The 285,616-nt window shown below is 40.6% G+C and overlaps 17 protein-coding genes and 2 long non-coding RNA genes across 30 annotated transcripts; 8 read left to right on the forward strand and 11 right to left on the reverse strand.

Moving 5' to 3' along the window:
• Window positions 1-1,475: 1,475 nt before the first annotated feature.
• On the reverse strand, window positions 1,476-20,262 carry ncaldb (neurocalcin delta b). 3 transcript variants are annotated; one of them, XM_040021046.1, is made up of 4 exons: window positions 20,054-20,262; window positions 6,765-7,195; window positions 4,848-4,953; window positions 1,476-3,690 (listed from the first exon to the last, which is right to left on the reverse strand). In XM_040021046.1, exons 2-4 carry the CDS (start codon window positions 7,140-7,142, stop codon window positions 3,596-3,598), a joined length of 579 nt encoding a protein of 192 aa, XP_039876980.1. In that variant the 5' UTR covers window positions 7,143-7,195; window positions 20,054-20,262; the 3' UTR covers window positions 1,476-3,595. The 3 variants fall into 3 exon arrangements, with proteins under 3 accessions (XP_039876980.1, XP_039876979.1, XP_039876981.1); XM_040021045.1 differs by having other exon boundaries at window positions 6,765-7,198; window positions 20,054-20,261; XM_040021047.1 differs by lacking the exon at window positions 20,054-20,262 and adding an exon at window positions 19,512-20,040 and having other exon boundaries at window positions 6,765-7,198.
• A 12,467-nt stretch (window positions 20,263-32,729) lies between these two features.
• Window positions 32,730-40,974, forward strand: zgc:136493 (uncharacterized protein LOC692276 homolog). 5 transcript variants are annotated; one of them, XR_005694439.1, is made up of 8 exons: window positions 32,730-32,901; window positions 33,033-33,154; window positions 36,687-37,065; window positions 37,160-37,331; window positions 38,279-38,457; window positions 38,533-38,629; window positions 39,665-40,001; window positions 40,472-40,974. XR_005694439.1 is itself a non-coding variant. In XM_040021340.1 (7 exons), the coding sequence occupies exons 2-7, from the start codon at window positions 33,038-33,040 to the stop codon at window positions 39,819-39,821; spliced, it is 1,101 nt and encodes a 366-aa protein (XP_039877274.1). In that variant the 5' UTR covers window positions 32,730-32,901; window positions 33,033-33,037; the 3' UTR covers window positions 39,822-40,974. The 5 variants fall into 5 exon arrangements, 1 of the variants encoding a protein (XP_039877274.1); XR_005694440.1 differs by having other exon boundaries at window positions 33,033-33,148; XM_040021340.1 differs by having other exon boundaries at window positions 39,665-40,974.
• A 3,406-nt stretch (window positions 40,975-44,380) lies between these two features.
• On the forward strand, window positions 44,381-47,286 carry psmg2 (proteasome (prosome, macropain) assembly chaperone 2). Its single transcript, XM_040021341.1, has 7 exons — window positions 44,381-44,598; window positions 45,404-45,575; window positions 45,872-45,930; window positions 46,034-46,152; window positions 46,240-46,419; window positions 46,674-46,794; window positions 46,894-47,286. Exons 1-7 carry the CDS (start codon window positions 44,542-44,544, stop codon window positions 46,972-46,974), a joined length of 789 nt encoding a protein of 262 aa, XP_039877275.1. The 5' UTR covers window positions 44,381-44,541; the 3' UTR covers window positions 46,975-47,286.
• A 1,945-nt stretch (window positions 47,287-49,231) lies between these two features.
• Window positions 49,232-67,566, reverse strand: ptpn2b (protein tyrosine phosphatase non-receptor type 2b). Of its 2 annotated transcripts, none has more exons than XM_040021336.1 (10): window positions 67,336-67,566; window positions 66,715-66,805; window positions 66,526-66,626; window positions 61,865-61,963; window positions 59,884-60,021; window positions 59,056-59,265; window positions 57,174-57,335; window positions 55,291-55,496; window positions 54,525-54,620; window positions 49,232-50,184 (listed from the first exon to the last, which is right to left on the reverse strand). In XM_040021336.1, exons 1-10 carry the CDS (start codon window positions 67,420-67,422, stop codon window positions 50,163-50,165), a joined length of 1,212 nt encoding a protein of 403 aa, XP_039877270.1. In that variant the 5' UTR covers window positions 67,423-67,566; the 3' UTR covers window positions 49,232-50,162. The 2 variants fall into 2 exon arrangements, with proteins under 2 accessions (XP_039877270.1, XP_039877271.1); XM_040021337.1 differs by having other exon boundaries at window positions 55,300-55,496; window positions 67,336-67,565.
• Window positions 67,567-70,670: 3,104 nt separating this feature from the next.
• On the forward strand, window positions 70,671-96,159 carry rnf19a (ring finger protein 19A, RBR E3 ubiquitin protein ligase). 2 transcript variants are annotated; one of them, XM_040021333.1, is made up of 10 exons: window positions 70,671-70,835; window positions 85,582-86,458; window positions 89,733-89,941; window positions 90,096-90,240; window positions 90,368-90,530; window positions 90,817-90,931; window positions 91,109-91,267; window positions 92,030-92,249; window positions 92,852-92,995; window positions 93,120-96,159. In XM_040021333.1, the coding sequence occupies exons 2-10, from the start codon at window positions 85,851-85,853 to the stop codon at window positions 93,904-93,906; spliced, it is 2,550 nt and encodes an 849-aa protein (XP_039877267.1). In that variant the 5' UTR covers window positions 70,671-70,835; window positions 85,582-85,850; the 3' UTR covers window positions 93,907-96,159. The 2 variants fall into 2 exon arrangements, with proteins under 2 accessions (XP_039877267.1, XP_039877268.1); XM_040021334.1 differs by lacking the exon at window positions 70,671-70,835 and adding an exon at window positions 70,853-71,229.
• A 61-nt stretch (window positions 96,160-96,220) lies between these two features.
• Window positions 96,221-107,830, reverse strand: spag1a (sperm associated antigen 1a). Its single transcript, XM_040021338.1, has 8 exons — window positions 107,403-107,830; window positions 106,205-106,304; window positions 105,066-105,218; window positions 104,721-104,878; window positions 100,660-100,801; window positions 99,748-99,874; window positions 99,500-99,637; window positions 96,221-98,382 (listed from the first exon to the last, which is right to left on the reverse strand). Exons 1-8 carry the CDS (start codon window positions 107,755-107,757, stop codon window positions 98,377-98,379), a joined length of 1,179 nt encoding a protein of 392 aa, XP_039877272.1. The 5' UTR covers window positions 107,758-107,830; the 3' UTR covers window positions 96,221-98,376.
• A 1,630-nt stretch (window positions 107,831-109,460) lies between these two features.
• On the reverse strand, window positions 109,461-111,865 carry polr2k (RNA polymerase II, I and III subunit K). Its single transcript, XM_040021344.1, has 4 exons — window positions 111,741-111,865; window positions 111,472-111,540; window positions 110,129-110,221; window positions 109,461-109,946 (listed from the first exon to the last, which is right to left on the reverse strand). Exons 2-4 carry the CDS (start codon window positions 111,530-111,532, stop codon window positions 109,924-109,926), a joined length of 177 nt encoding a protein of 58 aa, XP_039877278.1. The 5' UTR covers window positions 111,533-111,540; window positions 111,741-111,865; the 3' UTR covers window positions 109,461-109,923.
• Window positions 111,866-112,046: 181 nt separating this feature from the next.
• stk3 (serine/threonine kinase 3 (STE20 homolog, yeast)) lies at window positions 112,047-120,091 on the forward strand. The gene is made up of 11 exons (XM_040021335.1): window positions 112,047-112,217; window positions 114,587-114,667; window positions 114,793-114,921; window positions 115,361-115,475; window positions 115,792-115,956; window positions 116,101-116,268; window positions 116,364-116,501; window positions 116,830-116,955; window positions 117,032-117,233; window positions 117,337-117,527; window positions 117,656-120,091. The coding sequence occupies exons 1-11, from the start codon at window positions 112,195-112,197 to the stop codon at window positions 117,812-117,814; spliced, it is 1,497 nt and encodes a 498-aa protein (XP_039877269.1). The 5' UTR covers window positions 112,047-112,194; the 3' UTR covers window positions 117,815-120,091.
• Window positions 120,092-120,681: 590 nt separating this feature from the next.
• rida (reactive intermediate imine deaminase A homolog) lies at window positions 120,682-123,720 on the forward strand. 2 transcript variants are annotated; one of them, XM_040021343.1, is made up of 6 exons: window positions 120,682-120,858; window positions 121,600-121,705; window positions 121,807-121,861; window positions 121,949-122,017; window positions 122,751-122,806; window positions 123,308-123,720. In XM_040021343.1, the coding sequence occupies exons 1-6, from the start codon at window positions 120,794-120,796 to the stop codon at window positions 123,362-123,364; spliced, it is 408 nt and encodes a 135-aa protein (XP_039877277.1). In that variant the 5' UTR covers window positions 120,682-120,793; the 3' UTR covers window positions 123,365-123,720. The 2 variants fall into 2 exon arrangements, with proteins under 2 accessions (XP_039877277.1, XP_039877276.1); XM_040021342.1 differs by lacking the exon at window positions 120,682-120,858 and adding an exon at window positions 120,940-121,084.
• An 11,708-nt stretch (window positions 123,721-135,428) lies between these two features.
• On the forward strand, window positions 135,429-154,992 carry LOC120727163. Its single transcript, XR_005694444.1, has 3 exons — window positions 135,429-135,745; window positions 145,867-145,876; window positions 154,983-154,992. It is a non-coding gene; the product is annotated as an uncharacterized LOC120727163 (long non-coding RNA).
• Window positions 135,752-142,228, forward strand: LOC120727162. The gene is made up of 3 exons (XR_005694443.1): window positions 135,752-137,905; window positions 140,536-140,591; window positions 141,512-142,228. It is a non-coding gene; the product is annotated as an uncharacterized LOC120727162 (long non-coding RNA).
• Window positions 142,442-149,762, reverse strand: si:dkey-284p5.3 (uncharacterized protein LOC557830 homolog). 2 transcript variants are annotated; one of them, XM_040021347.1, is made up of 5 exons: window positions 149,599-149,762; window positions 149,375-149,471; window positions 146,401-146,679; window positions 142,942-142,995; window positions 142,442-142,843 (listed from the first exon to the last, which is right to left on the reverse strand). In XM_040021347.1, exons 2-5 carry the CDS (start codon window positions 149,463-149,465, stop codon window positions 142,830-142,832), a joined length of 438 nt encoding a protein of 145 aa, XP_039877281.1. In that variant the 5' UTR covers window positions 149,466-149,471; window positions 149,599-149,762; the 3' UTR covers window positions 142,442-142,829. The 2 variants fall into 2 exon arrangements, with proteins under 2 accessions (XP_039877281.1, XP_039877279.1); XM_040021345.1 differs by having other exon boundaries at window positions 149,375-149,636.
• Window positions 150,958-153,983, forward strand: rpl30 (ribosomal protein L30). The gene is made up of 5 exons (XM_040021348.1): window positions 150,958-151,043; window positions 151,160-151,208; window positions 151,671-151,816; window positions 152,970-153,100; window positions 153,895-153,983. Exons 2-5 carry the CDS (start codon window positions 151,188-151,190, stop codon window positions 153,945-153,947), a joined length of 351 nt encoding a protein of 116 aa, XP_039877282.1. The 5' UTR covers window positions 150,958-151,043; window positions 151,160-151,187; the 3' UTR covers window positions 153,948-153,983.
• A 5,229-nt stretch (window positions 154,993-160,221) lies between the features above and the next one.
• laptm4b (lysosomal protein transmembrane 4 beta) lies at window positions 160,222-172,273 on the reverse strand. The gene is made up of 7 exons (XM_040021166.1): window positions 171,977-172,273; window positions 170,565-170,682; window positions 167,467-167,540; window positions 167,250-167,372; window positions 166,911-167,009; window positions 165,203-165,298; window positions 160,222-161,171 (listed from the first exon to the last, which is right to left on the reverse strand). Exons 1-7 carry the CDS (start codon window positions 172,067-172,069, stop codon window positions 161,097-161,099), a joined length of 678 nt encoding a protein of 225 aa, XP_039877100.1. The 5' UTR covers window positions 172,070-172,273; the 3' UTR covers window positions 160,222-161,096.
• A 4,043-nt stretch (window positions 172,274-176,316) lies between these two features.
• On the reverse strand, window positions 176,317-184,763 carry mtdha (metadherin a). 2 transcript variants are annotated; one of them, XM_040021467.1, is made up of 12 exons: window positions 184,273-184,763; window positions 183,454-183,552; window positions 183,089-183,200; window positions 182,701-182,862; window positions 182,365-182,427; window positions 181,966-182,139; window positions 180,959-181,036; window positions 180,492-180,563; window positions 180,269-180,396; window positions 180,055-180,165; window positions 179,871-179,970; window positions 176,317-178,973 (listed from the first exon to the last, which is right to left on the reverse strand). In XM_040021467.1, exons 1-12 carry the CDS (start codon window positions 184,642-184,644, stop codon window positions 178,906-178,908), a joined length of 1,539 nt encoding a protein of 512 aa, XP_039877401.1. In that variant the 5' UTR covers window positions 184,645-184,763; the 3' UTR covers window positions 176,317-178,905. The 2 variants fall into 2 exon arrangements, with proteins under 2 accessions (XP_039877401.1, XP_039877400.1); XM_040021466.1 differs by having other exon boundaries at window positions 180,959-181,042; window positions 184,273-184,762.
• Window positions 184,764-185,252: 489 nt separating this feature from the next.
• On the reverse strand, window positions 185,253-191,576 carry rrm2b (ribonucleotide reductase M2 b). The gene is made up of 9 exons (XM_040021468.1): window positions 191,426-191,576; window positions 190,707-190,871; window positions 190,405-190,521; window positions 189,969-190,102; window positions 188,757-188,851; window positions 188,501-188,634; window positions 187,377-187,481; window positions 186,835-186,948; window positions 185,253-186,736 (listed from the first exon to the last, which is right to left on the reverse strand). Exons 1-9 carry the CDS (start codon window positions 191,456-191,458, stop codon window positions 186,584-186,586), a joined length of 1,050 nt encoding a protein of 349 aa, XP_039877402.1. The 5' UTR covers window positions 191,459-191,576; the 3' UTR covers window positions 185,253-186,583.
• A 202-nt stretch (window positions 191,577-191,778) lies between these two features.
• On the reverse strand, window positions 191,779-194,854 carry LOC120727254 (nuclear transport factor 2-like). Its single transcript, XM_040021470.1, has 5 exons — window positions 194,732-194,854; window positions 193,283-193,403; window positions 193,120-193,191; window positions 192,841-192,939; window positions 191,779-192,054 (listed from the first exon to the last, which is right to left on the reverse strand). Exons 2-5 carry the CDS (start codon window positions 193,385-193,387, stop codon window positions 191,938-191,940), a joined length of 393 nt encoding a protein of 130 aa, XP_039877404.1. The 5' UTR covers window positions 193,388-193,403; window positions 194,732-194,854; the 3' UTR covers window positions 191,779-191,937.
• Window positions 194,855-194,974: 120 nt separating this feature from the next.
• bloc1s4 (biogenesis of lysosomal organelles complex-1, subunit 4, cappuccino) lies at window positions 194,975-200,944 on the reverse strand. The gene is made up of 5 exons (XM_040021469.1): window positions 200,521-200,944; window positions 198,794-198,865; window positions 198,596-198,697; window positions 196,955-197,089; window positions 194,975-196,004 (listed from the first exon to the last, which is right to left on the reverse strand). Exons 1-5 carry the CDS (start codon window positions 200,863-200,865, stop codon window positions 195,906-195,908), a joined length of 753 nt encoding a protein of 250 aa, XP_039877403.1. The 5' UTR covers window positions 200,866-200,944; the 3' UTR covers window positions 194,975-195,905.
• A 4,502-nt stretch (window positions 200,945-205,446) lies between these two features.
• pard6gb (par-6 family cell polarity regulator gamma b) lies at window positions 205,447-241,741 on the reverse strand. Its single transcript, XM_040021471.1, has 3 exons — window positions 241,383-241,741; window positions 234,685-234,907; window positions 205,447-207,037 (listed from the first exon to the last, which is right to left on the reverse strand). Exons 1-3 carry the CDS (start codon window positions 241,452-241,454, stop codon window positions 205,974-205,976), a joined length of 1,359 nt encoding a protein of 452 aa, XP_039877405.1. The 5' UTR covers window positions 241,455-241,741; the 3' UTR covers window positions 205,447-205,973.
• Between the last annotated feature and the right edge of the window lie 43,875 nt (window positions 241,742-285,616).

Raw genomic sequence — 285,616 nt, forward strand, 5'->3', positions numbered from 1 at the left:
TGCAAATTCCAAGAGATGTTTAAAGGTCACACCACTACATTGTCACCTAAAAACAAATCTTGAAAGTATATTTGGCAACACAGAAACACAAAAAAAAATCACATATAGTTTGTAGTACTTTCTGCCACCATTGTGATTTAATTAAGAATGCATTTTGGGACAACTGGTTACCTGATGTCCTCTGCTTTAGTCTTTTATTTGGGATCTGTTTACCTTTACTTGCTGTGCAGGGTACCAGCACGTTAGGGTCTTGATGAATTGCAGTGACAGTTTATTTCATGATGCTTTGTATTTTCTATTAATTATTATTAATTATTTCATTTTGGCATTCGTATTGGCACCTATCAGGTATGCTAGCATGTCATTTTCTCATAGTTTATCACCATGTTAGCCTTTACCAATTAGCACTAAACACAAACCACACACTAAAACTAATAAGACTTTATATAAATTGGTTGGAGTCATTCTGTTTCCCCATTTTACATCGCCAATAAATATTGCACTCAGTGGAAACATGATAAAGGGCCCTCTGTTCAAACCTCCAAAACAGGAGTGGTTTTACAGTTGGAGGCCGTTTTTGTCATTCCTCATCTTTTCTGTTGTTGATTTTTGTTTTGTTTTTACTAGCTTTGTATTTGGCTAGGATCTGTGTTACTAGTAGTAGCATGAGGCCACTCATGGACCCTACCAAAGGCTGCACCTGCAGTCCTCTAGAAAAAGTTAGTCTCAAGAGCATGGAGGAAATTCCAGGAGACAGGCAGTTACTCTAGGAGAGCTGAAAAGGATCTTAGAAGGTCCTTAACCCATTAGCAGGACTGGTATCATGCCCGGGCTCATGTGGAGAGGGTATCCAGGTAGTTCCTGGAGGATAAGGGAATTGATACACTGATTGGCCCCCAAGGCTGCCTGACCTAAATCCAACTGAACACCTCTGGGACATTATTTTTTTGGTCCATCCGACAACACCAGGTTGCCCCTCAGACTGTCCAGGAGCTCAGTAATGCCCGGATCCAGATGTGGGAGGAGATCTCTCATCATCCATCAACTCATTAGTAGTATGCCCCGACATTGTCAGGCACACGCACAACCACATGGGGGCCCACTGTGGGTTGGTCATTTCCATTTCCATTAAAACAATATGGCATTCTTTAGTTCCTAACACATTACCCAGACCATATGAATACAGATATCCAGCATTATTGTTTTCCACTTTTTTTTTAAGCCTTGTATATAATCTGTTGGGGATTATAAGACTGCTATGGCATGAGGAGTCAAAAGGCCACAAATATAACTAATTAATCCTGTGGAGAAATATGTATTTGTAGCTGTCATAACATCACAAACATAACCCATGTGGAGGTGCCTGCAGAGAAAATTACAAAGCAATTAATGGACGTAGACATTTTTTCCAGTCAACTTCCTTAACAGTGTGTCTTCAAATTAAATATTCATTAAAGACAGTGAAAAACAATAAGCCTTTTTCCCCATTTTATCTTTATTTTAATAACAAAATGGACATCCTACACAGAACACATTTTGCAAGTTAACAATACAAAATCTACAAAATGACAGTTTTTTGGATTTTATTTTTTTTGTTCGACAGGTCACAGCTGTACAGTATAAACAGATACAATACTGTGTTTTTTTCTTTTCCTTTTTTAAAATTCCTCTACATTTGGCACTTGACCACAAGATGCTATTGAAATGACATGTGAGACTGTAGTACCAATCGCCTCATTGAAATGTTAACAGTGTTAATTAAATTATCATCATTTTTCCACCTTACTATCACATTTATCCAGACAAGAAGACTTCCTTTACATCATGTTCAGCTTTAAATCCTAAAAAACCTTTTGCTTGAGAGATGCTGACTTTATTTCACCCTTGTTTCATCTGTATTATTGTATGGCTGTTTTACTTTAATGTTTTGTGTGTTTTATTAATTTCACTTGTATTTTTAATGTGTATTTTATACTTCATGTGAGCTAGTGTGTTGTAGTTCTTTACTATGTATTATTTATTCCTCTGTACAGCACTTTGGTCCATTGTGGTCATTTTAAAGTGCTTCACAAATAAAGGTGGTTATGTACGGTAACGTCAGTGCATCGACCTGTCAGTTAAGCAACCGCTATCATTTACATCTGTCACAGCATCAATTTGAAATTGATTGATTTTTTATTTTTTTGCACGTGAGACAAAAACTGCACGTTCAGGACACGACGTCACATTTGCGCAAAAATGTAAGATTACATTGGAATTTAAACATCGACGCTGAGAAGTGGAAAAACTTAACTGCCGGCATTTTATTATCTTACGTCAGTGTAGGAGACTTTTAAAAGTTTTAAAATGCAGCAGATGATATTCAAAGCTGAATGCATAGCAATATGTGTGGTCCTCTCCTTTTTTTCTTTTTTTTTAACATCTCTAGCATAAATATGAGTGAATATACTGTACAACTTTCTTCCACATCATGTTTGTCAAGAAAAAGAAAAGAAAATGTTCATCATCACATTCCAATAATTTATATGTCAACATTTTAAAATGAATCTCTTCCATTGCAGCGAATTGCTACAATGTTACCACAGAGTAAAAGAATATATAAGTACGTACTATATATATTCATATAACATCTATCTTTGATTTTCAAATTATATACTTGTTGAACTATAGTTGAAGGAGAATCACAGCTCGGGTTCTATGCATATGCCAAGTTCGTGTATTCGTAGTTAAAATTAATGTGTGTACATACTGTATGTGTGGGTGTGGATACAGAACTTGGCATGAAAAGTCACTTTCAAAGAAGCAGATGGTTGTAATCTGTAGTCACGATATTCCCCTTCATTTAGACATCTGAGTCAGTTTTGGTTCCATGTAACATTCCTCCAAAATGTACAAAAAAAATTCAAACAAAAGACAAAAATAAACAAAAAAATAATAATCTTTCATCCCCATCTACAATTACTCTTTGGTTAAAAACTACAATTCCCAGATCTTCAGTCTACTGTAAGCTCAGAACGCTTTTAGTCCCACGCTTACTTACTTCATTTTTCCCCAGTGTTGACATGGATTTACACTGCAATACTTAAAGAACCACCCAGTCAGTCAGTCACACAGAACAAAGCCAGCATGACTCCCTTTACATCAGGAATAATGCTTTCAATAACAACAAAGGGGAGGAAAACAAACAGCCAAAACTTGATTTGGCTCAGAGTACCTCACAAATGTGCTGAATTATCCTCACTGGCCGTCCTCTCAGACAGAAAGCACAGCTTTCACTCTGCGTTTCACAAGTCTTTGATGGGATTTCAGTTCTTTTGACTTATATCTGTACCTTATGTGAGATAACCCACATGTGTTTGTCTGGAGTTTTTGACCAGGCGTAGAGGCGCATGAGCCGTGTGTGCATGTAGGAATCTGAAAGATTATATACTATTTGTAGCATGTGCATGTTAATCTGTGTCTGTTTGCGTTCATGTGCCTCTAAAGCTCGAGGTATCCCATGTGGAAGAGAAAAATCTCAGGTGTGTCAGATGGGAGAGATTTTGAAAATGTGTTAAATCTATTAAACTGCAGTGGAAAAAGTCCTTTTTTCGTTTTACTGCCCAGCACTGCTGGGATCACACTGAAGCAGTCGGACAATGGAGGGATCGTTCTTCGCTCCCTCGACGAACTCCTCCAGGGACAGTTTACCTGCGAGAGACATAAATGACTTTAAACAGGTGCTGCAATATGAATAGTTCAATTTTAAAAAGCAGCTTCAAAAAAATATATATATATTCACTATTTTTTCAGCTCTTTTTTTATAATCCATGAACTGCTGCAAAAGCTGGCAGGAGGAGGGAGAGACAACAAGCACAACCGCACCAACTGTGAGTGGGAACCCGTTTTTAAGGACAGACACAGAAAAATCAAGAAATGGATTTGTGCTTAAAATGTAGCTGCAATAAAACTAAAAAAAAAAATTGGAAAAAGCAGTGAGCCATGAAGTAACAGGCCTCCTCTCCTGTAATGGCGCAATTTAAAACAAAGCAGTTAAAAAGACTGATAACTGCTGCTGCTGCCAGTGAAACAGTTTCCTCTAAATTTGAAGAGCACCTTCAAAATTTAGATGTGCGTTGTGTGTGTGGGGTGGTGTCGTAATCTGGCTCTCTTTATTAGACAACCCATGCAAACAGAAGGTTTGAACAGAAGGTGGGTGGGGCTGCTGTAGACAGTCATAGCTGACTGATCTCATTGTAGGGAGATCCTGTCATGATTCCAGGGTTCTGTGTGGATTTTGAGCTTTTTTGTTTGCTTTTATTATTAACATCACCGTTAATGTTATTATTAAGTTGGGATTTCTCTTTAGTTTCACTGCTGTTTAAGACTTGCTGGTTTTGTTGTTGTTGTTACTGTCAGGCTGAGGGTTTCCATACTTGTAAATGTGATCGTGAGGCTGCGTCCACACAGGAAATCATTTGTAATTACTAAATGGCAATGCAAAGTGGGCGGATCCTAAGATGAACTTTTCTCAACTACAAGGCGAGCGATACAAGCGTCTACCCATGGCGGCGCAGATTATAAGCGACTGCAAGGTAACTCATCTATTGATGTTGTCCATGTTTTCTGTGTTGATTTCTGATTTTCAAATACTTAGTGTAGTATTTGGACTACAAACAGCCAATAAAGTGCTTGCTTTTGATTAAACTTTGTGTCCTCTCTCCACTACCAGAGCTTATACATACTCACGCATGAGTATGTATAAGTATTGTAGACAAACTATTTGAAAACTGCAATGTTGAACATGAGCATCCTTTGCTGACATTAATAAATGGAAATAATAAGAACAGATAATAAGGAAGCCTTACCATCTCTATTTGTGTCCATCTGCCTGAAAATCTTATCTGTGCGTTTCTCAGGTGTGGATTCGTCCTCAGGCATCTTCATCACAGAGGAAACCATCTTGTAAATGGCCTGAAGACAGATGGGGGGGGGGGAAACAGTTTCAGTATGTACATTTTGAGGGAAAAATAGTGCCGAAATAGTGTTTCGTGCACTAAACAACAAAATAACCTTAATGTCCTTTTATGCAGGTTCAAACTTTCTAAGAGTGGCTGTAATGCATTACAAACAGATGATATCTCAGTGGAAAACTGGAGTCCATTAAGCACAACTGCAAAGTGCACAAAAAAAGATCATCTTAGTGACCCATTGATCAACTTATCTCTGCAGGGAAGCAGCAAGATAGAGTGGTCCTTTCATTTATTTTTCACTCTTTGCTGCCTGATTTCACCGCAGGGAAATAAACAGAAAGCGTTCATGTAAAAAAACAGAAGAAGAAAAATTAGACTCTTTGACATTTTTGTTTTAGGTTTTATTAAATATATGGAGCAGAAGAAAATTTCCGCAATAAAAAAAAGGTTAAAAAAAAAATATGAAAATCACTTTTGTTAATTCAGATTTTGTTAAATCTGAAGGGTTGCGGGTGTGGGGGGGTTTTTCCCCCCCACCTTCCTTTCATTCCTGCATCTCTGCATGGGATGATTTTAATGGGAGAACAAGTGAAACATTTGTTGTTATCGTGAGGAATTTTCTCATCATTGCAACTGAAAATTAGATGGTGATTACTTTCGTCTCATAAGCTACTTCTTTTCCACTAGTACCCACTCGGCCCGCATTTTAGGGTGTGCCATGAGGTGGCAGAACCTGGTATCCCCCCACTATCTCTGCCAGGATTCCAGGTGAGCTGAGTCAACCCACAAATGTGACGTCAACAGAATGCATGCCACTGATTGGCCAGAAAGCGTTCCCACTGGATGAGTCATGAAAGCATAGTAGTTCTTGTAATTTATGGATGGACAAATAGGTCCTTCGACTGGATTAGCTAAAAATCTCTAGTTCACTGCTTTTTCCTCATAATATGACTATAACTTTTTTTTTTTTTTTTTAAACAGTTTTACTACAAAGAAACTTAATTCATCATGGTAAATGGTAAATGGCCTGTATTTGTGTAGCGCTTTTCTAGTCCCTAAGGACCCCAAAAGGCTTTACATATCCAGTCATCCACCCATTCACACACACATTCACACACTGGTGATGGCAAGCTACATTGTAGCCACAGCCACCCTGTGTCTTACAGACTAAATTCAAACTCGGCCTGCGTGGAACAGCTAATGTATCGGATCATGTCCAGATATAGGCTCCATCTCACCTTACGCATGCGCTTTAAATAAACAACACCGACTTTGGAGAATGGGATTACACCTTCTTTGGTACTCGGCTCAATTTAGCACCGCAACGTGTGATGTAACAACATGTGTACAGGATTGCTGGGTTGTGTGAGAGCGTGCGTGATGCTCCGACTGACGTCTGAAGCATTCGTCCAATAAGGCGAGGAGCCCATTTCCTGTAGAGTAACGATGGGGAAGTGCGCAGCTGTCCCAAGTAGTGTTGAGCCAATATGACAATCAGAAGGTGGACCACACATCGCAGCCGAGTCTTTTTTAGGGAAGCAGAGAGGAACTGCTGGTTTCTTAAATTACACATCGTTGCTTTCCCCGCCGTGGGCAGTGAAATGGTTCAGAGCACAAAAGCAGATATGATGCAGCAGCTGGTATGGATGGCTGAGCAAAATATTGCTCCACTGCAGGAATAGTTTCATGAGCAGGGGAGCATGATGGCATGCAGCTCCCTCTAAAAAGACTGAGGGGTACATAAAGCTAGAGAAGCAGAAAGATGGAGGGAAATAAAGTTAGAAAGGAACAAAAAAACAAAGCAAGACCCACCGTTACGATCTCGAGCATCTCGGCCTTGCTTATGTACCCATTCCCGTCCAGGTCGTACATACTGAACGCCCACTTCAGTTTCTGGTCCAGCCGACCACGTGAGGTCACGCTCAGGGCGATGATGAACTCCCTGAAGTCTATAGTCCCGTCTCCGTTGGCGTCAAATGTGCGGAAGACGTGCTCAGCAAACTTTGAGGCGTCGCCGTAAGGGAAGAAGTTGGCGTAGATCTTCTTGAACTCCTCCATGGACAGAGAGCCGCTGGGGCAGTCCCGCAGGAAGCCCTTGTACCACTCGGTGATCTCGTGCTCGGTGAAGTCCGTGTTCTCCACCAGGTCTTGCATGACGTCGGGACGGAGCTTGCTGTTCTGTTTACCCATGGTCACTGCTTGCGTTGAGGCTGTAGTCGGTGTGAGGGCAGCGATGCTTTAGACTGCTGACAGCGGAAAACAGAAGACATTAAAAGGTTGTTAGAAAATCATCTGCAGTGACCTCGAGGCTTACTGAGACAGGAGGCGGGAAGCGGATATAAATGGGAATAAAAGCGCTTAATGCATTTTCACACTTTAACTTTTCCGCGTAAATATCTCATATTTACATAAAACCATTCATCACAAGCTTTTATTTTTAGGCAAGGCAATAAATCCACATTTTACAGCCGAAAAACGGTTTTGCTCTGTCATATGAGTGAGTGAATAGCTCAATATACATTCATCACCCACGGAACAACAGCTTCATTCGCTGAGTCGAGTTTGCCATCAGCTGATAAACATCCAGTCCAATATTATCTGCTAAATGCTGGTCTCCCTCTGTGTTTATCGGTGCATGCTGCAGCCAGAAATTAGCCTGATGAGAGCAAAAAACAGTAAACTGCAGTAAACCTATCCCTTAAGGAGTTTTGGCATGTCCTAGCATTGTAACGTCACATTTACTTGTGCTGCTCATGTCAAACAAACTTTGGTAAAATGTGCATTTATAATTTTTCCCTTGGATGACGACTTTACTAATCCCACACCCAGAAAATTCACATGTTAGAGCAGCACAAGAGTCAGAAAGAATGAAAAATAGGAAGGACAAAAACAGTATACAAATAATAATTTGTACCATTTATAAATTTTATTTAATGCCTTCGATTAAATTAATGTCACTGATTAAATCTGTTTATATTCTCCACTGTTCTTTCTTATCTTTCTGCAGGGAAATCACTTATGTGGCGCTGAACTAGCACATGCTCTCTTGTCTTATGTGATCTTATCTTTTTCATTTATTTGGTGGCTGATTAAATGGAAAAATGCAACAATATCTCTCTCACACACACACACTAGATAAAAGGAAAGCATAAGCTTGATCTTGTGCACAAGCAACTGCAACACAAGACCATTGTATGTTCTCATGGTGTAGCACTATGACAGATGCACAACCACACCTATAACATGCCTTTCTGCCTGTGCATGCATCTCTGCAGATGCATCTTTCATTTCCTGCATGAACTCTGAGGCTCATTCGCAGACACAGCTATCAACATCCTCTGTAATCGCAACAGAGATGGCTTATTGAGCTGGTATCAAAACATCTGACAGCATTTCTTTCATTTTGATTGAGGAAAGTAAGATAAACACAGTGTGACAAATGTTGCACTCCTCCATAACTAATAATTTGGTGCAGAAAGGAAACTCAGCAGAGGACACAGTTCATCGTCTTCCCCTGTAGCTAATATGTTTAGCACCCTCCCTTGTCACACTGCTTGCTGCTGAGTTCTTCAGGCTAAAGAAAGAGGGAAGCTGTAAAAAGCTTAGCCGAGGATAATGACAAATACAATCAGCAATGTCAGGTCGGGTCGAAGCAGTGGAGGTACTTTGCTCCAGGAAGGGTAATAAAGTTCCAGGACCTCTCTGTTTACACTCAGGCTTTTGGCCTTTTTCCTATTCCAAATCTTAACAATGAAACTTGTAAACCTCATAAAATGTAGCACAAACAAACACGTGTGAACTTATTAGCTCACAATAACTACACGTTAGTCTATTGTAAGCTCTTGAGTGAAACATACAGGTAGTCTTCAGTTTCTTAATCATCATCATCATCATCATCATCATGTATGCAGACAGTTTTCTGCTCATTTAGCTGATCCATTAATTCATTAACAGAGATTCATACACACTGTGGAAACAGCATGAGCTCTTATAGCTAAGAGGATTAAGTCAAACTTCTGCTACAGAAAAAAAATAAAATAAAAAAAGGCAGGAAACAGATTTAACCCTCATCAGTTCATTTAGCAGTGACAGTAGTTTAAGTAATCCTGCAGCAAGTGTGAAAGTGTGTGCGCGCGCCTTGAATTAAACAGTCTGTGTTTTTATTGGTTTTTCTTAAATCCAATTTCGTCTTCTTTTATTTCACACTCACACATGTTCCATAAACAGGCAGCTATAATCCTTTAATTAACTCAGAGTAAACAATGAGCGCAGACAGTGCGGCAGCCACCTCAGATGAGCTCCCTGCTGTTTTACCAGTAGTTCACTCCCATTCTGCGGCAGCGGGAACAGAGATTAGCACCTGTTTACACACCCATCCCGGAGCAAAACGCCACACGGAGGGGAGGGGGTCTCCGACTGCACGGTGGATGTACGGACAGGGAAGCGAGTCTGTGCCTTTAAATTAGACAGACACAAACAGTCTGGAGCTGAAGGGTATAGCTGATATATGGACAGAGAGGGGGGGCTTTATCCTTTCATAAACCCATTAAAGACACACACTAATCTGAGGACACCGTTCCCTAAACATTACACTCCTCAGGATTCTGCTGGTATCTGCAGGATGACTTCTAGATCTTTGGCATTATTTTTAACCCTTTTTAAACCGGATTTTAAGGAATGCTGCTTTTTGCTTAACCTGCAGACTATAGCCTGCTGTGGACCGCATGTTTTTGTGGAAAATTGGTAGTCTGTGTATGCTACACAGAATTTTACCAGTGTTTGTTGTATAAGTAACAGAGCACATTAGCTGTGTCTGGTTACATGAGGGCAAAAACACCTCGACCAACTGGTAATGTGGGCTGCTCTTGTTTATGTTTGTACTGCTGTTGATCCTTCAGCTCAGCCCCTGGAGATGTGGCAGAAGTCACAATGTCTTTGTGGTGAAGTGAAACTGAGTGTGAAAAAAAGCAGGATGAGGATACAGATTGAACCCTTTCCCACTGAAGCCTTAGTAAGTAAGCATTAAGTCTGATTCCCCACAGACTTCTGTGGAATCTGCACCAGCCCCCTGCTGGACATCAAAAAGAGTGCAGGTTTGAGGCACTGTGACCATCTTTTATATACAGCCTATGGACATTCAGTGATTCCTGTACTGAGTCTGGTGACCTTTACGGCTCTCCTTTTTCAGGCACGTCTGTTAATTATCATACTTCTAATAAGCTTTAATAGTCCTAAAAGTTACTGTATGAAATTAAACCTTCAGGGTGTCAGTTCATAAATTATTGAGCCTGCAAAAAACTTATCAGCTTATTTTGTTTATTTTCTTATTTTACTTGTTCACCGCATTTAGAGCAAAAACAAAAACCTCACATCATGTTACTGATTCACATGTAAGAATCAGAGTGCAATATCTCTAAAATTAGAAACATCCTGCGATACTGAAAGGCTAATTTTGTTAGTTCACTTCTGTACGACCCCAAAGAGTCATGAAGCACTCACTCTGCCCCCTAGTGAATGGTTGTCCCGCAAGAAGTAGTGATTCCTTACAGACATTTTATCTTCCAAGAAAAGATAACACAGTATTTACAGCTTAGGACTAAGAAGCAAATTCTGCATACCCAGGATTGCTAAGACAACTGCAAACCGAGTGAATAGATGATCCAGGTTTGTTGGAACTTGAAGGCAATCAATGTTAATAACCAGTAGTACCCATTAATGGTCTAAACAGCCCCCCATCAAATCATTTCCGGCTATGAATTCCAGACCCCCAAGTGTCTTTGAACCCCACATTTAAAATCCATCTTTATAAGAAATCTTATCACATCCAAAATACATTTTTACGCCTAACATACAAAAACACAGCTTCTGTTACGTACGTGTGCCCAACCCTCTGGTTTAGTTTAGTTTCAGCTTAAAAAGATGAGATAAAATATTTTATTTGCCATTTGTACACATACACCGAGGACACAGAAATCTTGGACAGAGACTAGAGTCAAAGCCAAATAAATTCAAATATGTGGGACAATATGAAGTCATTTCAAGTATTAAACAGTAACTTGTGAACTGACTGTGGTATGAAAAAGTATTGCATGATATTGAAATATATATATTGCACTTCTAGTTTAGCTGCTCCTTATTTTGTTTTTTCCTTCAGCTCGACTGTGACAAGAAGCTTATCTTTTATATAAGCTTATATATTTAGCTTATCTGCCTTTCTGAACATTTATTTTTCTCCTACATTTTCTGACATTTCCACTTCATTCATAAACTCATCCTTTATCTGACGCGTTGACTGGTGCCACCACAGCCTCGAATCTGCATTTTAATTGCTCGATGGATTCGGGTACATTTTTTTGATTATTTGGTCCTGCGTAGTCATGACGACTGACCCTGCAATCACTCCTGTTTATCGCTGTGAGTGGGCCCAAATAAGAAAAAAAAAAAGGCGCATTATTAGTCAGAAAAGAATGAAACGGCACTTCCTACAACGACCGATGGCTTGTTAGTTTGCTTGCTTTTAGCTGCGGTCCTAATCACACAGAGTCCCTCCAGCTTTGCTGTTTAAACATTAATATGGAGGAACTGAGCCAGCTAATACGTCCTCTCTCCATTACTTTAAACCAGAGGGGGAAGGTTAATTAGTATTGCCCTTAATGGCTTTACAAAAAAAGGAAAGAGCAGAGGTGGATTAAAGCATGTTGACAGTTTAAATATGTCTATGTGTTGCTTTTAAGGTTATTTTCACTCTACATAAAATTTGCTTATTGTTGCTAATTTTCCATACATACCATTAAAGAGCTGAAATAATCACACAAGAATAAACTGATATAGCAGAGACAAAACTGGCAACTCAACTCAAACCAGTGTTCCTCCCTGTTCAGGATCTGTACATCCTCATCATTGAAAGACTTTAGGCCGGTCTCCAAGTTACCTTAGGGGGAAAAAAAAGCTATTTACACCCAGCTGAAGGCCTTCCTGAATGAATATCAAATTTTGAAAGTGTTCATTTATATGCTGATGACTGTCAAATCTATTTTCCTTTAAATTATTGGTTCTTGATTGTCTTGATGACATCAGGGGATGGACAGCGCTGAATTTCCATAATTTTTACAGAAAAAAGACTGAGGTCATCCTTTTTAAATCCTGTGGCTCCAGCTGTATCCCTACCTTTGACTTTTCTTCTTTGGCCCCGCATAAAAAAAATCCAGCATCACTAATCTAAGTATAAAACTTGAGTCACATGTCAACACTGTGGTTAAGTCGCCTATCTTTCAGATGAGGTGGCTATCAAAATTCAAGTCCATCCTGTCTACAAGCCACCTAGAGACACTGATTCATGCCTCTTGCCTGGATTATTTTAACTGTCTTTTGATTGGAATTAGCCAGGCCTCCCTCTCACAGCTGGTACAAAACGGTGCTGCACTAATTTAACTGGTACAAACAGAGAGCACACAACTTAATGGTCTTGAACCTTTCTGATTTGTCTGAGCTGCTTCACCTTTACACACCATCCTGTGCTCTTAGATCAGCTAACCAGATGCTTTTGACTGTCCCAAAGATATTTTATAAATCCAGAGGACACAGAGCCTTTGCAGTTTTGGCTCCTAAAATGTGGATTGAGCTGCTGCTGGAGGTCAGACAGGTTCCACCTCTCGTTGATTTTAAAACTTCATGGCTTTTACCCAGTGTGAGCTGTTATCTGTCTTGTACTCTGGCCCTTTGTATGTACCTGTACCATACGCAGGTACATACAATTATAAGTTAATTCATAAAAGCTAGTTAATTCACTAGCTTTTATGAATTGACTTATAGCTGATTTATTGTTTTATTCTGGTTCTCTCATTTTTATACATCACTTTGGTCAGCTGTTATGTTGGGGTTTTTTAAGTGCTTTAGAAATAAAGTGATGATGATGATGATGATAAAGAGTTATCAGACTCATAAAATCAGTGATTTCACCACATCTTCCAGCGAAAAGCAGCTCAATCAGACTAAACTTCGAATGGCACAAAGGCTGATGACGACACAGCAGCCTTGAAAAATTAGACGGTTTGCTTTGAGGCTATGAATTAATGCTCCAATCCCCTTTGTCCCAGTCTAATTTGTATTTGCACATTTCTCTCACAGAGCCGTGTTGCACACTTATTACGAGCCAAATAATTAATATAATGAAAACTTAACTTTAGGTTTATCTGTGTCTAGTTTGCATCTCCTCTGCGTTTTTCTTTTCTCTCCACTGTGATCTGTGACTGATGAGATGATTTACAGTTTAACTGGTAAGTAAGCACAGGCCAATTAGAGCAAATGTTTTCCTGTCCTTTTTATAAGTGCTCATAAAAAACTAACAAACTATTTCATACAAACATGTGTATAAAACTACAAGACAGATTTAAGCACATAAAGTTATTCTAAGTATTTAGTAATGCACAGTATTACTCCTATGATGAAGTGTGAGGCCGTTTACACACCACCCTGGAATTATGGGTAACCACAGGAGTTACAGCTGCAAACAAACCCAGTTTACTACCATCATTATTTGCTCACAAGCATCTGAAACCATCTCTGTGGCACTACATTTTTAACTGCAGGAGCTACATTAGCCAGAGAAATCCAAACAGTGGTGTTTGTTTAATATCGGACATCAACTTCTTCTTCTACTATTTCCGGATGGTTAGAAAATTCTGATGTCAAAACAATTTATTTGGCAAGTAAACGCACGTCATGATGGGTCACGATCATTTTATTTAGGGTCGTGTAAACAGTGAAGATCTGATCTGAGCTTTAATGAGACTGAAGAAATTTTGCACATGTAAACATCGCTAATGTTACATTAACCTTTTGCTCTGACCCCCGTCTCCCTCAGTTAATCAGATGTAATTAAATCCAACTTAAATTAAAGCTTAGCTGCAGCAGGTTTGCCATTAATGATGTGTTTTCGATTCAGGCATGGATGGCTCTCTCTCTTCCACTATCATGCACAGTTCATGCAGCCCTCTGAGACAGTCGAGAGGAACGGCTCTTGGTTGAAGGTCTGTGTGTATTTTAGAAGAAATACTGATGGGAAAAAAGCTGAACATCTCTTCAGCCAGTCACCCTAAGAACTCCGCTATTTCTAGCTCTGTGAGATCACTGCCAACAATTAACCGGTAAGGCTCTTACCTGGTGCTGCAGGCGGACCGGCGATGGCACCGTTACATAACTAATGCTTTGACAAGTAGACGGCTCTTGCGGTTTAGCCGGGCTCTCCCTCGACCATCTCATAAGGTCAGCACAAGAGTGTGACGCTAGTCTAACCCTAGGAGGGGAGAACGGGCCTGAGATAGAGCCGCTGACCTCAGCCTGCACAGGTGTTAGTGAAGCTCTCCAGAACAGGCTGTCTCTTTCAGTGCGGCCTTGACGGTGCACACACAGCCACCATGAGCTTTAGTGTTCGAGGTTTGAGGTCTTTAGCAGAAGACAGGATACACCTGCTGGGCCTCCAGGCAGATTTAACTCCAAAAACAGCCCAACAAACAAACTGCACACCTGCAGCACCAGCATCATCAGTGGCACCAACAGGAGGATCAAAGCCAAGAGAAGAGAAAATACACCTTTAAATCCACCAAGAACTACACCGAAATCAACCGCATGTAGAAAGGAAGATTCAGTACTTACACACATATTTAACCTTTTTTTGGCATAAAATAGATCTTAACATGCTTAAAATGCATCAGTCTGACAGCAAGTGGGCTTAGTTTTTAGAGAAAGTCAAAAGCCGCTGCTGTAAAGATGGATTTGAGCATCACCACAATCCCCGTTTTATCTTTTTATAGTCTTGAAAACAAAATCCAATGAATTGCACAGCCCTAGTATGCAGACAGCTCTTCGCACTGTACTACACTTGACTCATTCGTGCTGTTTGACTCAAAGGGCCTCCACACGGCATTCGTCCCAGAACATCTTATTGCCCACTTACGCAACAGCCACAAGGCTCCATTTATATCCTGCAGGTAAATCTTAACCCCACAGTCCAACAGATAATCCAAGAACAGATCTGAGGAGGTCAACGGAGAGCGCAAGAGGCCGAAAGAGACACGATCGCAGATAGACAGTTTATGAATGACATGTTCATAATGAAATATGATGCATCTGTGCCCGCGCTGCAGAGCTGAGGGCGGCTATCCTCGACCTAACAAGTAAGCAATTATTAGACCTACGGGGGCGGCAATCCGATCTCCACCTGCAATTCAAAAGTTTGTTTCATCTCAGCTGTGATAAGATATTAAAAATGACACTTTTACCATCTCACATTAGACGAGGACACATGTGAACGCCCCCAGAGGCTCGGTTTACGCAACGGCAAACCGACGTCACAACCAGCCTCTTTCGTCTTTGAGTAGCTTATCTGCAGTTCTCTTCCACTTCATCTGCGTTTGAAAGAATTTGTGATCAGATGACTGTGGCTGTATAACTCTTATATATGCTGCCTTCTAGGCTTTAGTACGACCTTCAAACCTGAAAATCACAGATCTTTGTCCCCATGTTATTTTTGGTGTTTTTTTTTTAAAGTGCTTCCATATTCAAAAATTCAGGCCAGTCCACGTTAACTAGCACGTAAATCCACCACTTTAATGGATAAATGGTCAAAGATGTTACCAGGTGATTTGATGAAGCATGAGGCAAAAATGATAAACAAGACAAACGAATAAACTGTCTTATTTCTGCAGGAGAAGTGCCAAGAGGAGGCTGCGACACATATTCCAAATGAAAGGGAAATACTGGACGAGGTTCAAGCAGCTGGCAGCTTTAAAATGTTCTTCATCTCACGTCCTTTCTGTTTCTATTAAATTCGTTTCATCCTCGCTGCCAGTTTGCTTTGTTGAGTTCAACTTGACTGACATTTGGTGCATGAAAATGAAGTATGATAGCAAACAACAAGGCCTTGAAAGCCTTATTTACAAGCGCAGTTTTAGTTATAGATGAACTTCGGAGTTATTCCAGCGGAGTGAAGTGCAAAGCCGACAAACTCCTGCATTTTTTTATGGGAGAAACGAAGCGCAAAGACACACTGAAGCATCATAGGTAGTCTCATGCAGCTGGAAAAGTGAGGTTTCACTCATGTCAAAGGTTAAAACACATAAATATAAACATCTTCTGGCCACCATCCATCAGCGATCACATGCTTGATGATCCCGAACATCTCAAAGCACCTCGGATATCTGCTGCAGCCCGCATAGCTCTGGGAGCACACAGACTCACGTTACAAGTGACGACGGCTGTTCGGTGCAGCATGCCTTAGCAGCTCCTTGAATGCCTCCGAGCAACTCTATCTGCCGTGTTATTTAGTGTAAGGTCAGAGTGGGGATTTCTGCTGATTATCCAACACAGTCTGAGGATGTGAGTGAGGTTTCACTGGGTTTCTGCCGGTGAAACAGGATGCACAGACCAACAGTGAAACTCAGTTGTAGTAACTTAGTACGACAGCGACTCAAGGTTTAGGTTTAGGAAAAGTGAAATAACTTAAAAGTCAAAGCAGGTTGGTAAACTTAATCAACTCCAATTACATGTGAAACATCATCCAGAGCTGAATCAATGACTATTCAGCTGAAATGTTCTGGCTTTGGATTCTCAGATTTGATCACTTCGTGATTTTCTTGGTGACATGATCCCAAACATATTTATAGACCACTGGTCAAAACACACAGACCCTTAATCATTAATCTTAATCATCAAATAAAGGAGAAATGATTCAGAGTACATGAAAACAATCGCTCGCTGCATAAAATGTAAAAGTTTGGTATTAAAACCGAGACAAAAACTCAAATTACTCTTAAAACAAAAACTAAAGCTCTTCATCCACACAGGAAGTGATTCTCAGTGACGTGGCAACCAGAGAGTGCTGAAAGTCAACAACCTTCAACTCCAAGAAAATAATGAAACGCTTTTCTCGACTCTGAGACGCATAAATGAAGCCGCTGCCGATGACAGGATACTGGTGATTGACTTATGATAAGATATATAAATACATCAGAGGGTTTCCAGGGTAACCTGAGCCTAGCGACTAACCTTCAGCGTGAGCAACAGCTTTAAAGTTTTAAAGTTAGCCACTTCTGTCTTCTAACACCCCCTATTGTTTGTGTTTATCCTAACAATGCCTTTATTACTACCGGTGTGTCATTTCATCGGGGGGGAAAACATCATTATGTCTCTGAAGGAGCTCCAGCTTCTGACTGTGAAAGTCTGGGATGATGCTGGTGTTTTAAATAACCATTTTGTTTTCTCATTTGTTCATGTAAACAAAAGAAAGTCCTTCTGCCTTTCACCACATACTCTTTAAAAACTCAGCGAGCACAAATCTGATGTGAAATAACAGAAAAATAACAGCTACTGTTTTTTCCAAGGATACATATCAGACAAGGGAGCCAATATTCCAGCAATTTATTGGTAAATCCCCAGAAAATAAATAAGTAAATAAAATAAAACCAAATTTATGTGCCTAGCTGAAACATATCCACAGTTTTATTAATGGACATACAGAACAGACAGTTAATCCATCTGCTCCTCTAGCTTTAACTTCATGCTTGCGCGACGAACCTTTTGGCGTTCGACATATGCTTAACGTGCACTTTGCTCTCTAATGTCAAAAACGACTTCTTCCCTTCCCACGGCAACAACTTCATCATAATTCAGCGCACATGAGCTCCCATTGTGAGACAGCGTTGTGCGTCAAGGCGCTGCAGAAAACCACAATCATGACACCGAAGCCATTATGAGGGAGCGAATGAGAACAAGATAAAAAAAAAAAAAAAAAAAAAAAAAAAAAGGAGCGTCTCTGACAACGACTCCAAAGGAGGCAGAGCTGCAGAACGGACAAACGCCATCACACACTCACAGCAAAATGCCACTGATTGCATGAGAGGGCCGCTTATTTTTGCACCGAGTCTCTAAATGTGAGTCTCTCCCTGAAACAGCCTGTTGTAAAGACAAAAGGCTACAGAGATGGAAATGTCAATCTATCAGATGACTAAACAACTCCCACCCCTCTCAGTCAGAGATATCTGCATGCCAGAAATGTGGCTTTCTATCCAAAACACAGTCCATGTGACAGGTCGGAATCTGTTTCTTTTCTCACATGTTATCTCCAGCTCTCTCCTTCACTTCCTTTTATCCCCCCCCCCCAGTCTACTCTCTCTAAAAAAGTGTAATTCAATTCAAAGAGGCGCAGACTGCTGCTCAGACAAGCCTAACTACAGACCAGGCTACCAGTGCGGTCAGTCTGGCCCAAAACAAACTGAGAAGACACCCACGCCGGTGAAAATAGAACATCTGTTCAAATTTAGCACACATCTGTGAGCATCCTGAAAGCGTTTGACACCAAGGGGGCCATTATCTCGACTCCACCCTCCACAGGTCTTTCAATTATCTTGTTATGCTGTATTGGCCGCTCGAGCTGTTGAATTACTAAAATCGAATCAGAAGTCTGGAAGCTAGAGGTTTCGTGTGTGAGTGTGTTTTCTGTTTTCTTTGCATGCGAATGACCCTCCTTTCTCCCATTTCTTCTGGACCACTGAACTCTCGGATTTATTTCTCGGCTTCTGTGTCCGTTAATGTTTTCCCCCTCACACCACCTCCCTGTCTGATCCCCCCCGTGGCCACTTCACTGGAACCATCAGAGGAAACTCAACCCTAATGCGCCACAGTGTTTACATCAACAAATGAAACCAAAAAGACGCCTTAAAAAAAGAAAGAAATTTGCACGAGTTCAACTGAAGCCTGGAGGAGCTACTTAGAGATGGAGCTTCAGTCAGTTTAATCCTACATTAGCTGCTGGTCTGTCTCATGGAAACCTGAAACCAACAGAGTCAATATTTTATATATTAATTATTTACTCTACATGCTGTTGGGAGGAAATCTTCACATAATGGGCACCAATTGCTACCAATTGATTGCTATTAAACAGCAAAAATATTCAGCTTTTTTGTTATGAGCTAACCAAATTAATCAATCCATACCCATTTAACTCGCATTAAATTTATTAATTACTTTTGCTCAACCTCAGGAAGAGTGAGAGGGATGTTTTATGTGTGTTCTATAGGAAAAACAAAACATGATTTGTGTCAGGTTTAGCTAGAGTCTTGTGATAAAGCAAAAGATTCAATTCATTTCAGTTTTACTTATATAAAATTGAAGCCTTTACCATCCCTCAAAAGAAATCAAAAGGACAGCTTCTACAAGTGGGATTTATTTTATTCTAAATTAAAATACACGTTATGTTTGTCAAAATGCTCAGACTTTTGTTATTTAAGCTAACAGAGACTCTTTGCCTTAAGTATATGCAGCTCAAGCAGGCTTACGTGTGGTCTGCAGTGCATGCAACTACACTAAACAAACAAAAAGCAAAAGACTCAGATAAGAGAAGCAGAAGCCTGCAAATATTTGAAACGCTTTCTGGTGGTTTCTCAGTGGCTTTCCTTTTTGTGCGTTTTCCTTCTGGGTCTTCTTCCAACAGCTTATTAGTGCACTGACCAGACACCCCACACTTTAACCAGAAACTCTGCAGAAAGCAGATTGCCCACTCACCTGACAAAGGTGAAGCAGCACCACCAGTCCAGTAAAGCTACCCTTGCCCTGCTTTAATCCACTGGCTAACTGATGTGCATTTGCTGAAATGAGATACCCTGCTTCACTCAGCCTTGTGTGGTAGCAGGACTCCCTTCTTTTTTCACTTCCTGTTCTCACTCCTGCTTCAATCAAATGGAGAGTGCAAAGACTGAAAACTACTCCTCCTCTCAGGGGCTCATGTAGGACAAGAAGAAGCACCTTCATCCGATTAGAAATGTAGGTAAAGCTTTATCCGCTGCTAGCGTCGCGAAATACCTCTGCAACTGCAAAGTTATGTTAGAAAAACATGTGCAAAAAAGGCTGCTTGTTTTGGTCATTTAAGACAAGCGAATAAAAGTGGAGGCAAGCGCTTTGGAAGCGGTACAAGGACGCTTCTTCAACCTGTAAAGTCATCTCACCTGAGTGCGGGGAGGGAAAACTGAAGAGGGGTGGGAAACAAAGTATGAGGAAGCGGGCAAACTGCGAAGGAAGAGACGAACACAACATCAGCGACAGCTTACCTCGCTTTCAAGTTGCTGTGGGGGGCTCGTTAGGAGTCTCTTTAGAAGTCCATTATTAGTACGAGGACGGTGAACGTTTCAGAAGAAGCAGAGCTGTGCGGTAGGTGAGCTGGAGTTTCCCGGGTGCTCGCAGTCCAAACTCTACCAGGCTCTTTTCCCGATCCGCTGCACACACTCTGCTTAGCCCCACAGCCTCTGGGCGTGACGTCAAGGCTCGGCATCACGTGGAGCGGCAGCGGCCAATGGGAAGCCACGGTTTCCTGGCAACAGGAGCCCGGCACCTGAATGGCGATTAGCATTTAAAAACTGTTGTTTTTAGCCACAAGTTGTTCGTTTACTAAAGAGTATATCAAATGAAACATAACCCTACTGTATTTAATAGCATCTATGTGCTTATTAATGTTTATTAATGTTTTATAATGGTCTATAAACATATAGAAGTAATTGTTTTATAAGTCATTTTGTGGCTAATGGCCACCTGATGCACATACACAAGAATACTGATCAAGAACCTGTTTAAAATAATTTAAAAAGCATTAAAATAACTTATACTTTTATTTACTTATTAATTGCTTACAAATTATTTACCATTAAAAAAATTAAATAACGCTACACATACAGGGCCACATTTTACTAAATATTTCCACAGTTTATGGCAGCTCCGGCTCTTATTTAAACATTTTCTCCAGTTTTGCATGCATTCTGTATCTTTTACCTGCCGTGCTGTTTGTTTCTCCCCTAATGTGGGATGTGTGCAAACTAGACCTTCGGATGGATTCAAATGATAAAGATAAACAGCTGACACTAAGACTACATTTTCAGTCATTTGCATTAAAGTTCAGCTTACTTGCTTTGTTTTGCATTCTCTTGATCAGCATAAATGCGCTTGCTTATTTCTGAGTATTGCATGAGGAACAGGAGGGTGATTGAGATGATAACCACCATCCATTTGCTGTGGCCCAGTACAGGTGTTCCCATGCAGGCACATTGGGAGCCATGCTTTGGCTAAGATGATTAAAGGAAGTCAAAGCCACAGGGATTATTCAGACTGTGTTCCAGGGAGTATATTCTTAATGGCCTTATGAAGTACACCGAGAACCCCCTCCCTCCTGTCGAGTCAGCAAAATGCTCATCACACTGATCACAGCAATCCATTACCTGTACAAAACAATGTTCGATGAACATTAATCACATATCCATGCACAGGAATCATCTCGGCTTCTTTTGATCTCTTTCTAGTGTTGAAATATGTAATAAAGGATTACAATAGAATTCAGAATAATTATTCAGCAGGGTGATGGCCTCCCTTGCTCAGATTCACTTAACTTTGTTTCCTGAATAGATGAGCTTATAAACATAGCGGTGGTGCTTGCAACAACAAAATCTGATCATGAAACACCATCTGTTGAAACAGGGAGATAGCGAGCACACCCAGTCGATCGTTCAAAGTTTAACAAATACAGTTTTGTGCAATCAGTATGATCACAACATAAGCAGCTTCAACTGTTGATACAAGGTAGGATGGATCCATGCTTTCATGCTGTTTAGCAAAAACAACAAACATAAAAGCTCATCATCATTTTTGCAGTCTTCTATTGTTTAACTCTGGTGAGTTTTTGTGAATTGTAGCCTCAGTTTCCTGTACCAGTTTACAGGCATGGCATTCAGTGTGCTCTTCTGCTGCTGTAGCCCGCTGCTTACAGTTCATGATGTTGTGATTCAGAGATGCTCTTCTGCATACTTTGTAACAAGTGGGGGTTTTTTAAGTCCCTGTTGCCTCTCACTGGTTATTTTCTGTTTTTCAGATCATATTCTGCAAACTCTAGAAATGTTTTTGTGGAAAATCCCAGTAGATCACATTCAAAGTCACATCAGGTCCAGGTTCAGATTCCTTTATTGTGAATTGTCCAATGCAAACACACAGAAAATCACAATTTTATAAGTGATTATAGTGAAACAGTCACAATGATAAGTGAAATAAAATCATTTAAGATAGTATTGCACTCTATAAGAACATTGCCACCCACTGCACATCTGGATCATTGCATTGCGTTATTAACTATGCGTTACACAGAAATCTTCGATTGAAATCATGTTTCTGGAAATGTGATTGTACAAAAATATAACAAAATTAGACTGCATTTAAAAGTTTTGGTTTTAACCGTATATGCAAACATACAGACAGATGGAAAAGCTGCTAAAATCTCAATGCGTCAATTTTCAAGTTTGAAATTGGTGCTAATTTAAACACGAATGCTTGTTTAAGGACAAAATGCAGTTAATGCAGTGACATTAATGTCTTTCTAGCACTGTTTGACGATATAAAGCTGCAGTTCTCTGTTGCTGCCTTTAACCGATTGTTACTCTTAACTGAGGTGAGAGCTCATCAGCGTGTTTGACCCTGGGCTAGAGTCCCTGAGTATTGTGTGAAGCCAACACTGCAACCTCTGACTAATAGGTTTGCATAACATTGATCTGACTGGCTGTCCATTGAAGAGCTGCACACACACACACACACACACACACACACACACACACACACACACACTCGCACACTAGTGAAGCCTAGTGTGCCCCAGCTCAAACAGCAAAGAGTCTTTCTAAATCAGTCAGCCCATGGCTCTACACGGGCTCCATCATTAGGTAACAGCGGCTTTACGGATGAGGCTAAGTAGGCGGTTCTGGATGGAGAAGCCACTGAGCAGCACAGCAGAGGCCCAACAACCTCTTCTTAATGATTATCTGTTACCTAATCAGACAGAGCCAGCCTTGAGCTGCTGAACCTGCTGAGGAGTGTGGCCAAAGTTTGGAGGTGAGCTAAGCTGTTTGGCAGTCGTCCCTAGGCTGAGGATTGTTATCTTATTAAGGAAAAGTTGCACATTCAAAAAACTTGCACTCAGATTCTCATGGAGGATTGCATCATGATGTCTTTGCTGCTCAGTGAGTTTATATTCTTATTTTCAAAAATTTCTCCAGGCACTGGTCCGAAAAGTTATTAACAAACTGATGCTGTATAGACATGTCTGATTTCCAAGTATTATTTATGTGTCTTTGTATTTGCAGACAAATGCTAGTTCAGAGAGAAGCAATGAGAACACAAAAGCAGCTTCACTGAGTTGACCTGCGACTTCACTGTGCTGCGCTTGTACGTCATGCACGGCAGGCTAATGCTCAGGCTGACTGGATTACCCAACAGGTGAATTTATTCTCAACCAGAACACGATGCGCGTCGCGTGCCAGGCTTCTTCACAGCGACTCAGGTGTCAGCTTTGCATGTATGTGTGTGGTTTCTGCTTCTGCACGACATCAGCACCTGCAGGAGGGGATGTCCTCTGAAAGAATAGCCCAGCTTCACAGAGTGGCCTGAGTCATTGAAGACAGGTGTTTTATATATATGAAATAGTCCAACTTTTTACTGAGAGAAATGGATTGCAGATGTCCTCTAGCAACGACAGAGTTGTCTGGATCTTGTGTAAAATATACAGTTTATGCAAACAGAATGCTGTGATTTGTAAATTGTTTTAGGCACAAAGTCAGCACATCGGTTATTTGTGGATGGATTTCTGAATTTGATGCCAACAACATAATTTTGGGGACAAAAGATAAAGTGCAATATTAGAAGTCTATCAGAAGGAATTTGCCGCTGTGTATGCAAACGCTTCACCAACCTAATATTTGTCATCATAAGATTACCAAGATTTAGAGAATACAGAGAAATCTTTGCAAGAAAGAGAAAAGGCCCGAAACTAATACCAATGGTGCTAAAAACAAACATGTTCCTGTGATGGAAATCTCAGTAGGGATTCAGGAGCACTTCTTAAGAAAAACTGTCCTGTTGTTTAACCAATAAAAAGTTTCATTTTGATGCACGCACAACTAACTTTTGTCCCCCGTGTAGTTATTCACAGAGCAATGAAGCCAAACCTATCCTTTCTTCTCAGCTGTCAGTCTCTGCCTCCCTCGTTTGTTCATGTCACTATTACCCTAATTAGCCGTGAGATCTTCCATCTGTTTTCATTTATTTATTTACTCAGTTATTGTTCATTTTTTTAGAATTGAACAGCCAAATAATCAGATACTTTTGTTTGTTCAAATAATAGTAGTGAAACAATGTGGAGTATCTTTTTGTACCTTTAAAAGTACAATCGATATGATGTACTTGTTTGCATTGTTGCAGTTTGTACGTTGTAGAGATAAGTCTCCAGGATTTTGATCATTAATGTAAGTGAAGAAAAACTGACCTTTAAATAAAGGTCAGGTATGCGGTACTCATTACACCTGGAAATGGGTTTGCTTTTCTGGCCTCACCAACCACTCAGATTTTTCACTGAAGCTCATGTCTGCACCTACAGCCACCAGGCACATGCAGGGAGTAAAGAAGGTTTGTGCCGTGAGGTAACAGGGCCAATATGCACTCATTGTCCACTTCCTTAGGTACACCTGTTCATTTTCCTTGTTAGCACAATTCACTGCATTCAGGCACGCAGCTGAAATTCAAACTGAGCATCGCTACTTGTTAAAACCAACATATACAGAAGAGCATCTCTGAACTTTGAAGCAGCAGAAGACCACACCAACCTCCGCTCCTGTCAGCTACGTGCAGGAGACTGAGGCTGCAGTTCACACAGGCTGATTGAAATTTGATAACAGAAGATTAGAAAAAAATGTTGCTTGCATCATCTGATGGCTGCTGCAAAGCTCAGATCATCTCAAACTGGTTTCTTGAACATTACAATGTTCAACATTTATTTGACAGAACTTGAATAAATGGTAAAAGCTTTTAAATCTAAGAGTAAATATGAGTTTTTATTGCATTTCTTTTTATATTTAAATGAACACAAACCTTTGCACCTTACAATCTACAAGAAACTGTGCAAATGTGAACTTTTTACTGCCGGAGCTTTATGTTTCGCTTTGGTTCTTGACTATGTTTCACATGGTAATATCAAAGTCCACTAATTGCCCTCATGGGTACATTCATGCAAGGGAAAAAAAATCATCTAAATGAAGCACATTTTTGTGTTTTCCTCCACATTTCAAATATACATGAAAAGCAAAAATAAAAAATGTTGAAGTAGATAAGACAGCACTGAATAAATATAAAAGTCCTGTGTCCTCTCCATGGCTTTTTGTTTTATTTTTATCTGCTCAGACAGAGAAAAAAAGGCACGACTTCAGAGCTGTGTGCTGCTGATAAGCAGAGTAAGGATGGGCCTCATGTCAGCGATCTATTACAGGCAGTGTAGTTAAGGACTTTTCCTTTCTCTGTTCTCTCTTTGCTGTGTCATGTGAAGTGTGACACCTAAGGCCAGCTGTAACATCTGTCACCTTTCTTTAGACATGAGACTCGAACATGCATGCCCACAAACTCTGTCATAATGAATTGTGACGTGTTTATTTGGAAGAACTGGTATTTCCCCAAAAATCCAAACTCTCCTTTGACCTTCTCATCTGACACGAATCACGTGATCAGAGACGAAGAGCACTGAAAGTGCTGTGCAATGAGGCGGAGATGTAATCGCTGCGTTTACCATGTGAGTCAGCACTTTGCTAAAAGGCCACCTGCTGTCAGATGTGGCAGCAGATGGAAGTGGAGCTTGGCTGGAGATCTGAACTGGCTTAATGAAAGCCTAAATGACTCTTGGCCACAGAAAGAGAGAAGCTTGCAGCTCCGTACACGCTTAAGGGTGAGGTCGAGCTGGATGGGAGGAGCCGGTGAAGAGGAGAAAGAGAAAAGAAAAAGACAGACACAGGTGTGGAGGAGGAGTGAAAGGACAGAGGGAGAAGAAGAGGAGAGCCTGAGATTATGCAACAGTAAAAAGCAGGAAAGCTGCTGATCTGCAGTCGCCTTGCACACATGACCTTCCCTGATGCTTTGATGCATAACACACACACACACACAGAGGCAATTACATCAAAGCAAACACCTCAGGTTCATCGGGTGAGGGTGATATGTAAAGCTCTGCAGCAACACTACAAAATGTGTTTGATCAAACAAGAAAAGTGGCCCTAAAATATCCCTCCTCAATTTTAGCATTTCTACCTTATCTCAAAGAACTACAGCTGCAGAGCAGTATTCCTGGCAAACTTGTGTTTGCTTACAATGCATGTATGACAGGTGGTTAGACAAGCTTTGTATGCAAGCTTTGCAAATATTTTACCGTCCAAACTAGGGGTGTTATCACTGTGTATTTATGACAAGCGTGATACTTGACTGATTGACTGATTAAATGTTTTATTTCTGACATGTAAATATGAAAACAGAAAATAAACAAAGCAAAAGAAATACAACGTTGAGTTTTTTTATACAACACAATTTACATGCCTGAAAAAGAGTAGGGTGATGTTTACACTTATGTGATCCTACACTGCTCAATACTATTTAATAATTTACAAATCATTGTTCACTGATTCATAACCAGACCATATGCAAGTGTACACACACACACACACACACACGCACACGCACGCACACACATACACATAAAAAAAATATCAAACCAAAACAAGACACTACATTTTTACATTTTGCTACAAACCCTGCATTAATTTGAAAATGATCATTTTATGTTATTTAAAAAGGAAAGTATCAATAGTTTTAAATGATGTAATGTGAAATCATGTGATGACACAACATTTCACAACACTTCAAACCAAAATACATGCATTACTTTCTTACTTTCTTTAGTAAGAAAGTAAGTATTTCACACTGTCTGTGTACCTTTCTCTAACTATACTTACTGACATGCAGACTTAGAACAAGAGTCTTTCTCCGCTCATGTACTTTGTCATTATTTTAAATTTAAGAGGCTAAACTGCTAAGTGAGCATGTCTTCTATCTCCCTAAAGAACAGTTGTTTACAAGAGATTTTAAAAATGTAATAAAATCTTTAAAAATGTATATATTAGGGGTGCAACGATACTCGTATCGATATTGAACCGTTCAATACAGTGCTTTCGGTTCGGTACGCATATGTATCGAACAATACAAAATTTGCAATTTATTTTATCAACTTTCCTTCTGACGATGCTGTCTGTGTTGAGCGCTCAGTGAATCTGCGTTCGACTACTCCGCCTAGGCTGCACTGTCTAGCGCAGATCCACTGAGCGCTCAACACAGACAGCATAGTCAGAAGGAAGAGAGCAGGGCAAGCTAGCGAGACAGAAGTTAAGCTCTCCTTGCAACATGGCAAATTGAATCTCCCCCACCCTCATTCAGATCTGGCGTTTGGAATTATTTTGGTCATGGACTAAAGTAAAACAGTATGTTGGATGTGCCACGCAATGCTCAATTACATGGGTGGGAACTAGTGTGTTAGCACGCAGTTAGCTCGTTAACGTGTTAGCCATCTAGCCCCAGGCAGGGGTAGCTCATTAACTGAGATTTGCCGTGTTGTGGCGTTAACGTCATTTCAACGAGATTAACGCTGACAGCACTAGTGGGAACACAACTAATATGACTGCACATTTACGCCGACATCATCCTAGTGCAAAGACAAGTGGAAGCAGACAAAAACAACAAGCATGCTACAAACTTTACCCGGGTCATTTAGACAGCCGTTAGCACATGATTCTCCTTATGGGGACCTGATATGTTTAATATTGTGGCGAGCTCAGACAACGAGGAGACGGAGGTGTCGTTTGGTCTTGCTTCCCGTGAGCTAGCCAGGGAGCACAGCCGTTTATTGACATCTGCAGAAGAACACTGCCGCTAGCTAACTGCTCAGCGTGGCAACCACACAGCAACAACAACACACAGAGCGCCCTCTGACTCCGGAAGGACACACCGTAGCAGCGAGAAGGCGTCACCCGTCACTATGGCAACATAAGCAAAACATAACTGTACAAACAGAACCCCGAACAGCCCTGACCCGCTACATAGCCCCCACCTAAGGGGTCAGTCGTCCCCGACGACCCCATTGCCCCACACAAAGTCCTGCAAATGTCCAGGTGCCTTCTTTTGGCGCACCGGCCGGTCACGACCGGCGGGGGAAAAGTCACTCAGGTCAGAACATGGGCTGCCACCATCATCCCACTTCTGACACCAATGTGGCGAGCTCAGACAAGGAGGAGACGGAGGTGTCGTTTGGTCTTGCTTCCCGTGAGCTAGCCAGGGAGCACAGCCGTTTATTGACATCTGCAGAAGAACACTGCCGCTAGCTAACTGCTCAGCGTGGCAACCGCACAGCAACAACAACAACACACAGGGCGCCCTCTGACCCCGGAAGGACACACCGTCGCAGCGAGAGGGCGTCACCCGTCACTATGGCAACATAAACAAAACATAACTGTACAAACAGAACCCCGAACAGCCCTGACCCGCTACAATATGCTGCTGAGAATATAGCCCAGAAGAAGCGTATAGTATAGCTTTTATTTTGGAAAGAGCCATTTCTCTGTAATAAACTCACTTTTCCAAAGATGAGTGATTCCTCAATCAGATACAAGTGTTACCGCGCCAGATCCGCGGCCCCGAACCATAGTAAGGAAACCTCTGGCAGTTACTTGAAGGTTCCGTAACTGACTCGTAGCCGGCAACAGCTTACTATACAGGTCAACTCCGCTAGCAAAAAGATCGAAGGAGGCGTAGGAAACTGCTTCACCGAACTTTATTTCTTCTCTAAGGCACGAACACCGCGTACAGTGGGCTGAAACAGTTTACTCACAGCGAGCATCGCCGACACAACTCTGGCTGTCGAGGGAGTTATTATATTCCTTTTATTTATTTTCTTTCCGTCTCTTCTGTAGCTAACCGTTACTTTTCCCCCTTCTCCGCTCTCTCTCTTCACACACACACACACACCAGGCAGTCCCGCTAACACACATCCCGAATACATTTCCCATCAGGCTTCATCCTTAAAGGGCCATGCCTGTAACACAGGGCTTGCAAAATCGCTAGCCCGACGTCCCGGGGCTAGCGATTTTTCCAGTCGGGCTACCAAAATCTATCTCTGCCCTGCCCGTCCGGCTATTGTAGGAAGGAAAAATATATGTCAATGCTTTTGCATTCTTTCGGAAATGTAGCTGGGTAATTATGTCATTGGCATCGGTGAGCCACTGTCAATATGTGACATATTGAAATCGCGTTTGAATTTGCGCTTGTTTTTTGCTTTCACTTTGCAAATGTCCAGGTGCCTTCTTTTGGCACACTGGCCGGTCACGACCGGCGGGGGAAAAGTCACTCGGGTCAGAACATGGGGTGCCACCATCATCCCACTTCTGACACCAATGTGGCGAGCTCAGACAACGAGGAGACGGGGGTGTTGTTTGGTCTTGCTTCCCGTGAGCTAGCCAGGGAGCACAGCCGTTTATTGACATCTGCAGAAGAACACTGCCGCTAGCTAACTGCTCAGCGTGGCAACAACAACAACAACACACAGGGCGCCCTCTGACCCCGGAAGGACACACCGTTGCAGCGAGAGGGCGTCACCCGTCACTATGGCAACATAAACAAAACATAACTATACAAACAGAACCCCGAACAGCCCTGACCCGCTACAATATGCTGCTGAGAATATAGCCCAGAAGAAGCGTATAGTATAACTTTTATTTTGGAAAGAGCCATTTCTCTGTAATAAACTCTCTTTTCCAAAGATGAGTGATTCCTCAATCACAGTGATATATTTATTTTTTTAATTACTTTTGTTTCAGCAACATTAAATTTAAAAACTGTACTTTTTTGTTAAAATATATATTTATAATTTTAATAAATGACAAATTAAAAAGGCATGAACATTTTTTTTGTATCGAAAAAATATCGAACCGTGACACCAAAGTATCGAACCGAACCGAACCGTGAATTTTGTGTATCGTTGCACCCCTAGTAGTATATATATATATATATATATATATATATATATATATATATATATATATATATATATATATAATGTTACATATATATTTAGCAAACTGCGTGATAGAGCATGGCTGCTGCCTGAAGATTCATAGCTTTAATTTGTTGCAGAGTCTCAAGCAGGTCTCCACTCCACTCCACTCACTCCAGAGTCAGAGATTAATGTCTGGATGCCACCTAGTGGTTGCATGCTCAAAGTAATCTGTGTCCTTGTGGAAATCCAAGTATTTGAGGCTCAGAGAGGAGTTCAGTGCTGTAAGAAGCTTTTGGTCGTTAAGAGCTCTTAGTCAGCACAAAGAGGACAGTTTCTCTTCCTCTGCTGGCAGCTTCATAGTTTGTTTCAAAGTTCAGCTTTCAATCAGTAAATCTTTTAAGATATTTATTAGACTCAAAAAATTCTGCCTTCCGTCCCTTAAAGTACGTGACTTCTTGTGTATGAGTGCATTTTCTGAAAGCAGTGATCATTGTGTCAGACTGTTTAACTGAAGTTTGGGCTCATCTCACCGTTCAACAAAATCATCGAGAACTGCGACTGGTCCCAGTCTTGCATGTTTAAAAATGCTCCTGTTTCCATCCTGCTCTGACACATATGTGTGTTCAGGGTAAATGATGTAAGGGTGGGAGCACAAGCTGCTGTGGGGAGCCAGTCAAGGAGCAGTTGTGTTAGCCCCGAGGCAGACTGGTGACCTGTTATAAGTGTAACCTGCCTCCCCTCCTACAGCTGGGGTAGATTCCAGCCTTTTCTGTGACCCTGAATTGGATAAGCAGAAAAAAATCCTGAGTTACTGTAACATCTTCTTCATCTCCCACAGCCTCAGTTTTCCTTAAATTTTCTGACTTCACCAGTTTTTCAGGACTTTCATCATGACTGATGTGAACGTGACCCATCTGAACTCTTTTAGAAATTTGAGATAACTGGATCAGAATCAGAATCGTGTTTATTGGCCAAGTATATGTGCAGACACATACAGGGAATTTGGTTCCGGTAGATGGTGGCTCTCAAGCACAGCAATGTAAATCTCACACACACACACACACACACACACACACACACACACACCACACACACACACACACACACACACACACACACACACACACACACACACACACACACACACACACGTGTCTATATATACACATTACACATACATACACAAAGCTATGTAAACCAACTATAAATAACGAATCTAAACTTATATACATAAAATACAGAAATGAATGAGGTGGAATGAATACTACAAAATGTACATAAGGTGCAGTTGCAGTCTGGCAGTGGGAGCAGTGTGACAGGTCAACTGTTAAGAAGGGAGATGGCGAGGGGAAAGAAGTTCCTGTGTCGGGTGGTCCTGGTCTGCAGGCTTCTGTACCGTCTGCCAGAGGGCAGCAGATCAAAAAGTCTGTGTGCAGGGTGTGAGGGGTCTGCGATGATTTTCCCTGCCCGTTTCCTGGTTCTTGAGAGGTACAGATCCTGGATGGAGGGCAGGGGGGTGCCGATGATCCTTTCTGCTGCCCGTACAGTCCGCTGCAGTCTGCTCCTGTCCTGTTTAGTGGCTGCTCCATACCAGACTGTGATGGAGGAGCACAGGACAGACTCAATGACCGCAGTGTAGAACTGGATCAGCAGCTCCTGTGGAAGACTGTACTTCCCCAGTTGTCTCAGGAAGTACATCCTCTGCTGGGTCTTTTTGAGGATGGAGTTGATGTTGGTCTCCCACTTCAGGTCCTGGGAGATGGTTGTACCCAGGAACTTGAAGGTCTTCACAGTTGACACAGGGCTGTCTGATATGGTGAGGGGGAGCAGAGTTGAGGGATGTCTCCTGAAGTCCACTGTCATCTCTACAGTCTTAAGAGTGTTCAGCTCCAGATTGTGCTGACTGCACCAGAGTACCAGCCGCTCAACTTCCTGCCGGTATGCAGACTCATCACCATCTTGAATGAGGCCAATGACAGTGGTGTCATCTGCAAACTTTAGGAGTTTGACAGCCGAGTTATTGGAGGTGCAGTCGTTAGTGTAGAGGGAGAACAGTAGTGGTGAGAGGACACATCCTTGAGGGGCACCAATACTGAGGGACCGGGTTTCAGAGGTGATCTCCCCCAGCCTCACTTGTTGCTTTCTGTCTGTCAGGAAGCTGGTGATCCACTGACAGGTAGCTGGTGACACGCTGAGCTGGGAGAGTTTGGAGGAAAGAAGTTCAGGCACAATGGTGTTAAAAGCCGAACTAAAGTCCACAAACAGGACCCTGGCATAAGTTCCCGGGCGGTCAAGGTGTTGCAGGATGTAATGCAGCCCCATGTTCACTGCATCATCCACTGACCTGTTTGCCCTGGATGCAGGCACAGGGAATATCACAGCATTCTTCCATACGTTAGACTCATACTGCAAATGTAAATACCTTTTAATAACGTCATGAAATACACTGACTAATAATAAATTACACTGGCTTATATTCTTATGGTTGAGCATATGTGGGTTGTTTGGTGAAAAAAATAAAGCTTTTATAGCCTCCAGTTATGCTAATTAGGATGAATTGCATAATGCATAATATTTAGGGGGTTAAACACTGTTCATAATGTAAAAATTTGTTATTTGATTTTGTGCTAATGACGCTTTTTCTTTTTACTCTGCCCTTGTCATTAAATGGTTTCCAGATTACTTATAAACCAAATGTACTCTAAACTTCCTTTGAGTTTCATGGACTGTCTCTTTATGGACAGTGGAGACTGACCTTTGATCGTTCTCTAAGGCTGGTGCACCAATCAGCATCCAGGAAACAGCCACCTGCCCAGTCGCTGGGAACAGTGGTTTCTTCCCGTTCTGTCTTCTCCGTGCTGGAGGGAGTACACGTCACAATGTGCTGTCAAAGAAATAATCCTCGTAAGGTCTTATGTGTTTAATATTTCTCTAGAACAAACTCTTTTCCCACCAGCTCGCTCTTCATGCCAGTTTGAGGACGCAGCAGAGACAAACCACCCAGGTTTCAGCTGAAAGGTAGCTCTCTTACTTATTTTAAAAACACTTGCTCTCCAAGCGCACAGGAATGTTTGGAATAATTTTTTCAGCCCACGGGCTCTTTGTTACTGAGCTCGTAATTAATATGCATAATATCACTAACTTTTCAGCCAGAATGAGCAGTCTGTGCTATACCTGGCGTGTAAGGAACCTGTGGGCTCCAGCACTTGCCCCTTGGGTTCTTAAGGCGACGATCCTGCACAAACCTGTGTGCCAGCTAAAGAAAGTAATGGTATTGTCCAGCTTCTCATTTACAGTGAAGACATTCAGGAGATCCTGTGACCTGTATCATTTAGTATCAGTTTGTGTGTGTGCAGCGTGGAAAATGATGGAAACGAATGATGTTGGGTCAGAAATTTTGAAGACAACAACGTAACCAAGTTTTTAGATCTAATTAAAATCAAAGAACTTAAAAAGATCCTCTGGAAAAGAGCAGAATTCTTGAAACAGGGTTTATTAAACCGAGTCATATGAACAGCAAGACAACACATAGCAAAGCTAAGTGATAACTAAACCTCACTGTACATTTGACATGCAATCTCTGAGACATTATTATTATCCTCTACACTCCTGCATTTCACTTAGATCTATTTATTGATGGCATCTTGATTCTCGTATCTTCTTTCTAACCAAAATATGCTCTTATTTATTTTTTTTCTGTCACACCCTCCACACCAGATGTTCTTAGATCATCACCACTACCTTCTATATTTGCCAAACACCACACAAACCTCCCTATTTCATTTATTATGTGTTTGTGTGATTTATTTATCTAGTTTTCATCCCAGCTCTGTTATTATTAATAGTATTAATATTAGTTTAAATTATTATTGCTATTATTAATTTGTATATATTATAATTATGATCTTCTAGTTTATTTTATGCTCCAGATCCAATTCATCCTTTTTGCACTTGTATTCAATTCAATCAGCTCCATTTTCAACTTATTTAGCTTTTAATCTTTTATTAGGCTGATAATCCAGTAAGGGATCTACTATCCCCATTTATTCCTATTTTATTATTCTCTTCTAGTCAGTTTTGCCCCAGACCCTTTCAGTCTCTCTGTATTTTTGCTTAACAAATATGATCTTTCAAATTAACTTCCTTAAACAGTGATAATACTATTTTTCAGCAGGAGTATCTATTTTCCTCTGTTCAACAATTCTTAATTTTTATGCAAACCTATTTCTTTTCACTACTTTGTTGCTCCTCTCCACACACCTTAAGGATGATTTCTTAATTTCTTTCTTTATTTTTATGTGGGATGCTCCTCCTGACACAACCCAAAAGGGATTTGCGTCTCTGGGCGTCTTTCACTTGTTAGGCAAGTGTGTAAAACCACCACAGTTTGGAGCCACTCAAGTGGGGCAGTGATCTTAACTAAAAGCTTCTTATGAAATGATGAATAAAAAAATAAGATAATAATATTGAATGCTAGCTGCTTTTATTGCTGTTGTTGTTGTTGTTAAAGCTCCTTTTGTCAAGTATATCTGTCTATAACTGTCATATATGTCCCCACGCGTTGTTTAATAAGTCTACACCTGTTGAATTTGGTTACACATAAGGGTTAAGATATAAAGGATTGCCTCGTTACTAATTTTTAATTGTTACTTGATTATTATCGTTGTTACGGTAATAAGTAAACAATCACATTATGAACAAACGTGATCGAAATAACTCTTTCTGACTCTGTTTGCATGAAGAGCCTGAGGTATTAATAATGCTTAAAAGCTTTGAAATATATATATATATATATATATATATATATATATATATATCGTTAGCTTCATAGCATAAGTGCCTAAGTCATTATATATATATATATATATATATATATATATATATATATATATATATATATATATATATATACATATAATATAGAAAAAAGATTAAAAACAATAAGTGAGCTGTCATTTTTAGTAAATAAAGACGTCCAGTTGTGTAATAATATGATCTAAGTTTAAATGTTTGAATAAGAAATCCATGTTAAGGAGACATCTGTCGTTTCAAGTCATACTGCTTTTAAGAGCCCTTATTTTGAAATCCTGCGCGTTCCTTAAAGAGTTCTTCCTCTCTGAGGAGCGGCCGGGAAAGAGCTCAACAACTGTGAGTGAATTTACAACATAAACAGGTTTTGTGGGTCGTGCTGCTGAGCCTGGTCCAGGGGTGGGCTGTGACCGACAGTCTCACAGAGCATTTAACCTAAAACACTGAGCTAATGAAAAACGTGGTGATTTTAAATAAACATTAGGGCTACCTTCCAAAAGTACACCTTGTCGCCTTTTCTTAACAACTTTTCTTTGACTTCGAAATGTCATCGAGGTCAAGGAAAGCGAGTAGGATGGTACATAAGGGAGTAGGGAAAAGAGAGCTGAGAATCCTAAGGACCTTAAAATGGTCTCCGTGAAGCTAACCGCCGCTTATCTGCGGCTTCAATTTTCTTGCGCTCCTGCACTAAGTTTTATGGTAGCGCTTCTCCTTCGTTGCTTATTTTTGTTCAACAGACTAAAAAAAAGGATTGACACATCAGAATTACGTTTATTATAGTGTGCCTTTGAAGACACAGTAAAGGTGTGTGTGTGTGTGTGTGTGTGTGTGTGTGTAAATGAAGAAATGAAAATGAGGATATGAAGAGAATATGTTTTTTAATTTTTCATTTGATTTACTTCTATTGGAAATTCAGTCAAATCTTCTTGAAGTTGAGAAGTAATTTCCTTTAATTTCTCTGGAATCTTGCGGCATCTTTGTGAATGTTGGCACACAGGTAGAGTAATCAACTGAGAATTTCATGTCAACTATTATGTCCTTTAATTTCTCCAGAGTCACTGAGTGCATGGAGCTGAAGCTCTGCACACATACAGTGTGGGTGTCCCACAAGAGGAATTAGTTGAAACTTTTTTGTTAATTGGTAATTGTTCTTCATAATTCTGGGTCACTCAGTAAGATTAACTTAAAATGATTAAGTAATGAGAATAATTTAAGGGCTGATCCATTTTTAAATACCTTCGGAAACTTACTAAACAGATTTAGATCATTCTTCCAGTCAAGTCAGGGTTAGCCTTGAAAATTCTGCATTTGTGAATACAAATATTTCAGTTAAAAGCAAATTGGTAGTATTCATTGAACAGATTCCAATCTTGATTATTTTCACAGTTGTTTCACATCCTGGGGCACGATGAGTCCCCTGGCCTGCAACCATAAGGACTGCATTGTAATTACACTAAAATAAAAGATTTGCCAACTCACTATCACAGAAAATACAACCATGTACATCCATTTTTTTAAACTCCATTTGAAAAGTTTTTTTTTTCTGTTTGGTCACCTGACTCCATTCAAAATCTTTAAGAATGCAGCGATTCATTAGAAACCTTCCCAAGCAAAATGCACTAAGAGCTTGGCTACGTAATGGTGTCACAGCAGCTGTCAATGACGTGGGTCTGCCGTAGTGAAACTACAATGTTCAGGAAATGGACTAGAAAAAGCAATTCTTATGTACTTAATACTAAATACACGTCAACGTTTGACAGGTACCACCGTAGCATTGGTTACCAATGTCATTCACTTTACCTGTCAGTGGTTCTAGTCATCTGGATGATACATTTGGGGATAATAAAAAAGATAAAACTGGATTTTAACTAATGTCAATGCTAGGCAATAATCCAGATCATAGTGTAAAGTTTGGAAACAGGTGGGAACTGGTCCCAGTGCCTTTCTTTTCTGTTTACCCTCTCCTTTACGAATCCTGTGCTTTATCCAATCAGACGATGGCAGAGGACAAACCGTGGGCTCTGATCTCAGAGGTGAGCGAGCAGGCTTTCATCGAAGAGGTCACTGACATAATAAAACAACACTTCAACATAATCTGCCTCAGAGACTTTCTACAAAACCCCCAGCAGCACGGCCCAAAGATCCAGGCCATACTGATGTGGAACACCTACCCTGCAGCCGAGCCGTCGCTGCTCAACTCGCTTCCATCACTAAAAGTGGTCGCCAATGGAGGAGTGGGCATCGACCACCTGGATGTGCCGTACATCACCAATCTCGGGGTGAAGGTGGCCAACACGCCCGGCGTGGTGAGTGTCGCCACTGCAGATATGGCTATGGGTCTGCTGCTGGCATCCGCAAGAAAGATAGTTGAAGGTGAGGTCAAAGGTTCAAATCTGATCCCAGGGTGGAGCAGTTTGAGTAAAGCCCAAAGATATTTAAACTGGAAATATGGCAATGTTTCTCATAGGTCACCAAATAGCTGTTGACCCCAACACTACCAGCATACCACAAAGCCTGGTGGGAGTCGAAGTCACCGGGTCGACTCTGGGGATCATCGGAATGGGACACATCGGATACAAAATTGCTCAGAGAAGCAAAGGGTTTGATATGAAGATCCTGTATCACAACAGACACAGAAGGTAAGCACCAATTCATCGAACAGATCAAAAAAATCCTGCTAAAGTGACTTGAATAGATACACAGTACTTCACTACTGCCAGAAGTATTCACTCACCCAATGCAAAACTCAGATGTAGCGTTGTAAATAGGGATGGGTATTGATAAGATTTTCACGATTCCGATTCCGTTTTCGATTCTGTTTAACGATTCGATTCTTTATCGATTCTCTTATCAATTCTTTTTAAAAAAGGAGAACACTAAGGTCGATTAGCTTAGAACTTTGTTTTATATCTTCTCTTTGAACAAGATAGAAATTTAGGAGTAACATGGCCTTACAAACCCAACAGTGAGATCTTAAGAGATCCAGCCTACGGCTCTTCAATGGGGTGTCACAGGGTCCCCAGGAAAAAAAAATTGTAAACGTAAAATAATAAAATAAATATTCTTCTGTAGCAATAACAAAGTATAACATAAATTATTCTGTAGCAATTACACAAGAATATCCAGTAATGTCCCTGCCTACAATTAAACACATTCACTTACTGAACTTTCGTCTATCCTGGCCCGAAAGGAGACGCTACCGGTAGACTGCAGCGAGAACTGCCAGCATCTGAGCCAGCCAGACTCTGTCTGTCTGTCTCATCATGGTCACCTAAATGCACAGTAATGGCAGGCTTTGTAATAAGGCAGATCGCGCTAACATAATATGCACTGTTAGTTGATTATTCACCTGCCGCATTAACGGGAGAGGACGTGCAAACGTTACCGCTGCTGCTGGGTTGAGATTCACGAGTCCGGAGCGGAATTAAAAACACGACATTCATTTGAGGTCATCGCGTGTTTTGTGAGCAAATGCTTTTGGCACTATAGTGTTTTTGAATCCCAGCTTTTAAAGAAATCTGACATTAATAAATGTGGCAGCATTAACTGTACATTTGTGATTGCTTTTTTTTTTTGTGCTGTTCAGGAGCGTTGAAGATGAGCAGTCAGTGGGGGCGAGTTACTGTGAGAACATGGATGACCTGCTGAGGGAGGCCGACTTTGTTGTGCTCGTTGTCAACCTTTCCCCTGAAACCAAAGGCCTGATCAGCCACAGGGAGCTGTCCCTCATGAAACCCACTGCAACCCTGGTCAACGTCAGCAGAGGTGAGGATACTGTGACTGCGAGTCCTCACCAGTCTCTGTGCTTTCAGCCTGATTTTGTGACTTTTCATGTTTCAGGTCTGGTTGTTGATCAGGATGCTTTAGTCAAAGCTCTGCAGTCTGGAGAAATTCGAGCAGCAGCTTTAGATGTGACTCATCCTGAACCTTTACCCAGGTAATATGTCTCTGAAGACACCCACGCTCTGCAGCCAGAGCGGTACATCACATAATAATAATGATGAACTCTTACATGTGAGGCACTCAGGGTTAATGGCTTCTTGCGTACAGTGTAAACAGACTCTTATTAGAACAAAACAGAGCCTTTAAGTTGTGTTTTAAGCCATGCAGTGCTGGTTTCAGTGTGACGCTTGAAGAATCTTACATTTAATATTTTTTCAAGATGTACAGTTAGGTCCATTATTTGTCAGACAAAGACAAAATCTTTGTAATTTTCCCTCTGTTCACCACCCAGTGGATTTTAAATCAAACAGTCTGATTAAGACGCAGACTTTCAGCTTTAATTCAAGGGGTTCAACAGAAGTAATAGATTAACTCTTTAGGAATTACAGACATGTTTATATATACATTTACACATTTTTTAGACACTCAAAATTAATTGGAAAAACTAAAAACAAAAGCTAAATATAAGGACGGGTTTCAACAGTTGTTTAAAAATCCTCTGCTGTCAATGACTTACTGAAGTCTAGAACCAATGAGTGTCACCGGATGCTGTGTTTTCTACTCTGCCAGAGCTTTACTGCATCCGCCTTCTTTTTCAGCTTGTTTGTGGGTCTCTCTTCTTTCAGTTTTGTCTTCACTATCTGAAAAGGATCTTTTATTGGGTTGAGATTATGTGACTGACTTGGCCATTGAATAGTATTCCATTTTTTTGCCTTGAGAAATTCATGAGAGTATTTTTTCATTGTAGATTGTGACAATATTACACCTACCTCCCTGAGAGTGTTCGTGATTTGGTTAGGTATTAACAATGGAAATAATTCTGTCATCATGCACTTTTGTTGTCTTCTGTGGTGTTTCAGTCTGAGCCGTTTTTCCTCTCTCTCTCTGATGTGTTCATTTTGTTTGGAGAGGAAAATATCCCCCCTTTACCAGCCTGTGCATGCAGTCACACAAAATGGAATGAAAATTAAAGGAAGCATGAATGAACATCAGCTGTCTCCTGATGCTTTTCTTGCTGTGTTCTGTGCAGGGATCACCCTCTCCTCAGCCTGCCTAATGTACTCATCACACCCCACGTTGGCACCTACACCTATGCTACAATAAAACGGACGGTTCAGTGCATGGTGGATAACGCCGTAGCAGCTGTGAATGGCCTACCTGTTCCCAATGAAGTCAAGTTGAAATGATTTTAATTAATATTGCCAAGAATTTTTTCTATTTTTTTCTGTCCCTCCTATAAAAGAAGGTGAGCTGGTGTTAGTTAGAGATTTATTTTTGGCTCTTTGGTTTTATTGTGGACACTTGTTGGGCAACAAACTGTAAAAACGTAGGTTTTTGTGAAGAATAGGACGATATTCCTGCTATAGGTGTTACGGTTCGGCGTTGGCAGTGTATTGTTTTAGCCGTTTTGTTTTGGCGTGACTGTTATGTGTTTCCTGTTTTACTTTGAAAGTCTGTGTTATCTTAGTGTGCAATTTACGTGTCCCTGTCTCATCAGTGTAAGCGTTGCCCCAGCTGTGTTTCCCTCTTGTTGTCCATTTCCTGATTGCTCCCTCTAGGTATTTAAACCCTGTGTTTCAGTGTGTCAGGGTCGCGATCTTCCCCCCCCGTTGTAAATAGTTTGGCGCCTTGTGTTGTGATGTAAATAAATATCGTATTTTGCTTTAAAGAAAATAGTTGTCGATACTTTCGTTTTGGGATTATTTTTGTGGAAGCCCGTATTAGTCTTTTTTATGAGTTCGCCCTCCTTAAGAGCAGTGAGCTTGGGGGCCCTTTTTCCCTTATTTCTATTTTTCCTGAGTTGCACGCCGGTTGCCTAGGCCGGGGTGTAACATAGGATAAACTGTGTTGAATCTCTGACTTCCTCTAAGAAAACTTAATGACTGTTGAAACTTTAGTTAGTTTGAGGAAAAACTGTTTCATGTTCACGTTAGCAAAAAACTTGCAATAAAAGTCAAAGAACGAAAGAAAAGTTGCAGCTTGAATGCAACCACTCTTAGTTTATTAATCGAGTTTTTAAAAAAAAAACTTCTTATTTTTACATGTCACATGTTTTTAAAGTATGTTGATGTCATTTCAGTGGAAAATATGTGTAATTATTATTATAATTCTTACTCATTATTATTACTCACTTCCTACTAACACAAGGCCTTTTAGGTGGGTGGAAAGTCTTTTTGGGGAAGTTGCAAGGCTGATATGTGACTGCTTGTCCTTATGAGTGACCATCTTTTCCTGTTTGGAACCAGGCTGATAACTCTGACCATGGTGCACTTATGCCCTGGACTGCTGGCCAGAATTACATCTCCAGCTTTGAAAGAAAAATAAATCTTGTGTACCCTATTTTCCGTGTGAATGTGGTGGTTTTCTACTGGTCACTATTGGAACTCATTTCTTTCTTTTACTGAGGCCATTGTGTTGCCTAATTCAATTCAATTTTTATAACTTAATGTTAAAATTATATAGCGCCAAATCACAACAACCGTTGCCTCAAGGTGCTTTATATTGTAAGGTAAAGACCCTACAATGAAAAAAAGAAAGAAAACAGAGAAAACCCCAACAAGCATATGGCCCCCATATGTGCAAGTGCTTTGGAGACAGTGGGAAGGAAGAACTCCTTTTCAACAAGAAGAATAACCAGGCTCGGGGAGGGGCGGCTCCCTTAATCCGCAACTGGTTGGGATTAAGGGAGGAAGACCGAATAAAGACACACTGTGGACGAGAGCCAGAGATTAATAATAATTAAATAATTGAATGTAGAGAGGTGTATAAACAGAATACGAGTGAAAAAGTTGACTGAAGAAGAAAAACTCAGTGCATAACGGGAATCCCCCAGCAGTTTAGACCTACTGCAGCATAACTGCAACCCTAAAATTTGCTGGGCCGCTAGTGGTAATAATGTAATAAGGTTGCTTTTCTGCAACCTTATTACAAGCAGAAAAATGTTTCTCATAGGTCACCAAATAGCTGTTGACCCCAATACTACCAGTATACCACAAAACCTGATGGGAGTCGAAGTCACCGGGTCGACTCTGGGGATCATCGGAATGGGACACATCGGATACAGAATTACTCGGAGAAGCAAAGGGTTTGATATGAAGATCCTGTATCACAACAGAAACAGAAGGTAAGCACAGTTTGGACAGTTTATGAGTTTATGTGACAGAAAATTCTGTAATAACTGATCAAAAATATCCTGCTATAGTGAAATGAATACACACTATTCAAAAGAATTAAAGGAACACTTTAACACAAAATTAAATCAGATCTCAGTGTGAAGCACAGGGCGCCCACCATGGACCTGCCAATTCTGGTATTCAATTGCATATGTTAACCAGGCTCCAGTGAGCACAGGGCCAGGATGTCGGGCCCTCAGAACCCCCTAAAGAAGTCTGTTTCTGATTGTTTAGTCAGAGACATTCTCACCAGTGGCCTGCTGGAGGTTATTTTATAGCTCAGGCAATGCTTATCAGGCTCCTCCTTGCACTAAGAGGCCAATACCAGTCCAGCTGATGAGTTAAGGACTTTCCAGCTCTCCTACAGTAACTGCCTGTCTCCTGGAAGCTCCTTCATGCTCTTGAGACTGTGCTGGAAGCAAATCTTCTGGCAAGTATTGGCGTGCCATGCTGGAGGACTTGGACTACTAGTGCAGCCTTTGTAGGGTCCAGGCATCATGATACCAGTAGTGACACTGAGCCTAGCCAAATGCAAAACTAGGGTCAAAACAGTTTGAAAAGAAGAAGAGAGAAAAATGTCACTAGCCTCCACCTGTAAAACCAATTCCTGCTTTAAGGTTTGTCTCATTGTTGCCACTTTAGTGCACCTGGTGTTAATTTTTATCATCACCAAAGCATTTGATACTGATTAAACTCCCTCTGCTACTCAACTGATCAATATACCGGAAATTTAACTGACTTGATGCTGTTTAAATATATATTAAATATCCCAATTTTAAATCTGACGTTAATACAGTGTTTATTGTACATTTGTGATTGTGTGTGTGTGTGTGTATTGTTCAGGAGAGTTGAAGATGAGCAGTCAGTGGGGGCGAGTTACTGTGAGAACATGGATGACCTGCTGAGGGAGGCCGACTTTGTTGTGCTCGTTGTCAACCTTTCCCCTGAAACCAAAGGCCTGATCAGCCACAGGGAGCTGTCCCTCATGAAACCCACTGCAACCCTGGTCAATGTCAGCAGAGATGAGGATACTGTGACTGCGAGTCCTCACCAGTCTCTGAGCTTTCAGTCTGATTTTGTGACTTTTCATGTTTCAGGTCTGGTTGTTGATCAGGATGCTTTAGTCAAAGCTCTGCAGTCTGGAGAAATTCGAGCAGCAGCTTTAGATGTGACTCATCCTGAACCTTTACCCAGGTAATATGTCTCTGAAGACACCCACGCTCTGCAGCCAGAGCGGTACATCACATAATAATAATGATGAACTCTTACATGTGGGGTACTCAGGGTTAATGGCTTCTTGCATACAGTGTAAACAGAATCATTAAGTTGTGTTTTAAATGATGCTCTGCTTGTTTCGGACACATTAAAAAAGTTTAAAAAGCTGCTTGAAGACCCTTACATTGAAATCTTCTTCAGTTGGTTTCATAATTTGTTTACCACATCTGACTTTAAAGATTTCAAATCTTGTCTCCTCTGACCATAGAACAGTTTTTCACTTTGCCTCAGTTCAGTTTAAATTGGCTTTAGCCCAGAGAAGACATTATTTTAATTGGGGAGATGTGGGCTGGAAGTAGTTCACTTTCAAAATAAAAGCATGCAGACACCGTGAAACTCACAGAATAAAAGATTAAAATTACTTCCACCCTGTGACAGATGTAGGGATATCCATGATAGAATCAGGCCTGCTTTTAACGCCATGCCCACAGATGACGGACATCCTGTATCGATTTTTCAGCCTTGTCTGTTGCGCCCAGAGATTCCTACAGATTCTCAAAATCTTCATAAAGTTTACATTCAGGAACATTATTCTAAAATTGTTCCAGAATTTGTAAACTTGATTGTTGACCCTCTGGCTATCTTTACTTCTGAGACATTCGGCCACTCTAAGGTGCTCTTTTTATGCCCAACCATGTTACTGACCTGTTGCAAACTGACTAATTAAAGCTGTTTCTCTTTAGTAACTTACATGTCTGATTGTTATGCAATTTTCATCTTCTACACCACCTTTAATCTTACTTTAAGCACAACAAGCTGGAGAGGAATATATTATCCCTTTACCACATCCTTGAAGGCATCCTTCATTTAAAGAGAAATAAAAATAGAATAAAAATGAAAGGAAGCGTGAATGAACACCAGCTGACTCCTGATGCTTCTGTGAAGCATGTATATATATTTATATGTGCAATTCTGCCGAGTGTAAATAAATTATGTATGTTTTTACCACACATACAATAGTACATATAAGGACAGAAGGAGGGACGGACGGATGGGTGGATGGATGGATCTATGGATGTATGTATCGATAGATAAATGAACACAGCACAGTTGAGGCAACAGAGTTGAGGATCTCTAACGCGCAGTAAATCTTTGCAGAGCTACAGTCTGACCGTTAACATGCCTGATCGTAATAGAAACACATAAAACACCACTTTAAATGACAGTAAGTAAAAAACACTTGGAGCTTTAAACAAATCTGTGGATGCTTGTTAAAGAAGTCTACTTAAAACTATTAAAAAACAAACAAAGCGTCACTGTAACATTTAACTTAGGCATCCCCGTGTGGTACTGAAACCGTCATCAACAGTCGACACAGAGCCGAGCAGGTCCACAACGCGAGGAATGAAAATAGAAGCGAAAGTTGCCTTGGGATTGTAATCTAGACGTCTAACTTTTAATTTAGTTTGTTTATCTGGAGGCTTGTAGGGTCGTGTGTGCCTGCTGGCTGAACAGCACCATGTTTATCTCCTCGCAGAGCTCAGCACTCTCCTTCAGAGATTTTACCCTCGTCATGGTGAGTGACGGACGAAAATAATCCTCCCATCAGTTCCTGCTTCATGCTTTCATATGAGACTCGTGTAATCACCAGGGAAAAACAAAAGCTTCACTAATGTGATTTTCATCCAAGAAACTGGCTGTGTATAAAAATACCTTTAATTCCTACACGTGTAATGCAAAAGTCCTGTTAAACCCCTTGGATTCAAGCTGGGTGTTTGCGCCACGGTTACAGCCTTATTGATTTAAAATCCACTGTGGAGGGGCGCAGAGGCACAGTCTTGAGCCAGCCCTTATTTCTTTGTATTTTCAGAGCAGTCTTTTTGTGTGTCAAGCCACTAAATATTTACCTGTGAATCATTCAAGCTCATAAAAGACACCTAACTCAAGGGATGAATGAATGACACATGACACTACGCGCATCCTGTCACGATAATGCATGGCAACGTTTATTCCCATTGTTTTAGTTAAATCTATGGAAAATGTTAAAGAATAATAGTACAAATTTGTTTTTGCCTGCTGTATTTCCATGTATGTTTGAACAATTTGTTGCACCTGTTTTCCATTGTTATTGCAAAATATAAAGAAATAAGGGGTGACTTTAAACTTGCACAGTGCAATAAAACTACAAAAAAAAATGCAACTGTCCTAAAACTTGAAAAAAAAACTTAGAGGCCTAGTAAAAACTGGACCTCTCTAACGCATGTTTTTCTTTATCAGATGTTTTGCACAACTAAAATGTGCTCAGGAAAAGGAAAAAGTGATTAAAACGATTCTCGCCTTCTCTTTACTTTTGTTACTTCTCTCCCTCTTTCCTCCTCCAGCCTGCGGTGGCTGTAGGTAACGTGGGTCAGCTGGCCGTGGATCTCATCGTGTCCACTCTGAACATGAGTAGGGTGGGCCACATACACACTGACTGTCTCATCCCGATGGCCGGGAACAACCCGTATGCCAGCAGCAAAGAAGATGGCGAGGAGCTGCACACTCCTGCTGAAGGTACAGTTGGGTCACTGCTGGTGCCTGTCTAACACAGAGATGTCGACATTTCTGATCAGAAATTAAAAACAAAAACAAAACAACTCAGAAATGTTCCCTTCGAGTCTACTGTCTCTTTCCTGCTGTCCGCTGGGATGTCCGCTATCCCAACTGTGATCTTCTGATTGTTTTTAATCAGCACCGTGTCTTATTAGTTGACATTAGTCCTGTTGTTGTCAACCATCAGTCAGGTGATCAGCAGTTTTGTCTGCAGCTGCTGTGAAGTCAAAAGAAAAGTAACCCTCTGTAATCCACAGTTTACGCAGCAGCAGAACTGAAGCTGGCGGTCCTTCAGATCAGAGCACCAATTCTTCAGGTAACAATCAGTCATCAGTATGACGTCAGTTCATTCTCTGAGTTCCCTTCATACTGTATGCCTATTGTTGTTTTCTTTTGTTCTACCTTTGTTTAAACTGCAGTCAAAGACCAAAAAGTTTCGTCAGCTGCTCGTGTCCTGGATCAAATCCAGCGGCTTCTCCAGGACTGTCGTCCTCTCCAGCAGCCACGCCTACCAGAGAGATGACCAGCAGCTGCAGGGGTAAATACGCTTGCAACGCCATCGCCTTATTTCTTCACTTTTGCATTTTTCAATCATGTCTGCTCAACAAACACGTGTCTCTGCTAGCACTCCTTTGAGGTACCTGGTCACGCCGTCCCTGCTGAAAGGGAGCGCGGACGCTTTGAAGGAGCTGGGCTGGAGGGAAATGGAGCGAGTCCCGGCCTTCCCCGGACTCACAGACGGAAACACGGAACCACGCCTCTGCATCCCCGGAGGAGGCATCACCAAAGGACTTTACACAGACAGGTAGGGACGGGAGACCTGCAGGTAGACAAAAGATCATCAAAAACACAGGGAGCTGGTTTTAAAATCATTTTTATTTTTGTGTGTAAGAGCATGGGTCACTGTTACAGTTTAATAATTATTCCAATATAAATCACAATAAAGGCAGCTGTAGGTGTCTGCTGTGTGTTCAGACACTTTTTCAGTATGTTGAAACGCCTCAGTAAGACTTCCTTGTTAATATTATTTGTGTTTGTGTGATCACGTGTGCTGCACAGTTGCAAAGAGGACCTCCCGCTGGCTGTGCTGCTGCTCTTCTGTTCAGAAGGCGACAACATCCCCGATGCCTTCGCTCTGGCGAACCACCTCAACAACTGGCTCCATCTGCTGGACGATAATGTAAGTGACACCACGGCGCAGCATTAAAGCAACCTAAAGTTTCAGAGGAGTGGTAATGTCACTGTGAGGAGAATAATTGTTCTCCAATTCTCCTTTCAGAGCAAACAGCCCAACAAATGGAAGATCCCAACTTCCTGGAGTCTCCTGTTTGGAAACGGCATCCCGCCTGCACTGTTCTGATATGTATAGTGTTTTAGTTTTTTACCCTCTATAATTTGTGTTTAATGCAAGACGTTTGCTCCACATATTGTCGTTTTCAGACCTCAGCAAACTCTCGACTGGGGTCAAACCCGGTGACTGATGGCAGCGCTGACATATAGAAAGATGGAAATTGCCCACATAAACCTCCTCTGTCTTGGAAATGTATCTTAAATAACTCAAACATAACAAAATAAAATGTACAAATACAGGATGTGACCCAAACATTCACTTCTGGACTGCTATTTCCTGGTTTAAAAAAAATGTTTTTCTAATAAAAAGTTGCTACAGAAATGTGGTGTGAATTCATCTTGATTGTGGATCACTGGATTAAGCCTCCACCCACTTAACTGAAAGTGGTTGGCCAGGCTCCATGCTGTATTCCTGGCAGTCCCACCTCTCTGTAATTTGATTCTTTTCTACAACCTATAATGGTAACAACAGCACAACGCTCCGATTCAAGCCGTTTTGTGGTTTTCCTTTCAGTCTGAATCATTTTCTGTGTGTAGACCATTTGTGGGAAAGGAATGTCCTGCTGACAGCAGAGATTTTTTTTAAGGGAGAGCAATAAAATAAAGTCCTGGATCTGAATAATTTGAAAGAAACAAGTAAATTTGAACTGAGGACATTAAATAAAATGGTGTATAAGCAGTTGAGGATTCCTAGTATAGTTTTGTATCTTGGATTTGTTTTCAGTTTCATTTTCACACTTTTGTTTGCTCATTTCAGTTCAGTTTTTACTGCTAATGATTTTTCAAGTTATTACTTTTAATTATATCTTTTTAAATTAATATGGGGGTATTCATCAGGGGCAGATTTAAGGAGTTCAAAACATTTTTTGTAATAAAAGCACTCTACTAAGTGCCATTTAGGCATAAATAAGGTATTAAATATGTACACACAAGCCACTTAATGTTTATTTGATAGGCATAATTGACCACATTGAAAAAGAGAAAAAGTAATATTGTTTTGGTTATTTTTGTCAGGGTACAAAAGATACTCACCTGTTTTTGTAGTTATACCTTTTCAATTGTTCTAATAATCGAATCAATCAATCACACGGCAGCAACTCAGTGCATTTAAGCATGTAGACATGCTTGAGATGACATGCTAAAGTTCAAAACAAGCCTCAGAATGAGGAAGAAAAATCATTTAAGCCACTGGTGAATGTGGTTGTTTGACGTGCTGGTCAGAGTATTTCACAAACTGCTGATCTGCTGGGATTTTCCCACATAGCCATCTCCAGAGTTTCCAGAGAAATTGATTTTCTGGATACCTTGTTGGTGTCAGAGGAGAAGCAGAGGACTGCTTTGAGCTGACAGGAAATCAGTAGTAACTCAGAATTACTGGTTACAAACGAGATATGCAGAAGTGCAAACCACGCTGGGTGCCACTCCAGTCAGCTAAGAACAGGAAACTGAGGCTTCAAAACTAAACAATAGAATAAATTTGGAAGTATATTTCCTGGTCTGATGAATCTGCTGCAACAATGAGACAGTCAAAACTGTCCTGTCATCAGCAGTTCAGACTGCTTCTGGTGCTGACCACGCCCACTTCCAAGTCTTGTTTTTATTAGTCGTCCCATTTCTTAAGCAAGAAGCTGCATTTTGTTTTCTATATAGTTTTAATTCAGGTTTTTAATTCAAATATTTTAATACTGACAATATTTCTTATCCTAAATTTTAGGATTCTCTCACATCCTGAAATTAGATAGAAGATTATAAGATGCCATGGAAGTAAACCAACAAAATACAACATAGAATAAAATTTGAACACAATAAATTGTTCATGGACAAACACAACTATTTTAAACTGGTTTTTTTCTGTTGTATAGCTCTTACTATATTTACTGGGTCTCAGCATTTACAACCACTGTGGGCAACAACCTACATACTGCTAGTTTAGCTTAGTATGAAAACTAAAGGAAAAACTGACAAAAAATCTATCCTCCTGCTACTAAAAATGTTTAGTTTTACATCTTGAACACCAAATCATCATAAAATTACATTTAAAAAATGACTAAATATAATTTTATGGATGGTTATGTGTCTTTGTAATCTTCGTTTAGCTTACAACTGATAATTTTAGCTAACCAAATGCTAATTCTTCCAATTTATCCAACTTCTTTTCATCCAAAAGAAGACATATATTATTGTTTTAATATTATTATTATTGTTATATTGTAATTAATATAGCACCAAACCAACAGGTTTGTAGATAAATAACCACAGAAGAACAGTTTGTATGTAAACTAGATGATACCAGTTTTAATTACAGATTACACTCTAAAAAACAAAAACAAACTTAAGACAATTTGTTTCAAAAGGAGAACAAGTCAGCTTTAAATCAGCTTTCTACTTTATCCAGGTGTGTAACATAAGCTTTCGTCCTTTTTTCTTCTTCTTTTGGTATTCAGGGTTTCCTTTACAAGCAAAAATATGTCATTTTGTACACATCTCTCTTAAAAAAAAAAGAAAAAGAAGAACACTATGTACATCATGGAAACATTACATGTCACTGAATTTCTCACATGGGAGCGAGACAGTGTGTTTCATTCAGCCGGCCCCACATCACCTGAAAAACTTCAAGTAATTTATTATAAAAAATAGAACATTTTTTACTTTTGCCTCTGAAAAAATGTTTTTTACCCTTTTCCAAAAATACACATATAAACAGCATTACAAATTGGCAATGCATAGCCCCTATTTTCAGTCTGAATTTCATGAATGTAAATGAGCGTAAAAGAATGAGAAAGCTGCAAAATAATATTATTAATGCCAAAAAAGAGAGCGAGAGAAAGAAAAAACAAATCTTTTGACTCCGGAAGCAGCATTGACAGTTTAAGGTTGAGGTGTGGCCAGAGGGGTAAAGCGCTGGTGTGCTTGTCTTTAAACGAATGTCAAAGTGTCCACTGTAAACAATGAGGATGAGAGATCGGAAAGGTGAGCCGGAGGTGGACGTGATGTGTTCCTGATGGTAGAAGAAACAGAAATGTCGGCTCTAACTAATGATGATAGGCCGGTATGCAAGGGGAAAAAAAAGACACACAAGCAATGAAAAGGAAAAGGAGCGCTAGCTGAGGACATGGATGTGAGGAAGATTGGGAGAGAGCTGGAGTTCCCTGCCGATGTTGGCTTTGCTGCCAGAGTTGTGGCTGCAGGTGGAGGTGGTTAGTAGTCGCTGGTTTTCGCCCTGTGAAAAGAAAATAAAGAAAAATAAGTTTCTGTTAAACTCAAAAAAACTTTTTTCTGTCGGTCAGTGAAGCTTAAGAGTGATCAAAGGAAGCCGTGCTACGAAAAATCCCGTTAGTATCTTAGGCTTGGCCGAGCTGCCGTGATGAAACCGCAGAAAGCAGGAATCTAAAGATCACTTTGATCACATCAACATCAGACCGACTATCAGAGCAGCAAAAGCAGCTGTTATGCTTAATAAAACTTGTCACACTCACAGGGGGTTTCCTGCATACAAAAATCCCCCCCAAAAGAAAAAGATCACCACAACTGTTTATTTGTTTATGGCCAGCAATACCATAGTAACCTTTTGTAACTTAAGGTCTTTGTCTCAACCAATCATATTTAAATGTGTACCCTCCAAAGGCTCGATGAGAGCCAGGAAAACCCCGGAGTGGTTCAGAAGCTTTCAGCTGAAACACGAAAATGTTTCGTTATTTTAAAGCGTCCAAAGACATCCCTGTTTCGTTCTTTGCTTTTAGGACTAGCTTTGCATTGCCTTGCATGTGAAAGACTTTAGATACCAATATGATATTTCAGTGCCCAGTGTTTGTTTTAAAAGGCCAACCTCCAACAGTATCCAGCTGCTGAAGTTGCTCGTGTTTCAGCTGCTGGTGTGGTTTGCCCTGTGCTGCTGATGATGCGTACACTTGGCTGTGGTACTGTATGAATCTGTGCTTCTGTGGTGAACGTTACCAACACACTACTGAAGTTCAGGTATACAGAAATGCTAAAGTGTAGTACCCAGCCGCACCCAGAGTACAGTAAAGGTAAGGAGTCTGTGTTAATTCAAGTCTATCATGCTCGAGTAAATTCTATTTCAACAAACAATGGCAGTGATTTTTATTGCACTTCCTGGAGGGTGCCAGACATTCCTCTAGGCAGGAAAAGCCCTGCACACAACTGTAGTATGTAGTCATAGAGTCAAAGTGAGCTGCCAAACCAGCTCCTCCAGTTCCAACGTGGAAGGGTAAAGACGTGGTGTAATCACAACCAACAATGGTATGTTACGGATACAGCCAAGCTTTTCCCCACATCTCAGAGAAATGTTCAATATTTTTGTAAAGTAAAGCAAAAGTTGCCCTCTCCATTAGATCTAATGATCAGTGCTAAAATGAAGAACGTAGATGACTGCCGTAGAGCTGGAGTCGGGCCTGAAATTACACTTACATTAACTCTGACTGCTTTAATAACACATCAAACTACATGTGTGTAGTTTCAGCCTCTTCTGTTTTGAGGTCTGGGACTGTTGGTTGGATAGAAGTAAACACTGAAGCGCTTTACGTAACTTACAGGCACTTCAACTATTTCCAGACACACAAGCAAAAAAAAAAAAGAAAAGAAAAGAAAACGATCTAAAAATTAGTTGTTAGTTGAGCAACAGGAAGTGTTTTTGGTCTTCTAGCCTGTTTAAGTAAGAAAAGCTGCTGATTTAATATTCAAACTTTATAAAGTCCAAAACACAATTGATGCACTTCACAATACACAAATCCACTAGGAAAACAGACACACTAAAGTCCTCAAGATAGAAAAAACATGCAGCAAACCCAGACATATCCACTCATTATTTTAAAAAGTTAAGCCAAAGCAGATGTTCTTTAAACCTGCATTCTTTCTATATGGGGGGCAACTGTTTAGGGAGGCTTTCCAAATTCAACAAGATTATTTTAATATATTTTACTGTCTGCATTAAGTTAGAAGAAAAAGGATCACAAATCAGGGTACGCCTTAGCAGAGCCACAGGCAGCTGCAATCAGCTGTGTACTCTTTAGACTGTTTTTTAATTATCATCCTGAAAATACATACAATACAATATATCTTTGAACTCTTTGATTTGTGTGTTTGAGATGCACTTCTGGCTGCTTCCTCTCACAAATGTTACAATGACACAGGTGAGGTTCCAGAAGTAAAAATCCCATTCATGTTCTCCAGGAGGATTTTTGATTATGGGCCATAAAACCAAAAAAAAAAACAACTAGCCTACCCACAATCTTAAATTGAGTCGGCAACGTCTGTGATTGGTGGTCTGGTTACCGTGGCAATGTTTAAATCTGCAGATTGCTTAGTGGGAAGAAAGTTCAGAAACTGCAAGAGCTGTCACTGCAATCGGGAACAAAGAACTGTACCATACACACAACTACACTATCCTTTACTAAACACACACACACACACAGACATATATATATATATATATATATATACACACACACACACACACACACACACAAAACTATTATTTTACAGCAATACAGAAATGAAAAGAATTCAGTTTGATTAGGTTTTGCACTATTGGGACAAGTAATTTCTTCACCGTTAATTGTGTACCCAGTAATGCGCCTTTTTTCTTTTGTTTTCCTTTAATTTTGTGATCCCAAACAAAGATTTTTATGGTCATGCTTTACCTCATGGGTTGTTTGGCTTTGATCAAGGCCTAAAACTCTCAGTATGAGGATTTTAGGAAAAGTAAATAGAGAAAATGAATGGGAAAATTCACATCTGGAACCAGAGCCTTTTTAAAAAAAAAGCTTTTCTGGTGTTTCACTGCTATTTTGGCAGTGCTGCTTATTTTGTCTGTTAGCCAGCAAGTAGCTTAAAATGAGCTTTGTGAAAACAGAAAGCAAACTGCTGTGAGCAGCTAAGACTGCTGATTTTTCAAAAGTTAGCGCTGACTGCATCTTGATGTGGCGTTTGATCCATAGAGGCGCACTTTCAGCTGCTTACAACAACCGAATATTTCAGAAATACATCGACTGACAAAACACCGAGTGGATTTCTGCTGGAGCACAGGTATCAAGATTTTAAAACTGAAGCTGTGGGCGTTTGACCATCAGTAGACTCAGCTGGGTTTTCAGTCAGACCCACTCCTCATTTGTCAGAACGGCAGGATGGAGGGCTTCATCAAAGGTCCAATCACTGATGTGTTTTTCTATAACTGCCAAGGGACAATCTATGCTTCTGCCTTCTCTTTCCAGGCCTCCTTCCTTGCATGACTTTTATTTTCAAAGCAGAGGTTGTTGATTAATCTTTCGTACGCCCACTTTCTTGACAGGGTTTACTGCAGAGATAAAACGCTGACGGCAAATTCAAATATATGATGCATAATAAAAATTAGCATTTTGCATTGTTCCAACCGAACCTGACATTTCAGAGTTTCGAAAACCAACAACCACAAATGTACTCACACTCGCGCAGCATGCTAGAGTGCAGCCAAAATTAACAACTCCAAAACCACAAGAGCCAAGCAAATCATCAAAGGAAGAACAAAACCCCAAGAGAAAACACAGCAATACACACTTACACACACACACCTGCACACACGCAAACACACAGACCTCCATGTACAAGAGTGGGTGTTCTTTCTTTTGTTTTTTTTTTAAAGCTGCGGGTAAATTTCGTCCGTTAAACGCGCTCTCCGTGGTTGTCGTTGCTGCCTCAGAGGGGGGTAAAGATACACCGCCCCCCGCCGGACAGCCGAGCTCTTGTCATGTGCAGCAAATGCAGCCCAAACTGTCCAGGAGAACCACAACAACAGTGTAAGATCTTCACAGAAATGGCGCAGTTTTGCCTGTATTACTGGAACAACGCTGACATGTCACACAACAAAGGCTGCCTTCTCAGAAGTGATTCAGTGAGAAGCCGTTTTTTTTTTTTTTTCTCTTGAGGTGCACTGTCATCAGAAATAAGGTGTCAACCTCTGCCTTCATGAGAACGTAAGCTGTGTGTCAGCTGGCTAGGCTAGAGGAGTCGATGCATAAGAATTATGAGAAACAGAAACAGAAAATTATAAAAGCTAAAAAAAATGAAGTTTCAAGAGTGACTTGGGGTAACTTCTGCTATTAGAGGTTTAAGTCACACACTGGGAAAGCCTGTGTATCCCTTAAAGTAAATTAAAGTGTAGCTGAAAAATGACTCGTATCCTCTTGTATTTGACATCGTAACAGTGGTCAAATAAAAATTCTTCTTAGCTGTCTACAAGAAAATAAAGACCTAAGAGAGTGCAAAATCATTCGATGCCTCAATTTATGCATTTTAACACCTCGCTTACTGCTAAAGCCATTTATTAAATACAACACAGTGGTGTACCTGACTTCCATTGGGGTAATTTGTAATTACCCCAATGGACTACCTAAATTTGCCCACGTTGATTATTTTTTACACACATATGTAATGCTTGGCAGTCCAAATTTCAGCAGGTACTGACATGGTGCATGAAAAATCATCCCAGAGAACACCAGCTTGATGATTTGACTATAAAAAACAAAAAAGATAGTAAAAAGTGGTTTACACCAAAACTTTAATCACCTTTTTCTCTTCCTCTCAGAGTCATTTGTCCTGGACTTGCTTTGGGGTGTCTTGGCTGTGCTCGATTTGGAGATGCTGTCTTCCCTGCGTCGTTTTCTGCGTAGAAAGGAGGAATGCAGGTAAACAGTTGTTTAGTAACAACGGTACATTTAAAAAATTTTTTTACACATGTAGCCTGTAGCCAAGTCCAAATGACACCAAACAGAGACGGTATAGTTTAACATTTTGTCATCAGTTTTTACTCCTGGTTTTATAGATTCTAGTTTTTCTCAGATTCGTTTCCAGAGTGGATTTTCTCATTTCAGTTTGGTTCTCATTAGAATCAGTGTAAGTTTCAGTATTTTCAGTTATTATAATGTGGGAAGTAATTGCCTGGGATAGAATAAAGAAGTCAGACCAGTTTTAAAACACACTTTATAATGACAATCGGCTGTGCTGACAAATGTGACCAAACTGAAAAAATCTAAAACTAAAGATGTTTCCTCTAAGTTTGCCATTTTTAATTTAAGTACAAAGTGTCATTTCAGTTAATTTCATTGTTTTGTTTGGTTTTTTAATCCCAGTTTAATTTTTTCTTCTATTTGGCTCGTCAACAGTTTTATGGGTTTCATCGGATTCACTTTACATCTATCCTCACTCTGACATTCATACTTTGTTAGAAGTTGAACCAGTAATAGGTCAATCCTCTGTAACCCTATGTATGTAGATCATTTATCAGCTGATTATGGCTGATAATCTACACACGCTTTTTGTTTATCAGACTCACTGTACTGACTGTGCTGTGCTGCCATCAAGCTCCTGCTCCTTGCAGGGAGACTGTGCAGGCGCTTTGCCGTCCTGTCTGTAGTCCCCTCCGTCCTCCTGCTGGCTGCCATTGTGCCGCTCCGTCGGACACCTGGCCTGTGGCTGAGGTGCAGGGGGAGACTCTGATAGTGGCTCCTGATCTTCCTTGGATAATTCCCGCCATTGATTCTACACGGAAAGATTGACAGCAAACAGGATGGGAACAGCAGTACTTTTTTCCAGTGACAAAACATTCTGTGTGTTTCCACTCTGTAAAATGACATTGTGCAACAAAAGTATATAGAGCAGGTTAGGTTTATGAGGTTAAATACGTAAATACAACGCAGAGCGCCTGGTGCTGCATGTAAAGGACTGTCTCAGATAGCATTTTTCAAGGATAAGGGTTCAAAGACAATACAATGTAAAATCTGTCTACCTTTTAGGACTCTCAAAAGAAAACAAAACCTAAATTTTAAGAAGAATTTGGTAGTGTGTATCGCAGTCTTCTAAACCTATTAGCTCTGAATACATTACTGCTGTGTCCTTGTCTGCTCTTGTCTTCATCTCTACAATAATTGCTGAAGACAGAGAGCAAAGACGGAAACAGTTATTTTGTAAGTAAAGACTAAAAGTTGACTTTGTATTCGGTTTGTAGCAGTGTTGGGGTAATGTATTACACATTTATTGTTAGTTAACTACTCCCTCGAGGGAGTAATTAGTTACACTACACATTACTATGGAGTAATGCAAAAGTAATATATAAATTATATATGAACAATAAACACAAGGCTACAGTCCCTGACACAAATCTTGATCCTAATGAGGACAGAAATACGATATTTCTTTGAATGTTTACGTATCAACACAAAAACGTTAAAAACAACCCTAAAGACTTCAGAGCAATCGCCATGGTGATTCTACTGTAGAAACATCAACAGGGAGTAATGGAGGGTATAGTCTGACTGCTCAACACTTCCTTTGGTACGTGTTGAAGATCAGGCTCTGGGTGCTGGGCTGAGGACTGCATGCACTCAGCTTTAACATCACTCTGAGTCTTGCCTAGCTTAGCATTTTGCATGCTGTCTGTGCAGATGTTTGCAAAGAGTCAAAGTTGTATTGTATTAGCATATATTGTATTAGCAGTATAATACAATTGTTTCCGTCCTGGACGCAGTTTGCGCTTTACAATTGCACACTCGCCCTTTTGAGTAAACAAAAAATTAATGTTTACTACTTCAACAAGTGCGCAGGAAGCAAAAAGCAATAATTTTCTTGGGAACACATTGCACCCAGCAGGATCATAGTGATGCACACCAACCAAATCAGTGTGGCCATAATGTGGCTCCCTTACTGACGAATATAGTTCCCTTGATTTACAACTTGGGGATTTTGTAGATAAATAATATTCCTTCCATATAAAGTAAACAGATACCATGCGTTTGATTTATATTTACTGCTATACTTGTGTTTATCTATGTGTCCTAGAAAAGCTCAGACTCAACACACAGTCTGAGTTTAAATGGAAGAACAGAATACCAATGTTTTAGTTATCATTTTCTTGCATTGTAATTCACACTGGGCTTATTATAATACTTTGTTTGAGCCTTCAGATCTCAAGTTGTCAGCCTGGCTTTCCAATCCCCAAATATTCCACCATCTCTCTTTGACTAATTCACAAAGTAAGCCCCCAGTAAAATATGAAAATATTTCGCAGTCTGCTGATTCTAAATCTTTTTCAGAAAAAAATAACTCCTGCTAAAAAAGTGGGACTACACACAGGCCTCCAATTTTACACACGAACAACGGATTGAGAAAGAAAGTCACCTAATTGTTTTTTATTTTTTTATTCCTGTCTGGAACAGCTACCTGTACAGATGAGTCTCCCATGATAAACTTTGCCCCTTCAAGGACAGCCATGTATGAGAATCGCAGCTGATCAGGAGTCTGAATCAGGCCCATTCGGTATTTCCTCATGTTCAGCAGGATGCTTTTGATGTCTACTGATGAGGGGTCTTTCCTCTTGTCCATCTAGAAAATACAGCAATAATACACATTTCCATTAACCAGAAGGAAATCCCAAATCTCTTTATGTCAACCCATGTTTTCAAAGGGAAATCCAAATCAATTTAATCTCCATTATTTTTTCTTCTACAGCATAAACTTGTAAATGACCTGAATGTTTGAGTCTGTATTTTTAAGTTAATCCTGTATTTATTCAAAGCAGGTGTCTGTTTTGGAAGGCTATAGTGAGTAAACTCTCACATAAAATAAGGACAGTGAATGGTTAACTACAGTACAACATTATCACTCTGGAAGCCTGCCAGATTCTGTCAATGAAACACAAACACAGTGACAGCTTGCCAGCTGGTTTAGAGGAAAAAGGAGCTTTCTGAAATTTCCCAACAGGCTTTATTTCCAGGATGTTATATAAACTATTAAAACCTGCCTCTAAAGCTACACCTTACTGTGCTCTTTTAGGAGGAAGGGCGAGCAAAGACAGCCATAATTTCAGTGTAGAAGTTTTAAAAATATTTTTGTACCCTTACACTGCGTTTTCTCAAAATGCAAAACTGTGTTGTATTTGGAGTGTGGGATAAACGTAAATGTACTTCACTTTTATTTTTTCAGCATTTTTTCTCTTATATCTATGTGCTTAAGGTGCTTCAGTCAGACATTCAAACACAATTATTTTCATATTCAAGCGCCAATGGATTCATTACGAAAGTTACTGAGCTCATGCCATTTCTTAACATAAAGTGCACATACAAATGTCAAATAATAACTTGTGTGTTAATCTTTAAAATAAGCACAGGTCAAAGAGGGCAAACCTCGCCCAGGGCAGCGCACCCTCTGGGCAGTATTTACATTTAAGAGAACAGTATTGTATTTTGTATATATTCATTTTGTTTTTGTTTTCTTTGTCCTTTTTCAGCGTAAATAAGAAAATGTGTAGTACATTGAAAATAACAGATTCTGAGGTCAACTCGAAGGAAAGGCATATGTGAAATGTAAAAGTGAGGTCAAAAGTCAAACCTGACATAATTAAACTTCGATCCAAACTATAAAGTGATTTTTAAAATCCCCATGTATCAGTTTCATTTCTTAAATGTTGCCAATACAAACAAAGGCAGCAGAATTTAAGGAGAGTTTTAAACACAAAAGATCTTTTATGGCGGTTTGACCTTATTTCACCTTGAAGAAGAGGACAGAGGTCCAAAGTAACAATATACTTAGAATCCCCATATAGCACTGCCTCTATGTTGTCAATACAAACAATGGCAGTAAGAAACACATTTTTAAATATCTCTATATAGCATTATTATCTCTTTGACCTTTAGCTCAATCTGTTGACTGTGAAGGAAAGATCAGAGGTCAAATGTGGCATGATATGATAAATCTTTCTATATACCATACTTTCTATATGTTGACAATACACTGCAAGCTTCTAAGACTTATAGCTTCTAACTTATAAAGCTTTTTAGTAATTTATGACCATTAAATCAATATGTTGACCCTGAAGACATTGGTGGATGTAAGCCAAATTTTAATGGACCATTAACATGACCCCACTCTACACCCCTACAAAGTTTTATCAAAATTCATTCAAAGCTTTTCAAGCTATTGTGCTTACAGGCAGAATGACACACACGCAAACACTACTACAAAAATAATCTCCTTGGTGGAGGTAGCAAAAATACATGAAACGCATTCAGTCGGAGCTTGTGTAGAACAAAGACCCAGGACTCACCAGGACCAGACATGTGTCAACTAGTGAAAACGTCCCTGAGCGTCCGATTCCAGCGCTACAGTGCACCACAGCTGGTCCTTGATCTGTGCCCAGTGCTCCAGATTCCCGCACCTTAAAGAGGAAGTTTAGGAAGGAAGCCGGGGACTCGGGGACACCAAAATCGGGCCACGTTGTGTAATGAAAGTGGTAGAGCTCCCTTTTCTCCCCTGTCTGTGAAAGGAGATAAAGCAGGGCTCACTAGCAGTTAAACTCTAAAACTTTGCTCTATGTGTATTTACACTTTCAGTTGTCTTTATCAGTGCTGACTGGGGTAACTGGAGGTTACTTCAGTTTAAGAACTGGACTTGGCAAACAAGTCAGCAACAACACTTTCAGTTTCTTTTTGTTGAATAAACCTGCTCCTGAAAAAAACACCAATCCAGCAAAATAAACTTGGCTGTAAATTTCCATTAAGAACGCTCCTTTTGGCGCTCATTTTAAATATGATGAAAAAAGTGGCTGGAGGATTACAGAAACTCAAAATTAAATGATTTGATTTTACGCTGTACTTTGTGCATTTGCCATTTATTTAAAACGTATCAGACTGCTCTCTTGCATCGTTTGCACCTCATTTACATTTTCCATCTACATCTTCCCACCTCCACACTGCAAAACCTTTGTTTGCGTGGGAGAAAAGCTTTGTAAAAATCTGATAAAAAAACAAAACATAATAATAATATGTGTCATTAGTGAATAAGGGCAAATCTTTGGTGTGAAACCTCTAAATTTTACTTCTCCTTCGCCACCTTTTGCTGGTAATTCCCCACACTGAGTAATGCTGTGGCCTACTTGAATGTTCTGCAGCTCCAGCCTTCTGGTGGTGTAGTAAGACTTGGTGTCTTCTGACAGCAGTGTGACCAAGAAGCGTGTGTCTCTGAAGGCCATCTCCCTTTCCTCTGCTGTGGGCCAGTACTGGGCACACTTTTCCTATCACATGAGAGGAAATATAAAAATTGTCACAATGAAATTGAGTATCCGCCAAAAAACCCAACAAAAAACCCAAAACACACACACATTAAAAGGAGAAGTAGAAGCTGCTATTCAGGGACGCTGAATAATAACTTTACACACATTGCGGTCAAATATCTTCTTAATTCTACCCGGTGACACTGACGCTAACGTCACATGACACAAAACATGTATAACTCTGCTTAAAAAAAAAGTATTTGTGTACTTCCTTCCTGTAGATGTTTATCTCAGTTAGTCCTTGACAAATGTAAAGCCTTGTTCAATTCCAATTCAGCAAGTCTAAGTTTATCACTCAGCTTTGCCAATCTACAGAGAAGATCCTTGTGAGTTTAAAAATATCTGTTGATTAGGTGCTCTGTATCTTTCATTTCAAAGAAAACCGGCACAGAGTGAATCTCATGACCCAGCAGGATCCACTTCAGCTGCTTTACGGAGAAACAGAGAGGTCACAGCTGCTCTGCACGACAGACTTTTAGTGTGCGTGTTTAATCTGAACATTGCAGGATCACTGGAGTTAGAGGAGTTGAGAGGTTTGGCTGCATCCCAGATCCACTCAATACATCTGTGTGTGAACACACTGTCAAAACACTGAATTCCAGTAATCCTGCTGACAGGAGGAGGGCGAGAGCACATACAGATTAAGCCCCTAAAATTTATAAACCCACATTTTTTCACGTTTCATGTTGCAGCTCTGCATCCAGACAAAAAACAAACAAACAAAAAAACAAAAACACATTTCTCCCGCTCAAATGGAGCTTTTCCAAAATGGCTTTTGCAGTGTGTAAATATAAGGATGCCAGGTTATTGTTTCAGTGTGTGCAGAGTAACACGAGCGTGTCGAAAAAGACGACTTAAGCCATCCTTGCGAGGTCAGTCGGCCAGTGTTGTAAGAAAAACAAACTCCTTCAGGTTTCATGCCAGTAAAGGCAAAAAAAACACAGTAGAGCTGTTATCAGATAATGTTGTGATTATGAAAAAAAAGGGGCTTAATATCACATTGTGACATCTCAGGAATGCTGGTTTGGAAAATAAAAACAAAAGATTGCATTTTCAGCCAGATTTAAAATCGCTACAGAAAAGGACGATACTAAGATGTGTAAGGAACCGACCCTGTTGAGTAAATAGCTGTCTGTGAGGCCTCATTTGGGGGGTTGAGATTATCCATCGCCATCACCGACTGCCTCATTTTACCAAATGTTGGCTTTTTGTTGCCAAGGAGGTCACGTGATGCTTAGGTCTGTCCATTTGTTTGTTTGCCTGTTTATTAACAGGATTACTCAAAGCTTAGTGAAAGATTTGAATGAAAATATTTACCAGAGAGTGTGGGCCTGGGCCAGCTTAAAAGTAATTAACAACTGAAGTCAAGTCAAGACTTGGATGTGGGAATTTCTCTACCGTTGTGATGAGACAAGGGAAAATTGAACCTTTTGCAAATACACATCAAACCGAAACACTGTGAGACCTCGCTGTGAAGTTCTTAGGAAAACGTCATTGGATCCATGGATGCAGTCATGATTATTGGATATTTCATCGTGGATGTAAATGTGGTGTATTACTTGACATCTGACCATTTAAAAAGTTTAATATTTGCACTAAAAAGTGCTTAAATTATTTCACACTACCAGCAAGCAAGTAAGTGTGCGTGTGTGTGTGTGGCTGAGGATAAAACAGTCGATCTCTTGACAAGTTTTTCTGTGGTCTATTTGATATTTCTGCAAATTTCTGTGTGTGGGTGCACACAGTCGAATAACAGAAGTCATACCAGAGAGTGTAATCTGTATCTGCTGTACTCTACACTCACCGAGCCTTTCTCTATGACTCTGTTGAGCATGATGACTGCTTTGGTCTTTTGCTCCCAGATCATGAGCCAAAAGTGACCACAGGTGTTCCTGAGGGGGCCCTGTGGACAAAATAAATAAATAAATAAACAGAAAAACAAACAAACGCTTCAATCAGTTACACAGCTGGAAGAGTGGGAGGTCCACAAAACAAATTCATGTGATGTCTATGCTTTGAACAATAACATCAGATCCACTCAATATATTAGCCATGCAACACACAGAGGTTGGTCTCTAATCTTATGGTCAGCATGCCGCAGAGATTTGCCGCATGATAGCAAGAGTTAAAGATCAAAACTGCTAAAGGTTGCCATGTGGCTGAGCTGAGTAAATTATTGGTGGGCTGAAAACCATCAAAATGTCAAAGGTCTTTCATGAGTCTCTTAAAAGTCTGCCTTTATGTTCAGAATACATAACAGACACAGGTACAGTAGTCAGTAGTCTCTGCTGCATTCCTGCTACACAGAAATAAAAAATACAAGTGCTTAAACATCAAGATGACCGGCTCATTTCTTTGACATTAAAAAACCCTCCCCCTTCACATCAGGACCTCTCCAACACACGTTCAAAACTCTTTGAAAACTCTTTTTTATTCTTCAGCATTTAAATCATAATGAGTTTCAATTTATGATGCCTTTTTTCAAACTCTGTTGATAATTTTACAGCACTTTGTTTTTAAATGTGCTACAGGAATTAACTTGACCTCACGAGCCATTTCTCTGGAGTTATGCTGAGGAACATTTTATGAAGTCTTCAGTCGTCAGCCACAGAGAAGCCCATCATCACAGCCAAGAAAACACAACATACGGGATTAAAAAGAAAGAAAATTAAAGGATTAAAAGTTAAAAAAAATCCTCATCACATGCATTGATGTGGAAAGTAACTGCTGCAATTTTGGTTATAGTTTTAAATGCGTAATGATTGCTTTGTGTAACTAATTTCAGCTGACTCTGATCAGACTAGTGGGATGCTGTAACATTTTAACAAACCACAGATGACTCATCTCCAAAGAAGCAATACAAGAAAACAAAAAGTGTGAAAAAAATAACCCACTGGATGTTATGGATGACTGACAGAACTCAAGTGTGTAAGACTAGACTAAAAAAATGTTGTTAGTCAACATCTCAAAAATATCCTCCGGCCCAACTCTTTACAATCTGTTACTGAAGTGAGAAACACGCAATACAGGGTTGTCGTGTTTAATCGTGAAAACGCTCAGTAGCTTTAAATTAGCGAGGTAGCAGTCAGTGCATGGTGAGCAGAATCATAAATAAAGAGTCTTATCAGCCCGGGCTGTTTAACTGTGGTGATGACCGTTGAAGTCATTTGTCCTTTCATTTCCTGAAGACTTGAAAATATTCAAATCTGTGTAGGAAGAACGCACGTTTGGTTAAGAACCAATGGTAAAGGTTTTGGTTTCATACAACGTTTTGCACCAACTGAAACCCGTCACATGATCACCACAACTCTTGTGGCATGAATTCCTGACTCTTAAAGAGAGAATTTCAGCTGATATTTGTAATAACTGTGCCCTCAAAATGTCAACAACTATTAGTCACGCCAGATAACGTAGCAATAAAAAGAATTTCAAAGGCTAATTATGTGAAAACACCCTTTAATTCTTTTCAAGAAGCAATAAAAGATCAGTGTTCCTTCTGATAAATAAACCTCTGTTAACGTGAGTGTTTCACAGCTTCTAGACTACCTCTCTTCTCTCGCTTCACAAACTTGTGGTATTTCTTAGGTTTCAAATGACTTTTATCTTAATGTCATTATATAATATGTAGTTGCAGTCGTTCTGATTTAATTAGTAAAGGCTAAAAAAAAAATCACTGACAGAGTTAGTGATATAAGGAAATATTTTCAACAAAACTGCAATTACAACCGGTGGTAGAGAGATTTAGACATCATTATCCGACAAGCAGCAACCCTGGCAGCCAGCCTGCAAGCTGGATGAGACGTGCTGCTTCCAAAAGCATCTCTGTATTTCAGCGATTGTTTTTAAACACGAAAGCTTCAGTTCATGTGTAATATCCACAGCTTATGACGTAACAAAATATATTTCCACAGTTTTCAGGATGTCTTTTGCCATATCTTGTTCTTTGAGTTACTAGCAAACACACAACCACAGAAGATATACTGACCACACCGAGTATAATTCATATATACCATATCTTAGTGTTATATTAATATCTTATACAAACTGCCATGCTAATACAAAGCCCTGAATTTAAATATAAAGGATGAGAGAGGTCATGATAGTGTTGGTAAACATCTATTAGCACAATATTGATACAATAAGCACTACTGGACTTTCATGACGTTGAATTTAAATTGGCCATAACGTCAATGACACAGTAGCTCATCCGTCACAATCCTTTACAACTCACAAAAAAATGTGACCTTGACTTTCAGCACAGTTTAAGTGAAGAGCTATTAGATAATCACCACGCGCATATTTTATTTCACTAAAATAGACAAAAACTCAGAGGAATAGTGGTTCTTGTGAACTGTGTTAGGGACGGCCACAGTTCACAAGAACTAAACAATAAAACTAACAACAAAAACATGTCTGAATTAGTAAAAGGAACAGAATTACTAAGAAGTATTTTTAAAACTGTGTAATGGACCTCAGAACCTGTGCAACCAGACATATGATAGCTCAGCTGCCTCAGTAACAACAATCTAGATTTTGATTAACTGTCTACTTCTGACTGCTAATCTCCATATCAGGAACAACTGAGCTGAAATAATAAATGAAGCTGCCACAGGTGTGCCATGTGTGTAAAGGATTTGAATAAGCACATATGGATCATTATGGAACTTCCTATGACCAGCTTTCCTCATATGGGGGGTTTACTTTTTTAGCTATAATGCACCTTATACTTCACTCTGCTCAATAAAGTTCACCCTTTATATACCATCGGCTCAGCGGCCAGTCCATTTCACAGCCACTCTTTAACTGACTGTAATTCTGTCACTGCTTGTGCAACAGACAAAATTCAAACTGATCCGGAAGATAGAGAAAACCTGCTTTATCGCAATATTTGATGTATCATGGCAACACAGTAGTATCTACAAGGTACTGTAGTCTGAATACAGACAGGGAAATCAGCTCTGCCTAGGTTTTACCATGTGTGCTTCACATTACCATAACTCATCAAACATTTTGGGATAGAGAGAAAATTCAAATGCCAGCTCAAAGATCAGAATTATTTTGTAGTTTTACAGCCACAGTAATTGGGGATTAAAGGGTCAAACACTGGTAATTGTATTGTCTTATGGTGTAAAACAAACCAAGTGTCCCCATAAGAAGAAAAAACAACTTTGTTTGGTAATGCTTAGTTTTTATACTGTCAGGTCCAATTAATCCAAAATAACTAGGAGAAATTAAAATTGTATTCTGAACAAGAGCTTTGGTCTCAGGAGGCGCTGGAAGCAAGAAGGACCACTTCAGTTTCTGTTTGTCAAACAGGGTTAGGTTACATTCAGAGGTAAGTCTCATTAATAACCTCTTACAAACAGGTCTATTCACGTCTGCCAAGTCAAGCCAGTAACCTGAATATTACAAAAAAAATCCTAATGTTCCCACTTTAATGCAGACTTTAACTCTTTGCTTCTTCTTTGATGTGAGAATGGGGGTAAAAGTGTGAGTTCATATCTCTAAACAGGTCGCCCTTAGTCAAATTCTTACCTGGAAGTTCGTTTTCTTGTGATAACAGATTGAGTTACTCAGCTCAGGGATTTGCTGTGCCGTGTTATGTCTATTTCCACATGCAAATAACTCTGTCTAACAGCAAATGAAACATCCAACCTGCTTTATTTATTTTGAGCTCTTTTAGTTTGGGTTTTGTGGATTTTTAGAAATTAGAGGCTGAGGTTAAATAACAAACCGGGTGGTAATTGTACACAGGTTAACATAATAAATAATTATGAGGAGAAGAAGGGCATATGCACAAACTATTATGCAAACTAGCCACATGTACACAGTTTGATAAGAGCTGGGGGGAAAAGCCACATTCATATAAATATTACAGAACTAAAAGTGTATATAGAGAGATATTTTAGGGCCTAAATAATCAGTCAGTGTTAATAAATAATGGACTATATGGACCTGAAAACAAGATACTTAACACTCTGGTGTCCAAACTACATGACCGATTTAAGATGACCTAGCAGCAAGACATATCCTCACCGAGTCTAAGGTTTCAACTTGTGTCAAAAGCGCAGACTTCAAACTACAAACCTGACAGAGCAGTAAAGTATGTTTTAGTTTGAGGCATCTAAGTCCTACTGCACAAAAACAGATTGAAGCCAACAAAATAACCATGATTATGTTGTCTATCTTGTGGACCCATGTTGTGGAAGCTTATTAAACACTTTATGATGCGCTAATGATACTGTTAAACTACGTAAAATAGTACATACAAAAGCAAAACGTGTTCTGAATCACATTCAGCGTTATATTTTGAACATCTCAACAGATATTTGGGATTCAGGTATTTGCTTTAGTTTGATAAAATTCCAAGCACCATTTGTGGGGCAGGATTAGGGTTAGGAGATAGCACATATAATGACTTAGACCTCAGAGGGTTAACCATGGTGTAGAACTCCTTGGACTTGCCTGAGTCAGGATGTAACTCCTCTGGGCTTCCTCATTCACTACCAGACTTGCATTGATGTAGTCATTCTCTGTGTTCTTCAGCTTCACCCGACTGTGATCGACTGCAAGTGGGATAAGGGAAATGTTATTTGGGCATGGGCTGTGAATTGACAGGTAAACAGTCTGGCCTTTATACAAATGTTTACCTACATGGACTGACATCCCGATATCTGTTTCTGTTGCGATTCTCCGGATACTTTGCCACTTTGTAGGAACACTCGTGGGACTGGTTCCTGATTTCCTGGACAGCGGGAGTAAGGTTTAGCGACACAAAAGAAAAAGTAATGAAACAAATCACTACGTGTACCAAATTCAAGCGGTTACATTTTCAGTTCCGCCCCTCTCTGAGCATTTTCACTAGGCATATATTATCACATGAGAGCAATCAGAAAACCAGTTGGTTTACTCGTAAACACACGCGTAACTTTCGGCAGTCATTACATATGAACTAAGAGCAGGATCTTCCCGGGGGGAGAGCGGATTTAACAGTGTAAACAAGTCCGTAGCTATGTAATGTAGCTAATCGCTTCAACCATATGCACGGGCTTATGACATTGACTAAGCTTTCGGTAACATTAAAAATAAAGTATGTCAGCGACTTCTAAAAATAACGCAAAGCATGAAAATGAGCTACAAAGAAAATGATTTAGGAAAGACGGTTATAACTTTATAGTAAATGCATTCCGGACTGTTAATTTTACTCCAATAAATGCGCGCTTTAAGTACTCACAATCCGCGTTAGCTTTGCGGTTGCTATGCTAACAGACTTACTGAGTAGAGTTTCTGCCACCGGCCCTCTGAATCTATCTCCTCAAACTTCTGGTCCATCTTCACCGTAGCCGTGCCAATCTGTTCCATAGCCGGTTGGGTTGGTTAACTTTTTGACTTTCTACCTCATTACTTTATTTAGGACAGAGAAACCTTTACCCGAACAGTGAACCCTTGCTCTCGCCGCGGAGCTCTCGCTGAGTGTTTGTCCGTTATCTCTCTGCCGCAGTTGTCATCCAAAAGTGAGAAAGGTGCGCATGCGCCACAGAGGTCCCTCCAGCGGTTAACGAATCAAATGCATCAAAGATGTTTAGCGAACAAACGAGATGTCAAACTCCAAGAAAACTTTGTCTGAAGGACTAGTTTACAGTATACATCCACGGGGTTCTATCTAATTTCATATTAAAAATGCACTGGTGCGCATTTTTTAAGCTTTTTTTTTTTTTTTTACCATGCTCCCTTTTATAAGTTGTCTGTTGTGTGTACGTGTGTGTGTGTGTGTGTGTGTGTGTGTGTGTGTGTGTGTGTGTGTGTGTGTGTGTGTGTGTGTGTGTGTGTTTTACATTAGTATTTTGTAAATTATTAGAATATCTCTGTGCCACTAAAGCTTCATTCAGTATCTATTGCTCTGATGGCAAATAATCCGTTTTATTACCTCTATCAAATAAATTAAAAGCCTGGCAGGCAAATAAAGATTGCTTGGGGGGCCGGGAGGGGGGGAGGGGGGGGGGGTATTTATTAAAGTATTTAAAACTAAAACATTTTAACAATGATTCAAAAAGCAAATGTATCTTTGACATAGATACATTGTTATTAAATTATGTAATTGGAAAATAACAGTGTTCACACTTTTAGAAAGCAATACATTTTTAAAGTTTCAGCATAAAGCCATTTTCATTTAAGCAAATATGTCGGCTGAACTGCTGGTTAAAGAAAATATCTAATAATACAATTACATGGCAGCAACTTAGTGCATTTAGACTATAACTGGTCATGGTGTAATGGGGTGGGGATATTGTTTTGCACACTATGGACCCTTTACTACTAACTAAGTACTGCTTAAAGACCACAGCCTATCTGAATGTTTTTGCTAATGATACCTGGATGAGCACAGGGTACCCATCATTTGATTGCTGCTTCCAACATGATAGCATACCATGTCACAAAGCTCAAACTGGTTTCTTGAACATCACAGTGAGTTCACTGTACTCAAATGGCCTCCACAGTCACCAGATCCCAATCCAATAGAGCACCTTTGGGAAGTGTTGGAATGGGAGAATTAATAATATAATATTTTGTCAATATGGATCAAACACTCTGAGGAATGTTTTCAGCACCTTGTTGGATCTAGGCCAAAGAAAATGAAGGTAACTTTGAAGGCAAAAGGAGTACTAATGAATGGCGTTTTAGCAATGAGTTATTACAGCAGAGTTATTTTTCTTCATATATTACACCAATGACAGAAAACAAAAACAACACAACAATTACAAGTTTCTGTTAAATAAAACAAAACTCCCAGGAGGACAAAGTACACTTGGGTAACCTGATTCTTGTTAGTCAAAGTAAGCAAAGGGGTCAAATGAAGCATTTCTAATGTTACAGAGGTTCACATTTCCCTTTTCACCTGTAGCAGGTTTGTCAAAGCTAATGGTTCAACTGGCTTTTTGTTTGTTTGTTTCTGAGGGAATGAGGGATCAGATAGAGGACCACAGAATTTCAATTTATATAGTTACTGTGATGTACACCGTCTGCACACCGTCACAAACTTTAGTGAACTTTTTAAAGTTGGGCAGTCATGGTCATGTTAAGACATGTTACTTATCAACAAATAACAAATATCAGCTTGCTTTGAGAAGAAGAAAGTTGTTCTTAAGACAACATTTTTAAAAAACTACTATTGCAGTGACGTTCCCTTCTTTCTTTCTTTTTCCCCCACAGTACAGCAGATGTAAAGGAAAGTCCTGGTGTTGAGACCAGACACATAAAAGTGTTCTCCGTGTAGTCGACCACCAAATATTTGGGTTAAGACTTGTTAGTGGTCATGGCAAAAATACAGTCAGTGTTATTTTTCGATTAGGATGACTCATAAAAAGAAGTTGAATGCTGGAGTTGTGGGTGTGTTACAAAACTACTCAGCAATGTCCGCAGGGGGACAGTGTTTCCTCTGCTACGTAAACACAGGCATGGTCAACGTGTCAAGTCATCAGCTGCAACAAGGAAGAAGTTTTCTAACTCAGTGAGTTATTTCACAAATAAAAGCTTCGTCCGGGAAAAGTAAAAGTAGGTAAAAAAGTAAGAGTAAAATGTTAAAGGTGGTAAAATTGTCCAGGTGATTTTATTTGGATTTGCAAATAATATGTTATTTTACTCATAAGAGCTTATCAGAAAATAACATTTTAGCACAAATTAATCCAAATTCTTAATATGTTTAGCCTTTTTAAACAAAATTCTTTATTTTTAGATGGCAGCTTATTTAAAAAGCATCTGACAAGATAAAAGTGTCATCTTCTGCCATTTGTAAGTTTTACAAATTAAAGAAACTTTAGACAATTTGGGAGAGATAAGATACACACATTAAATGGTAGACAGACACTGCAAAAAAAACAAAAAAACAAAACAAAACAACCCCAAACAAACAAATACAAAATTCATCCAAATTAAATAACACTTTCATTTGAAAGATAATCATCAATAATTTTGTATGACAAATGTTTATTTCATGCACTTTTCTGTATTGTGTGTCGAACATAATGCAGAATGCAGTTTGTCCTACTCTGCTGCAACCTATTAAAAAGCTATTATAAATTGTAGACTTTAGAAAACAAGAAGAAACTGAATTGCTAAAGATTTGAACGAGGATGTAAGTGTTCTCACTTCCATTTATGTGTGTGAATGAGAGTGAGACAGTGAAGCTGCAAAGAGTAAAGATAGTGAATTATTGAGACAAACAAAACCCCAAAGAAAAGGCTAACGTTTGATCATTCCCTGTAGGTTTGATATCTCCTGCTGGATCACATATAGAGACAAGTGTGGACACTTACGGTAGACTGAGATAGTTTGGACATGTGCAGAGGAGCAGCTGCATGTGTATATATGTATACATACATATGTATATATATATATATATATATATATATGTATATATACATATATATATATATATATATATATATATATATATATATATATATATATATATATATATATATATATATATATATATGTATTGCTTTACATCGGTTCTTCCACCGCTTATTAGAAAAGCCTTTATCGTGAAAAGCATTTATTGTGAAATTATCATATTACATATCGGAAGTTTGAATGTTGTTTTATTTTGGTGTTTAACTTGACCGCGGTAATCAGACTCGGGGAATGTACCTCGGCTGTCCTGCCAGGTTTTTTCTGCTGCTACACATTTTCAGGTACTGCTTCCTGCGAAATGGAGACAACGGTGTACACTTCAGCTGTGAAGTAAAGGAAAATCAGGGGGAGGTTGTACGACGGTAAGTTTTCACCTCGTAGCTCGAACCAGCTGAGCTTTTGTAAGATCAGAACTTCCTTCTCTTCGAGGCTGCTGGGATGCTAGCAAATTTTTTTTTTTTTTTTTTAGCTTTGTTAGCTTGTAAAATTTCCTTGTTAAAGTGTTGGTCGACAGAAACCTTTATCCGACACCAAATAAAGGTTTATGAGCGCGAAGGGGTGCTTATATAAACCACCCACTTGAAGTATTTGTTAGTGAGTGAGCATTTGGCTTCGGCTCAGCTGCTCAGCAACTCTTTGGGCGATTAAAGTTAAGTCACTAGCCACCCGTAGCTAGCAGGCTAACCCTGGTTAGCCAAGTGGAAATTGTAAACAAAATTAGATCGTTTCTGCGCTGAGCTCCACACGACGAGTAAGGTATCTCATGCATGAACGTTTTTACTACTTTTAAAATAAATTGACAGAGCTGGGTCTTTCCAGCTTTTAGTTAAGGGCTCTAAAAGCCGTGGCCACAGTTGAACTTTCGGAAAATATGCAACTTTAGCCAAAGTTCTTCTGTTTTTGTGTTTTGTTAGACATTTATGTATACATATATATTAGCCTATATAGTATACATGTATGTATGTATGTGTGTATGTATGTATGTATATATATCTATAAGTGAAGACGGTTTACTTCTCTGTTTTGGGGGGTGTGGGGGAAGGTTAATGATTTTACACTAAGTAACCTGCATGTAAAATCAATTTAACTATTACATTATGATCTCAATACAGATACTTCTGTACATTGTTTACTGCTGTCGCTTTGTATCACTGTTTTAATTAGTAGTAGCATATCAGTTGCTCAGTCCTTCCTCGATGGCGGTGCTGACTTTTAAAGCATGCATGTTAAATAAATTCAGGGCATCTTCACTGGGGCTTTCCGTCAGTGAGTCACGGTGCTTTTGCTTGCTCTTGATTCCCTGTAGCATTTCACTTGAACAGAATTAATTCCAGATTTGGGATTTTTACACAGAACCAAACCATTTGTGCTGTAGCTTTAGGAAAACTTGGTCAGTTCGGTGTTTTAATGTAGAAACTCAAACTTTACTATTCTTTCAGCGGCACAAGTGACTTGGTTAGTCAGCTTTTTTGTTGCTGTAGTACTACTGCCATGTTACACATAAATATATGTTATTGTTTACATCTCTTGAAACTAGGAATTTGTTTTAAAAGAAATATTACACATATCTTATGCACCTGCTATTTTCGGATGAGAAAATCTGTTTTTAAAAAATGTATAAATAAATAAAGAGATGACTAATAGAGGTCAGCCCCTCGTGGAAATTCATCAGAGAACTTTATTTACTCAAGCGTGATTTGCATTTTTCCTTATTACATGATCAGAACACCTTAGGTTTCTGTCAGGTAAGGTGACACCGACTCATTGTGTCCTCGCATGCCTTGCCTTTAATAAAAAGTACATTCTTAGCTAGGTAAAACCCTTGACAGGTGTATTGGTGGTTTCTAAAAAGTAGGTTAAAATGTTCTTCTTGTACTTTTATGATATAATACATTTAACTTTTATTTGCAGCTAACCAAGTTTGGGGACAGAAAACAAGAACTGGTTTCAGCTGATGACTAGTCTCAAATTGTCAAATCTGCTGAAATGAAACGCCTTCAAAGCTTCTTGGTTTTATTTTATTTTATTAGTACCCTGTGGCTGAGCCACAGAAGACCCTTGAGCTGAAGCAACATTTGCTCTATTGCAGTATTCCCTCTTATCTTATTAGAATGATACACGTATGTTGACTTTTTCTGTGGCTTGTTGAATGAACTAGCAAATAAGTATGTGCTGGGAACTGACAGAGAATATTTAAACATCTTTTTTTTTTTTTTTTTTTTTTTTTACTGTCAAATAGGGTTAATAGGGTTTTTAGGGTTTTCTCCTTGTGACAAATGATTAAAATGTGAGTCTTTTGTTATGTGGGAACAGTAATAGGTTATATTACAGCTTTATCTTTGTGTTTATGATTATGTAACCAGGAATCCAGATAACATAAAATAGACTTCTGAAGAATATCGTAGTAAATGCGCATAAAACTCACCCTGGTCTTAAAGCAGGGCATATTTTAATCTTCAGCTTAGTTCTGTTATATCCCTTCTACTGTAGCTTTAGTAGACTTTGGCAGTAGAATTTCAGCCAAATAAATTTAGAGGCTGTCAAATCAGTGTGTCCATGGCATATATTGCACAGTGAGCCTCATCTCTGCTGGTGAATTGTGAGTCGTTGTTTGTGGGGGTTTCTTTCCTCCTTCATTGTAGAACAGAAATAGCTAGTGCTGTCCCCCGCCCCCCATAAATTCACCAATCTGCTTCCTGCTGTTTATAGTGAAAAGTCTTTAGCGGACAGTGGAGGGACTGTTATGTTATGTATTGATGATGAGATGCACAATGTGGAGAACTGAAGGAGTGGATTCCCCTAATGTCTCCTGTTCTGCCCTAAAGTAATGAGTGTTGGCCCCCAAAAAATATGACTTTCGTTCCTGGGAATCTCTTGACATCATTCATGACATCTGTGTTTGCCCTTTCACTTGCTGTAAGACTTTGGCTTTGTAATGTTTACATCAGGCTGGCATTATGTCTTCATCACCAACTTTGCTGTTAACTCAGATGATTTAGAGGGTACATGAGCTTCTGTGGTATTCTTGGAGGAAGAAGAGCAGGACAGTTAAGACTGAATGAATAACTGGATTTCAGACAACAAGTCGTTATTGAACTATAAATTAGTAATTAACAGTGGACCAAAAATTGAAATCCTAAATATCGACCTACGTATGCCAAACACTTTAGGAAAGCATCACCGGTCTAGTGAATTCAGCACAAGGAGGTTTTTTTTTTCTTATTTATATAGTTATTTATTTTTCCCTTGAAAAGTTTCCTTTCTGCTTCCAATCATGGTCACATTGTGGCACAATACATGCCCTGCCAATGGCTTTATACAAATCCACTGACCCGTAATGATGGTAATGCATCAGCAAAGAAAGGGAAGAACATGACTTGCATCTAGTAAATATGCTGTATTTCCTAAGAGAGTGTGACTCAACTATAGAAGAACACAGCCATTCATTTGAAGTAGGTTTATTTTAAAGTTTGTATTTCTTTTTCCTCTCTGGTTGCTAAGTATAATAACAGCTGTTTTCTTGTTAAATATTTGCATAAGTCAAACACCACTGTGTCAGTTTTGAGCACTGTAAAATATTTTTGTACTTTCTAAAATAAAGACCTGGGTGATATTTAACTGCGGCTTCATATTTGAGAATTAAAGGGGCGGCGACACAGGATGTGACTAGCAGCAACCAGAAATGACGCGGATAATGATATTCAGCGATTTCAGGTGACAACCAGTGAAATAACAGCTGGCCACGTAAAGGTGGTGTGTCCCCGTCCAAACTAAGAGATGGTATGGATATAATTGATTGACATGTGACAGGCTGATAGATTAGAGAGTTACTTAGGCAGTCAGAGCATCAAATGTCCACTAGCCCTCAAACACCAGCTAAGGAGTGAGGTACAAAACGCGAATTGGTTTCTTTGTTAACTGGAGACTAAAACTGAATGCAAGTATCACGTTTGTTACAGTGATCTCTTGAAAAATCTGCTCGCTGAACATTTGGCGTCTGTCGTAGCTCATGTGTCTGTATCTGTCTGGTAATGTGGTTACTTTGGAGTAGGGCTGCCACAAACGATTATTTTGACAGTCGACTAGTCACTGATTATTTCTACGATTAGTCGAATAATCAGATCATGCATCCATTGGATGTAAAACATACAGCTTATTGCACCAGCATGCATCTGCTCTTATATAACTATCATTAGCTTACAGCTTGAAGTGTTTAAGGTATGCGCTAACTAAAAATAAAGACAAGATGATAGTTTATTAAATTTTAATGACATCTCCAGATTGTTTCGGTGGAGTTTAATAAACTCAGCCATCTGCTCCTTGCTATCTAAAATATAACAGGACACCGGAGTATACTCTCGAGCATCTCACACTTCTGATAATCAGTTGTCTGCTTGACGTTTATTCAGCTGTGTAAAAACTATAACTTTATTTCTCAGCCAAACCGATTTACTCAGGAACAAATAAAATACTAAAAAAAAAAAAGCCAAACAATAACATTTTTAAGTTATCTAAGTGACTTATATTAAATGTTTAACCTGAGTAGCGAAAGACGGCGGTGGGTTTGAAAACGATTTGCCGGGAGTCCGGTGTTCTCACAGGCTCGAGTGAGCCTTGAACCCCGGCTAGCTATCGAGCTAGTGGGTAACAGACGTCTCAGAAAATGTCGGAGGGCTTTTGAAAATATGTGGTGTCTTGATAAACTGAGCAGATATTTGAGGTTTACACAGCTACATTCTCGCCTGAAAATATGTTAAATTTTATTTTGTGACCCAAAAAGAATAATAAGAGTAATACTAAAACTAACTAGCTGCCACCATTGTTGACAAATGCGCTGGGCCGCGCTATGAATTCTGGGACACAGCTTCTTCTTCTTCGGGGTTTAACGGCAGCTTGCATCCTTGTACATGCAGTGCTTCCATCTCCTGTTTCAGTCTGTTATTACACTCTTAAATCCTACTACTTATTCCTGCATCTTTTGGGATCTTACAAAGCTTCAAACGACGCGTCGACTATTAAATTAGTCGTCGACGATTTTAATAGTCGACGTAATCGTGACTAGTCGACTAATCGTGGCAGCCCTACTTTGGAGTATATGTCATGTTGGAAACTGAAGTGTACACAGCATCCAGTGACACAGACATGCATTGCCATAGCCAGTCAGTTGTGAAAGTAACCACAAATTTCACAAACGTTATTGGAAGTTAACACTTGAATTTTCAGAGCGTCTGGATAGAAATCACCAAGCAACTTGGCATTCGTGATGGTATTTATATCCTTTTGATTGATTGCATTGTTTCTTCTTCTGCCATTTTTCTAATTGACTGGAAGAGAAAGGATCACCTCGAGTAGAGATATCCCACTGCTAACCAGTGTTTTGCGGCAGTGCGGGCAAACCATGCATAAGTATAAATGCTGACAGCGGCGTTGGCTACATGGCAGGCTCTGGCAGGCATAATTTCAGTTTTGTTTGTGTGAAATGAAAAGCAGCGGCATAAAGCCAAAGATGGGCATTGTCAACATCCAACTAAAGTAAATGTTGTTAGGTTACAAGATTTACTTGGTTATTTCTTTATTTTATTACTTTTAAAACTTTATTTGGTTCTGTTCGTTCAGGCTTTTAACACAAACCTTTTAACGTCTTTAAAATACATATTTCCCTGATGCTTAATGGAGGATTGGACGAGGGCATGCTTGCTAAGGGTGAAAACCCCTCTCCACAGGCCCTCTGTAGACAAATACCTCCACAAAGAGACACAACCATAGCACTGTAAATTAACCATAAGCCTGATCGGAGGGGAGTTTAGGCCTGGAAAGTTCTTCAACAACCCTGTGGTTATGATGGCAGAGTTCACAACCCTGCTGTGCTGCAGAGAGAGCAATTTGCTCTCAGCTCTGTTTGGAAATGCTTAAGATTTCAGTCGGTATATGGCATTAACCGTGCTGACGCAAAGCTCGATGCACAACAGCTCCGTGGTTGGTTTCATTATTTCCCGTTTATGGTTGGATGAAGCAGAGCTCACTCAGAGTGTCTAATGTCCATTCTTTATAACACAGCCTTATTATTTTCTGTGTTTATATTACAATGTGTTGGCATGTAGAGCTTAAAATGTTAGCTTAAAATTAGAATGTCTAGATCTGAGCTCAGCCTTTGACACCATTTCTCACTCTGTCCTTCTAAGCAGACTTTCCTCTCTCGGCATCTCTGACACACCCCTCGTCTGGTTTCAATCATATCTCCTCGACCGCTCCCAGTTTATTCAACTAAGATCATTCCGCTCTCGTCTATTCCCCGTCACCTCTGGTGTACCCCAAGGCTCAGTTTTAGGCCCTCTTCTCTTTATAATATACATCCTCCCTCTAGGTACCATCTTCCGCAAATTTGATCTTCAGTTTCACTGTTTTGCTGATGACACCCAGTTATATCTCTCTTGCAAACCTGATTCCTCCCTCCCACCTTCTTCCCTTACAGAATGTCTATCCGAGTTAAAATCCTGGTTTACCTCTAATTTTCTAAAGCTCAATGAGGATAAAACTGAGATCCTCCTTATTGGCACCAAATCCAACCTTTTGAAGGCAAACCATTTCTCACTCACCATCGATAACTCCACAGTCTTCCCCTCTCCTCAGGTTAAGAGCCTTGGTGTCATCCTAGACAGTTCACTTTCCTATAAATCTCACATCAATAATCTCACCCGTTCGGCCTACTTCCATCTACGTAACATTAACAGATTGCTTCCTTCTCTTTCCACCCAGTCTACGTCCATTCTTGTACATAGTCTTGTTACCTCCCGTATTCTGCATGGTCTCCCCCAAAAATCCCTCCATAAGCTTCAACTGGTTCAGAACTCTGCTGCTCGCATTATCACCAGAACCCCCTCCTACCAGCACATCACCCCTGTTCTTCAGGAACTTCACTGGCTCCCTGTGAAATTCCGGATAATTTTCAAACTTCTTCTGCTCACCTTCAAGGCCATTCATAACCTCGCTCCTTCTTACCTTTCTGACCTGTTAACCACCACTTGTTCTGCCCGTTCACTTCGTTCTTCTTCTTCTATCCAGCTTACTGTACCTTCCTTCCGCCTCACCACCATGGGAAGCAGAGCTTTCAGCTGCTCTGCTCCCAGGCTGTGGAACTCTCTGCCCCCTGAAATAAGAAATATTGGTTCTCTCCCCCAGTTTAAATCCCAACTCAAAACTCATCTGTTCAAATCTGCATATTCACTGTGAATCCACTGTTTGTTCATTTTATCTTATGCTTTTATTTTATTGTTCTTATTCTGCCATTGTTTTACTAAGTGTTTTATCCTATTGTAAAGTGTCCTTGGGTGATTTGAAAGGCGCTCATAAATAAAATTTATTATTATTATTATTATTAAAAAAAAGTTTGTTTATAATGTAGCTTTGCAAATAGTTATGTCTTTTGTGTCTTGACTTGTGAAATTTAAATGGTTCATTTTTCTCGTTTATCTTTGTTTGAAGCTCACAGAGATGAATAGATATCCCTTTGTGAAATAGGAAAATGATATCAGCACTCCCTGTCCCAGGTGGTAGAAAGTCATATTTCCCTGCTGTCTCCATGGTGATACATGAAGATGAATGTCATAATGACATGATAGAGTTTTGCTACGCAATCATTGCACTTCAAAAGAAGCTGTTGTCTCATCACTGTGTAGCAGATACAGTGGAAAAGTACCTCGCCCTGTTGCCTGTGACTCTGTTTAGTAAATAGTGCAGCATCAGAGGCATTCGCTCATGTACAGCCTGTCCCCACTCTCTGTTTAATGTCAGACATTATTATTATATTTGTCTGGCAAATAATGGGCTCAATAGAGTCATTACCCTTCAGGTTTATTTCGATGTCCAGCTGAGAGAAAGTTGGCCTACACCTTATGAGTGCGGGGAAATTGAACAATAACCAGTTTGAATTTGCTTCCATGCGTCTGATCCTGTGGATAGAAGCAGTGACAGCTGTACAAAAGTTAAATTATTTCTTCTTGGTGTGATATGTAAACACAGCTATGTAAAACAAAAAATAGATTTTCTATAGCGTTTGTCATCTAGTCTCTGGGCTGTCCCCTGGCCCCACGCCATGAACTTTGAATGCATTGTCATGATCAGGAAATCTGTCCTCAAGCTGGAATGTAACCAGAAGTTGGCGTACGTGATAAACACTTTTCTGAGGAACATTCAGAGCCACATATTTCCAGTCTGGGATGGTAAAAGTATTTTTATCAATATCCCAGGGAGCTTGCATCATCTTTACCTAAATGTAGACTCACCAAACTCACCGCCAAAGATTTTCGTCATAATGCTATCACATTACCGAAAAAGCACCCATAGTCAAGTGCAAACTATTTTAAATCAACATGAGACGTGCGTCAGATGATGAGAGCCGAAATGTGACGGACTGGGTTCGGTTCAAAAATAGAAAAAGTAGATTATAAAAACAAAAACTGGCCAATTCATGATACAGGAAATGCCACATCTGGGTTGACAGCTTAGCCGTTTAAAGTACAGGACCGTAATTATGTTAGCCTAGATTCCCAAGGCACAAAACAAATGTTTTCTGGTTCATTATGAAGGGTGTGTGACTCTGGGTTGGAGGTGAGAGAATTCAGCTAGGCACTCAGTGAAACAGATATATAAATGCCAGTTTAATCAACACAGTATTTCTATTATAGTGTCTATTGTGCTGTCCATCAGCAAACATTACAGATTTATGTGCCCCAAATATTAGCTAAATTGTTATTTATTAGTAAAATAAGTGACAAAATTCCTCTCCGAGTCTGAGTGCACCTCCTTTGGGGTAATTATGGTTCAACGATGGCAGTGAGCAGGCAGTTTGTGGGCAGCTTTGAACTGCCCATTCACCTGCAGTGTGTCAAAACTATGTGGTGCAACCGGTCTGTGGACCGGTCTGTCGCTTGTCCTGTTGTTGGTCCATCAGCATTGTCCACTGTCTGCGCTTTTCATGCTGTATGTATTTATTTATTTTTAAATCTTTGAGGTCGGGGCTGTTACTCAGGTGGTAGAGCGCGTCCTCTACCAATTGGAAGATCGGTGCATCGATCCCTGGCACATCCTGCCTATGGGTACCCTTGAGCAAAATGTTGGTGTGTGAGTGTATCTGAATGTTGGGTATAAGTGCTTAGATACAGTAGAGTATAGTGTAGTATAGTATGAATGTGTGTGAGATTTGGTGAATGAGGCTTGTAGCAGAAAGCTCTTTGAGTGCCCAAATTGAGTAGAACCGTGCTATATATGTACCAGTCCACATCTCATGTTTTTTTTTTTTCTTCCCCTTTTCTTTTGTTATCTACACAAACAGATCATGGTGTCATAAATAAAGCATTATGGCTCTTCTTGTATGCAGTATACAGCTTGTTGAGTGGCACTCATGTGACCAAGTGGAATAATAAATAAATCAAGTTGACAGCAATAAGTTATGTTACTGTAAGTGCAGTAAAAACTTCTGAGCAAGGCTTATACTGAAATGCAGAGAAAATGTCGTACTAACTACCTAGAAAGGGTTGTCCTGTGTATTGTTTCATTGTCACTGATATCTGATCTAGTTTCGTGAGTCTGATATTGGATTCAAATATTGAATCAGTGCAGTCCAAGTCTGTATAAGCAGCTTATGACCCAAAATCTATAAGTCAAGTGTGTCACATTCAAAATACCTGCAGTACTACAGTAGTCCAGACTGTAATACAAACACTTCGGTTTGTCAGGCGCAGGCAATGCTTATGACTGTTATTAGTGAAGCCGTTTGTCATTCTGTCTTTTTCACAAAGCAATATTACAGCAATAAGAGCTACTGAAGAAAGAGACACAAGAGACGCTGGACTTTCTTATTACATAAAACAGATAATGACAAACTTTAACTCCAAGGACATAAATTGAAGTTGATAAAAGGTGATAACTTGCAATACATGAAAATATTATTCCAATGCTAATATCAAAATTCAGTCTAAAATGCATATTCTGCTGTGTGTTAAATGTGATAATATTGTATCATTGGGTCTCTGGTGAGGTTGATATGTGTCCTGTTGTTTTCACTTTAACTGAGTTTAAGAGCTACTTTTGGAATAAAAATATTATATCATATGGAAAACATTTAATATCCGTTAATATGTACATTAGATTAGAGCTTGTCCACATGTCTGTAAAACCAGTGGTGACATTTTGATTGGATTCGAGGGGATGAAGTGTTCCACTGGTGTGACCTTACCGCTGAATAGATCAGGGTGATTTTTCGGGTCAGCGCATGGTATTAAATAAATGGAATCATCATCAGCGACATGTTGACTGTTAGATGCTTTTTTTTTTAAGCTGATGGACTTGTTTACCTTTGGAAGTGGAAGAAACACTTTGTAATGATGGTACTGGAAATGGTTGGAAAAGGATGTTTGTTTGGGCGAGGGCCAGGGGTTCTGTTTATAACTTATTAATAGTTCAAAAATGACCAAAAGTATTTATGAAATTGAGGCTTGATGTGCCAGCATGCACTCACAGGGCAACAGCGTAAAATGTTCCATTGCAGTTTGGCTGTGCACCTAATTGTCTCTTTGCAAAATTACAGGCAAGAGAAACCTGGATTTATTTCCTTTATTGCAGCTCAGCAGCCAACATGTTATTGCTCTGGTCTCAAGAGCTTTACGTGTTAAAACCATTACCGCGGTAACGCCAAGTGACACTTTTTACTGCTATTTCCCCTTCTTCATTTTGACACACAAATTATAGTGTGGCTCCAAATGAAAGGCAACTATGTGGCCTTACACTGACCTGCATCTTCATTTGAAAACCATGGGATTAAATCATCTCACGATGGTAGTCATAACACTGCATGAGCTGATGCGAACTTGGCGATTTCCTTTAAGAGTTGACTGAAGACTGAAAGCATTTATTCTATCTCAATAGGATTTTTACCCTGAGGTTGTCTCAAGAACTGGGACACCATCCCAGTGTGTAAACCTCGCTTGCATGTGATTGCCCCAGAGCCACAAAACCTGAATACATGCATGTGCGTGTGCTCGCACAATCGTGCATACTGACCTAAGTCACATGGAAAGTCCCGCTCAGGCTTGGCACATAGAAGAGGAAGGATTTTCCAGTTTAATTATGCCTGAGGGTGTAATTTCACATTGACTTGTGGTTTGCTTGAAATTGCTCTTCTGTCTTGGTAAAAATTTCCTCTTGCTCCATGTCTTGGTTACTTCGCCTGGTGTGTCATTACATTGTGTTATAATGTAGGACTGCAGGATTCAGGCATCACCTACACTTGTGCTTCCCATGTTGCGGTTCGCCTGCTGTATGATAACTTGCCTTCAGGGTCCCTAGTCTAATATATGGAAGATTTACTGCTTTTGTTAGTCAGTGACACACTGTGCATGTGTCACCTTGCACACAGCAGCTTTTCATAGTTTAAATTTCAAATACAGAATCTCTTATTTAAAGAAAGTAAAAAAAAAAAAAAATGGAGTCACCAGTTAAGGTGTATTCTTCTTTACAACTTTCATTCTTTGGCTGCAATGCTACAGCCTAATGAGATGCAATTATGGTTGGCACGCTTTTTCTCCTTTATCTTTATGTGACAGTTAAATGCACAGCTTAACGTAACATTAAAAATACTTATGAGGTAAAGTCAAGAAAAAATGTCGGCTGGAAACGTCTAGTCTTCTGCACACTGTCTGTTTGTTGTAATTTCTTCCTAGCAACCTGAAGTGCTGTACTTAACAAATATAAAGTTTAATTATTGACCTCAACCAAGTGGTTAAAACAGAAAGAAATACTTCTATATTTTGTGTCATATGATGACAACAGTTGTTAACATTTAAGGCTGGACCAATTCAACATTTCTATTTCTAAAAGGCTCCAGTGATGAATTTGTTGAGACCGGTTATTTTATACCAAATCTTGATGATTCCACATGGATTTCAGTGAAAAGATTGAGCCCACCATTACACAAATATTGTTGTGTGGATTTTAGTGCTGAGAAAACTATCGTTTGTGGGGGATTTCACACATCAGTACAGCTGATGTGCACGTAAACTGAAGGCTCCAGTCACACAGGTCTAGAGACCAGTTGGCAACCACCAGTCATGAGTCAAAAGTTAGTAATTATTAGTAAGTAAATACTAAGTTAGTAAAGCCCCATTTATGTAGGCCTGGAGAGCAGTCCCAGCTGGGAAATATTCACCAAGCAATAGTGAAACTCTGAAGAGTGCATTGCAAACCAGTAAAGGCTACAGTTAAACTTAAAGTAAAAGTTGCACTGTTTTTGATACATGTTGGTTTCAGTGGGAGGGCACAACTTTTACTTTGAAAGTAAACGTTTTGTCTCACTACCACACCTTGTTTAGCTTGTGGGTGTCTGCAGATAAGTTGACATCTTTCATGCAAACTGCAGGTGACCACAGCAATGTGCGAGCATCCAAAGCAATAACCAGAGGCAGCACCCTCTTTGCAGCCAATTTCACCCAGCAAGCTCCAGCAACCACTACACATTTTTCCCTAATGACCGGAGGTTGCCAAAGGGTTGCCAGCCAGTTTCTTGATTGGTGTAATAAACTTGTACATCAGATAAACATATATAACTCTACTTATTAAACTAACAAATGGCAACAGACTTCAGATAAAAACAATGAAAAGTTAAATATTTATTGGTGTTTATCTGTTAGATTTTTATGTCTTTAGACTGCGGCATACTGCTGTCATTTACGGTCATAGTTTCTCCTCTTCAACACACACGCATGCACACACACACGCACACACACATATGTAGAGCTGCCAAGAGATAAGTGAAATAAAATACTATTCATTGAGTTGATGGCAACACTTTATATTACAGTAATGCAGTAAAAGCTTCCCAACAACGGAAACATCAAAGTAACTTCCCCCTTGCTGTGTGTGTGAGAAGGAGCAGCTTATCATTAATATATATGAACGTTTATGCAGTAAGGGTTATCCTTATTTACATGATTCATTATGTTAATGACACAACTGGGAATGTGCAAGGAGCATCTAACTGCAGGTGAAGGGCTGTGTAAATAAAACTGGCAGCTATTAACCATAATTAAAGTCTTTTATATTATAATAACATTTGCATTGTAGCCATTAGGTATGAGGGCATATGCTAATGGTAGGTACTTATCAGTTTTGTCCCAACAGTAATACAGATACAGTCCTGCATCTGGTTTAATACATTATGTGTTGTCAGATGTGCGTTTGCCAGTGTATTGCATACATCTGTCATGTTCATACGTGCGTTTCAGGATATTTGTCTCTGAAGAGATGGGACTCTTATGCCGTGACACTGTCTGCAGACTACTGGCTGTATTTAGAGCTTGTAGATGTGCAAAAAGTCAGCCGAATTTAGTTTCAGTCAGCATCAAAAGGCTACTGGGATGCATTTGAGTTGTTTTTTTTTTTTTCTTTTTGAACCTGCCTGCTGCTAAACTGGGAGATAAAAATGGCAGTTTGGGATCAAGAGTCATTTGATCCAAGCATCTTTTTTTTTTTTTTGGATGTTTGCAGATTTTATTGGGTGTTGTCAGTCAGAGCTGAGTGTGAGCACCTGAAAGACCGCATTTCTGAATTTTATTGCATTTATAATCTTTTAATGGCCTTTTTAAAATGCTTCAAGCTCGTGATCAAACCACTAACCAGATTCACTGAAAGTGTTAAAATGTTACATTAATTTAGTTGAGTGTATGTTATTATTAGGTGCCGAACTGAATCTGGTTTCAGGCTCTGCAACTAAAGACGTTTTTTTTTTTTTAGCCTTCCCCAACATTAAAGTAGTTGACGCTGACTTCGGCCTACGTGCCATGGTACTTAAAGGTGGAAAAACAGCAGCCAGTCAGACTGAGGTTTGTAGGTTACGAGAGTGCATATGGTTGCTTTGTCCCAGTTTAGATTTGCAACAGGCTTGTTAATTAGTCACCTTTTGGCTCCCGCTGGAATTTTCCTGAAATTAGTCCCTAATGGCAAACACAAGTTTGCAGCCTGCAGCAGCCAGTAGAAATCCCTTTTGTCCTTTATATTGCTTTAGGGTTTTTACAATACTTTGCAATTCATGATACAAACATGAGCACAGTTATATAGGACATGTCAAGTGAGGGCAAACTTGGAAAGCGTTGATTTCTGTGATTCTGTTTATTTATTTATTTATTTATGTATTTATTTTTTTAAATACTGCGAGAAGATAAAGGTGTGGAAACAAAATTGTGTTTAGAAGAGCGTGCACATTTTGCTGAAAGCAAAACAATCACGGTAAATTTTGTGTTAGGTCAAAATGTTGTGTACTCCAGGGGAAACTGACAAATGCAAGAACAGATCAAATGTACCGTTTCTCTATTAAAGAAGGACATGCAACACATCATTCATAGTCAACAACATTTAAAATGATAATGTGTGTTTTGGATGGATTGGAAAAAATAGGCCAGGTCAGGTGGAAGGTGGTTAGGATTAAAAGAACTTCATGAAGCATTTTTGATCTCATTTGCTAGATTGGATTAGTCAATGAAATTTAAGACTCGCCTCTGTTATGCCTGTTATTTTGACCCTTAAACCTGTCTCCTTCACATCCACCACAAGTGCGTTTTCACGCTACTTTTACAGGTGAAGAGCTATGCTTAAGTTGTGCAAACAAGCAGTGAAAGTACTTAAGGCAAGGTGAGGCTGCAGAGAACTACAGGCACAGCTGTGGCTGCTTTTGAGATCTATGGTGGAAACACAGGATTTGTCTTGTTTTGCCTACACTTGACTAATGCACACTCGAGGGAAAGCATGCAGCTATGTGAGAATAATAGCATGCACACACTCAGAGGCACAGAAGACACGCCTGAGAAAATGCCTGCAGTCTGCCAGAAAACTCTTAAACGTCAAAGAAGTGGTCACGCTTTAACACAGAGGCCAGTGAACAGCCTCACTGGCTGTCTTGCTTTTAAGATTCTCTTTAGTTGGTTGGTTGTTTTGCATCTTGAAATAGTGTTGCCTCGTTTTGCAGCCAAGTGGTTCTGTTTTTGCAGCAGATAATTAAAAATTAATGCATTTGACTTCAGCACAGCACCTGATATTTTCCTCTCTCTCTTTTTTCCTCAGGTTTGTGGCCTACATCTGAACTTGTTCATCTTAGCCATAAAGGAACCCCTTAAACTGGTGTGACTTAAAACAAGGGCAGATCATCTCACACACCTGCACACCTCCTAAACCAGGTTCCTGCCACCATGTCCTAGATAGCAGTCTATTTCCTGAGCATCTTCCTTAAACCCTAGTCCCTCTTTCCGTCTTCCTTCTCCGTACCATCTCTAATCCCCGATCCCAATGTGGTAATTGCTGGTCACAGCACCAGTGGCGCCCAGTTTGGCGTGATGAGCAGCCTGCACCAGCAGCATCATGGCAGCACAGGCTCAGAGCGAGATCTTCACTCTGCTGGCTCCTCTGTTAGCCTCCCCACAGTTAGAAAGACTCCCAAGAAGCGCCGTCTTTCTCTCCATGCAATCTTTGGGCGTCGACGCCGGCCCGAACGTGACCCCAAGCGCAAGGCGAAGGCTCTGCAAGCTGAAGTTGGGGTGGATGGTGTCGTCAGCCTCGAAACTGCACAGGTAGAGACTTTGCAGGATAAAACTGCAACCAACTCTCCATTAGATGTAGCATCAACTTCTTCAGTGCCAGGGTCTTCGTCAGAGCTGCTGGAGTGCCCTTTGTGCCTACTGCGCCACGCACGCGATCACTTCCCAGACATCATGACCTGCCACCACCGCTCCTGCGCAGACTGCTTGCGACAGTATCTGCGCATCGAGATCTCAGAGTCACGAGTCAACATCAGCTGCCCCGAGTGTGCTGAGCGCTTCAACCCCCATGACATCAGGATGATCCTGGGAGACCGAGCCCTCATGGACAAGTACGAGGAGTTCATGCTGAGGAGGTGGCTGGTGGCTGAACCTGACTGCCGCTGGTGCCCAGCCCCTGACTGCGGGTAAGAACCACAGCTGAGGGATTAGATGGCCCCCTGAGTGAATAACACACAGGACTAGTTGGTGTAGTTCAAACATGATACACAAGGCAAAAACTTGGGAAATGAAGGCTTTTAGATTTACATTCAAATGTAACTGAAAAGTAGGAAGGAAAGTTGAGATTTGCAGCACTAATTACAACAAGGCACGTGTAAATTTCAGACAGCTTCCAAAATTTTAAGCCTGTGATATTATCCTAAAAAACCTGCAAATTCGTATGGGCCAAAATCTTAGTTTTAATTACCTGAGATGTGCCTGATCTTCTGTAACTTTGATTAAACCAGTGCTCAACTCCTAAAATAACACACTAAGGCAGAAGATCAAGGAAATTTCAAGACTGTAATCTGACCCTGTGAAGTTTACTCCAGCTTCTGCATTGATGTCTCGGCTAAAAATAACCCGTAGCAATAATAGCCGCATTTATTCTGTCAGTCAAAAGCAGCGAGCAGTCAGTTTATGATGATGCCCGCTGTGTTCAGACTGCAAATAGGTTGTAAATGAGCAAATATTCAGTACATAACCACAAATGAAGGAGCATGTATAACAGTCTGAACAATACATGAACTAATTTATGGTTGGATCAGGTGTATTTTACTTGTTCTTCACTGGCCTGTGCACTGTATGTCCTCTACTGGCCAATAACACGCCGTTTTAGCTTCTGTACAATTAAGTCCTTCTTTCTCCTGATTGGCTGTACTTGGCTAGCTTGTAACCTTGTGCTTCTAAGCCCCGCCTCCCATCAGTGTAGCTGTTCCTTAAATGACCATATAAGGAGATTCATGATCAGCTGACATCAGACTAGAAGACCCACCACACAACAAGCATTTTGAGTAGTATAAAGGTTTTTATATACGCGGACCAGATTATCTGAAATTATGGCAGTGTTTTAGTATAAACATTCAGCATCATGTGACAGAAAATAAAGGAAAGCATAACACACCCTTCAGTGATAATAATCTTAAAATAAGGCGAAAAGTTATTTAACCTAAAATAACAAGTTATAAGCTGAATGAAAAAAGACAAAACAAAAACCCTATTTCAATTATTAAAGTTGGAAAAAATTTGCAAGTATTGCAAGTTGCTGGTTTGGGGTAAAAACGAGCTCTGCAAACCTCCTAAAAATGTTAATAAACTGCTGTTTCTTGCAGTTGGAAATCTTTCTTTTTTTCTCTCTCATATGTCAGAGGCAGTACTGGGTTAAGGTCAGTTCAGGGTCTTGTATGTTTAGAGCCGGGAGGGACTCAATAGTTTGCTCACAGGGTCCTGAACTGACCTCCATACGTCTCTTGCTTCTCATTGCACCATTAGGCCGTGACTGCCTCCATGCACACAGCATACGTGTACTGCTAATGTACCCTTACATCAGTGTGTATTTGGTTTTGCTCCAGGTGCTGGCTGCACTGTTTTGTTGTTTTTTGCTTTGTTTTTTTATATTTTCGCTCCAGTCAGCCATGATCAGTTCAGCTCTGTTGTTCTTGTCTGCTTCAGAAATGGTTTCACCCTTCACTCACTCTCATGACTGTCTTGCATCAACAGTGCTGACCCTTGTCTGCTGGAATAATGGCTCTTTCATGAGTTTGTTGCAACTCAGCTACAAACAGCTCGACTCTGGCTTGCTGCCACACTCCTCGCTGGTTAATGCTCTCAGTCTTTATTGTTGTATAATTGTGCAAATTACTGGGCTCTGTTGGTCAGCTCAACTGTGAAGTTTGTCAAATTTGAGTCCTCATTATTCCTTAAATAAACAGATGAATCATCCTTATGCAGTGAAGTTTTGCTCAGTTTCGGATGGTGTCCTATTTAGTTACATGCAAGCATAACCGAAACAGTTTTTCTATTTTGGGCAAACTTGGGGTTTCTTTTAAAAGTAGAGCCCAAGTATATCACTGTAGGTGTTACACTACCAGTTAAAACTGGTTGAATTATGGTCTGACAGTAAAATGTATGTGAGGAAAACAAGATGGGGATAATACCAAAAGGCCATTTGGCAATATTTTACCACTTTTTACAACATGCCATCAGTTCACCTCACCGAGGTGTTAGTGGAGACTCTCTGGAAGCTGTGCAGACTGGCTGTTTTGTTTAAGTACATGTTCACATTCAGCTTCTACTGCTGCTTGTCAAATGTGTCAATAAGAGGATAACAGAGTTTATCTGTTAATGCTTACATTCACTTTCATTTCTTTCATCAGAAACTTGACATGTGATGAATAGTTTTATATATTTACTCTACTGCTTCTATTTTTTTGTATTTCTTTTTTAACTTCCTCCTTCCTCCACTGACCTTGAAGAAATGTTAGATGTAATTATATAACTTTGCATTTAAGATAACTCTAATCTACCTTTTGTAAGGTTAGCCTTAAGGTTTAGTATGACTAACTTGTCTTCCAAACTTATTATTTTGCTTCGTTCGCTAACTTATAAATCCCATCGATTCCCACCAAATAGCGTGCCTCTTTAAGTTTCCAGCTGCAGTTGCTGTTGCTCCCTTGCTGTCAGCTGATGTTAACGGCTATATTAGATTAAATGCTTATCTCATGTTAACAAAGCTCTTGACTCACAGCTGTGTATGTCAGGCGGTGCTGCAGCGTCTGTTTACTTAGATTGAGTTTTTTATTTTTTTTTCTTGGGAATTCATCCTAAACTGAGCAAGAGGCTCGTCCTCCATGTTCTCCTCACACAATCACATTTAGAAATGTGGAAGATGATCAGGGTTTGAGTGGAGCAACTAAGAGTTCCTTACAAGCTGCTTGCTGTCGCACTGTTTTTGCTTTTCCTCACATCCCCGTGATAACTATCATGCAGGATCCTGAATGCCTCTGAGTTTAAATGAAGCTGTCATATCTGCTGCGGTATCTAACACAGAAACCATCCCCCATGTCTCACCCCTGGAGGGACACGAGGGGGGCTTTGAGTCAGCAAGCTTGGGGGAAACAGTCACTACCATTCATAATATTCTTGTCACTGATATAAAAGCAGGTTATTTAAAACAGCAGTTGTGATGGGATATAAATGACTGCTGCAGCAACGGGCTTTTATGGTGTCACTTTGTCAAGTTTTATGTGCTCATTTATAAAAAGAAAACATTCCTGCCACAAAAAAAGCCCTCTAATAAGCCACTGTGATGACTGATGTAGGTTGCTATGGTGATATGCCATCCTCCAGATTTGATTATACCTGTAGCGGCAAGTCCATTCTGTCTCACCAAATTTTATTTACCATCATTTCTCTTTTTAGTTATGCAGTCATTGCATTTGGATGTGCCAGCTGCCCAAAGATCACCTGCGGGCGTGAGGGCTGCGGGACAGAGTTCTGCTACCACTGCAAACAGCTGTGGCATCCCAACCAGACGTGCGACACTGCACGGCAGCAAAGGGCCCAACACTTCCGGCTGAGGAGTTTCAGGTCGTCCTCACTCAGCTACAGCCAGGAGAGCGGCGCTGCAGGTAGCCCACAGATAGGTGCTACCATACAAAGCTCCCAGATTAACCTGACCTGTTCTTTGGCATTACACATTAAAGGACACTTGTGATAAATTTACAGTGCACAGAAGCTTTATCATTTTAAGCACAATATTCAGTCTGTTTTATTCTGCACCAGGTGATGACATCAAACCATGCCCTCGCTGTGCAGCCTACATCATCAAGATGAACGACGGAAGCTGCAATCACATGACCTGCGCCGTCTGCGGCTGTGAGTTCTGTTGGCTTTGCATGAAGGAGATCTCTGACCTGCACTATTTAAGGTAAGACTTCCTCCGCCCTTTGCTTTTCTTATTTTTTTAGGTTTCCTTTAATATTTACAGCTTAATATTTACAGCTCGCTTTTTGTCTTAGCCCTGTGAAACTATTTTATCTCTCGTCTCCTCCCAGTCCATCGGGCTGCACCTTCTGGGGGAAGAAGCCGTGGAGCAGAAAGAAGAAGATCCTGTGGCAGCTTGGCACATTGGTGGGCGCTCCTGTGGGTATCGCCCTTATTGCTGGCATCGCCATCCCTGCAATGATCATTGGCATCCCTGTCTATGTGGGCAGAAAGGTGAGAGCTCCCAGCAGGCAACAGGGGTACAAAATGTGTTTATTCAGAGAAGTGAGAAGTGGTGAAGATCTTGCAGATTAGTACAGAGAGGTTGTGTTACGCCTGTTTTTTTTGTTTTTTGTTTTTTTTGTACCAGTTTTGTGTTCCTAGTACAGTATCTTGCATGTAACAAGTTTGTCAAATGTCAGCCTTGAGATGTGGGGACAAAAGGAGGTGTGTGTTCATCATTTGTGGCTTTACTGCAAAGCGTGTGAAGTTAATCCTACCGAACAATTATTCCCATCAGATTCATACTCGCTATGAAGGCAAAGACATCTCCAAACACAAGAGGAACCTGGTGATAGCTGGCGGCGTGACGTTGTCTGTGATCGTGTCTCCTGTGGTTGCCGCGGTCACTGTTGGTGAGGAAAAATGTCTTTGTTTTGTTTTGTTTCACCATCTGTGCCTTGATATTGTGCCTTGCTTGTACCAACACACTGAGTTTAAACATGTTTCGCCCACCAGTATTTTCTTAGTTAATCTGCTTACCTTACCTAAGTGTCAGTCATAATAATTTTTGTTCATGTTGTGTTATTTAGGAATTGGCGTTCCCATCATGCTTGCGTACGTCTACGGTGTTGTCCCGATCTCCCTGTGCCGGAGCGGAGGTTGTGGAGTCTCTGCCGGCAATGGGAAAGGAGTGCGAATTGAGTTTGACGATGAAAATGACAACATAGGCAACGGTGCTGCAGCCACAGGTGAGAGTCTTATACTGTACACAGGCTATGGGAAGAACTTAAAGTCACAGTTCAGACAATAATGATCCGTTAATGAATAATTAAAAATGTTGTTTTAAGCACCATGGTGCTCTGCATTTAGCTTAGGTCAATTTTCAGGTTGAATATTTAGCAGGGTTGATAGAAAAGATTACTGTATGAGTTTGTTCTCACGGTTAGGAATGCATACCAGTCATTACTCTTACATCTGGCCATGCCTTTGTTTTTATGTGCATGACATTCATTACTCAAAGGGCTGTTGATGGAAGATGCAGAAAAGTATTCAGGGCGTGTGACTGTGTGAAATGACTGGCACGATATCAGCAATTGTGATGAACTAGGGGCTCTGCGTGACGGCGAGACGTGTTGTTTCTCGCAGCTTCTGTCATCAATGAAAGTCATAATTATTAGTACAGACGACAGCAAAGACTTTGACCTTTTCAGAAACATAAGGTGTGAGACGTGATGATGTCCTTTTGATTTCAATGAGAATTTAATGATGTGTTGTTCTAGGATGCATGGTAAAGTCATACCAAGTTCACTCCTGAGTTTATTACTTATGTGTGTCCACTTTGACGTTACTGACCATGCTCCATTTGTATTAGTTTCACTTCTTTGGGCATTTATAGTCACAGGATACAGTAATACTATATCAGAAAGCCACATTGTTGCTTTAGTTTTGTCCATCAAACTATTCTGTAGCCTAATAAAAGCTCACACTGTGTCCCCCTTTTCTCCGGTCAGACACAACCTCAGTAGCGGAGACTCGCCTCAACAACGCCAGCCTCGGCGACGGTGCGAGTGTCGGTGGTCTGACGGGCCTGAGCCTCAGTGTGAGCGGAAGCAACATGGAGCGCTGCGGCGTAAGTTCCACCCAGCGGGATAACATGAGTGACAATGCCAGCACCACAGCCCTCGCTGGGACCAGCATCACCGGAAGCCTCTCGGGCAGCTGCTACAACCGGTAAATGGACTGGACTGGACTGATTGTGTGATAAGCACGCCCAGATGAGCCCAAACAGAACACTGTCTGAGGGGAAAATCCAGTAGCTATTCTAAATTGGTCATACTTGTGAATGGGTGTCTGTTGGCCCTGTTAATGGACTCCACTTCTTGCTGACAGCTAATGAAAGCTGTGATAGGGTTCAGCTCCCCTTCTCGTGACCCTAAATTGAATATAAGGGGTTAAGAAAACAGACAGATGAATTAAAATTAACCCTTAACTGCCTAAATTTCCTGAACTCCTTTCTTTAACTCAGCAGTGCACTCAAAATAAAAGCTATGAGACGTCATTCTTTACTTTCATCACTTAAAAGAAAAAAGCATGTTAGTCTTTTTTTTTCTTTGTATTATTTTCTCTTCATCGTAGAAATTTTGCACTTCTATGTGAGTGGCAAATGGTGCAGTTGCACAATGTTATCAGTGTCTGTGTAGCTTAGAGCTTTCCAAGCTCCTTAGACCATTTTATCAGTGTTAAATGTTTTAGGACTGAAACTACATCGATGGGCTTGTTGCTCACTTGTCAACTGGACTTTCTAGTTGTTTTGACTGCTTTTACTTTTCCAGGATGGAAGTCCAGGCCGACGTCCAGAAGGAACGCTGCAGCCTTAGTGGGGAGTCTGCCACAGTCAGTCTGGGGACGATGAGCGACAACGCAAGCACAAAAGCCATGGCGGGGTCCATCCTCAACGCCTACATGTCTCTGGAAAGGTCAGTACTCAGATTATACACATCCTCCTTGTTCCAGTAGGAATTTGGTGACCTAGATTTGTTAGACTTGTAGGCAGCTGCCCTACGATCCAATAAGTTAAATGTAGGTGATTTGATTTTGCAGAGACAACAGTCTGGAGGTGCAGGCAGACGTGGAGTCTAAGCAGGAGAAGGTGAGACACGGAAGCGCCAGCAGCAGCCTGGATGAAGCCAGCTGTAGTAGCAGCTCTGCCGGCCTGAAAGGAGCTACGTGCTCGTGTCCCTCCACCTGTCGTTGTGTTCAGCAAGCCAACCACTCCTGCCCCTGCCCGCCGTGGTCAAAGGACGCCTCCACCTCTGGGGTCAAAACGAGCAAGGGCAAGCGTTGGAAAAAAGCCAGCAGCATCAGCAAAGGAGAGGCAAAAGTTAATGAGATGCAAGCGGACATGGACACTCAGCTTCTGGAGCAGCGCAGCACTAATTCCTCAGAGTTCGATTCTCCGTCCCTGAGCGGCAGCCTTCCCTCTGTGGCCGAGTCGCACTGTAGCCACTTCTCATCTGAGCTCAGCTGCTCAGACCCCGAGACCTCGAGACCGGCTCCTGCACCCTGCTCTCCCCCGATGGACGACCACCCTCATAATCCCATCACCGCCTTCAGTGACGTCACCGTCACGCCCATGCCAGAGGTGGAACACGACCGCCTGGAGCACTTCCCGCCTCAGATTAGCCACTCAGCCTTCACCTGCCGCCTGCTGTCTTCATCTCCACCTGCTTCGCCAAAAGAGGGAAGTAGCGGGACGTTTCTGTACATCAGCGAGGAGAGTGTTGGTGACACAGAGCCAGAGAAGGATGAGAGCTTGAAGGAGACCATTTGCAGCGCTGTGCAGCCTGTAAACCAAACGAGAAAACGCTGTATACAAACTGACATCTAAAGGAGCTCTTCAGGCATGATACTGCACAAACACAGCAAGCTCAGTTAGCCTTATCACCCAGTGCCACTGTTAAATGCAGGCACCGTCCCTACCCTCCATGCATCTTGGGAAGCTAGTGATCAAGATTAAGGCTATAAATGAATTATATATATTTTTTTTTAGAAATATCTGAATGTCAGGGTTGAGGTTTAAGTCAGAGATGGAGAGAGAGGGATGGATTTCAGGAGCAACAAGAACATGACCAGATGTGTGACATCTAAGCGAGATGTTAAAGCACCCAGCGGTGCTTCAAGGCCTATAGTAAGTAGAGTTGCATGTACAGGGACAGGTGTGTAAAGCAAGTTATCAGGTGGTGCAGAAGGTCCAGCTTTCATGATGATCTGCAAACTCTTTTCAGTCCTGGTGGGTTTTCCAAATCCCACAAACCAGATTTGACCCTTTCCCTCCCCAAAAAAGAAAAGAAGCAGAACTGAAAAAGCCGGATAAGAGCAAATAAAATGTCTTGACAAAACTGAGCTGCTATAAAGAAAAAAATCCACACCAACTTCTCCTTGAGCACGTTAGCAAAAAAGAAAAAAAAAAACGAGCAAAAACCAGAGGGATGTGTCCCCGCTGTGGTCCACCACCAGCTCTTTCTGTGAATTCTTTAAATGGCAGCGAGAAACGCCACAGTCGGAGAGGAGCGTGAAGGCGTCTGCCAAGCATTTACACTTTAGAGGGACCAGCTATTCACCCGCAGATTTTATGGTCTGCAATCATATATAAGAAAAATATTATCTTTGCTTTTTGTTTAAAACGTGATTCCTGTCATGTGTTTGCTTATTTTATTTTCCATTTTGGGAAAGTTGGTTTTAATGTTGAAGCCCTGTGTTGGGTCCAACTGTTTATTATAAGCGGGTGGGAACTGTGATATCAGAAATACTTAAATACTCATCCCTTCATCTCTCCTTTTTTATTTGTTGTTGTTTTGGTTGCACCTGTGCAGATATAAAAACCTTCACTGCAAGCTTTGAATTGAATCGTGCGGCGTATTTAAGAAAAGGGATTTTTAAGCTGTTCCTTGTAAACAAAACAAAGCAGATCCCAACATTTCAACAAGCATTTCAGACTTGTTTTAAAACTAGAACTACTAGAAGTACCCACGCAGTAAGAACAAGCGTGTCAGGCACACCGCAGCAAGTTGCAGTCAGAAGTTTATCCGAGCACATAAATCTTAATCAGTATTCAGTAGCGAATGTACAGTAGTAATGTTAAATTGTTTTCCCCTCATATAAATCAAAAAGCTATTTTTTATTCAGAGCTTTGGGTGTATTTTAACTACAACATGTTCTTGTGATGTTTCTGAAGACCTTGCAAATGATTAATGCAGATAATTTTATAATTATTGAACCTACAGTGCCTTTCGGGGGAGGGGTTTTATTGTGTTTTGTTTTTGTTCTCTGTGTGTTTCTTCAAATGATAAATGTCAAAAAAAATGATAGAGATATTATATTTGCCACATAAAATGCACCAAAACTTGATAAACACCATTCCCAGAATGCTAATGCAGACTGTCGCAGTAGCTGGTGTTAACTACCAAAGAGCCGCTCTCAGGCCGCTGCAGTGGACACGTCAACAGTGACAGAATAATTTTTTTTAAGCAATCTACTTTAGTGCGTAGAAATTGACAATCAGAGCAATAAAATATTGGATTAAACCCAGTACTCACAACCAAAATGTTTATCTGAATTTAAATCGTTGTTAGGATTATTTGTTTTTAATATTCCCCTGAAGTAGCCAAAGTTTTTAAAGTTTATGTCATGCACAAGTTGGCAATAAGATCCCTTTAATCCAAAGTAGTCGGCATCATGAGTATCGTGAGCACAGTGACACTACAGGCTACGGTAGCTTTCAGCAGCTGGAGCACATTTTCAGCCTGACCACAGATTGCTCCTCTGTGACGTCAGGCAGCTCGTGGTGAGCTGGCTATCTGCTAAAAATAAATAAATAAATAAAATGTTTTGGTAAACCTCACAAGCCTCCAGCTGCAGGTTATTCCCTCCGTTTTGTAACCTACCTGCTGCTGAAAATGATACAACTTCAGAGTCAAATAGATCCTCCGAAGTTTTATTATTTGGAGACGAGTGGCAGGTGTGTTTTCTAATTGGGTCAGATAAGCTTATGATATTTTAAAAAGTATGTATTACCTAATTATTTGCTTTATAATGTGCATGCAAATGCATATCGTTTAATAAACTTCACAATCAAGCTTGCTGTGATTGTTTTGTGTTCATTTATTCGTGTTTCCATTTGAAAAAACACAAAGGCACATTAATGCATTCTTGTAGCAGTTTATTTACATTTGCATTCAGTCTATTTACATACAGTACATGCTTTTACATTCATGAATGAAGCTTTACATCAAGATTTTTTTTTTTTAAGATAAGCCTTTTATTTTTACAACACAAAGGAAAACAAGACTGGAAAAAACTAACCTAATATTTTTATACTTGCAAAATAAACTGTGGCACAGTTTGCTACATTTTAAAGAAATACATAGCGAATGTGGGTGATTTCAAAAGCTTCTGCTCCTGTGGAGAGTTGACAGAGGTGATAAAGTATGTTTGCAAAGCTTGGTAAGCATCTAATTTGTCCTTTTCAAATGTGTGTAAAAGTACATTTCAGCCTGCACACAAACGCAGGCTGAAATGTGGGAGAATGACAAGCCTGAGGGTGGAAGCTGAAAAATGACTTTCCATGGAAGCCTTTTCTGCCAAAGAAAATTTACGGTACATTAGTCAAAATTTTGGTTTAAGTCCTATTAACTCAATTAATTACTTGAAACTGAGGGGGGGGTGAGATAACAGGTAAATAATTGAGATATATGAAGCTTTTTTTTTGTTTTTATTCAGAGCTTCTCCCCCCCCCCAAAATTGGTGGAAACAAGCTTTCAATTTGCAAGCATTGCTGCTTTCTCTTATAGGCTAGGCTCCCAACTCAAACGAGTTATTGATGTTTTTACTTAAATAAAGTACATTTGTATCACTGTAATAAATAATTTTCTTGTAATATGACAGTTTTTGATAAATATATCTGGGTGTTTAATCAGAGCCTTATCGGGGGTCTTGTTGCAGCAATAAGGGCACAGACATGCGGACATTAGCTTTAATTTAACTACTATATACCTACACAAAAACAAAACAGTCATTAATTACATTAATTACTGAGCTACAGTACAGTGCATTGTTCTGTAAACTGTAACACTAACCTAAGCAGGGCGATATTTAAACCCAGAGAGGTACGTGAACTAAAAGTCGCTTAAAAGGGACTTTTAGTTCATGTCCCACTCACTCAAAATTTTTATTCAACTTTATTTGATTTGCAGTTAAGTGATCGTTATGTATCTTATTGGTCTTTTATCGTCTGTCTGAAACAAGTCTTTTTAGTTTCTGTTTCTTTAAGGCCCCCCCTCCCCCTCACTATAAGCCCAAATTCTGATTGGCTGCCCTTCGACTTGCTTCTAAACAGAACCCAGTGCTTGTTAGCTCCGCCTCCTTATTCAGGCATAGCGAGAGCTGATTGACCATATAAGGAAGGGTATTCCGAGCTGACATCAGCTCAGCGCTAGTGTTAAACACAACACAATGATTACTTTATAAAAGATGATGTAATTTTTTGAAACAGTGGTAATATGAAATTCCAGCAGCATTTATCAGGCAGGAAATAAAGAAAAGCATCATGGGTCCACTCTAAAGTGCTGACCTCAGACTTTTTTTTTTAGCTAATCTAACCGGTGAAGCTTAAATTCACGTTAGTGCCTTTTAGGGCACTTCCCAACACTAATAGTGATGATAGTTTATGTGATGTTGTTGGCTTCTTGTTTAAATTAATAGCAGCTCTTATCACACTACATGTAAACAATAACAAACGCTTTGGAATAAAATAGCTGAAGCTTTCATATCTTGCTGTGCAACACACAAACACACACTGCCTGCACTGCACTGATCCATTCCTTTCAAAGCAGATTAAAAAAAAAAAACGCAATCAAAATTAAACATTTAATCTTGGCGCATTTCATCCTAACTGTGGTAAAAATCTCAGTAAGGCACGCTTGATACGCACTCTCTTTCCCCCCTCTCAACACTCTTTAACAAGTAAGAGTGCTCTGGAGCCTGTTACATGAAACTGGACATTACATCATAACGTGAATGATTTATAGTGCAAGCGGGTCACAAGTACCTTGACATTAGCCTCTTTAAATAAAGCTTACCGTTATGTAAGCTTGTGTACTCAGGAGTTACGTGTGGTTCGCACACATTGCAGATGAAGCAGAGCTGAAAAGCTGGTCGTCCACGGTTCTCGTCCCAGGAGTTCAAAAATAGTCATTTGCATTTCTACGCTGCTTACTTGCTGTAGCCGATTGCTTTAAAAGTCCTGCAGCAGTATGGTAAGTGTCCACACCTGTCTCCACATGTGAACCAGCAGGAGACATCAAACCTGCAGGAAATCATCAAAGGTTAGCCTTTTCTATGGGGTTTTGTTTGTCTTAATAGTTTGTAACATACTTGAAGCCTTATCTGGAGATAATAAAGTGGTAAAGCCATGTTCCTAACTAATTGGAGACGTTACAAACACATATGGGATATGTCTGGATCCAGACCTGGAGGCTTGTCAACTACAGTGATTAAAGCATCCCATACTTGTTTACCAAGTATCAGCTGCCGTACCAGCAGAACAGTTTCTTTCTTCAGGTTTCAAAACTGTCAAATTCATCCTCCACACTCTTCTTCTTCTTTAGTTTGTTCCCTTCAGGGTTCACCACAGCAGATCACCTGCCTCCATCTCACCCTGTCTCTAGCATCCTCCTCTGTCCTACCAGCCCTCTGGACGTCCTGCTTCGCTACATCCTTGAACCTCCTTTGTGGTCTTTCTCTTTTCATCCTGCCTGAAGGCTCCATATTCAACATCCTTTATCCAATATATCCACTATCCCTCCTCTGGAGATGTCCAAAACATCTCAGCCTCACCATTCAAACTTTGTCTCCAACCCGCTCAACCTGAGCTGTCCCTCTGATGCACTCTACTCTTTCTAATCCTGTTCATTGTGGTCACTCGCAATGAATAGCTTATCATCACCTCGAGCTCCACTTCCTGCCATTGCCACTGTCTCCAAATCATCTAAACCTTCCCTTTTCCTGTTGCTCCTTGTCATGTTCCCTAACAGTCCGAGGGATGTGAGGAAAATAACGAAGCATGTCCAGATTGAAAAACTGAGACAAGTAGGCAAACGAATAAAGCAAAGGTTTTTATTAACAAGTAAAATGAAAGAGGCAAATGTGCCGCTATCACCTTTAAAGGAAAAGAAGCATAACAAAGCAAGTTAAAAAGGTTAAATCTCCCAAAACACCCTCCTCTGACACTCATCTCCACCCGCTCCACTCTGCCTGCAGCCTTGCTTTGGACAGTTCACCCCAGGTATTTAATCTCACCCACCTTCACTACCTCTCCTCCTTGCATAAAGGGACTGAACTTCCAGTGTTGCATAATGACAACTACAATGAAAATTAAATCTAGTAATTCAGGGCGTTAAGGCAACATGAGAAACTTGTTTTACCCTTGGTGTGTGCACGGTGTTGTCCATTAGGCTCTGTCTCAGCAAGCCCGTCACCACCTCGAGCTCCTGCTCCGCCTCCCGGACGTTGGGGTCCAGTCGGAGGACTTCCTGGAGGTCACTGCTAGCTGAAAGGTAGTCCTACAGGATAGTCATTCATACAGAGAAATCAGGAATGGGAGGGGGAAGAAAAATCCAACGCATTATCTTAAAATGACAAGGAAGAGGTTTATGAGGGGGCGTGCCGGCACCTGTAAACCTTTAAAAGCCAGGGCTCGTCTGTAGAAGGCTTTCTTGTTGTTCGGCTCCAGCTGCAGCGCCAAATCGCAGTCCTGCCGGGCCTCTTCGAACCGATTCAGTTTCAGGAGACAGATGGCTCTGGAGGAGAAGTAAAGGATTTGTCAGACGGTCTCTGTCAGTGATGATCAGTATGAGGATCAGGCTACGCATGGTTAGATTATTACACACTGTTTCAAATACAAATGAAAAATCTTCAAAATATGCACCGTAGAAGAGTAGGGACAGATGCATTTTCCCCAACATTTCGCACAATATCTTGTTAATATAGAGATTTTTGCAGGATGTAATATTTATAGGGAATCCACATGTGTCCAGCAGTTTAGGCTTTCATGTTTGCAACACAATATTTCATCTGAAATTCGTTTCAAATATACCTATACACCTTCATGGGGCTTTATCCAGAGCAACAACGGGCAGTGCATCAGATTTGACATGCCAGGTGGTCATATGGTGCCCTCTACTGTTCCCCCTGTCTACCTGTAAATGGAGAATTAGCTCTGAGCTCTGCATCGCTCCCTACCGCGAGAGGCCATTTTTCTGTGCTGACAAAGTAAGATCAAAACATGCAATTTCATTGAAAACTTGTGACACTGACGAGCAACTGGGGGCATGTGAAGGTGAAGAACGACTTTCATTTAAGCCTTTGCTGCAAGAGTAGAGAAACTGGCATTATTTCAGCGGATTTTTACACAATATTTGAGCTGAAGCTTCTTACTTGATGTAGGCAGCTATTCTGTTATTTTTTGGGGGGTGGCGATCAAACTACCCACCTTTCAAACAGTGTTTCTTTTGTAAAGTAATTCAGGCGCTCTTATTACAAAGACCAGTCAATTCTAGCGTCTGTTTGGGTTGTTTTTTCATACCTGTTTGTGTGGAGCGCACATTCGTCAGGTTTTATGGCGAGACATTCACTGTACTTCTCCAGGGCCTCCTGGAAGTGGCCTTTCTTGACCAGACTGTTGCCTTCCTGTTTAAGCAAAGTGAAGTGGGCTTCTTTTCTTCTGGCTGTTGGCAGAAAAATGTTTTTTTTTTCCAACTGAAAAAGATAACTTCATAAAGAGTTCATTTTCTTCAGTGCAAGTTATTGATTGGTTAGACAGATCTGGGGCAGACTGTACTGAATGGTTTGTCTTTCAACAAGCCTCTTCTACAATTTCTTCACACCGTTTCAGGCCTTAATAAATCCAGCCTGTCGGCAGCAGTCTCTGTGGACCAGCGGAGATGAGTCAACTCCTCCTTAGTTAGCGATCGGCTGTGCTGAAAAAGCCAATGCGGCTAATGAGTTGTGGGAAAGACACACGCAGCGGTACTTAAACATAAACACAGACTCACAGGTACACAAAAAGATAACATTAATCAAATGACACAGCTACTAATGCCAACTCTCGAAAAAACGAGCTCAGCAGGCATTAAAAGTAATATACACTCACTAGCCTCTGGATTAGGTACACCTGTTCAACTTCTCTTTAACAAAATTATCTAATCAGCCAATCACATGGCAGCAACTCAGTGCATTTAGGTATTTAGATGTGGTCAAGACGGCCTGCTGAAGTTCAAACTAAGATTCGATACAGAAAACAAAGGTGATGTGAGTGATTTTCTGTCTGAGTATTTCTGAAACTGTTGGCCAGCTGGGATTTCCCCCCACAAACATCTCTAGAGCTTTTGGACAATGGTCAAAGAAAACAGAGAAAACATCTACTGAGCCAAAGTTCTCTGGAGAAAATGCCTGTTGATGTCAGAAGTCAGAGGAGAATGCTTCAGGCTGAAAGGAAGGGAACAGTAACTCAGATAACCACTTGTCTCAACCAAGTCATGCAGACGAGCATCTCTAAATGCACAACAAATGAGGAACCTGAAGCAGACGGGCCTCAGAAACAGAAGAGCACACCTCCTGTCAGCTAAAAACAGGAAACTGAAGCTACAGTTCATACTGGCTCACCTAAATTGGACGACAGACTGGAGAAATGCTGTCTGGTCTGATGAGTAATGATTATTGCTGCAACATTCACATGTCAGGGTCAGAATTTGGCAAAAATACATGAAAGCATTGAATCAATCCCACCTTATATCAACAGTTCAGGAGGTCCAACCCAGTAATAACAAAGTATAACTAATAAAGTGTTCAGACAGAGTTACTTTAGAAAGCATTCAGGCCCAAAGCACTATAAAACTACTGAATTAAAAAGCCTGAACCAGGTTTTGAAACTCTTTTTCATTTTTCTCTACCAAGAAAATTCTACTTTCATCCATTTACAATTGAACCAAAGCACAAAGTGAAAAGGCCTGCATGCTTTCTGAAGCAGCTCGGTACTGAAAGCTTATTTTTTTCCTTTAGCTGAGACGTCCGTCGATACCACAAACCACTCAGTCTGACTCTCTGTATCAGAGCTGCTCTGTTGCTGGGAAACTAAATTGATATGTGGAGCATGAGTATTTGAGATCAATCACCTCTGAAGCTGATACAAGCTGGGAGTCAAGCTGTAAGGAGATAATTTAACAGATACAATCTAATAACATTACCAATAACACAGTCAAAACAGACGCGCTGGCACCGGCGCTGAAGCGTAGTGGCAGGTTAGGAGGTTTCGGGGCTGTGGGAGAATAATAACACAAGCTTGTGCAATCTTTGATTACAGGGTTATTTTGATGCTAGCTTGCTGTAAAGGTTGTGTTTAATTCTTTTCAATCCAAGCATCAATAGATATGTAATTTCCTCTGGCGGATAACACAGCTGTGTTTGCAAATGCCGAGAGAGCAATAGCTTTAATCATCGCCACTAACGCTAGCTCAACTAATAAATGCAATGCTCATTTAACTTGTGTTGTGGCAATTAAAGGCATATTAACATATTAATGAACTCGAGGCTTCATTAAGTCTAATTGTTTCAACGGATAAAATTATAATAGTCAGAATTTTAATTCATTTTAACTCTTTTATTAAGGAGCACAGTTTGGTGTTGTTTTGTGTTGCGTGTTTGCGGTTTTATTTCCTGTTTTGGGGAAATCAACATGAAGACGTAGCAACAACACAAACGTGATTTTAGGAATGAATTAATTGAACATTTGAGACACTCAGATTGACTTGTTGTATTAGAGAATTGTAGATGTACACAAACAAACAACTGCAGATTCTAAGATCATCAGTCCAATTTTACATAAGTACAAGTTATTCAGATGTGTCACAACTTTGCTAATGTCCGGAAGAAGACCCAAACTGTCACCCTCATATGAGAGGAAATTGATTTGAATGTTCAGGAACCAACAAGGCTCAAGCCATGAACTGGAAGCTACTGGGACACCAGCATCACTGTCCACAGTGAAGTCAGTTTTACACCATACACTGAGATGGTGCTGACCACAAAAGAAGCCTCTGCTCCAAAATCGACGCCTTCAAATTTGCAAACTCCTTCTGGAGAAAAGTTTAATGGTCAGATGAGACAAATATTAAACTATTTGGCCTCAATGGTAAGAAGTATGTTTGGAGGAGTAAAGGTGAGGCTTTCAAGCCTAAGAAGACTGCACTAGCTGTCAAGCATGGTGGTGGTAGCATCATGCTATGAGGCTGTTTTGCTGCCAATGGTATTGTTGGATGGAAAAATGAAGAAGGAGGACTACCTCCAAATTCTTCAACTTCACCACAACAGTTGGATGTTTGAAACCTGAACACATTTGCGTGTTCCAACAGGACAATGATCCCGTTCCCATTATGAATGGATAAAGCAGGCTAACATTAAACTTCAACCCCGCTGAAACTTTGTGTAATACACGTCAAAACTGGTTCTGAGCCAGAAAACCAACTAATTTAAATTAAGTTTTCTGCCATTACAATCAGTCAAATATCCACCCAGAGTTATTCCAGAAGCTTGCTGATGGCTACCAAAGACATCTTGTCAAGGTGCAACTTGCTAAAGGACATGTAACCACATATTAATGGGGCTGTATGTATATATACTGCTGACCTTGTTTGGATCAGAGAAAATTCAAAATAAATTCAAACCAATCCAATCACCCAATCCTTATCTTTTAAAGACATTATGATGTGTGCAGTACAATCATTCCACCCTGGAAAAAGAAACGTTCAAAGAACTCATTAAAACCTCAAAGTTACCACCACATTCTTGCTCATAATGAGCAGATGTGAACTTCTGGCCACAACTTTATTTTACCACAGTTTATAATAACTTAAGATGCTGTCTTACATTTCTTATTGTTGGCATGGCGTCATTCCTCCTCAGTAAGATGGAACAAAATGCATTACTGTAGGAGGTAGTGATTAACAGTGCTGCGTATTCGCTGTGACAAATTTAAGCAGCACACATGTTGCTTTTAACACTTACAACTTCGATCACTTCCTGTCTCCTTCTGTTTCTGGCTTCATATTCATTCAGCTTTGTATGTGTTAGATCGTGTGTTTGGAGTTTTTCATTAGACAAGTACAAGTAAACAGATTTATCTGTTGGTGTTGTTGTGAGTTTTACAGCCTTATACTGCTCCAAAACTATTTACATATATTTGCATTTATGGCATATTTGGAGTCTCCTGGTTCTTGTGAGCAGTTCGAGCGCAGAGGAAACTTGACCTGGATTGTTCCATTACAGCAGCACTATAGTCTGTGTGGATCGTCTTTACTTTGCATTATTGATAGTACACCCAGACAAACACACACACGCACACAGAGTCTCTCAGCTGGAGCACCTTCACCACTACTCAGCATTTGCACGCTGATTCTGCTCACTGACTTCTGCTGCTGCTTTATGGTTCAATTATTTACTGTTTCTTTTAAAAATGCTACGTGAATGAAATCACCCAAAGAACTGTCTTTAGTCAAGAAAATCTGGATTTCTTTAAAAGGCTTCTTTGTTTGCATCAGATGTGCTCATCACATTTAACCACTTAAACCCACAGGAATGGTTGTTCCTCACCTTCCTCCTGGGCTGCTCTGGCGGCCCTGGCCTGGGCCTGCTCGATGCTCATTGGTTTCTCTCGGTGTTGCAACTGCACAGACAGGGGGACGACGGGAATCTCTGGAAGCTTCTGTCTCCACTCGGGTCCATCCTGCTCAATCAGCATCTTTGTGAGCCTGTCAGAGAACAAAGAGACTGAAACTAGTATCGCAAAGTGTTTCGCATTAGCAAGACTCGCGCAGGGACCCAAAGGGAAACTGAAATGACTGAGACGACTTGGTGTTACATAAAATCTGTCTAAACATGCACCAGCACATGAAGCGGCTGAAGTTTCCCGTGTTTGGATTTTTGTGTTCAGCTGACCTGTGGATGCTGTCGTGAGCCGCCTGTATCCCTGTGTCTAACTGCAGGACGGTCTTATAATCCACGTAGGCCTTTCTGTAGCGCTCCAGTGACTCATAGGCCATGGCTCGACGCAACAGAGGCTTCAAGGAATAGGGCTGCAGCTCCAAAGCCCTAAGAGGATCAGAGAGGAGAGGCGTAGACCGAGGGATCTGAACATGTGAATGAATATTTGACCGACAGGCTGTCGCAGCCTTTAGAGCAAAGAAACAAAAAGCAGAAAGCTGCTGGATCCAAAACTGCATCAATATTGAATTTAAATAAAACACAGCCCACGTGTCCCCAACTGGGTAATGTCAGCTTTTGAGTTTTGCAGGTTCATGACTTCCTCTAGTTTTGAGAAATGATTTTGTTCTAGTTCAGTATTCTTCACGGTCTTCTGTTAATGGTTTATTTAATATGAGCTTTTTTATTTGTCCCTATAGTTCTTTGCTTGCTTGAAGATGACTTAAGGTTTATTGGTTCCCTTTTGTTAATCCCACTGTGTCCCTCCAGTCTTGTCTCTGTCTCTTGTCTTTCACTGTTAACTTCACATGTTCGAGCCTTTGTCGGTATCTTATTTCCTGCTTCGTTTTGGTGGTCTTTTGTCTTTTGTGCTTTGTATCTAATTCATATTCTCTTGTCTCATTATCCCTGATTTGTTCCTGCTGTGTCTCCCACTTTTGACTCTGTTAAAATAGTGAGTATAAGACAAAAAAGCACAAAAAGTCCCCCTTTAATAACTTATTCATAAGTTTTCTTGGCTGATCTCTTTAGCCCAATCTCCATCTATGCGTTTCTCTCTTTATAAGCTGGTACTGGTAAGAGTAGATGTTCCAATCAGGCTGTAATTGTTGCCACTTTGGGAAAATTAAAGTGGCAACAATTGTTTGTGGCATTCAGACCCTTTTCAAACCAGCTATCTCTCAAATAAAATCACACATAAACTTAGCACTCCACAAGATGGTTACGACCATGACACCAGAACGGTTCTGGTTCTGGCCATCTTTTAAATACAGTCTGTGATCTGACAGTGTTTTGGGGTGTGATGTCAGATCTGTGGATTCATCTCTCAAACCTGGAAGTTATAACCAGTAATAAAACCGACACTAGTCACGTACTTGTTGCAGTCCTGTATGCAGTCTGTGCTGTTTCCCTCCTTCAGGTAACAGGCTGCTCTGTTGGAGTAGAGAATACACAGGTCCTCTGGACTATCAATGCCTGCAAGGGGACAACCATAATCACATTTCTGAAAGACCAGATTCATTTACGTCATCTTGTGATCTGAAAAGCAGGTGTAAGGCCATGCTACACATCCATATTACCAGCAGTTCTTTAGACTTTGTGGCCTAAAGTGCTCGAGAGAGAAGCGAAATCAAGACAAGTGAAGCAGTTCAATTGCAAGTGTCCAGAAACGCTGAAGGGGTGAAAGGCAGACAGATAAAAGGCTGTGTTAAGAGATCCCTCGGTAGAGTCATTTTCTCCACTGTCCTTTCCACTCTAGTGCAGTTTCATAACCGCTGGGAGAGCATCAGTCTTATGTACAGCTTCCACAACCCACAGCGCATCATCATTATCATACACTGTTCTCACCAGCTTTCTGATTGAAGTCTATGATTAATCAAGTCTAAACGTTTGGAATCTGGCTACAGTGCAAGTGCAGAAAAAGCCTTCACACTTGCCAGCTACAAGAGTAAAAGTCAGCTGAGTGCTCTCTGTGCAGCGTGGCATTGAGCCTCACGTAAAAGCCCCATGCATCAGCACACGACTTCCATCGACAGCAACTTGTCTTGTGCCATCACTCCACTGCAATCACAAATCACCGGTGCAGAGACGCCTTGTGTCTCTGCTTCATGCTAAAAAGTGAAGTGACCTGAAGTCATCCTGCAGGCTGACTGGAGAAACAGTGGTATAATGCATTCAAAACTGACACGGGATACGTTGGATTGTGGAACCAGGTGACACTGAGTCAACTTGTATGTGATACCCTTACCAGGGCTAAGTCACAGATGCTACGAGAGGGTGTCTCTCAGGCTCTGTGACACCCATCTGCTGTTTTTGGCGACTCTACACTGAGTCACAGAGGTGGAAAAGCTACTCCAAGGAATCCAAGGATGAAAATAAACAAGAAATAACTTTCTGGTAGCAAAATTACTGTTATTTTCTAAAACTATACATAGTTTAATCAATGAATCAAGAAATTAGCAGTTAGATAAAGCTCCTCTAACTATGCTATAGTATCGTGGCTATAATCAGATTTGATTATCCCAGGATCACATGCCGTGTAAGAGAAAAGAAACCGCTCATGTCACCCCCCACCTGCTTCAGCACATCCCTCAATGGCCTGGGTGTACTTCTCCAAGGCGTCTCCAAACTGTCCGTGTTTGAAGAGATGGTTCCCTTCATTCTTGAGCCGGGCCAGGTGAGGAGGCAGGGCCCCGGCGGGAGCATCCAGGTAACTTGTGTCCACTGCAGGGCTGTCCTCCTTCTTCTCTTGCCCACCAGCAGGGCTGTTTTCTCTCTGAGTGCCATTGACCGCCCCCTTCTCTGGAGCCATGTGAGGCTTTCCCCCGCTGCTTCCACCCCCGCTTCGTGTCCCACTCCCTGCTGTGGCCTGATCCGCGCTCGCTGCCCCTCCTCCGCCGCCCGGAGGTTTCTCCTGCGCGTTCCCCATAGCTGCAATCCCTCTGCAGTGTGCTCAAACTCTGCCTCTACCTCTCTCAGAGCCGCAGCTACATCTGAGCCTGGATGGGGATTTCTGCTGGACACACCCCCGACATGAGGCGTCAGATGTGATGTCAGCGAGGGGGAGGGGGGAGTGCCACAGCGATGCAGTGCTGCAGTAGGACAGCTCTGAAGGGAGAGCCTCAGTTTAGACTTCAGAGCAGAGGAAACCTGGACCAGACACACACATGCGAGATACTTTGATGCTTTAATTCATCAAATTGTAAGAAAAAAAAAACATTATAATTTCGATTATACATGATTTACGCTTTATTACAGGAGAAGAAGTAACTGACAGGCAACATTTTGACACAGTGGAGAGATATAAATGTTTAATTACTCTTAGGATAATTGGAGTGAGCTGCAAATCTGATCAACAGCAAACAAACAGAATATTAATCATGTAAAATTACATTTTGTTGATGGAAAACCCAGTCCAGTAATGAAAACAATCATTGAATCCAGTCCTGTTTGTCACCTAAAGGGTAGTTCAGCAAAGTAATTACTTTGTTGATGAGAACACGTTGTTCATAACTCTCTCAGCAGCATCTTAGCTGGAAGCAGCTCTCTGTCCAGCACCGGGAAATTAAATCAGGCTTATTTTCTATTGGTCAACGTTTTGGCATGTAATTACATCAAATCACAGGTTCACACAAATGTTTTATTAGAATCTTTTAAAGATGGAAGTTTGAAATGAAATAGCTGCTAAACCCAAGTGCAAGTAATGATCCCAGTGAAGGCTTTGTTTGCTATTTCATTTGGTATCTCGTCTTAATGAAACACATCATTTTAGTTTTTTGTTATTATCTATTATTTGTTGTGTCTTATTTGTGTAATGTGTACAAAAAACAAAGACACTGCTGGAGTCTCCTTCAGCTGCCCAGCAGCCAGTAAGTTAGAAGAATCTGTCACAGATTTTCAGCATTTGTACAAATTAAACCAGTGAGATGCAGACGTGCTCGTATGAGGATTTTTGCACCTTTGAGTAGAGAGAGTGCAACAGTTTGAAATCTTTGTAGTAAGCCAAACTAAAAAGTTGCCATGCAGATATTAAGGGACTAAATGAACAAAAAAAAAATAGATTTAGATTTAAATCAACTTAAAAGCTAAACTTGGGGAAACAGTGTAATTTAAAGAAGTTAAAGCTATCATTGTGCTGTTTTAGATCAAAAATACACTCAATGGACACTTAAGTACACTTGTCTTGTACTGGGTTGGTCCCCCTTTTGCAATCAGAGTTACCTTAACTCTTTAATTCTTTTTCTATTGTGCAATTTTGGTGAGCCAGTATGTTTCCTGTTCTTTGTGGACAGGAAACTGAGGGACCCAATGCGGTCTTCTGTAGCTGTAGCCGGTCTGCTTCAGGGTTTTACGTTGTACATTCAGATACGCTCTTCCGAATACCTCGCTGTAAGCAGTTGTCATTTGAGTTACTGTTTTCTTTCGTTTTTTTAATCGTCTCAAAACTCTGTCCAATCCTCTCTGGCGTCAATGATGCAATTTCACCTAGAGAACTGCCGCTCATTGGACATTTTCTCTTTTTGGGAGATGGCTGTGGGAAAATCCTGGTAGATCAGCCTGTCCGGTACCAACAACCATCCCACAGTCAAAGTCATTAAAAAACACCTTTGGGGGTGAGGGGAAGAAAACATTGCAGTCTCATTTAATCTTTATTACTATGAAAAAGGCCAAAAAAACAGTTTGCTTTACACAAAAACAGGTTACTTCCCCTGCTGCATTTTGTTATTCTGAAAGGCAGAGTCCATTTCAGGGGTCGAAAAGCTGCAAACATCTCATAGCAACAGACCAATTACACGTGACTACATGAATATAGAAAAGTCTACAAGAGCTGAAACACAAATTTTCCTGTCGTCATGGAGATGCTACTAATTAAATCAGCTCATCAGTTAGAAAAACTGGAAAAACAGTCACGACCAGTTAAAATAGTTATTATTTAATAAACCAAAACAAACTTTCATACATTTTTGACAAGCAAATGTATTGTTTAGACCGAGAATAAAATGAGTAGTTCACAAATCTGAAGCCAGGTCTATTTATTTACATGATCCCACACTACAAACAGTAAACAGAGTCAAAACTGCTCCTCTCCTCTTCTTCATCGGGCATCGAATACAACCACTGAAATCAGAGAGTCAAGGAAATCCACAGCAAACGTAGCAACCAATTCATAAAATATCAATCAAAATCAAAATATCTGAACACTCTTTAGCAAAAAGACTCACATCTGAAATAAACAAGTCAACTGGTCATTTTTAATGTTTTCACAAGTTGTCTTCATGCACACAAAGTCAAAAGGATACATCTCTTTGTTCTCTTCTTGTACATGATCCTGTAGCCACACTCTCTGCATCTGATCGGATCGCGGGCTTTGATTTCGTTCTCGGTGTGACATTCTGCAAGTGACGAGAGAAAACATGGTGTTATGTGGTCAAGTTCAGTTTGAGCAGAGCAGAGCAGCGGGCAACACACACCCCCTCACATAGTTTTTCTGCTGATGTTAATGACAGAGAAAGTTTGGACCTATGCAGCTACTGAGTCAGCAGAGTGTTGGTAACTTTTATTCACTTAGCGCACGCCTCTGAATTCAAAGAGGTGTGGCCCAACATTTAGTCCATAATGTGTAAGATGTATTCATTTCAGTTCATTCAGATTGTTACTGAGTTTTTACACCTTGCCACAAAACTTATTAGAACTAAAATCAGGGTGGTTCTTTTTCCAGATGCAAGATGACCAACATTACGTAATCATGGTGAAATAATTATTATTGGTTCCAAAATAGTAACATTGTATCAGACTGTAAAGGAGGTTTAATATTTCCCACTGTAAACATCTAGTGAGCCTAATGTGTATGTTATGTCCTCCAGATGTCTCCACCACAGTGGATTAAGTAGTAAAGACACTATTCAAACACAAGAACATCGTGTAACTCTCAGTTAGTACTTGTGTTTTGCACCTGGAAGCACAAATACCCACAAGGTTAAAAAAAAGAAAATCATCATACATACATACAGAACAATACAATCAACTTATCCCAAGCTAACTATGATTAAAACAGAGATTAGAAAAGGAGTAGGGGTCATGAGGCTATAAAGGCACCTCAGATGTAATTTCAGTGAATGGAAATTCCACACATGCCAGGTATCACAGCTTTGAATGCACAGACCGGTTTACAATAGGCAAGTTTTGGGCTCCAAGTGTTAATTAGTACCAATACTGAACTCATATTTATAATTACAGACGGTAGTTATGCGAATTTTCATGTATTAGGTAAAACAGGACATGATATAGTGTGCTAGACGGTTTTCTCTAAAAACTAGTGTTGTAATACCTGAAAAAATACACTCTTAGCGATCTCTGAAGCATTAACTACGGATTAATCCTTAATTTATTAATGTCGGAGAGGCTAGTTATACACTCTAAATTGAGCTGTAGTTTATTATTTGTCAACTTATTATGAGAGAATTGTTACTATGAAGGAACACATTATGAACATTATGTAAGGTCTATGCGGTGTAATGTAAGAAAAACATCCAGAGGAGAAGCAGCCGTGATGGCAGTGATGAAAGGTTTGCATTAGAGCAGGTAAAATCGTACTGTTTGCATTACCAGCGGTGGTATTACTAAAGTAAACGTTGTAACATACCTCCACATATGTAGATCATAGGCTGCTGCTTGGGCGGCTGTAGATCTTTCTGCGTATCCATTTCTGATTCTTAACAAAAAAATTGAGACAGAGAGATAACTGTTAACAACATGCTAACAGAAACAGCATGGTACTGCCCGAAACAGACTAAAACAACCCAACCGGTATTTAGAGCAAACAACAAATATCTTTAAAGTATCTAAAAACGCTGCATAAACCTAACAGATACGGAGTACACAGGATGGAAAGATAATAACAAGGTTTCTCACCGTTTAAACACGTTAGCTGTTAGCTGTTTACCTCTCTTTTCATACTCCACAAGGCTCCTGCCTGCACATGCGTAGAACAGTCGTGCACCTCACAGCAAAGTCGCTTGTGATTGGTCGGGCGATGTCTTTGAAAGAGACCAGAGAAAGCAATTGTATTTTTGTGGACAGCTATATTATCAGTAACATTTTATTCACAAGTTTCAGTTGTTTAATTGATACAAATTATTCAATGTTTCTAAGGAGAGTATTTTAAGCCGTTTTGTTTGTACTCCGCTCCAGCAGGGGGCGCTGCGTTGAGGCCGTAACACCGTCATCTGACGATCCCTCAGCTGGCGCTGCTTTAGTTTTTGACAACAACGATTCAGTCGACAATGTTCTCGTCCTGACTGCTGGTCCCAAAAGTGCCACGAGTCCCTATTAGTGTGTTTTCTTTTTAGTTTTGAAGTCGTACATCATGGAGACGTCTGCGCCCAAAAGGTTTGTGTTAATTTGACTACGCTAAAAATGCTATTATTAACGAGCTAGCCGAACAGCTAACGCTCGGTGGATGTCGCCGAGCTAGCTGATGCTAAGCTAACTTATCGTTGCCAGTCTTCTCTCAAACTTTCAGTTCTGTTCACGAATGTACAGATCGTTCCTCATACAGAGACGCTCTTTCCTGAGCCCTCAATTGAGTTTCTAATAGATTTGGCTAATGATGTGGTCGTTTTGTGTTCCCAAGTCTCTGTAAGAGTGTTTTGTTCAGTGGTTAGATTTGCACTTGAAATATCATTCAATCGCATGAATGATCGCAGTGAATCAGCCTCTAGCTTCCCGAGTGTCCTGCAAAAATTGAATTACTGTGTCTTTTTATGTCTAATATTGTTGCCTGTATTTGTAAACAGGCTTTAGTTATTAGGCTTTATGAAGGGGTTAGACATATATATAGTAAAGACGTGATCTCTCTTTATGAGTCTGCGTTATTGTTATTGACTTTCTTGGACACGTAAAATGTCCTTGTAAAAGTTAAAGGTCCTCCATGTTTTGGCTTGCCTCTTTGCGTGATCTCTATTGAAAAAAAATACATTTTGAATGTCAGTAAAACTTTTTATCCAAATAAATAAAAGATATATAAAAGCCACTTTGCCAAATACTGATTGCAGCTTCTACTGCTTGCTCAGAGTGACTTGAAATCCTTTATAAGAGATATATGCTTGATAGATCACAGGCCATCATTTAGAACTGTTTAAATGTCGAACACGGTATTTTTTGGCACGATTCCTGAAGACAAACCAGTATTACACGTTACTGATTACTTAGTTGGTTTCTGTTCTGTGGTGGTTCATGAGTTCACAGGCTCAAAAAAAGACAATGCAAGTTAATTTTACTGAATAGCTTTTTAACCACAAGGCGACAGATCTGAAGTCTTTGTATGATTGCTGTACTATTTTTAAATTATGAGATCACACATGTTCAGATGTGCAGATGAGAAATATTTATTTATTCCATTCCATGAGCAACCCTTTTGTTACAACACTATAAAGGATGAATAATAACAATAATAATAATAATAATAATAAAGTAATATTATTAAACATTTAGGTTGACAGAGTTTGGTAGGAAAGATTTCCTATTTAAGCTATGTGTGTGTAGTTAACATAATCAGAGATACTAACTAGCAATAAAAACATTTTATCTTAAATAACATGATTATAATAGAATAGTAAAATATTTTTTTAAATGAATGATAACAAAATCAAAAGAAATTAGAACTGCTTTGGAAATCATTGACAAAAATAAAATTAAGTGTGTGTAATATAAAGACAATACAAATATAAAGTAAATAGTGCTTAAAAGTTTACTATAACATTCATAAATGTACAATGAAATTAAAGAATGAGTCTACAAAAATAAATATTTGAGCAAAATAAGCGATGATGATGATAATATTAATAATTATTATAATAAATATAATAATAGGTATTGAAATAAATTACCAAAACCATTCAGTTATAAAACACTATGTGAAATTCAGACTGAATAAGTTTTTTTATTTTGGATTCAAGAAAAAACGGCAATGTTTTCAGCTCTTCTCACCTTCAGTAAAAGGCTTCTCTGAAAGACTTTGAGGACACCATACTTGAACGTTTCTGTTCTGCTTAGTGGAAATTAACAGGAACAGCAGGATGTGAGGGCCTTTACAGCTTCATATAGTGCAAACTTTTCTAAGAGGTAGTATAGAAATACCCTTTTAAAGGAAAAACACACACAATCTGTTTGTTGTCTTAGTCAGAGCTCATGTAGGATCATTTTTAAATGACTGAATCATTGATTCATTGTGTTTGATTTATTCACTAGAGCCAGACTGAGGAACCTTATTGAAGTTTGCGTCACTTAGCGTTGCTCAGGGGGAAACAACCTCCTTTAGTCTCGTATTGCACGTGATAATATTTTTGATCAAGTCAGAAAATAGTGAACAGTGCATGCTGGGTTGTGTTTTCACTTTCACAATAACTTTTTTTGTCGATCACTTTGAACTTAACTAATAATGACTTATTCCTGTTGTTTGGCTGCGGTGCTGATTTTATTTTTTTATCTGTGAAGAAGTATTACCTCATATTCTGGTGTTTGAAAGCACCGATACACAAGCCTAAAAATATATTTAAATGACAGCAAACAGAAATAATAACAGGTTGCAGTCTCAGTGTGTTTGACATTTATGTCCAGACTAAAAATCACCCACAGCAGTTCATTTATTTACAGATGCTGAAACGATGCCGTGTCTCCTGTTTTGTAATGTTTAGATTTGCCTTTTCCACTTATCATTGCTTTCACTTTTATATTGCTGTCTTATTCCCTTTTTACAGTAAGCTGAAAAAGCTGAGTGAAGATAGTTTGACGAAACAGCCAGAGGAAGTGTTTGATGTTCTCGAGAAACTCGGTGAAGGGTAAGAAGTCTTAACTTCCATTTTTACAGCTGACCATTGCGTAATAAATCGTTTTTTAAGCGCTGTCAGTTGTAATAAAGCACTGCAGCCATACATGTGACTTTAAGCTTTGTGTGTGTTTTTAGTTCCTATGGCAGCGTGTTTAAAGCCATTCATAAGGAGTCCGGCCAGGTGGTGGCAATCAAGCAGGTGCCTGTGGAGTCAGATCTGCAGGAAATCATCAAAGAGATCTCCATCATGCAGCAGTGTGACAGGTGGGACAGCAGTATGTCTCATACCATACGCCCATTTTTGCCCTTGAAAGCAAGGTTTTTCCTCAATATGAAAAATGTGGCATCCAGTAAAGTGGTTTGAGAGAAAATCATTGTTTATTTGCAGACTCAGAATACATTTTTGCTTATCATCTGCCCTAAATAACAGGGAATTGCACAGTTGTTCTGTTTAATTAGATAAGAGCCTGTTAGTGTTAACTGTACGCAGACCAGTTGCACTTAGCCAGCCTTCTCTCAAAGGTCCATTCTGAGCCAGGAAAAGCCTCAAAAGACATTTTACAGAGATAATAAAGGAGGAAGTATGACATCATCATCATAGCCCATGTAGCTCTCTCGTGTCTGGATCCATGAGATTTTTTTTCTCACTTCTGCTCTATATCTTCTCCTTTGATAACCACTCCATGTTGCGTTTCCTCCCCAGCCCCTATGTGGTGAAATACTATGGCAGCTACTTCAAGAACACAGACCTGTGGATTGTGATGGAGTACTGCGGCGCTGGCTCTGTCTCTGACATCATCAGACTGCGCAACAAGACGGTGGGTGTCTACGCTGAGCCGCAGCGACGTGTGCAACTGCGCTAAAACTTTATTTAAAAGTGCCTTTGACCTGTTGTCAGTAACGACTGCAATGGTGGCTTTAATTCACTAGTTTTTGTGTCAGGAAGAAAATATTTTTTGATAAAGTTTCAATTCAAAGTGCAGTATTTATTGCGACTTAAAAGTGAAAAGATCTCCAGGTTGACCTTGTCTTTAACTGAACTCAGCGAACTAATGACTAAAAAAAAACTACAGACAAGTGCAGCAGTTAATGGTCTGTTTGTTCATGTTTGGTTTTTACTCTTCAATCTCTCAGCTGACAGAAGATGAAATTGCAACCATCCTTAAGTCGACGCTGAAGGGACTCGAGTATCTTCACTTCATGAGGAAGATCCATCGGGACATCAAAGCAGGAAACATCCTTCTTAACACAGAGGGACACGCCAAACTGGCAGACTTTGGAGTTGCTGGACAGCTGACGGTAAAATTGCAGCATATGTCAGTAGTGATAAGATGAAGTAATGTCTGCCAGCATGATACTGTTTGTAATTTGCTTCTGAGGAGTTCTCGCTTGGTCCTGTCATGCTCTAAAAGTCTGGGGGTAATATATATTCCCACCCTGTAGGACACCATGGCAAAGAGAAACACTGTGATCGGTACTCCATTCTGGATGGCACCCGAGGTAATTCAGGAGATCGGCTACAACTGTGTAGCTGACATCTGGTCCCTGGGCATCACATCCATAGAGATGGCAGAGGGTAAACCTCCTTATGCAGACATTCATCCAATGAGAGTGAGTGGAAACATTTGTTCTTGTTTTAAATGTGTTGTGAAAAACTTTTATCCTCTTTTTTAATCCACCCTAATCCTGTTATCGTGTTTCTGCAGGCAATCTTTATGATCCCGACCAACCCTCCTCCAACATTCAGGAAGCCGGAGCTCTGGTCAGACGAGTTTACAGACTTTGTCAAGAAGTGTTTAGTGAAGAACCCGGAGCAGAGAGCGACGGCCACACAGCTGCTACAGGTAAGAAGATGACCTCGCCACCACATACATGGATTACTACTATTATTATGTTATTTGAACAGGGAAGGACACTAAGTTGCTCTTAGTGTCCTTCCCTGTTCAAATAACTGATACAAGATGAAAGCAAACGTATAAAATAGAGAGCAAATAGTCTTCCCCAGATACCCTGGAGATTTGTAAATATGGAAAATTTAATGCCGCCTCAGGCACATAGAAACATCAGAGTGTGTAACACATGATGCTGAGTGGATATACTCGTATGGAAATACATTTGCATGTAAAATATAGTTCATATAACTTTTATCTTTTTGGTCTTGTGAATCTCCAGCATCCATTCATCAGCCAGGCCAAGCCAGTTACGATCCTGAGAGACCTGATAACTGAAGCCATGGAGATGAAAGCCAAGAGGCAGCAGGAGCAGCAGAGAGAGCTGGAAGAGGAGGATGACAACTCAGTGCGTGTGCTGATTTATTCACAGAAACCTCAGATGTAATGCTGCATGTCTTAACTCTGTTCTTTATTCCATCCAGGAGGAAGAGACTGAGGTGGATTCTCACACTATGGTTAAGTCGGGCTCAGAGGGCGCCGGAACCATGCGCGCCACCAGCACTATGAGTGACGGGGCGCAGACAATGATTGAGCACGGCAGCACTATGCTTGAGTCAGACCTTGGCACTATGGTCATCAACAGTGACGATGAAGACGAGGAGGAAGACCAGGGATCGATGAGAAGTGAGCGGATATGATGTCTGCCTGAATGAGACGGTCTCCAAAATATTCTGTCCAGAAAGTTTATTTTGTTACCTTCGAGTTTAACCCATTTCCTCCTCCACAGGACATGCCACCCCCCAGCAGCCGATTCGTCCTTCCTTCATGGATTACTTCGACAAGCAGGACAACAAGGCGGCCCAGCAGCAGGAGAGCTACAACCACAACCAGGCACAGGAGCAGCAAGGCTACCATATCCAGTCCAAAAACGTCTTCCCTGACAACTGGAAGGTGCCTCAGGACGGAGACTTTGACTTTGTGAGTGTCATCCGTGACTCTGTTGTAGTGTTATTCATTGTGGAAATGTTTACAGCAGCAAAACAGAAGCAGCTCTGAGTGTTGTGACTCATTTTTTCCGTCTGTTGTTTGTCTGTGTTGCCTCTCAGTTGAAGAACCTGGACTTTGAGGAGCTGCAGTTACGCCTGACTGCCTTGGATCCCATGATGGAGCGGGAGATTGAGGAGCTCAGGCAGCGCTACACTGCCAAAAGGCAGCCCATCCTGGATGCAATGGATGCCAAGAAGAGACGACAACAGAACTTCTAAATGCCCCTTCTGACCCTGACCTCCTCTAATCTGGATTTCCTTAAGCCACGGTAAACAACAAATTCTGTCCAGTGATTTCGGGGGAACCAAAACAATCTCATTGGATGCCCTCTGCTGTTCTGGCCGCCTGTTAGCTGACCTCTAAATGAAGTAAGATGCTTCCTTTACTGGATGATGTCTGTTTGGTTCTGGGAATCCACACCCTTCCAAAAAAAGAAAAAGGAGAACCAAGCTGTGGCTGTAACACATCTGAGAGTCATACAAAGAATTTCCTCTTTAATCAGCAAAAAGCCTTTTCTTCAGCAGGAGCAGCGAGCGAGGTCAATGGCATTACCCCCACCCCCCACCTCCCCGAGACTTTTTACCTTCACTGTAAATAAAACATAGAGCCTAGTTTGGAAATACCTGCGACAAAAGCTGTGGAGGTTCATCCATGACCAAAGACAATCGAGGTGATGTTGATGATGAAGTTGCCTTAAAATATTTGAAACCTGATTTTTCAACATAAGCAATGTAGTAAAACGACCGAGTCTTTGGATGGTCACGTTTGTTTCCTCAGCTGGAGAAGAGTTGGACGAGAGACTATTGAAAGCTTAGAAAAATCCAGTGAATGTCAAAGAACAGATTGCGCATGTTTTCAGCTATTTTGTGGACCAGCTTCTCTTTAGTCTGCATTATCTTTTATTTAAATTAGGTGTTTTTCAGGTATGACGTTCTGGGTTTCCTTATACACCCAGTGCACAGTCTATAGTGGCAGATCTGAAGCATCTTTTAGTGCCTCGTAAACACACACGACACTCCCTCACTGCTCTTCATCCTCAACACCCTGAAACGTTAAACAAACGTAATTTCCAAATAGGGGGAAAAGGTGAAAGTCATTCCTAAACACTGCACAGCATTCTTTAAATGTTTAAGTTTAGATAACTTTGATTTCTTTTGATTGTTCCACTTTGACTGATTGACTTGAGGCAGCATTAAGAGAGCTGAGTGACGAGGCCAGACCCTGAATTATTGCATAAATGGTTTAATTGCTGTTTTCCAATTTAGGAAAAACACATCAGGTTGAGAAAAAAGACTCGAAAGACGTAACGGTTGTACTTAAAACCAGAGCCGCTACATCAGCCACACACGTGATTTCTACTTGTTCTTTTTATTTTTAGATGATAATTTTTCCTCCATTGGATCAAGTTTTCTTTCTTTTTTTTCCTGCAGCTTTTTTCAGCTATCAGTGAGAGTGCTTTCTGTTTCCTGATATGTGAAGGGGAGAAAAAGACAAAAAAATGTGCTTTGTGGGTTTTGGGACACAAGCTTTGGCTTCTTTTATGTGAACATGAAGGCTTTTTCCCCTGTATTTTTAATAAGTGAGGAATGTTTTCCTTTCTTATCATAAATGAAGTCAGCTGTAAAATTTCCCACACGCTGCATATGCTTGTTGGACCACTTTAATAACCAAATTCAAAGGAATTTAATCAAAAAATGAAAAGAAGGAAAGAATTTTGTAGGTTTTTACTCCCAAAAATCATTAAGCTTGTTGAATGGTTACTACATTTTTTGTTTTTGTCTATGTATCTGGCTTCTGGCTCTAATTCAGCTCTTCTGCTAAAGTATGTGTTACTTTTTAAGCGCTAATAATGACCCTGTGAATGAATGAATTCATCCTGTCTTAATGTTAAAAACGTGCAGTGAATCTGCTGGTTGCTGTTACATATGAATGTGTTTTGTAGGTGAAGCAGATGGAAACCCTTCATGAATTAAGCCTGCAGTTCACACAAGCATTCACTTTATTTATTAACCGCTCTGCTTTCTTTTCTTTTCGTGACACTGGTTTAAATATTGTGGCTGATTTGGCTGTTAATATTTTGGCCCTTGGTCATGTAAATGTGGTTGGACTATGCATGTTTATACTTAATTTTGCTCTGTAGTAGAATGCTGTTGTATAAGGAAAGAGTAATGTTTAAGAAGAAAATGTGGGCTTCCTTTAATTTTGCTTTTATTAAAAACTATTGAACACTGAAAAGTCCAATAGTTTGTTTTGGGGTTTTTTATGATTTTGTTTTGTTTCTTTAGAACTGGCTGTAATATGTACAGTTACCTAAAGCCACCTTTTGCTATATCATTATGATTTTTGTCTTCATTTACTTCACTTATTCGGCTTATGTAAAGATTGAAGGGTGTAGAGTGGAATGTAAGCATTTAATTTATTATGTTCTGTTTGTAATACTTTAATAAAGTTTCAAAAATGTTGAAAAAGTAATAAAAGTCACTTATAGTTAACCAGAGCTGGCTTTGGTCTAATCTTTAGATTTGGATGGATTAATACCAACATGACATGATTAGATACTCTGATTTCATTATGTAGACTTGTGTTACTTTTTTGGAATTGAAAAAAGAAAAATACAACAAACACACACTATGAAAAGTGCATGAAAGTTTTTGTGTTGACTGTCACATCTGCTTTATTCTTAGCCTCTAGCACAGAGAGACAGGTACATTTACATTCCTGGATGCCAAAAAATATGAAAAAAATTCCCATGAAAAGCTGAATAGTATGTTTTGTGTTAACTAATGTGGAAAATAAAAATCGCTGTGATTTAGTGGTGAATTAAATGTGTTCAGAATTTGCAAACTAATTAATTGCATAAATCATGACCCACTGGCTCTCGTTATCGGTTAAAAATATCAACCCTGTATTTACTTGGTTTCGGATCGATATCAAAACTTCGGGCAGTACCGCTGATCTTTGCCTTCATAAAGGCAGCTTTGACGCCCTTCACCGTAACTCTTCTGCCAAGGGCGCATTTCATTTTATATTTAACGCCTTTTTATAGCTATAAGCGCGCCTGCTGCTCCTCTATTCAGTGCGGTACGGTAGACTTTACGGAAACAGTGTTCCTTCTTTTTCTGCAGCTTTTCTTGCACAGTTGCATTAATCACAGCTCTTCGGAAAGGTTGGCAGCAAGCTGAAGAAATCTGGGAAGCATGTCTGCGCTCAACAGAAGGATCGTTAACACTGCGTCGGCTCCGGCTGCCATCGGCCCATACAGGTGAGACGTGGGAGCACAAGGACAGTCCAATGTTTGATCAGGGCCTGGTCTTACAGTTCAGTGAACTCACAGAGAGAACCAAAGTTAAAAGTTTCTCAGTGGGGCAAAGGGGCCCCAGCATAGCAGGAAACCGAGTAAGGTCGACAAGCAGCTGGCTTATAATGGCTTCAATTCGTCGCCAAATCATCTACACACCAAAAGCTCCTGTGAGGCAGGGAATATACAGGTAAGGTGTCCCGAAGAAAGTGCTGGGACTTGTTCTAAATCCATCATAACTCGATCGAAGTTCACGTGGTTTATCATTTATTTTGTGGATGTCACTCCTGTCAACCAGCAACAGGAAACTGAGGCTCTAGTTTACACAGGCTCACCAAACCGGACAGAAGATTGGAAAAATGTATCCTGGTCTTGATTTATGCTTTAACATTCGATCAAAATTCGGCAAAAGGGAAGGGGAAAAAGAGGGGAGGGGAAGGGAAAAGGGGAAAAAAGAAAAAAAAAAAACTATGTCAATGTAAATGAGATATATACTTTGTTGCCTGATTTGAATAAAGAAAGGGAAAAAAAATTCGGCAAAAACAACATGAAAGTGTGGATCCGTCCTGCCTTGTATCAGTGATTCAGCCTGGTGGTGCAATGATGTGAGGAAATATTTTCTTGGAACTGTTGGCCTTTTGTTTCACTTTCTCCTGCTGAAACATCATCCTGAGAAAGAAACGTGTGTGTGTGTGTCGTCCTCAGCCAGGCGGTGATCGTGGACAGAACCATGTACATCTCCGGTCAGCTGGGGATGGACGTCGCCTCCGGGAAGCTGGTAGATGGAGGAGTGCAGGCTCAGGCCAAACAGGTGAAACTCACTTCTGCCAGTGTTTAGATCAGCTACAGCAGAAGTTGCATCCACAACAGATTCCTAAAATACGAACAAATCTTTCCCATCGTGTCCTTCAGGCACTCATCAATATTGGGGAGATCCTTAAAGCTGCCGGCTGCGACTACAGCAACGGTGAGAAACTGAGCTTCTCCTCGTATGTTTCACATGTTTTGAAATTTAAACACGAGCTTTCAGAGCACATAAACCCTTTCATTTCAGTGGTGAAGACTACTGTGTTACTCGCAGATATAAATGACTTCAACAACGTCAATGAGGTCTACAAGACATGTAAGCCAGCACTATATTGTTCCTTTCATTTTGAGCACACTAGCAGGGAAAATGACAGTGTGACAAGTTTAGGAGTCACCTGACCGATGCGCTCACTTAGCTTTTTCTCTGCTGCTCGACAGCAGCCTTCTACTCACATCCTCCTCGCCGATCATAACAGTCAGGTGTAATGGAAGCTCCAGCACCCAGAGAGTTGTAAATAGACACCACAGTGCAGGCACACAACTGTAACCCAACCTTTCCCAGCAGGCAGTGCTGCACTAGGCATTTACTCCCATCTTTCTCCCTCGCACTGCCACCGAAACCACAGGCAGGTTACTTTCCCTGACCGTGGTGAAAGGAAGGAAGGAAGATGTTTCATTAAAACTCTGTTTTGATCCTTTAAACTCAGCCTTTACTGGTTTATAAAAATTGGTTTAAAACTTAAGTTAAGGCAAAAATGTGCCTTTCCAGGTTGTCTGTGTGTGTTACCATCCTCAGCCGCTGCTATACACCAGACAAAGGAACTTTCTACCCAGCAGTTGCAAAGCACCTGTGCTTGTTGTTTTATTGCTTATCTATAATACATGGGTAAATAATCTAACCACTCATAAATAAAGCCTTTCATATTATTAGAAGCTGAAATGAACCATTCAAATTGAGATTCATAGATGGGTTCACTGATGGAAGTGAATAACTTCACCGTGCTTCTGCAAATGCATGCAAATCTGACGAAAATGTTTTCCCTCCCCAGTTTTCAGCAGTAACTTTCCTGCCAGAGCTGCCTACCAAGTCGCTGCTCTCCCCAGAGTGAGTGTTAACCACAGCTTTACACACCTTTAGCACTGTATTACATTATGTCACACCCACTTTAAAGTCAGTGCTACTGTGCACATATGGATGATGTCATGAATTTCATTTTTATGCTGATTGGAAACAGAAAGGTTGAAAAAGGAGGGATTTGCATTTTATTTTAAACCACAAATTAAACTATTAATCATGTTTTCCGGACTTAATTTGCTTACACTGTCACACAGCAGAGACTCTGCTGATATTTGGACAAATGAGTAAATGTAGTGTAAATGCTGCTTTTGGCCAAATTCAAGTTATTGCTGCTAAAGTTGGATCTACAAGCTACAGAATTATGGGGATCACTTGGTTTTTCATGGGACTGCAGAGATGTGTATAAAAGCTTTTTGCAGGGGTTTTTGAATGACTGTGTGCGTGTGTTCATTTTTGGACACTATTATAATTTAATATTTCGCCTCTGCAGTCATTTCTTCAACCTGCGTCTCCTCCTTTTCTCCTCAGGGTGGGCTGGTGGAAATTGAGGCGATCGCTGTTCTCGGTCCTCTCTCCGACTCCTGACTACCCGGCTGCATTACTAACAAGCTGTAGCGCCACCAATTATTATCATTATAGATTCACTGTGGAAGCTTGATTGTATTTCCAGAGAACACCTGAAGAGCCACGAATTTCTACAAAGTCTTTTTCAGTCTTTCAAGATTTAAATTCAGAGCAACATTGAGTTGTTAACACTTCACAGCCTGCTCATTAAACAGACAGTAGGGATCCAGTAGGACTGGACACAACATCAAGCCTCTTGGCTTCTGGTTTTGATAACTTCACTCATTATAAAAAAAGAAAAATGCTGTAACACATCAGTGTGACATGTTTGCTTTCATCCTGCATCAAATTAAAACACAGAGAATATGTGTACTAGGTTTTATTTTAAGGTGATCTTTTTATTTTTCAACAGCTTATTACTAATTACAGACTTTTGGGACTAAAAATCATGACACATCAGGAAAATAAACCTGATCTTATAAGGGGCTTGAAGCTATGTCACTGATGTTGTCACTACTGATGTGACGCTACACCTTGTTTATAGATAAACAAATGTAACCAGCTAACCTCAAACGCCGGTTATACTTTGCGCGTTATATTTTGCCCAGTGTTTTTCACCACTGGTTTGTACACTCATACAGAAAGACCTTACTATGGCATCTACTTCAGACTGCCCTACAGGATCATGCTATGATACATTATATTGAGACATGCTATTCTAGGTGCAAGAAGAAAGTATATTATCAACTTAAGCTCAAGGAGGCCAATAAGGACAGAAAGAAGGTGTGGAAAGTTTTAAATAATATAACGGGTAGAGATCTTGCTCCGGTGGTGTCACACATCTACACGGATGTAACGTTTATAAGTAAAGCTAAGGATATATCCAATTATTTCGCAAATTACTACAGCAATAAAATAACAAATTTAAAATATAATATGAGTAGAGGAGATCCCACCCTATCACGCTGTCTTATACAGGATGCTATCATGAATAATAAGCAATGCTAATTTAAGTTTGAGGCAGTGAAAATTGAGATGGTGGAGAATTTATTAACATCACTTCCTGATGATACATCCTCAGGTTCTGATAACAGGCTGTATCCCAATTCAGGCCGCATTTTAAGGCCGATTACGTCACAGCGACGCGACGAAGGCTGTCCCAATTCGAAGGCTGCTCGAAATGCGGCCCTCAAATGCGTCCTTCATTTCCCTGAATTTCAAGGGCTATGTCCCAATTCAGGGTCTGCACGCTTGAAGTACGCATTTCAAGTGCGGTTACGTCACCGCCACGCGACGACGGCTGTCCCAATTCGAAGTGTACTTCAAATGCATACTCCAAATGCGCCGTCGATTTCCCCAAATATCAAGCGTGGTCCGGTGCACGCTTCGTGGTCCCATATATCCCACAATTCATAGCGCGGCGGTAGGTGTGGATAATTTTGCCGCAAAATACGGCAGAAGGGAGCGGCTGAAGAGGGTTTTTTTGTTTTCCAAACTTTATTGAATTTATAAAGCGAACAGTCAGTCATTCCAGTTCAGTTTGTACAGTAGACATACAAGGCAAATAAGAGTAACAATATACAGTACAATGAAATAGGAAGGATAAATAAATAAAGGATAAAAAAAGACAAAAAAAAGGGGGGGGGGGGGGGGGAGAATGTGACAGACTTCATAACAACTTTGTACTTGAAAGTTGTGACAGCTCATTCCTTAAACATTTCTGAATGAATTTCAATCAATGATAAACCTTTTTTATTGGAAGTTAAGAGAGTTTAAGTAATATTCAATTTCAATCACAAACAAATTAAATGATGGGGTTGAGTTTTGAAATTTACATTTATGTATATGGAATTTCCCTAATAAGATGGAGTGGCCGAAGAGTGAACTGTCAAAAGTACTGAATATGACGTCACTTATTTATGTGCGAATGTTTAATAATTAAAGTCAGTCATATATCCACAAACACAACAAGCTGAAAGTCAGTGATATATGTATATGTGTGTATATATATATGTGTGTGTGTATATTTAAATATATATATATCTCATAATAATCTGACAATACTATAATATTGGCCATATTATATTTACATTACCACAGTGAGATGACTTTAGTCTCATGAACAACATTAACTAATTGTTATTTACTAACTAATCTTAAATGACTGTTCAGCACAGAAATGAAGCCCAACAATCATGTTTTACAGTCCTGTGGTCTCAGCCTCAGATACTCAACTAATCAAAGTGATGTCATGACAAAAATGAATGACCAACAAAACATTTTTCTCCTTCATTTCTGTCAAACAATGCTGTATGTAAGGTGTCTCGCGGTTAGTATCATGGTTGCTAGGCAACCTGAACAGCGCGACGAAGCGTATACCGTCCCATTTCACAAGCCTCTCACTTCCGCACTTCTCGTACTTATAGTACGCACCGTACGTAGTACGCGTAGTGCACGTACTTCAAGCGTGCAGACCCTGAATTGGGACACATCCAAGGACGTGGCGGTGTAGACTTCGTGGACCAACATATCCCAGAATGCATAGCGCGGCGGTGGGTGTGGATAATTTTGCCGAAAAAAAAAAACGGTGGATGAGGGGCGCCCAAAGAGTAAACTTTAAGTAAGTACTGAATATTATGTCACTTATTTATGTGCAAATGTTTAATAACGAAGAACATTAGAACATTACTGTTGGCCACATGTCGGCAAAGTTATGTGACATTATGACGTTTGTACTAACTTGGTTTTAAAGCCTTTACTTTAAAATACACGCCGTTCAATAGCTGACCTTAATCTTTTTTTTTTTTTTTTTTTTTTTTTTTTTTTTTTTTTTTTAAATGACATCAGAAACAGCAGTATGCGACATTACGTGATGGCAGAGCTTCAGTTCATCCTTTGTCATTTTTTATTTTTATTTTTTTAATTTTTTTAAATTTTTTATTTATTTATTTTTTTAATAAATAGGACAGGGGGAATGAATGAGAGAAAGAGGGGGAGAGAAAGAAAGAAAACCAAAGGGGAGAAGAGACGGTGAGAAGGGGGGGAAGAGAGAGAAAAAAAAAAAAAAAAAAAAAAAAAAAAACCTCCTGGGTCACCTGTATGGAGAAAAAAACAAACAAACAGAGGAGACAGCAAACAACAAAGAGCAACATAATAATAGAGAAAACAAAGCACCATCACAATAAACTAGCTAGTCATAGATATCAATAGTTACTAAATAAACGATATTGTGCAGCACGCAAGATAGACAGCGCACAGTGTGCTTTGAGGCAGCAGCCAAGAAAGCTTTAGTCCGCGTCTGTGAATACCCATGTGTACACCTGTGTGCATACCTGTGTGGATCAGCATGCTTGCATTCCAAAGGTTTCTCCATGTAATGATCTGCTAGGGAGTGTGGGGGGGCCACAGCCCCGTCCTCCAGGGTGTGAAGCGGGTATGGAGGAGATCAAAACTCCAGACATCCAGAGGCCCCCAGAACACAAGAGACCATGGAAGACCAACAGAGGGGCAGCCGCGCCACTGTTCCAGTAAGAGCTGAGGAGAGTCCCAGATGAGGGCTCGCCCAGCAGCCGCGGAGCAGAAGCCAGGGGGAGTTGCAGTGACGCGCCCGTGAGCTCCGCCGGCCCCCAGCTGTGCCTGAGTGACCGAGCCCCAGGCCGAGAGGCCGGGGGCACCCCATCTCCAAAGGGGCCCGAGCGAGCCCCAGGCCCCAGGCCCCGACAAGCGGCCGCCAAGGAGTGAGCCGGTGTGTACCCGGACGCCCACCCCCAGACACAAAGAACCACCAACACACCGACACCTGAGGGAGTCCGCCACCGGCAGGGGAAGTGGTGGTGGGTGGAGATAGGCCTCCATACCTTGGAGGGCCTGAGATGTCCCCAGAGAGGTGGCGTCTGATACCCAACCTGACATATAGACACAGACATACAGGCACACACAGACACAAACATCCATTCCCACCCTCATGCTCTCATATGCACTCACTCCACACTCAACCAACGTGGAGACAGACATAAAGAGACGCTGTACACACAATCACACTCCCCAAGCGTACTCTACAAACCGGGTCTAGGTACCCTTGCCCCTGGAGGGGGGAATTGCACCCAGACCCAGGTGGTGTTACCCTTTTCCCTGCGGTGGGGAGAGGCAGACCACCCCGACTCCGCAGCAGCAGGGAGGCCCCACACCCCAGACCGCAGTCGGACGGCCAACTCCTCCTACTAGCCCTCCCGCTCCAGCAGGCCGCAGAGAATGGGGGTGGGAGAAGACTCCAAACCTCCCTCCACCCGCTCATTGTAGTGTTGATGCATATGTGTTCTAAGGTGCAATTAAAACCCAGGAGGGCATGGAGCTACCTGCCAAGGAGCAGCAGGTAAGCGCATAGTCCCTCCTGCTAGCCCTCAATGACTAAGTGTATTTAAAATTGAGAGGTGGGCAACGACGTCAGGGGTGAGGTATACACCCTGATGGTAATTTGGACTCCGTGATTGTGCCCACCCCCAAGATCCTATATGTATGTGTAATGAGAGTGTGAATAATGTGAATGTCTAAGTTGTGGGATAAAATTGAGGCAGAGGCAGCCAGAAGGGGACAGAGGGGGGGGGGGGGGGGGTAGCCTCCTCTGCACCCTGGTGACATACCCCTACTCCAAGGCCCTGCATGTGTGGGTGGTTGTGGAGGAGCGGGAAGAGGGAGGCAGCTGGAGATGGGGAGGGAAGGAAGGGAGGGGCAGGTAACCCCTCCCTGGGGTCAGCTCCCCCGCTGACCCCAGTAGGCACTCCCACCCTTCGCGACCCGCCAGGGAAAGGGGGCCCAGGCCCATCAGACCGGGGCCCAGTGCAGTAGCGCCCCCCGGCTCCACAGAGCCCTGGACAGTCCACCCAACCCCACCACAGAGAAAACTGCACCCACCCCACCATCCACTCATCTTCCAGACTACATAAGACGGTAAACGCCCAGGCTGAGATCTTCCTCCACCTCTCCTGTATCTCCCCCTCCTGCAGAGAGTTCCTGAAGAGAAGAAAGCTCCTGCAAGATGTGACCATCCCCCCCACCAGTTGAAGAGCCCCCCAGGCGGCTCGACGCACCGGCGGCACCCTGCTCCAGGGCCGGGCCCCCATGCACCCACCCGCCCACAACCCCGGCAACACACCAACCAGGACCCAAGCCCCCGAGGCCCGGCCTGACCTTAATCTTACAGAGAATGATCAAAGCTCATGTAGAAACAAACAAACAAATGAACAAAAGATTTTCTCCTTCATTTCTGTCAAACAAAGCTGTATGAAACGTTTCCCGCTGTTAGTATCATGGTTGCTAGGCAACCTGGGCAGCGCAACGGAGGCTAGACCGTCCCATTTCACAAGCCTCGCACTTCCGGCCTTAGCGGTTTTTAAGTACGCGGCCCTTGAGGATCGTTGAGGCTGCGTACTTTAAGGCTGCAGACCCTGAATTGGGATACAGCCATAGATAGTAACCTGGTGTCAGTAGCAGACCTATTAGTCCACTCCCTGTTCTAAGTAAAATTATGGAGAGGATTGTTTATGAGCATATTCAACATTACTTAACAGAACATCATCTACTCAGTCAGTTTCAACATGCTTATAAACCTGGTCACTCCACCAGCTCAGCTCTCATTCATATGACAGATAACTGGTATAAACATCTAGATGATTGGAAAGTGGTCGGGGTGATATTCTTGGACTTTAGTGCTGGATTTGATTTGAGAAATCATGATCTTTTGATTGATAAACTATAATGTTATGGATTTTCACTAGCTGCTCTGTGCTGGATGAAAAGTTATTTGTCTGGAAGAAGGCAAAAGGTTTATTATAATGGCTATTTCTCTGAGGGCTCCGACATGAACTATGGTCTACCTTAAGGCAGCTGCCTCAGTCCACTTCTCTATTAAGTTTTCACGAATGATCTGCCGTATGTCTTGGGTAAACCTCATCTTATAATGTATGCCACCATAATTCCACCATGTTTTATTCAGCCACTGACAACTCCGAATTGACCAGCGTATTACAACAAGATTTGCTGAACGTGTTTGACTCGATAAGTAAAAACAACGTGATTTTAAACGTATCCAAATCTATGTTAATTGGAAGTAGATAACAGTCAACAGCCCACAATTGAATCCTTCCATACCTGGATCGGTATTAGAACAGGTCACCCAGATCAAATTACTTGGTGTTACCATAAATCACCACCTTTCATGGTCTCAGCACATCGACTCTGTTATTAAGAAAGTGGGACAGGGCATACCTATAATCTCATCTGGAGTATTGTTCAATCATTTGGTCAGCAGCTAAAAAGACTTAACAGGCTTCAGTTAGTCCCGAATAGTGCGGTCAGATTAGTGTTTAGGTGTTCATACGATACAAATATCACTAAAATGAATAATAAACTTTCTTGGCTTCCTGTACAAGCTGAATTATACTATGACTTACTTGTATTTATAAAGAAAGCAGTACTGTTAAAACAGCACACTTTTTTCTGCTCAGCTGCAGTATCAAGATGAAATACATAATCATACTACACGATTTTCAACAAACCATGATTTAGTAATTCCTCGAGTTTAAAATAACTTTTTGAAAAACTCTTATATTTAGGGCATCTTTTAAGAGGAATAAATTGCCTTCTGCAATTAGAGAATTAGCTGCTGTTCATAATTTCAAAAATTATGCCTCAGTGTTATTGATATTTATATGCTTCTATTTTCACAACTGTAAACTCTCACTGTGGATGTAAGAGCCAAATTGTGGATATTTTGCATCCACTTTATTGTGTAATATTTTAATTGATTGTATTTGATGGCTTAGGCCCCAGGAAGACTAGCAACCACTGTTGTGGAAGCTAATGGAGTTCCTTATAAATAAGCATACAAATAAACACTATTCTAATCTTATATTAAATTCTTAGCAAATTTACAGCAAATGAAACAAAGCACAAAGTCACAGTTGTTTTTATTTTATTTTATTTTTTTATTTTAATTTGTGGTTTGACGCTGTTTCTTAACTCAAAATGTCCTGTTGTAATTGGACATTTTGAGATAAGAAACAGCGCCAAGCCCCAACAACACTTCCCTCATGGTGCTTTATATTGTAAGGTGAAGACCCTACAATGATGCACAAAAACTAACCCCCTAGAGCAAGCACATTGGCGACAGTGGGAAGGAAAAACTCACTTTTAAAAGAGAGAAACCTCCGGCAGAACCAGGCTCTGAGATGGGGGTGGCCATCTGCCTCGGCCAGTTAGTGATGAGGGAAGGAAGTTGGGGTTTTAAAATGTAATTTAGGTTGCTGAATTAAAAGAATATTTGACGCCAGTTTAAGAGTTTTGTAACATAATCACGTGCACGCTTCAGTTCAATTTTAACGTGCACATGAGAAAACCCTCAAGATGACATTTTGGCTCCTCAGCTTGGCATGTTTTTTGAATATGCTGACGACCGCTTCGTCAACCACTGGGTTGCTTGACCTCATTAACAGTATTGGAGAAGGCCACTTTTCACGGAGATCATTGGATACTTTCAGGCCGAGTTGTTCAATGTTTTCCATGGACATTTTGTAGCTTTTGGACAAAATTTTGTTCCAGATCTTGTGGGAAAGCCTCTGTACAATAAACTCTGATGTTCCTGCATTCCATGTAGCTGCCTCATTTTCTCCCTTCATAGCGTGCATTACCAGATCTTTGGTGACATTTTTCACAGCCTCCTGGTACTCTTCCCTGTTTTTAGAGACACTAAGTACTCTTGTTGGTAATGCCAACAGGTGTTTGGTGAAGGTTGGGACAGTAATACTATCAAGCTGTTCCCTCAGATTAAAAATCAGATATTTTTCCTTGCAGTTGTGTGTTTTGCAAAGATCCTTGAGAATGGCCTTGTCTATGTTTTTCAGCCATTTGGGGGATAGATCCAAATGTTTCAGCTCAATTTCAGGCCAAATTTTTTCAATCAGGCGATCGCTGATGCAGTCAGCAGTGAGGCGCTCTGTGAAGAGCTTGTATTTAGTGGAGACTTTTTCTATGGCCTGTGAAACCACCAACTCAATCACTTTGTTGACACACAACTTTTCCCCACTCAGACAATCAGATGAGGACGACTCTGGGGTTGCCGTCTCCTGTGTTTCAGTCTGAGACTCTACTAATTCTATTCTCTGCGTGTCCAGTTTTGTCTGCATTTCTGGTATGTTTGTCTCTGCCTGACTTTCTTTAATCTCACTGGAGTCCTCACTCTGTGGCTGCAGAGCTTTCTTGTCCTCCTCCAGCTCTTTCTGTTCTTTCTCTGCATCCTGACATTTTGTGATGGCCTCTTTGACTTCTTCTTTTGTGTCATTCACCACTTTCTGTTCTTCCAGGAGTTTCTTATTTTGTTCCTCCAGGACTTTTTTCTCCTGCTCCAGATTCTCTCTCAGTGTTTGTTCTTTCCACAGAGCATTCCACATAGTTTCTTTCAGATTTCTTTCATGTTTCTGGAGCTGCGTGAACTTGGCAGACAGAGTGTCCTTCTCCTGTTTCAGGATCAGGATTTCGTTGCCCCTCTGCTGAAGCTGCTCTTTCAGACGGTTCATCTCAAGGTCAAGGTTGCGGACCTTTTCCTGATCTGAACACGTCTGTTCCTCTTTTTCTTTGGTGGCGCTGCTCACCTGCGGTTTGCGCGACACTGATTCGTCAGTGACTCCTGCAGCTTGGTTCTCATACAGCTCCAGCTTGGTGCGCATGTTTGAAATTTGAGTCATCATCTGTTTGATTTGCTGTCTGGCTCTACTTTCACCCTCTTTTAAAAGTTTGTTTTCAGTCAGAGAGTTTTGCAAGGCTTTCCTAACCTGCATGAGGTTGTCAAGTGCACTCTTTGGCAGAGTGAAGACAAATTCTGGTTTTCCTTCCTGATTGCTCATTTTTGATATTTAACTTTGAAACAAATTTAGCGTGTTACACTAAATAAGATATTCAAATGTGAATTCGATATTCAGATGTGAATTCGATATTCAGATGTGAATCAGGGTTTGAAGTTGGCTGTAGCAGAACAAAAGTTCGTCTAGTGAATCGCTCGTGACTGTAAGTAAGAAACGTGCTTGACCAGTGTGCTGTTTTACCCCTATTTATAGAATTTTGGTCATTGAAGATGTCATGGCCTGATTCTCTTTGCTTTGATGTTTGAAAATAGGTCCCGCCCATTGAAAATAGGTCCCGCTCACAGGCTCTCAGAATTTTTCAGTTAAATTCATACATTAATTTGAAATATGTTTTTGGTTTTTTTTTAAATTTTAATTCATCCCTCTTCTAAATTTAACCTAAGCCCATTTTCAGAGCGCTGCGTGTTCATCACAGCCATAAATATGTTAGAAATGAAGAGATTTCACTGTGTTCAAGTACCAGATTTAGTGCTAATTTTATTCAGTCATCCAGTGTTTGTTTAGCTTGTTCAAATGTTTCAGGTGCTGTAGAACATCTGATTAGTATTGTTCATTAATGCTTGTTTCCTATTCCTGTTCAAAGTAATACTCTGCGCACACAGCCAGTGAGAAAACGTCTAACACTAGACCCGCCCCTGGGAGTCAAGCTGCTTGCATCTAATGTCTCTCAGTTACATAGTAAACAAAGCTTGCAAGGAATCACGAATCCAGCATCATTACTAAACATCTAACAGGTGCCAAAAAAAAGAGCAACATTGAGTTGTTAACACTTCACAGCCTGCTCGTTAAACAGACAGTAGGGATCCAGTAGGAGTGGACACAACATCAAGCCTCTTGGCTTCTGGTTTGATAACTTCACTCATTTAAAAAAAGAAAAATGCTGTAACACATCAGTGTGACATGTTTGCTTTCATCCTGCATCAAATTAAAACACAGAGAATATGTGTACTAGGTTTTTTTAAGGTGATCTTTTTATTTTTCAACAGCTTATTACTAATTACGGATTTTGGGGAATACTAAAAATCATGACACATCAGGAAAAAAAATCTTATAAAGGACGTGAAGCGATGTCACTGATGTTGTCACTGCTGATGTGACGCTATACCTTGTTTATGGTAGTACCTGAACTGCCATAAAGTTATGTTAACGCTGTGCTTTAGATTACAGCCAGGAGTGTGGCAGAGGAGGAATTTTGCACTTTCATATAAAATCCACTTTTGGACTAAATAGATCAGTTAATGGCTGGACTATGGAGGAGAAGTTTTTGCAGAAGTTCCTGTAATAACCTACCATTCCCAGGAATCTGCACAGTTCAAGTCCTTTATTTAGGTGTGGGATATTCATTAATCGCCACCACTTTGGCGCTAAGGGGCCGCACCTGACCACGTCCCACTTCCCTGCTCAAGTATGTTACAGTGGCCTTGGCAAATTCACACTTTGTCAGGTTGAGTGTCAGAGCTTATTAATCTTGAAATCTGCATGACACACTGGCAGACAGAAAAGACCATTCGGTGAAAATATCAATTCTGGGGATCTGGAACATGGAAAGTAGAATATCTAAACAACATTATTGGTGTGTTTTGCCTCAGTGTTATTGATATTTATATGCTTCTATTTTAAAAACTGTAAACTCTCACTGTGGATGTAAGAGCCAAATTGTGGATATTTTGCATCCACTTTATTGTGTAATATTTTAATTGATTGTATTTGATGGCTTAGGCCCCAGGAAGACTAGCAACCACTGTTGTGGAAGCTAATGGAGTTCCTTATAAATAAGCAGACAGATAAACATTATTCTAATCTTATATTACTTTTTTTTAATAGAGCATTATACATATTTTATTTGGATTTCATACATGAATTTATCGTTTGGCTTGCTGTTTTTTTGCTAGTGCTAGGCTACTGGACGACAGCATTAGCTAACCGGTGTTCTCTATACAGAGAATTGAATGCCAGTGTACAGCCCCTATCAAAAGTTTAAGATCACTTGGCAAACCAATATATATTTAACATGGTTTTATCTTAACAAGATTCCAAGTAGAGCTTCAACATGCAACAAGAAGCAATGGGATTGAGATAAAGCTTTTTTTTGAGCATACAGTTTATTGAAAACAACGCTTAAACTGAAACAGACTATATTATGAAAGAACAGTTAACTATGGCTGCTCTTAAAAACGTGGTCAAGCAAAATTCCAGTAGCTCCCCTGATCATTTTACCAACACAAGGAAGGAGAAAATGATCTAAATATCTTAGCCCAGCACAAATTTAGCTCTTTTTTTAAATTACTGTTAATCTCCACAGACAATTTCAGTCAGTTTCCACACCTATGTGCCAGTTAATTATGTTTACAGTTGATATTTTTATTCACTGATACATCACACAACCATTAGGCTAGGTTATTTAGATCATTTTCTCTTTATGTCTTTTGTACTTCAAAGGTCAATATATTCACAACATGAACCTAAAATTTCTGTAAATATGCCAAAGTTATGATACATTAAAAGTCTGCTGGTTTGGCTTTATGTGGAGTGTCACACTTCACAACATTTCTCTTTTCTTGTTCTAACTCTGCCTCTCGTTCTCCTTCAGTTCTAAAAGCCGTTGGCTCGGCCTTGGCTATCGCCTTCACTGTGATGACCTACCATCGCCCGCTGGGCTCCTTCCTGCCTGACAAAGAAAACCAGAACATAACCTCATCAGTCATCTACTTTTTGAGAACCTTGTTCTCATCTCTTTTCGCCTCACTGCCCTCGCTCTTTTCGCCTCCGTGCTGCCCTGCTTCATCTTCATCCACTTCATCTGCTCTTGGCTGGTTTGATTCTTCTTCGCTTGGCGATCCAAGACGAACTTCATGGAAAGTCCTTGTGGAGAATGGCTTTATTGAGCCACTGTTGGCCTCGTTTGGTATTTTGACTGGTTTAATGTGGCCGAGACAGGACTGCGCTCTATCATGGGTATACACTGACTGATATTTGCTCCTCAATACTGTGTGGTGCTGGAAGACTAGCACACATCCTCATGATTTTGTGATACAGTACAGAATACGTTCAGCTTGTCAAATTTACATAAATCTTTGATTGTTACCAGTGTGACTCTGAAGTGCTGTACTGTATGTTTGTAAGTTTTCTCCCCAGCAAACACAACAACCCAAAAGGCAGAGGAAGATGGTAACCATAGCACAAAAAGTTGGACTTCTGGACATACTAAAAGAAGGTAGAAGTTACCGTATTTTTCGGACCATTATAAGGCACACTAAGTGAAAGAAAACAGTCAGACAAATCAAACTTTACTCGATTCATTCTTCTTGCTTCCTCTACTTCCGTAAGCTACCATTGATGTTGAATTATCTCGCAGCTGTTCTATTCCCATGTTCTGGACCTGAAAACAGGGTTTGATCTTTGTTTTCATTCTATAATACTGCACCTATTTTTCTAGGAAGGTTTGAACTTTAAGGGTGTTTAAACAAGATACAAACGTGTGAAAATTGTCTGGCTGCTCCTGTCTTCTAAGACTTTAAGTTAGAAAGAAATACAAACTTTTCTGTTAATGTTCTGTAAAGGCAAAAAGACATTTATGCAATAATCATGATTTTTCTTTCACATCTGTTTTAAACCATGGACTTAAAGCCCCGACTGTGTCTGTATTAGTGTTTGAATGTATAAAAAGAATGAACAGGTGAAAGAGATCGGCTGCAGGCTCAGGAGAAGGAAAATAAACACCACAAAAAAAGAAAGAAGGCAAAACCAGAGATAGGATACTGTAAAAGAGTGAGACAGGAAAGAGTGGATATCGTTTGATTATATTCTAAAATTCATCGGTGAAGGTTCCGACTGTGTGCTTCTCTGCAGATGTCAAGATCTACAGGAGTCTCTCTTGAGCTCAGCCAGCGGCTACAGCAACTACATAGGGATCCTCAACTGGTGTGTTGTCATGCTGGTGAGTTAAACCTCAGTACATGTCCACGCAGAAATGAAAATGTACACCAGCGTGGCTTCCAAAACTGCATAAGATTTAGAAAGTAAGACCCTCATTCAGCTAAATCTTACAGGTCTGGACAGTCCTTGTTAGTCTTTCCTTCTGCCTCAATACTCACTGTACTGCCATCTAGTGGTGGCATACTAACATGTACAACTCCTTGTGTTTGTAAGCTGGAGCTATTTCAATTGACCATGGATCAAAGTTGGATCTGTAGTTATATCACTGTGGATTCATTTTAATACACCATAATGAATAAAATAAAATTAAATGATACTTGAAATTTAAATTGTTGTCCTTATTCCTCTGCCTGTGTTTTTTGAGGTGCAATTGTGGCACAGTCCAACGGGTCAGCAGTTAACACCAATGTCTCCTACTCAGGCAACCTCACAACAGTCTGCAGAGTTAGTGTAGATGGACGCTTCTACCAACAACACAGAGGAAGAAAGTTAGTGGGTCAAAATATTTGCTGTGTAAATATTAACTTGTTAAAGTAGTTTACCTGGGCCAGCCCTAGTAGTCCTGTGTACACGTCGTTTCTCACAAGCTTGTATTCGTTTTCTAAACATTCAAAAGTTCCAGTATCAAAGTCAGAAGGTATAGCATCAAGTCATTAATGTGACACTCTGATGTGACCTGTTTGTGTGTTTGTCTTTAGACATGTACTACTTTATCTTTGCATTTTGTGATTTAAATTGGGTGAAATGACAATGTTGTGAAATAACAATGGTATTTGCACACTTTTCTAATGCTGCAGTTACTTCATTCACACACCAGCAGACTCCTTCTTGCATCGAATTTGCGAAGTTGGCATGCCCCGTATAGCCGTTGCCGTTCTGCTTCATTACCACATGCTGAAACCTTTGAGCCTCAAAATGTTGCCTGCAATAAATATATTTAGATTTGACTTGTAGTTTGTTTTCTGTAGTTGAATATTGTGTATCTCTCATTCTCTAAGATTCTTTAGTGAAAATCTGAAATTGTGATATGCAGAGTTAGAACATTTTACTTCTTTGAGTATATTGTGAAAAATATACTCAGCAAAAAAAATTGACCTAAGTCTGTGTCTTCCAGTGGAGGATCCCAAGTGTTCAGAACTCAATGAAACTGTTCCAGGTGTGTAAACACAGAGACACTAACTGCATCACTCACAGTGGCTCCAGGAATAAAGCAAGAGTCAAGAAATATTTGCCTGAAACTGGAGCGGCCTTCAAATATATTTAGATTTGGCTTATAAAGAAAAGGTATCCTTTTATTTGTTACTTCTTAAAGGAGATTGATCTTTCTAGGATGGTGGAGCAGCTGCTGAAAGCTGTGAGTATCAAGACTGCACATCAGAGACTTTTTCATTTATACGTCAGACTTGTTCTAAATTAAATACTCGACCTAATCCCTTGATTCTGGTGTTGTTGCCTGTTGTTTTTTGTATTGTTTTAACATTTTTGAAGTGAGATTTATACTGTCTCAAGAGTTACATTTGTTAAGCAACAGTAGTTCAACCTTACCAACCTAGACACCTTTTCCTCTCTCCTTTTCTAATCCTCCCCCTGGCTGCCTCCTCCCAGGTTTCTATCCATCTAATATATTCTTCTGTTGGTTTTGACATTCCTCTCTGAACTTTGTGGCAGAGCTTCTGCAGTTTGGAGACCGGGAGTTCTACAGGGACTGGCGGTGAGTCGTCAAGCATACATTTTCTGTGTGACTCCCGAGTTAATGTGATGGCGTGAATTGATGTACGTCCTGAGATTTGATTTTCACCCAGGTGTCATCCACATACCTGAACCAATGACTTGGTGGCGTTTCCATGGTAGGATAACAAAGCCCTCTTTTCCACCTTTTCCATGTACAAATTGGCCACAATGAGTGAAACTGGGGAACCCATGGCACACCCATGTTTCTGCCTGTAGAACTGACCCATTGTTCCAAAAGCAAACACACTTGGTCGATGCTGAGAGTGTTCCTGTTGTTGAGGTTGGAATCATCCTGTAATCTCTTACGAACTACCTCCAACGCCTCCATGACTGGGATGCAAGTGAAGAGAGATGTAACATTGTACAAGACCATTGTTTCATCTGCCTCCATAATGACATCTCTCACCTTCTCAACAAAATCCAAGGTGTTCTGGATGTGGTGTTCAGAGCTGCCTATCAACGGGTTGAGGATCCAAGCCAGAAAAATAGAGATGTTATAGGAATTTATGAATGAACATGTGTAGTAGATTTGTGGTCTGCTTTCTTATGACAGCTGGCCTTGCATACAGGTCTCACACACATGGCAGGATTTCCCTTTATTTCATGCTGTCACGTGGTAGTTAAAAAAGCCTCTTTATTAATTTGGAGTCTTAATGAAGCCTTAAAAAACTGCGCCTCATGCACTTCTTCATGAAAGTAGCCACAAGGGGGCAGCTTTGAGCCAAGATGGTCAGAGCTTTCCTCAAATCAGTGGCCAGTTATTCTATTTAAATTATATAAGAGCTCATTGTGGTCCATTTTCAGGTCAGTGTGAGACTTTCTGCTGAATTACAGAGTGCTGAGTGTTTTAGATAGATCAGTGGGTTGTTCTGCGTCCTGGTGCGTTACTATAGTAATGAGGCTATGATTAAGGAGGCTGCTCTTAAAAGTGAGGAAGTGAATTGCCTCCTCTGTGTGTGTGTGTGTGGCCTGCTTAAGGACCTTTGAGGAAGTCAGTTAATGTCTCCCAGAGTTTGTGGAATGAGGAAGTAAAACAGATGATGAATGATTCTTTCAGAGGACTTTTATTGTGAAAATGATCAGAGGAATAAACTGAAACTCACCTCAAATTGTTTTTATTTGTGGACATGTTTACACATTCCTATTTATGGAGCCCGGCGTGTGTTACAGGAATACTAATATGCTGTTACTGTCCCTAATACATAAAATAAAATTATCTGGAGCCTATCAGTGATCTAATGGAGGAAAAAAACAATATCCTGTGGCCACTTTGCACTAAAAAGGCCCAAAGCAAGCCAAGAAAATTCCCCCCAAACCGAACTGAAGAAGCTTCTTGGATGAGAGGTGAAACGTCTTCAAGCAACTTAAAGAAGTCCAGACGCTTTTCTTTGCAAGCTCCTTTGACTACGATGACCTGGATGACTGAGAACCTTCACAGACATTTCCCCCCAAACCATTACACCAACACTAGCAGCAGAAGCCTTAATCATATAAGGCAGGATGTTCGTGAGCTGGTGCAAGTCCTAGCTTTAGTTTCCTGTTTTTGACTGACTGACACCCAGAGTGTGGTCTTCTGCTGCTGTAGCCCAGGTTCAGAGATCCTCTTCAGCATACCTTGGTGGAAAAGCAGTTTGTGAAAGCTCAATGTGAACTTCAGCAGGTCGTCTCGATCGTGTCTACATCCCTAAGTTCAGTTGCTGATGGGCTGATTTTGATATTTGCATTAACAAGTGGTTGAAAAGATGTGCCTAATAAAGTGGCCAGTGAGTGCATATTTTAATAAAATTTTAAAAGTGTGTAATTCTTCCTGATGACATCCTCCTCGCCGATCATAACAGTCAGGTGTAATGGAAGCTCCGGGACCCAGAGAGCTGTAAATAGACACCACTGTGCAGGCACACAACTGTAACCCAACCTCTCCCAGCAGGCATTGCTGCAGTGGATGTTAACTCCCACCTTTCTCTCTCGCACTGCCACCTAAACCACAGGCAGGTTACTTTCCCTGACCCTGGTGAGGAGACGTTTCACTAAAACTTTGATCCTCTAAAGTCAGGCTTTATAAACACTGGTTTAAAGGACATCCGGTTAAGAGCACGTGTACAGCGTGAACCTTCACACAACTATAACTCCTTCTATAAGTGAAAGCTGGTGTATAAATGAATAATGGCTGACCCCCCACTAAATGCAGCTGCAATACTGGCAGCGCATTATTACCTTGTTTTAAAATGTCTTAAGCCATAGATGCTGGTTTTGCTTATTGTAAATTGCATTTAAGCTTTAATAATGAGTAATAAATCTTAAGTTAAGAAAAAAATGTGCCTTTCCAGGTTGTGTGTGTGTGTGTTAGCCATCCTCAGCTGCTGCTATACACCAGCCAAAGGAACTTTCTACCCAGCAACTGCAAAGCACCTGTGCTTGTTGTTTTATTGCTTATCTATAATACATGGGTAAATGATCTAACCACTCATAAATAAAGCCTGTCATATTATTAGAAGCTGAAATGAACCATTCAAATTGAGATTCATAGATGGGTTCACTGATGGAAGTGAATAACTTCACCGTACTTCTGCAAATGCATGCAAATCTAATGAAAATGTTTTCCCTCCCCAGTTTTCAGCAGTAACTTTCCTGCCAGAGCTGCCTACCAAGTCGCTGCTCTCCCCAGAGTGAGTGTTAACCACAGCTTTACACACCTTTAGCACTGTATTACATTATGACACACCCACTTTAAAGTCAGTGCTACTGTGCACATATGGATGATGTCATGAATTTCATTTTTATGCTGATCAGAAACGGAAAGGTTGAAAAAGGAGGGATTTGCATTTTATTTTAAACCACAAATTACATCATTAATCATGTTTTGGGGACTTACATTTGCTTACACTGTCACACAGCGGAGACTCTGCTGATATTTGGACAAATGAGTAAATGTACTGCAAATGCTGTTTTTGGATTCGGTCAAATTGTATAAGCTGAACTCGTATTTTCCTCATGTTCAGTCCCTGTTTTTCCACTGTTTGTTCAGTTTGGGTTAAATTTACATTAAACGCCAGGGAAACAGCTGTGCGGGGGAAAAGCACATCCTCACAGTTTCAGAGAAGCTGAATTCAGAGAATGCAGAGGGTAAATAGCAGACAGGTGCTGATCATCAAATGCACTGGATTATCTGATGATCAGCAAGTGTGAATACCTTTGTAAAAGCAGAAGTTTTGGCGGTTTGCTGGTTTGGATCATTCAGCTCTGTGTTATCAAAATGCCAAGCAGGAACATTTGTAATGATCTTATAGAAGCAAATAATGCTGCCTATCAGTCTGACTTTAAGAGAGCTGTATATAAACAAATACCTGCAAACTTCAATGAACTGAAGCAATGCTGGAAAAAAGAACAAGGCCAAATTCAAGTTATTGCTGCTAAAGGTGGATCTACAATTACAGAGTCATGGGGATCACTTGGTTTTTCATAGGACTACAGAGATTTGTACAAAAACCTTTTGCGGGGGATTTTGAATGACTGTGTGTGTTCATCTTTGGACAATATTATCATTTCATATTTTGCCTCAATCTGCGTCTCCTCCTTTTCTCCTCAGGGTGGGCTGGTGGAAATTGAGGCAATTGTTGTTCTCAGTCCTCTCTCTGACTCCAGACTAGCCGGCCGCATCATTAACAAGCTGTAGCGCCACCAAGTGTCATTATAGATTCAGTGTGGAAGCCTGATTGTATTTCCAGAGAACACCTGAAGAGCCACGCTGAATTTCACCAAAGTCTTTTTCAGTGTTTCAATATTTAAATTTACAACAGAGCAACATTCAGTTGTAACTAGTAAAAATTGCTATGAACAATTCAAAGCAATTTCCATCTTCTACAGATCATTAGAAGAAGATAGACAGGATACAACCTTTTACCTTAAAAAGAAATGGGAAGCTGAACTGACCATAACAGAGAAGGGATGGGTTAGTATGTGTGAAATACAACACAGTACAACGAATTCACCGTTGCAGAGGGAATTTTGCTGGAAAAATTTGACGCGTTTTTTTCATTACACCCAAAATTATAAGTAAACAAAGTCCACAGAAATGTTGGAGACTGTGTGGACATTCATAGATGTCCACACATTCAGTTGTTAACACCTCAGAGGCTGCTCATTAAACAAAGAGTAGGGATCCAGTAGGACTGGACACTCAGATGGAAAAGCCCCAACATCATCTGAACCTCCTCTTGGCTTCTGGTTTGATAATTTCACTCATTAAAAAAATAAAAAATGCTGTATCACAGTGTGACATGTTTGCTTTCATCCTGCATCGAATTAAAACACAGAGAATATGTGTACTGGGTTTTATTTTAAGATCTTTTTAATTTTTCAACAGCTTATTGCTAATTACAGATTTTTGGGAATACTAAAAATCATGACACATCAGGAAAAAACCCTCTTAGATTTACGCCTACTTTAAATATGATAATAAAATCAAAGCTAGCTACCCCTCACCCCCCAAAAAAGAAATATAATATCTTCTAATATCTAATATACTTTGGCTTTAGTTTTCACAGAAACAAACTCTTAGGTTTCAAGAATAAGTTAAGGACATACAGTTTATGGTGCTATTTCATTACAGATAATAAATAGTAATCTAAGCTTCTCTCAGCTGTTTACTACCTGTTACAGATAAAGAAACCTAAGTGCTGTTGAACTCTATTCACAGTCAAAGAGGAGAGACTGCAGACATCCAGGAGGAGGAAGAAGGCACAGTGGTGACTGAGCACCCGGACTCAATGTGGTTTCCACGGGGTCTGGATCTTGGCAACAAGACAATGTCTTTCTTTCTCACACACACACACACACACACACACGGACATACTTTCACTCATGCATGCAGATAAACTCCTCTGTGCAGTCGGTCATGTCGCACGTCACTCACTGGGAGCTGGAAAAGAAACGCAGAGAGGAGGACACATATTGGAAGAGTTCAAATACCAATTTGTGGATCATGTGACATAAAGAGGAAGCTGCCGGGATGCTCACCAGGTGTCTCGTCTGTTTTGGGCTCTGAGTCAGTCGCTCCGGCATCCCCTTTTTCTGTTTAGAAAGACAGCAGATTAAGACACGAACAAGCCGTCATATTTAAGCTGTGTTCTTCTTATTTTGGCCTTTAGGTGCTGACCAAACACTACTGTCCTCCTCTGTCCACACAGCTGGTATAAACTCTCCTGAAAACACTTTCCCCCACTTGTCCCCAGTGTTACTGCACCACACACACACATTTTAGATCAGTTTGTTTAAGGTATCAGGTTATGTTATGTGAGGTTTATTAGCCCTATGACAGACTGGCCACCTGTCCAGGTGCGGTGGGCTCAAGCAGAAGAACAAAGATGAGTGTATTTTTCCAGGTTTGAGGTATTTTGTCTCTTTCACCAAGTCAGAAATGTGAAACAGCTCGATGGACTGTTAGGATACTTGCTGCCAGCATTCTCGGTTGCCTTATGATTACATTTTTAAAATATATTTATTTAAAGCCCATATTTTGACTGGACAGTGGAAAGAAGAAAGGAAAACTGGGAGGAAGACATGTAGTAACTGACCTTGCGACAGACTAAGACGTGCTAAGCTATTGTAGTTTAGAGTTAAAAATATAAACATAGAGCTGGAAAAACTGTGAACATAAATCACCCCCTTTCAAATGTTTTAGCACTCTAATCCTGTCAGATTTCCAGCTTGCAGCATAATGAACACAATAACCAGAACCGAGTTGAAGTGTTAGCATGTTTGCATGCAGACAAACAAAACATCTGACTGTGTTACAGCACACTCCCAAAGTATTGTTGTAGTCTGAAGTGCAGAGATTGCATGAACTTGAACTAAAGCCTCCCTCCCAAACAGAAAAGGAAATTAATCTCCATGCAAACACCTTTAATCTGAAGGTGTTAAAACTTATATTGCAGAACTAGGAATAGCAGATTTCCAGCAAGTCGTTCCTTAAAAACAACCTGTAGCTGCGTCAGAAGTGGACGAGCCGCTCTGTCAGTTCTGCTTATGTGACACTCGATCCTCTCTCTCCACTGGCTGTGAAATGGAGGCGTGGAGGCTCAGCCGTCCCGACATCGCTCGTCGCTGGTGGAAGCCCTATATGTGTTGGAACGCTCTAGTTTCTATGTGGACTCAGATTGCATCTTAATGATACCACAGTGACAACAAAGTGTTGGCAACACAAACACATGCTCCATCCAGCATCTCTACACAGGGTTGTGGCCGTATTTGAACTCAAAGTGAGTGAAGTTGGATGGCGCAGGGGGTGAAGATCATGATTTTCTAACTATAATGATTAAATGATGAACAGTTAATCTGTGAGACACATCTATGAAGATTTTATGGTAGCATTACTTCATGAATATTTTTTGTAGAATTTTTATTCCACTTTTGGAAACTCTAGGAAGCCTACAGTCTGAGAGCAAAGTGCTCTGTTGGGATAATATGGCTGTATGAGGTCTATAGACATGATGGGGACTAAGCATTCAGTGCTTTGGATCTGGAGACACTAATATGGTCTCTCTTTCCAGTTACCGCCAGAGTGTTTAGACAATCTGAATTGTAATCACTGTATTGTATCACTATAGTCTAGGACTATGAATGTAAGTCTAAGAATAAACTTTATCACAAGGGAAATTTTAAAATTAATTTTAAAAGTAGAGCGACTATCTGTCTCCTAAACCCTGACAGCTCTAGGAAACTCTATTAAACACAAGTAAGCCAGCAGGCGGAGAACAAAGCGAGGTCTTTAACATTTGATGGGGCCTGATTATTCATGATTTTGCATGTGAGGAGACAGGTTTTAAATTCAAATCTGGATTAAAAAGGGAGCCAGTGAAAAAAAGCCAATACGGGAAAAACATGCTCTGTCTTTCTAGTCCCTGTTAGCGCTCTCACTGCAGTGTTTTGGATCAACTGGAGGCTTTTCAGGGAAATTTTAGGAAAACCTGATAAGGAAAAGGAAATCCAATAGTCAAGTCTGAAAGTAGCACATGCATAAAACAGTTTTTCAGCATTGCTCTGAGACATGGGCATTCATGCTTCTATTTTGTGGCTAAAAATTACTCCAAGAATCATCACAGATCTTAGACTGAAGACACAAGAATACATTTTTATAAATAAGCAACATTCACTTAATTTCGCCCACTACAGCAGCATCGAGTCTCATAGAAGCTAAAACCTCTAAAAAGTTTGGTGTTTGATGTTTAACCTGCCACCCTGCTCGGCCCGCTTTACTGCAATGAACACTTTGCATCAGACAAAGAGGAAAATGAAGTTGACCTCATCATCATTTGCTACCATCTCGTCATTTGCATCACTAAGTAACTTTGTGATAGCAGTGAGTGCAATGCTGCTCTTGTCATGCAGCTTCCTACAGAGCGCTTCCATGTATAGATGATCGCTGGCGGACAGGCATGCAGAGCTATTATCACAATGCAGGTCTGAAGAGCCTGCTGAGGTGCTGTCTTGGAAGTTACAGCAGAAATTTCTAATTTAGAGTCCTACTCACAGCAGAGGGCTGGGAGGCAAAGCAAACACAACAAATGCTTTATTTCCAAGTTTAAATCACACAAATATCCTCAACGCTTTTGGCCAAACAAAAGCTATCAGCTATTTTTTATCCTCTATCAAAATGTCAAATCCCTTTAGTGACAGCTGCCAGGATATAAAAAAAGTTACATTTTACAAGCTAAACCCTCAACAACATCACACTTTGTGTGTGTTTCAGTCTGTGAAACTTCAACAACTAGTCTAATCCATGACTACACAAAAGCGTGTAATTAAAAGAATTCATAAGAAAATTTAACCTGATCAGTTAAGCTTGTGCAATATGCAGACAGATCCTTTAATAGGTACTGATCATAGGTGTGACCTGGAAACGCATTCTTGTGGCCACCCCGGTGTGTTCATTAGAGGCCAAAGTCATGCCAGTGTGTTGTTGGATACTGCGTAGTTACTACAGTTGCGGAGGAACTAAAAACGGAAGAGACATTACGTACCTGTGTACTGCGGCATCCCACGTTGAGGTGGAATAGTACCGCTCAGGTTACTGTTGTACATTTTGTCCATCACTTGTTTGGACACATTAATTATGCGACTACTGTGGTAACTTGTTCAAGAGGTGTCAAGAGAGAAAATCTTCCACTCCAAATGTTCTGAAGTGTCATTTTAAGTAACCCAACTTATGCACGCACACACAGGTTCTTGTCCTTGTCTGCCCGATACGTTTCACGAGGGTGAGAGCAGCGATTCCCATAAACGTTCACCTTTGCATGAATTACAACGAGCATTTATAATGTGCATGTTTATAAGCTCAGACTGAAGATACAGTGGTGTTGTCATGTGCAGAAGAATTCAAAATAAAACATTAAAACATTACAGATTCTAAGAATATATGTAGTAAAAGGCCTTTTGTGAGTAGATTTAACCTCATTCCTGTTTGTGACTCCCGCCTACCTGGCTCTGGGGCAGGAGCTTCAGCCTCTGAGGAGCTTGCTGCTGTCTCAGCGGTGCTGTCTCCTGCTGCTGCTGAAGTCTCAGCGGGCGGGCTGCCGGCTGCATCCTGAGACTCTTCTGCTGCTGGTGGAGTTGCAGCTGTGGTGTCTGCAGACGCGGCTGTCACGGCAGGCTCTTCAGCAGGCTCATCTCCAGGCTTGGCATCGCTTCCCTCAGCAGGTGTCTGGTCCGGAATAGTTTCACTGTCCTCAGCTACATTCCCATTTTCATTGGCCGCTCCTGTTAGCAGAAAAAAGCATGAGCAAACATTCATTCAGGCCGTTTATTTGGATAATATGAACAGCTAGTTTTATAGATTACAGATGCAATATAGATTACAGTAGATATATAGTTTAAACACAGTAATAATGGCTTTCACTTAAAGCCAGACATATTATAAGGTATTTATATTATCAATATTAGTGAAAATATGATACAATGTTGACAAAAACTCTGTTTATATCATATATGTACAATAAGAGTGAAAGTCCCGAGCAGTGACTGTGAGCCACAGCCTCGTATAGCACAGTTTGACACCAGGGTCATTTTCACTTTTGGTTACCAATCATAGTGTTTTTCTATAAAGCTTTCTGTTTCACCTCACAGATCGTTGAAATCAGTGGACCTTGAGTTAAGTTTAATTTACCAATTCAAAAGAAGTCATTTGAGGACACGTTGTAATATAGAGATCTAAAAAACGAAGCATATCTGCTAAGAACAAGCATTCCTGAGTGATATTCTGGTAGGATCAATATTGTGTTTCCTTTGCCTCAGTTTATTTTTTGCTTGTTTTCCCTCCATGATGGCATCACAGGTCACTTATCCAAAACCAGAGGGAAGAGTTAATCTGTGACCGGCCCATGTTAGGCCACAAATATTCTATTAACATCATCCAACAGTGGATAACTAATTCTATTTATTTTTGACTGTGAATGTTTGAATGCAAACCATGGAAGCAGGAAGAGCTGAGAATCCATGCACTGCTTCTAAAACACAGGGCTAAAGTATAAAAAGCAAAAAAAAACAAAACACAGCACGAAGAACCGATAAAAGGAGCCTGACAGGAAGTTAATGTTTCTATTACTGAGGTTAATAAACACTTAAAGACTCAAACAGCACAGTTCAAGCTCTATAAACAGGTTGCTGCGTGACAGGGTGCATCACTTCCCTGTTGACTTTTTTCGGAAGAATTTGCATTGCAGGTATTTGCATGGATCACACAAGTCTTAACTCTCAACTTTTAATATTCTCAAAGCTCCTCGAAGCTTGGCGAAGAAGCAAATTACTTCTTGAAAAAGGTGTCACGAAGGAGCAGTGACGACAACATAAAACTTCAGAAAACATTATTCTACATGCTGTCTTTGTGATTTTGGGTCATAATTGGAAAAGTTGAATGAAGGCTGCTGATTTAAGGGGACCAATAAAGCCCACATAGACTGCATGTAAAAGATAAGATAAGATAAAAAGAACTTTATTCATCCCGAGGGAAATTCTTTTGTCATACACATGCTCAATGCAGCAAGAGAGACAGAGGAGCAGAGGAATAAGATATACAATATGTACAATAGAATACAAGTATACAGTAATATACAGTAGGATAATATCAAATAACTGTAACAAGTAACAATAAAAATATATCCTGGATGTAGATGGATAAACTGATCAAGCCTAATTCTAGACTAGATCCTCTGTTCATTTTTTGCCATGTCTGTCTGCACTGAAATAACTTGTCTTTAAATCAACAAACTTTTCCTCCTCCTCCTCTGTTGGGATTGACAAGTGACTTTCAGTGAAACGAGTCAGGCACATGCAAACTTAAGAAAACATCCTGATGGATTTCCATGTGACCTCTAAGACACTATTTCCAGAGCATAGGCGGGAGTCACAAACAGGAATGAGCTGTTTAATTCCATGCTGCTGGGAAATCTACTCACATACTTATTAAGCAAATTTCTCCTTGTCACTTTAACAGGGTCAGTGGTTTATCAGCTAAGTCCATGAAAGTACTGACTTCTGTGTATGTGTCTCCATGCTTTCAGGGCAGTAAGCAGCCTGTAATGAGTGCAAAGAGACACTTGCTCAGAGGTGGTCTCACTTAGTGAATCTTTTACCAGTTTTTCTTTCACTTATGTCAAACAATGCTTAAGCATGCAGAACTGCACACTCACATTTCCACCATTCAAATGCATCAAAAGTTTTGTAAAAAATGACACTTAAAAAAAATTGAACATATTTTTTTTAATCTTGAAACGCACCACAGCCGGGGCCATCGCTGACCTACTACAACAAAGGAGCGTCCAGAGTGGCTTCTCCATTTCCTAATGAAACTGTAGACTGTCACTAAATCTGCTTTCGTGCCCCCGTCTCTCTCGAAGAGAGGACAGAGCCAGGAACCACCGTTAAATAATGACAATAAACTTTCCCATCCTGTCACAGTGGAGCTCTGCCTCATTAAAAATAAAGACATCAGATGCTGTACATTTGCATTTAGACCAAGTCCTTATCAGAACAGTGCTCACTTCAGTATAATTAAAGGGATGATGCAACATTCCTACCAGCATGTTAGAAAGTTATTTACTGTGTTGACTGAATGAAAATAACCATATAAATTTGTTAATCAAACCCTTTTTGAATAACAAATCTGAATTCAATAGAAAGTAAGTTTAGAAACAGATGCAAAGTTATTTTTTAACTATATGATGTCGTTTTTTTGGATGAGAGCTTTGTTTCCAGTCAAACTCTCACATATTTACTGTGACAAAATAAAACAATATCAAATTTGTCCACTTGCAATATACTTGCAGTGAATGGCACATATCTCCCGACTGGACAGATGTTTATGTTTTCAGAAATCTCACTACCTTTATTTAATATCATATACTTTACAAGTATAAATGTTTTTTGTTCTTTTTGTTTTTTTCTTTCTTTGTCTCACCTGTAGTGCTGGCTCCGTTGCTCTCCTCGAGCTTAGCGCTTGGTCGAGTCGTATCTACCGCTGAAGTTTGGGTACTGGTGGAGCATCCCATCCTGCCCTGTGCACACAGAGGACTGTGAGCTCAAAGTTAAGAGGTGAGGACTGACTGTGCCTGCACTGATGACGTCGTGCATATATATCGCTTCTGCAAAATGAGAAACCCTCGGAGGACAGCCTAAACGCACCGTCTGGTCGCTAAATTCCTTCAGTCCAGTGCGTAATTACGCACATTTCCTGCAGTAAACGACTTCAGGTTGTTGTGGTTGCAGGTCTCCAGTTGGGCACGCAGGTGAAATGTTGGCTTTTGTTGTGTACTGTAACTTAGGCTGTTTCCCTGAGGCTGGCTCAGGGACGAAAATACATTATTCAGTCAGAGCGCAAAGGCCACCTCTTGGGGCGGGGAAAGTGAAGCGCGACGCTCTCGCCACACCAACAAATAGCGCTACTGCCGACGTGCCACTGAGCAAACATCAATAGTAAATAATAACAATAGTAAATAGCCCTAATGCTGGTATAGCTTACAAAATATTTAATTTAGCCTTGAGTTTGTCATTTTTTATATTAATTAGCTTGCTTAACTGTAATATTAGAATTTAAGTCAAGATCATTTTAATTATATAGCAGACAGTCTTTGACCCAAAATGCTTAACAGGCGCACACATCTGTAATTCAGGTCTCAAGAGCCTAATTGTATAATTACATTTACATAAACAGACAACATAATAAAATGGATAATTAAAAAAATAATAACAAAAAATATATATATATATATAAAAACAGTCAAAATAATAGAAAACATTTGTGTGACCAATCCACGGGACCTCAGACTTGACCAAAAGCAACTGAAAATATGTTGGTCTTAAGAGCTGATTTAATTTTTTTAAATTGTTGAAGTTCTTATGAGGTGTGGCAAACTATTCCAGAGTTGGGGGAGCAATGTCAGCATTTAGTTTTTAAACATGAAGATGGCACTGAACTCAATGAACTCGAGGCAAATTACGGAGTTAAAAAGATTCCATTCACCATTTGATTGTCAGAAGTATAGAAAATATTCATAACAAACCAAACTAATAATCGATGATTGATTTGATACTAAAAATCGACTTAAAGCAGCCTAATTACATTAAAAGTAGGACACTGGGTGAAGAGGACTCAGTTAGATCGCTGCACTGGATTTCAAAATAAAAGCATAACCGTTCGGAAGTAAAGTACAATCTTTAAACAACACATCGCTTTTTAACACTGATTAAAAATAGTTAATCTTCTGAGTTATTATTTATTATATTATACAAATGACATTTAGTTGCATGAATCCATTTATGTATTGCTTTTAATATTTAGGCATACTAAAGACTACCATAATATACATTTTTTTTTAATGTAAAACACCACAGATTTACTTAAGTTTGGCTATAACATATTGTTTAATTAATTAATTTTTTAGTAAAAGGCTAAGTAAAATGTTTCAAATAGACGCGTTTGTCCACTACATATCTCACTGCAGAAGTATCTGAAAACTACCCTTAGCCGCCTGCCCAGTCCTGTTCTGCGCATGCTCGCCGAAGTGATACGAGCGCAGTGCACCATGGGACTTCCTTTCTCTCCGAGGCCATATTGGAGTTAACTCACAGTAAGACGAGCTCCGAGTTTTATTTATAAAATAAATATGATTTTCGCCACATTTTCACATTTTGCTGTGACCCACTCTTTAACGACAGTCCTCTGCTATCCTCCTTCTGCCCGCAGGTTGGCCGGTCCGGACTAAACCGCAAACATGGTGGCCGCAAAGAAGACGGTGAGCGAGGCCGGAGTGCACGCGCTACTGCACGGCCAGGCTTCACGTGGAGACGTGTAACTGCCGGGGCCTGCTAGCTAGCGCTGTAGTACTCCGCTTAAAACTTGATATTTCTACTCAGTGTCGTGTCACTTAGTGTTGATTTATTGCTGCTTTAAATCTTATGAAATACTTGATTGTTATGACAGTGTTTATTAGTGGCGGCCCGTTTAGTTCATGTTTAACTGTACCGGCAGTAGAGCTAATGCTAATTCATAAAATCTAATAGAAAATGACGACAGCAACGTGGACCCTTCCCCCTTTAATATAAAGTTAAAACATGTTTAAATGTGTTCGCTTTTTATGTGTCCTATTATAGTTGTCATATTTATTATATTCGATATGTAGTGGAGTGTGAGAGGTGTGTAGCTCCTGTACTGTCACCGACTTCAGATTTTGATATATGTGTGTGTCTGTGTTCAGAAAAAGTCTATGGAGTCCATCAACTCCCGTCTCCAGCTGGTGATGAAAAGCGGAAAATACGTCCTGGGCTACAAACAGTCCCAGAAGATGATCCGTCAGGGAAAAGCCAAGTTGGTTATCCTGGCCAACAACTGCCCAGCTCTCAGGTATATTAAGACTTTCCTAAATATATTTTTCTACACACTATTTTAGCTAAGGAATTGAAAGGGATTCAGTGTGCTACAAAGAACTATGACAAGTTTAACAGTAAAAGGAATTCTTTATTTCTTTATTATTTTTAAAAATAAAATTTAAGTGAAGTGAGGTTAATTAATAGGAGGGCACTGATGCAAACATAAATTGGTATTGCCTTATTGAGCTGCTACATATGTGCTAGTGAATAAGACGACATTCACCAGTGAATGTTTCTATTGTTTGTTGTTTCACATCAGTATTATTCAGGCTAAATGTTCAAAGATGGTGTAATAATGAGCAAAAACATAAATAGTTCAACTAATTTTCAATAGTAAGAATCTGTGTACCTGCAAAGTAAATGACCAATTATCAACACTTTCTCTAAATCTTACTGCATTGATCATAGTGTATGTATATATGTCTGTATGTACCCTGCCTCCATTGCCACTCTGAACAAAATTTTACACAAACATCGTCACACATGGAGAGGTTATTTAGAAATTATACACCCCAGTTGTTTGGATTTTCATATCTATTATCTTCCTGTGAAGGTGTTGATACGTTTTCCGTTTGTGTGTGTTTGGTTTAACGTACGTTGCTTGGATGCAGGCGTGAGGCAGGTGGTCTATCAGATAGTTGGTCCCATCCTTGTAATTTCTGTGCAGGTTGGAAGGTTGTACTTGTTGCGCTGTCTTTTAGTGCAGAGGCACAAAAGTATACATGTGTAAACTTAATTTTCAGTAGGTAAGGACAGCTACATGTTTGATGTAATCATACTCATGTGATACAGCTAGCAGATGCCAGTCATAATTCAGAAAAGTTTGGGATCTCTGCTATTTATTGTACACTAATTGTCTCCAATATTGATTTGTAGAAGATGCTGAGATATTCATTACAATTTTAACAAATTTCATCTAAATGTTGATTATAAAGTGGTTAACTCAAAAAAACAATGTGCAGAAACTTCTCTACAGTCAGTATAATCAAGTGTTAGAAGGATCTATGGCTGTACTTATCTGCACTTGTTTCTTTATATTTTAAATTGTCTTGTGTCAGCTTTACCCTTTGTTGCAGTATTTGACCACATGTGCGTTTGTCTCACATTTACCTTTATTACCTGTCCAGGAAATCTGAGATTGAATACTATGCTATGCTGGCCAAGACTGGTGTCCACCACTACAGTGGAAACAACATCGAGTTGGGCACAGCCTGCGGCAAATACTACAGGGTGTGCACACTGGCTATCATCGACCCTGGTGAGTACTCATTTTTGTTGTGAAACCTATCTTCACTGAACCACTTCTTAACCTCCACAGGAATTAGATGTTATATACGCTGTGGGAGAAAGTGTTAAAAAAGCCCAGTGGGATGTTTGAGGCACCAGCTGGTGTGCATCACTGCCTGCAAGTTAAATTGATTTGTGGGCGGCGAGTTCACAAACATAAATCTAAAAGAATTTCAGCCAAAACAATATTTTAGTTCCCTAGGAGATATTAAACGTTCCAGATGTAACTATCTTAGTTAACAAGTACTAGAGGGACAGCATTTAACACATAATATGGAGAGTAGCCAGGAGGGAATGATTGTTTTTAGGTCTTTGTTTTAGCAGCCTGTTCTTAGTTTGAAAAGCCACTGGAACAAATGACCAGAATCCATGAATCAACATAACATTCAAAACAAGCTTTAAAATGACAGTAAATATCTCAAAAGTGACAGATCTGACACTGATATGGTGGACTTCCCTGGGGAGTAGATTGACAACCCCCCCCCCTCCTCTCTTGAGCCTGTTAGAGGCAGATGCTGTCACTAGTCCCACTCAGGACTAGTGGTTTGCTAGATGAATGCTAGTCAGAGCTTTTAGTTGAACTGCCAGCACTTTACAGTCAGTTTATATAGAGATCTTCCAGTGGCAACATTTATCCTCACAATGTCATTATTGTTTTATTTGTGTGGGGCATTTAAAGACATGCAGCATTTCTTCAGGCGGTATAAGTGTGCGTCTTTGTATATGTGGCAGTGACTCTGACTCTGCTCCTCTTTTCCTCTTCAGGCGATTCTGACATCATCAGGAGCATGCCGGAACAGCAGCAGCCTGCTCAGTAGATCTGTTGTTATAAATAAAGTTGGTGTTAACAGAAAGAAGCTGCTGTCTTTTCATTTCTGATTGCTGTAACCTTTTCTCTCCTGTGTAGACAGTTACAGGAAGCTGTTTAAAGAGGTCTTTCTTCATAGGATTGTCACCTCATAAACCACCAGGATCTGACCATTTATCACACAGTCAAAATTATGCCATTTTATTTTGTTTCCCCGTCACTTACATAAAGCTTCGGGATGACTGTGTGCTGCACTGTGACTGTATTTGAGTAAGGACACTTCAGTCACAGGCATTAAAAGCTTTAAAAGGTGTTGGCTACATTTGTTACACATAGAGTTGATGTCCTCTGGATCTTCAATGCTAGAACCAAAAACAAAGTGGTGCAGGTCTCTTGTAAACATAGCTGACTTGATTTTTAAAATAAACCTCTTCTCTAAATGCAGACTTAATAAATTTAGCCTCCTGGTTGTCAGTCACTCTTTAAAAGCCTCAGATTAATATTGTCGATTTAATCTTTTATGTAACTCATCTGGGGATTTTAACCGGCATGAACAAGTGTAGGTGATGAGCAGCATCATTTCTCAGCGCTTGTGTAACGTCAGTGTGTTGGACAAGTCTTGTATGCTGTGAGTTCACATGTAGCAGGGCTCCCGGCAGTCACTGAAACGCATAACTGGTGTTAACCAATCCATGAGGCTGTGGAGTTTCTGTGTAGCTTTTTACTTCTACAGAGGTCACGGCGTGGCCACAAAAATCCTCTGCTGTAGCGGATGCCTTGCTGAAGGGCAGTTTGGTAGCGTGGGTGGATAAAGCTGATTAATCCTTTCATGTTTAACTGCTGATGCACGGCTGACTCGGGCCTTTTTTATTTTTTTGGTGCCCTAAATTGTAGCAGTTGCATCAGTTGTATTAAAAAGGAGAAGCCTGCTCTCAGGATTTCATCTGAGAGAGAACCACTCAGGGAAACATGAACAATTCAGAGCAATGGCAGATAGACAGGGGGCCTTACATATGACAGAATAAAGAAAAGTTTGCCTGAGGAGCAGAGAAAACAATCTGAGGATGACCATGTGATGTGATCTTAAGGCTCTGAGCACACTGGGTTTATCTCCCATAGACCTATTTTTAGAAAACGGCACATTAAAAATGAGATTTTAACAAAGTATCCAAATCTTTCTTAAAACAATGGAAATGTGTATGGACCAACTTAGTGATTTTAAACTTTAACATCACCATATGTGTTTAGCATTGATCATAATAATTTTAAAAATGCTGGTAACCCCCACACATATCTTACATCCCCAGCAGCCAGGGCTTAATAAAAACTGGCTCTGGTTCGAGCCTTGAATGCAGCAGACTAGTAAAGATGCCTTTCAAAGTGAGACGTCCATGGGTTTCACTGAGGACTGAGACATCACACCTCTGCTGATCAAGGCTCCCCATTAAAATCAGAATTCAATTCACAGGTCTGGTTTTGACCTCTAGCACTCTGAATGGTGAGCATCAGCGAGCAAGAGGGCTGTAATGGCACGCGGTTTGTTATCAATCCCTACATCTAATGGAGACAGAACCTTTACAGTTGTGGAGATCAATCTGTGACCTGTAATCTTAGTGGACTCGTTCACAAAGCAGCATGGCTGGACTGGCGATTTTTCATTTTTAATGGCCAATGGTCTTTTTTTTGTTGTTTGTTTGTTTTGGGGTTTTGTTTTTTTGGGGGGGGCGGGGGTATAAACAGTGAAAGGTGGTGGATTGGCCAGATGCTGGCAGATGTGTAAAAATAACTCCGTTGTTTGGTGGTGGCTATGGTGGAGCTTCCACAGATGCCAGCGGGTAGATGAGGGAAAGGGGAGGCAGGAGGAGGAGAGACCCGAGGCAGCTGCCGGTCCGAGTGTCAGGTGAACTGAACTTCAGGTGAGAAGTTATAACCTGCAGTCTAAGTTTAGGTGTAGTTTATTTTCATTGTGCCAACTTTTTACAGTTAGTTACAATAACTCATACTGTGTACTAGCTAGCATGACAGAGTTTCTATTCAGCTGGGTGGGTGCTATGATGTTACTGATAGTGAACTTTATTTTATTCATAAGGTTAGTTCATTCATTCATTTTATTTTGTTGGTTTTATCTGATATAAAGCACGTCACAGTTTGTCTTTTAAAAGGTGCTTTAAAATACATTTACTTACTGTGGGAAATATGGGACTGTGATCTTTCACATGTTTAATCAAATTACTGAAATAACTATTTGTTTTTACTGCTGTGTATACCATGAGACCAATTTAAAGCTATAATCAAACTGGTGACATCAGTTATAAATGCATACATGAACTTAGAATGGACGTGTATTGGGAAAATGTGTTTGATGTACTATTTAGTGCAAATTTGAATGTTTTGAGCATGTGGGCTGAGTGCAGTGCCTGAAAACCTGCTGAAAGATACCAATGATATAATAAATTAATCTCTTAGATGCTGTAACAGTAAGTTTGCTGCACCTGCCCAATGACCCAGAGAGATACAAGCTGTCCATCATCCATCGAGTGCTTTGGCCCAGTTTTCTTCCACTCATTGTTTCTCTAAGCCATTTTCTCATTTCCCAATTAAACTGAATGAAATAATTTCTGGTAATATCATTCTAATGAAGCAGGTGCCTTGTGTGAAATGAGGACGATATCAAAGGACATCGGCGTAACTTTGGGGGCATCAACATGAGTTTTTGTTTTTCTGGGATAAATGTCACTTTTTAACTGAAATAAAGTTCTTTGCGTCACATTGGCAGGCCCTGTATGTTATACTGATTACTTTTCAGTGGTAAAAAGCATCACTTACTCTAAATCTGAGTGGACATTTACTGGGATCTTTGTCCATTACACTTCCCTCATTGTCTGGTTGCACATACCGAGCTATTTTAGGTCTCTCTTTTGTATCTAATTCAGTAAATCTATCTTTACTTGTTTTATCTGGTTAAAATAATCCTGAAAAACATTTTGGTGAAGAATTTCAGGATAGTCATTCTGTACAAATCCTTCTGCCAGATGTTGAAGAAAAATATTTTTTAAAAAAAAACCCCACACAAAAACAAAAAAAACCCCTTTCTGGCTATTGTGTCCTTTTTCAAAGAGTCCTTTTGAATCAGATGTCAGTGCTGCAGCCCTGCCCTGGACAAGCAGTTCAGCAAGAAGAGGGACAGAATGTGACCCAGTTTATTTTCTGTCAGCGTCCCAGTGGCAGAAAGTAGGTGAGCTTGTCTGTCTGGGATCGCACCGTCAGACCCAAGGTAATGCCGGCCACCATTATGAAGCATTTTAAATCCGCTCTCATCTGCCAGCTTGTTTGTACACACTTGCTCTGAGGGCCTTTTTCCTCCCAGTAGTCTCAAAACAAGGCTGCTTAAAGGTTTAGAGCTGCTGCTGAAGTATGAGGAGAAAAAAATGCTGGCTAAGTTTGAAAAAAGCTCAGACACACACATAAAAAGACATATTCCACACTTTATTTAGATAACAGTATTTCTTTAAATTAGCTGGCTATGTTCAGTTTCAGCTCCATGTTTTTATTTTTGGAATCCAATAATCCAAGAATAGAAACATGAAGCTAGAAATCAGCTGGGATATATGATTCAGTTTATTACTTGCTGCAGTGATTCCCAAAAAAAATACCTTAGGAAAAGTACCGGTTTGATAATTTTCTGTATCAGCATGTTAAATGGACTCCCACCTCACAAAAAAAAAAAAAAAAAAAAAAAGCCCGTTACACTGGGCTCCCATTCATCACAGTATATAAAACTAGTTTGAGCTCCTTCCATTCGGCTCCTCCCATTAAAGCCAACTTTATTCTGATTGGCTGCTCTCTGTAAACAGATGGCCACTGACATCAATCAGAGCCAAGAGGAGAGAGAAACAGTTTAAAACCCAATGCAGAGATTATTTTCAAACAGGGTGAGCTCATTATTCACAACTGTGAAAAAAGCTTCTACAAATGTATGTCTGACAGAAAATATGAAAGTAAGGAGAATCTTAAGATGTTTAATTTTATTTCAATCCCTGTCTCTCACCAACGTGGCTGAATGTAGGTATGATACTCATTGTATCAGGTCACATGATAAACTGCACAGGTATTGGTCTGATGTATTATCAGAATGAAGATATTAGGTTTGAAACTAGAGATGGACTAATGTTTCTCATTCTAGGGTTTCCTGCTAGATGAGTAACAAGAACTTACTAACAAGTAAGAGACTGTGTGTGTATGCCGAAGGGAAAAGCATCTTACTACAAGAGGTTAGTGAGCATAAGCTGGTTATTGGAGGATGGCATAGGGTACTATTTGACTTAGGCTGGGGACCCTGTTTAAACTATTTAGAGCCTGATATCTCTATTATTATAAATTTTTGGTTGTAAAAGTGCTTTCTGTGGTGCTTTTACTTTAGGTGAAAACCAATCAACACTTCCTGGAAAAAGAAGAAATTAAGTTAAAGCATAACAGCTCCTCTATAAATAATTTCCCCCTCGAAAACAGACTCAAATTCAGCACGGACTAGATGTTTTAGCTTTTTTATTATTCAGAATTAAAGACGTGAGCTCATGCAGATCCAACAAGAAAAGAGAGGAGAACAGTCTCATAGTGACTAATAAAAAAAGAGCCATCAGCCATCCACTGGTCCAGACACTGTCCAAGCATTAAAGCCTGCAAAACTCAGCAGAAATTCTCCAGACTCATGAAAATGTTCACCTCTGCAACTTTGCAGACAGATCACACAACAAAGATGGAAAACACAAAAACAACCACAGATACAGCAGTTTTCAGTGAGCGCACACTGAGTTTAAAGTGCAATTTCATGTTCAGCTTTGTTGGATTTGCAGAAGCAGCGGCCATAATTCACACAGACAAGGATGAGGACAGAGGGGCTGACACATGGCTACACTGTGGACTACAGTATTAGTATCAAATAGAACAAAACTACTTCATGGTGCACATACAGCTGTGGTCAGACGTTTACACACACTCATCTTGAACATGAATGTTAGGTTAAGTTTTGGCTTTTATAATGATATATTTGAGCTGTTGTTTTTCCAGGGAAGAATGATTATACAGCTTAACTCCGTAAAGCTGTAAGGAGAATTGTAGATTTGCGCAAGTTAAAATTGTCACACAGTTGGGTTGTTCCAACAGGGCAATGACCCTAAACACACATGGATAGAGCAGGACAACCTTAAGCTTATGGAATGGCCTTCCCACAGCTCTGACCCCAACCCTATTGGAAATCTATGGACTACAGTTAAAAGTCGGTTCCATACCAGGAAACCAACCAATTTAAATGAATTTTCCTGCCAAGAAGAGTGGTCAAATATCCAGCCAGAATTATGCCAGAGGCTTACTGTTGTCTAACAAAAGCGTCTAGTTGAGGTACCACTTGCTAAGAGACATTTAACCAAATACTAATGCGGCTGCATGTATACATCCGAGGCCGTGAGAAAATTCAAAATAAATTGTGCATCTAGTTCTTGTATTTTTAAAGTAACTAAAGATGTATGTTGTGCAATCATTCCACCCCAGATAAAGAAGAGTTCAAAGAAATCATTGAAAGCCCAAAAGTACCAGGCCATTCTAAGTAGATGCAAACTTCTGACCACATCTGTATTTCCAAGCCTAACAAGTTGGTGAATGCACTGTTGCATAGACTGAATAATAAAATGTAATTCATGTAAACTGATTAAATACATTATATACTGTCTACTGACTGTTTTCCTAAACGGTTCTTGACAAAGGACAAGCATTTGCACTGTTTAACTAGCGTCATATAATGTATACTGATTTTGTGTTATTATGCTGAACTACTGCTTTAGAGTCCCATCCAATGTTTTCATTTCTAGAAAGTCACCAATGCAGGAAACATCTCATCGCCGCATGGGAAAACTACATGTTACGACACATACATGACCTAGGAGTTACATGATAATGTCACACGCAGGCAAGCGCACATAAAAATGTAAACACACACATAGAATCTGCATGTGCAGCAGCATGTCACAGAATATTTATAGGAAATGCCCTCAGCCCAGCTAAGTTAGCTCAACTAAAAAGATCAGCTCACACACCATGATCCATGTACAAAAACAAACAAAGACGCAGTCGATGCTGTTGCAGCCAAAACTCGACCACAACACGAGACAGATGGGAACATTTCCACATATTTATCATTATCATTACTCACACACGTTTCTATGTATTGGGTTTTTGAATGTGTGTCAGGTTTGTGCTAAGGTCTTCACTGGATTATCACAAACCTTTTCGATTTTGAACATACGAAGGAGGCGGCGAGGAAGGCAAAATGGAATACTGGGATTTAAATCAACGGTGCGAACGGGGTTTACGCGGCCAGTTGATGGGTTATGGGTTCACATACTGTGGATACAAAAGGAAGACGAGTAATTAGCGGTCGCAAAACCTTTCTCGAAACACTTTCCCAGCAGGACGAGCAACATCAGCACGCCGGAGATATTTTATAAGAACAGGAGATCCTTTTAGTATTCGTGTGATTTCTCTCAGTTTTTACTGTGATACAAAAACGTCTTACAAAAATTACATTCAACTAAGGAAATTTTTCAATTTCTGAAAAAAGTGCTTTTGTATAACTAATAATGTAAGTTTCCTTCTCGCTATTTTTGTTGCTTTGTCTCTATTCAGGTAGTTTGTTTCTAGACAAAACACTGCAAAGGAGGTTCACAGTAATGTGGGTTAACAGTTGGTGGCCAAACCGTTGCACTTTTCACGTGAAGAAAAGTGCACATTAAGTCAGGTGATCAAGGCGTGCAGGAGTCACTTCCAAGGAACAGCAGCTACCCAGAGGATTGGCTGAATTAGCGTGGGCGGTGGGGCTGTAGTCTGAAAGCTGATGTGATGCTGTCCTTGGAAGAGGACAAAGGGGACGAGAAGAGGGGGCATATGTCACAACAACCGGGAGGGTGGTGGTGGAGGAGGGGAGTAGAGTTTATGGCAATACTGGCTCAGGTCGGCCTAATTTACTCTAAAGTTGGCAGGAATCCAAGCTGGACCAGCATCTAAGACATTGTTTTTCCAACACGATGCAGCCAGCATTGGAGTCCTACTGCTGTAAGGAGATGTGGTCGGAGGATTGGGGTACATAATCCAACAGTGAGGGCATATCTCATGCCTCCATATACTGTGGGGGAGGCTCCTTCGGTGGGATGGCAACAGCTTCCTCGTATGGTGGCAGCAGAACCTGAAGTAAGAAAACAAAAGTAGCTGAGTTCCAAATAATCACTTAAAAACATGCTGGCACTCTTTGCTTTCACTTCCACTTGGCAAGTGCTTACACACAAGTTGGCAACATCCATACAAATTGTGAGCGACCACCTAAATGCTAGGTGGCCCATGCAAAGAGTTTTCAGGGCAGTATAGACTTCTCTCTGAACAATAAATACAGAAAGAAGCCTCACAAAACCACTCACCAGACAGTGGGGAATACATATTTTTCCCTAGCAAGCAGTGGGCACCAGGGGATCACTGACCAGTGTCTAGAGCCTGTGTCAGTTGAGCTTTAGCCGCTGATTTCACAGCGACTGCCAGCAACATCTAGCAACCAGCTGACAAATACTCATTTTTTCCCTGTCAACTGGTGATTGTCAGGCGGTTGCTAATGGTCTCTAAGGCTGTGTGACCAGAGCCTGAAAGCGATGTGCTGGTACTGTCCAGAGCCTACATGTTGTACCCATTTACTGACAGCAGGGGGCCAAAAATGTGAACAACTGGTCCATGGGATGCTGTGTTTATGCTGTTGTTAATAGACAAAGAGCTTCATTGTAGTCAAACGAAGCTACAAACAATTAAAGCCGTTTACATTTAAAATGTACTGTAAATATTTCATATTGTACAGTTTGTAGAGGAAAGAGGAAAAAAAACAAAAAACGGAGGTACTCCATAAGAGGTCCAAGTGCGTTTATATACAACAAAACCAGAATATAACCCAAATATAAACATTTTGCTTCTATAAACTAAAATGCAGTGTAATAAGATTACTTTAAAGTGTTGAAACTGGACACTACTTTTGCAGAATTTAAATTTCACCTGCTAAATATGCAACACGTTACACCATATCACATTGTAAAGTGGTATAGCTTCCTTTGGAGTTTTTCGTCTCCATCCAATAGACCCTTATTCCATACCCATAGAAGACAAGCTGCAAGGATAGCACACACACAAACGCACACACAGGGCCCTGCTTTACAGGCCAGGCTGCACTCCTCTCTCTATCAGAGCTCCTTCTCTGTAAATGGTGTTATAAAACCAGTACTGCTGCTAATTCAGTGAAAGTGTGAGAAAAAAAGAATACGCTCCGAGGGGATGGAACTGTGAAACAGCCAGGGATGGCCGGCAAACATATCACAGAGAGGGTTTGAAATAAAGCAGACAAGCAGACAATTATGTAACATGTCCAGGAGAAAGGGAAGGACAGAGGCATATAAAGAGAAGGGACAGAAAAAAAAATCCCAGAGAAAGAGAGAGAGAAACGACCCTTGTGCATTTTAATGGCATTTATATAAAAGCACTGCAGATAAACAGCTGGGTACTTGATGTTGGTGCTTGTAAAAAGCCATTTAGACACACCTCCAGCTCCATAACAGTAAAAATAGACGCAATGCTCCATTCAGCTGTGTGTGGACACAGGAAACACAGCGATAAATCCACATCATTATTAAGGCCAACGAAAGCTATTTTAACCTCTTTATGTGACACAAATATTTGTTGAACTTAAACCATTTGTTGTCACATAGCTCTCTTATTGAAATTCACAATGCTTATGCTGCAGCCTTCAGGTTTTTCAGCTTTCAAGTCTTTCTTTTAAAAAAAATAAATATTCTGAATAAATATTTGAATTTTTTGGATTTTTTTTCAACATTTATTCAACTATATACACAATGATAAATTAATACATTTATATATATACACACACAGAGATGTTTTGGTTTACATTAGCCAACTAAAGTGTTTCTTTTTAGATTTGTTTCTTGTATTTAATTAGATGTTTAGGTATATTCATACATTCACTGTGATTTTCACAGGATTTTATAAATAATAGATGAAGGAATCTCTGTACGTGTCTCTCTGTGTTGACCTTGACCTACTTCACATTTGCATGTGCGTTTCTGGGGACATAAAGAAGTCTAATATCAAGGCAGTGACTCTACATTTACCTGCTAAATTATTTTCTTTTTTCTTCGAATATATCTAAGAGTCAGTATAATTCTAGATTAAGTATTTGCTTGTTTTCTTAATCTTCTAATTTAATTACACTGAAATAAACACACTTGACAGTGGAGAGAGTGACTGGCACGTATCTGATAGTTGCTAAAAGGCCATATGATACACAATATGACTTCAGCCCCTGCTGGATTAGCTGCCGGGTGTGCAGTCTGTTTCACAAGGTGAAAAACGTCAGCAGTGTGCAGCAGGGCCATGGCGGTACAAGGACAAAGTGACAGATGAAGTGCTGCGTACTGAGACAACAGCGGCTGTGAGACAGATTAATGTCTTGTGTATCATCCTGGAGGATTACAAACGGACAAATGGAAACCGTGACTATGGTAAAGCCTTTCAAAAACCTTGTGAGTGATCGCTGAGGGGGGGCATGTGGAGTAGACTATACCCAACTCTAAAAAGCTAGCCAATCACACCTCAGGACAACCTACAGGGTCTACGATACAGTGTCCCATCACTGACTATATACAGCATAAACTAACATTAAAGAATTTAAGTACAATTACTAGCCACTGTATAACCTGCAATGCAACTTAAGTACATAATGTGACACATGTAGACAATTTATACATTTTAACCAGAAGCCTCTTAATCACTTTCATTTCTCAATATAATAGCGCCTCACTGGTTAAACCTTACTACATAGTAATTATGTATTTATATAAAAAGTTGGACTCTACAAGATTTTATGCTCAACACATACCAGCTTCATCTTTGAAAAAGGCAAATTTATCCAACAAAAATTCGGTCACTGCCATATTTAAAGAAACATTTTTAACGTTCACTTTGGTGCTACTGTAAGTTGGCTTCATGTACAGCCAGCAAAAACATTTTAAGAGACAATAAGTTCACTTATGATGGATCACTTTGCTTTCTGCATTCTTTTTAATAGATAATTTAACTGAAATAACACAGACACTGAAGAAAACATCTAAATCTGAGGTTAAACAGTTACACTTTAAAATCTATGACCAGTAACCAATCTATAAACATTATTTTGTCCATATTATTATTTTGTTTATGTATTTAAATCAAAGTGACTTAGAGTTCTTTGATTTTTTTCATTCTGAATTTATGAAAAACTTCTAAAATGCTCTTCTGTGAAGAGTTTATATTTTTATTGCAGCTAAATAATCCCTGATTATTGTCGAGACTAGAATTTGATATATTTTAGTGAAGTTAATGTGTCAAACAACAAGATTGTTAAGAGATATATTCTAAAACACTTCTTCAGCTGAGAATCAGAGAGGAGAAACACGCAGTTTTACTTGTTGCTTAGCAAGGGAAAGTCTGAGCTCTCGCACGAGACTGAGGGCTCAGGGACTCGCAGCTCTGAGACTGCCCTGGTCTTTAATTATACATCAGTGGGTGTTTGTTCCTTACATTGGAATGTGGAGGTGTATATGTATGTGTGTGTGTGTGTGTGTGTGTGTGTGTGTGTGTGTGTGTGTGTGTGTGTGTGTGTGAGAGTGTGTGAGTGTGTGAGTGTGTGAGTGTGTGAGAGAGAGTGAGAGTCAGAGTGTGACCCCATAAACGACTTCCCTAAACCTGCTGGTCTGGAAAATCCAACAGTTCATCTATATGTAAAAAAAGGGCACTTAGACTAAAACTGACATAGCTACGTTTATCCTACCGTAAAACAATAAGAAAGGTACAACCTTTCTCATGCTCCCAGGATGTGGGTGTGAATGCCAGAGCACTCTGGAATGCACGCAAAGCTTTTGCAGACTATTAAGGATCGCACATCCTATCACTACCATATGTAAACTTATATTATTAAAAGATTATACTGACTACTAAGTACAATTTTCTATTGACAAAGATGAAAGTGACTTTTCTAAGTGTACATTTTTGCTAATATAATGAACAGAGAGCTTTCAAACCAAAGTGTAAAAATCAATGCTGTGCAAATGCAATAAAATGAAGTTCTGACAGCAGAAGGACTGTTAGTGTGTCCTTGAGGTGAGACGCTGGTGGGTGGCTAAGCGGACTCACCGTGGTGTCGTTTGTGGTGACATAAACCAGGACCTCTGTGGTGCCCCTGCCGCTCACATATCTGTAGCAGTTCCACACACAGCCGATCAGGTAGGCCTGTCACAGGAGGTGAGAGCAAACAACACACAATGACCTTTAGAAACACTCTTCATCATTACAGATGCTGCTTGCTGTGATCTCATCCATTTATCAACATTAGGCATGACGACGGCAGAGATGCATCATATTGCTGTTACAGACTGGTGACACATGGTGATTCAATTCAGCTGTTAAAAATTAAGACAGTTTTATGTTTGGGCATTTTCCTGGATGTGCCTCTAACATTTGACCAAAAGCTTCTCTGAGCCTTTGCCTGCACTGAGGTTTGTTCAGCTTGGCAAAGGAAAAGGAGTTCCATTGTATATGTGTGTGTGTGTGTGTGTGTGTGTATGTGAGCAGCCTGCTGAGTCCTCTGCCAGCAGTAAGAGCAACTAACAAGAAAGCCAAGCAGAGCATAGCCAATTACTTTAGCATCTTCTGAGCTGACCTCCTCAAAGAAAACAGCAATCTACATATATTTAAAATGCTGACAGCACAGCTAGCTCTACTCCTCGAGGATGTTTATTGGGTTTTTGTTCATCATTTTTTCCTCTGCTCACTATTCAATATTTTTTTTGTTTGTTTATGAGGAAAATAATGAGTAGTTGCACAGTGGCCTGGCAAAATCTGTAGTTAACTATCTTGTCCTTTTACTTTGTATGCCTCTTTTCTCTCTCTCTCTTTAGTCACAGAAACATTCATCCATTCACATTTCCTCTGCTGCTTCATCTTCAGCTCCTTTCTCCCTCCAGCTTTTCCTCTTCCTGCCTGTGACATTTATGCCAAATGCAGTCAAGTGGAGGATGTTGGCTTTAGCAGGGACTTTAGCAGGTGTTTGCTATGTTCTGACAGCTGAATGTGTCCTTGAGGACTCACATCTGGCATCTTTCCAGCAGACTCACATATGATCTACATAGAAGGCAGCAGCTCATACATACTGCACATTCAACCCATTAATATAAATGAGTTTCAATCCATTTTTCTTGGCAAAATGCACAGATCTATAAGCTCTTTTTAAAGCAGACTTTTTCAGGGAATAAGCAGCCAGACTGTCCTACACACTGAAAGCTCAAGATTCTAAGACATGACATTTATAACTCGTTTGCCTGCGAGTCCACTAGTGTGTCTTCCAGTGGCTGCTTCCTGTCATAAAATTCCGGCTCCGGCTTTGGATATCTGCCGAGAACACTTCTAATCTCAGCTTAGAAGGGAAACAACTTGATTTGATTGTACAGATGACTGCAACTTCATGCCCCATCTCGTCCAAGAGCCCCAGAGCATCGCTCCGCCTGGAAAATCATCCAAGCATTAAAGGAGAATTTGTTTGATGGGAGTTGGTTTCCTGCTGTCCTTGACCCGCTGCTCTCTGACTGTGTGATGAGCTCAAGAGGAGCATTTACAATAGCACATTCATTAAACATGCCATATGGTTGATTCAGCTATGAGATGAGCACAGTGTGAGACTTAATTGCCTTAATTACACTACAATGTGAGGAACAAATGATAAAAAAAAGGATGTTTCCAGAGTGAACAAATACTCAGTGAGTGTTCTGGAGTATTTGTTTTCTGTGTATTTGTACAGTTTTATACGAGATACAAAAGCAGGCTATGCTAGAATATTTATCCTTACCTTGAAGGACAGGATGCAGCCGATGAAGAGGAGGACTGCAAAGACTAGGCACATGTTGTTGGTGGACATGATATCCTCTTTGTATGGAAATGTCCCCGGCTGGAAGGGAAAGTGGGACAGGAGAAGATGAAATAAGTCAAATGTAAAAAGCAAAGAGAAATGTTGGACCTAAAACACACAACTGACCCTTTAAAACATAAATAAAGAAATATAAAATAAAAAAAATCTCAGTTACTCAGTATATTAGCACCTAAGCTAATAACTAAGCATCTTAAATTCCCATTAAGATGAAGACAGTTGTTAAGGTGGATATTTTAGTTGGAATGAAACAGTCCTCACCAGCTGCTGGAGATAGTCCTGCACCGTGTTGGGGTAAACCACCACACTAATGGCTACCAGTGTATTAAGGGCAAAGTCAAAGATTTGGTAGCAGAAGAATGGAATGATCCAAGCAGCGTGTTGCTATAGAGGAGAGATTCAGATCAGATAAAAACACTCGGTTAGTTTTCCCAAGTTCAGATTTGTGCTTGAATGTCATTTGCTTTTGTTAGCTCACCTTGTAAGCACCGTATGTCGCCATGCCACAGATAAGAATCATGAGTAGGGATATTGCAGTGGCTATGCAGATATCTGAGGAAAGACAAACATACAAAGCAATGGCATGAGAACATGTCACCTTTAATGCTTTCTCTGAAAGACACAGACATTGTACTCATTGGTGATCAGATCAGTGACTGATCTACTTTACAATTAAGCTCTGATGGTATAATGGTTAGAAAATATATGAACATTTTCTGTTTGAACTACACACACTGTGTTGAAAGGGGCAGATTAGCTTTGTTTGATTTTTGTAGGACTAGATTAGACCAGCTAATCAGAGTTCGTTTTTATCTGTAGGAGTTTTTAATGACTTATGTTTTGCTCCCACAATAAATCCTGCAATTAATAGGCAACGTTAATTACCCTGTGGCCTCATTAAAGTAAACTATCCACACTGCAATCCTTTAAAATTGACCATACAAAACAGTGACAGGTAAAAAAGTCATATTTATACATTTATAAATTATAAATGAATATCTGGCATCACACCAAAATTTAGCTGGGAGACTTAAAAAAAAAATAAATTAAAAACATCATTGCATTTAATACTAATTTGGGTTGCTAGGAATAAATTCAATTGTGAGTAATATTACAGGTTAAAAAGATATATTTATGTGTTAACCTCCTACACCTTTTCCAGGTTGTTTCCGTGAAATCCATTTGGGGTGAAGGCTTTTCTGCTGAGGTGTGCTGGAATTTTTTAGATTAACATATATTCATGTCATGAAATGTTGTCATGGTAAATGTTTTACAAAAGAAAATATTTCTGATATCCAATAATACAGATCAATGTTAATTATCAGTCTTCCGGTGCACTATCAACGTAGCCAGACTCCTGTTCACTTTTCCTGCTACCTGAAGCCAACCCAACAAACAAGAGAACAAGTACACCTTTCAATACCAAGCATGACTCCAAACACCACAGATCACATGCACATTTATCTACATCACACAACACGATCAACATGTGGGTATCGTTATGCAAGAGTTGTCCTTCTCACGTTCACATTACAGCTGTAAGAATCCCTGATGCAACACTCGTCGCTATCAGTGTAGCACTCAACAAACATCGCTAACATGTGGCCGAACCAGGATATCTGTGTGTATGTGATGGTGTGTAAGAAGGATCCCAGATCACTACTGGGAGAAGCTATACTGACTAATAAGTGCTTGTACTGACAGTGAACTATATTAGTTATTATTCCATAACTTCACAAGCTTCACCCTGGTAACACCCAGGAACAGAAGACATGCTTTTAAGCAACACAGACACAGAGGTTCTTACATACCGCATATAAACAATAAACAATACACGCATACATAAACAGACTACCACTCTAACCAGTGCCACATAAGCTTTGTGAGAGGAGACTCTGTCAAGATGACCGTTTTAATCCGAAAGAGAATTAGAGCAGTCATTTTTAATCAGAGTAGCCGCTGACAGTATCTGTGGTGCTCCAGAGGCGACTGTGATGATGATAGCTGCTGGAGGGGAAGCACTGAAAATACACATGCACGCTGATTTGTTCTCTACGGTGCCCAGCTTACTCAGCTATGTCTGTGCTGAGAGCAGCGTTCTCAGAAACGAAGTGGTTGGCAGAAAGGACAGATGATGCTACAGCTGCAGAAACACGTGGAGTTGCATGGACATGACAGTTCAATTTTTAACGAACACCAGCATACATTCATATACTACTGTTAATGAGCTACGAAACTGATGCTGCTGATACATCTTCAGCATCGACTGATCATAATCATTCTTTGCTTCAACTTTGCAGAAATAAATGTTTAATTACATGTGTAAAACTACCGAAAACTGACTTTGAGGTAATTTGCTTCTAGCGCTGCCGTCTAGCTTCTCATGTAACATTTTCAGTTGAATCTCTCATGGAAAGAGATGAATGGAGTAAAGTAAACACCACACGGGTTTTCCTTTCTATTCCTTTATAGTTGTATAACTTAGTTAACCACTAACCAACCATCTTTTACTTGGTCAGAAATAACAGGAAATTCCTACAGACACAAAATATGAAATTCTGGGTCAATGTCAATACTGATATAGTCTATTGTTGTTGTTTTTAAGCACAAATATACATCACTTTTTTATACGTCTTTGTAAAAGATTATCCTTCTCAGCTGCATATTTCTTTGAACCTGAGTATGCTATTTTTAATAAATGTATAGTATTCATTTTTTCTTATGTTGTAAATTTGCTCTGTACAGTCTTCTTCTTTTTTAATGCTATATTCTTCACTTTTGTATGGCTCTGCATGCTCCATCTGTCTGTTACTTTGCTGCTGGAATATGTGAATTTCCCCATTGAGGGACAATAAAGGATATTTCTATTTCTATTCTATCTTGTTCTTATTTTTCAACAGGAGCAAATACAGACAATTTCAAAGTCTTTCAGCTCTTCATCACACTGTTTTCCAAAATTTAGTCAACGCAAAATTTACACAACAAATAAACATCTGTGCCTGCTTTTTTTATTTGCTGATACATCACATTAGTTTGGCTATTTCCAGTCTGTTAAATAATGAGAGACAGACACATTAGCTTTTCTAGACATAAACCAATACATGCATAATCACTCTCTACAGGCTCATTCTGAATGAGAAAAAGTAAAAATCCACACAAGCGTTTTTGGTTCTACCCTTTCTGGATATGGCTGACAGCAAGAAATCCAATCAGTGAAATCCAATCTCTGAAGCACAAGAACAGGCCCTAACATTCACTTCTAATATTCAGTGGTACATCTAGAACAACCAGAAATGTTTGATTTAAAGTTGCAACCAACTTTTTTTTTTTTTTTAAATCTCCTATATATCCGCTAATAACTTTTTTAATTAATCAATCAGTTCCCTTGTGGATAAAATATCAGAAAATTGTCTTGTTTTATATAATCAACAGCCCCAAACACAAAGCCAATCACTTCACAACAGCAAATCCTTAAACTGGAAGAGCTAAAACAAGGCATGGGTTGACTTTGTACAGTCTGAATGCTTCGTTGAGGACATTTATCTTTTAATAACGGGAGGATTAGCTGCAACTTACTCGCATCGTCCATGACGTCGATGTCAGTTCCCAGCTCGGAGCTGGTAAGGTGGTAGCGGTACTGAACTGGGTCATTAAGAGCTGACAGCAGGATAAGTAAGACCACCGCATTGATGAGCTGTGAGGACAGGAGAATCAATATTACAGTTGAACAAAAACGTGCAGTTAGTAATATAATTCAGATAATGTGACAGCTGATTAGTAATGATAAGTTAAGATGCACTGAGCGAGTCAGGCAACTATAAAATAACTCTTGTTTTCCTCTTACACCTTCTTGTATTATTTATTAATGCAACTTGCACTACTCTCTTGCACAATATCAGTTTTTAAAAAATCTTTTCTTTAATTTAACCTCATTTTTATTTTGTAATCACCTTTGTATATATAAAAATATTTGCACTACCTCTACCTCACACTATAAAGTCCTCCCTATGGATCTATGGGACTTATTTATTGTTTATTTATTGTAGACTGTACTATTGATTATTCTTTATCCTGCTCCTGTAACACAATAATTTCCCTTTTTGGATCAATTAAATATCTATTTATCTGTCCTGAATGAGGTATCATTTAGAGGTAGGACAAGGTGCAGATATATTTAGGAGACAGGTGTTCAAAAAGATTGGTGACCAGTTTGACAATTGCCAGACAATAGAAAACAAGGCAATATATCTAAACTGCTTTCTCCCTCTTTCCTCATAATCATCACTGATTGTTAGAGCTCTAATGTTATGGGTAATTTAAGGAAAGTTGTATTGATGTACTGCTGAGCAGCTTCAATACAACATACTGGAATTCAATACAACAGAAAACCATAGGACTGGGAGAACAAGCTCATCGGTCTTATGTCACCACTTTCACCTCATGTGAACACATCTCATGGAGGTTTTTGTTGCTTTTTATGGCCTTGTTGATCAGTAGTAGCTCAAAATAAGGGAGGCTTATGAAGATCGGGGATTTCACCAGTCTTACCGAACTATGTTTACGACTTTAAGTTATCCTTTCGGGTGGGAAATATCGGAGACAAACTATATTTAACCGGGTAAACATGTGTAGAGATGGAAAAGGAGGCATCAACAGCCTAAAACTGTAAGCTTAGGATTAGCTTAGGAGGAAACACAAAAATAAAAAAGAAATGAATTTGTTAGACATTTTGTTTATATGCTTATATAGCCAAAAAACAACAAAAAAAACCCCAACAGATGCTAAAGGTTATTTTGCTAACATTTTTAATTAGTTCATACGCTGGCACCCTGTTTTTAACATAAGTGAAAAACATGGAAAACAGATGGGAGTTAGCTGTCTAATTTACGTGACTCGATATTTATTAAATATTTTTAGAATTTGTCCCACATATTCAGCCATATTCATTCACGTCTGGGACCTGACATGAGATGAAAAAAAGGACTTACCATATACCATATTCCCAAAATAATGGTGCCTGTTCGTACATGGCAGCAGAGGCAGCAGCTCGTCGAGTACCACCGGTCCCACGGGGAAATCATCTTTTTGTCCACACACTGAATTTCAGGTTATTTCATGAATGCCGTCGAAAACAACTGACTAGTCAAGGCTACGATAACCGAAAAAAGGTGGGAAAGATAACGTCTTCGTTGCTAGGACCGCCGCCACATCCAGCGTCTGTTTGAGGAGATGTTTCAGCAAGTGGGAAAGACAGAAACAGAGAGCCGTTAATCTGGCTCACCCGGAGTCACGTGACCATGGGAGGATTTTTTTTTTTTTTTTTTTGGCCGGGATGCAAACGCTTCATAATCACGAAATGTTTCAGCAGCTCTTTGTTTGTCCAGTTTTATCTTCCACGACACATATAGCTTAATTTTATTTCCTTTGTTAAAACAACCAAAACGTTAAACAAAATAGTAGAAAAAAAAGTAGAAAAAGCTCAGCATTAAAAATAAGAACAAAACAATTCAACAGTTCAACGACCTTAAAAGTCAATATTTAGAACAGCCACCTATATTCTTCAACACAGCCATGAACTCTCTTAGGCAAACCTTCTTTTCATGTCTTTAAGTAGTCTTTAGTAATAGTTCTCCAGGCTTCCTGAAGGCCTTTTAAAGCTCTTCTACCTTTTCTTACCTTTTGTTACCTTTTTTGTCCCACACAGCTTCAATAATGTTGAGGTCTGGGCTTTGGGAAGGCCAATCCATGACTGATTTAAATCAGATATTTCAAATATGGATTCACCACAGGATCTGTGATTGCAGATTTTTTTGGCATACCTCAGCCATTTGTCCCCATTTCCCTTCACTATTAAATGTCAAACTGAGTTGTTTTTTTTATTGATGATAAATGATGTTTTTTTTTACGACAGACTGCTAGTATTACAGTAATACTGCTAGTAAGAGAGTACAATCAACAGATACAATTCAAATTTATTTCTTTGGTAAGCTGTTATGTGTAGACAGCTCAGGTTCATCCCTTGAGTTATGTGCCTTTTTGTGTTTAAATGATTCATAGGTCAGTGTTAAGTAAATTAACAAACAAAGAACATTCCTCTGAACATGGTCAGGTACAAGGAATGGACTTAAAGAGAAAATGCGCCCAATGTCCAAATAAAAACTTTGAAAGACCATCAGAAAGCCTATTGCTCAAAAAGTGTAGCTATGCCAAAAACATTACTGATTCATCACTGAATTGTTTTTGTTTTTTTAAATATATTTTCATTATTTCAGGTTTCAATATATAAATTTCTAACAAAATCTGTTTAATCAAAAAAACCTTGTGCTCAGAAAAAGGAACAATAGGTCAAGAGAGACCGTCACGGCCCTCTTTTTGACACCATATGCTTAACACTGAAACCAAAAGAGATAATTTCATTGCACCATTTTTTTGTTGCTTAAACAAAAGCCTCAAAAAGCTATAGATTGATGTGCTTTTTGTAATGTTAAGAGCATGAAACTCCAGTTAATTTTGTGCCATTTTGTCTCTGTCTGTCTGTGCAAACATCACAGACCAAGCCTGACAGATGGGCCAGTGACCACAGCTCTGCTAAGCTCCAGTGGGTGGACAGCATCATCGGCACATTAGGGGATTTTCCTCTTCTGCTGTCATGACTTAACACCGATCAGACATGCTGGAATAAGACAAAATCTCAAAGTCATGGTCCCATTTTCCAGGCTGAATAGATTTTCCATATTAATTGTGAGTGTGTCGGAAGTTTTATTAAACAAAGGAACGGTCCAACTGTCTATTCTTTTTTAGAATAGATGAGCAAGTTGCTATGTTCTTGTTTCAGTTTGTAGCTGAATCAGACCTCTGCATTTCAGACACAGGGATAGATTTTTTTTAAAGCAGCATTAGCAAATGCTTTTCATAGCAAGGCTTTTAGCAACCACAGTACCATCCATTACAGAGTGACCTTCTCTATTAATACATCTGCCTCTCATACACACAAAAAAGAAGAAACCCCCCCCCCCCCCCCCCCCCCCCCACAACAATCCCCCCAAAAAAGGGAAGAATGGGGAAAAACCATGATGGTCCACTGAAGTGAATGCGAATGGACAGTGAGCCAGAGATTGTGAGAGATTAAAAGCCGGCAAATCCTAAATGAACTGAGAGATAAAGGATGGAGAGAGATGAAGCGAAGGAGGTCAGGCTCTGTGAGCGTGCCACGCGACTGCCTAACCACATTGACGGATGCAGTGTTTTGGCCGCAAGAGGGTCACTGTAGCCAGGGTCTGACAGAGTCCTGACTAGTGACACAGATTTGTACTGTAGCAAGCAGTGAGTCCTCACTTTATTCATGCCAGAATTGGGATTACTTTGACGGCAAACAAACTACATTAGAAAGAAAATACGAACAACAGGGAACTGTTAACAACTGTTAACGACAGTAAACAGAGTAATGGTACCATTCAACATTACTTATTGATTTAGCCATCCCATACTTGATGGTTAACATGGCACTATTAGTAATACTATTTCTATGTTTCAGTGTCACTGACTACCATCTGTATAGGCTACATTAAAGAAGTATATAAACTATTAACTGCTAATATCAAATATGACATTTCTCAAAGTCTGCACTTGGATTAAAGTTTAGCTCTCTGGCAGAGTGAGTGCTTTTTAAAGGCAGTTTTTATAAAAGAAAGCTTGCGGTGTTCCACAAGGCAGTAGTTAAGGGCTACTTTTATTTTCAATTTTTTGAAAAGTATTTTGAAGATAATGTCAAAAAAGTACGCATGTTGATGATGCAACATATGCATCACCTAAATTAGTAGTAGGGAAAATTTATGTGTTGGACTTGCAAGGCATTACTAAAAGGCTGCAAATTAATAATACTATATAGTTCATATATATATCAGATCTGGGGCATGCTACTGGCTGATCATCTGGTCAAGTGCTTTTTAAAAAACATCTTAAAACCCCTTCCAAAATAAAACCCTGAAATTGCATTGAACAGAGCAGCCAGCTCTTCATTATTCTTGCTGTACAAATGTTTACAAGAAGCATAAACAGCTATCCTGGCTAAATGTGGAAGATAAATTTAAGGCAAGCCTCCTGGTAACCATGCAAACTGTTTTATGGAATCATACAATAGACTTCTTTCATGATGCCATACACTCACTGGTCACTTCAATAGGTGCACCTTGGTAGTCCTGGGTGCGACCGTCTTTTGTCTCCTGTACAGTCTTAATTCTTTATTGCATAGATTCAACAAGGTGCTGGAAACATTGCACAGATATTTTGCTCCCTATTGACATGATAGCAGTGGCTGCAGATTTTGTGGCTGCACATTCATGATGTGACTCCATCTTTCCACTATGCCTCAAAGGTGCTCTCTATATGTTTGAGATAAGGACTCAACATGGTCAGCAACAATACTCAGGTAATTGTGGCATTTAAATTATGCTCAGTTGGTACTAAAGCGCCCAAAGTATACCAAGAAAACATATCCCACACCACTACACCATCACCAGCTCAACAATTGATACAAGGCAGGATGGATCCATTATTTCATGTTGTTTACATGAAATTCTGACACCACTATCTGAAAGCCGTAGCAGAAATTGAGACTTATTAAATCAGGCAGTGTTTTTTGGTTCAATTTTGGTGACCCTGGTTATTTTGGTTAGCTGACTGGAGTGGCACCTCGCATGGTCTTCTGCTGCTGTAGCTCATCTGCTGTGAGATTTGAGGCGAAGCTCTTCTGCATACCTTGGTCATAATGTGGTTATTTGAGCCTGTCTTTCTCTGGCCTGCTAACTGAATATTTTCTCTTTTTTTGAACCATCTTCTGTAAACCCTAGAATAGTTGTTTGGGAAAATCTTTGTTGATGAGCAGTATTTGAAATATTCTGACGTGACATGGTTGGCACCACCAACCATGTCACGTTCAAAGTCACCTTTCTTCCCCATTCTGATACTCTTTTTGAACTTTGACATCTCATCTTGACCATTCCAACATGTGTAAATGAGTTACCGCCATGTGACTAGTTGATCAGATAGTGTTAATGAGGAGTTAAACAGGTGTACCTAATAAAGTGGCCAGGGATGGTATGTTTTCGCATTTGGTTAATTTTTACATATTAAAGAAAAGTGGCAAAACAGCTGTTTAAGGCACAGGTAATCGATCAAATCAACAATACACTTCACATGAGAATCTCATGTTAGGAGAATCTTTTTAAAAGAGTTAGTAACACCAAAAACCTTCTTCACGATATTTGACAGGTGTATGCTGTGTTAGTTAACAGCTTGAAGGGAAAAAAACATTTCCATGACAATGTGATACAAGCACTTCTCATTTAATTTTCATCTTTACCAAACAAACATAGAAATTTCATTTTTATCTCTTCATTAAACAAAACCCTTCACAAAAAAACATTTCCTAGAGACAAGTATATAAATACGTTGATTGAGTCATCATCATATTCATCAGTAAAAATTTAACAAAAGGGCACCTGAAACCACAGTGACATATCACTTTATCCTCTGCAATCTACCAGGTCTACCAACAACTACCACCATCAGCTGATCGACGCCTTGATGCACTACATCTCACAAAAACATGGTAATGTCCCCTTAAACTGGATGCCCACATGAAAGCTGCAATTCGTCTCCATACAGAAAGCTATTACAGTATAGATACTGAGTGGTACTATGAGTGGACCAAGTACTAACATTTAAAGCAAAAGTTTGATCACTTTATCTCATTCTATTATCAAAGTCATGCAAAATTAAATCAATTCTGACATCAAAACTTGCAACTGGATGGAAACTATAAAAAGGACTCCAACGCACTTTCTATACAACTACAAGTTAAGGCAATGGAATTAAATTCCTTTTATATATGTCTGTAATTCTGTGAGTGTATGTATGTGTGTGTGTCTTGTTTAAAATCAAACAGATGTGGAGTTAAAGCTGCTCCACGTCATATCTCTAAGTATATCCTCATTCTCAGTTTAGGTCAAAAACATTTAGCCCATCACACATCTTGGAACAAAGGTCCAAACTAAAAAGATTAAAATAGTTCACAATATGCAAAAGATAATAAAAACATTTCTTCAAAATCAAAAGGAACCAAATACAGCCTTTTGCACAGTGCAATTACAGAACTGGAAAAAGCCCTTACAATCTGTACATATGGCATGGCTTTTTCTAGCACAAAAGTGGAAGAAATGTTAAAAAAAATAATCACAAGAGTTCAGAAGTGATCATTAGGTATGGAAAAAAATCTAAATACAATCCAGTCAGATAAAAGACAGACATACTCAGGGCGATATTGTTTATAAAAGTACAGGGATTACACATTTGTAGTCCTACTGCAGTAGAGTTTAATCCCACTAGTAACTTCACAATACAGTGCCTCCCGGTGGTTCATATCAGTTACTGCAGCCTGGATGTACAGTTAAGTCTCCAGTGGGGATCCAGAATCAGTTGTTTAATATCAAAAATCCAATCTGTCATTCAAAAAGAATATATATCATATCATTTACTAACTTTCAGCCTCCCAACATTTCCCTTCTGACACCCTGAAGCTCAGACAGAAGTGTTTTCATTTATTTGTAGCAAAGCTGGGTTTTGTGCATACAGTTAGACAGGTGTACAGTTAGGAGTTGGACAGTAATGGCTGTGCTTCTATGGCTAAGATGCCTTTCACACCAGTGTAACTGACATGGACCACAGCTGCCACTCATTCAGTCATTAAAAGCACAAACTACACACCCTACAGCAGAGTGTTTTCACTCAAATGACAGAAATATTAGACAAAAGAATACACAAACGTATCTCAAAACAATACTCACATGCCATATGTATGCTGACAGAGCCGTGAGTTGTGGTTCAGTCACGCAAGAGTAAAAAACAGGACAGCAGCCTCTTTTTAGGGTTGCCTGGTGATTGGATTTATTTAATATTTATGTTGTTAACGACTGCAAGTAGTTGTGGTGACCAACTGGTCGCCCAGAAGTTGAGCATGGAACACCCTCAGCCTCTGGGCGACCACTTTCATTCGCAAATGTGTCTTCAAACAAACATCATTATTCTCAGACAGATTGCTGAAGGTTTTAGAATGATGTTGCAATTAATCCAAGTCAGTCTGCACTGATGGCGATGACACAACTCTTTCCAGTATAGGACTTGACTAGGCTGGTTTTCACCTGGTTGTATTCCTATATAAAAGCAAAGTTGCCAAGTGCCTATATCATTTTGCAGCTACATCACTGTCCTGTAGCACCCATCAGTACCAATCAATGTGTCTAATGGTAGTAGTCACCTGAACACCCTTACAACTCTTAATGACGGATGTCACATCAAACCCAGTATAAAGAGCAGGAGTATCTTAATCTGTCAGCGTACATATGGGCATGTGAGTGAGATAGGTATATTTCTCTGCTCCATAACCTTTCAATAACTCATAGGGGGCTGCTGCACAGCAATCAAAACAAAGTGCAACACTGTGGAACCAAAAAGTGTGGTGTTCTGGTAAAAAACAGAAAAGAAAAAAAAAATCACAAAAGAAATAAAAATTTAAAACCCGTTTTATTTTTTGGGGTTAACAATTACATACACTCTCAGAGGGGGCAAATAAAATCTCAAAACAAAACACCTTTGCTGTCATTAAATATGTACCTCCACTAAAAGCCCACCTCACCCCAAACTCCACTCTGTTTGCAGTATAGCAAATAGTGCAAATTAGTTAAGTTTTCAGTCCATAGGACTACATTTCATCTCTGAATTTCGCCAAGCAGGTGATACCTTCCACCTGTTTACTTTTTTGTTTGTGAAACTGATCTCTGAACTGTGTACCTGGTAATTATTGCATGTGACACGTTTAACAATCATTTGCATATGCTTTGTCTGGACCTGTGAGGTGAATTCATGTCTCCCTTCGGACCTTTTTCTTCTGGGAGAACTTCGGAGGCTCCGCAATCTGCTCTGACCTCTCTGCACGGAGATGAAAGAAAAAAAAAGTCTTTCAATTGAAATTTAAGGGCATCCAGTTACAGAACATTTCCTCAAACAAAAGTAAATTCAACAGTGTTTCAACAATGTGTATTATTCGGTTTTCACACGTGCTCTGAATAAATGATCTGATTGACTGAACAGCATCATGTGGGATGACTAACAATACACTCAGCTGGTCTGCATGTTTCCTGTGTGAGTACATTCATTAATGTAGAGACAAAGGAAAAGGCTGCACAGGCTGCTAAAATAACCCTACCGTAATTACAAGAAGAGCTGGACAGAGTAAAACAGAAACGGTCTTAGATTTTTTCTTCAAAAAAAGTCAACTAAAGTTAAATCTTACATTTTCTTAACTTGGGACTTTTACAGTGTTGGGCCAGAAAAATTTCAGTATTATTAATTTGTCCCATTAACGACGTGTCATTATAGTAAAGTTGACCAAGTGTCTTTCCAATGTAAGCTAAATCTCTCCTAAAGTTTAAATGAGCTGCCACTGTCAGCCTGGGTTGCTGTGGGAAAGCAGGGTTGGCCTGTAAGGCAGGGTTAGGAGAGGTGTGTTGACAAGTTGGTGCCATAGTTTACGCCCTTCTGGCAGCTGTAAAGAAGTACTGATTAGTGCATCCGATAGAACAGCAACTCTCTGGGATTTTAGCTAAGTGAAACTGAAAGATGTTCAATGGATGGCTGGAGGGCAAAGGACCGAAGTACTGCTTTTGCCCGCCAGGTGGGCGTGTCACGTGAAAACTATGAAATAATGACCTTGGGTATATACCCACAGATAGTGACTTGTGTTTAAATGAAACCTAAACAAGCCGCTCTTAGAAATGATTACAACACAGTGAACACAGATTTGGAGTCAGAGATGTTGAAACCTACTCTGAGTGGAGGATATGCTGGCATTCTGCTTTTTGGAGGGCAGTGCAGGAAGCTCTTGGGGTTTGGGTATTGTGTTGACTACGTGCGCCGTGCTCACCGTCTACGACCCAAGAAATGATTATATTACAACAGGTTAAATATTCACTTGAAGACCTGATTTTATCAGCTTGGTTTGGTTTATTACCTGAGCGTCAGATGCAGCCTCCTCTTCTGTTTTCTTCTTCTTTTTCCTCTTCTTTTTCGATTTGGCTTCTCCGCCGGACGGATCCTCTGTGTCCCTCTCATCCTCCAACACCTGACGCAACAATAAGACATGCAGATCAATTTATGTGAAGCCTATAATAGAAACAATACAGTAAGAAGCCAGAATTAAAAGAAAACAAAACAAAACAAAAAACCTTATTGGGGACAGGGTGTTCTTTCTGCACAGGAGCTGGTGTCACCAACACGGGGGGCTCTTCATAGTTTCCCCAATGCTCCACTGGGGCATTCCAGTCAGAGCTGGGATCTGCTGCTGCCATCCCATCTAAAAAAAACAAATCACACAATACAGATGGAAGATAGTTAGATGGTAAAAACCTGAAGAATCTTTTTAGGAGGATTTGATGCATAGCTACTTACTGAATCCTGACCATTCATCATTAACCTTAGGGCGGCTTGCCCACTGCAGATCCACTGAATTTGAAATTGGATCTGTATGAGACAGAAGGTTATTTGTTAATTTATTTATTTTAATGAGGGACGTAGACTCATTAATCTAGCCATGACAATTATCAATCAATCAATAAGCATCCACACTGGAAGCGATTAATCGCCTTGAAGCTGATGGCTGGTTGCTTGCAGACATTTCTGTATCTAGTTGCCTTGGTAACCCTGTAATGTATTTACTGCCAGGTCACATGCCAATCAACGGCATCACGAGCTTTCATTGTTAGTCACTTCAGTTCCGTCATTTGCAAGCCTTATCCTGGGTCCCGCCCACTCTGTGCTGGCAGCAGCACTTATTTTCCCGAGTGTCACCAACTCGCTTCGTCTCGCTTCCAGTGTGGACACAGCTGAAAGGTCTGGTGTGTGACTGGGTGACAAACCTGTGGTGTTTAGTCCCAGCATGGAGAAGGACACTGGGCTGAGGTCAGGCTTTATCCGGCCATCAATGCCACTCCACGCTGTTGCTGACGGCACACAGAAAGACAGGTTATGCTGGTTGAATGCAAACAAACTGCAGCGGAGATTAAACGTTAACAGCATGGTTTCTAATATGAGGCTGGAGTATCTTGTTTTTTTTCCACTGGCACTTTTTCTTGAACACCTCACAGCATGAAATCCAGTCTCCTGGAGATAAAATAACTAAATAAATCAAAATCACATTATACACAAAGAAAGGTCTACTCTAGTTTTACCAAACATCCTGCTCAGTTTCATGATAAATGCACTGTGTTTACCTTGGCAGGCTTACAGTGAGCTTGACATCCACAAGGTTTGTCTGACAATAATCCATCAGGACAAGCCGGGTTATTACTTGGGCTGCCCTTGTTGAGGCAGCAGTTAACTCAAGTTTAGATTTTCAAAGATTTAACCTGCTGTCATAGCTGCTTACTAAATGTTAGCTCAGGTTATAATTTCATTAACAGACTGTCTTTATTTTCACTACACCCTGACCAGATTATGTCAGTGGTGCCAGTGCTGTGACAGAGCCAGTTCTGTCTCAGTGTCTTCTGAGAACCAGCCCACACTTGGAAAGCATTAAGAAATGATCTTTACATAGAATTTAGAGGATTTGTGGGCTACATCTGCCAATTACTGATGAGTTTCTTGCAGTAGGGTCTCTCACAGCCACTGAGTTTAAACTGCTATGTCTGCGCCAGCTTTTCGACCTGGTTTTATTCTCTCTTCTGCTGAAACTGATGCTAGATTGACCACCAGAATCTGCACTAGTGGAAAGGGAGAAAAGGTCATTTCATTTCATTATCAGCTCTAATGTTTCGTGTAGAGAGAAATCTCCTCCAGTATGTTCAGTCTAGAATCTCTTATGTCATACAAACTATTAATATCTACATTTGTGGTGTAAAAAGGTTTACTCAGATCTAGATGGTACCTTGTGACTCCTGAGCCCACGGCTGGGGTTCTGGCTGGGCCCTGTAATGTGTAGCTGCTGAGATAGCACTCCACTTGTTTCCCTCCATAGTGCTCATCTGACCTGGGATCTTCAAGGACATATCATTCCAGCCTCCACCATTGACCGAAGGTTCCTGCCTCCAGCTGGAGGAAACTGAGGGAACAGGCAAACAGGAAAGACCCTCAGAGTCCCTCAGTGACAGTTTTGTTCAAAATATGTCACAGGAGGGGAGTTCAGACCAGTTCACTGACAAGAAAACAACACTTACGAGCAATATTGAAATTTCACTGGACTGAGCAGCTTCAAAATCACCTCTATGATACCTTAAAACTCTGAATAAGTTCACGTTTAAGAGAGCCTCATAAAAAAATGGTTTACCTTTGTCTTTAACGGCTTCACTGGCTGCATCTCCCTTTCCAGTGGTTCTTGAATGAAAAGACTCTGAAACAGGGTTGGAAAGCTTGAGTAACCTATATCTATTATTACCACATAATACTGTGTGATAAGGCGGGTAGACTATATATCAAAATTGCATACTGAATATGCTACCTTCTTCTCTCATTTTAGAATAAAATACATTTGCCTTAATGCACTTAGTTGCTGCAATGTGACTGGCTCATTAGATACTTGTGTTAATGAGCACCTGAACAGGTGTACCTAAAAGAGTGGGTGGTGACTATATTTAAACATAGTGAATTCCTTCTACATGAATACCATGGTTTCCTCTGTTCCTCTTGTTAACTGCTGCTGGTACAGTTGCCTCCACGTGCGTTTTTGATGCTTCCACACTTCCTGGACCGCCAGAGTCCTCAGGACCCTTTTCCTTTCTGCGCTGCTGCCTCTTTTCTCGGTTACTGACTTTTGTCTCCCACACACCTGGATGACACACACATACATGCACCCCAAAAATAACACGACATTCTAAGGGAATGTGGTATATATCGGACTATGAAGGATATTTGCTCATTACTATATTTTAAAGAGTCTGGCTGCAATCAGAATGACAGGACATGCATGAGAAGCACATTCTGCATAATATTAAAATGTCTTTTTGAAAATGAGAAGCTATTGTGACATTTCCGCCTCAACGGTTGAGCTGTACCGTCATCAGGTTCCTTCCCATCGTTTGAAGACAAAAGCTGAACTGGTTTCACATCTGTCTTGTTCTTCTTCTTGTTCTTTTTCACCTGCACCGGGGCTTGCACCTCCGGTTTCTGTGGACAGAAATAAAAGAACAATCAAGTTACCTCATAATAACAACTTTACTGCACTTAATGTCTTTTATTATTTATCATCCCAACAGTAGTCTCCAAATGTATTTTTTCACTGCACAGAAGTGGAGTTTTAGCAGTATGTCACCAGTAATAAAACTATCTTGCAAAACATCAACAAAACTGAGCAATTCAGGGAAATGCTGCGCCTACTCTGCCCACCACTGGTTTCACATTTCCTTAATTTTGATCATACCTTCTCAGTTTTGATCTGTGCTGGCAGCTTAGAAACTGCCTCAGCCACTCTAACTTCCTCTTGAGCCACAGTCACTGGCTGCCCATTGGACTGAGACTTCTGGAGGGGTGAAAAGACACAGATAAGAAACATAAAGCATGACAACCCAGAAAAACAGGGAGTGCTAAAGAAAATATCAACTTACTTAAAATAAAAACGACAGTTTTTGCGTCAACACTAAATTATTAAGCCTTATATGACTGGTTAATAACACACTTATTGTCTGTTAGCTTGTTTTAAAAGTTATATGTAACAGGTTAAACAGATTATCGCTTTCTAAATACGAGCTTCAAAGAAGCGCGCCTGGGTTGCGGACGTCTTTAAAACCATTTTCACTCATCAAAGCGAAAGTTGAAGCTTCAGGTGGCTAACGATGACGTATAAACTAGCTAGCTAAACAGGAGTATCAGGTGGTTGCAAACACCGATAACACCTTCCCTTTCTTAATAAAACACCCTACCTTCATCCATATGCAGTTAGATTACGGGTTTATTTTTGTCACTTGTAAGTGGGTCGTGGAATTGTCCCTAGATGGCCTAATTTGTGCTGTGTAAACAAAGTATACGACGAGCTATACGACCGTCAATTCATACATGCCAGGTAGCTAGCTGGCTAGCTAACGCCAAACTTAACCGCTTTTGTTAATAAAATAATAAAATAAGTGTCTAACTGAACTGTTTTGCAGAGGGAGCACTTAGGTTAAGGAGTTAAATGAACACCCGCGCGTGTTGTGACTGACTCGCTGTGATTAGACGGCTCGGTAAAGGCTGCCTGCGGTACCTTTTCTACCGTTTTCTTTTTGTTCTTCTTCTTCTGCTCTTCTGGTTTGGCAGTTTTAGCGAAACCGGCCTTGAGGGGCTCACCGCCGCCGCCGCTGCTGCTCCTGCTGCTGCCGTGTGTGACCGGGGATCCTCGCTTTTTCCCGGCGAGCAGCCCGCCGCAAACAGCGGCCCACGACAGACTGATCAGCAGCAGAAGACCCGCCGCGGCCGTGGACAGGATGACCCACGTCGGGTAAAGCTCGGGCTTCAGACCCAAGTCAACCCCGAATCGAGCCCGAACATATCCCTGTCCCGAAGACAGCAGCTCCTTCAAGTGGCTGGAAAGCAGCTCGGCTTTCTCCAGCGCAAGACCTCGCAAGTCTCCAGCCATCTTTCAAAATTGCGCATACACTAGCTGTAGCTATCATTTCCAGCGCCCGTGCTAACGGAGGAGTGGCTAATCTAATCTGACTGTTAACATCAAGGCTACAAACAGCAGCATATCAATACTACATCTGCTCAATATTAAAAAGCTCACACTCACAGGTTTGTCCAGGACAGCATCACGCACTTACACGAGCCGCTCTGTAAGAACAGGAGCTTTTCTGTCTTACCCATGAATTTGAAAATTACCCATGCACAAAATACTAAAACACATATGCTATATAAATGACACCTGTCCTGAGGTTAAATGTACACCTAGTTGTTGAAAAAGTGGTTCCAAACTATTATTTAAAAATACAAAATAACAACTTAAAAATATAACAACCAAAATCAGTTACAACCCACTTTTTCTGCTTTGTGTTGATAGACTCAATTGTTAAGCCTTAAAAGAAAGAGATAAAACAGTGAGACGAAAAAGAAGTGACACAATCCAGTCAGGTGTTAACTCCAAAACACTAAATCTTTGACAGATTTTGTGTTTACCCGATTTTTTTTCTGTCTAGATTGTGTCACTCTAACCAGTTTAACCCACATTACAAAAAGACAACAAATTAATTTTTTGAAATGTCTTTCTTTTATTTCATTTAACTGCATTTACCCTTCACTTTCATGCTTTATTACATTACACAGCTCACGTTTTATTTCTGAGAGAACACTAATATTAGCACTGATTTGCAACCCAGCTGCTCGAAATCCCGTGAGTGAACATATAAAACATTACTGTACAAACATGTTAACAACATACCGAATATTATTAAACAATATATCTGTGGTCCTGAGAATTTTTTTTTTTTGTTAGACTTATGTCATAATCTGTGAATTAAAAAATCCATTCATCCATGTTATCTTGTGCAACACTGTTACTCTAATATTAACCCTGGTGCTTTATAATTTGAATAAAATAACCATAAATGTTTTTCTTAGCTCACAAGGGAGTAATCTATTGCCTTTGTAGCATAGTTTCAATTATTTTCTGAAAAGTGTACAAAAAAATGTATTCAACAAACAATCAAAAATAAATACTACAATTACAAAAAAGGGTAGGTTCTGAAAGTTGTTTAAATGAATGAAACTGTATGAATATTTAGTATGAGGGTGATTATCTTTAATTTAAAGGTTAATAATTTCTAAAACAATATTTATAAAGTCCACTTTTTCATGTCACAGCATACAGCAACCAAAGTATTGCATAAAAAGTGTAGCTTTGATGCCTGAGCTGAAAGAATTTTTTTTGGATGGTTTATTATTTGTTCTTCTTACGTGCATAAAAGAAATTTAGAAAATAAAGAGTCCTTTTTTGACTATTTACAATTTTTGAAGCCCACATTGTCCACCAATCATAAAATGACCCACATCGCATTTATTTCCTGTCACCTACATTTGAGAATAAGGCTGTTGTTGGTTCTCAGCTGTACAAACATTTACCTCTTGCATTCATTTACAACACCTACACATATTTGGCAAAACATTTTTTATTGTATTCTAAAAGTTAGAAAATATTAAAGCAATTTGCCATAGAAACAAGCAACACAAAGCAGAAAAGTAAAAATATATTCTGTGTTTTTATTATCTAAAATGCTCAGTGAGGAAAGAAATACTATTTATGTCACCTCCCTCATTATTTTGTCATGATGGCAAAATGTTGATGCTCACCCATTCTACTTATAAACTGTACTGGTTGCTAAATAATTCTCTATCTCTAATACAAAACAAAAAAAACCATCCCAAAAAACAATAACAACAAAAAAAAGTACAGCCTTCACTTCGTAGCACTGTATCAGTATTACAGTAAGACTTGAAAACCTCTGTTGTATAATAACTGTATGGAAATAAATAAATAGGTTGACTGAATGTAACAAATTTACAGTAACATGCCATGTCAGTTTTTAGAAGTCTGCGTCTAGTGTGAATTCACCGTCCATCATGCTCGACATGACTCCGAATCTTTGATACTCCGCCACGCGTTTCTCAAAGAAGTTGGTTTTCCCCTCGAGTGAGATAGACTCCATGAAGTCAAATGGATTTTCAGCTTGGTAAACCTTGGATTTAAAAAAAATTAGGAAAAAAGACAAGAATAGGTTTAATTTCACCCATTCCGGTGTGCAGAGGGTTTTGAACGAATGATTTTTACCATTACCTTGGTCAGTCCGAGATCAGTGAGAAGCCGGTCAGCCACAAACTCGATGTACTGCTTCATGAGGCAACTGTTGATTCCTATGAGATCTACTGGCAGGGCCTCTGTGAGAAACTCCTGTATATGAATAATAACGATTAGTGACTTATAGCACTGGTACGACCTATTAAGATTTTATTGCTTCAGAATGTCATGCTGTAAAGCAGCGGTGGGAAACTCCAGGCCTCAAGGGCCGGTGTCCTGCAAGTTTTAGATATCACCCTGGATCAACACACCTGAATCAAATGATTAGCTCATTACCAGGCCTCCTGAGAACTGCAAGACATGCTAAGAAGGTAATTTAGCCATTTAAATCAGCTGTGTTGGACACATTTAAAACCTACAGGACACCGGCCCTTGAGGCCTGGAGTTCCCCCACCCCTGCTGTAAAGCTACAACTGATCCACTGCAATGTGAGTTAGTGCAGACAAAATGAACAGGAATATGAGGTGAATAGCATTTAATAAGCAAGCATATAATGTATGTAATGTGTAGCATTAGCTGACCTGTTCGATGCTAACAGCTTTGGTGATGATGTCTCTGACTCTCTCCTCTGATGGCTTTTTCACCAGGTAGCTGTACAGCAGGCAGGCAAAGTTACAATGCAGACCCTAGCAAAGAACAAAAAAACATGTCAGAACAGCTGATCCGAAAAAATGTGTATTTATGGTGTACTTAGTCCCAGGTTTATTTTAGGAGACTTGTGTTTACACAACAGCATTTATTACATCAGCTTGATCTCAAGGAAGAACAATGATGGTCATGGTTGATACAGCACCCCCTGGTGGATTGTAAGAGAACTGCATGTCCAACAACTACTATTTTGTAATTGTTAATTAATAGGGTGATGATTAGTTTCAACACAGTGAATGCTGAGTGAAAGAAAACCGGGTGTCAGCAAGATGTAAAAGCAGTGTTTTCAGAGTCTGCCACCATACAGTCAGCATAAATGACCAAAAACTTGTTATATTAACTAGTTAGTTGATATGAGGCTCTTGATTTTTTATAACAATAAGATATTTTGAAAATCTGACTCTCAAAACAGCCAGTGCAGAGCTGCTGTTGTACAGTGTTTGCTATAACAGGGAAATATCTGTCTGAGGGCATTTTCCAAAGAGCGAGGTGAATGTGCAGTCATGACTCTGCTGCCAGCTTTGACAGTATATTGGTGTTTATGATTGCTGTTTAATCTTTCATGTTTATTCTTATCATTTGACTTATTTTTAAAGACCAATGTTGTCTTTACAGCATATATGAATTATACAGCTCTTATGAATTTGGCCGCTGAGGCTGCTGCACAAAGTTAAGGAGTCATACCAGTTATAAGCATGACAATGCAGGTAAGGGCAGACATACTGTTTCTATTTCTGAAGGTTTTCCACAGCAGTTCAAACTTATGGTCATTATGTGCATCTACTCATTTAGTCACATAAGACTGACAACAGACAAATCTAGATGGAAAACACTCTGTGCCACGCTGTCATTTGGAAAGGAATAATTACATAGATGCCACACCTCCATTTTAAATATGAGCTGCTTCTCTTACCCGCAAGTATGTCTGATTGGCTCACAACTCAGGGATCCTTTCAACATATCAGAACACGTATTTTTGTGCGTGAATTAGTCTCACCTCGTCCCTGCTAATGAGCTCGTTGGAGTAGCTAAGGCCAGGCATTAGCCCCCTCTTCTTCAGCCAGTAGATAGCAGCAAATGAACCAGAGAAGAAGATGCCTTCCACAGCTGCAAAAGCCACAATCCGCTCCCCTGGGGCACAAACGTCAAAAATGACTGTTAAGTGATCAAACACGAGGTTCCTTCTAGGACAGTTTGATGTTATATTTAGTTTTCAGTTGTCGTGTTTTTGTCAAGTTTTGTTTCTCCCTTACCAAATGTGGATTTGCTGTCGTTTATCCACTGGAGGGCCCAGTCTGCCTTCCGTTTCACACAAGGCATGGTCTGAATGGCATTAAACAAATAGTCCCTAAAACACACAAACATGAAAACACATGAACTAAAGACTTTTTAATGTGTAATTATACTGTAGTAACAATATGTAGGGAATAGTTTATTTTGTTTGTCTTTAATCAAAGACACTCAGGAACAGGGTAAAAATAATGTAACAAGACTCATGGAGTTTGCTGAGTGTTTAGACTTAAAAGCATCTGTAAACAGTCTGTTGATGAGTGACGTTTGTTGTTTGGAGGCACATCAAAGCTGCTGCAGCTGGGAAAACAACGGCAGTTACCGCAGAACGGTCTCGACTTAACCTGTGACAAACAGGTGCAGGAGTCTGTTCCAGAAACCAGGCTCAGTGAAAACTCTGAACACCTAATAAAGGTAACTTAAACAGTGGATCAGTCACCAGGTAGTTGCCTTTCTCTGACCCTTTCCCTCCTGCTGGGCCTGACACAGCTGTCTGACAAACTATTTAGTTTCCTCATTCAAAGCACAAACTGGAGAGCACTCATTTGCCTACGTTTACGTCTTTAGACTCTCTGAACATGCAGTGAACTATTTATCAGCTTTTAATCTGTCAGTGAGACAAGGCTGCAGTCTGAATATATTCTGGAAGCATTTCCTGTTGAACTGCTTACATGTCTTGAAATATAATAAATAAATGCTGCCAAACAAGACTTTTTAAAACAGATGTAAAACATTCTTACTAGGTGAGACTGACTTTACAATCAAAGATTAATTACAAGGCATCTTTAATGCATGTTTTCATGGTGCTACATGAATAATATTTATAAGCAGAATGTGATAGGATTCAAGTTTTATCATCCATTATGAAAAAATAAAGCTGGGTAAATGATGATTTGCTGGACTTTGCTGAATAAAATCTGACAGGCTGTGTATTAACTTCCTCAACTTCCTCTTTTTGTTCGATAAACAACACACTCTGCGTTGAAATTTTAGGTCTACTGTATTTAAACCCCAGGTGCTACAGTTTGTTGTAAATCTCCAGAAAGTTTACAAAAGCAACTCATACAGAAGCGGGTAAAGGATTTATACTTTCATCACAACATAAACACGACACAAAAACTGTTTTCCGACTTGCTAAAATAAAAAATAAAATAGAGCCACCACGAGTAACTGACCTCTCCTTCAGGTCCCTAATGTAAGTGTTGATGAGCATACTGTACATCTCTGAGTGGACAGTCTCTATGAGGATCTGAAAGCTGTAGAAGGATCGCGCTTCAGGGACCTGCACCTCCTGGCTGAACCTCTGCACCTGTTGTGTAGATTAAAAACATTTGCGATGAAGCGTGCAAGTCCCACAAAACACTTGAACCACACCAAGTTAAAAAAAAAAAAAAATTCAGAGTTCCATCTGCATTTATGTTAACCCATCAAGTATGGTTATCTTTTGATAGCCATTCTTGATGTGTGACTTCATTTTTTGAGGGCTTCTAGTAATATCAGTTTCATTAATTTTGCAGTTCAGCTGCCAATGCATCAAATGAGCTTGTTCTCAATCTACATGCAAAATATATATTCTTGAAATTTCTTTAGAGGCCTGCAAACTAGTCTCACCAGGTTCTCATTGACGATACCGTCGCTGGCAGCAAAGAAGGCTAAGATGTGGGAGATGAAGTGTTTTTCCTCCGCCTTCAAACGGTCCCAGTGTGCCAAGTCTTTGGATAGATCGACCTAAAAAAAAAACCCCATCAAAAGCACACCTGTCTCAGTTCCTTCATTTCATGTGTGGGTATCAATATGTGCACAGTGGAAAGTAGCAGCAGCAGCAACTGTCAAAACCTGATGGTTAGACATTGTTGCATTCAATATTTTCTTCCTAAGATCACTCAGTAAACCACTCAAAGTACAGTACCCACCTCCTCCACGGTCCAGAAAGAGGCCTGGGCCTGTTTGTACATCTTCCAGATGTCTCGGTACTGGATGGGAAAAATGACAAACCGCCTGGGGTTCTCTCGGAGCAGAGGTTCTTCCTCCGTCTCCAAGCCATTCTGGCAGGCTGTATCATCTTCTCTGAAGCCGTTCTGCAAACAATCCTTTACATTTAGTTTGGTGTCTGTCTCGTTTTTGTTTCATTTTTGACTCCTAGTCGCTGTTTCTCTCGCTCCACACAACTCGTTTTACGGATTGTCCCTTTACTTACAACACAGAGCACTGCGCTTGCGCGTTAACTCTTTACAAAACAAAGGACATGACATTAACGTGTCCACTTGCAAAACATAAATGAATAAAGCAAGATATTTTTGGTCGCCTTCCATACACATTTTAAACGCTTTAGTTGATTTAATTATTTTTAGTCGTTGTTTCCTTAACCTCAAACACCGTGACTGACAACTAACACGAGCAGGAAAGCACTTTCACAGCTAAAACTTGCCGTAAACCGTATTATTTGTCACATTTAGCTAAAAATATGCTTTTCCGAAGTTACAAAGGCTTTAGCTCCCCATGTTTCAATAAAGGGTAAGGTTACTACACAGCTACAAACCTACAGTTACACAACCGACGTCCTCGATACACACAGTAACAATAAACGTTTAAGCTAGCTGTGCTTCAGGCCGATAGTAATGAGCTCCAGTACCTGAGAAGATGACTTTTTCACCGTCGGAGTCATTCTGAGGACTGGATTTGGGTTTTTTATTTAGCTAGCTTGTACTCGGTGCCATAACCCTGCGGACGTAGTTGTAGCTCTGTTGATTTGACACTTTAAATCCCCACATACGGGGGTATAGCGCCCCTAGCGGAAATACTAAGAAGTTCACCTTTAAAACAACACGTGGTACGGGTAGCACGATAAAACTTCCGAAAATGACTAATACCGTGATTTTTACCTACTCATCTCACTTGCACTATTAGACATCAAGCAACACCTATGAGTAAACAGATTAAACTAAAAAAAGCTATTTGTTACAGGAAGGCAAGACAAAACTGTAGTTTAGAGTAATAAATTCTTTATTTGAATAGAAATGTTATTAATACATGCATTGTAAACACCAAATAAATGTGGAATATCTTTCTAGAAGTGGCAGCATGACACCGCAGTGTGAATTCAGAACTGGATACAAGTGAATGTGAACCTACTAATCCAAATCACTACACTGGTATGTTGTGTATCCCCAGTCGAAACACATCATTCGTGCATGCCCACGCACAGTTTTGGGATTTCAGCATAAACACTTGATGGAAGGCCATCGGTGGATCATCATCTACCTGTTGGAAATAATTAACAGCAAAATCGTGAAAAACTAAAACTGTAATGTTGGCAGGAATATAAACTTAAATCACATCAGCATAACTCATTAGGACTCTAAAAACGCTGCAGTAATGATAATAAAGCGCATTGTATTGTAATGTAGAAGCCATACATGTTGTTCAGAGTTAACATACAGAGTAAAAACAGCAGACCCACACACACTGGTAAGAAGTTCTCTATCAAACACTTAATGAACTGCAACACATCATTTATCTACATGCTCTTCAGAATGTGAAACAGTCATTTGTACTGGGAAAGTACAGCCTGCCACAGCCAGACTGTCATGAAAATAAACATAAAACTTCCCTGCCACCCTGCATTTCACTGGATTTAAAAATGTAACTCTTCCAACCACAAGGGGGCAATCTACAAAAGCTGCTTTCTCAGAGAGAGTAGTATTGGATCCCAACACTCAAAACAATGACACCTGCAGGTCTGAATGATGATTTTAGAATAAAATGTAAATGTTTTTTTTTTTGGTTTGTTTTTTGGGGTGAACAAGGTCACATGATATACACAATGCCACTGATATTTGTTCCTCCTCATCTTTTCTGACTGAGCACAAATTGGGTAAAAAGACCCTATTAGTGAGAACATTTTGTGTACATTTGAATAAATTCTGACCAAAGCTGTCGTCGGAGAAGTGATTCTACTGCAGATGCCTTGACATGGTGTAAGCTCATCAGTCCTTCAGCCAGATGAATAAAAAACATAAAATAAAATGTGAAGAATCACTAGAATACCTGTAGCTGTCCAAACACCATGATGAGGATACAGCTGTCTACTGTGGGCTGGAAGTCCTGTTCTGTGATGATGTGCTTAATGCGCTTGAAAGGCAAGTTCTGTGAATTGTGAACAATATTATTGTTTAGACTGATGTGCTGATGAAAGGAGAGGCGTAAAAATATTATTAATATTATATTAATAAATTCACAGACACAACATAACCTGGATTAGAAGCAGCACTTATGGAGTTTCTTTGTGCATGTCGGACCAACAACCTGCTAAAACAAGATACTTACTACTAGTTTGCCAGTTATAGCTTCTCTCCCCTGAAAAGGTGATCCTTCCCACGTCAGACAGGCATCAGGAGACTGCAGAAACATTTTTTCTTTCATAACTATAGGCTCAAAATATTTTTAACATCCAGCGTGATGGAACTGAATAGACATCTGGAAAGCTTACATAAAGGTTACCCAGTCCCATCCTATTGGTATTGTCAAACTGGTTGTAATACTCCTGGACAAAGCCCTCTCCAATCTTTTGCCAAATTTCTTTCTCACAGGCCATGTTTGCAGCTTTGGATCTGTAAAAGAAGACAAGCTAAGTAAAATAAGTCAAGAAATGAGAAGAAACTTGTGTTTATTATTTACACTTAAATAAGACTTTTCTGGTGTCTAATGTGACTTAAACAAAATATGTATGTAAAAATGAAGGGCCAGTTAAATGACTATCTTAATGGACAGCCTTTTGAAATTGTCAACAAAGGTACTGTCTAATTTAACCCTGCATTTAATGTATTTATATTATTACAGACAGGATCACTTCAGATGTTTGTCACTGTATTTTACAACCTCAATTGCAAAAACCTTATACATAAAAGGAACACAATAAAACATATTTAATGTTTAAACTCAGAAAAAAAGTGCCATTGTTAAGAAAAGGGTACATAAAATTGCAATTGTGAATAAAATACAGCCTTATGCGGTTTGGAAATCACTGTTTGCATTTTGTTTGTGTTCACATTTTACACAGCGTCCCAACATTTCCAGAATAGGACTCATATTTTATTGATTTACACACAATTCCTTATGCCATTTTGTTACGTGTGTTGTGTTTAACCTAAGTTTAAGCTGCTGTAACAAAGCAACTTCCCGACTTTGGAGATTTTAAAAAAAAAGAAAATATTATCATCTTAAATAAACTTTATTTTCAACCACTGCGAAGGACTGCAGGCAGGATGTAGATGAGTGTCAGGGGTGACTTGTGACATAAACATAGAAGCAAAAGTGAAAGGGAAGGTTTACAAGATGATAGTGAGACCTGCTGACAGAAAGACAGGAGTCTGAGCGGAAGATGTTAAGATTTTCAGTGGGAGTGAGCAGGATTACAGATGAGTACATCAGAAGGACAGCTTAAAAGAGGCATGCTTTTACAAAAAAGAAAAAAGAAAAGAGCCCCACTCATATTTTAAATGAAAAAACAATGGGTTGCCTCTCGTGCTGAAGGATACAGATGTGACTGCACAGCTGGGGGGAAAAAATGAGGCCTGCTTCTTTAAGTGGTGTGGTTTCTTCGTGCTAAAGTTTCAACCAGCTGCAGCGACTATAGCAAGAGAAGCAGATTCAAGTCTATTGGGAGTTAACCAAGTTGCTGTCCAGGTATTTTCGGACTAGTTGAGATTAGTTAACGCAGTCGGGATTAAGCAGAATATAAATCGGAGCTGTCGCAATCCTGCCGTTTGTTAACCAGAAACCCAAGCTGCGGTCTCAAAGTTTTGGCTAGCCTCTGCTGCCTTTACCGAGAACTGTTTTTAAAACCTTTGTCTCCACATTACCCTCATTAAACTCGTGTCAACAAAGGCCTCAGTAACCCGTCATCTTCATTAGACACTTGACTCAAAAAGTACTTTACCTTGTCCGCTATTTTTGCTTGCTTTTTTTTCCTCCAGCAGCAGACGTTTCGGCGTGGGGAAACGAGTCAAAACGAGGCGACCGGAGTTCCCGCTTCCTCCGACTTGTGACTAACGCGTGACGTCAGCACAAGCCGCCCAATGAGAGAGCCTCGCAGTTCTCCGTCAGGAGCTTTTCCTGCTCACCGAGTCCCACCCTCTAAAACACTAAAACTCAGGATCGCATACATGAAACAGAAACGAGCTTGTCTCAAATATTTTTTAATGATTATCTCAAACTCGTAAACCAAATCCAACATGTAAAATGAAACATTTTTAACAACTAATTTGGCAAGTAATCAAAGAACCAGAGCTGAAGCTGTGACCATTATTGGCTAAACTTTGCAAGAAAGGGGCCGCACCACATTAATCTGTTAGGTACTGTTGCTCCCCTCTCCATGATGAGGTCCAAAGTTCCTCTTCTTCCTATTTAGACTGCAGCTTCATCACTGGCACAAAACATAATCAGCAAGTGACAACTAATCTATAATGTGCTTTTTTTTCTAAAAGGTGCAATCAAAGACGTAGCCTCGTGTCAGAGAGAGGCAGTAAGATAAGGCTCGAAATAAAGTGAAAACTTTGAAATGGAAGACGTTAAATGCTTAACAGGATAAGATCAGTATTGCTCGGCGGGTGGGGGTGTAGAAGAGACAAAGAAATACAGCTCAGTTCATAACAGCGTGCAGGTCTTTACAAACACTATCAACAGGAATGTAAGTCATAAAAACAAAGCTGGGTTATTTCTCTGTGTATTATTTGAAGATCTTATTGTACCTTCTATACAGTGCTCTACAGGCGAGTGGGACGACTTTGTCCTCCTGACTTGCCACAAATTTAACATCTTACATTTTCTTCACCATTAGTGAAAACAAAACCAAAGACCCATTCAGGCACTTTTAAAATAATTTTGCTACAGTTCAGTGTTTGTTGCTGCCAGGGAAAGGACTTTCAGGAGCGCAGATTGTCTGCACCCACTTGACTTCCAGTGACTTGTTCAGAAAGGCTGCTATTGCTTTGTTGAAGCCACTGCACCAATAGATCCTCCTTGCAATAGGTGGCAGTAAAAGTCATCTGTGCAGTTTGGCCCAACAGGCCTCTGAGGTTAGAACCGAGTTATGTTTTGAACGTTCGAGCGCGTCACTGTTCCGGCTGTGACGTGAAATAATCATCTGTCCGAAACACGCTGGGGATTTCTTGACGCTGATGTGGTGCTGGTCGTCTTGGGCTGGCTGGTTTCTGAAAGCAAAGAGACAAAAGTTAAAAACCTAATAAATGAAGTGTGGTTACAACTGCTGGGGGAAACCTTAAAAAGAACACTGACTCCGCAGGCACGATGCTGTTCTTGAACACCATCAATCTTAATCAGACATATAAATAAAAACACTGTGGGTGTTTTTGTTTTTATGAAATCTGAACCTTTACTCATAATGATCTCAATGAAGTCTGGATAGTGACTACAAATGACCTGGGTGGCCTTGATCCCAATCTCTGGACAAACAACAAATGTTGAGCAAATCAAGTTCTGTGTGGATGCAACTGAGGTCACTAACGGCAGATCGCCAGTTTCCTCCATGATCATGGTGGAGGCAGTCAATTTTTTTCTTTTTCAGAGGCAATAAATGGCTCAGCAGATATTTCACTGTCTAAAAGGAGAGAACCTAATATTTCCCCAAATCTATTTCATTCTATCCCATTTAGACCCAATGTGGAGAAAGTGGGCAGGGCATGTGGTTTTAGCCATCAGCAGCATTTGTGATCCTGCCTAAATGCATCAAATGCATCTCGGGATAGATGCATTTGATGCACAGCTATGGGTCTTTTGGGATATTTTTTTTTTTTTTTTAATCCATAAGCATTTTTCGGCTCCTCCTTCTTCTTCTTTGTAACAGAAAAGCTATGAAGACAAACCTCACTCCCTTTGCTTCATTCCAGTGGGAAATTACAACCAAATAAAGTATGATATTAATTTAAACATTGTGAAAAGTGCTGGTTGTTACAAGTAGCAGCAAAAGCTCTGGACTGCAACCGATTATTACAGTACATTGCTACAGTAAGAGTGGGCAGCCCACAGCTGAACTAGTTTGGGAACCTTCTAAATAATAAGTTTTTGTTTAATCCTGCAAACACCAAACTCAGTGGATAATGGAGAAAATTTATAATTCACAAGTGCAGGAATTGGCTCTTACATTTAAGAAGCCTGGGACAGTCATTGTGCGGAGGATCTTCTTGAAAGCACCCGGTAGTGTTCCTAGCTCTCCCTCTGCCTGTGTGACCTGCTCCTCCATTGCGCTGACATTGGCTCCCACCATCTTTACAAAGGCCTGCAGACACAACAGCATATTTAAGATTCACTACAAAAGTTACAATATTCAATTTACCTGTGGTTGGCAGACAGAAAAGACAGCTGACACAGCTACGCTTTGTCCCCAGTCAAAAATGACTGTGCTGTTACACCAATGATGGACTGTTACGTTATGAAGCAGACATGCAGATGCCGACCTTGGCTCCACAAATAATTGTAGTCCAGTCTGACTCTTTATTACAAATCAGGAAATATTAATCATATTTTGCAATGAAAAACAAAAACAAATGTGTCTTTAATTTTAACTATAGATTGTGACAGATAATTTTTTAATATAAAAAGGTTTATGCAGTTAATATAGAGTCATGTGAAAAAGGAAGTTTACACAGCACTCTATCCACTTCTATGAAAAACGTAGAAACTTAAACTTGGCGTGCACCACCTGAGATAAGGGCTGAACAATGAGCATAAGAACACCGTTATCGCTTCAATAGGAATTATGAGCCCAAGTAGCTGCCAGGTGATAAAATGCACTTGATTAACTGATCATCAGCAAGTGTGAGCACCTCTGTAAAAGCAGTTTGGCAGTTTGCTGGACTGTAACACCGAAGTGTGAGTCAACACAACCTTCTCAGGAGTGGACGTCCCTGAAAGTTCACCTTAGGTTTGCAAAGTTGGATGTTCGAAAGTACTCTAGAGTCAAATGTGAGGCCACCTGTTTGACAGCTAAAGCTTGGCTGAAACTGGGTCATGCAACAATGATCCCAAGCACAGCAGCAAATCTACAACAGAAAGGCTGAAAAAGAAAAGAATCAAGGTGCTGCAATGGCCCAAACAAAGTCTAGACATCAAACCGACTGAAATGCTGTGACGGGACCTTAGAGAGCTGTGCATAAATGAATGGCTGCAAACTGATAAAGTCATACAGAAAATTATTACTTCAAGTTATTTCTGCTAAAGGTGGTTCTACAAGTTGCTGAATTATGGGGTGCACCTAGTTTTTCACAGAACTGCATAAGTTTCTCTGAAAAATTTCACATGACTGTTTATCATGAAGTAAATTTTATTTTTGTCTCATCACAAGTTACCTGATGAAGACATTTAATGACATTCAGCTGAAGAAATCGTGAGTATGAACTCAAATAAACATAGTTTTTGCAAATAAGGTCCCCTTTGCTGGTAGATTACCAGACATTTGAATGCATGGTAAGCTTTTACATGAGGAACAGGAACTAATACTTCTACCTTTTCGGTACACGAATGAGTAAATAGAGGAAATAGAAAAACAAACAAGTGGCTCAGGGTCTCCATTTGTGAGGATGATACTTTCCGTATTTAATTATGAATAAAAACACTGCACACAAATCAATACACATCAACTCACAATCACGCATTTCATATTAGAGTTGTTAATGTTGCTTGCAGTTTGGCAGGATGCCTCTCTGAGGAATCCGTGTGCATTATAAAAGCGGCAAATGAATATTTTATACAAAACAAAATGAACCGTATGAAACAGTCGCTTTACCTCCAGCTTATCAATTCTTCTGTATATCTGTCTCATTTCATCAGACTTCTGCTGGATTTGAGGTAGGTTTTCATTCACTATCTGCGAGGTATCGTTACGGATCTGTAGACAAAACAAGACAGAATATCAGAAGCAAATTATCCGCGTAATCTAAAACATGAGATGTAAGACACACTTTCATATTCTGACTGAGCTTACCATATCCAGCATTCCAACAAACTCATCCACTCTTGTCAGCATCTCTTCCAAGCTTTTCTCCAAGCACAGGATCTATATAAGACAATGATTTTAAAGTAAGGGTCCCAGAGTGTGTGAAATATGTCATAGTTATGCTGCCCACACACAAGCTTCAATACGTTTAGACTGCATGGCCAAAACACAGCAGCCTTTGTGCTCCTTCTTCAGCTTCTCTGTAACATGCCTTGTATCACGCATATCCACTTAAGACTCAAGTCACATGGCTTGGGCTTGAAGTTCTCAGGCCATTCTTCTAATGACTTTTGAAGTGACATGAAAAATCCCACAACCCAGTTTTGACCTTAACAGCAGTTACTCGCACCTTCACCCAGATTCAAGCCCCTCGAGTTAGAATTAAAAGCTTGTAAATATATGACTTTTCAGAAACTTTTCCTGCCATCAGATGCTCTAGCAATCATTCTGGCAGCAGCGAATCATCTTTGTGGTTTTCCTCCTGCCTGGCACCTCCATATTCAGCATCCTTTGTCCAATATATCCTCTATCCCATCTCTACACATCTCAAACTCTAGCCCTTCAAACTTTACTACTAAATTCCTCAACCTGCGCTGTCCCTCTGAAACACTTGTCCATTCTGCTCAATCCCAGTGAAAATCTGAACATCTTTAACTCTGTCATCTGTCTTTTTTTTTTGGGGTCAGAGGCAAACTGAACAAACCATAAATCATAGCAGCACCTCGCAAATCTTCTTTTACTTTTGCTGCTATCCTCTTGACACTTGTCTCTATCTACTTCCCCCATACTCTCTTCCTCACCTCACTTGTCCCCTGTCCATCGCTTTGGATGGTTGACTCCAGATATTTAAACTCATCCACCTTCACTATCTCTGCTCCTTGCAGCTTCACATTTACACTTTCTCTCTCATTCAAACACATGTATTCTGTCTTGATTTCATTGACTTTCATCCCCTTTCTCCCCAGAGCATACTTCCTGTCGGTTAATGGTGAGGCATAAGTCATGTGAAGGCCAGATTCGACGTTAATGCAATTTAAAAAGTAAGCTTCAATGTTTGCGAAAGTCTACTTATACTGGTGTTTCCCCTTTTTCTATCAAAGTTCATCAGGGGCTAAATTGTTACTCCAGCTGCTGTTCTGACAGCCTATAATTTTTTGGTTTGAGTAGAGTCCGTGCAGGTACGTGTCTTTTTGGGGCTGCATATTTCTTGTGAGACTCATTAAACCCAGTAAAATGTGGGCCACTGTCTTAGTATGTGGTGCTGGTGGACCGCACTACGCCCTGCACTCGTAGAGCATTTAAAACACAATTCTTTCTACTTTGTACCTGTTTTTGAAATTAGTTGGCCTAATTTGGGACTTCCGACATAAACCTCTGCAATACATCTTTACAGGCCAGCTGATGTAAGAGGAAAGCCAATCCTATCACTACTTTCGTGTCGCCTAGCAACTGCCATTGCCAACACCGTCCTAGTTACTGACAAAAGCAACGTGAAACTTTCTTGTACTGTAACGTTCTTGTTGTATAAGAAAATGCTAGGTAGAATAAGACATATAGTCCTTAATGGAGACGATGTAAACCAATTTATTTGGTACTCATAATGAAAGTGGAACACTTCGTTTACAGGAAGACTGTGTAGGGCTGCTGCGGTACTGACAGTCAAATCATAAACAAAGAGCTAAACATAGCTTAGCTGCTGATATAACAGCACGCACCTCGTCTCCTGCTGTCGCCCTGATGTAGGAGGAGTAGCTGAGCGCGGTGTGCCTCAGCACCTCGTCGTCCTGCTCTGGGTCGTGCTTGTCGGTTGTCCCGGGCTCTGCAGCTTCATCGAGGCTCGGGCTTTGAGAAATAACGTTGTTAGCTGCTCCTGCTACTCCTGCCCCCGCCGCTGCTCCAAAGCTGGGGCTCTGCGACACCGTCCCGCTGCTGAGGATTTCGCTCACCATCGACAAACTGCTCGCACTCTGAGAGACGATTCCGCTGTCTGTGCTGATCTCAGCGCTGGACTCCTCCAGGGGAGACAGCAGGCCCACCCTGTCAACCCGTTGATGGTCCATGTCGCTTGTCTTTCTGATCTACTGCCGTGTTTAGCCTTGTCAAATGACTAGATCACGTGTGTCGCACAATGGACGGAAGCTCGTAAGGGACAAAGGTGTTTTTAGTGCAGCAGAAAACGGAAAATGTAAATAAAGAAAAATACAGTATAAATAAATAGAATATAATGGAATGCATTCTCAGTGGTGGATACAAGCGCCATTTATTTGCATGTCTGCCTTTGGATTCATGCATCAAAATGAATAAATTCCATTAGCCACTTGAGTTTTAAAAATGTCAAAGTTTTTCAGTTTATTTCCCATCATTTTCATCTTAGGACACGGCAGTTTTACAACAGAATTCCAACCACTGGATCAATTTTAGAGGTTTTACTCTTAAATTTTAGTGCTTTTAACTATAAGGCAAACTTACAACTTGAACACTTCAAGTAAAAAAAGATAACTGCAATGAGATTTGTTATAGTGCAATGAAAAAGTATTTGCCCCTTTCCTGATTTCTTAGTTGTTGTTGTTGGGTTTTTGTTATTGCATATTTGTCACCCTTAAACATTTCAGATTATCAAATAAATGTTAATATTAGAAAAAGATATCCAAAGTGAATAAAATAAGGGAGTTTTAAAATTATGATTACATTTATTAAGGAAAAAAAGCTACCTGACCCTGTATGAAAAAGGAATCTCCCCTAAACCTAATAACTGGTTGTGCTATTCTTGGCAGCAAGAACTGCAATCAAGCCTTAGTGCTAAGTGGCAGCGAGTCTTACACATCTCTGTGAAAGTATTTTGGCCCACTCTTATTTGCAGAATTTGTTTATTTCAGCCTCACTGGAGGGTTTTCAGGCATGAATGTCCTGTTTAAGGTCATGCCATAGCATCAAAATCTGATTTAAGTCCAGACTTTGATTTGGCCACTCCAAAAGCTTAATTTTGTTTTGTTTTTTTGTTTTTCTTTGTAAGCCATTCAGAGGGGGGCTTGCTGGTGTGTTTTGGATCATTGTCCTGCTGCCAGATTTGAGATGAGGGCATTAAGCTTTTTCACCTTTTTCTAGTAGAGCGCAAAATTCATACTTGGGTGGACAATATGTAGAAGAACCAGTCCATTTACCATTTACCATGTTTCCATCAATCCTGATCCTGAAGCAGCAAAGCCGACCCAGACCACCACATTACCACCAATACTTTTGATTTTCTGTATGATGTTCTTTTTTTTTTTTTTCAAATGCAAGTTTTACACCAGATGTAACGGGCCTTCCAAAAAAGTTCAACCCTTTTCTTGTCAGTTCACAGAATATTTTCTCAAAAGTCTTGGGGATCATCAAATTGCTTTTTGGCAAATTTGCCTTTCTGTTGTTTTTGGTCAGCAGTGGATTTCTCCTTGAAATTCTCCTATTGATGCAATTTCCCCCCAGTCTCTTTATTATTGTTAAATCATGAACATTAACCTTAACTGAGGCAAGTGATACCTGCAGTTCTTCTTCTGGGTAATTTTGTGACCTCCTGGGGGAGTCATTGATTCACTCTTAGAGTATTTTCTGTAGGTCGCCAAGTTGGTTTGGGTAGCCTAATCTAAACTGCCTAAACTGGACATAACATTAAAATTGGGTGAAAAGCTGGGTACAGGCTAACACAGAAAGGCAGATAACCATTTATCATCACACCAACAGCCAATTAGAATCCCCAATTATCCTGACGGGGTCTTTGGACAGGTTTAAACCTGTGCGCTGATGCACCACTGTGGTGCTCCGCTATCAAGTTAGTAAGATTAATCACACAATACTGAACCCTAAGCTGAATTTCACAGCAGTGATCACGACTATCTACTAATCCACTGTGAGAACTTATAATTTTGTCTTTCCATCCAAGTCTTCTCCCCTCTACATAAACATACACTGGAAGCTGCACATCCACAGACACATCTTTAACTCTTTCATACACATGCAAACTCATATGGTATGTATGTATTTATCTTTCCCAAGGACACTTTAACATACGGATGCAGGAGCTGGGGATCGGACCACCGACCTCCTGTATGTGCCACCATTTTTGGGAGGGGCATCGGTGACAGTTGGGTAGCCAGTGAGAAGCATAAGCATAATCAGATGTGAGACCCCTGTTAGCAAATAATTTCTAAAATCGATTTCTACATGGATGAACTTGTATGATTTGACACCGAGAGCATTGAAAAGAGGCAAGTGTAGTTTACTTTTGGGAAAAGATTAAATATTTATGTTGTGGAAAGTGCTGTAGGTTTTTTTTTCCAACAAGCACTAAGGCCTCTTGCAATAGAAAAAAAAAAAAGATTGTCTGGTCTGATAAAATACAACAGTAACTTTTAACATTTCAGTACGTGTTATTCCAGTGTCGACCAGCATGTGGCAGAGTGAAATACGGCATGGGGACTTGGGGGAGTTCAGATGTCTGATGCAGGTCAACATGTTTTGTATGCAGAAAAAAAAACCTGCCTATGATCAAAGGGGTTTAACACGTTTTAGCATACAAAGTATCCAATGAAAAGGATTACCTGTCAAATCCGTCAGGCTTGTGCAGACGTTTCCAATAATTCCCTCTGAACCTCAGATCTTCAGTTGGACGTGTTCATGTCCAAGAAAGCATTAAGGCGGCCACGTCTGTTTATTTTGAGTTTGTCGGCTTTAATCAGTGTGCGCTTGAATCCTATATTCTATCAGCTGAACATCTGTATCACATGTGGGGAACATAACATAACTGTTTCTAACTGTAACTGCCCTTCCTCGGCTGACTCTGATAAAAGGACACAGATAGTGAAGACTGATTGCGTGACAGTTAGGATTTCAGGTCTCCGGCTAAACCCACAGTCTGCTGACTGACAGTGCTGACTAGTTGGGTGTGAAGGATCTATTAGATGTATGAGCAGTGTGGCACCCTGAACAAACACAGGAGGAAAATATTCATTAGCAGAGAAGTGAAAGATGTTTGCTGCCGGAGGGCCTCTGACATGCATTCCAATTGCATATCTAGGTTGGAAGCACAGGCTGTAGCCAAAAGCAAAATGATGATAAAGCTGTGCCCGACTCAAGGAATTCAACCTTCAGATAGTCTACATCTTGACTTTGTGATGTCTAAAGTGAATTATTTTGTGAAACAAGACCTTAATTTCTTATCTTCTCCTTCAGCCTGACTACTGCTTTCTAAAAGCCTAGGATTTGTGCCTTTCACTGTAGCTTTAAATGACTTGAATGAGGTGCAGATGACATCACTACAGACTCATCACCTTTAAATAGCCACAAGTCTTTGTGGTTTTGCACAAGTCAAGATTATTTTTACTTAAGCTTCAGAAATGGTGTTCCAGAAATTCACACCACTTAAAAGGACACAGATAGTGAAGACTGATTGCGTGACAGTTAGGATTCAGGTCTCCGGCTAAACCCTGTGTGGTTATGAGTTCCTAGTTACTCTGAACTGGAATGTCAGCCTCTTTGTTTCACCATCAGCTTTGAGTTGAATGAAAATCTTCTGGCCTTTAGTTTGAAACCAAAACTTATTTTTCCATTTTGTTTAGTACAATTCATGCAGTCGTCTGTGCTAAACAGCATCTTGTGTCTGTTCAGTACAAAAATACATTTTAAAGTAAATACACCCACTGGCCACTTCATTAGGTACACATGTACTATTGCTCATTAACGCAAATATCTATATAAATTGTATATAACATAACTCCTATCCATTTTTGCATGTAGATGTGGTCAGTAAACCAGCTGAAGTTCATGCAGAGCATCAGGATGTAGAAGAAAGTTGATTTAAGTAAATTTTAAGTGGCATAGCTGAAATACTTAGATGGGCTGGTCTAAGTATTCCAGAAACTGCTGATATGTTGGGATTTTCCCCAGACAGCCATCTCTAGAGTTTACAGAGAAAACACCCCCCAAAAATAAATAAAACAATCCAGTGAGTGTCAGTTCTCTGGGTGAAAATGAGTTGTTGTCAGAGGAGACTGGTCACACTGCTCTAAGTTGTAGTAACAAATCACTTGTTAGAACCACGGTGTGTAGATGAGCATCTGAAAACAAAACATCAAGCTGGTGATGTAGCTGTGTGGGGTATATTTTCCTGGCATGCTCTGGGGTCTTTAGTGCAGAGCGACACACAGCCTGAGTGTTGTTGCCAACCATCTCCATCCCTTTATCACCACACTGTACCCACGGCTGCTTCCTGCAGGATGTCAGAATTCAAATCAAACCTCAAACTGGTTTCTTGACCATGACAGTGAGTTCACTGCACTCAAATGGCCTCTATTGTCATCAGCTCTCAATTCTTAAGAATGTGGTGGAATGGGACAATGACATTAGTCGAGAAATCTGTAGCTATGATGTGATGCTATCGGGTCAATATTGACCAAAATATCAGAGGAATGAGCACCTCTGTGAATCAGTGCCATGAATAAGGAGTTAAAACAACAATAAGGTGTGCCTAATGAAGTGACCAGTTGTAGTTTGAAAGCTCTAACAAGCTAAAAAGATGTAATTATATAAATGCAGAAATGATAGTCTCAATTTAGAAGCCATTAAGTGCATAAGTAGTGGAGCAAACATCACATTTATAGTTTGCATAATTGTGAGACAGAATAATTTATTGAAACAGATACACGGATTTGATCATAAAGCATAAAAGACCTATTAAAAAAACAAAAACACTCTACACAGCATTCATCAGAATATAAGAAATATAGATTTACTCTTTAAAACATCCACATAAACAAACCCCAGTTGGTCCCAGTAAGAAGAATGAAAAGGGTCTTAATAAAAAGTGGTCACTAAGTAAAGACACGAGGCTGTAGGTACATTCAGAACTACGATAGTGGACTCGCCTAAAAACAGTTATTTGTTCTGATGCTTATTACAAAACATACAAATTTTCTCATGTATGATAAAGAGGACTTTAAAAAAAACAAACACAAGAAATATGTACACAATGCTCTTTCCTGTTTGCAACTTCCTAACATCAAAGGTTTTGTAAAACCAGACAGAAGTTACAGTTAGTATCTGACAAAACACGCACATGCTCATTATTTAGCTGTTCCAGTTTAGTCTCTGAGCAGTCGGGATGTTTGTGTTTGTGTGTCTGTGTTTGTAAGTATTATAGGGTAATGACAGTGCCGTCCTCCTCCACCCCTCCTCTGGGAAGTGCGAGACTGTTTCGTGGGTCAGTTTTCAGTGAGCTGAGGATTTTGTGCAGGCTGCCGTTGCTGTGGCGGAGGGCTGGGTTGCTGGTATGATGAAGCTGCGCGTGGGGTTGATGGCTGTGAAGGGACTGCTGGTGTGGGTTGTGCTGAAGGTTAAGGTCTTTGTGGAACTGGTAGCTAAGACTGCTGTGTTGGTGGTGGTGGGACCCTCCGTTTAGACTCTGCTGGGAGTGGAATGAAGCAGTGGAGACCACCGACAGTGGTCGTGTGGGAGGGCTCGGAGGGGCCGCCGAGCCTGAGGTGGTGGTCGGATTCTGGTGTTGTGTGCGGGACGCACTGGATGCCAGCGAAGCATTGGACCTCTGAGATGGCCTCTTGATGTTTTTCTCTATGACGACGTCATTATCCTCGTCACTCTCCAGGTCATCCTGATAACCATGCGCCCCAGAAGGTGGTATCCCCCCTGTGTTTACATACATGTGACCGGTTGAGCCGTTGCTATCGGACGACTGGCCCGAGCTGCCGGAGATCCTGCTGCTGCGGACAACGTTGTTGCGCTGATTCACCGGTTTGACGGTAACAATCAGGTTGTGGCTGTTGGCGATCATCATATCTGTTACCTGATCCAAGGATTTCCCAGTCACTTCAATGCCGTTCACTTCCAGCACCTCGTCATTAACCGCCAGCAGCCCGGTGCTCTCCGCCAAACCTCCAGGCACCAGCCGAGATATGAAGATGCCAGGTACTTTCTCCAGTCCGTGAGAAGTCACGCGCACGCTGACTCCATCTCGAATGTAAAAGCCCAAAGGTTTGTCTGAACCGTGGCGATACAGGCGGACACGGCGGTGAGATTCAGGTAAGATGTCCACATCAATGATTGAGGAAACTGGTCGGAAGTCCTGTGGCATGCCGATGCGGATGTGAGGACGCTTGCGGTTGACGTCGTTGCGCAGTGCGACCACAGGCTTCTTCTTACGTGTTATGGTGTTGGAGGCAAAGTTGGTATAGTCTATCTCTTCTGCAAAGAAAGAGACGAGACAGAGAAAGAAAAAGATTTAGTGACAAGAAAACCAGTTCAAAATGTTTATCTTCCATGTGCATTGCCCACAGTGTTAAACCAAGGCCCCATAGAAAAATAACTATTTGCAAGTATGAATCATGGAAAACTAGACAAAGAACAAAAATATAAATCTGGAACAAAACAAAAAAAACAACAAAAAAAAAAACAAAGATAAAAAGACTATCAAAACCTCTGTTACAAACTCAGCAACCTTTGTGCAAATGATGCACAGATGTAGCTGACCCGAACTGTCCTGGGAAACACCTGCTAATCATTTACACAACTTTTATTCCAAATTTGACACAATATTTTAATTAGAGGAAAGTTATAAACAACACCGGAGTGCTCAGAGGTTTACTCACAAGGTTTCTATGCAAAAGTGCAACTTGAACAGGTCAACTAGATTCAGATGCTGAGAAGCTGTGTGTGTGTGTGTGTGTGTGTGTGTGTGTGTGTGTGTGTGTGTGTGTGTGTGTGTGTGTGTGTGTGTGTGTGTGTGTGTGTGTGTGTGTATAAACTGCTGAGTTTGCTGAGCATTCCAGTGCAGAAAGCTGTGACCCACCCCTCTGCTACCAGGCTGCAGCTACATGGATAACAGGGTTGCATTTCTGCACGCAGATACAAAGTCACATGTACCATAACCCATACAACTCCGTATCAAATTTTAAACACAAACAACCCTCATTGTGCTCTTTATAGCTAATTAAAAAGTGAACCGTCTTCCACGACCTCAGTTCACAAGTGACCTCAAAGGACAATGAGACAACACGATGTGGAAAGAATGAGCTGAGGGAAGATTTGTTTGCTAATCTCAGTTAATGCTCGATGTTTCCAACCACAGATTCAGAGCCATCGATGAAACAATGGAGGCCTTCATGGTGGACTTGATTAGTGCTCCCTAGCCTTTTTATAATCTGACAAACCCCACAGGAACAACGTCATCCCCCCCAACTCTGAAGCAATTCCAATCAACTGTTATTTAACTCCTAATTGTTTATAATGTTAATCATTTGTCATCATGTCAAACTGTCAGAGAGTTTATCAGATATGTTAAAGCTTTGAGCAGTTACAGTTTTAACTACACAAAGTCTCTAGGAATTACTTTTAGCCATTTCAGTCATTATTGAACTTTGATCAATTTTCATTTGTAATTTAACAACTGCTCTGAACATCATTTTAAATAGCAATTTTACCCAGTCACCCCTTACCTTTTGTTCTGTCTGCATTTATTAATTACTTTTAATTAACTTTTCAGGCCAAATTTGTTCAGGTTCACTCTTCTTTTCAATTAAATTGTGCTACAGAAAAAACACCTCTGGTACTTTTTCCCTGGTTGGAAATCAGTGGCTTGGATCACCCTGTCAGTGAATGACTGACTTTTTTTTTTTTTTTTTAAGTAATCACTGCTGAGCATTAAATAAACAAACAACAACCCTTTATAAAAAAAAAGAAAAAAAAAAAAAGGAAAAAAAAGGGATGAATGTGTATTTACAGTTCCACATTGACTCACATATGATTACACATATGTTCACCGAGTTGTATTTCTGACAAAGATGCAAATAAGAGGAGGAGAGGAAAATAAATAGCTCTCTAATCTTCCCTTCTCAGGCAGGAAATCTGGACACAGTAAACCTTGATGTGACAGGAAGCGAAGGTCCCCAGACAGGAGAATCAGCTCCAGCACTTCCATTACTATGACTCATGTTTGCCCGACTGTTAGGGACACTTTATAAAAAAAAAAAAAAAAAAAAAATGAAATTGTGTGTTTGACTGTGCACTGATGGTGCAGCACACAGTATTTGTTGGGCCTTTATTCAAACACTGAAATAAATTTAGATTCTGAGCCAGCTCCAGCCTCAGGACCTCTGCCATACACCTCCATATGGAGTGCCGACTCATCATCATTGTATGTTCTCCCTCTACAACTTCTGTGTGCAGACTGATGACTAAGCAATATCATTCTATTTTTTTCCAAAATCCATCCTCTCGGCATGCATCTTGGCAACGAATCTGGGAAGTTTTCCAGGCGGTTTAAGTCATGTTTGGAATACACTTACCTACAGCCCAACCTTAACAACAAAATACCTGCCAGCTCTGTAGTGGCAGCTAAGTCGCGAACCTCGACTGTGTGCATGCATCAGTTTTGATTGGCTCTGTGGGGTCAGAGGGTGGGACAACTGCAATTTTTTGTTTTTAGAGAATTAATTTTTTTGGGAGAATAAACTTTAAAGATAAACATCGTCAGGTTAACATAGCTCTACTATTTCTATTCAGAATACTTTGAGTGTTATATCCCTTTCTGATAATGTCTGTATGATGGACATGAAAAGTAGAGAAAAGAATATAATTGTTGTGAAACGCAACGTGTGCTCAGGGTCTTAATGCTGTCAGGTGAACAGAAGCAGCTCCCATGAAATCGGCAGTGCCGTCGACCATAGAAATCATGGGGAAACAATGAAAACAAGGCAAAAATAGAAATGATAAATGTGCAAACTATAAGACTGACATCTCCTGGCTCAGCATGAAATAATGTTGTCAAGTCCTCAAAGACTCAAGCCAAGCTGCTGTGCCAGAAGTGCCCGATAAGGAAGAATAAATTGCTTTGTAAAAATGCATTTTTTAGCAGAGACAGTCTGAATATAATCAAACTTGGTGCTTGGTATTCTAAAATGTATTGTGCATGTTGCAGCAGAAGCCGATTTGATTGAAACCAGACGAGGCATTCGCTGCAGCGCGGGAATTTCTACCACAAGTGAAAGTCTGTCTGATGGGAACCATGTTGGGTGGGATTGCAGCTAGAATGTCATTACAGGTTTTCGGAGCAACACCCTCCTTCCACACCCTCACCTCAGTCTGAAGCAATGCCACGCCACATCATCGCGGTATATGGGGCGACAGATGATTTCCCCCCCCTGACTGAAAAGACTGTAGTTTGGGTATATCAGCACACCACTGTTGTTTGTTGTAAATATGCAAGTCCCTTAAAGCAAATTACAGAAATATATGCTTCTTTGGGGTTTTGCAGAACAGCTGTGAGCCATTACATACAAAGGGAAAGAGCTGAAGAGGAAAGACTAGTTAAGCTGTTTGGGGTTGTGTTTGCATTTAAAAAAAAAGGGGGGGGGGGGTCACTGTATAAAATCTGCCCCAAATTATCTTCTTTATTTCCAATACTATGATTTCCCTCCATCTTATTTATAAAAACCAAGACAACAACAATGACAACAACAAAAACGACTTGTGACACAATCAAAATGTATGCAGACGGCTGTTTACCTCTCTAAAAAGAAAGCCTCAAACTCCATACACCTCAGCAGGCAAGTACCAAACACTAAGTTGTACCACATAGTTTGATGAAAGAATGAGAGCCAAGAGAGCCACGACAAAAGGTATTAAATAACAACGACAAACACCCAGAGGCAACGCTGCGAGTTGCAGCACACTTCACGGGAAAGCCTGAAGTCATATTATATTTAGGAAAACAAAAAAAAGTCCTTGTAAAAACCCGTTTCTCAAGAAAATAATCAGTAGATAAACTGATGATGGATCATATCTAGCTAGTTGGGTGATATGTAGCCAATCAAATTGAGATGTTGAGTAGAAGAAGAAAACAACAGTGGCCACAAAACTTAGTTCATGTCTGTCTGCTGGACTGGGGTAATATATTAATCAAATTAAAAAGCACCTTTCCACTGCAAAAGCTCAACACCTAGTGTCTGCTGCCTGTTGAAAACCCCTCTACATAAGCACAGACACTGTATGCCTTCTTGGTAAACTCACATGTGTTTCTTTAGGGTTTAATAAAGCAGGAAAACTCTTACTTGAACGTTTGCATGAAAAAGAAGATGTTTCTAAACTAAATCTTATTAAAAAGGTCAACTACTTGGAAAAGAACCGAGTAAGGATGAACCATCAGTGTCATAGCCCTGCCAAGTGTGGGAGACGCAGACAAACCCAAAGTGAGCATGTTCCAGCTGATAACACGATGGTTAACATAACAACTCCTGACAAACCTAATCCCTGCAGCACGATGAAGCATGATGGGTAAGCTGATGTGAACCCGCTGATCAAAGAATGCCGGGTCAATGCTGAGTGTTTGCAGGTTCGACCTAATAATTAAAAGCCTGTGAGAAGACCAAATGTTGATCACAGTATGGAATAGAAAATGAGTCAAATTTAGGAATACTTATATGCATGCACACTCGCTAGTAACAGCTGTTTGTACTGTTACTTTGCCCAGAAATACTAGAGAACTCAAGCCAAGCCAAACCAGAGGAGTGAGGTTGAATGCTGACAGATGGAAAAACATACAAACAAATGAAAACAAAAAACAAAAATAACATTTAACAGTTGAGGTGTGAAGTATCAGCAAAGGTAATACGGGAGCTCTGATTCCTTTGAGAGGAATTCAGTGTTGCAATGCTTAAATCAACATGTGAAAGGGAGTTTTATTTAGCAATACTGGCTCCAAATGCACCACGATGCCAGAACACCACCTTATGTGGCTCCGACTGCTTTGAGGTCAGAGGTGAAAAGGAGTCTACATTCTGCTCTCTGTTGATGTGTGTGCCTGCCACTCCAAGAATGTGGTGGTTAGTCGGCGATATCTCCGATCAGGTTGAACTCCTGCATTACGTCAAGACAAGACACAGCAAGTGCCCATTTTAAACCTGACTATCATTTTTTTTGGCTAATGAGCGCCTTTGCTGACATATACATTTTTCTGTTTGTTTTACCCACAGTTTTTAATGAATCCTTGAAAGGCTGGTTAGCAAATGAGTTTCTGCCTGGTTCTCAGCTGCTATTAAATGCCCCATACTGTTCACACCTTACAAAGCCAAAGGGGGAAAAACTGGAAAAAATAGCCTCTGATCCACTCAAGCCCACCTCTAGTTAACCAAAACTGTGAAAAGAAGGCGTTTTCAAGTCCTACTGCTTTTCCAGCCTTTCCCATAAAAAGCAGGAATCTAAAACGTTTTACGACCCAGCCATTAGGACCTCACTGCACACTTGTTCCTGGCAGGTCTTCTGACATTCCCACCGACTCAAAACAACTTCAGAGGGGCAAAGTAGATGGAAATGAAACACAGCAAGAGTGCACTTCCATTTTGAGGCTGTGCTTTAAGCCCTCTCTGTCAGCTTTGGCAATTTCATGTTTGATACAACATGGCTAACACGCATGATTTAACAGAGGGAAATAAAATCGCAGGGAATTGAACCTGGGTGTGTTTGCTTGTATAAGCTACTCTGTCTAACATCATCAGTCCAGCACACTGTCACATACAAAGTGTTAGGGGTCACCTTCAAGATGTGTGAGCAGTATGTTAAAAGCTTTGCTTGCACCTGTGCAGGAAAAGAGTGCAACCACAGAGAAAAACAAAGTACCTGCTGGAACCAGAGCCTGAACTGATAAGGTCAGTTATTAGTGCGTCTTGTACCATCACGTGAGTGTACATAGGAGTTAAACACTGCTGCAAATACGGTGTAAGACACTAATCAAACAGTGTTAGTTCAGGTATGCCAAAGGGCAACCCCAGAAGATAAGCTAATGTCAATGCCAGATGATACCAGGCATTTGACTGGCTAATCTCACGTGCATGCTAGTCTTGATTGAACTTCATTTCCTCACCATTTAAAAGCTATTTTTTGGAAGAATTAAATGCAATCAGTGATATTAAGCTTTATGGTTTTATCACTGCAAAAAGAGTTGTCATAATGTGGGAGTGGGTCGAGGCATCTGCACACACAGCTGGTTAACAGCTTTAGCAGTGGTCTCCACAGTGGTGTGAGCCCAGATACAACCAAGACAAACAGCCAAGCTGAGGAACTTCAAAAACAACCACGAGGCCAATCTAAACAAAAAGCACTAGTTTGCAGTTTTGGTACTTAAGTAAAGCACTCGTTTTCTCTTCGCCATCATATCCAACACCTCCCAGGCTACTGCTATTGGTAAATAAATAAATAAATAAAATTTTGTCAACCTAAAAGGGTAATTAATAGTTTAACTTCGTGTTTCTGCAGTTATTGCAGGTATAAACGGACCACTTTCATATTTTCACAGCTATGCTTTCTTGTGAGGAGTTACGGGAGAAGATCACACCATTTCTGGTCGGCAGCATTTGGCTCTCTCTCGCACGCCGCTGCCTCTTATTTACTACACATGATTGCAATCTTTTCATCAGAGTTTCTGCAAGGACGCCAAAACATCCTTGCATCCAAAACGTAAAACTTTTTTATCTCATAATTTCAGCATTATGAGATAATGCTGAAAAGTTCCCACTTCCCAGCTCAAAAAAAAAAAAAAAAAAAAAGTGTTGGATATGGAGAATTTTCACAGGACATAGCATTTTATCAGCTCACTGCAGCAGCAGCCTATAAGCATCAGTCTGCTGGTCTATCCGGCTACAGTACAGCTATGCATGTGACATTCCTGTGCCCCCAACAACCCTTCCAGGCCCCACCAGGGTCTTCGTCCAAGCGTGACAAAGTGCTTAGTGACAGCAGAGACTAATCACTGGAGAGAGGGAGAGACGAGGCATATAGAGAGAACAGTGAATAGGGCTCGACCCTGCTGCCTTTTGCATTAGGTCACTGGATGCTGTGGCAGTGGGCTCCATTCCTGAGCCCCACAGACAGACACACACACAGACATACAGCTGGGAGCTCCTCACTTTCTAAACCACCAGGAACATGGCGTGATGCAGGAAAGGATGAAACCTCACATGACAGAGCAGAGCCTCGCAGGACAAAACCAGACAGCTCAGTACAATGCAGGACAGTGAAGCCTATGTGTCCTACTGAAAACATTTCCCCACTTTACCCGCATTTACATTTTTTTTGTCCCGTTTGCATTAGAAAAGACGAGATTTAATGAAATGCAGAGCATTCTGTGTTGCTTTCTCCTTGTGCGTGGGATTGCAAATAGCTGGTTTTCATGACTATCCGTTGTGGTTTCACACAACGCTTCCAAATACAGCAGAATGAGCTGAGCAGCAAATTTCTACGTCTCTTTCCCATGTCAAAAAAAAAGGAAAAAAAAAAAAAAAAAAAAAGGCAAGAAAAACTCAAAATGCAGCGTGCAGTATCTTTTAAATGAGAGGTTAGGTTTTCATCTTTGTCTCAGTATCAAATGGAGGAACCAAAACAATCAGTCTTCTTGGACGTGTCCGGGCCTCCCTTTTGGAGATGGCTGAGAAGTCCCTCTTTGTGTTTAGGAGCCGACTACTGCCAAGATTTTTCCAACTAACACTAACATGGAAAAGGAATCCAGACAGAATAAAGACATTTTTAAACATGCAAACATATTTCACATTCTTGCAGGGGTGGATGAGGCAGAGCCCGAGTGGAAATTTGGAGAAGCTCGATAAACGTGCGTGGTTATAACAGACAGCTGCACGGAGGGTTAGGGTAGGAGCTAACTGGAAGTTTCAGTGATTTTGTGCATGCACAGACCATATTACGGTTTACCGTATTTCCATGACATTCAGTGTTTCCCACAGAATGTGATTATATTTACGGCAGTAAAGGGGAGGGGATCTATAAGTGGACTCACACTGTAACATTGATTTAGCTTCTTATTGCTCTAATATACAAGAGTTATCACTGAGCCTTGAGGTTCGACCAGCTCCACCGTCTCGGATGGCAGTTAGCAACAGTGGTACTACATTCTCCCACATGAACCAGTTCTTCACCTGCTGCAGATTCTGGTTTAATGAAACCTTCAGATGTCCACAGCAGAATGAAGACTACAGTCACCAAATGCAATCCAAGACAGTGGCATCAAAGTTGGTCACGGCAACTGGTAAAGAAACACGAGACAGGAAGGCCAAAAAAGGTAGCTGGTTGTCAGCTAGGGAAACTTTCAAAATAAGAGTGTGGAGATAGTTGCAACAATGCCATTTGTTTTCTGATAAAAGGCGGGGGAAAGAAGCTAGAGCATGAATGGGTGTCTTTATGTTGTCCCTGTGACAGAGAAGTGACGTGTCCAAGGTGTCTCTTGCCCTATGACATCTGGGACAAGCTCCAGCCCCACTGTGACTAGGGATGGGTACCGGTTCTGACATAAACAGTAGTAACCAGACCGAAAAGCAGCGCACATTTCAGTGCTTTATTTCGGTGCTTTTTTTTTTTTCTTGAGCTGTCATACAGTTTGGATTGTAGCCAATCATTTTACCTTTCCAAGGATAGTAGGCGGGCCCAGGTACGTACGTTCTTTTAGAGCAGAGCTACAGATTAAAAACGCACACGGCGAAGAGGTCAAAAGTCTGGCTGTACTTCACAGAAAAAGATGCAAACTCAGCAGCCTGCAACAAGTGCTTTAAGGTGATACTGTGCAAAGGAGGTAACACCTCGAATCTGATGAAACACCTGGCGACGCATAGCGTTTTTTTAAAAGCCGAGAAATGCGCCGTATTTGATAGCTTGCTGCAAGACCTCACACCGAGCACATCTACTGCGGGTGTGTTATCGGACCCGGAGTTAGCAACATCCCCCCAAAGAACCCGAAGAGGAGAGTCCTGGCCCCTAGCCCTGCCAGTGTAGCAAAAATGATGATGGCAGCAGCAGCTGTTCTTCTGAGTGAGTAGCTTAATGTTGTTCGTGTGTAATTTACGTTGAGTAGGCTAACCACATTATTAAATTAATGCACTTAAGGTGAACTAGCAAACACCATCGTAGTTACATGCGGCTGTCTTCTTGTTTGATAGAGTGATACCATATATGCCCTATAGCTGCAAAAAAAGGCTAACATTGTTATCATTTTGCAGAAAAAACAAACAAAAAAACAAACAAAAACGACGACTTCTAAAAATAAAAACATAAGAGGTTTTTAGACAAAGTTTGTGTTCTCCATTCTTTAAGCATCGGTTCGAGCATCGTTTCAAAATTACCGGTTTGGCACTGGTATCGGATAAAACCTAAACCATATCCATCCCTAACTGTGACCCCAAAATGGATCAGCAGAAGAAAATGGATTACAGGATCGGTGGAATTTAATACATCAAAGCTAACTGCAGTTGCAACTAGTCACTTAATTATTAGTTAAACTGTTTAACATTGTAAAAATCGCACTGTGCTTTTTATGCACATACAGGCAATTCGACAGTGAAGCATTTCTTAATTTTTGCAGTCCTACTTTCACTCAAACAAGTTCATCCACAAGTGACAGAGAGGATACTGATATATCCAAACATAAATACACTTCAATGTGAACTCCTTCAACCTGCTAATTCCACAAAGATGGTAGCAAACCACAGCTTAGAGCCACGGCTGTCATGGAGATTGCTTAACACTTCAAAGACCTACAATCCTTTGTTTAGTCTGCATTCATATTCTCTGCATGCTTCAGGTAGATAATAAAAAAAAAAAAATAAATAAAAAAATTATGGGATAACATAAAAACAAGGGACAGTCAGTTTAGAAATATAAACCGTTAGCTTCAGGGAAACAGCAGTCTTAGCTTGTGCCAAATACAGATTTTGGGTGCACACTCTGCACGCACCCCGTTCCCACCGGCTTCACTCATTCAGCTAACAGTTTCTGCAGCACACAGAGGCCGGGCTGCACATCTGGGACAAGTTAAATGGAGCTGCTTTGTCTGCTCCACTCTGGCTTGGCTCGTCTGCGTGGTGGGGTGTGGAGAGAGTCACAGGTTTGAGATTCGCTGCAGGTATCGCCCACCCCCATCACGCCCCCTCTGACCTCACAAACCACCAGAAACTTTACGTATGTGGGTGTCGGGCCGAGTCAGAAGGGAAGATGCAAGTTAAGGGAAAATAGGAGTGCATTTAATGGAAAAGGGAGTGTGTGCACGCGTACTTTAAGAGATTAATCTGTGTTTATGTGTAGGAGGTGGGGGGTGGTGGCTGACAAGGCACAGAGAAGGGGAGAGTGAAACATCAAAGAGGGAGGAGTGTGGCGAAGTAGACAGGTCCTGCATTCCTCCAACTTTTCAAAAAGGAACAATGTACTCTCCATCAAGTGTTCCCACTTACAAAATGCCTTCGGGGGTGGGTGGTGGGGTGGGGGTGGGATTCATCAAGTTTCCTTCCCTTCATCTTTCTCTTGAACATAACCAACTACTGCTTCTGCTTTAATCCTGCTGCCTCTCTGCTGACCATATGCATGCTTCCAACCCCAAAAAACACATGCTGTTGATTTAAGCTCCCAAAAGCCTCCGCTGCCATATGGCCGCAGGTAAACGCTCTACTTTCACTGCTTACTAACCACATGAAGATATAAACACCCTTATACATCACCAAAGTTCATGTACATCTTGCACTCTTTACATCCCAGAGATGCACTGAGACAAAATCCAGGTACAGACTGCTTTTATTTAAAAAGACAACGAGACGACACTCAGCGCCGGCGCATGATCGCTCGCACGTCTCATAACCATACAACAAATAATATATTTTACAGGCATTCTGGCAAAGAACGGATGCGGGGAAATAGATTCTGGCAGCATCCGGGTCACAGCAGCAGACCTGGACTTGAGTACATGCCATCTGTCTGGACTTCTGTTAGTATGAGACATGCGAGTGATTAAGTGGGTGTGTTTGGAAGGACGGGAAAGACTTTTAAGAGGAATGCCTCCAAAAGCTTTCAAACTATGAGGAAACCTAAGATATTGTTTCTTAATAGAGCCATCTTTGTGAGTCTCTTCAAGACAATACAAAAAGACATTCTTAAGGAATACTCAGAAGACATAGACTGCAGCCATTTTCTTCGCCCTAACCTTTTGCTTCCACTCCCACCCTCGAACACGAGCTTATCGGCCTTCAGCCTCTTCAACCATCAAATAATATTTAATGAGCCCCAGGCTGAAAAGATTGGGACTCTGGATTAGCTTCACATTGTTTAATGGAGAGAACAATGTTTACGAGTCCTGTGCGCATATTATTCATGTGCGCTCATTTCAGGAGTGAGAAAAAGGGAACACGGTCCATTTGCAGCAGCTTGTTGAGATGGTTTTATGCTTTATGCTGAAAGCATTGATCATGAAGTTTAATAGGAGCAAACAAGTCGAATGAATTGCCAGAGGAAAAAAAAAAGATAAAGGTTTTAGATTTTATTATAAGAATAATAAAAACTAAAAACGCGTAAACGGAAAACAGTGGCTGCTGTTCAGTTGGATGCATCATTCTCTATACTGAACAAACACGGGAAAATTACACTGTGCCCTTCAACCATGTATCAGTACTACTGATCAGAGATCATCCCTGGTCCAAAATGGTAGGCCTGATCTAAAGATGGAATTGGAATCCAAATAAGTAAATCCATGATAGCAGAAATGTAGCACTTGGTAGCAGTAGTACTGACATAAGCAGATATTGATGATGGCAGAATGTTTATTCAAATGTTAACATTAGTATGGCTTCAAGTAGCCTACCAATCTCCCCACAAGCTATAATGCTAGTTGCATTATATTAGCTCAAGCATTTATTCTTGTTTACCAGCTGCAGACATTTTAGCCTATGGAAAAAAAAAAAAAAAAAAAAAATGTGGCTTTTCTAGCAATTTCAAACTAAATCATGTTACTTTGGAATAACATGAGGATGATAACAGTTTGGATGATGATAGAATGAATGAATGATCTGGATGATGGTCTTTTATGTGGTTTGCAAAAAATTGGAGGTATTTACTCCCTTGGTCTGAAAAGTATGATGGCACCTTTTGTAATCGAGGATGTTGAATTAATTGTCATTGTGATTAGAGGTCATACTGCCCTAAGCCACACTAGCTGCTTGTAGTTTTTCCCTGTGTATTTTCCATGAACCGAGGCTGCTTAGTGCTTTGTGCATGGCTTCTTTAGCCACAGCAGTGACAGCACAGATTAGAAGTTTTGCTATTTTTTTACCCATTACACTCACTGCTGCCATCTTGGATGTTAATTCTGAGTTGGTAAGACTGCTCAGATTCTCAGAGTTGGAAATCTGAGTTGAAGGAGCATTTCAGTTTCAAAATTGACTTAATCTCCAACGTACCAGTACACTGGCTAATGTACCAAAACAGAACAAGTACTACTGTGCTGTCAGAATTTTGGCATCAAGTATTAACACACATAGACTTCCTGTCCCTTTAACTGCATTCTTATTTCCCCTCAACTTGCACCGCTGCTTGCGACTTAGCACGATACCAACATGGTTTGTTTAATTGTATCCAAATAATCAACCTATAAGCAAAAAAATAAACATAAATTCCAAGCTATAACCATTTCAGTTTAACAGAACTCTTTTTACAGAGGCTACTTCATGATACAATCTGTGTGATCTCAAACACCATGAATGAACTCTTGAAGACCTCTTCTGCCGTTTTCATGACCTTCTGCTTCATCCTTCCCAACCTTTTAAACCTAATCTTTTATCAGCTGCAGGTGACAGACGACAGGCAGACTAGGAGGATTATGGTCTCTCTGGAGCTCACATGCAGATACACAAACATTCTGCAGACGGGCCAGGACACACCGGAGGTTGTGACAATCAAGGCGGGCAGGTAAGGAAGTAAGTGCACAAACAGGCATGTGAAAAATTGATAACAGCTCTTGTGTAAACAGCTGAGGACAAGTCGTCATATTGCCTGCGCACCAGTTTTGTTTCTGTAAACGGACGGCTCAGGGGAAACACACAAAGAGAAACCGAGGAAGGGCGATTCTGCCTCTCTTCAAATAAGACTTCGTGCTGAGAGGGTCTTACATCAACTCACAGGAAAAGGGAGCCTTTGTTTTGAAGTTGCCTCTAGAGACGTTCATCTCCCGCGCTTCATGGTAGAAAAAAAAAATCTTTTTTTTTTTTTAAAAAGGAAAAAAAGAAGGCCAAAGAAAATATTGCGTTGGACAGCGAATGAGATCTTTTCATTCTTATCCAAGCAGACGAGTATGCAGCAATCACGTCCAGTCAACTGTGCTTATTTTGTCTAAAATTAAGCGATAGCTGAAGCAGAACTTTGACTACTTGTCCACATTCGATGTAGCCGGACGGCTTCAGTCTTAAGCCTCAGCGTGAGATTTGCACTGCTACGTACTCAACCATTCCCTTAATGTGAGCAAACACATTGAGCTCTAGTGAGTCATGAAAAAGGGGTCAGTCAGCCTCCAAGTGAGTGCCCCACCACCACCACCACAATTGCTATGGAGTGCGATTGGGAAAATGCTCTGCAAGCTTGGACAGGCCCCCTTCTTCCATCTTCCTGAAAGATAGCACCTGAAACATCAACTCTTACACAACCACACAGCATAACAGAAAACTTCCTGTGCACGGTGACACATATCCTTGGTTTTTCCTGCCCCTGCTTTGCTCCACTGATTTCATTTGCAGTTTATTTCATCTCGCAGCTAGCTACAGCTAAAACAGTCAGTACTCTCCTCTGCTCTCTTCCCGCTCTCTCACACACCATGTCAAAACTGTCTGTGGGAGTATTTCCACATGAGCTGTCAGTAACCATTGTTTCAGGGAGTCTCTAGGACACAACTCGTACCAGGACAAGAGTCAGGGCTCATTCCTCCCCTCCTCCATTCTTTTCCTTCCTCTCCAGTCCTGAACTGCTGAGTTGGCCTGATTCAACCACCGACTCGTGGCCCACATGTTTAGAGAACGGGGGATGGTGGTTGGGAGAAGGGGGCAGTGTCTTCTCACGGTGTGTGTTTTTGTTCTGCTCATAAGATCAGATGAAGAGGAGAGCTTTTTCCTAAAACCTTCGTGGGAATTTATTGGTGTTTGGGTGCTGACTGCATCCCCGAATGGGCTCAAAAAGTAAACCACGTTTATGAGACTTCAAGTTTGTCCTTTGCAAGATTATATTAAAAGATGCACAAGTGCCATTTGAGAACCTCTCACATCCTGTGTGACAAATACACAGCTGCTTAAAAAAAGTGTTGCATCCACTATAACTTAAATATTGCTAAAAGCTCCCTCTGTTAAATCATGGACAGGCCTTAGCTAAGACACCTTGATTAGAGGTTAATTGGGGTTTACTTTGATGCACGTTGCAGGGGCCACTGTCAGGCTCTGGTGATTTGTGATGGCCAATCATAAAAGGCTTCAAGCACAATTGTAGCCAATCAAATCGTGACTTTGAATGTTATGGCTGAATAACAGCCAGAGTCGCAGGGGCATGACAGCTTGTCTCATTGTCTTATATAGGTCATGAGGCTATATAAGACAATGTACTGTATTTTAACTACCTAAAAATCTCACACTCACACACGTAAAATATAAGTAAAATATGATATAAGATAGAAATAAATTATACAAAAAAAAAAAATCAATTATGGAATCTGTTGGGGCTAAACAACAAACAAGAGTGTTTTCCCTCACCAGGGACAACAAAAAAAAAGTTCAAACTCAGAAATCCAGCCCCCCCTTTTCCACTTAAAACAAACAACGAAATGGCCTCTTAATTCATCAGTGTGGCGTGGCCACATGGGAATACAAGAAAAGTACACAACCCTAAAGAAACACTGCACTCCCTCTCAGCGGAACCAGCTCCAACCACTTTAAGCGTAGAGAGGAAAAACAAAACTACACAACACATATGAAATGTGCTGTGACACAAAAATGACTACAGGCGTGATCTTTACAGTGTGCATAAGACACACTGGTGACTGTGTGCATGCTCTGTTAGCTTCACATTTACTGACACCACTGTTAGTGAGGTTCAGTAACCAAACACCAGAAACTTACAAAAATAATAAACAAGGACCCCTCAGTCCTCCCATATGTTTGCATAGGCTTTAAAGTTTGGTGGATTTAGCGCTGTATGGTTTTGGCCTCGGGGACCACACCAGGGTCATCAAATTAGGAAAATAAAGTTACTTTGCTCCACAGTTGGATCTGAAAGATGAGTCTACATGTTTAGTGCATCTGCAAGATACCTATAAATTTTAAAGCGAGGTGTTAAGTGCAGTCTACTTGTTTATCACATTCATGTTAGCCATGCTACTACTGGTCACCACAGAACCGTTTCTGTAGCCAGGACACAGCTAACTTGGAGTTAGCTGAGCGACTCTGCCCGTGGGGAGTGCGTTTCTGTGGCTGAGCTCTCGAGAAGCATAGTCAGTCCCTCCCTTTGTAATTATGGACTCCCAAAATAACTCTTTGCAGAGGCTAAACTAGGTTGATGTTGTGCTAGCTAGCAAACACTTCTCATAGCTCAAGATGTCACGAAGCCTCGAAATGCGCAGTAGCTTTAACTTTATAGTTCAAATTTGAAATGAATCCAAAAGCTTTTCACCAGGTGCAGAAAACAGAACAAATATAAACTACACTGAAGCCACGTCCAGGGTTTTGAGCTGATAATTGCACCGCAGACTGCTGCATACACTTAGAGCCATCTTGCACGCTTTGATGATGGGATTTCCTCAAAAAGGACAAATCCTTTGCTCAAGCTTGCAGCTGTGTTCATAACATTCACATGTGTGAATGAGTGTGCGTTTTCCACTGCTGCACACATACACAGCAGCACTCTCAGAGCATGCCTGGCCTTGTCCTTCAGTAGAGCTGTAATTAAGGAGGAACTGCAGCGAGCTGTCTCTGCACCAAACCAGCGACTCCTCCCTTGAAAACCCACTAACACCCACCCAGCGGCCATATTCCCCGCTCTCTCTAACCCCAAATCTTCACCCTCTTCCCTCACGGTTCGGTCCAAACTTCGCCTGGGAATTTTCCACTGCATTCTTGTACTTGACCACTCTCGGTCTGTCTCTGTCCTGGCTGAAGGAACTCATCATCATCATCATCCATCATTTAGGTCCGATTCATTGCTGGAGATAAGGCTGACAGATGTAACTGTTATAGAGGGACTAGTTTGACATCTTGGAGACTACAGATGTTTGCCATCCTGCTCAGAGATCAAACTCAAACCCACATATACAATCTGTCTGTATGGCACACCTGAACCTCCCTTCAACCAGGTGTAGCCATCAGGAATGGAGGGGGGAAAAAAAAAAGGAAACAAACGAGTACGTGCATGTGTAGGGAAACACAAGTTAAAGCTACTTTGCCAACTGTGACAGACATGTTGACAACTGTAAACCGGTCATGAATGTTTGCCAAACACACACACACTTCCTTTGCTCCTAATTTGTTGGTATTAAATGTGAAATTTGCCATCACTCACCTCTGTCCGCTTCGTCAACGCCAAACAGATCATTAGGTTGGGTACTGAAAGCAGCACGTTTAGGGTACCGACTGAATTACGTTGGCATTTCTGAATACAGAGTCCCACAAAAATCAATCTGTACTAAATTTAGGTATCAGAGCCAGACCATGCATAGTCACTTCTCTAAGGTGTTGAATGAAAACAAATGCACAGGGCAACTGGCAGCAGCGGGGAGCAGAAAATAAAATAAGATGTAGTACTTTTACTCAGTCGAGTGTAGTATCATAGTGTATTTTTCCCATATGCTCCCCTCCCCCCAAAAAGACCAAGATACTATCTGTTCGGTTGGCATGAGTCACGATTGCCTGAAAGAATTTGTATAAGAGTCAGGCTGAAAGCACAAAAACAAAGCTGTTGAAATGATTCTTAAAACAGCTCCCAAACAAACACAAACGGAGAACAGAAACCCACATACAGTTGGGATATTCAAAGTCACACATGTGACAGGATCTCATTCCACTTCCCAGCCATAAACCAGGGGAAAGGACAAGCTCGTTTATGCTCTTTGAAGGTTCATCCTGCTGGTAGTGACTTGGGAAGTTGTTTGTTTGTCTCCGAAGGACCGGCTATGTTCATGACATCCATCACATTTCCAGAGCCCGGCTCTCTAGAGCTTTAAGTGCATGCAGGATGAATTCAATTTCAGAGGCACTGAGTTTTTCTTAAAAAAAAACAAAAAAAACGGAGTAGTCATAACAGACACTCTGTTGAGGTGTGATGGGATTTTTAAATTGAGACCAGCTGTGTATGGAGTTCATTTTCACCCATATGAAGAACTGCAAATCAGCTGTGTCCTCGAGGAAACGTGCCTGTCAGAGAGAGTAAAACATCTGATCGATTTTCCTTTTCCTTTTCAGACAAGTTGACAAAAAGAGCAATGCTGACTCCAGACTTTTCAAAGACAAAAAAAAAAAAAAAAAAAAAAAAAAAACACAATTAAAATGCCCGTCGTAAGTGGCAAGCAGATGTTCGGGATGGGTGCCCTGACACAGACGCTCTCCCACAATGTCTGGAAACTTCATCGCGGGAGAGCGGAGGTGCAGTTCAAAGTGAGGTCGTAAACCAAAATGAAAACAGAGACTTAGCAAACACAAACACGACTACAGCTTTGACAAATGCAACAACCCTTGAACGTTTCATTAAAAAAAAACAAAAAAAAAACAACAAAACAAAAAAAAACAAAACAGGACTTTCCCTCCCAGGTCTTGAGAACACAGCGAAGCGCTGTGTGGTGACTGTCGATCACGTAGGAAAGTATGCATTCGACAATAAGAAGTGCTTTTGTTACGGGTCAAGCGCAAGCCCGGTCTCTGGTGCAGTCATCATAAAATGATGCACTTCCTGACTAGCTGCATGGTTAACATTGTTGTGCTGTCGCTTTAGTGCATTCTCACGTGCACATCCATCTCTTTTTTCCTGCCAGCTGAGACGATTTACAGCGTCATGCAAGCTGGTTTGCCGTGGCTCTGTTGTCCACCCATCAGTAATGGCTATTGCCGCTCTGTCCTGATCCTGGCAGGAAGCGGGGATCTTAATCACACTTTAACTATAGCTGGCATTGTCTGAAGACACAGAAAAAGGCCACACACAGGTTTTCTTGTGACGCCCACACATACACAAGAACTACACACGGTTTTATGGCACAGACACCCCCCCCCCCCCCCTCCCTCTAGTAGAGGCAAGGCTTCATATTTCTGACAGTGACTGATCCATGAAACCTTTTCCCATGCTGCTGCCCTCTGAATGTCACACAGATGTGACATCAAAGTATCTGTTGAAAGCTTTCAAAAAGCACTAATAAAAAGTATTTTTGTCCAGTACCGTTGTTGAAATTAAAGCTAAAAAGCTTTTAATCTTTTTCACATTTTCTTAAAAATTGCTAATTTCTGTTGGTTCAGATTGGAAGAAGAGGATAAGAGCCAGACCACAGGATAGAGGTGGACTCGACCTGCCCGGCTGTCTCTCCTTCCTTCCCCCTTTCCTGCATGTTTGTCTGTCTTACTGTCAGGGCGACTCCCCACTGTCTGCTGTGGTTTTCTCCCCTCTTTGCCCTTGACGACTGAGTCACGTTTAAGCGCCAACATGAAAAGAATGAGGACTGGCTGGAGCTACCTTAAGTAAAATACTTGAACACATACCAAGATGATCAGATACTATAGTTTTGCTGCCATACATGCGGAAACTGCACTTTTACATCTGTTCTGAGGACAAGAGAAAGCAAAAGAGAGGAGAATTGTAACAAAGAACAAGACAAGGGAAGAAAGAAAAACAGATTAAATGACAACCACTCTTTCCTCTTTAGAGCCATATGCAGTGTGTCGGGTTGTTATTTCACAGCAGCCCCTTTCACTGAACCTTCATCGCAGAGCCAGGGGCTGCTCTGTGGTGCCAAACACAAAGGGACGAGGTACTTAAGGTTCCAGCACAATAGACTATACTGAAAGTCATTCTTAATGACACCACAAATGGAGTCACAAAAGCATACTAAAGGCCGAGCAATGAGGCAGTGCCTTTGCATGACCAAAATAGATGTGCTGGAATGAGGAAAAAGATGGTTTCGGGCCATCGAGGGAGTTCACTGGAATGCGAGTTATTAATCCACCGAGCGGCATCTGAAATGCAACTGAGCACAGAAGATGAAACTGAAAAAAAGAAAAGAAAGAAAAGCTGCACTGGCAGGAATAAATGCTGAATTATCTACACTAATCAAAACATCCACTCTAATCTGGTGTCTTTAGGGCTAAATCAGCTTAAAGAGGCGTCCTGGAAAACACAGCCAACGCCAATTACTGAGGGGACTCTCTCTCTCTCTTGCCCACATGGATCAAAGGCTGTGAACGGGGACATGTGGACAAAAGTACACACGTGCATGCACGTGTTCTCAGAAGCCCTTTGGCCATGGTGTGAGAGTGGCCAGATGTGCTGACAGGATCTCTGCAGTTGACCAAAACAGCAGCACAGAGCCTGTAAGGATCACTGCACAGGCAGTGGCTCTAAAAATGTAGAAAAGCTACTATAAAGACCCGCATTGAGGAATCTTTACAGTAACTGGTTTGGAACAAGTTTATACTTTTGGGATGCAATTGAGAACCTCATTTCAGAAAATATACGCAGATGAGGCCCAACATATAGACCTTTTTTTTTTTTTAAAAATGCAATGTTCTGCTGGGAAAATGTACCAAACTGGTGCTACAGACCAAGCACGCCATGCTACAGAAAGACTAGCCTTCCCAGAAGGACAATGCCTCATGCAAACTGCAAAAACGTCTCAACAAATACAAGAATGAGACCAAAGTGATGACTCAATGGCCAAACTCCACCAATCGCAGCAAAATAAGCGCACTCCACAGTTCCATCATGTCCCTGGCACCACACAGGACCAGGATAATCCCAGTGCCAGACACCACAGCAGGACCCACAATGACCCGCGTCTATGCCTCGATGAGGTAGAGCCGTTTTGGCTCAATGGGGGGGGGATCCCACACAAGACTAGGCAGGTGGTTTACGAAAGAAGAAAAGGCTATCAAGGTGATAACTGTATTTACTTTGTTCTTCTATTGTCGTAATCCTGTACTGCTGTACTTGTGTGAAGCACTTTGATGTACCTTGGTCTTTTTAAATGTGCTATAGAAATAAAATTTAAACTGATGTAATGTTCGGTAATAATAAATGAGACTTGAGACAAAAATCACGATAAGAAATTCGTCTCCATGGTAATATTTAAGCATTTATGTCATCAACACGAAGGCATAAACCCTTAAAAAAAGTTTAACCACCTTTTAGCACAACAACATTTTTTCCTTCTTACTGTAAATTCTGCCTAATATCTTCTCTTTGATAAGTGTTTCTGTATTTTCACAACAGAAATTTAATAATTTTCTATCACATGAAAAACTGAGGCAGGGTAAGTGAGGAGGGGACGTGTATGCGGGTTGCTGAGTGTGGTTTTAGTTTGAGCAGAGCTCCTGCTCTTTGTCACAGTGACTCCAGAGTGGGAAAGGTCAGGGCTGGTTTGGTTAAGGTCAAACCTGTGGGCCTCACCCATATCACCAACATCCCCATGATTCCCACACTCAGGCTTACTTTGGCTGCAAGTATATGTGGAGGCAATAACAAAATCATCCCTGATTTACTAGGGGGGGAATCCCTTCAGTCTTGTTTGGAAAGCTCATTTCCTTCTAACTAACTCACCCTGGACCTTTCCATCACATGTTTTCCACTGCTTGGCTTGGCTGGCCTGGTTGCCGTTGTGATGGTCCTCAATATCATTTAGCCACTCCTCCAAAGATGATCTCATCCTGGTGTACGCTCACCCAAACTGTCGTGACAGGTGGACTCGAATGTAGTCTGTTTGTTCTGCAGACTGAAAAAGCAGCCGAATAGCTCGCCCAGTTATTCATTAAGTACTTCACAATTAAAATATCTGCAGAACATGTGTGCCTCTTTTATGTGTGCAACCCCATCTGCATCAAATAGAAGTGAAATTAGTAGCAAACACTGCATGGTGTGTGCACCAGATACCACAAAACACATTGTTGTGACAAAGACTCCTCCTTTGATTCATCTGTGATTCATTTCAAAAGTCTTATTCTGGGATGAAAGAAAGTCGATTTTTCAACCTCCCATATGTTCCTCCCCCGTCCTCACAATTTGGATGTCAACAGTTTGCAATGAACAGAAGCACCCGATTAAAGTGACTCTTATGCTAAAACAATTAATAACCCTTCCACTCAAGCAATTTCAGCAGGCGGCATTGGTTCTTCCTGTTACTATGTAACTTTACTGTATGACAGCTCTGTAGTTGTGTTAGGAGAAAAAAGTAAATAAAAAGGTCATCTGCGGGAAATCTGCAAAGTGGAGACATTCAGAAATATATATTTTCCTTTTTTCTTTGATCTCCAAGCAACTGTGCAGTCCAAGCTGTTGTGTAACAGCCTCGGTCTGGATGTCTGCACAGCTCAGCTGAAACTGGCACAGCTGCTGATACAGTCCACCGCTTTTTCTATTTGTGCTGTGGTGCCACATCTTTCTTTAGTTTGGCTGATATTGGTATCTGATCGTAGTTTTCACAGGTGGGGAGAGCAGCTGGGTTGCCGGAGCTGTAAACGCCCAGCACGCTCAGACACAACCTTGGATCTATTTATTTAAACTTTCAGCCCTTTGCCAAAAAGGGGTCTCTTGTCACTGTTGAAAGTTTAGTCTGTGTGCAGGCCACTGGCATAGTCTACAAAAACAACTGCAGCACCCCCCCGCCACCCCCCTCCCCAAAAACCAGCCCTTTAAAAACAGGAATGTGCTTTGCTTGGACAGACGCAGATTGTGTCTGCCATGGTGTAAGTGCAGGTACAGTTTCAATATAATTCAACATGCATGTCCTCGTTTGAGCCCCGCTTGTAATCCAGTGTACACAAATCATTAAAGACCTTCATCACGATTATTAGAGTCATTACTGTAGTGTGGAAAATTAGTAGCTGTGCACCACTACCTGCAAGACGGCGCTGAAGCCTGCCAGCTCTCAAAGCTTTTTCAGCACATTAAAAGCCTTCATGTGCAGTTCCTGTTATACTCCAGAGACAGCTTGGATAGATTCAGTCCAATGTTGCGTCAACCAACAGGGGTCAGTTAATATTTCTGTTAATTTATGGGGAACTTATTACACTCATTTTCAACTCCACATTTTACATTCTTAGACTCTGTTAGAGTAATTTTGTGTGATTCATGGCGCACTGCTCTTCGGCGCAGCCCAGGCGGTTTTAGCTCCTTTGTCTTCTTTTAGAGCAGTGGTGTCAAACTTGAGGCCCAGGGGCCAGAATTGGCCCAACAAAGACCCCAAAGCTTTGGAAAATGTGAAGGAGGGCATAACTTTTGAACGATTACCTGCATTTTCAGGAGTTTTACATCATTTCCTACTGATAAGGACTTCTCACGTTGCCTTTCATACATGACCAAATAAACCGTTAAATGACAGAAAAGTTCCAGTTTTTTTCCCCCCACCATCTACTAAAGATTTCTTAAAAACATAAAAGGTCATTTTCTGCTAATTAACAAAAATTACCCAATCTGGGCAAAGAGTTGTGCTTCTAGATTTCTTTCATTTACTACCAGCAACAGATGGTTACAACACACTGTTGTAAAAGCAGTTCTTTTTCTTATATACAGTGGGGCAAAAAAGTATTTAGTCAGCCACAGATTGTGCAAGTTCCCCCACTTAAGATGACAGAGGTCAGTAATTTGCACCAGAGGTACACTTCAACTGTGAGAGACAGAATGTGGAGAAGAGAAGAAGAAAGAAAAAAATAAAAATAAAAAAAAAAAATCCATGAATTCACATGGTAGGATTTGTAAAGAATTTATTCGTAAATTAGGGTGGAAAATAAGTACTTTGTCACCTCAAACAAGGAAAATCTCTGGCTCTCACAGACCTGTAACGTCTTCTGTAAGACGCTTTTCTGTCCCCCACTCGTTACCTGTATGAATGGCACCTGTTTGAACTCATCATCTGTATAAAAGACACCTGTCCACAGCCTCAAACAGTCAGACTCCAAACTCCGCCATGGCCAAGACCAAAGAGCTTTCGAAGGACACCAGGAAAAGTATTGTAGACCTGCACCAGACTGGGAAGAGTGAATCTACAATAGGCAAGCAGCTTGGTGTGAAAAAAATCAACTGTGGGAGCAATCATCAGAAAATGGAAGACATACAAGACCACTGATAATCTCCCTCGATCTGGGGCTCCACGCAAGATCTCATCCCGTGGGGTCAAAATGATCATGAGAACGGTGAGCAAAGATCCCAGAACCACACGGGGGGACCTGGTGAATGACCTGCAGAGAGCTGGGACCAAAGTAACAAAGGTCACCATCAGTAACACACTACAACGGCAGGGAATCAAATCCCGCAGTGCCAGACGTGTTCCGCTGCTGAAGCCAGTGCATGTCCAGGCCCGTCTGAAGTTTGCTGTATCATCCATGTGCTCTCTGGGAGAGGATTAGGAGAATGGTTTCATCTGACCACATGACAAAGTAGAACTTTTTGGTATAAACTCAACTCGTCGTGTTTGGAGGAAGAAGAATACTGAGTTGCATCCCAAGAACACCATACCTACTGTGAAGCATGGGGGTGGAAACATCATGCTATGGGGCTGTTTTTCTGCCAAGGGGACAGGACGACTGATCCGTGTTAAGGACAGAATGAATGGGGCCATGTATCGTGAGATTTTGAGCCAAAACCTCCTTCCATCAGTGAGAACTTTGAAGATGAAACAAGGCTGGGTCTTCCAACATGACAATGATCCAAAACACACCGCCCGGGCAACAAAGGAGTGGCTCCGTAAGAAGCATTTGAAAGTCCTGGAGTGGCCTAGCCAGTCTCCAGACCTCAACCCCATAGAAAATCTGTGGCGGGAGTTGAAAGTCCGTGTTGCTCGGCGACAGCCCCAAAACATCACTGCTCTCGAGAAGATCTGCATGGAGGAATGGGCCAAAATACCAGCTACTGTGTGTGCAAACCTGGTAAAGACCTATAGTAAACGTTTGACCTCTGTTATTGCCAACAAAGGTTATGTTACAAAGTATTGAGTTGTATTTTTGTTATTGACCAAATACTTATTTTCCACCCTGATTTACGAATAAATTCTTTACAAATCCTACCATGTGGATTCATGGATTTTTTTTTTTTTTTCCACATTCTGTCTCTCACAGTTGAAGTGTACCTCTGGTGCAAATTACTGACCTCTGTCATCATTTTAGGTGGGGGAACTTGCACAATCGGTGGCTGACTAAATACTTTTTTGCCCCACTGTAAGATGTGTCTGGGATTAAATGTGCAGTTAAACTTCTAAACAGTGACAGGTTTCACTGGCTCACTTAAGAATAAAGTGGGCTGTATGTAGCCCACAATGTAAAACGAGTTTGGCTGACCACAAATGGAACACTGAAGGAAGACGGAGCTGTGTGCTGAGATGATCATAGCAGGACGATCTCCTTTCTTTTGCATTTGGAGCTGTCTGAAGCCTGAGCTTGGGAACTATATGCCAAGATTATTTGAAACTTTTGCTATATTGTAACCATACAACTAATGACAAAGAATAGTGAAAAGCATATGAATAGATCCACTTTAATAGAAGAAAAATAAATAAATAGAAGCTGGTGAAATGCTGACATCAGTGTAAGGAGTGTTCCCCTCTTAGGCTTATCTATATCTTAATTTGCATTGTTTTGAGACAGAATATGAATGGGCAGTTAGTACTTCTGCAGTTTCCCTAGATAAGCGCACCATAAACATCTGACAATACGTCAGACGTGCTGGAACACTGTAGGAGTTACTGACGTATTAAACTGGAAAGCAAAAGCTGAGAAAACAAGAGGGTACAGGAGTCACTGTATGCATTGCCCCCAAAATGAGATCCCAATTTAGAGTCATTAGTTGGCAACACAACAAACTGCTCACACACTGGAGAGAAGCAGAACAACTCCACATACAGAACTCCTCCAACTCTTATCTTCTCATGTGTCCTATTCTCCCCCCCCCCCCATCACTTGTTTGCCTCTATTCTTTGCGCATGGCAAGTATTTAAGAGTCTACCCTGCCAGACAACGACAGCAATCAAAATCACCTTCTGTAAACTCAAAAACGGACATCAAAGATATCTCAGTTCACTCCACAATGTTAACAATTATCTTCTCTTTGCTATGATTAAATACAAGCACCCTGTAATGAGAGGCTACTTGGATAAAAACCACAAAGTGTAACCCTGTACTCTGCAGGTGAAGTTTTACCACTTTAAAAAAAAAAAAAAAAAAAAAAAAATTAGCTGCCATCAGCACCTACGGGCGGTAACTGGTACCATCAGCATCACCACAAAACTGTGGCACGTGCTGAAGCAGTTTTACCAACAATGGAAATGTAAGCCTGGCAGGGGAGTATCAGGTAGATGAAAGAGACGTGGGCAGATTCAAAATACCCACTGTTAAATGGAGCAACACTGAAAAGGTACATGCCCATACACAAGCACAGACAGATGACCAGTCAAGTGTTGGAAGGGAGGGTCTGTCTGAGCAATGAAGTACAAAGATTTTGAGTTATTAATCATAAACCCTTTAGACCAAAACAACATTGGTATGTCAGGGCACCATTTAATGTTTTTCCCCTCCCTAAAGCTTTCAAAGGTTTTCATTATAAACTGCATCTATGAAACAGCTACACATGCCATCCAGTGCTGTAACTTTTTAAATTCTATAATTAAGATTTTATTTTCATGTCTAGATCAATATGAAAGCCACGGCTGGTTGAGGTTAAACACAATCCCCCTGCTGTGACTGGATGGTGAGTCACACTGTTTTAATGAGTGTGTGAAGCCTTTCCTTTCATCTGAGCAGACAGAGAAGTAATGTGGCGACACCACTGATGACCCGCACTAACAGGCTGGTACTGACTGATACAGTCCACACACACACTTTCCCATGCCACTACACTGGTCACAGGGGCATCTTCTCTCAGGCACAAGGTACTCACACTATCATAAACACACAACTCTTTGTCCAGCACTTAACAATAGACTATACAAAGACCAGTGTTACAATTTCATTTGTGAAAAGTCGAGTGATGTAAATTTCAACATCAGACACTGAATGCGGGGAAGGCTCTGTGCAAAGGTAGAGGTATGTTCTAGTCTGGTATGAGCACAAATGCACTTCTTCATAGGAGACTCCAGGCAGTTTGGAAAGTAGAACAACTACATGGTCATGACATCCACATCGCCAAGAGAATCCCAGCGACGGGGCCCATTTATACTTTCCATTCTCCTGCGTGTGAACGGCAACTGATGACAAAAGTGACATCATACCCGTTGGCACGAGTTGCTCTTTGCTGTTTTTTCGCCCAGTTGTGCATCTCTTAATTTTTCAACAGATGAGCTTAAGCCAAGACTGTCAGCATGTCCACCTGTGCAGGTATTTCTATTACACAGGCACTCCCAGATTCCCCATGGAGGGAGATTTCTGAAACTTCGAGACAAAAGCGGCTTAAAAGCAAGTATAAATGGATGAGGCGTCATCACTGGTGTCCAAAGCAACCACTGCAGCGAGCATAAATGAGCCATAAGGATGCTCCGACTGTTTCAACATCAGTCACAACAATGCAAATTCCTCTAAACCACGTCAGCAGTTCACCACCACAATAGCACTAAATACGCCCCCTCCCACAATAAGAGCAGCCAAATCTCTATCAGCAGAGACTCTGTCCTTCTGGTGTTTGAGGGAATTTCCCCTTTGTAGTAAATGCTCTGGAAGAAGCCAGCAAGGGGGAATATTCATGAGAATCAAATGCATCACCAGAGGAATATAGACACTTAGATAAGCAGCAGGACAGTGAGAAAGTAATGCACGACGTGTCAGCTAAACCACAAGGACACAAATTATGGCTTTCAGGTGTTACACTTACGCGACCTGACTGGTCGAATCAGCCTTTATTTTTAAGTCAAACATTACTGCAGGATGACTTATGAGCCAACTTACAGTTAGTTGGTTTTGGTCTGGCCATTTAATCTCTCGAGACGATGACTCACACTCCGATTGGGCCTCTCAAATATCTCAACCTGGTTTCTTGCTGGAAATCTGTGGATATCTTTGTTTTTTGAACCACTGGTTGACAATTAAAACAATACCCTGGAGTGAACCCGTTCATTACACAACCGAGCGAGGGACATTCCAAGGAGGATTGTGGGTATGAATAGACGTGAATGGTAATAGATTCATTTGTATGCTCGATGACTGGCTGGCAGCAGTCGAGACCCTCTCCAGAGTTGGGATCAGTGAGAGAGTGCGCGAGAGAGACTAGGAGTTGGTTCCCATTCAGAGTGCCGTGGTGTTGTGTTTGAACAAATACACCAGCACATGCGCACACACACACACAAACTGAGAGAGCCCGGTAAGGAGTCTCTCTTTTCATGCAGATCTTTTGTCTCTCAGTAATGTCTGGTATGCCGGGATACAGGCCTTTGCTCAATGACCTGATTTCTATGGGACTGCCGAGACACTGGTCTGTGTGCGTGTGTGTATTTTTCGTGTGCGCGCGAGTGTGTTTTCATATGCCTGCGAGGGCTTCCTCTGGATCAGGCACAGGACTTACCAAGGCAGACAGAGGCAGACTGAAACTTATCCAGCCAATAAGAGAGCCGGAAACACAAAAGCACATATACAGACACACACAGAAGGCCTGGCATGAAGTAAACAAAAAGCCCTCATAATTGGACCAGGAAATATTCAGGGGGGGAAACTTGATTCTAGTCGGCACCATAATTGCAGCCCAAGACACAGTTAATGCAACAGTTGATAGTTTGGTAGGTTTACCAGTTGGAGGACATTTGAAAAGAAATATTTAAACTAGTATTAAAGACGTAATCTGCGGGGGATAAAGAGGCGAAGGAAATCACACAGTGTAGATCAGCTTACCTTGTCTCTGTATGAAGATCCTGAGGAGCGGGTGAGCGGTCGACACCGCCTTGACGAAGTTGTCGTCGTTGTTGATCGGGAGCAGGTCGCCGTGAACGTCGGCGTAACCAATCATCACTTCCATGTTGGCGATGCGGTGGATATGCAGGATGAGTTTGTAGAACTCCTCAAACTTGCCGGGCTTGACCCGATCCACCGAGAACCGGCGAAACTCTGCCCCATACTGAGAAGAGGGTAAAAAAAAAAAGAAAAAAAAGAAAGGAATAATCAAAAGAGGAGCTGTGAGAGGGACAACCAAACAGGATGAGGAAACTGGGATTCTGACTGTTCCACATAAAAGTCACAGGGTGGAAGTTCACCGAGCATGTGGTTGTGACCTTAAGTAACATAAAGCACCAAGAAAGGAAGGTTTTTTTCCTGAAGCAGTAAACAAACTGAACAGCTGTGATTCTCTGCAACTTTAAATACCGCAAGAGGAACGTAACTTTCCAAACAACTGGATTACACAACATGAAACCTTCAGGAAATATAGAACAAAAATACTTTCAGTGGGAGTTAGCTGACGACTGATATCTCTGTAACTGTGCTAAAGCTACAACTAAAACTGCTTACATCAGCAATCTGAAGGTGTGAAAATCCCTCTACAGTCACCTGTAAATCTCAGCCCGAGTCTTGTTTATATAACGTGTACAAAAAGCTAATAAAGCTCTCCCTGTTCCCCTTTTCTCCGGGTTTTATGCTAAGCTATGGTGTCTGCAGCTTTGTATGAAACTGACAAATCTCAAAGTTTTGTTATCAAGCTTCTGGCAAAGAAATGAATGAGTGCATTTCCCAGAATGCATAAACAATCCAGTGATTAATAACTCAGATACTTAAAAACTTCAGCTTCTCTCTTATTAACCAGGGGTCACCATAGCAGGCAGCTGTGCAACTTTGATTTATCTTTTTAATATCAGAGGCCTCTCTTGTAAATAGTAGATTAACTGGTTCCTGTCTTTTCTATGCTTTTTCTACCCAAGTGCTTTCTAACATACATAAGTGCCTTGAGGGAATGTATAAATAACACCAAATTGAATTAACACACATTGACACTCCACTGCATGTGTTGGGGTTCGGTATCTTGCCCAATGATATTTTGTGATGGATTGAACCCTCACAGTGATGATTCATTGGTCGGTCAATTACTCTTTGAAAGAAACATTTTCTCAGCAAACTGTAGATATCAAAACTTAACAACTGTTTTCTTCCAAGATCCAATGTTGATGGGTTTATTGTAACTTTTTTTCGTTGGTGCAGATGCTTTTAAACTGTTGTCATTTGTGTTGGCTTTTGTAATTGATTTCACTCTTTAGGCTTAAACAACTACACTTCAAGGATAATGCCCTAGGAATCACCCCTAAGATCTCTGAATAAAGCAATATTCATTCTGTGTCTCTAAATTTGCAGTACTTTCAGCGCATTACAACATGAAGACTCCAGATAATCTCAAAGGACTCAGATGATGTAGCCAACAGGAAAAAATAAATACAAAAGCTGCAAACTTCTAACTCCCAGTGGTCCCCATCTTGCATACATAGTGGATTGGAAGAGAAGAACCAATTTTTGTCACTAAGAGAAAGTTCCAGGGGAAAGATGCACTCCTCAGTAGGATTTATGCATAATTTCCAAAACAAACTAGGAAAAAAGGAGAAAAGTCAGCACCAGACTTCACACTGAATTTGGATGAAACGAATTTGATTAAAATAAATAAATCACCAAACAGCAGCATTGGTATAAAAAATAAAAAATAAAAATCCATCCCATTCACCTTATTTGTACCGTTTTAATGACTATTCTATGCCTGGTATATAAAACTAAACTACACTCCAGAGAGTCAACATTCACAGAGGTCTAGATACTTACCCTAAAACATTTGCAGGACCTAGCTCAAGTAGCTTTTCAGATTTGAAAACAAGACAAAAGTAAACCCACCTCAACTTCATCCATCAAAATACTTGGAGGGGAAAAAAAAAAAAAAAAAAAAAAAAAGGAAGAAGAAACTAACAACATTAGGGTCATGAAATTTTGCACAATTGCTATAAGAGGTCTTTCTTTTCCCCGGAATATTTTCAGCCACATCTGAGATGGTCAGCTGTGAAGCATCTGAAGCGCCAACATGGAAGGACCCACAAGTACATTTGCAGCCCCTCACTTCATGCGTGTTGATGTTCACAATTCTGAGACATCATCTCAGTCTTTATACAAAGCCAGGCTGACATTTACTAGATGGCCTTCATATACCGAGCACACCAGTCTTCTAGTTTACTTATCTGCAAGAAGCTGAATGAGCACACTCCCTAAAACCCAGTCCCTTTACATCTGTGCCTGCTGTTGGGATCTTCCTACACTGGCTAAAATTATAACCGGATAAGATGCATCGGGGTCTGGGTGGTTCTCCATCTCAGCTAAATCATTTCCTGGGGGAAAACGCTGTAGCTTTACGTGCTACTCTGCACATCAAGATCGTATCACCGAGAAAACAAATTTCAGCCGCGCACTGCCTGAAAACACCAGGAAATGGAAAGCAGGTCCCTATACAATAGCAGAATTCAGGTAGCTATGCATGACAGTAGCAGGCAGCCACTCCTCCCACCCACTATTTATACACAAAAGCACAGACTTGAACAACTGGGCTTTAGCTTTTCCTGGGTAGGCCACTGTATCGCCAATGAGAGCGTGTCTGAGGGTCACGACAAGGTCATCATGTGACTGAGACAAGCACACAAAGGCGCGACTGAGGCGCTGAAGCACGGCACAATAATCTACAACAACAGACAGCAGCGGCAGCACCGGGGTCTGAATCAGAGTAGTAATTTGTAGACTAAGGCGCTGTTTGTTACTGTAATCATCAGCTCACAGCTGAGGGAAGCTGACAGCAGAGGAGAAGAGTGGGGAGATGATCAGGGAGCAGGAGGAGGAGGGAGAAGAGGAAAACTGCTGACATAGGAGAGCAGCAGCATACTGACTGGAAAGAAGAAGAGGAGCTGGGGGGGATACATTAACCAGCTCTGTAATTAGAAGATGACACATAAATTTAAACGGCGGTGTGTGAGGAGACTTAGGGGGATACCGGGTGTAATTTGTTGCCAGGCTGACTCAAGGCAGCGGGAAAGGCAAATGTGTGAGGCTGCATTTTGAAAACCTGCCACCCACCTTCAGCTCATAAACCTCAGCCCGTATTACAATGACACAACAAGCAGACAAGCAGGTTCGTCAGAGTGAAGTAGGTGCTGTTAGCATCGAGGAAAGTGAATCCGAGGCGCGCATATACTGTAATCAACTCTGAAAGACATCATACGCTACGCTCCACGTACCACATCATAATTATACTTGTGCGTATCACTATCCTCTGAACGCGACTGCTCTCTTAGTGCAGCACGTGATCAGTCTGAAAAAAGAAATCTGTTTGAACCAGCAGAACCCGGCCCTCAGGTATGAGCAAGTCTGAACATGGCGCGATTAATCACGGGCCTCAGTGCTAAATCTCGACTCTTAGAGCACACCACTACAAACATGACATCACTTGCTCCGCTGGCCTACTGCTGCAGAGTGACGTCCGACAGGCTGAAACATGTCTGGAGCCTTTTAACTGACACACTGAAGAAAATGGAAGATAACCGACTTCTTGTCTCTGGCCAACGCTGACTCTTTTCTTACCTAATATTCTGTAAGTCGGGGTAACTCACCTCAGAAACTGCCTACAGGCTCCCAGGATTTTAAAAGACGACTAAGAATTTAATAAAGGAGAACCACAGGACCCCACTCCACTCAACCCCCTACATCTCCTAAAACACTCTGATAAGAGCTTGATGTGAGTGAAACCAGCAGTTCCTGGCTGAGGCCTCAGTGACAGGCAGCCAGACACCTCCAGTGTTAGCCCTGATAAGCTTATCACAGAAACAGATTCCTCTCAAAGGAAAAAACAAAACAAAACAAAACAAAAAAAAAAAAACATGAACCAGTAAGAACCAGTCACACAACAGCAATCAATCACATATGTAACACTCTTGACACTTCTGGAAATCTGAATGTACCTCAGCATTTCTGCAGCGTCTTCATAACAGACATTTTTCTCTCTAGAGCGTTATTTGGCATACGATTATTAAAAAGGGAGTGCACCTAAAGGCCATGTTTTCTTCTGCTTAACAAATGAATTATTTAGACTTTTTTTGGTTTAAAGAAAGTAATCGCATAACAAAAATGAATGCTCAAATGTTCAACTGCACCCAAAGACACTCAAAAGCTACTTTTGGGGGCTTCCTTATTCACAGAAAGGTCACCGCAGCGACCAGTTGCACGCGTTTGACTTGGGAGATTTTGTGTCCCCTAGTTGCAACCAAAGAAGCGTCTCCTTCTGCAATCGAAGCGGCATCTTTCTCCTATCAGAGTTTGTTTCAAGTCACACAAAAACTCCACGTACTGAGAGAGAACTCCATGTTTAATAAAGCGGCTGTAGGAACCAACAGTAACTGTTACAACTTTACATCAACTACGCAGAGGAAATGAAAACCTGTTTGTCACGGCACAAGTTTGCACAACTATATAAAAACAAAACAAAAGTGAATACGAGGATGATTCGAGTCGGTAAATAAGCCGTTTGGCTTTGGATATTACTATGAACCATAGTTGTTGTTATGGAAACATCTGTATCTAATGAGAAGGTAGGAAGTCCGTATACATTTTATTGTGTATTTTTGTGTTTTGTTCGCGTTTACATAAGAAGGTAAGTCTTGATGAGTGTTACACAATTTATGAGTCCCAAACCTCATCGATGGGTCTTGTTTATTTCTGTGTATTTCTTAAAAATGTAACAATTTTTACTCATTAAAGCAAAGTATTAGGTTACATTTACAGCACGCTTTTAGTGCCAGTGTTGGCAGTCTGGAAAATCTCACTTTACAGGAAAAAACAAAACAAAAAACAAAACAAGATAACTTTATCTTATTGGATAAAACAAACACTGACAAAGTTTAACTTTGAGGACATAATCTGCAGTTTGAAAATGGTGATAGATTGCATTACATATTACTGTAAAACTTTAAAACTGCAATAATATTGTAATGTGACCTTAGTATTGTGAGGATATATTATTTACTACTAACTGATGAACTGAATTACGTGTAGCTGATCCTGCTCCTCTGTGCCTTCAGAGGCCCAGACTGTGGCAGAGCTATGTAACAGATAAGATTTCCCTTTACAGGTATTCAAATGTCCTCAACTGTCAGTGTGCTATTTCTCTCCAAATAATCAGCTTTTGTTTCATCAACACGCTTGATTTCTTCACTGAGGGAGATGAGGGAACATGAGGGACGGGGGTTAGAGCTCCCAACACACCCCAAACGGATCAAAACAAAACAAAACCTGACAAAGTAGAACAAAATGTGAAACCGCTTAAAGTGACGTGACGGAGAGGGATGAGTCACATCTGATCCAAAAGTGGAAACGTGTGACGTGGTGGCATGACGGTGTGCCGTGGTGACGCCGGTGGACCTGTCTGTTCTAGCCACAGAGCTCCTGGCGTGCCAGTCCCACCCACAAACAATCTGCGGCAGCCACGGAGTGACCACTCCTGTCTCTGTGGAACAAACCCTGCAGCAAAAGAAATGGCAAAACAACAAAAAGAACAAAAAACCCTACCTACACACACAAACACTACTCGCCTTTTTGGCCGTTTTTGTGTGAGTACATGCTCACCCACCTGTCACCATCAGAGCATCTGTGCTCCATCTGTCCACCACCCCACTGAAACTGGGCAGCCAAAAGGTGGAAACGACTCAGGAGTGAATGAGTCACCTTTTGCACCACTTGCCCATCTCTCAATCTAACCCTCAGGTGTGAACACATGCGAATACTGCATTATCTCGCAAATAAATCAGAAACACTGGATTAGAATGCAGGTCACCAGCAATCATTGTGGGGTTCACAAGTGATGAGTGTCAGCTGGTAGTTCTTCACAGAGCCCACACAAACAGTCACTTGTGTATCGAAAAAACAAAACAAAAATAAAACTCTTCCTCTGCAGTATAAACTTAAATAAGAACCGCATAGCTCATGTGGATGTATTGTGTACGTGTTGAGATGAAAAGCTTCATAAATCAGGGCACTCCATTGAGACATAACACTTGAAATCTTGGCAATCCACTTGATGTTTGTGTGTCCATTAGTCTGTCAGCGTTTAAAAAAAAAAAGATCCAAAACAAAGAGCTAGGCTGATACTGTGTAGCAAGAACACAAAAGCTCAGTGCAACTAATGCAACGTCTGACTTTAACAGGTGGAAACTTTGTTGCTGTAGGAAATCTGGAGAGCTAGGTGCTTCAAAAACAACCCCATTACCCACATACCCAGCCCCCCTCCATCAACCACCCACAGCAGCATCGGGAAAGAAAGAGTCAAATCAGCACAATCTGGATCGGAAGTAAGAAGCAAACAATCACTGCAAATGAGAGAAACATCCAGAACCTGCAACTTTCCCCGCACAACTCACGGGGGGGAAAGCGGAAATAGTTATGTGGCGTAGGCTGCACACCGTCCGACCAGCTCCGGCTCCGTGACGGGCCAGCCATGTGAACATTTATCATGATTATTATTATTATTTTAATCCCCCCAAATCCTATCCACCCACACCACCACCAAGCAGGGACTTCAAGTTTCCACTCACCTTGCTTTTCACTTCCACAGCATTGCAGTTAGGATTTCGCAGAGGTTGCGACTTATTAAAGCTCCGATTCATTTTTTTCCCGTTTGAAGGAAAAAAAAAAGAAAAAAAAGTTCAGCCGCCTTTGCCCACAGAGAGAGGGGCTCTGGTCCCGGGCTTTCTGCTCTAAAAAATTCTCCCTGTTCGCTTCTTCCACAGAACTTCGTGTTTCTTTCACCTCCCCGACTTCTTTTTTCTTTTCTCAGTGCGCTCCGACAGACATGAGGGAGGACTTCACGAGAAAGCAGGAGGTGTGCGACTCGCCGCGTTGACTTGAGGAGTGTGAGTTAAGTTTTGAAAATGACATCAGCCCTCTTTAAAAAAAACGGGATTCTGGGATGCATTCACGTACCGCACGAAATCCCCAACTCCCTCAGTCGGGATCTATTTGTATCCTTGCTGTAGTCAGTAAAGGCTGAGTAAATAACAGCTACTACTGATAATGGATTAAGGTTAAAAAATGTATGCTATCGCAAAACAAACAAACAAAACACACACACAAATATTTATAACAATAACAACTTGATATGTATTATGTCCTGTTAATAAAAATATATTAAATCAGCCGTGTTTAGTCGTCTTTTGATGCATATGAAGCAAAAAATAATGAAACCAAAATATATATATTTTTAAATGTAAGCATTTAAAAATATAGATGTAAAAAGTAAGCAGACTTCCTCTAACCCCGCCTTCTCCAATTTATAGCCTAATATATTCAGGGTAAAAAAAAAAGCGGTCTTTCCGGTTAGTTCGTGCATTTCCAGAATCTGTGAAGGCAGCACTGAGCACGCTGGACCTCCGAGACACCAGAGGACGCGATTTTCTAAACATTTTTTAAAAAGGTCTGTAGCTAAATGATTGAATTCATTGATCCAAACAAGGTGGTGTAAGCCCACAAACCCTGTGGTGTGGAACAAATATCTTTTAATATACCCCCCCAGTTCAGTTTGCAATCATTACCTCTGTAAGTGAAGGTGAAGTGTGAGCCACTGGGAACTCAAACACATAAAAACACCATAGTGTGAAGAAAACAGCCACACATCTTTATATTTAACCATCTGCTGTAGCCTGCTCAACTTTTCAGATACATAACAGGTGAAGATTTACTTGCATTTTTACATTGTCCTCATAATATGGAGTTAAATATGGCCTATGATACCTTTAAGTCTTATTTTTGTGATCTTTTACAGACCACAAAACCATCTTTTTATCCAGGTTACACGGGATTTGTAATAAAACCTGCCACCCAACTTGGGTGGCCAAGAGGAAGCTATTCTTCTGTCAGCAGAGAGCTTCAAAGTGCACCAGGTAAACATCTCTAATTGCCCCTGGAACATGATAATCTCACACCCCCTCCTTTGTGAGGTATAGGCATCCTGAGCCATTCAACCTGAACAAAAAACCTCACAGCGTAAGAACCAGCTGATCGGGAATATTCATTTTCAGCTGGGTTAATTAGCATCCATGACCACAATCCTGCTTGACAGCATTCCTGGGCCCCTGAAGCTGGCTGTGCACAACAGCTGCAGGCTGCTACCCTCTCAGTAGCTCAAAGTGCTGCTGGTTTACTCTCTTCAGGAATGTGTTGACTGCTTACAAACAGAGCCCAAACCCAGGTTTCACTGCGATCCTGCAGCACAGACTCTGCAGTGCTCCCTATGTGACTGCATGCAGGGATAGTTACGCTGTAGTAGATTTAGTGAGTAAATGTTTATCAACTGTAGTCAGAACTACATCTGATGGGTGCCCACAATCAAGTTAGGACTATGGTTACATTGACATTTGGTTATTAGCAGAAGAGACAGTGATTTTTGATGTGTTTCTGCAACATCTGATGCTGTCATATTTGCTGTTAGTTAATAATTAATGAAATATTGTGAGGTGAATGTGGTGGTGCTCTATATAACTAGCTTTATGAAAACGAGTAGTCAAGCGTATTGCGCCCACTAACGGCCGATGTGTGGTATTGTTTTAATGACTTTAACAGTGCAACGGTTACAGCGTGAATTAGTCAGTGTGCTTCAGTAAATTCAAAAATCTGCATATGTTTTAACTGAATTATGGTGGAAAAATACAGACCTTCCTCTACATAAAGTTAAATCTTTTGCAGTTGTAACCATCTGGGCCTGAATCATCACAGGTGATTGCCATAAACCTACCATAAGGAAAGATGGATATATGTTTTTGTTGTGTGTCAATCAGAATAATTAATTTCCCTGTTCCCTGGTTGCCAAAACTTGGAAGAACATCCATTCATTTCCTTAATTAGCATCTGAATCAGAATACTTTAATAATCTCAGAGGAAATTATGTGGTCACAGTTGATCCAATAAGAACTAACTAACTAAACTAAATAGAATACAATATATTACAAAGTTACAAAATATAACAAAATCGCTGTAATAAATACAAATAGCTCTAATCATAAATATCCCTGTATATTACACTAAATTACATATATATGGGTGACACTGAGGTGCCCCCTTTGTTATATTAATTGGAACTTTTCTTTGTAGACGATGTGATTTTAAGTGTGTGCAACTATTGCAGTGTGTACTTGTGTAGATGGAGGAGTTATACATAGTGATGGCCATAGGAAGAAATGACTTCCTGTGTCATTCAGTGGTGCATTTGGGCAACGCGCTCCTGTGACTGACCAACAAACCATGGACTCGATGAGAGTTTATTGTCCAGTATTGTCTCTATCTTGGACAACAACCACCTTGAGTCCAGCTCCATCCCTACAACGCTACTGGTCTTGTCTGTTGTCACCCACGACACTCAACCTGCTGCTCCAGCATGCAACCACTGGTGTCCTAGGGAAAAAAGCAGAGCACATCTTGGTCAGGTTGCTGATCTGCTGCAGGGCACTTGGAAGAACAATCTAACACAAGTAAAAATGACACGGTCTGAAGGTTTAGGGATGTTGTCTTGCCACGAACTATTGTGGATGCTGTCAGTGAAGGTATGCTTTCAGTCTTTCTGTTTGTCATCAACATTACACAAAAAGTAAATGTCATGAAACTTCATTGAGCAGTAGTGGAGTATGTGCAAAGGAAGATCTCACTAAATTTTAGTGTTGGCCCACATTGCCTCTTTAAAACTGCAGTATAGTGTATTGGCGTTGGCAGGGGGAAACCGTTTTAGTTTTCTGTGCAACTAAAGTATCTTGGCTTAAAGATATTTATTTTCTTCTTGTCTCAAAAGCCAGGCAATCAATTAGGAGAGAAAGAGACAAAGGGGGATGTACATTTACTTTAATCAGCTATCTTGCAGCAAAGCCATTTACATGATTTTGCTTTTTCTGTAGATGGTGGGACAACATCCAGACTTTCTTTTAAATATAAAACTTTATGCAACATCAAACAGAATGAGTTTTTTTTAAAACATAGATTTTCATCTCACATATTTAATGATTTAACAAGAATTCTGTATGTGTCATCAAGGAAACAAAACAAAGCCATAACTCATAAAGAAGCTTCAATCACTAGTATGTTCTTTGAAATGGAAGTTACAAGGCTTTCATGATCAATGAGGATTACAAGGCAAACATATAAATTTACTCTGGACGTGAATAAAAATACAATGAAACCACATCAAAGGTGCTGACTACACACAAGTAATCGATCAACTCGATACAGACAAAACCAACTAGGATGTTGGCTAGTTGCCATCCAATACTCTATTCAGAATGAATCTAAATCTATTAAAGTTATCTCAAAACACGACAAAGGGGTCTGCTACTGCTTTGGGGCTGATCGGCGGTGAGATGAGTCTATATACCAACAAACAGCAGTGTGCAGAGGCCCCGAGCCATCCCTTATTTCTTTATATTTTGATGGGAAAATAGGAAATGTGTGCAGTGATTTATTTAAACACGTGTAAATGGAAATATAGTGTATAAGTGGAAAACAGAGTTTGTATTCTAACAAGCTTGAAAGTCAGCCTGAACTTTTTTTGACAGGCTTTCTAGTAATTTCTTTAATAAATCTCCAGGAATAGTTATCCAGGCTTCTTGAAGGACATTCAAAGTTCTTCTTTGGATTTTGGGTGTCATCTGTTATGTTTCTTGTCAAGATGATCCCACACTGCTTCAATAATGTTGAGCTCTGGAGAGGCCAATTCATGGTTGATAGTGTTATATTGTGTGCTTGTAGATAAGATAAGATAAGATAAGATAAGATAAGATAAGATAAGATAACCTTTATTAGTCCCACATGTGGGAAATTTGTTATCCAGTTTGTCTATCCAGTTGTGCTTTTATGGCATTGGCAGTGTGTCATGCTGAAAAATGAAGCCGTTACCAACCAGACACTTGCCAGATGGGTTGCATCGCAGATTAAAATCTCACTGGACTTTTCTGTGTTCATAATTCCAAAAAAAAAAAAAAAGATCTCCAACACCACTGGCTGAAATGCAGCACCAAATGATGACAGAGCCTCCACCATGTTTTAGAGATGGTTGCAGACCTCTCTCCTGACATCCTTAATATATAATGACAATGATTTGAACCAAAAATATAAAATTTGGATTAATTAGTCCATAAGACCTGTTGCCACTGATGAACACAACGCAGTTCATCCCACTGATTCATGTCAGTGATAAGTGGCTTGGAATATTTTGGAAGCAAAATGGCTCAAGGCTTTTGTAAGGTCCTGTATGTTAACCAGATTTTTGATACAATAAGCAAGTGGCTGTAATGGTGACAGTGAAATATTCAACCTTCATTGTGTTTATGGTTGATTTAATTGCATATTCTTCTTTTTAGTGAACAGAACAACATGGATAAGATGAGCTGCACATTACAGCGCATTATTATATATGACAGCATGTGGATTTCCAATGGAATGTTGGGATATTGATTTTTTTTACTCCGAGATAGTTCCCCATATGGCCACCAGAGGGCAGACCACACCCACATAAGATACATACAGCAAGCACTTGGGGGATGGGATCAGTCACATAGAGAGCTGACACAACAGTTACAACGCATGTTATTCGTCCCCCAAACAAATTATATGTTTGTTTGATATAGGCAAAATGCGGTTTTACTTCAGATACTTGCTGTAAGAGCGACCAAAGCCAAATATTACAATCTTAAGAGTGGCTTACGATTTACAACCTTTCTTACCGTATGTATTAATGGTTCTGCTGCTTATTTGTTTTGAACTGTCAGGGGATAAATATGAGGAAATCAATAAAGGGAAAAAAGTAACAAAAGATAATATAGAAAGAAAGAAGGTGTGGAAAGGTGTGCAAGTAATACATAAACAAATTACAGGTACTAAAGAATAAAAGAATGAGGAACAAGAAGAAAACAGTAGAAGAGGAAAAACAGGTAAAGATGAAGAATTCTGGATGCATCATTGCTTGTCTCCATAATGAGGAGACAGTCATTTTACACTCAGAGCTCATAGCAGTTTGTGGTTTTTATCCAGCTAACTATGTCTGAATTTAGGTGGTCCTTTGTTGGTAATGTGAGATGAGATGATTACAGTGAGATGAAGAGATACACGCATTAATCCATCCTTTGTTTAGAGACAGGAAAACATCCGGAGCTGGTTATAGTAGGGTAGGAATGCCAGCCAGACCAACAGAAAGGCTCCTCAACTCAGCCCACCACGCTGTTCTGCTTCACTCACTCTCTGATTAAAGAGAAAAGAGGACACACACACACACACACACACACACACACACACACACACACACACACACACACACACACACACACACACACACACACACACAGAGCCAGATCTAAAGATTCAGGTCATACTGAACAGACATCGTGGTTGAGTTTTCTCATAAGCAGAGCTGTCTCTGGAATCACACTGCGTCATGACACACCACCAGCCTCTCCAGCCATGTCCTTTGACTTAAATGGCAAAATTAAATGTGGTACAAGTTGACAAATGGAAAATTTATCTCTCCGTCTCTGCCTCTTTTTTTCCTGCAGCGTGATTCTCTTGGAGTATATGTCTGTGCATAAGACAGAGAAGAAGGAGGAGAAGCAAAAAGTATAAAGAGAGTGAAGTAACACATGCAGCGATGCTGGGAGAAGCTCTTTGGAAGGTTTTCACCTCTGTTATGGAGGCGACTTGGTAAGTAGTGCTGATTACACATCTGCTGCCATTTGATTAAAAACACATATTTGTACACTTCAGGCTGGTGAGATTTCCACTCAGGTACTATCAATGCCATAGCTTAGTGCTGAGCTGTTTTCAGGACTTCATCTTGGGATTTCATCCATAGAATTACACATTTTCATTAATTTTTTTTTGTTTATCTACCAGTTCTGAGATTATCTGCCATTGATTTTTCTCTACTAATAAAAAATATTTTTACTACATCATCCTATGTCCTTTTTCTTTTTTGCACCAGTAACCATGTGACCGTTATGGTGTCCCTCAAGGCCCTGTTGCGGATCCTCTAGTTTTTCTACTAGTACTCCCCCCGTCCCTTCAACCTTTGTTGAATAATATATACTTTTTTTTATACAGATGGCTTAAACTGGTCTTGATTAAATAAATACTTAAAGTAGAAGAATTTGAGTCTCCCAGCTATTTCCATTGTAATATCCATTGTATGATGTCATCTAAACCTTTAGGTCCTATTTCACTAATTCCCTTTGATACTGAAATAAGAATGGTGCTCTTTGCATATAAAAAATATTTAAAATGAGATATCCTTATAATCTTATGTTAGTAAGGAGGAATATTATTTCCAATGTAAAACCATCTTTTTCTTAGTTTTCTGAACTGTGTAGATCAGCAGCAATGGGTATCTTTGTTTATCATTCTATCTTAGCCAATTCTACAAAATGCTTCCTTTAAAATACTGCCAAATTTCAGTATTTACTGATTTGTGAAGTAATAATATGTTATATTTGAGAGAGAGCTGGATATTTTGAAGCTTAAATAGACCAATAAATTAGCACTGCATGTTTTGGTACATGCCGCAAGGGGAATGAGGCATGTTACGTTTTTAGCATGCGATGCAGCTCTGGTTGACTGCCTGTAGTTGCTGCTTGCAAGCGTCATTCCATTTGTGAACTTCTGACCAGTTCTAAGGCCCTTTTACAAAGTTCCCCTGAGTGCTTCTATAAATCCTGGAGCCTTTACGCTCAGCACGTCACTGCTTGGACAACCCCTCAACATTTTCTCCAAGCAGGTCTTTCAATATAGTCTCCAAAGTGTGGTGGTTGGTCTCTTTTTTGGGATGCAGTTTATTTGTCTTCAACTGAAATATTTGCTCTGATTAAGTCTCCAAATATCTCATATCATATCCCCAATAAACCATGGGACTGTCATGTGTGTTTACACACACATAAACACACAAGACAGAGGATTAAGGCAGAGAGCATGAGGTGGAAAGAAAGGCAGGAACTGACAGGTCAGTATGGCTACAACAGGGGGGCCATGCCATCCTCCTCACCTCAAGCCTCACCTCCTAAACTGAAATCAGGCCTATAATTCACAAAAATGTGCAAAAATATGCAAATGTATTCCCGATATTGTAACAATTACTTATTGTCAGCAGATTAGACATGTAACCCTCCCACCTCCAGACAGCTGACAATGAGTCAACTAAACAACAACAGCTGGTTATAAACTAATGTTGTGCCAACTAAGTTATTGGGCTTGAGCTTCCTAAAAATCTCACTTTCCATCTGATAAATAGTTTGATTGGATTCTCACTCTTCTATTAGAGCTCCTTGGAGTTTATTCAAGTTTATTCAAGTGTCCAAGTCTGACTTCAAAGAAAGTTTCACTTATACTGATTAACAGTAGCTAACAGAGACTAAGTTGTAAAGTCATTCTATTGACCTGGACACTTCTCACCCGGCATTGACAACTGAGGTGAAACGTGGACTGACAGCCTACCCATATATTGAAACACTCTGGAGCGAATCCAGTCCGGAAAACATCCATCAAAGCAAAACTTTGACTCACATACACACACATTCTGGAAAACTATCTAGGACCACTCACTATTGTTTAACAAAAAATAAAATATTTAATTGATACCTGCTATTTAATTCAATATTTTTTGCCAAGTATTTAAATATATTTACTGACACCTATTGGTGAGATTTTATGTACTGTACCTTTAAGGGTCAATAAAATGTTCACAAACTTTACACCCTAACAACTTGTCGCTGTACACTAATGACGGGTAATTATTTTTCGTTAAACATGTTTTGTTTTTTTTTATTTGAATTTTATGAAGTTTGGTTCATGATTATCTTTGTTTCTGTCACTATTCTCGTATGAGAGAAGGATTTTTTGTGGGTTTCTATTTAATGGGAGTCATAACTACTTGGTCACAGGATGCTTATCGAAACATTGTACATGTTGAATGACTTCTATAAATAAAGTTTATCAATCGTGAGCACGCAAACATGGAGATAACTCCATCACGGTCCTGCCACCACCTGAGGGTGCCATTGCCTTACCATTAACCATGCATGAACATGTGCTCAGGCACGTACACAGGCCTGCTTTCAGTCATTGTCTCGGTCGCTTTTTAACACCACATACGCACACACGTATGCACACGCAGACACACACACACTTTCTTTTCTTTTAAACAATGAAACCTCTCACTCATTGACGCCTGCTTACTCTCAGCCTTGTGCAAATGCTGCCTCTTGTCCAAACTGAGTGATTTGTGGAGTCTTTTGATGTGTAAAGTGGCAAAGACCTGGAGCTGGATCTGGACTTCGTCACAGTGCTGGGAGTCAGAGACACTTTACTCCAAACTCAGGCCTGTTTCACACCAAACTTTGAACAGTTGAACCATAAAAGGCAGAGAATATTTTGAACACTTTTATCTCACAGGTATAATTTGATGTTATAAAGTGTGGCCTTAGAAAAATCTTCCCAAAGGATATGCAACTAGAGGAGCAGTCTCAGCAGCAGCTCTCTCTGATTCCTCCTGGTGACAAACCAACACCTCCATCATTCTTGTGACGCTGTAAAATGTGGAGCCACTCCTGGTTCATTTCTTCTCCCTCCAGAATGAAAACATCAGCCATCTGGTCTAGAGGTGAAAGGTCAAATCTCAGGCTGTTAATGAGGATGGCGTTGCTAGGTGGATGTAGGATGTGTGAGTGTGTGTACGCGTGCATACGTGTGTGCCAGGGAGCCTCTCTCATGAGCGTGTCTGCTTCCTGAGTGAGCATTAAACATTAACGACTCAGCTCTATGAGTCTAGAGGGAGGACAGGAGACGTGAGTAGAGAAAGAGAGAGAGACAGTGTGGACGAAGTCACTTCAGAGAGGGAGAGAGAGGAAAGAAATGTGCAGGTGACACATGAATGCATGCACTCAACACACACACACCCACGCATGCATACGTACAAATGCATCCTGGATCCTCTCTTCCTTTCAGGCACTCTCGCTTCAAAAAGCTTTTCCTCTTGTTTATTGACTCAGCCTTCCAACATTCAGTATGTCAATATCTGTGGTCGATGAGAAAGAAAAAGGCGCAGGGGATACTGCTGCGACGAAGGCGTGTGCGCATCTCTATATGCGTGTGTGTTTGTGTGCGCGTTCACCAACCTTTTCTTTCACCTGAGCCATTTCATCCAACACGTCCCACAATCCGTTCCAGTTATTTTCCACCATGACTGTAATAATTTCCCCTGCATTTCAGCTGGCAGTATCTATAACATGCAGGTCTATAAAAAGGTAAGCTGTTAGATAATAGTAACAGGCCTCATTTGGCCTTTGCAGCGGTGCTGCCTAATTGGCTGGAAATAACAATGGCGAGACTCAGCAGTGCAGTCAAGTACAGAGAGCTCACAAGTAAACTGAGTTATACCCCCCTTTTATGCTCTTTAGAGACTATTATGTGTGTCTGTGCATGTGCCCATGTGTGTGTGTGTTAGTTGCCATGGAGATGCAAAAGATGTTGGGAATAATGGAATATTTAGAGTCCTCAGGAGTAGACTACCACCTCTTTGACTAACCGGTAACCTTTGAAGGTGTTGTAGTCTCTGTCCCCAACCTGCAGAGCAGCAGGCTATTCCTATAATCATCACATGTGAATGCAAATAGTCCATTTGTCTATCCTCTTGCTTCTGCTTCAGGGGCCCAGAGCCCATCCTAGCTGTCAATGGGCGAAAGGCAGGGTACATGTTGAAGAGAAGCAGACAACCATTCACGCTCACATTGACGCATTAGGACACTATAATCACTAGTGGACCTGACATGCATGTGTTTGGACTGTGGGAGGAAGCTTAAGTACATCGGGAGGACTTGAAAACCACACATAGAAAGGCCTCAGCCAGCTTGTGGTTCAAACCTAGGACCTTCTTGCTTTGATGCAACAGTATAAAAATGAACTGCAGCTATTTGTTGATGTGCATGGATATTTAACGGTCAAATGTGGTCTTGTCTTCAACTAAAAGAACATGGCTTTGGCAGATGAATTAGAATAATCTGTGCAGAATCATTCTTCATCTCATGAATAGAGACTACACAGTGAAATCCATATCAGAGACACAAACTGCCCTCAAAAAATCCACTAACTCTGCTCATGAAAAGCAAAGATCACACTCGATTTAAGTTCACCTGAGGTCGTCTCCTGCAGCACCTCTGAAAACTTTTGCACATGCCCATCTTCAACTTCTTAATCGTCCTGAAAGCAGACCTCAGCTTCTGTGTAACACAACGAGATCTCGGTGTGGCTTCTTTGTCGACCAGACGGCAGTGTGACCGGGACCTTGCTCACATTTGCTCTTATGCTCTCCCTTTATTACATCTTTTCCATCAGTTCCCAGCAGATTATGGCAGATTGCTTCTCCTTCCTGAGCTTGGTTCTCCCTGGTTTCTTCCTGTTAAGAGGGAGTTTTTCTTCCCCACTGTTGCTTAGCTGACCCCCCGTTGACCCTACTTTAGGGTCTCTACCTTACAGCATAAATGCCATCAGTCAACAGTTGTAATCCGGCGCTATAAAAAATGAATTGAAGTGAATCGTCTCGAAGTGATGACTAGTTTAGAGAAACAGTGAGGAGCAATATTAAAATCATAGATTATGTATTTACACAGAGAGGTTTTCTCGAAGCCAGAATCTATTTGTCACAACAGGAACACTCAGATTTACTCGCACTTTCAGCTGTGATTGCTGCCTGATAGAAAACAACTACTGGCTTCTCATTTACACAGTCAAATGTGTCGCACATAACATTGTGTGATTTTTTTTTTTGTCTTTCTCTATTAAGATTCTCTGTGAAAATATCTCCTGTTGAAATTCAGGTCATAGATTTATAAAAGCTCTCTGCCCACAGGAGTTGAAACAGTTTGTCTCCTGAACAGCGGCGTGTCAGCGCACCATACAGAGAGAGCTCAACTAACAAATGTTTCATATTTTTCCCCTCTTTGGTATTTTCTGGAATAAAATATCTGAAGGGAGAGTTGCTTGGCCCAGTCATTAGTGTGTGTGTGTGTGTGTGTGTGGTGTATGACGCATCGATTACTTATATTTTAAAAATGTGAGCATGAATCTTTTGCTTGTGGGGAAAAGCTGAGGACAGTTTTGAGATTCTCCCTTGCCTTGACAGCTGGATAGGTGTAGTTTGTCTTAGATTGCAAATACTTGGGGCAGCAGGGGAAATTGAAGACGTAATTCAGAATCCATTCAACATCTGCAGGTGAAGTCTGCAGTGGGTAAATAAAACGTACTTTTCTGATAGGCCTTTGGGCATTTTATAACCTCACTCTTTATTTCTTACTCTGTATAAGCCTTAAGGCAGAGACGCATGCAGGCCACTTTGATCTTAAATTGGCTGGACCAGTAAAAACTACATGATAAAGGTGTAAAATTACAGAAACAGTTCAGGAACTTCATTTTGCAGACTGTAATTATAAAATATATAATCATTAATTCACAAAAAATACCCTTTTTTCCTGTGAACCAACTATAAAACAAAAGACATCTTAATGTCTTAAATCTCAATTAATGGAGTGGTGGTGGGTGGTGTGTGTGTGTGTGTGTGTGTGTGTGTGTGTGTGTATGGGGGTGAGGGGGTATCAATAGGAAAATACACTTAAAACTTCAGAATTTATGCACTCCTCTACATTTTCCAAAGCTGCCTAGTCGCCGAGATTGGAGTCATTGCCGGGTTGATTATGCCCCCTGGGCCTTATGTTTCATACTTGTGCCTTAAGGAGATAGACCGGCCATTAGAGAAACTTCTAGTCCTTTCTAGTTGTGAGTACATTACAACTAGAAAGGTGTGGCTGAGAGTGTGTATACTGCTCTAAATCTATTTGCAAAGTCACATAAGGACACATCTTCCTTATCTGTAAACATAAACCTCACGATCTAAGAGCTGATTAAAGTTTAAGTAAGCATTCAGGAAATGAATCTGAGTCAGTGTCCGTGTGTGCATGTGTGTGTGTCTGCGTGTGTGTAGTATATTATTCAAAAAAGCAATCAGAGATCCCAAAAAAAGTGTTTTTCTGTAATAAATGAAAGGATAAACCTTGCTAACACATGTGCACTTTTGTAATAGGTCACCAGAGATGAGTGTTAATAGGTGAAGTCAGTGTAAGAGGATATCAATCAGACATGAGGCTGTGATACAGATGACTACAGGATGAGTAATGAAGGCTTATTAGGGTGAAAAATAGTCATTGTGTAGCACTTTAACCTCGAAACACTATTTCCTTTACACAGAACAGAAGAAAAACCCCCAAAACAACATGCTGATGACGTGTTAGCAAGAAGGAAAAACTGTGAGAGCACAAGAATAACGTTGGTATAACTGAGAAATCGGGATGGGGTGAAAATAAAGTTTAGTCAATGTGCACATGGATGCATTTTAAGGAAAAAACCTGCCAATATGGCATCCCGCGTCAGCATCAGGACCCCCTGAGAAATATGTTCGTTGTCCTAAAGCTGTGTTGGGTTTATGAAAAGTTCCCATCAATCTGTGAGACCGACGGAGACACACGGGGACAGAGACAGGCGGTTGTGGGGGGGACAGAGACAGGCGGATGCAGAGACAGGCGGATGCAGACACAGCGTCTCGGCCTGTCCTCCTCCCTACAAGAGCAGTAAAGAGTGTTTATGCGTGCAGTCTGCAGCATGAGAGCGTCCCACACGGCTCCTTGATTGAAAGAAAACAACATCAATCTAGCACAGGCCCCGAGGCCTTTAAATAACCAGCAGGCTGTTTAGAGCAAAGATCCCATTCCTTCCCTGCTGCTGCTGCTGCTGACTTAGGACACACACAGCGACACTCGCGCACACACACAAAAACAACACTCGCACACACTTTTTGCCCTCTATATCTATGTCCATAGATAGATAGATAGATCTTTGCTCCTTCACCATTTGAGCCTCTCTGCTCTCTTATGATCGTCTCCCTCGTCTCCCTCCTCCCTTTCCACGTTTATTGTGGTCATTTTCATTCATCGCCCCCATGATGCTAAAATGTCAAGGTTAGAGAGTGCCACTTTCTCTCTCTGTCTCTCTCTCTCTCTCTCTCTCTCTCTCTCTCACACACACACACACACACACACACACACACACACACACTCCCTCATGGTCAGAGGAGAGGGAGGGGAAGGCACTACCGACTCTGAATACAAGGATTAGTCAAGCGTGTATTTTCCTTTTTCTCTATTTCTTTGCCTCTCGCGCTCCTCTGCTGCTTTGTTGGGAAGAGGCCTTTGGTGTGTGTGTGTGTGTGTGTGAGAGAGAGAGAAAGAGTTTAAGGGGTGAGGAGGCTTGTCGAAGGTGTTTGCCAGAGTTAAACTGATTTTGTCTGTGTGGAGCTAAATAACAAACAGGCAGCTCATTTTGGCACTGTCTAGTCACGTATCATTCCCTTAACCGTGAGATTGTTTGAAATCTGTGTTTTGAGAACACGATTTATCAAAATGATAAAAAGTCAGGCCACGAAAAAACACTTTGTAGAGCTGAATTCTTAATTACTCATTTACCTCTCCCTTCTTTGAATGTAAGAGAAATACACTGAATGTAAAGCTGCGAGGAGAGGAGGCAGCTCGTGCTCAAACCTTCATTTCTGCTCGGCTGCCACGAATGACTTGTAGTTTCTTGGGTCTCTTGTGTCCACATGTGTGGCAGTAACACCGCGTGAACTGTGTCTAGGTGCGAATGTCATGTGAAGAGTTTAACAGTTTACAAAAAGGGAGTCGAACGTGCGATAATCTGAGTGTTCGAGGGTGAGCGTTTGTTCCTCATATTTTACTGGACCTTCTGACAAATGAAAACAAGTCTCGCTGAAAAGAAGGGAAGGAGGTCTACAGCACCTTGGCCTCCCCCAAGTATAAATCTTTATATCCCCCCTCTCCCTTTCTCCTAAAGTACTCCCCACAGCACTCCACCCCCCATTCCCTTTTAGAAAGAACCACCCTTTTCCCCTGGTGAAGCCAGCCCCCTCCTCCGACCCTAAAGCAGTGCCCCAAGAGAAGAGAGGTAAACATGGCCCCCCTCCGTTCTCCTCACCCCCACTCCTCGCCCTCCTCCTCTCCCCTTTCTCAGTTTGTTTGCCAACGGGCTGCTTTCTGGACTTTTTTGTTTGGCGTTACGGCCTTAAACTCAGGCCACACTTTGAAGATGCTGTAGAAAAAAAGAAAAAGAGGCGGCAATGATACAGATCAATTTCTGAGACTATGAGGGAGCATCTGCACATGCTTCTTATGTATTTACAACCCGAAATCATTTAGTTGATGGCAACTGAAAAAAAACCCTGTGCAGACAAAGCTGTGTAATCAGTTGCAATACCATTCAAAATGTATACATTTAATGCAAGAATGGGGTTAAACCCTTAATGCCTGATGCATTATATTTTATACATACAGTTTTTATGAGTTTTTGAGCATTATCAGTGTGATTTTCCCCCTCTCTGAAAAATCTAAATACATTGTGCAATACATTTTAAGCAATAAATTGCAAAAAAGTAAATAAAAATCAGAACGTTCATAAACAAGGTTCATAAACACTTTATTTTTCAAAAAACTGTCTGGCAATTATTTCATGGCTTTAAGGCTTTAAGGGTTTTTTAAAAAAAAAAAAAACATCACCCTAATCTGATTTCTTTTGAAACAATATCTGGCATTAGATCATTTTTGTTTTTCTCACTGCTGTTGTCAGAATATGTCAGCGATTTAAAAAAAAAAGAAAGGAAGAAAAAGAAAAAGAGCCTGACAGGTTTACTGTACAGTCACGGGGTGTTAGAGTAGAGACTGTGTAGGAGTGAAAGATAAGCGTGGGAGAGACCAGCAAAGAGGAAGGAAAACTGCTGTTGGGGGGGGGGGGGGGGGCAAAGAGTATGTGCTGTTTTTATCCTTCAGTGAAATTAATCCTCAGTTCAAGAAAGGAGACAAATAAAAGAGCTCGTTTAATGAGTTGTACTACAATATAAGCGGGGAACTTTCGTCCACGAGCAGCACATTTACATTTTCGGTAGCTTTGCGAGGTGCCACATGTGGAGAAACAGGGAGCTGCTGTAGTCACGTGTGCTGCTACTTCTGTGAGAGAAAAGAAAAATACTCTGTGCACGAGCTTCACACCAATTTGCATCTAATCCATCTACGATGCCCCCCACTCCATCCTCTCTGCAGATGTGGAGATGGATGAGCCTTTGCCATGCATCTCTGTCACCCAGTAATGCAGTCCACTGGGTCACCTAGTAAAACAGCCCATATGGTGGGAGGTTTTGACAACATGTGCTCCCCCCACCACACACACACACACACACACACACACACACACACACACACAGAGAGAGACTCTGCAGGAAAGTCTATCCACTTTTTTTCTAAACTGGAACATGATGCAGACCAGTCCTCCTACACACACTTCTCCATTACAAGGTGTTGCTGGTTGAAGACAGACGAGGCAGTGCTGGTTAGGATTAGCTCACTACAACCCTATAGCCCTGCCCCTGCAGTCTAGACTTGGCTTTCTTTGCTTTAGTATCTTTCTTCCCCACCTGTTCCTGCCCTGATTTGTGCAGTAGCCCTCTCAATACTCAGCTAATACATTTCCTTTGAAAGCTAATTTTTATTTCATGTGTGGACCTTTTTGTAGCCACAGACACACACAGTGGGGGGACTCGGGAACATTAGAATTTAAAACTTATCTACTGCTGAGAAGTTACAGCTACTACCATGCGCCCTCCAAAGGTCCCCACAGGCTGGATTTATTTGCTTCAGAGCCTTCAGGAAACAGTCTTCATTGTTCTAAAGGTGTGACCCCCCCTAAACCCCACCCCTGAATGCCTCTGGGGGTACGCTACCTCATAAAAGAGACTGTTAATGTACTCTGACCTGGGGTGGGATTATTATTTTGGCGGTCTCTTGGCACGAGGGGAGGGTTCGGCTCAGTCTGCCCGGCTGGATCATTCAGAGCAGGCTGGACAAGGTGCCATCGAAACACAGATGTGGGAACAGCTATCAGAAACAAAAAGCTAACTAGGTGTTTTGGCTCGACTTGTGACACACACCACATGGGCGAGATGTAGCAGAGGAAATATGTACAAAGACAGCCTTATGCCTTTGCAGATGCAAAGCTATATACAGAATGTATACATGCTCACAACCACGAAGACAAGCAGCTCTCAGGTCTTGTGCGACTGATATCACTTTTGTTTCGAACGTGCTTGTAGGAGGCAGTGGCTGAAGTTCAGGGAGGGTGGGGGTCTTAGCACACACATAATGTAAGCTTTGGAGGTTTTGCCAATGCACCAAAGCCTAATGTGAAGTGTGAAACTGATTCTAGTAGTGATGAGCCTAGAGAAACACCCTCTACAAATAATCACATAGTGTAAGTATCTGGCCTGCAGCTTTACTGCAGTACTTCACCATTATCAAACACAGCATTGCTCTGTTTTCAGCAGATATGCAAAAAGCCACAGTTTTGCACTAAATGCATGACAGACAGAGTGAGGAAATAACTGGTGGATTTCCAGGAGCAGCTAAAAACCAAGATATTTCCCCAAGGACTGTGTAGAAACCAAAACGGGCTAAAAATGAGCAGATACAAAACTTTGATCCATCATGCGGACGGAAACATGACTCCAAATTAAAAAAAAAACAAAAAACGTCTCTGTTTAACTGCTGGGTGTGTTAATAAGCAACCGTCTACAAGCAAGTTTGCCAATGTCATTTGAGTTTAACCAGTCAATAGTGTATGTGTGTGTGGGTGTCATGGGAGCTGTGGAAGATTTAAAGTTACAAAAGGGATTGAAATAGAAAAAAAAGTGTTAATCTCGATAAAACTGAGTTGGGGGGAGGGGGGGGGGGGTGTTGCATTAAAGAAGACATGCCTCTTTAAACAAAGTTAGGCCATTTTTTCTGCTTTTTCATGTGCTCTTATTGGGGTGGCTGTGGCTCAGGAGGTCACGCAGAACCAGCTCATTTACTATTAAAATGAACAACATAGCTTAAGAGGATGTGTTGCATTTCAGTATAAATAAATATCACATATTTTGCTCTACATACGAGTATTTGAGCATTTTAAAGCTTCCATATGAGTCTTCTTGTCAGTTGTAACATTCTTTAAAAGGGACAATCTAAGAAAAGCCTGCCTCTCTAAAAGCCCACAAAGTCTATGTGTAATAATAATCATAATTCTAAAATATACAGATCCGTCAACAGACTATATTTAGACTCTTTCATTTATGCTATGTGCACGCTTGTGCGCTTCTTTGTGTCTTTGAGCCTGAAAGTCTGCTGCACCTTCACACATGTACCTGACCTCACACAGTTCTGTGTAGCTTCTGTTGCACCTCGCCGCATATACATTTATACACGCATATGTGCGAGCTGCCCCTCGAGGAAGTGGTTACCTTTTAGGCTTTCTGGTTTCACATATCTTGTTTCGTCCGGGGCTGCGAGAGTGTGTGCATGATGGGGATTAAGAGAGGCCCAGCTCAAGGCAAAGACAGACGTGGCCACTCTTTCCTTTGTCTTTTGGTCGTTCCGTCTCTCTCTCTCTTCCCTTTCCAGTCTTTTCCTCTCTCCTTTCTCCCTCTCTTCCCCAGTGGCACGGTGATGGATGGCAGACTGCAGGGGTGAAGGTGGCGGAGTGTGTGATCAACAGCCAGGCCTTTGTGTGTTTCTGTGTGTGTGTACTTGTATATGTGTGTGTGTGTGTGTGAAGTTCTCTCTAGGAACGGTTGTGTTGAGAATAAGCAGTGTGTGGTATGAAACCTGTAATGATGAAATGAGTCACTAATCACAGTGATTAGCAGGTTGATGAGGGGGAGGCAGCGACTGGCACTGGGATGGTGCTGCTTTCAAACTAAAGCAGACTCGCACAAAAAGAAGAAGAAGAAGAAGAAGAAGAAGAAGAAAAAGAGGCACCTACATGAACGAAAGCACACGGGCAAAAGCACACGTGTAGCAAGGCAGCGCTTTTTGCACACATATGCACAGACAAACACTCAAAAGAGTCAACCATTTAGAAACACACACATCTGCACACACACACACACACACACACACACACACACACACACACACACACACGTGTTGGCATTAAAATTAATTCATTGAGCTCATTTAATGGTCTGTGCGTTTATGCTCTCACGTGTCACTATCGCTTATAATGGAAATAAAATCTGGGCACATTACACTTCAATTAGCCGTTTAAATACGTCCCATTAAAAGACTCCTATTTCACCCGCTGTATGATAACAGTTTGAAAAGTGATATAGAATTTTATGGGCTGTCTTCAGTAAATCTATACGGTAAGCGGGGGGCTGTGGTGGCTGCACTGCATGCGGTAAAAATGAGCAATGGCGCAGCTCTTGTGAAGCACCACAGATCGCATGTTGAACAACTAAAGTGTTTTTGGAACTCGCCTCATGAAAACTGTGAGGCACCTCGACAGACTGGTGAAAGAGTTTCAGTTTAAGGTCAGGTTTTACCGCAATATCCCAAGGACATCTTTTGAAAAAATTAAAAGCTGGGGGAAAGAACAAGGATAAGCACTACTTGTCTTTAGCTGGTCTTAAATGTGTAAGAATTTCTCAAGAGGACAAAGGCTGACTGTCTGCGACACACACACGCACACACACACACACACACACACACACACACACACACACGCACACACAACAAACATGCCTTATTTAATAGTTTCCACTTCCTGCTTTTTACTCAGTGATGCCACAGGTTACTTTTTAGTTAACCTGTAGAGTTGTGTTAAAAACAAAGCGTGACCTCTGTCACTTCTAAAGGTTAAAGGTCATTTTCTGTATGACTTTATCACTCTCTCACAATGGCTCGCTCTTCTGTACAGCGTTGCTTCAGTTCATTGACGTTTGCAGGCGTTCGTTTATTCACAGCATTTCGTTCACGTTGAGGTCTGGACCTTGACTTTTTCACTCATTCTATTGTAGATTTGCTGCTGTTGCTTTGACCCTGTTTGTGCTCTCAGACAGCTGTCCTCACATTTGACTCTATAATATTTTGGTATACAGAGGAGTTCATGGTCGACTCAATGAGCGCAAGGTGCCCAAATCATCCCCCTTCCGCCACCATGCTTGACTGTAGGTATGAGTTATTATATGTTGATATACTGTTTGGTTTTCTCCAGATGTGGTGCCAGACTTCTCCACTTTGGCCTCCTCTGTCCAAAGGATATCGCTCCAGAAGTCTTGTACTTTGTCCAGATGCAACTTTGCAAACCTAAACTGTGCTGCCATATTCTTGTTAGAGAGGAGAGGCTTTCTCCTGGCAACCCTTCCACGCAAGCCATACTTGTTCAGCCTTTTAATAATTGTACAGTCACGAACTTTAACATGTCACATTCTGCGAGGCCTGTAGAGTCTGAGATGAAGCTCTCGGATTTTTTGCATTCTGTCTTGAGTAGTGCATGGTCTGACTTCAGGCTGAATTTGCTGGGATGTCCCCTCCTGGGATGACTGTCTGAAATCTTTTGTGCATCTGTGCAAAATGTTTCTCACTGTAGAACTGTAGAGCGTTAAAGTGCTTTGGAAAATGGCCATATAACCCTTAATAGGCTGAAGAGCAGGAACAATTGCTTCTCTAAGATCCTGCTGATCTTTCCTCCTTGGCATTGTGTTAACACACCTGAACACTCCAGACTAGCAAACTGCCAAAACTTCAGCTTTTACAGAGGTGCTGATGATCGGTTAAGTGTATTTGATTAGCAACACCCAGCAGCTACTTACCCGCTTAATTCCTATAGAAGCAGTAAGAGTGTACTTAACTTTTCACACACTGGCTTCATTTTTGTTACATAAAGAATGACACAATGTAACTTGTAATGTTTTATTCTTCATCTAAGGTTGCGTTTTCCTAGGGTGTAGTGTCTTTTTCCCATGGCTGCATGTAAAGACACACTATGCCCGTGTGATAACTATGACAAAACATGATCCTCACTTCCCACGCTTATATAGAAATTACATAATGTCAGCTCACAGGATATTTTGACTCTGTTGCTTGAAAACTGGTGCAAAGCCTTTTGCAGAATTACCTAATTTCCACACTGTAGACTATCTGAACTGTATATGCAAATCGTGTCACGTTGAATTTCTCTTCTATGTTTCTGTTTCTGTTCTATCTCTATGTTTAATGCATACATGTTATTCTTGAACATGGTTTCCTTTTGAAAAAGAGATCTTAATCTCGAATGTGAGAGTCTGTGTCAGCCGGAGTACCTCTGGATCTTCGTTAATAGCAACTGTAAAACTGCAGCTGCGTGAAAAAAAAGAAAAAAAAAAGAGTGTATTTATCGCCTTTGCACACCCACTCCACAGTGACCTGGGTGCAAGTATGGAAGTTTCGCTTTGTTCACACAATGTATACCTCTCTGAACTGTGTGACAGTGATGTGTTACAAATGCTGGGAACGTCTCAGACATGTTTTTAAGCCAGCTTTATAATATGCATGTAAACACCTTCATCTCACACAGGCTGCACCTTACTTCCTGTGTATGTGTGTTTGTGTGTGCGATCACCCAGGAGAATATATGTCAAACCGCTGCGGTGTCTCACCCACAACTTAAACACACACAGTGATCGTGCAGCCATGTAAGCAGCATGCAAAACAAGCTCCACTACCAGCAGCACCGCGATGAGGCCTCGGCATTCAGCGACGTGCAAACACAGAAAATGAGTGGCTCTCCTTTAAGCCAAAACACCGACTCTGGTTTGTTCCCCGCTCGCTGTGCTGATCTTAGAAGCCAAAACAAACGAGAACCATGTTTAGGAAAAGAGAAGGGAAAAAAAACCTGCATTACTAAAACGATGATCAGTGTAATTCTTCATGCCTATCTGTCTGAAAACCAGAATCCACTCCAATTCATCATTCTCAGGGTGAGTGAAGATGTGGGCTTGTGTGCTGGCGCTTTATTGTACATTTGTGCATGTCTGTGCTGGTGATTATTCATGCACATACAAGCCTTCATGTAGATCTGTGCGCACTCTGTGTGTATCTGTGACACACCAGGCAAAACAGCAGTAAGGAAATTGTGATCAATCGATGCTTGCCCGCAGGCTGTGTTTATTAACATCTCCATCGTAGGTTAATGAAATGCTCTAACGCATATTCTGAAGCACATGCACGGAGGAGAGCGGGACTTGGAGAACAAGTGTCGGGCTGCGAGAGAGGAAAGAAAATAGGCTGATTATTCCACCAGGTCAAACTGCTGCATAATCACTGCATATTCTGTGGAGTGTGTAAATCAGCTCGGTGGTTTGGGCTACTGATCGTCTCAGCACTTTCCACACACTGTGTCACTCCGGCTCCTTCCACTAAATTATATTCCTATCAGTACATTAATTTAGATTAGTGTGACAATAGTACACTTTGGTGCTTTAGCTCTTCAAAATATTTAATGTAAATGAGCCAGGGATGTTGTCTTCAGAGTAAAAAGGAGATCTAAACACACAATCATCAAAGCGTCTAATCTGAGCATCTTGTTTTCCTCTATATTACCGCTTTACCCACGCAGGCAGCATACAAATCTTTCCTTCTCTCACACTCGCAGAAGGAATTCACCACCAGAGGCAAACCTGCCACGCTGTCCCATGCTTGAACAGCATCAGATGGATTATAAGTGTTCCTCAGACATACCTGCAGGTAGCAAAAGGAATCCACTTTGGAGCAAACTGTCAAGCATAAAAGTTTTATTTTCGCTCATCAACAAATCGCTAACGCATCCATCTTGGCTTCCCTCGCAGGGGCTACAAGCAAATAGCCTCAGAAGTGATAGCTATCTGCAGAGGCTGAACTAAGCAATTCGGCACTCGTACAACCCCCCCCCCCCCTCCCCACCCAGTAGAAAACGAGATAAGAACGAGGCCTCGTGGAAGCCGATGCAGGGAGCAGCACGGGGATGGCGTGGACCTGACGTTTTGTTTGTTGCAATTGGGCGGAAATACCACGGTGGATGCATGGAAAACAGGCTCAGGTCATAATAACAAACATAAGTGAGGTGTCACAAATTTGCCGAAAACAAGGGAATTGTGAGTCACGCAAAACCACCTGCTAGCACCCCGGGGAACAGTTTTCAAGTTAGAAACATGTCTTTTCCACCACAGGAGAAAAAGCACATCCTCCTTACTAATACTAATAGTACTCTGACCTTTGTGTAGTCCCCCCACCTCCACCCCTCTCTACTTACCTTAAAATGATGCAGTTTCATACCATCTGCTCTTTGAAATATTTCCAAAGAGCAGAGCTTGCTGGGGCATTGCGTAATATGAAATAGTACGTCTTTGTTTCTACATCAGTCCTTTTACATGTAGTTTGTTTAGGCAAGCATCAAATTTATTTGCAAATCAAATCAGCCTAATCAAAACAAAGACTTTCTCTTTGTTTTTCCTGGATTGTGATATTAAAAGTTAATTATTACAAAGCTGAAAAACTTTAATACTTTTATAAAAATGATAGTGGAGACATATGAGAAGATAAAAAATTTAAACAGTGAAGTTCGAGCACACAGATGCAACTTATCATCGGTGTGCTAGAACCGTATGCTTCTAGTGAATTAAGAGAGTAGAAGCATACATATACAGAGCTAGGATGCTGGCATGCGTTATTGACTATGTGGAGCAGCGATTGACAAAGATAAAGCCCCGTCAGCATAAGGGGAAAAAAAGTGTTTCATTGAAAAATCCACGAAGGGTTTTTTTTTAAGAATCTGCTCCATAAACGTTCAGAGAAGAAAAGAGATGAATTAGCAGGAAGAGTTTCTGGTGAGTAAGTACTGAGTTCAGTCAGAAGCCGAACAGAAACGCAAAGGCAGACTCCCACTCTCAGTTTCGACAGCTAGCTTCATGGCTGTAAGAGCTGCGTAGTCTTTTTTTGGGGGGTGAAACAAGTGACGATCCAGCTGTGAAATTCATACAAACAAAGAGAAGTGAAAACTCACTTAGCTTTCTGTCTGAAAAAAAAAAAAAAGTATAAAACGCACACCAGAAATCCACTTCTTACCAATGCACTGTGAGCTGATTTTGAATTGATTTCTCGGGCACCACTTGGCCTTCACTGACCGTCAGGCGGCTCTCAGCTCACTGACATCCTTCTAACAATAAATATTTGCCTCCAGATTTATGCCCCGTCAATGCCGGACATAAAAAAGTTTAAAATGATGGGTCCGGACACAGATTACCTATGCTGCACTTGTCAAATATGATCTCACTGTCCTGTATGTGTTGATGAAAGGCCAAAGCTGGCAGAGGGAAGTAAATCTAATTCCCGCTCAAATTGAGGAGACTGTCAGAGCAAAGCAGAGCTGACACAGTCGCAGGAAAAACCCATCAGATTCACTTCCAGGCGCAGAGAGAGAGAGCACAGCGGATATGTCCGTCCATTTAACAGAGCTGACAGAGACACACGGAGCAACAAGCAAACAGAAAGCTGCGCGACCTTGTATGTATTAGGAAATGTATAAAAGCACATTTAAAGCTACAACATCAGCCTTCAGGATTACACACTTTGATGGATGTATACAGGATTTTTTTTGTGCGTCGTTACAGATATCTCAGTAAAGTTGTTTTAAATTTAATGATGCACAGAAGGTGGCATTGAAGGCACGCACGCACAAACGCACGCACATACACACACTGTCAATTACATGAAAATATTACATGCCCTGATGGCACATGCTCCGTGCAATTATTCAATTTGCCTGGTCTGCAGATGACTGGAGAGCACAGCTGAATCTGAATCTGCCACTTCTCTGTCCTTGAGAGAGAGCGCGATGGAAATAAAGAGAAGGAGAGAGGAGCGAGCGAGTGGAGGGACGTGTTTGAAGGAGGGTGAAGGATGGAGACACCAGTGACATCAACACTGTGATTTGTGTGTGTGCAGCCAGTATAATATATATCAATCAATCTGTTATTGAAGGGTCTTTACCTTGTAATATAAAGCGCTGTGAGGCGACTGTTGTTGTGATTTGGCGCTATATAAATAAAATTGAGTTGAATGCATTCATACAAAAATCTATTCCATGCTATTGTTGTATATCTGGACTAGATAGCAGTTAATCTTGTTCTATTGCACAATGGCTTTAATAATAAAGGGGAAAAATAGATCCACTCATCATCTCAGTCCATGTGGTTTTATTTTTTATATATATTAATATCTGTAGTCTTAAAACACTGCAAGTCCTGCACATCCTCAGCAGTGAATACATTTAAGTGTTACTTCTCTTTAAACTGGTGAGTTCCTTTTTTCCAGAGGGTAAAATTAGCAAAAGAGACTAAAACTATTTTTGCAGCAGGATGTAACAGTGGATATTTCTGCTTTACATTTAGTCATTTTAACATATGAGTGTGTGGAGAATGACTATAAAGTCACCTATTGGTTTCTGAAGTCTCATTTTGAAGCTTCCAATTAACATTTTCATTTTGGCTTCTTGGTTTTAAACAAACAGATGCGGTGAGGAGGTGCAGGTCTGACTGTGTCACTGCTTGCTCATTGAGCCATCTGCTAATCAGCAAACTACTAACAATGCTCTCTCTCTCTCTCTCTCTCTCTCTATCTATCTATCTATCTATTTCTATATCTATATCTCTATGTATAGAGATATAGATATAGAAATAGATAATCAAAATGAATGACTGAGGACTGAGCTCAAACTCATCAGGAAAACATGTAATGATGTCAGACGCTGTATACCCTATATACCTCTATCAGTCTGGAAGTCTTTCTCCAACCACAACTATCGCCATCTGGTGACCTTCGGATTGAATGCAGCTTTTCAGACACTTCCTCACACATCCATGTTTTATGGCACATTCCATGTAAAGTCGGAAGTCATAATTCCAGGGTTTTGAAGATTTCTTACCCAGAAAATTCCCTCGCCTAATAATCCAAGATGGCGTTACTGTTGGTAAACATTTGTAAAACTAACCTCAACTATATATATGTTTAGGTATTTTGGACTGGCTATATGTCGACTATTAACCATGAATGTGCTGCAGTGCTGTTTTTAAAGCACAAATCAAACATTGTGGTGTATTGCTAACTCTGCATGAATGGCTCTACCTTTGATAAAGGATGTTCTTGTTTTTGCTTTCCCGACTTTATTATATATTATTTATTATTTCATTATTCTGAATGTGCCAAACTCAGAAGTGACATCACTCTCAGCTACAAGATCCGACTTCCGAGGCAGAGGAGCAGAGCATTATCCTGCCTATGGTACTGACTCACTTTTTGAGGAACCCTCAAGTGGCCATTTGAAGAACTGCAGTTTTAAAAAGTTTTAGCAACATGTTCACTCATTCTTTTCAACCAAATAAAATTTTACAGCATTCAATCACATTTAATATAACTACACTACCTTATAGGTAGGGAAAAATACATAAATATGGTGCATAATACATTAATTAGACCTTTATTGTGAAAAATGTCATATGTATGATTGATTTTAGCTGTAAGAAACTCCTGGTATATATATATATATATATATATATATATACTGCAGTGAAAGACAGTGTAAACTAACAAAACGTTCCACTGTGTCGCTGCACCAGCTTACGATGGTTAAGAAATCACATGTATTTATAGAGTGCATGATGAAAACAAAGGCGCGAGCGTGCTCTGAAATGAAAGGCGTGTGGTAGAAGGAGTGACTTTTTGGCTGAGCGGTATAATCTAGCGGTACAATATGAAAAATTGCCTGACATTTTTTTTTTTACATTTCCAAACCTCAACTCAACAGAGCACATTCATGGTTTCAGTGTTGTATCAAGTTGCTTCTTTTTTTTCTGCTCTAGTTTTTCTTTGGCTTTTGAGTTTCATATTCCCAGTCAGCCAGTAAAACATATGTCATTTGTAAAGTCATGTGACACCGTAAGTGAGCTCACAAGCACTGATGTGGTCCAGTCACACTAAACCAAAATGACACTACTGTAATTTAGCCAGCGATCACGAATAATAAAGGGAAAAATTCGACCAAAATGATCTTTGATCATATCTACGAGTCATTAGTCTGTGTTTCTTTAGGCCAGTCTTCTCCAATCAAACAAATCCCTTAATGTTTTTGCTGAAAATGTGCATTATGATATTAACTGCACATAAAGTATTACAGAAACAAACTGGTTCATTATGCGACTGATGGTATTCTTTGCTCTCTGGTCATTGCTGCAGTGCTTTTGCATGCTGTGGCTGCACCGGGGCGGAGCAGTTAGCACTGTCGCCTCACAGCAAGACGGTTTGTGGTTCGAGCCCCGGCTGAGGCCTTTCTCTGCGGAGTTTGCATGTGTCCCTGTGCCTGTGTGGGTTTCCTCCCGCAGTCCATAGACGTGCATGTTTGTGTAACTGCACATCTAAATTGGCCATGGTTGTGAGGCAGCTAAAGTCCTGTATGGTTAAAATGTGACTTGTAGTCTGAGGTGGCAAGTAAAACTAGAAAAGCCCTGTATAAATGTGAGTACTTAAAATAGTTTTTTTTAACAGTCTTTATTTATAGTGTGTTCTAAAATTTTCCAAATGACCAAAATAAAGCCAGAGTTCTATTTTCCAGACAGCTAATCTAAGAATAAAGAGCAGCCACATTTATAACAATGTAACTTTTAATAACTTAATTTTTCCTCATGCATGTCTCTCATCTGCCTCATTGTAACCTCACCTGTGAGCACCTTGCAAATCACATTTGTGCCATCTGCGCACCTTTCCGGTGTCATTCCTTTAACACGGTGTCACCTTTGTCACCCAGGTGCATCGTCCGACTGTCACCCAAGTGCTCCCTCAAAAGACACCTTTGTAGCACCTGTTAGTCTGACACGTCTGCGGCACAGCTTGGTGTCTTGTGTTATGGTGGAAGGAGGGAAGACGAGATAGAAAACTCCATCCTGCTTCTCTTTGTTTTCGCTGTGCCTCGCTAGACTCCGTCCTCCCCCCCAACTGTGTCCATCTGTTCATCTCTCAGCGGAGCAGGGTGAGGAGGAGGTGAGACATAGATACACAGGCACACAAACACTTACATGGGCTGTAAACATGTACTCTCCACTGACATGTGCGCGCACACACACACACACACACACACACACACACACACACACACACACACACACACACACACTCAAGGAGGACACAATCAGCATTCCCCTCCTGCTATTAAATGACAATCTAGTCTCCTCCCCCTAAAACTCAACAGGTCTTTAATCCAATTGTTTCCTTCAACAAAGACTGACAGGAAGGGATTGCTTTTTGTACTTTCTGGAGCCCAACAAATATGTTTACCTAGCGGATATTTCTGCCGATATTGGCTCTTTACTGATATATTGGCTGATATTGGCTATTTGCCAAAATAGCCCCCAATATTGACTATTTGTCAGTTTATCGGCCGATATTGCGTCTTTGCCAATATATGTTAGTCGATACTGGATCTTTGCAGATATGTTGGCTGATATTAGCTCTTTACTGATATGTCAGCCGATACTGGCTCTTTACTGATATATTGGTTGATATTGGCTAATTGCTAAAATAGAGTCCAATATTGGCTATTTGTCAATTGTCTTTGCCGATATTTGTCAGTCGATATTAGCTCTTTACTGATATATTGGCTGATATTGGCTATTTGCTGAAAGATTGCCCATTATTGGCTATTTGTCAATATATCTGTGTGGAGATTTATGATGGTCGATAAATGAAATTTTTAAAAGTAAAGAAGAGACAGGAGTGTTAATGTTGTATAGTTTATCCACCAGAAGGTAACCACCCTGGTTGCAACACAAGTGTTTGGAATGCAACTACCAGCTGATACGAGCAGAGTTGGACAGAGGATAAATGAGTCATTCTTGTTGTGACAATAAAATGAAATTATTTTTAACTCGCATTGTCATGTTGTCATAATAAGAACTCATAAATAACGACATGTAGGAAATGATAAGGAAATCGTTTATGTTTTGTGTGTCTGAAAGAAAAAAATATCAGCTGATATATTAAATCGGTAAATATTAGTATCGGTATTAAGAAATCCTGTATCAGCTGGTCTCTAGTACTTTTATTCATAACCGATAACGCCACGAGATGATTGCAGGATCTGTTTCCCATTTTTTTATTTGCTTACATAATCAAAACTCAGTGACAGTTGGTACTCGCAAATATCTGAACTCACTAAACTCCTGTTGGATTCAGATCAAAGTCTTTCTCATTTAAGCTTCTCAGTCTGTTTACACACAAGTTAAATATTACTTGGCTGTTTGATCAATAATTAACAACCACGAAATGCCGCTTGTAAACGCTTCATTCAGTTTTTTAGAATCACACAGCAAAAAAGATCAAACAACCAGTTAAACATCAACAAGAAACAACCTGTTATTACAAAAAAGTGAGATAGGCAGTCGAAAGATGAAGGGCAGAAATTCGGCAGTCTAAATGCATTTAGCTCGGCCCGTCTAACTTTACAAGTGATTTCGTAACCTCACACTGGTGAGAATGTTCCCCCTGAGAACGACACTAGCACCGTGATAGGGCCGTGCCCTTTGCACTCCGACCCCTGCCCTTTGCGACTCTTTAGGGGGCATGTGCCGTCAGTGCTGAAAAAAGGGTCTACCCCACCCCACTGACAGCCCCCCTCCCACCCCGACTTCATGAAAATGGATGCTACAGAATGCACATGTTTATGTTTCGAATGCATGTGTCTGCATGTGCACTCTCTCCAGCGTTAGAATGAACACACATGAAACACAAATGTAGGAAATAAAAAGGGAGAAAGAGAAAGGAGGGGAAAAAGGGAAGGAAAATGTAAATATTTGATCAATTGACAGCTGCTTTAATCTAAGCCAGCAGCCTGGCAGCAGAGGAACACTCCCTTTGTACAGTCGCATTCACATTTCCTTTGCACGCAGTTGGTTTTCCTCCTGGTGTGCTCTCGGGCTCGGTGTCACACAAACTCTGTTGCTCCACTTATAGCACTGTTCCTAAAAAGCCGCATGTTGAGGATTAATCTTAAACTCTGGCTTATAAGTGATTTGACAGAGTTAATAAGGATGCTGTCATCTGTCATAGATTCAGCAATAAATAGAAAGTTGGGAGTTCGTCCTTTTATTCCTTCAATATTAAATCACGGAGTATAATTAAACAATTTCAGCCTGTGTAATTTTTTATTAAGCCTAAGAATCAAACTACGTAAATGATGCATAATTACAAAGTAAAAAAAGAACAAATATATACAGGAAAGATTTTCTGAGCCTCCATTAAACCTTTCAGAATAGAAATCTTTTTAATCTGACTACGCTATAGAGAAACAACAGATTATATACGAGATGGTTCATCTTATTTAAATTTGATTTTAATCCTAATGCTGTGCCCATTTGTTTTCTAAGGATTATCTCACCGTGCAGTCAAGGAGCCTTTTTAATACTGCAGGGTCTTTACTTTATAAAATAAATCGCCTTGGGGTGACTGTTGTGCTGAATTAGTGCCATATAAATAAAACTGAACTGAATTTAAAATGAAACTGTCACTTTAAATTTAGACATGTTTATACTGAACCTGTGCTGTCCCTATTTCACTTAGTGCATGTCAATATTTTTATTATTATTTTTATCTCACAATTTTCACCAGAATTCATGAAAGTTCACACACTGCTTTAGTATTTGATTAACCCGGAACGACTTGATAAAATTACACATCAAAAGCAAACACAAGCAATAACAAACAGCCAGAAGGGAAAACAAAGGCTTTGTTACATTTTCCTCACTGGGAAACTAATTGATGCTTTTCTCTCACACTCTCTCTCTTTTTTTTGTTCTTGTTTGATTTCGTTTTTAGTCATTAGGCCGTTTTGTTTTTCAATTCCAGTTTGTATTTACGGTCCCCCGGTGTCTCCTCCGTCTCATCCTTGTATGTCTCCTCGTTTGTCAGGTTCATTCATGTTTGCGCGGTTCCCTGTTTCAGTTATGGTTTGGTACTTTCTGTTTTATTTTGGTAGTAATTTATCTTCTGTGTCTTGCATTTCATTTTAACCCCCACCAACCCTATTAGTATTGTACTGGAATAAATAAACCTGTGATTTTACACATTTCAGTTGGATTTTTACTTCAAATCACTGCTCAAAGTTTATTTAGGGAAATTCTGCATTGTTTGTTTCGGTCATACGTGTATAAATAGTCCTGCCCTAACCCCTTTCCTCTGTCTGTTTGGCTTCAGGTTGCTGTTTTTTTGTGTATCTTAAAATTTTTGAACAAAATAAACACCTCACCTTTTATTTATCACCATAGCTCCTACACGATCCTCACACTCCACATTATACGACTTATCTTCCTGTTTCTTTCGAATCACTGATTAGCTCCTAACCCAGATTGTTATCCTGGGCCAAATATGTTTTGGAGGTCAGATTGTAGGGCTTCAAAATATAGCTGAACACGGATCTGCTCCGGTATTCAAACAAAAGAGAGGTGGTTGCAGCTGCTGAACCATTGTTCCCACACGTTTCCTTTTCTAGCACCTAACTCGAGGAGATGAAGAGTAAGACAGGGCTGCTCTCTCGTGCAGCTTTACCACGGAGATAAAGCAACACTGCATGTTACGGGAGCAAAATATTTTTCGTAACAACAGCCTGGACTCCAGCTGTATAATTTAGCCTTCTTTTGTTTGTTTACCTTTTTTGGTAGTTTGTGTAGGGATAACAGACTTTGAAAACTGATTTACAGGAGAAAAAAAACACTGATTATGCGTGTTTGTATACGTTTCTTTGTGCATCTAATTGTAAACAATCGCAAGCTGCTCCTAATTTTGTTGTCAAACACACACGCTCGGAGAAATAGGGCCTGCCTGGGTGCACAATGAGCACTCATCACTGGGCCGCTCCGGCTCTGGCACTAGCTGGGAGTGTGTGTATATAATAAGTGTGAAAAATCTCATTAATGCAGCGCGGCTGCTGGGCTGCGGCTGCTGCTAAGTCCCTTGTATTGTCACTTTTCTCCAGGGCCCCTGAGTGCTACCTAGCTAACTAGCATCATCGCCATGGAGACCCCAGCAGCTATGCCTCCCCACTCATCCTCAGCACTCTCACCCTTACACTGAGCACACACACACACACACAGTGGCACGGTAGGGAGGGAGGTACACACTCCTTCACTCTCTTCCTCTGTCGCTGCCTCGCTCTCCCTTTTTGTCCTCTGACAAAGCTTGACAAACCACATGTGACTTGGAGGGCTTAGCACCGGGGAGTTGTCCCCCTCTCTCACCAATTCACACGCAGTTCAAACTCTAAATAAGCAGCCATATTGATTTTTAATGATCCAAGCCAGTGGTAGACCCTCTCTCTGCTGAGGAGGATGAAGGGTGAGCTGGGTGGAAAGAAAAAGAGATCGGGGTGGATGAGCTGAGTCACTTTTCTTTCACTGGTGCTTGTTGAAATTATTTTTTTAATAACTGCTTTTAAATAGGTTTAGTTTTCAGAGGGGTGCAGTTATTCTCTTGAACTTTGTCCTTTATGAAGGGCCGATATTACCTGACATATTCATGTTATCTGGGGAAGCGTGGCAGCAGCTGGGAGTTCAGTCTATTCTGTCTTAAATGCAAAGCTTAGAGACCGGCTCCTGTGATGCTTTTGGACAAATACTCAAAAATAAAGTGACCTGAACGTTTTTTGCTTTGAAGAGTCATCGACTCCTTTTAAATTTATCTTGTTAAAAACTGCCTGGTCAAAAAAACAAAGGAATACTCTAATATTTCCTTGGCAGTACACCTTCACCTTGGCACATTTTCACAGTGATTAAGTAATGTCACAGCATTTTTTTCCATCCTGAGTTGTATTAATTTTTGGACCACTGCATGAAGTCACATCCCAAAGATTCTAACAGGAGTTAAAGTTAACTGGACTCTGTAGTGCTTAATCCATGCTCCCTGAACCACTCGTTCACAGTTTGAACCCACTGAATCCTGACACTGTCAACTTAAAAATGCCAGTGAAAAAAAATCTGACAGAGCGAAGCAACACAAGACCACTTTGACGTGAAGTAGGCCGGACTAGTGAAATTAAACGATAAAGCGTTAAATAAAAGGTTCTGGTAGATCATACAAATGAAATAAACTTTTCATTAATTTATAGAAAATGTCCAAATTATTTGGTGTAGTGTGGATGGCAATGGGCTGTGTGGGTCTTTAGCAATAGAAAGGGCTGTAAAATTTTAAAAGAAGGACAGCTGGATACCTTAAAAGCTAGAAAAAGCTTCTAAAGCCATCAAGCGGGCCAGATTGGAGTCTTTGTTGGGCCGATTCTGGCCCCCTGGGCCTTATGTTTGACATCCCTGGTTTAAACGATTATCTTTTCAGTATAATCCTTTACTTGATTTTGCACGGCTAAAGCACTTTGAAACTAAAGTTTTAAAAAGATCTCTGCGAAATCTATAAAATCAGGATCAGTATCACAAGTAGCAAGTCTCTTTTATTTTGCCAAAGTTAGTTTAATCAGAAAGAAATCTCTTAAAAATCACTGTCAGCTGAATCCACTTAAATACACATTAGAGTGGTGTAACGGTATGCAAAATATCTTTAGATTTATTGTTTACCATCTGTCATTATGCTGGGTCATGACAGTTTGGGAGACTCATAATGAACCGCATACAACCTCCTGCCTACATATGCGGGCCACCTCGGTGCTAAATACATAGCTGGCTACACATATGGAGGTGATTTCATAGATCAAAGTGTCGCCACAGCTAATTAATCTATATCAGTTTTAATTAATCAACTTAACCTCAGGCTTTACAGACCACCCTCTAATCACTGTGCTTATATGTGTGTGTGTGTGAGACAGAGAGAGAGAGAAAGAGCGAAAGAGAGAAATGGCTCTTAATGTGTGTGTGTGTGTGTGTGTGTGTGTGTGTGTGCATGCAATAGTGTAAGAAATCAAACAAGGTCACCTGGTTTGACTTTTAAACGCAAATAGATGTAATTTAAGCGAGAGAGGACGCGAGAGGGGATTAAATAAAAGGAACAATGAAAATTAAAACAGGAGCTGAATCATGATGTATAGAAATGTGCTGAGACAAAAGCCTATAAGCACAGGAAAGAGAGAGAAAACACTTTCCTGGGGAAAAAAAAAGAAGAGAGCGAAGTGAGGAAATGATTAACCTCTGAGACATTTACCTAATTAATTCTATCCATGCTTTAAATGAAGTGAGCAACCTTGGAGCAGTAGCCGGTCAGTGGAACTCATGTAAAATGTATGTCACCCTATATTACTGTGCACAGAACAAGGGCTGCCGCTGCTTAATATAATGACACATGTAATCTTTATTCAACTTGCACCCTTGAGGCATACCGACAAGGAAACAGCTAACCCTTTAGCCCACAGCTAAAGCTAAATAAACTGACACGCTATTGACACAGGTGGGAGCCCATAAAAACATGTTTGCATGTAATTATGAGCGCGTATGTTGGTATTAATGATGCACTAACATGGAAGTCGGGGGTAAATCGTGTTTCCTGCTTTTCATGTATGTGTGTGTGAACTGTGTAAAGTGATTTCAAACTGCAGAAGGTTTTCCTGCATGACATATCATTTGCTGCTGCAGCTACATTTATCTTTATTAGTAAGCAAATAAACTACACAGTGCCAAACACAGTATAGTTTTTCTGTAAGTGTGAAAGAGTTATTGACAGCAGAAGATGATTTTTTAAAGCAAATCTCAGGGTTGCCCTTACAGTATGAGAGAAGAAATATAGGCAGCGCTTCACAGGGAATAAAGATTTTATTAAAGGTTTTATTAATCAGTTTGTTGGTAAAATTAGTTGCTGAATCTCTGAATGGGAGAAGTTGTTACTTCTTCATTAATGATAAATGGATTTTGGACCATTTCTTGGAGGGAAAAAAACACACGAAACAGAAATGAAGAACAAAAAGAAACACACGATAGTATAAAAAAAAACAATAAAGTACGATTAAAGACGTACAGAGTCCGATGAAAAGTACACAGTGAGACTACTCCCTCACTGCTTTCATAGGCAGCCAGGTGCTGCAAATCAAATGGACTTGAATAACTGATCAAGTGCACAGTAAGTGTGAGCAAATCTACAGAAGCAGAAGTTTTGTAAGTCAGGTGTGTATTAACACAATGCTAAAATGTTCCCAGGAGTAGAAGAGCAAATAAGGGGCACATTGTGCAATGCTCAGATAAACTGAAAAAATCCCAAGAACTACACGCCAGACTCAGATTAGCATGTCAAATGTTGAAGTTCATAACAGTATAACTGGAAAAAGACTGCTTGGCAGGAGAATTCCTTCTGTCTTTCTAAAAATGTGCAAAGATACATTTGAACGAGTTACAAAACTTAAAAACAGAGTTTATTGGACAGAAAAAGAGACCAAAGTAAAAATATTTAGTGAAAACCAAACACAGGACATCAGCACAAACACCTCATACCAACTGTCAAGAGTGGTGGTGGAAGGGTGATAATTTGGGCTTGCCCTGCACCCACAGGATCTGAGGTCCTCTGTATGCCAAAGTATAACTGAGTCAAATGTGAAGCTTGGCACACATTGGGTTATACAGCTGCACCAAATCTCCAACAGAATGGCGAAAAAATAAAAATAAATGAAGGTGTTGCAAGATCTCAGTCAAAGTTCAGACCTCAAACTGTGCAATGAGGAAGCTGTGTTTAAACAAATGCCGGCAAACATCAATGAACTGAAGCAACAGTGTAAAGAAGAGCAGCAATCTGAGAGACTGATAAGGTCTTACAGAAAATGATTACTTCAGGGTATTTCTGCTAAAGGTGGTTCTAAAAGCTAGTTAATCGTGGGGTGTACTTAGTTTTTCATAGTCCTGTGAAAATGCAACTTCAGTTTCGAATAATAAACTGCCCTAAAATAGATAAAGTGCAGGAAGGTGCAAAGCAGACACTAAAATTACTTAGCAAGAGGAAAAAAAGTGAAGAGAAAATCTCCAGCGTCAAAATAGAGAGCATTTTCCACTGTTTTCTGTTCATGCACACGCATGCACTCATACACAGACAGTAGTTCAGGGATGAAGAGCTGCCACAGAATGCAGATGAGAGCTTCCTCCGCAGGGACGAGAGCCTGGTGAAACTGTCAAGTGCAGCAAAGCATCTGCCTGAGCATTCCTGCGGTTTAACACGACGCTTTGAAAATAAGGAGCCAGGCCAAGTCCCCAGAAACATCCCCCCGCCCTGATCCATCCCACACCACACCACACCCCTGTATGCAAAGCAAACATCATAGGCAAAACCACAGAAAGGACTAAGCCCCATTATGCACAATCCCGTGTGGAGAGGAAGCGCACAGCATACACTGAAATGTGTACACCAAAGATTGTTTTTTTAGGTACAAGCATTCACGTCCTGGACTGAACGATTTTCACGTTTCATGTTGAGCTGTACCGCCGTAGTAGTTTCAGCGGGGTGTGTCTTCTCATTAACAGAACAATGTCACAAAGTCAAACATGCATTAAAAGTAATTTACAGCATCTCACTCTCTCACACGCGAGTACACACGAGGACACTGTAGTGACACCTCAGCTGACTGCCAGCTGTGTGACCAGCCGGCATAGACGAAAGATCTGACAGCTGCGGAGCAAAGAAGCCCACACAATAGTAAATAAATCAAATGCAGCCTTAAAATGAGTTTTTCACTGGTGCGGTAAAATAAAATCCATGTGCTCAATCGTAAGATGATCAGAAAATAAACTGTGTGATGGAGAACTGAAATTATTCACAGGGCTGACAAATGAAGAAAACTTTTTTTGCTTTCACATCACAATAGCAGGCGTTATTCTAACTGAAACTGGCGGCCGCTGTCCACCAGATTAGGCGGGCAGTTCAGATCCATGTTTGTGTTTCTGATGCATCTGTTGAAACTGAGAGCAACATTTGTCCCAGCTGCACGTTGGCGGTTTCTAAAGATGCTTTGATGTGAATTTTTTAATCTGTCAAATTTCTCTCAATGATATTCAACTTGGCAGCACCATTAACGCCCATCTGCTCTACACAGGGGGGAAAAATCAGCACCGAAAAAAGATGCACAAGACACGAGTATTTGTGAATGTGCCTCTTTGTGCGTGCAGAAGTGTGTGCTGCGTGCGGCTTTATGAGCATACGTGTGTGTGTCAGCGTGTGTGTGAGGGCCTTGCTTGTGTGTGAATGGGCATTTGGGGTCAGGCGACCATTTAACCACAAAAGGCCTCCAGTGGAACAGAGAGTGCGAGCACATGACCGGCCCTGAAGAATTTTATGAGTTTATATGTGCACGGTGTGTGTGTGTGTGTGTGTGCGTGCGTGTGTAACTCGTGCAAAACTTTTCTGTGACACTATTCAATCTTTGAAACCAACCAACAAAGAAGAAACATGTTTGTGATGTTCAAATCACGAGGCAAATTCAGTTGATTTGAATTGACTCAACACATGTGGCTGCAAGATGTGTAAGACCAAATCAGTGGAAGCTCAAATAAAGAACACTTGTGAATTATTTCAGTAGCTGACAGGATGTGACATTTTTTGCAAAGTATTTGTTGTTAATAAGATCCATAATTGCAGACGATAGACTTCTTTACTGCAAACTGTGGCACCCTCGTGATTGTATGAGTGCTATTTCGGTATCAGCACACACAGTGCTGTGCAAAAAGCTTTGAATTTTGATACATTTCTTTATATTTTGCTAGAAAAATAATGGATAATAGGTGCACTAGTTCATTAGAAATGTGCAAAGATACATAGAAATACAGCATATAAGACAAAAACAGAGTTTGTACAATTCACACTAGCTTGACCACTATTATTATTTTCATGCTGAAAAATGAAGCTGTTGCCAATCAGATGCTTTCCAGATTGTATTGCATGGTGGATCAAAATATGATGTGCTTGTCTGTGTCCATAATTCCCAAAATTTTGGCAAGATTCCCAACAACACAGGTTGAAAATCAAATACAAACCATAAACCAAGTTTTCAGCTAATAGCTTGTTGTGGCAACAAATTATGTGTTTCTGTGACAAGCTGCTTGTAACAAAGTGCCTAAAGAAAGAATGTCCAAAGAAAAACTTTTAAAGACCTTTGAAAGAAAGCCTGAAAATCTAATGCTCAAACACACTTAATCAAAACAAATCTGGCTCCTTGGAAACAACCGATAATGAAATGAGGGGTGGCTCAAGACTTTTGCACAGTGCTATATAGCATGAAAAGCATTCATTTATTGAGAAGCAAGAATTAATTGTGCATGAAGGATGTTAAAGTGATCTGTTCTACTCATTTCCACCTCCATATTTTCATCCTTGAAGCTCATCTCCTTTAAGGCCGTGCTTTAAGACAGGTTTCTTATTATTGGCTGTCCCAGCCAACAGAACAGCAGGTGGATGTGGCTTCTACACTCACAGCCTGACCAGTTATAAAGATCCAAGAGTAGAAAGAAAGCATTTTTAACTTGGCAAATGTAGCAGCACATATGTGCTTCTCTCTGCTGACCTCAGCCACGGTCTCATGGAAAAAACACGCTGAGAGATATAACGTCTAAAGCTGATCACAGTTTAGTCTGGAAGAAACCTGAGTGATGTGCCGCTTCTGTCACTGAATGCAGTGATTTCTCTGTGTAAATCCTTTTCTCTCCTCTATGTCTACGACACAATCTCAAAAACACACACATAAAAGCTGATGCCGGGTATTAAAACCCAATCTGGGCCAACTGTGCCACTCAGAACCAGACAGCCTCCATCAAAGGCAGCATGCCCACGCCGCTGAGAAGCCACTGTATTGCCTGCCGCAGGGGTTGGCATGGAGGTTGAAATGTCACATACAAGTCCTTCTCTGCCAAAGCCAGTGACAAAAATGGGTTTAGCCTGACAAAAGAGGTGTGATATCCTCTGTGCTGCTCTGCTGCCAATCTAACAGTAAGAGAATAATTGACTGAAAAATGGAAATGTTCGCTGGAACAATCTGCTGGATAAATTTGGTGCAAATTAATCTGCTTTCCTCTCAGCGCGCTTGTTGAATTATCTTCCAATGTTAGGTGCACGCCGGCTTCTGTTCTGGTCAGACACTGGTATTCTAATTTGATTTAACGGTATTACATATTTAGGAGCTGCTGCATGCCTGCTTTAGGAGATTTCAAGCTTGCTTGCACCTTTGGATTAGCGGCATTATATTTACATTACAGAGACGTTAGATTTTCTTATATGACTTTCAGGGGCAGCGATAAAAAGCCGTTTCAGAAAATGCACGCTGCTATCCTGAAATCAATCGGCTGATTTCCATTTTTGGGGCGGGTACGCAGCCTGTCCAATATTTATTCAGGTCAGGCCATTGTCTTTTCTTGCGTGCCGCAAAATCATTTGAAGTTGAAATGTGCTTTCACAGTATAGCCAACAAAGCTCAGGTGTGTTGTGTTTTCTCTCCGTCTGCTCAGCCGTTACACAAACACGCCGTCATGGCATTGTTTAAAAGTTTTAGGCTGGCTAATTGTTGTGTTTGGCCAGCTTCTGCGGTTACGAACAGGCAGTTGACAGGTTCTGTTTTAATTTTCTGCAAAATCTAAACAACATAAAGTGTCAGAGACAAATAACTTCCCCCTGAGCCGGCAAAGCACAAAAGCTGCATTGGAGAAAAGAGGAGAGGAGGGGGAGGGGGAGAATAGCCAGCACTTGTGTGTGCGTACGTTTGGGTCCTGAGTCTAATCCTCTGCCCGATCCTGGGCTACATAATGGAGGTGTTTGGTCTCCCAAGGCCAGAGGCAACGTCCACCTTAATCAGAGGTTGTTGAGTGCAGAGCTGAGGTCAAAGGTCATCATCTGGATAGTTTTAGTTTTTGGGAATGTCCCCTGCAGTGCTGATTGAGGTCATGAAGTGTGGCCTCAAAAACCTGTGACCCCTAATCCCGTCTGCAGCTTTCTGACGGATGGCGTAGAGTTTCCACGCACAGACGAAAAGACTTTTGACAAGCGGCCAGCTCACAATGAAAACCTGTGTGCATGACCTGCTTTTCTTTTGCTTTAATGAATAAAGATGCTCCGCGGCATTTGTTTTAGCTGTCCTAATTAAGAAAAGATCTCCGAGTGTTAGCGAACGCACTCTGAATGACAAAGTTTGGCAATACGTGTTTCCTACACAGGAGTTTCGGACAATAACTGACCATCGCTGGCCTGAATCCTCTGTTTGCACGAGTCAGTGACTGATTGAGCCTCGGTGTCCCTTTATCCAATATAATTTTATGTGCTCCCACTGTGTTAATAACATGAAGTTTATGGACTGTGCTCTGTAATTAAATAATACAGGATGACTTTGAGGGGAACACAGTGGATTTTCTTTTTTCATGCGCTCTGCACCGCAGCCCTCTCGTGGCTCTAATGGGATACAGATGGCGGCCAGAGGTTGGCCGACAGGCGGTCGGCACCACAGACTGAGACCAGCGGGGAGTGTCTTGAAACTTGTTCACCACATTGCTGTGCCCCACATGTCATGGCTGTGGCCATTGAGCGTGTGTGTTCGGGACAAAGAGACAAGAAAAGGGACCTCTCTGTTAAACACCTGAATAAAAAACACGTGTTTCATTACCCACCTGATCTCTTAGCTTTCTTTGGTTTTGCAGATTTGTAATGGGTTAAACTCTGTTTTTCTATCCATATAATGACTGTTTTCTCTTAATAAATGTAACTCTAGTCTTCACCAGGCTCTCCAATTTCACTCAACCTCCATGGCCTGAGGCAAGGCTAGACCATTAAAATATATTGCCACAGAGGAATCTGTTGGGTGGAAGGCATTAAATACAAAACAACTTGACAGTAAAAGAGCCAATTTATCTTGAATCCAGACTGTCTTCAGCACCAGAACATTCCCTAATTGTTAACCTATAACTCAGACGTTATTCTGAGATTAGCCAGACTGTGAACACTGCGGTAACATTTTGGCGAATGCCAAATAAGCAACACATGCCAGAATGTGCCACACTGAGCCTACTCAGAAGTTTTACATTTTTAACATAATTTTTGTTAGTACAATTTTTCCAGATTTTGGGTGATTTCAGGAAAGCAGCAGTATCGCTATCAGCTTGAAACGCTGAAGCACTCTGTGGTACAGTGAAAGGCATAAACAGGACATAAAATAATATGGTTTGCTGTAATATGACACCCAGGGGTTAAAGTGGGTGAGGTAACCTTGGATCAGGTGTAGTAGTGCAGTGTGGGGAAACGAATAATTTCTATTGTGAGCTCTAGCACATTTTTCTTTGTGTGCAGGCTGTGATCAGCTGACATGTGGTTCTGTTACTTCAATATGCGCTGCTCTTTGTGGATGCAGCCAGCTGTATTCAAAAAGATATAAGCAGATGTTGCATGAGCTGTATGATTTCCAACCCCTATGCACTATGAAACTAGCTTAAAAGATGGTGAACGAGTCAAATAAGCATCATCACCTGAAATATAAATTTATGCTTTCTGGCCTTGATGTAACCTAACGCTGACCACAAACACCGCTGCCCACTCTGCATAATACATCACTAGAAACGTCACCCTGATGCTGCAAACGGACGAGTGAAGCCTTCTAAATCTTGACTGAACTGCCTGATGTTTTCACTGAGACTTCGAATAACACAAAACTAGTATTGTTCAATTTGTTTTGCTTTTATCTTTGCCCATCTCTCAGAAACAGTTTGTGTTTTTCTTCATATTCACTGGCCTGTTCGTAAAGTGTCATCCGGAAAAGCTTTACTCCTCTTCTGTAGTGCTGACTAGACGCCGAAGCAACGCAGCCGTAACGTTATTGACATTTGCAACATGAACGCGTTACAGGGATGATATGAAAAACCGGGATATGTTGAAGGTGTAAGCAGGTTCATGAGACGCCATTATTTTCTTATTACCGAGCAAGTACCTCCATGCTGTTACCGGGAGCAACGCCAGGCTGCAACACACGTAAAATTAACTCATTCGACAGTAATTTGGATTAGATTTAATTGCTCATTAATTAAAGGTGCCGGAACGCCGTTCCAGATCGTTCCAGCCCAATCTAACCTCTGATTGGATCATTTAAAACAAGGGTTTGTGTGGAACCGACATTATTGGCTGTCTTTCCTCTAATTTGATCTCTTTCTTTTCAAAATCAGGAATATCAAATTAGTGCCCAGATAAGCCAATAAGTGTTATGTCGTAAAGTTAATTCCCCTTGCTGACTTGACTGTGTGTTGTGAAGGGCTCACGGTAGGATAGCAATGAGTTTGGATCAGTGGGAGGGGGGAAAAGCCTTTTGATTTATCATACAAATCCTCCTCCGAATGCTCCAGAGAACTGATGGGATGTGACGTTTCAAAAGATCTGTGGGTCACAGAGCCTTTGAACTTTGACCCTTGAACTGTGGCTCTTCACAAAGGCTGAAAGACAAAGGGAGCGAGCAAAAGTTGCACGTTTTCCACAGCAGAGTGTGAAAATAACGACATGCAAGAAATCTGATATTTTGGGAATGAAGGAAAAAAGCTTCAAGTCGGACTCACACTTTGACGACATTAAAGTGTCACACAAAATATATGCATTAAAAGAAAGGATCCCATTAAGAAAATGGCACGCACGTCAATTATGCAGGTTCGGTCTTCTGAATATATAAACAGGAGAAAATGAGAGCGTGCAGGACAACTTGAGAAATCCATTGAGAGTTGTCAGCCCTCCTGTTTGATTAGCCATTAGCCTGTGGTGATGGAAGTCACAGTCAGAGAGTCACTCCCTTTGATTACAGCAGAGAACACAGGGAAAAATACATCTCCCGAGCCAATACATGTCACTTCAGGGGGCTGATTTGGCTTGTTCCTTTACTCGCTCCCGTCCATGATGTAATCAGCGATGCAGACATCGTCTAAAACAAATAAAACAAAAAGAAAAAACCCAAACAAAACAGCGGCACATAATTATGACAGAGTCAAAACTTTCGAGGAAAAGGGTTGGGAAGTGTTGGCCACCACAGCTGCTTTTCAAAGATTATCTGGGGAGCTGAAACTGACTGATAGGTTTACACACCGCGAGTAATTTCCATGCACAGAACACAACCAACATAAATCAAAAGCCACGAGCGTGAGAAAGGCGGACACGACCAAACAATGAAGTAGATGAGTTTTTTAAAGCCCACCTCTTCTAAAAGCAGAATGGCGATAACATTTTTATGACACCAAGCACTTTGTGTTGGCTCCATAAACTGTCCTGTCAAGTAAGCGCAACCCTTGCCAGCATAATGCTGCGTGCTTTCGATGTATTACTTGAGGCGACTTTTGAGGAACACAATACTTGCTCCAAAGGCTCCAGCTTCAGTCGGCAGCGACAGCGTGCCCCTAGCCTGCTCGCGTGTCCTTGAACATGACAACAACTCCCAGCAAGCTCCGGGGTTGCTTCTCCGGGCTCTCTGCTTCCTGGATTCGAGCTCAGATCTCCAATTTTTCTGCGGGGCATTAGTATCAATGAAGTGAATGTCACAGAAAAACACCTTGTAGGGGAATTTGTGTTAATTTGATCAACGCATGCAAATAAGAAAATAGTCAGAGGCCTGTTAATGACGCATCAGATCTGACTTCACCTGAAGCCAGAACTGAGCTTCTCCTGTCCGAGATGGATGTTTTGAGATTTTTTTACTCCGTGAATTCAGCGCTGAACACAACAGCTGTCGGTTCATGCCCCCTGCTATTTTCTCTCCCACACACCCTTAATTTCTTTTTGGCGCCCCCTCCCCTTCTTTCATGCTTGACTTGCAGCAGCTTTTGTCCAGTGGCAGAGGAGCTCATCAGTGAGGGGGGAGTTGGTGTTGTTGGGGCCCTGTGGCTGGTCTGTGTCGGGGCATTTCTGTGCTGGAAGAGGTTTCCTGCAGCCTACACCTCCTTCAGATGTTCACTCAACACTTGAGCAACATACCCTTTTCATTAAAAAAAAAGAAAAGAAAAGAAAAAACGGGGGCTGCCAGTTGCAACATCTGTTAATGAACCAATGTGGCATTTTCCTTCCTCCCTTGGGCTTTACTTGCTCCTCATCTAACTCCCTCTCTCTCTTGTTTATGTACGAGTATTCACTTCCTGAGCGGATCTCGCACACAGTTAGAGACCAACAATGGATGCTGAACCATTGGTTTGATTCTGGCCCATTCACCTTTAATGGTTCCTAAAAGTAACCTGGTTTTGGATGCCACTAAGTTCACTTCTTCCAGGTTTAATTCTGCAAAAACTGCTACACTTCACTCTGAAGGCTTTTAAATATCTGAAAACTTTTGTTTCCAGAAACAAAATATCATTGTAAAATAAATCCACCCGTTCTGGATTTATTTTTTAAAATAGAAAGTATCATTACATTAAGAAATAAATAACAGCATCCTAAATGGACATCGGGTGACTTAGAGATAATTTAAACCATTTATACAGTTTGTCACTTTATGCATTTACAGCAGATCTGATCGAGATCTCAACAAAGCAAAGGGAACGCAATCAAGAAGCGTTTCAGATGGACTGAAATCTAAATGCAGATCTCACTGCCAGTGTTGCTTTGAGACAGCCACAACTAATTTTTTTTTTTAAAGGCACAAGGTCTCGTGCCTTTTACACACATACACTGCAGCCGTTATCTGTTCTCAGCATCATCTAACTAATGTGCATGCGAGAGCACAAACTTCCAGACAAATTAGCTATTATTGAACCTCACAGCTCCTGAATATTAAGCCCATGTGATGTGTGACTGGCTGAGCTCACTGGTCCCTTGCTTAAACCACACACAGAGACCACTTTGGAGCTGAGATATTGCTCGGTGGATGCTACACGTCA

The sequence above is a fragment of the Simochromis diagramma genome, unplaced genomic scaffold, assembly GCF_900408965.1.
Source record: "Simochromis diagramma unplaced genomic scaffold, fSimDia1.1 OVJJ01000753.1, whole genome shotgun sequence".
Lineage (NCBI taxonomy): Eukaryota > Metazoa > Chordata > Actinopteri > Cichliformes > Cichlidae > Simochromis > Simochromis diagramma.

Coding starts and splice junctions, on each gene's coding strand:
- ncaldb (XM_040021046.1), bottom strand. CDS start 7,142: ATGGGTAAACAGAACAGCAAGCTCCGTCCCGACGTCATGCAAGACCTG. Junction 4,954..6,764: donor AGATGCTCGAGATCGTAACG/GTGGGTCTTGCT, acceptor ATCTGTCTTCAG/GCCATTTACAAGATGGTTTC. Junction 3,691..4,847: donor GATGGACACAAATAGAGATG/GTAAGGCTTCCT, acceptor TGTCTCTCGCAG/GTAAACTGTCCCTGGAGGAG.
- zgc:136493 (XM_040021340.1), top strand. CDS start 33,038: ATGAGCAGTCTGTGCTATACCTGGCGTGTAAGGAACCTGTGGGCTCCA. Junction 33,155..36,686: donor GCCAGCTAAAGAAAGTAATG/GTATTGTCCAGC, acceptor TTATCCAATCAG/ACGATGGCAGAGGACAAACC. Junction 38,458..38,532: donor CCTGGTCAACGTCAGCAGAG/GTGAGGATACTG, acceptor TTCATGTTTCAG/GTCTGGTTGTTGATCAGGAT.
- psmg2 (XM_040021341.1), top strand. CDS start 44,542: ATGTTTATCTCCTCGCAGAGCTCAGCACTCTCCTTCAGAGATTTTACC. Junction 45,576..45,871: donor GCTGCACACTCCTGCTGAAG/GTACAGTTGGGT, acceptor TGTAATCCACAG/TTTACGCAGCAGCAGAACTG. Junction 45,931..46,033: donor TCAGAGCACCAATTCTTCAG/GTAACAATCAGT, acceptor TTTAAACTGCAG/TCAAAGACCAAAAAGTTTCG.
- ptpn2b (XM_040021336.1), bottom strand. CDS start 67,422: ATGGAACAGATTGGCACGGCTACGGTGAAGATGGACCAGAAGTTTGAG. Junction 66,806..67,335: donor GGTGGCAGAAACTCTACTCA/GTAAGTCTGTTA, acceptor CCCGCTGTCCAG/GAAATCAGGAACCAGTCCCA. Junction 66,627..66,714: donor ATATCGGGATGTCAGTCCAT/GTAGGTAAACAT, acceptor TCCCACTTGCAG/TCGATCACAGTCGGGTGAAG.
- rnf19a (XM_040021333.1), top strand. CDS start 85,851: ATGAGCAGCCTGCACCAGCAGCATCATGGCAGCACAGGCTCAGAGCGA. Junction 90,241..90,367: donor TCTGACCTGCACTATTTAAG/GTAAGACTTCCT, acceptor GTCTCCTCCCAG/TCCATCGGGCTGCACCTTCT. Junction 92,250..92,851: donor TCGGGCAGCTGCTACAACCG/GTAAATGGACTG, acceptor TTACTTTTCCAG/GATGGAAGTCCAGGCCGACG.
- spag1a (XM_040021338.1), bottom strand. CDS start 107,757: ATGGGGAACGCGCAGGAGAAACCTCCGGGCGGCGGAGGAGGGGCAGCG. Junction 100,802..104,720: donor CAGAGCAGCCCAGGAGGAAG/GTGAGGAACAAC, acceptor TTCTGCCAACAG/CCAGAAGAAAAGAAGCCCAC. Junction 99,638..99,747: donor TGGCTTTTAAAGGTTTACAG/GTGCCGGCACGC, acceptor ACTATCCTGTAG/GACTACCTTTCAGCTAGCAG.
- polr2k (XM_040021344.1), bottom strand. CDS start 111,532: ATGGATACGCAGAAAGATCTACAGCCGCCCAAGCAGCAGCCTATGATC. Junction 110,222..111,471: donor TATGATCTACATATGTGGAG/GTATGTTACAAC, acceptor CGTCACTTGCAG/AATGTCACACCGAGAACGAA. Junction 109,947..110,128: donor CAAGAAGAGAACAAAGAGAT/GTATCCTTTTGA, acceptor CTCTGATTTCAG/TGGTTGTATTCGATGCCCGA.
- stk3 (XM_040021335.1), top strand. CDS start 112,195: ATGGAGACGTCTGCGCCCAAAAG. Junction 112,218..114,586: donor GAGACGTCTGCGCCCAAAAG/GTTTGTGTTAAT, acceptor CCCTTTTTACAG/TAAGCTGAAAAAGCTGAGTG. Junction 117,234..117,336: donor AGACCAGGGATCGATGAGAA/GTGAGCGGATAT, acceptor CCTCCTCCACAG/GACATGCCACCCCCCAGCAG.
- rida (XM_040021343.1), top strand. CDS start 120,794: ATGTCTGCGCTCAACAGAAGGATCGTTAACACTGCGTCGGCTCCGGCT. Junction 120,859..121,599: donor GCTGCCATCGGCCCATACAG/GTGAGACGTGGG, acceptor TGTCGTCCTCAG/CCAGGCGGTGATCGTGGACA. Junction 121,862..121,948: donor CGGCTGCGACTACAGCAACG/GTGAGAAACTGA, acceptor CTTTCATTTCAG/TGGTGAAGACTACTGTGTTA.
- si:dkey-284p5.3 (XM_040021347.1), bottom strand. CDS start 149,465: ATGGGATGCTCCACCAGTACCCAAACTTCAGCGGTAGATACGACTCGA. Junction 146,680..149,374: donor CAACGGAGCCAGCACTACAG/GTGAGACAAAGA, acceptor TTCTGCTAACAG/GAGCGGCCAATGAAAATGGG. Junction 142,996..146,400: donor AGCTCCTGCCCCAGAGCCAG/GTAGGCGGGAGT, acceptor CTTTCTAAACAG/AAAAAGGGGATGCCGGAGCG.
- rpl30 (XM_040021348.1), top strand. CDS start 151,188: ATGGTGGCCGCAAAGAAGACG. Junction 151,209..151,670: donor TGGTGGCCGCAAAGAAGACG/GTGAGCGAGGCC, acceptor GTCTGTGTTCAG/AAAAAGTCTATGGAGTCCAT. Junction 151,817..152,969: donor AACAACTGCCCAGCTCTCAG/GTATATTAAGAC, acceptor TTACCTGTCCAG/GAAATCTGAGATTGAATACT.
- laptm4b (XM_040021166.1), bottom strand. CDS start 172,069: ATGATTTCCCCGTGGGACCGGTGGTACTCGACGAGCTGCTGCCTCTGC. Junction 167,373..167,466: donor CGACATACGGTGCTTACAAG/GTGAGCTAACAA, acceptor TCTCCTCTATAG/CAACACGCTGCTTGGATCAT. Junction 167,010..167,249: donor AGGACTATCTCCAGCAGCTG/GTGAGGACTGTT, acceptor TTTCCCTTCCAG/CCGGGGACATTTCCATACAA.
- mtdha (XM_040021466.1), bottom strand. CDS start 184,644: ATGGCTGGAGACTTGCGAGGTCTTGCGCTGGAGAAAGCCGAGCTGCTT. Junction 182,863..183,088: donor TGGGAAGGAACCTGATGACG/GTACAGCTCAAC, acceptor TGTGTCATCCAG/GTGTGTGGGAGACAAAAGTC. Junction 180,166..180,268: donor AACACCCTGTCCCCAATAAG/GTTTTTTGTTTT, acceptor TTGTTGCGTCAG/GTGTTGGAGGATGAGAGGGA.
- rrm2b (XM_040021468.1), bottom strand. CDS start 191,458: ATGACTCCGACGGTGAAAAAGTCATCTTCTCAG. Junction 190,103..190,404: donor GTATCGTCAATGAGAACCTG/GTGAGACTAGTT, acceptor TCTACACAACAG/GTGCAGAGGTTCAGCCAGGA. Junction 186,949..187,376: donor AAGCTGTTAGCATCGAACAG/GTCAGCTAATGC, acceptor ATTCATATACAG/GAGTTTCTCACAGAGGCCCT.
- LOC120727254 (XM_040021470.1), bottom strand. CDS start 193,387: ATGGCCTGTGAGAAAGAAATTTGGCAAAAGATTGGAGAGGGCTTTGTC. Junction 193,192..193,282: donor TGGGACTGGGTAACCTTTAT/GTAAGCTTTCCA, acceptor ATGTTTCTGCAG/TCTCCTGATGCCTGTCTGAC. Junction 192,940..193,119: donor CTATAACTGGCAAACTAGTA/GTAAGTATCTTG, acceptor CACAATTCACAG/AACTTGCCTTTCAAGCGCAT.
- bloc1s4 (XM_040021469.1), bottom strand. CDS start 200,865: ATGGACCATCAACGGGTTGACAGGGTGGGCCTGCTGTCTCCCCTGGAG. Junction 198,866..200,520: donor GGGCGACAGCAGGAGACGAG/GTGCGTGCTGTT, acceptor TGTCTTATATAG/ATCCTGTGCTTGGAGAAAAG. Junction 196,005..196,954: donor CTGTCCCAGGCTTCTTAAAT/GTAAGAGCCAAT, acceptor CTTTGCTTTCAG/AAACCAGCCAGCCCAAGACG.
- pard6gb (XM_040021471.1), bottom strand. CDS start 241,454: ATGAATCGGAGCTTTAATAAGTCGCAACCTCTGCGAAATCCTAACTGC. Junction 234,908..241,382: donor CTGTGGAAGTGAAAAGCAAG/GTGAGTGGAAAC, acceptor CCCTCTTCTCAG/TATGGGGCAGAGTTTCGCCG. Junction 207,038..234,684: donor GATCTTCATACAGAGACAAG/GTAAGCTGATCT, acceptor CTTTCTTTGCAG/AAGAGATAGACTATACCAAC.